We start from the raw sequence: 244,533 nt of genomic DNA on the forward strand, positions 1-244,533 counted from the left end.
CAGTAAGACGTGGCGGGAGGGTGGTAGTTTGGCTCAAAGGCTAAGGCTACCTGCTGGGTCAAATGGCCAAGGCCGACATGGTACTCACCCTTCCAGTGCGCAGCAAATCATTGAATCTCTTGCGGCACTGTATGCCTGTGTGCCGCACATCGTCATGGGCGCTTACTGCATCAGCCACCTCCTGCCACGCCTGCCTGGTGACATGGGGGACCCACCTCCTCCCATCCTCCGGATACAAAATATCCTGATGGTTGGACACCTCTTCCAGGAGAACAGCAAGGCAGGCACCTGAGAAGCGAGGGGCACAGTGGCCCCCCGCTGGCCTATCCTGCAGCCTGCCCCCCACCTCCTGCTCCTGTTCCTGTCCTCTGAGAGCAGCCTGTCTCTCTCTCTGTAAGTGGCCATGGTGCACTGCCTCAACGAGGCTGCCTGGCCACTCTTTATACAGACTGCCAGTTCCCCATTGGAACCGGTGGTCTGAGCCCGCCCACCTCCGCGACTATTTTCCCGTTCTACACACGAGTCGCTAATCCGCTGGGTGGGCCTTAATTGGCCCGCCCGTGGAAAATGGCGGTGTGGCCCGTTTCGGCGGCGGCAATCGGCTGCCCACCTGCCGCTGAGTCGGTCGGGCCCGCCCGCCCATCAAGGGCAAAATTCTGCCCACTGACTTTTTCCAGCATTTTCTGTTTTTATTTCAGATTTCCAGCATGTGCAGTATTTCACTTTTACCTTAGTGAATAAATAAGCTTGTTTCCTTCACAAAGTGAAGCTATGTAAATACATCTCTCCATGTCTCATAAAGGGCCAGGAGGATACTGAGCAGACAAAATGTCCAGTTGCTTTCTGCAGAGAGGGCAAAATATAAAGCATAACAAAACCTAAAACAATTCTGCAACTTTCTTTTTATAAACATCTTTGTAACAGTAAATAATTTCTCTTTCAATACATGTGCTTAATGTAGGAGTTTTATTTAAAGGGCATTTCCCTTCTGTCACTTTGGTCTATCACTTCCTAATCTCCTGCCCTTGCTGCTGAAGAGAAATTCCTTTTTGATCTTTCAGAATTTTTACTCCCTTATTATGTCACTCCCCTTTTGTTGTCCCCAAGTTTTTCAAGTTGCACTTAAAAGCAATTTTCATTTCCCTCCAACTACCCAAATCTATATTTGGATCTGTGAATTATTATGCAAGTGGACCGACCAAGGAAATTTGACCCAGCAACAACCACAGCAGGAACCCGACATCAGCCTTCAGGTCCAGGAATAACAGGAGATGATGGATGACATTATTCCGCCATTACCAGGGAAGTGCCATTCCAGTGATGCTTGCTGTGGGGAATTCCAGGAATTGTGATGAACGGCAGCTGTGAAAGAGCTGCGGCAGGTTAGCCTACATGGAGGTGACTACCGGAGTAAATGCTGAGAGGAGGTGAGAAAGAAATTTACTGGTCTCAGCAAGGGTTGCCGTGGCAACTTCTACTCCCATTCAGCTTAAGTTTCTAATGTTGGCTGACAAGGTGGCTTTGCAGTCATAAAAGGGGACAATGCACATCACTCTGGCAATAGCTAATGTACAGGGGAGTGTGTCACTACCATGGAATAGAAAAGCAGGCTATTCAGCCCAACGTGCTTGCACTAACTCTTTGAAAGATCTATCCAGTTAGTCCCACATATAGTACTGTTCCCATTGCCCTCCAGATGATTGCTTTTCAAGTGTACGTCCAATTCCCTTTCGAAAGTTACTATTGACTCTGCTTCTGCGTCACTTGTGGGTAGTTCAAATTGCAACAACTCACTATAAGAATTTAAAATGTTGCCCACATCCTCTTCCTTGTTCTTCTGCAAATTACTTTGTATCCGCGCCCTCTGGTAACCAACCCTGCTGTCATTGGAAACAGTTTCTCCCTATCTGCTCTGTTGAAGCATGTTCCCAAAACATTGATTCTCTCGTGCTTCTCAGCGGTAAGGTTTTATGGGTTTAGGAAGTGCTGTCAAAGCAAGCTTAATGTGTTGCTGCAGTGAATCGCCTAGAAGTGCAGCCGCAGCGCGCCATCAGTGCACCAAGAGGATATTGACTTCAGTGGCAGGAGACAATCAAGTGGTCTGCTTTATCCAGAATTGTAATGAAATTCATAAAGAATTGTTGTGGTTGTACCCAACCATATAATTGGTGAGTATTCCATCACAACTGGAGGAACTCCAACTAGCTCACTGGCATGTCAGCCAAAGGACTTCAGTTTGAGAATCCGAGGAGTCGGATCTCACAACACTGACCTACAAAGGCAATATGGCAGCTCCTGTTTGCAGTTGATACAGTCATTTAAAAAAAAAAATTCATTCATGGGATGTGGGTGTTGCTGGCTAGGCCAGCATTTATCACCCATCCCTAATTGCTCTTGAGAAGGTGGGGGTGAGCTGCCTTCTTGAACCGCTGCAGCCCATGTGGTGTAGGTACACCCACAGTGCTGTTAGGGAGGGAGTTCCAGGATTTTGACCCAGCAACAGTGAAAGAATGGCGATATATTTCCAAGTCAGGAAAGTGAGTGGCTTGGAGGGGAACTTGCAGGTGGTGGTGTTTCCATGTGTCTGCTGCCCTTGTCCTTCTAGATGGTAGCAGTCATGGGTTTGGAAGGTGCTGCCTAAGAAGTCTTGGTGAGTTCCTGCAGTGCATCTTGTAGATGGCACACACTGCTGCCACTGCGCATCGGTGATGGAGGGAGTGAATATTTGTGGATGGGGTGCCAATCAAGTGGGCTGTTTTGTTCTGGATGGTGACAAGCTTCTTGAGTGTTGTTGGAGCTGCACATCCAGGGAAGTGGAGAGTATTCTATCACAATCCTGACTTGTGCCTTGTATATTGTGGACAGACTTTGGGGAGTCAGGAGGTGAGTTACTCGTCACAGAATTCCTAGCCTCTGACCTGCTCTTGTAGCCACAGTATTTATATGGCTAGTCCAGTTCAGTTTCTGGTCTATGGTAACCCCCAGGATGTTGATAGTGGGGGATTCAGTGATGGTAATGCCATTGAATGTCAAGGAGCGATGGTTAGATTCTCTCTTGTTAGAGATGGTCATTGCCTGGCACTTGTGTGGTGCCAATGTTACTTGCAACTTGCCAGCCCAAGCCTGGATATTGTCCAGGTCTTGCTGCATTTGGACTTGGACTGTTTCAGTATCTGAGGAGTCACGAATGGTGCTGAACATTGTGCAATCATCAGTGAATATCCCCACTTCTGACCTTATGGTGGAAGGAAGGTCATTGATGAAGCAGCTGAAGATGGTTGGGCCAAGGACCCTAAACTAAAGAACTCAATTTCATCAATGCCTAATCTCCTGGCTTCCATTGCCCATTTGATTTGTTTTCTCAAACCATGAAGGTCATCTACTTCCCTAAGTACTGATTTTAACACCGTGGAGAAAACACTTTCTGTGGCCTTGGAGGGACTAACATCCTAATATGAAGAAAACCACCTTCGCGCAAACCATCAAAGACACAAGTTTGTGCATTCCACCTCATAAACCGTGAAGCCAAACGCCAGCTTAAAGTAACCTGGTGTGGAGCAACACTGACGCATTGCGAACACCCTATCTACTTAGGAGGCACCCTTGACAGATGCCTCACCTTCAAGAACCACATCGAAAAGGCAAAGGCAAAAGTGAGCACACGAAACAACATCCTGAATAAGCTCACTAACACAAAATGGGGAGCAAGCTTGAAAACATTGCGAACCAGTGCACTTGTTCTTTGCTATTCCACTGCCGAATACACCTACCCTGCATGGGAAAGATCTGCTCATGCTAAGAAGATGGATGCCGATCTGAATGCAAGCTGCTGACTTATCACAGGTTGTTTAAAACCAACAAACACCAACAGCCTATATATCCTGGCGGGTATTGCTCCCCCTGATATAAGAAGAATGGTAGCCAGCAAGAAAGAGCGACTCCGTCAAACATCAGATGAGAGGCACCCTCTACATGGTCATACACCTACACCCAGCCGCCTAAAGTCAAGGAAGAGCTTCATGAACAGTGTTGTTCCATTACAATCAATGCCATCTGAAGCCCGCATTGCCTTGTGGAAAGACCGGCTTGCCAGTCTCGAACAACCCCCAGCGATGGAAATTCTACCGGAAGAAAGCCTTCCCCCAGGAGCTAATTGAGACTGGGCAACCTGGAAGTGCCTTAACAGGCTTAGGACTGGTGTAGGTCGTTCAAAGGTGTCACTAAGCAAATGGGGATACACAACCAGCCCGACAACTTGTGAATGTGGAACTGAGCCACAGACTACGCAACATCTCCTGCAATGCCTATCGCTAGAGGAACCCTGCACTGTGGCAGATCTTGCCAAATTCAACAACAAGGCGCAAAACTGTGTCCAGTTCTGGCTGGGCCATGTACAGACTGTCCGTGGACACGATAAGAAAGATCTACTTCCCCATGGAAAACAACAGCAACATTGAAGAGTCTTGCATTTTTACTGCCTGTCTAGATTCACCAAATTAGTTCATCAAAATTATTGATGATGTGCATAAGTCATGACCTCCAATACTGCCTCCTTCACGATCAGAAAAGGGCAACACTCCATGAAAGTACAGTTAATTCTGTGTATTGGTACAGAACCGTTCACATGGATACCAGTTAATCTGGCAGTTGCCATGTATCACCACGTTACAGCACTTCCTCAAGGTCCCCAAAGTGCCATGAAGCTTGGATGAATGGTTGTTCTGGGACTAAGACTATGCTTTGCAGCCTTAATGCTTAGCTCAGTGAGGCATCCCTACAGAAGACCTGATCAGAGATATAATGAAGCACATGCTGCTATCAGGATCTTGGTGTTTGAAACCATTGACACTCGTTAACCTGGGGTCAAATGCCTGGACTGATCAGGGTGAATGCTACAGTGTAACCTGACTAAATTGTCTAAAACTATTGTTTCTCTCTACATTTTGCACACCTTTGCACTGCAAAGGGACATTGTTATAGAGCAGGTAGGGGAAAAGCTGACCGCAGTAGGAGACTTTTCATGATTCGTGTCATGCATAATATGCCTACTCCTCTATCTTACACGGTAATTGAAACTCTTGACGGCTAAATCAAAAAGGTGCAGATTCAACTTCACACATGGATCTTATTTACAGAATGCCAAAATCTGCACTGTTTGCACAAATAAGACAGAGTGCAACGAAAGCCTGAATGGGTGGGATATATTAGTGCATTCTGGAGATGCTGAGCACTGCTTCTTTAGAGATTGGCATAACAGTGTACCTATACCTTTAATTAATATGTACAGATTCATGTGCTGCATGCAGGTGTACTGCTGATTATATACAAATGATGGAACAATAAAAGCAAATTGCACTCAAGTGCGCTATTTCCAACATTCCCAATGCCCAATTACAGCTTTGAAAACCCTGTGAAGTCTGCATCTGTTAATAGTTTCCTGAATGTAAAAATAAATGAACAAGAAAATCTTCATGCCTCATTTGGAGAGATTTTGTAAGTGCATCAGTTTCTCTGGGATGTTAACACTGGCATCAGAGAAATGACATTTGAAAATTTGAATTTATGTTTCAAAATAATGATGGATGTAAAAAATAGGCTTGTGCCAAAGCTAATAGTAAACAGAATGTTAGCTTCCACACCTGTCTAACTGGCAACATGACACGTCTGGTTTCCCGAGGTAATTTAATTTATGCTGCAATGATAGAATGTGAAATTTTAACATAACTCTGGGCCTCAGGCATTGTCTGTGTTTTCTTCTCTTTAAGTTATTTTTGCAGGATAACATGGAGCTTGCTTTAGAACCAAGGGACCATGACTAAGGTGTCCCATTCGCTCGCTTATCCGGAAAAAAAAGTGAGATAATTACTTGAGAAGAAACCATTAGGAACAGAGGGCAAGAAATTGGAATCGAAGAGACAGAGTTGCTGTAGTTAACAAAGCGGCAAAGAATCTCTCTAAATAATTATCAATGTGTCTCTGGTGTTTCTTATTTCTCTACATTCTTGTAGAGAAAATTCCTACCCCCCATTTGAAAATGGCTTAATTTCTGAACTTAGCAAATAAATTGCAGATCTGCACTGAAACTCACAAAAATCGGTGGTAATGATTTGAATACTTATGTAGAGGGAATGTCAGGCAATGAATGCCGGCCTTGCCAGTGAATTAAAAAAGGTGGCATTTTCTAAACAAGTAATGTTTTCCTGACTTTTACTCTTGGGAATGCCCATTTCCTCTTTACAAAAACCAAGACAAAGGAGCAGAGATCTATTTCACCACACCGCATGTTTTGGAAGTTTTACATTAACTTTCCACAGAAAAGCTTTGGAAAAGTGTAACATTTAGACATTAGGTTTTGAAAGCAAATTCTATTTATGCAAACTGTTTAAAAAGACACTAAGAAACATTGGTTAAAATCAGTTGATTGAATATCCAAATAGAGGGTCACCCAAACAAATTGGGATTTGTGGGAGGGCACCTCTAATAGGGAATTGGGATCGGGCAGGAATAAATGGGGGAATTTGAGGAGGACAGCATTAAATAGGGGAATTGGCGGAGGACACCAGTAAATGGGGATACTGGGGGAAGGCACAAGCATCAGTACCACTTCTGAAGAAAGGAGTCCCAGCATCAGTACTACTTCTAAAAAGGGAGCCTCACCTTAAGTAGCATTTTCTAAAGACATAAAGACACCAGCAGCACCATTTTCTAGAAGAAAGGAATCTCACCTTTCTTATCACTTTCTCAACATGTGTGTTGCTCCATCGGCATTACTTGCTAAAGAGAGGGGTCTCACCATCAGAATCACTTTTTAAGGAGAAGGGTGTCACCAGATTCAGTATTCCCATTTGGTGCATTGGCACAATTCAAAGAGACAGAGTTTGACTTCTTTCAAAATAGATTTGGCTCATTTTTGTGTAATAATGCAACATTTTAAAAAAAGCCTTCAAAAGGCAACAATTTGAATTACATCTTCAGCTTTTAGAACCTTTGACAAGTGATGAAAAGTGTTTTCCAATAAATGGCTTTTCACACATCCCATGCCTTGAATGAATTTGTGCATAGACATACATGAAGCAGAACATCTCCTGGGTACATTACACCTCTCAAAGCAGGATATGTGTAAGCTATTTCTGAAATTAGTTACATTAAGTGCTCCCAGCTTTATGTACAGAGCAGCCTGGCATTTCCTCATTACAACCTGGTGAAATATAATGGAGAACACATGTAAACAAAAGAACCCCAGAATCGTCAATAATGAACATTAGCGTAAGGGCGAAAATGACAGAGAAACTGATTGAGGGGCATGAGAGATAGTGCACTGTAGGGTATTTTTCCAACTCTAGGACCAGTTTTCAATGTTCTGTTCAGGCCTTGGATATTGCTGCGTTGCTGTGGATGATTGAAGTTAATTAAAAAACTGTTAAAAATAAAAAAAATGTAAAAATGACACTGTTCTGTTTCCTCTAGTGTGTCAATACAAAGGATACTGTTGTAGGGTGTTGGTTACAGTTCGGTAGGTCTGAAGAAGTCTTCATAGTCACACATAGCTTAACTGTCAGTCTTTATTGACTCTTAGACCTATTTACAAATATACAGGAAAGGGTACAAGGGGAGAGCTGTCTCTGTGCTTGCTGGTGCACATGGCTCTGTTCAACAGTAGACTGACCCTGGATGTGGGTCATGTTCTCTCTTACATCACTGTGTGGGTGATACTGCATTCAGCCCCACATTAACTCTATATGTGACAGACGCTTATACTACACCTCCCGTCAAGCCTTTATCCAATGTATTTGAAGTGACTATAGTTTACCTTATGTCTTACATTGTTATTACAATCATACATTTACATTGTCATTACTACATCATCACTATCCCATTTCCTCCCTTCAAGTCCTTGAAATCAAAGGTTCAGGCAGTCTAGAGGTCTTAAAACCCTTCCATATCTCGTTTGCACTACTGTTGGAGGAGTGGTAGGCTCTGTTGCTGCTGGTTCTTCCTGTAGGTTTGGAGGCTGCCCTAGTATCTGGGTATGTTTTCATCCTTTTCTTCCATTCTTTCATTTGAACTGCACTTGGTCGGTTCGGCTGTTGTGCTGATCAATGGTTGCTACCCTAAGTTGTTTGTTGTAGGGTGTTCAAACATTGTATTTGTCTCATTGTCATTTCTACACTTCTTCCATCATCGTGTGGGTTGTCACGATGCTCTCTGTGGCGGAGGATGAGCATTCCTGTGAATAGAATGAGGTTTAGTGGTACGCTCACCACTGCGTTTCGCTGTTGGCAATGGACGGCAGCTATCAGGTTCCAGCATCTTTTGTGGCTTTGGCATGCTGGCTGGGAGTTGCAGTATATGCTCAGTGGTTGCCATACTGACCTGCTGTACCATTGTCGGAGCTGGGGGTTGAGGCTCATCGGACTGCTGGTTGCTCTCTTTTACATCCTCCACTGGAGACGTTGTGGTTACCTCCTGGGTGGTTGGCTGGTCTAAAGGTTTTCTGGCACCTGTAACAAATGTGCTCCACAAAGAGAGAAGTCAGGTCTGAGCTGAAGTCCCAGTCAGGATACTCTTTGTTGTTTGAGCATTCAGGAACTTCCAGATCTGCATGATTAATGACAATGGTTGCCTTGACATCTTCTGCTGAGGTCCAGGGCTACACAGGCATCTCTGCTCAAGAGAGAGAAAGGCTGGTTATGGATATCATACATCAGCTCGAAGATTTGTTTACCGCCACACCTTAGTAGTTCCAGAATCTTGCCTATGACTGGAAGTCGGATTCCTCCGGGCCCACAGAGTGGTGAATCTGTTGTTTACAGCCAGAAGCCTTTTAGACACGGTTTCTTGTCCAACAGGACTGTTACGCTGCCTCTTGTGTCTAATTTAAAATTTGTTAAATGGCCATTGACTGAAATGTCCACATTCCAAAATGAGACACCGAGATCTCTGACCCTGCCCAAAAAGCATGGCTGTGTGTCTTCCAAGCTTGCAGTCTCAACTTTGTGGATAATTTTTGGGCTTTCTGTGTGTTTCAGAGTCTTTGTTTCACACAGTTTGCTGTAGTGTCCAATCCTGTTGCACTGAAAGCATTGGGCTGAAATTACAGGACATTCATCTTCCCTGTGGGAGTGCTTTGCTCCACAATGTTGCCATGGTCACTCTGCTGCCCAGTTTGGATATTGCTTTTCCTGGCCTGGAGTGTACCTGTGTCTCAATTGTTTATCTGTCTGTGGTTAGCCTCTGCACCATGGTTTATTTTCTCCCCTTAAAATTGTTCTGTGCTGCTCATGGAGTCCTGACTGCCTAACTCTCTGGATTGCCCTTTCTAGGGTTAGATCTGCCTTTGCTTGCATGAGGTCAGAGAGTATGTCATCCACGATTCCTACCATTATTCTGTCTCTGATCAGTTCAGATTTTAGATCTCTGTATTTGCAACCTTCAGCCATCCTGTACAGACCACTGATGAATGAATTGACAGGTTCTCCTAGCTGCTGGACTTGCTTGTTAAATTTAGCTTTTTCAAGTATTTTATTGCTCCTTAGTTTAAAATAAACATCAAAAGATTTTAGTACTTCTTCAAATTCAGCAGATAATTCAATGATTCCCTGTGTTATAATGTCATCTGCAATTGGGCCTACTCAGTAAAGCAGTGTGTTAACTTGCTCTGCTTCTGATCTTTTGTCTAAACTGGAAGTGATTCTGTATCTTAAGAATCTTTTCCTCCAAAGTCCCCAAATATGTGATTGATCTGGGCCTTGGATTAGTGCGAATTGATTTGCAAGTGTGGAATTCTGATCAATGGTCAAATTTTTAAATGTCTAGGTTCTGCTTTAGGGGCTTTCTGAATTTCAAGATGGCATTGCTGTTCACTTGGCGATAAAGAGATTTCCCATGCTTGCTGGACTTGGCGGGCTCCGCAATGGTGATCGTGCTCAGTTGAAAAATAAATTCAACAATGGCTGCCTGGATCGACTGCCTACAGAGTCTTTCTCAGCATTTTACTTTAAAGTCCTTACTTTACTTAACTTTCCTGTTTCTTACTCTTTCTGCATCACAGTAACATAATGAGCTAAAAAGAACAACTGCATTTATATAGCACCTTTAAAACAGTTAAACACCCAAAATGCTTCACAGGAGCATTATCAGAGCAAAAATTGACACCGAGCCAAAGAAAGAGACATTAACAGAGGTGAGCAAAATATTGGCCAGAAAGCTGGGTTTTAAGCTGTATGGAGAGGTGCAGAGGGTTAGGGAAGGAATATCAGAGCTTGGGGCCTAGACAGTTGAAAGCATCACTGCCTGTCAATGGTGGGGCGATGGAAACAGGGGCTGCATAAGAGGCCAGATTTGGAAGAATGGCTGGAGTTGTAGGGCTGGAGATAGTTAGTCTTTCAAAGAGGCATGGCTGACTACTTAAAATATTGGTAGTGTAGTTCTAGCAGGAAATTTGCCCACAAATGTGTAGTGACATGCCTGTTGATGTACGGCGCCAGTGCCGATGCATGTAATTTTAAAAAATGTTCTTCAAGACTGGGGAGCTCATCACAAAAGTTGAAATTCTTTCAGATACTGCAAACATTCTTCTCTGTCCAGAATGACAGATGTAGCTGGATGTTATGTAGCGCAGGCTGCCTCACCCACTGCCTTTCAGAAAAGACCCTGAAATGGTGATGATGTTGTTCTTACGAGGGTACATGCATGGTCTCTTTCTCACTCTCTCGTTCCCTTGTACAGGTACAGTCAGTGTTGATAATGAGGGAGACACATCCCCCAATTTTTTTGTCACAGGTTATCTCCCCCTCCCCTTCCCAGCAGTCCTTATGACATACCACAACTCATTATAACATTGACGACATTTCAACCGTGCTTCATTGGCTGCACATTCTGAGGTTGTGAAAGAAGCCAAACAAGTCCACGAGTTCTTTCTTTTTTCTGGGCCGTTCCTTTCTCTTAATGAACACCGACTCTAGTTCTGATTCATGACAAGAATGGAAAGAAAATGAGTAACTCTGCTTCAATGGAGCTTAGGCCAGAAAACACGACTCTGACCATTGTACCCAGTTTGGAGCTCAAACTGATAGGTAGCAAAAGGAGCAGCTGACTAGGTCTGATAGCTGAATCAATATTGAACGAGAGTTGAAAATAAATATTTAAACAGAGATGGGGGGGTGGTTGAGCTATGAAAAAAATGGTTTCATAAAAAAAACTTTCATTATTTTACGCATTTCAAATGTAAAAAAAGGACACAATGAAGCACTGCTTTTAATTGAACTGTTGAGCGCAGTTTTAGTGCTTAACATATTTTCTTGCACTTTGTACAACAGCTAAAATGGGGTCCGAAGTTCAGTGGCTGGATGAGCGGATGGATAAATGTGAACCCAGGAAAATGTGCCCAGTTCAAATGTAAATAGATGAGTGGAGGCTACGTTTATGATGACCAAAGCAGGCCACTTTCTGGTGTAGAAAGTAATGGTTTTGGTGATTTCCTTGTTTTTGGAAGAGTGCATTTCCATTCCCATTTGTTATCATGTGGGAAAAGTTCAAAAACATCAGGGAGACCTTGTTATGACGAGGGGGTAAATATATTGGAATTGAAAGAAAATCTGGGGGAAAAGTGAATCAGTTACAAATTTGTATTTATTTTTTGGGGTTGGGGTGGGGGGGAGGTTGTATTGGGAGATGGTGACCAAATTAACAGCTTTGCAGCAGGAGCTGGTGAATGCACTGGTAGATTCTGGGATCACCAAGGAGACCCTGATTGAAGCTCTCCAGGAACTCGACCCCTATCAACCTGCCAAGACCGAGGAAGCTCAGGGGTCGACGATTAGTATACTCCCCAGCGATGGCCCCAAAGCCGAACCGCTGCCGGCCTTAGCGAACGGCCACAACCCCGACAAACTCTCCGGGGACGACAGCTCAGAGGACGGCGACGAGGACTACGACACTCCGGCTATCCTGAAGGAACTGGTCAACCTCAGCCCCGAAGAAGCCGCCCAGCAAAGGGCAATCGTGGAACAACTTCTCCAGTAAGGACCCATTTCTTTCCACTTCTGCTCTCTCCTATTTAGCAGGCGAACAATCTGAAACTGTGCTGTCCCATCCAAACCTTCCCCTGATCTTGTGCAGCCCATTCTATGCAAAGTGTGACGGAAAGCTGCCTGCCTGAATCAGGCGTGCCACTGCTAGTTACTAATTATCCAATTGATTGTTATTTCTCTGTTCTTTTGCAAAATATAAACTAAAATAGTATAGCGTCCCTTTTGGGTTACATTTGATCATTAACTACTGATTATACAAGGCAGCCGGAAGCGTGTGACCGATATGGCATCTCTGCCCAGATTAAAGTTATTTCTTTATCATTAATTAATTTCTTTGTGTGTATAAATTCGATGGTAATGAGGCTTGGCAATTCCGTTCGTACATGGCAATTACAACAAATTTGCACCGTGTAATGACTGGCTATGTCTGAACACCTGAGGCAGAATTAGGAACTAAGAAATGCCCTTTTTCGATCCTCCTGATCGAATTCGCCTTAATATTTTTCCTTCGATAACTAAATTTTGCTAAAATTAAACCGATAGAAACTACACTCGGTGGATAGAGGGATTGTTTGTTAGAGTTCCCGGGTAAACAGTCAAACTTTACAAATTAATTCATTGCACAAAACGGGTTAATAGTGAAAATTAACTCGATTTTAAAAAAAAAGTACCAATCGGAGATTGTACGTGGCATGCTGTGTACTAACGAATTATTTCCCTTTAGCAAACTTTAAGGAATGAAAATTGGTTTTAAATGAACAATCAAATATTTAAACTTTATATTTACTTTTTCTTATTAATATTGGATATGCAAAACATCATCATCGCAAATTTCTCCAACAGCATAAACCAAATTTGACGATTACAAAGTCAGTTAATATACATTTGGCAGTCAGAATATCGATTGGCATAATTGTTGGCTTTGAATGTAAGCATGATGTGAGAGGGTGGGTGTTGTTGGAGAATTGAATTCACTTTGGTAAACCAACAGCAGAGAATGTGTGTGTGAGCGAGCGAAAGCTGCAATCTTAACTAGGCGGGTCAAAGTATTTGCTCAGGTTTCATAGTAAAAGAGGGCTATAAATAATCGACCCGGCTCCCATTTTAAACGAACCAGGCTCGGGTTGATGCTTAATCCAGTGCGGTTACTGAATGGCAGGAGAACGGGAGGGCAGACCCACCCCCAATAACTAAACCAGGGCTTGGCATGGCCGGGAAAGCACAAATGGAGTTTGTAAAGCAGAAAAGAAGAACAGCGGTGGAAGAGAGCGTTTGTCTGTTCCAAGGTGACTTGGACTTTGCTCCAGCTCGAAGTTTTTTATCTGTTGGTCAACATCAACAGATCAATAAAAAAGTAGTTCAGGATTAGCACAGGCGAACTAGCACGTATTCATCTGAGGGAAAACTATATAACAGGCAGTAAAAACATATTCACTTCTTTTATGAAAAGAATTATAACCGCACTTTCCATTAAATGTCCGCGTTTTCTGAGTTTAGCTCAAGTGTTTGCTGCTGAGTGTTATCCCCGCCGCTGCTGACTTTACAGCACTCCCTGCTACCTGTGTGACTAACTGGAAGCCTGGGAGATAAAGGTACCCCCGCCTCCCCTTTCTCCCATTTTCATTCCAGGTAGATTCAGTTCACTCTCGAGTTCAGCTTGACCAGTGGCCGCTCAGAACATAACCACATTTCAAGCGGCTGGGTCCCTTTTTGGCACCGTAGACCAGGGCAGGTGTACTTGTCCATCCTAAGGAGAATCGTGCAATCATAGAATGGGGCACAGCGCAGGAGGACACCATTCGGCCCGTCGTGTCTGTGCCGGCCCTCTGCAAGCGCAGTTCACCCTCGAGCTGCCTTCCCCCGCAGCCCCTGCAAAATTCTTCCTCTTCAGATAAGGGGTTCAGTTTCCCTTTTAAAAAGCCACGATTGAATCTGGCATTAGAACCATAGAAAAGTTACAGCACAGAAGGAGGCCATTCGGCCCATCTTGTCCATGCCAGCCCGAGGACACCCAGGTGCCCTTTCCAATCCCACCTTCCTGCACCCGGCCCATAACCCTGCAGCTTACAGCACTTAAGGTTCTTCTAGTGATAACCTTGATTCTTCATCTTCACTGCTTGGGTGGGTTTCAGTTAGAGCGGATCAGCTGCCCATTGTGGAACTTCCATTATCTCCTTATTGCAATCATCAGTCGAAACAATCACAAAATCATTTGATAAATTCAAATAACTTCCATTAGAATCATACCAATTAAGATTCCCTGCGCACAGTGAAAAAAGTCTCAATTTTGGGGGGTCTTTCTTCATAACTTGAACCTTTATGTTCTAGTGAATGTTTGCTGTAGCCTTCTCATTGCTGTAATGTGCTTCTGGAGGTCTTGTGGTGCAGTGGGTCTTGTCTCTGCCTCATGATTCAGAAGCTCTGGGTCCAAGTCCTACTCCAGGATTTGATGGTCAAGGGAGGTGTGTTCATAACGCAGCCAAGCAGGTTGAGTATCAACCTGTGAATCCTTCCAACATACGCAAATGTCAGGCAGTAAGAGCGTGAGAGATTCCTGGTCAGCCATGTGATGGAAAGAAAGTTGGAGCCCCTTCCATCACCAACCACAGCTCCAGCCTACAACATGCATGTGAAAGTGCATGTTGTCACTGCAGCTCCATCTCCTAGAGGGACTGGATAGCTCTGTTGGTTGGATGGCCAGTGTGGATCAGATTGGTGCCAACTGCACAGAGTTTGATCCCTGTTCTGGCTGGGGTGGATTTGCGACCTGCTCCCTTGCACTACCCAGGACCTGCCTTTGGGCAGAGAACTGAAAAAGAAGAAACAAAAGTAGCTGGAAAAACCCAGCAGGTCTGACAGAAGAAACATGTTCCCCTAACAAGGGGATGACTAACACTCCCTACAATACTGTAACCATGACCAAACCAGTTTCTTACAAATTCAACATCACTTCCTTGTTTCTCTTTTCAGTGATCCATGGGTATAACCCATCATTAGCCATTTTAATGTTTTTTTTCTTCTATCTGCACTTCCTCCTTCCAAGATGGATGTTTTTGTATTCCCTGTGAGCAGTTCTAGGCACGACGCCTTAGGAAGGACATATTGCCCTTGGATTGAGTCCAGGTACCAGAATGATACAGATTGCATTCCCCAGTATTTAGAAGGTTAAGGGGTGAGCTTTTCAAGATATTAAGGGGAACCAATGGGCCGATTGAAAGAAACTATTCTTGCTCGTTGGGGAATTGAGGACTAGGGGCAAAGTCTAAAAGTTCGAGCTAGAACTTTCAGGGATGACATTAGGAAACACTTCTTCACACAATGGATGATAGGAGTCTGGAGTTCAGAACTGTCTCTGCAACTAACAACTGATGTTAGATCAATTGTTAATTTTAAATCTGAGTGGTAGATTTTTGTTAACCAAATGTATTAAGGGATTTGGGGCAAAGGCGGTTATGTAGAATTAGATCGCAGGTCAGCCATGATCGCACTGAATGGTGGAATGAGCTCAAGGGGCTGAAAGGCCTACTCCTGTTCGTATGATATGAATCTTACCATTTAGGTATGCTTCCTTTCACTTTTCTTCCAAAATATACTATTTCATTGTTCACTATATTTAACTGCACATGTCAATTCCCTAATCTGTTCAGGTTTTCCTGAAAATCTTCTGCTCTCTTCCTTATTTTTCTATGACCCTTAATTTGGTGTTGCCTTAAGACTTCAGTGCAACAAGGGGCAAATTCCCCTCTTCCTGCTTCTAATGGATCTTTTGGGTTACAGCAAAATGCAAAAAAAAATGGAGTGAAGTAGAATGCATGTCTCTAACTGAACCTGGCCAATTTTCTGTCAATTGGAATAGTTGGTAAAAATGTGGACATCCTTATGGGAGTATGCTACCTAATTTATTTATTCATTCATGGGATGTGGGTGTGACTGGCAAGGCCAGCACGTATTGCTCATCACTAATTGTCCTGGAGAAGGTGGTGGTGAGCTGCCTTCTGTTGTAGCAGTTTTGACACAACTCAGAGGCTTGCAGGGTCATATATGAAAGTGTAGTTAAGAGTCAGTCACATTGCTGTGGGTCTAGAGTCACATATAGGCCAGTCTGGGTAAGGAGAGCAGGTTACCCCACTTCAAGGATTGACTAGTTTGATTTTTACAACATCCTGGAAGTTCTATGGTTACTATTTCTAATACTAGCTTTTACTCCAGATCTATTTAATTAATGAAATTAAATTCTCAAAATGAAATGGTAGGATTTGAAGTCGCATCTCGAGGACTACTAGTCCAGATGACTAGTCCAATAACATAACCACTTTGCTATTGTACCCTTATCTGCAGCCAGGTAACCAATAGAATCAAATGCAAGAAGAGGAAGAGACCTTTCATAGACCACCCCATCCCCGCCAAACTGGATGGGGACACCTATGAAGAGGAGAAACTGAGCCTTCCGAGAGAGACACCTATTGGTGGGAGTAGTCCTGATGACTGGTGATCCTGACTTTCCCTGATGGGTCCTAATCAGGCGTTAGGCCCCTCATTAGTCTATTCAAAGGGCCAAGTGCCTATTTTAGGCAGCCATTATGAATGCCTGAGAAATAGCCTGACTCAATCTTGGGTTGGACAATCCTCAGGTGTCCTAGGGATGCAGGATGTCGGTTCCTGTAATTAGACATGTTACATTCAAACAGGGCAGTTTTTGTAAAGAGTTATAAAAGTTATAACCTGTTAGAGATTAAATAAACGACTAATGGGGTTTATAATCCAGCTGTCAATCTGTATTGGTTTATGATGAAAATATAGCCCTTTTATTTCCCAGGAACAAGAATGCTGAATTTCTTGACTGAGGTACTGACAATGATGTGGGGGATGTGATTGGGAGGTGAGGTGGAAGGCAGGATAATTGTGTGACCTTGTAGTTGCAACATCATGGGTGAGTCTAAAGGGGAAGGACAAATTGCATTTTACCTCTTGAGAAATTTTCCTTTGTAATTTTCAACATTAAACTCATGTTTCCTTCCACGTGGCGACTGCAGCAAGAACAAACTAGAAAAGGGCCAAGATAAAGTAAGTTGTGTAAATCATTCAAAGCCCATTCACGAGAAACTAGCAGAAACAGATCTGCCTGAGTGGTAATGTAAAATGGCCCTCTATAACTCACTCATTTATGTCAGCACATAGTGCACCATTTCGGGCTGCAGACTCAGTAAAGCAAGGTGCTTCAACAGGTCTCACTGCCAGTTTCCTCAGCAGTCCAGACGCTCAGGTCCATGGGCCCTTCTAATTTTGGCTCTGCATGATTTTCTTTTTAATTCATTTACGGGATGTGGGCCAGCATTTGTTGCCCATCCCTAGTTGCCCTTGAGAAAGTGGTGGTGAGCTGCATTCTTGAACTGCTGCAGTCCATGTGGTGTTGGTACACCCGCAGTGCTGTTAGGAAGGGAGTTCCAGGATTTTGACCCAGCGACAGTGAAGGAATGGTGATATATTTCCAAGTCAGGATGGCGAGTAGCTTGGAGGGGAACTTCCAGGCGGTGGTGTTCCCATATGCCTGCTGCCCTTGTCCTTCTAGATGGTAGTGGTCGTGAGTTTGGAAGATGCTGCCTAAAGAGCCTTGGTGAGTTCCTGCAGAGCATTTTATAGATGGTACACACTGCTGCCTCTGTGCCTCGGTGATGGAGGGAGTGAATATTTGTGGATGGGGTGCCAATCAAATGGGCTGCTTTGTCCTGGATGGTGTCCAGCTTCTTGAGTGTTGTGGGAGCTGCACTCATCCAGGCAAGTGGGAAGTATTTCATCACGCTCCTGACTTGTGCCTTGTAGATGGTGGACAGGCTTTGGGGAGTCAGGAGATAAGTTATTCGACGCAGGATTCCGAGTCTCTAAGCTGCTCTTGTTGCCACAGTATTTATATGGCTAGTCCAGATCAGTTTCTGGTCAATGGTAACCCCCAGGATGTTGATAGTGGGGGATTCAGTGATGGTAATACCATTGAACATCAAGGGGCAATGGTTGGATTCTTGGGATATTTGTGGAGCCTCCTCCTCCAGTGAGTTGTTTAATTGTCTACCACCATTCACGACTGGATGTGGCAGGACTGCAGAGCTTAAATGTGATCCGTTTATTATGGAATCACTTCGCTCTGTCTATCACTTGCTGCTTATGCTGTTTGGCATGCAGGTAGTCCTGTGTTATAGCTTCACCAGGTTGACACCTCATTTTTAGGTATGCCTGGTGCTGCTCCTGGCATGCCCTCCTGCACTCTTCAATGAACCAGGATTGATCCCCTGGCTTGATGGTAATGGTAGAGTGGGGGATATGCCATGCCCTGAGGTTTCATATTGTGGTTGATTGGCACCCCATCCACAAACATTCATTCCCTCCACTACCAATGAACAGTGGTATCAGTGTGTACCATCTACAAGATGCACTTCAGAAACTCACCAAGGCTTCTTAGGGAGCACCTTAGGATGCTTTTTTTAACCTGGGACCACTACCATCTAGAAGGACAAGGGCAACAGAAATATGGGAACAACACCCCTTGCAAGTTCCCGTCCAGGCCACTCACCATCCTGACTTGGAAATATATCACTGTTCCTTCACTGTCACTGGGTCAAAACCCTCCCTAACAGCACTGTGGGTGTGCCTACACCACATGGACTGCAGCAGTTCAAGAAGGCAGCTCATCATCACCTTCTCAAGGGCAGGGATGGGCAATAAATGCTGGTCTAGCCAGCGACACCCACATCCCAGAAATGAATAAAAAAAAATACACAGTCCAGGTCTCACTTCAATACAGCAGTGTGGTGGCGACATCTGCTCTGCACATTAAGGCTTTTGTTGACTTGTGGAGACCTTTGTTGTCAAACACTTGCTGCTGTAATTTGTGCAGCTGATCCAGTGTTGGATTTCTTCACCAGTGATGGACTTTTGAGATAGGTGGATGCCAAGGTATGAGAAATGCTCAACATATTACGAGACACTCCTTCAACATATATGGGAGGTAGAATATTTGGCTGACCAGGTGTGGGCTGAAATGAGTTGGCAACATGAAAGAACAGGCTGAGTTATTTGTGCGCTGAACTGAAGAGATCGAGGAATAGCTTACAAATCTGGTGCAGAGTGTTCAATGACTCTGCAGTTATCCACAAACTTTTCATCTTGTATATCTAAGATGTCTATTTAGTTTTGGTATGGAGGCTACCGAGGTTAAAGAGTTTTCCACCTAGACTGCACTTAATACTGACACCAGAGGACAGTTGATTTTTGATGAGGTGAATAGCCACTGTCAGATAGATTGTAAATAGCATGGGGGCTATCGCACAACCTTGCTTGACCCTGGTCCAGATTTTGAAGGGGTCTGTTTCAGATCGCCCACTCAAGACAGTTGCAGTTATATCATCATGAAGCAGCTGCAGGATTGTGATGACATTTCTTGGACATCCAAATCCTTGGAGCACAATCCACAGAGCCTCGCGATTTACTGAGTTAAATGCTTTCGTCAGGTCAATGAATGCAATGAATACAGGATTTGCACACAAGAGCTAAAGACCACTGTGGTATATTTAGCTGGCCTCAAAATTTCAAAACATTCCACCTTATACTCTCTGTTATATCTCTTCTTTCACTTTGTCGCTGGACTAGTAACCTAGAGGTCCAGGCTAATGCCCTGGGAACATGAGCTCCAGTCCCACCACGGCAGCTGGTGAAATTTCATTCAATTAATTAATCTGGATTATGAGGCTGGTTTTAATAATGGCGACCTTGACAAATATCGCCTATTGTTGTTTACAAAACCCATCTGGTTCACTAATGTTCTTTAGGGAAGGAAATCTGCCATCCTTACCCAGTCTGGCCTACAAATGATGCCAGTAATATGGTTGACTCTTAACTGCCCTCTGAAATCACCTAGCAAGCCACCCAGTTCAAGGACAATTAGGGATGAGCGACAAATGCTGGGCTTGCCATCAACATCTACATACCATAAAAGAGAAAGAAACTTAGCTAACTCCCTCCTGAATGTACCAACATCTTATCCCTAACACCAACCTCCAAACTCTATTCTTCATATATTCACCTCCCGCTGGGCGAAGCAGTTGTACCTTCTGAGCTTGATTTTGTGCCTCCTTAGTCATGTTTGTGGTTAGGTCTATCTGTTTAAGGTCCAATATACTTCTACATCTCAAAATCTTGAGAACTTCAATAATGTCTCGGTCCAGATGTATTTGCAAGAGAAAGTGAGAGTGTATAGTTCCCATTACAATTGTTTCCATTTTCCTGGCCTTACCAGTTATTAAAGGATGAGTCCTTCCTCATTTCCCTCAAACCTCACAACAATCACCTTCATGTGGAGCTTCGTGAATGCTTAAAGCATCAACACTCCTTGAAAAAAGTGCTTATTTTGGCCTGAGCTGAGTCAGGTGAGGGACGTTGGCTGTTTTCTGTACTGAGACAAGTTCTGCTCACAATCTCAAGGTCACAAATGCATCGTCCGATTCAACCACTAAGGCCAGGATTTTCCGATTGTTGGGTGGGCTCGCCGGGGGCGAGTGGGAGGGGCTGTGAATGGGACCACCCCCCGTGATCCGGCCACGACTGCCATTTCACGCTGGCTGGCCATGCTGTGAGCAACCTGGGAGAGAAATCATAGCGACAGTGCTTTATTTTCAGTTTCTTTGAACACTTTCATTTATCTGTGATGAAAATATTGGAGTTGAGAAAAAATACTGTTTGACTGGCAATCAATAATTATCCAGTCAGATAGGTATTGAATAATTGGTTTGCTTTCCTTTAAGCGTGGGAAGGTGGAATGCTGCACTAATGCATCTGTCAGGTGATTAATAGTTGGGGCAGGGCACTTGGAGGCAAGAGGTCATGTGATGAAACCTCCATGAATTTATCCAACCAGAACTGGCAAACTTATTGTTGCCTCTGACATGAGGAGTTTAAATGTCTCAGAAATGTGATGCGCTTTATTATATTGAGGTAAAACTGGCTGGCTAAGACAGGTTAAAAGTATTTACTAAAATGAAAACAAAATACTTTAGATGTTGGAGATCTAAAATAAAAACACAGCAGGTCTGGCAGCATCTGTGAAGAGAGAAACAGAGTTAACGTTTCAAGTTCAATATGACTTCTTCGGAATACTCACCTCCTGGGGCAGGTTAGTGGCTGGCCACTGTCCCACCTCCATTAAAACTAGGTGGGATGGAGGCAGATTTCAGAGTTTAAAATCTTTACATCTCACCCAATCCCCAAAACACATGTTTTTGGAGGTTACAGTTACCTGTACGTTGAAGTAAATGGTTAGTTTACTGTCTACATATTCATCTACCATTTATTTCAGCAGGACTAATGGCAGCAGCTCACAACAAAATCTGACTTAGTAACAGTTAAGGCTTGAGCAGTTACCCAACATTTTTCATCTTGGATTCAAAGAAAATGACCATTTCCATTCACGAGCCAGGTCTTCTGAGTTCTAAAGCCTATGCCAATGGATGGCTTAACATATTACTAGTTCAAGTGTCAGACTTGGCTCATAGGAACATAGGACTTAGGAGCAGGAGTAGGAGTAGGCTCAGTTGTATAATTCTTGCCTCTCAATCAGAAGATTGTCAGTTTAAATTTCAATCCAGGGATTGAAGCACACAACCTATGCCAATGCTCCAGATAATTACAGACGGAGCTCTGCACTGCCGTCTTTCAGATGATGTTAACCAAAGACCCTGATTGCCCTTGCAGGTAGAAGACTGCTTGGCACTGTCCACAAGAGCATGAGGAGTTCTCCCTATACCCTGGTCAACATTTACCCCTCAACCAATGTCACTGAAACAGATTACCTGGACATTATTTCATTTCTGTTTGTGGGGATTTACTGTGCGCAGTCAGAAGGTTGCCTAACATGAACACACTTGGAAGAGTATCTTGTTGTCTTTACATGCCCTAAGGTTGTGAAACACTGTTTGTAAATGCAAGTTATTCTTTAACACTTAATTATTATATAGTTAATGGAATTAAATAGGTTGCTGTTGTAGGATGGCTGAGTTGTACCAGTAGTGATGGAATTGATCTGCAGACACTTCCTGGGTGGGAACATTAAGTTTATTTACATTATACTCAGCAGCAACTACACATGTGCTTTCAGCTGCAACTCTAACTCTACACTGACTGCTGAGGTAGCCCACGATACTCTCCTATTGGTTACTACAAATCGTGTGATCTTCCTTAATAAGTATTATTCTTAAAGGTACATTACACTAAATAAAACCCTAATTACTACATTCCTCCCCCTTTAACTCAGCTATACATATTATATTTACAAGTACATATTTTTCAAGACAACATAATATTTACACTGGGTAAGGAATTTACAGGTTCAGTCTTTCAGGTCATTTCCTGGTACGTGTAGAATGTCGCAGCTCCACAACTTCAGATTCTTTGTCAGGAACCTCCTTTTCCGGAGTTGCCTGAACATCAGGTGCTTCAGTGGGCACTTGCAGTTCTGTATCCTCAACTCTTACAGGAACATCAGACATGTCAGTCCTGAGTTGAGTATCCTCAACAGGAAACGCAGACCCAGTCATGATCACTAGTGGAACCAAATCTTGGTGATTTGTCTCTCTCTTCCTTAAATGGTCCACATGTTTACATATGATTTGGCCTTCCACCTCCACGTGGTAAGATAGAGGTCCAATCACCACACTGATTTCACCCGGTAACTACTTTTGTCCTTCCCCAAGTTCTTCACGTATACCGACTCTCCCACAGTAAATTTCCTCTTGTGACTATGCCAGTCATGTCTGGTTTTCTAGCTTCCCTGACTCCCTTGACTCGCTCCCTTCCTCTGCCTCCCTGTCTCTCTCTCTGTCTCTTTCTCTGTCTCTCTCTCTCCATTTCACATCCTGACATGTTCCAGAGTCCAGAGAGGCTGCAGGGTTGGCTCCTCGGGGACAAGAGCTACCACAGAAGATGTGGCTGATGACGCCATGCGGCGTCCACCTTCTCCTCTAAATTCGGCATTATTGAGCTCAATCTCGTCCTGAGACTGCGTTTCAACAATAACTCCGCAGGTGTAGCACCTGTTGTTGTGTGAGGGGTAGTCCTGCAATGAAAAAGAAAGCGTGCTAGCTTGGTTGTCAAGGCATCACCAGTTAGCTTTCTCATGCCTGCCTTGAACATGTGAACCGCCCATTCGGCCGGTTCATTTGAAGAAGGGTGGTATGGTTCAGTTTTCACATGAGTGATATCATTGAGGCTGATAAACTGTTGAAACTCAGCATTCATAAAAGCCGTGCTGTTTTTGGAAACGGCTACTTCTGGTAGTCCGTGAATGGCAAAACTCTGACATAGTTTCTCAATTGTAGTGGCCGACATTGGTGACTTCACCTCATATACATCCAACAATTTTGACTGGGCATCGACAATGAGCAGAAACATTGTTCCCAGGAAAGGTCCAATGTAGTCAATGTCAATCACACCCAGGGTCTACCTGGCCACTCCCATGGGTGTAGTGGGGCTGTCACTGGCAACTTTTGCAGTTGCTGACATTGCACACAGTGCTTTACTAAACTCTTTATTTCACCATCCATCCCAGGCTACCATAGATAGCAGTGTGCTATGGTCTTCATTTGGGAAATTCCTGGATGGGCACAGTGTACTTCAATTAAAAGTGGCTTCCTTCCCTTTGGAGGAACTGTCACTCGTGCTCCCCACAATAAGATGCCATCCTGGCTGGTTATTTCATGTCTTCTGTTGAAATACGTCATTTCGTCAGATACGGGCTCCTGTGACCAACCCTGTAGCATTTGTTCTCGTAACTGAGATAGGACTGGGTCCTGACTTGTCCAGTCTCTGATCTGTCGAGCACATGCCGGCGAGGAATCTAAGAAATTTAACAGCAAAACAAGTTCCTGTGGAATTGGGACGTGTTCATCATTTTCTTGTAAAGGCAAACGACTAAGGGCATCGGTGTTTGCAATTTGATTGCTAGGCCTATGTACGAAAGTGCATTCGTTTGCTGCCAGAAGTAAAGCCCATCATTGTATTCTTGCTGAGGCTATGGGTGGTATAGCCTTGTCCTCACTAAACAATCCTAGCAATGGTTTGTGGTCTGAAATGATTGTAAAATGGTGGCGTTGCACGTATTGGTGCAATTTCTTGATACCAAAGATGATGGACAGGCCTTTTTCTATCTGCGAGTATCCCTTTTCCGCTGTGGTGAGTGTATTTGATACATAACCTATTGGCCGTTCCGAGCCGTCGTCCATCCAATGAGAGAGCACTGCTCCCACTCCGTAGGGAGATGTGTCACATGTCAGCACCGATTCTTTCGTCTGGTCATAATGTGCTAATAGATTGGACGAGTGCAACAATTGTTTCACCATGAAGAAAGGTTCTTTCTGGGGTGCCTCTCAAGACCAACGTTGGTTCTTTATGAGTAGAGAATGCAGGGGGGCCAGCACTGTAGATAAATTGTGTAAGAACCGCCCATAATAGTTGATCATTCCGAGGAATGATTTGATCTCGGAGGTGTTCTTTGGTGCAGATGCCTCTCTTATGGCTCTCACTTTCTCCTCAACCAGGTGGAGGCCCTGTGAATCTACCTGGTGGCCCAAATAGATCACCTCCCTCGCTTGGAACGTGCACTTTTCTTTTTTTAACGCACTCCAGCTTGCAAGACACATTTTAAGACTTCTTCTAAGTTTGCCAAATGCTCCTTTTCAGTGAATCATGTCACCAATACATCATCTAAATAGACTACAACCTGGGGCAGTCCCTGCAGTAAGCTTTCCATTGTTCTCTGAAAGACGGCACAAGTGGAGGAGACACTGGGCAGAATCTTCTGTTCGGCGAATGGGGGCGGGGCCCGCTTGCTGACGTGTAAAATGACGCGGGGTGACAGGCGTGCGTCCTGATGTCACCCTGCGTCGTTTAAGTTTTTAGATTGGCGGGCACGCAGCTGACTCGGTTGCGCACCCGCCGACCTGTCAACTCCCTATTAAGGCAAATAAAAAACTAATTGAAATCATTAATGGACCTGCCCCTCCAACTTTAAGGTTGGTGGGCAGGCTGGGAGCCCTGGCGAGCTTCTGAAAAAGCATGAAACCTCATCCATGGGCGAGATAAGGTTTCATGAGTGATTTAAAAATCTCAGAATATTTCAAAATAAAAGTTATGGACATGCCCCAACTCATGTGACAGTGTCACATGAGGGAACATGGCAGCAAAATTTTTTCCTCATCTTTATTTGAAGTTTCAAACCTAAGCCGATCTCCCTGAGGCAGCACTTTGCCTCAGGGAGATCTGTGCGCTCTTTCACGTGCACGCGTGAAAGAGCGCACTCCCGGCTGAGGGAAACCTCCTCCCTGTGCGCACAGAGAAAGCATAGTGCTTCCTGGCAGACATCACGCTGGGCGGGCCTTAATTGGCCTGCCCACGTAAAATGGCGGCGCGTCCCTGACTGGGGGTGCTGATCGGGAACCCGTGCGCCTGTGCCCGCTCCCGCACATCCCCACCGACAGGGGGAAAATGTTGCTCACTGAAAGGCAATCATGTGTATTAGTAGAACCCTTTGTGGGTATTGATTGTGACAAATTCCCGGGAGACATTATCCAACTCTAGCTCTTGATAAGCATGACTTGCCAAGCTTTGTGTACGTTGCCCCTCCTGCCAGCTTGGCATACAGGTCTCCGTTTTATGAAATGGGGTGCCTGTCTAGCTTGGCTACTTCATTAACCATCAGTTTACAGTCTCCACAAATTTGGACGCTTTGGCCGGGTTTAGGGATGGGGACTATGGGTGCTGCCCATTCTGAGAACTGAACAGGTTGTATAATGCCCAGTTTCTCTAATCTGTTCAGTTCAATGTCAACTTTTTCTCACAGGGCACGTGGCACTGGTCTTGCCTTCATGAAGTGAGGGGTTGCTTCTGGATCCACATAAATCTTGGTCTGCAGGCCCTGGATTTTCCCCAGTTCGTCCTTGAAGACGGTGGCGTAATTTCTAAGTAGCTCAGGTAGCCCGCTTGCCCTCAGCTGGAAAATTTCAGCCTATTCTAACTTAATCTCCTTTAACCAACTTCACCCCAGGAGATTTGGCCCTTCACCTACTACCACCATCAAGGGTAGCTTTGCCGATTGGCATCCATAATGGATGTTTACTCTGATTATGCCTTTTACTTGAATGTCTTCACCCGTATATGTTTTTAGCTTGGTGGCTGTTTCCCCTAAGCTTAATTGATGTTCACCAATATTCAAATATCTGAAGGTATGTTCCCCAGTTACTGTAGTGGAAGCTCCCGTGTCCACTTCCATTCTAACAGGTTTGCCATTTACTTTCACTATGACAAATATTGGCTCTGTCTTTCCAACTTTTAGATTAAACAACGAGCAAATGTCAGAATTTATTGTTTCAGGCTCTTTGACATTGTAGATTTCATTGGGCTTCTTCTTTTGTTTACAAGCCTGCTTGAATCTTTCCTTGCATTGCCTCATTATATGTCCATTTCTATAACAATAGTAGCATTCAATTTTTTTAAGCTGCCAATCGCTAAAAGACTGATTGTTTCCACCTCTATTAAAATTATTCTTCAATTTTTGCTGCTAAGTTATTTTTCTTTATTCTTCGGCTAGTGGGAGCTATTTCCCGTTTCTCAGCGGAGTCTCGCTTTTTCGCACCACTTTCGGTTGAGGTTTCCCACCTGATGTGGAGGAAGCGCCATTTTGCGCACCCTGTATTGATTTTGAATCTCTTGCAGCACGTTTCATGGCCAGTGCTATCTCTAGCGCCTTCTTGAAATCCAGATTCACTTTGGACAATAATCTTTTCTGAATAGCATCCTCCTTCACGTCACATGCTAAACGATCTCTGAGCATGCTGTTCAGAGTCGTACCAAACTCACAATGTCCCATTAGCTGCTTCAGATTTGTCACGTAGCATGCAGTTGTTTCACCTGGGCTTCTATTTTGTGAATTAAACCTGAACTTCTGCATCGTGACTGAGGGCTTGGGTTGAAAATGACCCTTCACAAGGTCCATCAATTCATTGAATGTTTTCGAATCTGGGGCGCTGGGTACTGTCAAACTTCGAATCAAACCATAGGTTTGGCTCCCACATGTACTGAAGAGGACCACTCACCTTCTCTTCCCCTGTAATCTCGATCGTTTGAAAAAAGAACGTGAGGCGTTCTATGTATTGAGACCAATAATCTGTGGCTGGTTCAAAAGGATCAATTCTCCCAAATTGTGGCATTTTGAGAGAGGATAACTTCTTCAATTACAACGGAGCTTGTTACTTACAATCACTGGGTGAGGTACAGTGTCGATTTCTTTCTAACTCGATTTCTTCTGTTCAATTCTGTTTTATCCTCATCGCCAGTTTGTTGTAGGGCGGCCGAGTTGTACTATTAGTGATAGAGTTGATCTGCAGACATTTCTTGGGTGGAAACATTGGGCAGAATTTTCTGCCCACCGGGCGGGCAGGTGGGCCTGACCCAATCTCCGGCAGGCAGGGAGCTGATCCCCACCGGAGAAGCAGGCCCAGCCGCCATTTTAAGTTGGCGAGCCAATTAAGGCGAGCACACATCTCCCTGAGGCTAAGTGCTGCCTCAGGGAGATCACTTACACTTGTACAAACATTAAAAATAGAAAAATAAAAAAATCCTTAACATGTCCCCCTCATGTGGCAATGTCACATGAGATGGGACATGTTAATAAATTTCACTCAAACTTTATTAAACTTTTTTAAACCCTCAATTGGCCATTGACAGGTCGGCGGGCGCATAGCTGATTTGGCCCGGCCTTCCTGAAAATTTAAATGGGGCGGGATGACCCCCCGACATCATCCCGCGTCATTTTGCATGTCGGCGAGCGGGCCCCGCCCCCTCAAAATTCAGCCCATTAAGTTTATTTACAATATACTTAGCAACAACTATACATGTGATTTCAACTCCAATTCTAACTCTACACTGACTGCTGAGGTAGCCAACGCTACTCTCCTATTGGCTACTACAGATTATGTGATCTTCCTTAACAAGTATTATTCTTAAAGGTACATTACACACTAAATAAAACCCTAATTACTATACTTACCTACCTCCACTCTGTTTTTTCTTCTAAGATGGAGATCAATAGATACAGGATAGAACAATTAGTCAGCTTTATTTGTTGGCTAATATATGTATAAAAACAACAATAAGAGAAAAACTGTGAGAGCATAATTCTTAAAAACGATGAGGTTATAATCAGTCCATGAGGAGTTAAATAAACTTTCGAGAACTTATTTCTTACCGAGTCTGATAAACTTAAACAAGCTTTGGTTGAAGTAGTTATCACTTGGTACACCTTCCACGTGTAATAAGTGAAAATAAGTGAATGATGTGAAATCCAATACATCTGCGAGGTTTAAATCTCCCAACAGAACTGAAGACATTTCCTACATTTATTGAGTCCAGAGATGTCTGCAGTCAGAACTGGCATAATTATAATTGGAATTATCTTAAATGTTTCATCTGGGCTCATACTGTGACTGTGCAATTGAATTTATTTCTCAAGCAATGCCCTTGCATTCTGACTAATTTCCAGATCAAAAACCATGGTTGGGTGCTCTGGCAACCCAATTTCTGATCTTAATTTTAAAATATGGTCTAGAAAAAGCACCTTTTATTTGTACTCTAGTTATTTCACAATGGTATGATGTAAAATACAGACATATCACTATTGTGTCATAACCTTCAGTAGCCTATGATTCCACTAGCAATCATAACAAGAAATTGTTGTGCTGTGAATAATGGGATGTGCCATAGACTGTATGATGTTTCAGTATTATCAAAATTTTGCTTGAAATGTTTTAATTCTGGATTACTGCTTAATGCCTCTGTTTACCAAATGCTGAGCATCTAGAATGGGATTGTAAATGTCGCAGTCAGGAAATCTTGTACAATACCATGAAAAATAAAGCTGGTATTTCTGAAGCAGTCAGCTAATTAACACTGTGCGTGGAGAAAGGAGCTGCTCCACTCTGATCATTACAGATTCGGCAGCACGAAAAGACACTCGCTTCTAGTGTGAAGCCATCATATTGCCAGACTTCAGTGAACGCCCCATATATTTGCCTAATTTTTATCTACATCAAGTATTTAAAGCAACATTTGCTTATTAATGGGACATGACTGTTGCACTTATAACAATTTAAAAGCTGGTCTCAAGGTTAATTCAGCAGTAATAATCTTTAACAATTTCTAACTTTGTACTAACCGATCCTCCACTGTCAACCTCCCCCACCCCCCAACCAATCTCCTCTCCTGAAGTGTTGACCCGTTGTGTAACATAGTACATGAGTGCTGGTCACCCCACATTGCTCAGCCCAAGTTCCATTTGTAATGTTCAATTATGTGTTTGATTATGTGAGTCTGTTTACAATTGATGCTCACTGTGCTTAATTGGTTAAGCCTGGGCGTGGACTCAGAGACAAGTAATCGAAGCTTTAGAAAGAGTTGGATGCCAGAGCTGGAATCATGGGGTAGACATTTTAAAGCACTGTGAATAAAACCTGTTACATACTTAGAAACAAGTGACATCTCTGCATAGACCTGAGAGATATATATAATTAAGTAGTGTATTATTATAAGAGAGAAAGAGTTGCATTTATGCAGCACTTTTCAAGACCTCCGAACATTCCAAAACACTTTACAGCCAATGAAGTACTTTTGAAATGTAGTCACTATTGTAATGTAAGAAAAACAGAAACCTATTTGCACACAACAAACTGTCACACAAAGCAATGAGAAAATGAATAGGTAATTTGTCTTTAGTGATGCTGGCTGCGAGATAAATATTGGCCTGCCCTCCTTCAAAGTAGTGTGGCAGGATCTTTTACATCCACCTAAGATAGCAGACAGGGCCTTGGCTTAATAACTCATTGAACAATGCAGTATTCCCTCAATATCAGTCTAGATTTTTGTGCTCCAGTCTTTGGAACCCACAACTTTCTGAGTCAGAGGCAAGGGCAATAACACTGAGGGACTGCTGATAACTTGATATAATTCCTTGGCAGCATGCTGATAATCAACTGAGCAGCCTGGTGTCCAAGATGAGGAGCCTCTAGATGAGGAGCGGTCCGTGTTGGGTCCCAGGTTTGGAATGGATCTCTGTTGGGCTGACTGTGGAGATTGAGGGAACAATTTTATACTGGTGCACACATTGGAGGGGCAGTGGGTGATCCACTCGTTTCCCCTTCCCATTAGCTCCAGCAGGCCTCATTGAAGTGATTTGGGAAAACTGCCAGCACTCAGTGGGTACACACAGGCAGCTCACCACCAGGGCTGGATAGTCATAGGGAGAGTAATCCGGCCGCTCCTTCCAACCAGAAGCCAGAAGGGGGAAGTAGTTGATTTGACTGGGGAGGGGACAGGGATGCACTGAGCCTAAAAATCTTGCTTGTTGTGTGGCCTCCAGCAGCCCCTTTAAGGGTGTGATGGTACAACTGACGGTGAATGCTGAGCTGCTCAAATTCCACAGGGTATTAAACAATAAATTATCCAACTGAATATTTGTGTCAACAGAATACTTCTAACAGCCAGTAATGAAAATGAACTGTGTAAAACACAAGATGCTGATGGAAACATTCACCTAGGAAAATGTTCAATTGCTGATTTTGTAGACATTTCAATATGTTCAAGTTTTATTTTGTTGCTGATTTTGGGTTTGCTGAGAATGATTTTTGTATAATCAAAAATGCAACAATTTGTTCCAACATGCACCATTTATTAATCTGTGATATTAAATGGCTATATGGTCAGGATATTGGAGTTCATATGAAGGGAATTGAAGAGTTTAACAAATTCAGTAATTAATAGTAATTGTCAGGTTAGATAATGTATTGTCTAATTTTAAAAAATGTTTTGCATTTCAATTTCCTGGACTCTTGAGTCAATGAAATACTTTTGAGATGTAGTCATTGTAGTAATGTATGTAAAAAATTGGCCAGGGCAGAACCCCCACTTCTCTTCAAAATAGAGTCACGTGAGAAAGCAGAGAGGGGCTTTGTTTAATATCTCATCTGAAAGGTGGCTCCTCTGACAATGCAGCATTCCCTCAGTGTCGTGTTGACTTAGATTTTGTACTTGAATCTTTAGAGGGGGACCTACAATTCATAACATGTGACTTAAGTAAGAATGCTGCCACTGAGCCATGGCTAACACAAAAATAAGCAATGAATATATATTGTACTCTAGCATTATTTCAGATAAGGAAGAATATTTCTGCAAACCCACTGCATACTCTTTTAATTAAAACACTGTCACAGTTATACAGGCATTGATTAGTATCAGACTCTTGACTGTAATAGGGTCTGTTATCTCCCACCTCATTACAAGACTCTCAATTATGACCATCTCTGTTATTCCCTACCTTCTTCATAAGGCCATTTGTTACAACACTCTTTCCGTCCCCCTAAACCCCACTAGAAGTTCACTGGCTGTCAATTTGGCGACTCCTGACTTCCAAATGAATGGGGTGTCCCAGTGCCAAAAAGGAGCAGGAGCACTCATGCTTTCCCTCCTGCCTCCACAGCGATATTGTGGGCCACTGCCCTCCCAGGATCGCCTATCACCTGTTTGTCTCCCTAGCCCACCATCCTTCCCTCTCCAACACTTATCTGGCTTTATACCCTCTGTTATAAGTGGTTATACTTAAATAAGTACACTTCACCATGTTGTATTCCATGTGCCATGTTCTTGCCTATTAACCCAACTGGTCTATATCCCTCTGCAGCCTTTTTGCGCCCCACTTTTCCACCTACTTTGTATCATCAGCAAACTTGGATACTTTGCACTGACTCCCCTCATATAAGACATGTATATAGATTGAAAGTTGAGGCCCAAGCACTGGTGCTTGCAGTGCCCTGCTAGTTATAGCCTGCCAATCTGAAAATATCCCATTTATTTGTTTATGCGCAAGTAATATTTGCGCCACACAAGTGCCAGGCAATAACCATCTCCAAAAAGAGAGAGTCTAACCATCTCCCCATGGCATTCAATGGCATTACCATTTCTGAATCCTCCACGATCAACATCCTGGCAGGTTACCATTGACCAGAAACTGAACTAGAGCAGGACAGAGGCTGGGAATTCTGCAGCGCGTAACTCACTTCTGACTCCCCAAAGTCTGTCTATCATGAAAATATAATAATTTTCATAATATTATCGTGATTTATTGTAAAGGTAGGTTAATAGTGGGGTTTGGATTAGTTTCTGTGTATAGGTGTGTGTGTGTGGGGGTTTTAATTGAATTACAGCAGCTGGTCTCCGTGCTTTGATGTATCAGAAGAGAAGCTAGGTTTGAAATGCTAACTAGGTAAACATGGTTGAAGGTTTAGAATGTGAGGTGTGAAGAACAGTTGCATTTTTAGATAAACCCGAATAGTGAATTTCAAAGAGATGGTAAGATGTTACACCTAGTCAACAGAGGCTAAGCCAAATGGTGTGTTTATTTTTCCCAAAGATTACTGATAATATGAGTGATATGAAAGATTTATATTATGGAAAAAGTAAAGTTGCAAAGACATATTGAGACATTGGGCAGAATTTATCCCTCGATGGGTGGGCGGGCCCCACCGGCTCGGCGGTGGGCGGGCAGCCGAACTCCACCGCCGAAACGGGCCCCGCCACCACCATGCGCTTCCTGTGCGGGGGGGGGGGGGGGGAGGGGGGGGAGGGATTCCCCAACTGTCAAAGTGCGCTCTTTCACGCGCATGTGCACGAAAGAGCGCACTGCTCCCTGAGACTGAATGCTGTCTCAGGGAGAGCGCTGACAGTTTGATAAACTTAAAAAATAGAAAAATAAAAAAATTATTAACATGTCCCCCTCATGTGACAATGTCACACGAGATGGGACATGTTAATAAATATGACTAAAACTTTATTAAAGTTTTTAAAAACAGACATGAAACCTCATCCCGCCAGTGGATGAGGTTTCATGTTTTTTCAGAAGCCCGCTGGGGCTCCTGGCCTGCCCGCCAGCCTTAAGGTTGGATGGGTAGGGCCTTTAATTGTCTTAATTATCCTGTCAATGGCCTCAATTGGCCATTGACAGGTCGGCGGGCAGACAGCTGATTTTGCTGTCCACCTGCCTTCCTGAATATTTAAATGAGGCGGGATGACGTTGGGTTCCCCCCGATGTCATCCTGCGACATTTTCGCGTCACCCGAGCAGGCCCCACCCCCAACTTGCCAATGGAAAAATTTTGGCCAATGGGATTTACATTGAAAAAGGAGAAACCTATATAAAGGAGATGAGGTTGTGTGTAAGAAGAAGACATTCAAAGATCTAACAAGTGTGAAAAGCCTCCAGCCTCTATGTACCAAACTGCTGTCTCCAGGACCCAAAGCTAAGAGAATTCATTTTAAATATCGCTGTGCAAGGTATTGTGTGCTTTGCCTGGGTCTGTTGAAACCTATGCTGTTTTATTGTTGCCTTATGTTATGGGACAGCTGATAGTAAATGCTGAGTTGTTCAAATTCCAGAGGGAAACTTGAGACAACTGCACAACTTGTTTTGCAATTTGTATAAATTTCGAGATGTGGGCTTTGAGTTCAGTAGTAATAAAACCACCGAGCCTTATAGGTTTTTACAAAACTAGATTAAATATTTATAAATAAGATAAGTGATTTTAAGCATATACAAATGTCTACAAATTATTATTATAATAACTTCTAAATCCTCTAATTAATCTGATTCCCAGTTACACCTCCGTTAAGGCAACAATAAGACACATAGATTTTAAAAGACCCCGGCAAAGAAACATGATACGCTGAACAACCAATTCCAAGTGAGTTTCCTTACCTTCAGTTCTTTGTAAACAGCAACTTAAGGCTTAGATGCTGAAGGCGTTTCACATTTATTAGATCTTAGAAATCCTGCTCTCCTTTATACATATTTCCCCCTTTGAATGCAAATTCCCATTGTTTCACTATGCCTTTGGACTTTACCTCCCTGATTATAAAAATTTATCATTGTAGCAATTTTACCCATAATCTTTGGGAAAAATAAACACATTGTTCCTTAACTTCACCTGGCTGGGATACACATTTCACCCCTCCTTTGAAAACAATCTATTCTGGTTTATTTAAAAATGCAAATGTCTTTTTATACTTTACATTCTAAACTTCCCCCATGTTTACCTACTTAACATTTCAAACCTAGCTTACCTTTGTTACATCAAAGCCTTCAGACCAGCTGTCTTTAATTCAATTAAGTCTCACACACACAAACACACACATACATACATAGACACAGATACTACTATTTTACAATAAATTCCAATAATATTTTTCTATTTTCCTGACATTAACAGAGGTGTAACTGGGAGTTAGATTAATTAGGGGAGCTAGGTTGTAGACCTATGTATATGCTTAAAACCATTTATTTTATTAATAAATATTTAATTTAGTTTTGTATAAAAACCTCTAAGACTGGGTGGACTTGTTACTATTGAATTCAAGGTACGCGTCTCGAGATAAAAATACAAATTGTAAAAACAGTTGTAGCAGCTGTTACAAGTTTCTGGAGCATATTCAAAGTTAAACACATTGCTGTTTAATTTCTCCATCCACCACTGATGCACAGTGGCAGCAGTGTGTACCATCTACAAGATGCACTGCAGGAACTCACCAAATCTCTTTAATCAGCACCTTCCAAACCCACGACTGCTATCATCTAGAAGGACAAGGGCAGCAGACACATGGGAACACCACCACCTACAAGTTTCCCTTCAAGCCACTCACCATCCTGATTTAGAAATATATCGCCGTTCCTTCACTGTCGCTGGATCAAAATCCTGGAACTCCCTTCCTAACAGCAGTGTGGGTGTACCTACACCACATGGACTGCAGCGGTTCAAGAAGGCAGCTCACCACCACCTTTTCAAGGGCAATTAGGGATGGGCGATAAATGCTACCCTAGACAGCGACGCCCACATCCTGTGAAAGAATAAATTTAATAAAATCCTAACTCTGTTTTTTGTCCCTTAGCAAGTCTTCAATCCATACTAGCATATTACTCCCAATCCTTTACACCATAATTTTGTGTGAAATGGTTTTTTGTCTTCAGTGGTGAAGGTGGATAAAAAGGGCAGAATTATACAAGGTGCCAAGGTCCACCCCCACCACCCCAAACCTCCCGGCAAAAAAGCCGGGAGGAGCAACGGTGGGTCAGGCAGGAAACCTGATGCCACCCTTACTGCTGGTAAAATTGTGGTGGAGGTAGGGTGAGTGGGTAGGTGACAGGCAGGCTGCCCGCTGGATTTAACATGTCTCCCGTCTTCAAACGCACCGCTGAGGAGTGTTAAATCCAACCCAGAGTATTTGTTTTATGTCTCTGCCATTTCCTCATTGCCCATTATTATTTCTCCTGTCTCTGACTCTAATCGGCCCATGTTAACTTTCACTAATCTCCTCCTATTTACATACAGCTTTAGAACTATTTACAATCTGGTTTTTATATCTCTTGCTAGTCTGCTCTCATTTTCCCTTTTCCCTTCTTAATTTCTTGGCACTCCTTTGCTGAATTCTAAAATTCTCTCAATCCTCAAGCTTATAACATTGTAAGTCACTTCCTTCTGATCTAATGCTACCTTTAGCTCCTCACGTGATCCACAGTTGGTCCACTTTTTCTGCAGGAGTTTTATTCCGTAAAGGAATGTTTATTTGTTGCAAATTATATATTAACTAGCAGAGACCTGCAAAACATTTATGGTGAAATTAGTATCTTTATTGTAACAGTACTTTAAAATTTCCATCCTTCCCATGCCATCCGTCTTATGCCATACCTATCCAATTCATTTTATTCCGCTTATTAAAATTCCCAATTCCCCATTTCTTTTATACAATCCCATCCCCATCAACATCTCCCATACCCTTTCGGTCCCCATTCTAAGCAGACCCCCCTCCGCCCCTTCACATGCCATTCTCCCTCACCCTCCCTAATGCCATTTCACCCACTCTGCTCTCCCATACCATTCCCAATCCTTCACTCCTGCCTCCCACTACACCCTTCCTATCCCCCTGCCTTCCCTCTCATGCCATCCCCTTCTTCTACCTCCGTTGCTATCCCCATGCCTTCCCCAACTCCTCCCATACTGTTTCCCCCCACCGCAGATCATTGTCAAGAGCTCAGTAACTAAGGCCGGGGAGTAGTGAGAGCTGGGGACTAGAGCTTAGCAAGCGAGGTTAGGGAGTGGTGGGACCTAGGGCCACCAAGCAAGGCCAGGGGAAGGGAGCATAGGGGCAGCGGGAGCTGGGGGCTAGTAGCCAAGGTCATGGAGCAGTAAGGATGTGGGGGCCGGACCCCAGTAAGTAAGGCTAGGGACTGGCGGGGATTGGGGGCCTGAAAGGAAGACCATGGAGTGGTGAGAGCTGGGGACAGTAACTGAGGCTGTGGAGAGGTGAGAGCTGGGGACAGTAACTGAGGCTGGGGAGAGGTGAGAGCTGGGGACAGGAACTGAGGCTGTGGAGAGGTGAGAGCTGGGGACAGTAACTGAGGCTGGGGAGAGGTGAGAGCTGGGGACAGGAACTGAGGCTGTGGAGAGGTGAGAGCTGGGGACAGGAACTGAGGCTGGGGAGAGGTGAGAGCTGGGGGCAGGAACTGAGGCTGGGGAGAGGTGAGAGCTGGGGGCAGTAACTGAGGCTGGGGAGAGGTGAGAGCTGGGGACAGTAACTGAGGTGAATGCACTGGGCCCCGCCCACCAAATAAACCACCAACCAATCGGAAACTATAAACAGACAGAATTTTTGTATTATAAAAGCAAAAAACTGCGGATGCTGGAAATCCGAAACAAAAATAAAAATACCTGGAAAAACTCAGCAGGTCTGATAGGATCTGCGTAGAGGAACACAGTTAACATTTCGAGTCCATATGACTCTTCAACAGAACTAAGGAAAAATAGAAAAGAAGTGAAATATAAGCTGGTTTAAGGGGGTGGTGGGACAGGTAGAGCTGGATAGAGGGCCAGTGATAGGTCGAGATAACCAAAAAATGTCATAGGCAAAAGGACAAAGGTGTTGACGGTGATGGTATTAGCTAAGAAATGTGCTAATGGTGACATTAAGGGTAGAAAACAGGACGAGCAAGGTACAGATAGCCCTAGTGGGGGTGGGGTGGGGGAAAGGGATCGAAATAAGCTAAAAGGTGGAGATAAAACAATGGATGGAAATACATTTAAAAATAATGGAAATAGGTGGCAAAAGAAAAAATATGTATAAATTATTGGAAAAGTGGAGATCGGAAAGGGGGTGGGGATGGAGGAGAGAGTTCATGATCTAAAATTGTTGAACTCAATATTCAGTCCGGAAGGCTGTAAAGTGCCTAGTCGGAAGATGAGGTGCTGTTCCTCTAGTTTGCGTTGAGCTTCACATTCAATACAATTTTTGTATTGTTATGGATTCTTGAAATGTTGGCCATTGCTTGTCTACTGTCATATCTTTTACTGTAGTTTCCCAATCTTCCTTAACAAACTCACTCCCCATGCCTATAATGCTTACTTTGTTCAGATTTAAGGTCCTAGTGTCAGGCTTACCTAAATCTCTTTCAAACTCAACGTAGGGCAGAATTTTACATCCGATCAGGCGTAAAGTAGTGCGCGATGATATTGGGCGAGTTTCAACGTCATCGCGCACTCGTGCGATATTTCGGTCGGCAGACACATTAGAGAGTTGGAAGCGTGCCCGCCAACAGTTAAAAGGCCTATTAAGACCATTATTTATTAATTAAGAGAGATTTTTCGCTGCCTTCCAATGTTATGGTTGGGCGGGCGTATCGGCCTGGCGGACTTTGCACTTTTGAGGAAACCTCATCCATGGACGGGATGAGGTTTCCAATAGTAATTTAAAAAAATACAACTGTTTTGGCACAATTTCTACAATCTTTATTGTTTTATGTTCAGGAGAGTGAGTCCTATGTGGGGACATTTTTTTCAGAGTTTTAAAATCTTTATTCTTGTATTTAAAATTCTTCAGCTCCCTGAGGCAGCTCTCTGCCTTCAGGGAGCTTTCATTACGTGCTCTCCCACGCCTGCACAGACTTAAGTGCTCGCCCCCCCATCTCCGCCCCCACCCCAGCCGTGCTGAGCCTTTCAGTATGCGTTTCATGCTGTCTCGTCGTTAATTGTCCAGCCAGCGTGAAATCGCGGTTGGGGGCCGATGGTGGGCAGCATACTGTTTCCTGACCGCTCCCAGGCCCGCCCACTGCGCCTGCCCGACGTCCCGGAAATTCTGCCCATAAAGTTCCACGATATTATGGTCACTCTTCCCTAGAGGCCTCTTTGGTATAAGGTTAATAATTAATACTTTCTCATTGCACAATAATAGATGCAAAATAGCCTGTTCCTCAGTTAGTTCCTCGACATACAGATCTAGAAAACTCCCTTGTATACAGTAACCTGATCCATCCATAGAGTGCTTGATCAGCCAGGCCTGCCGATGCGCCCACCTCAATTAGTCTAAGAGTGGGAGGGCCATCTGTCACTTACCCTGCCACTGGTAAAATGCCAGTCGTGGCAGGAAGGCAATGGGCATGCCACTGCTCCCACCATCCTACCCACTTTTATGGATCTCCCCCCCCACCACCACCTTCCAGTACTCTCCCTCGGGTCCGTATGGCTCTCAATTCAATCACTGTCTCTGTTACACTTCCCGTCCTCCATTTATTACGGAAATCAAACATTGAGGGAATTATAAAATAAATAGATATGGTGCCTGGTGGGTGATGAAGAGTTACAAGTAAACAGCAGTGACTGAAACTTCTTTTGTTAAAGAAAGCAATCATTGGTTGTGACAGGCCCTTTACATCATGAACCCTCCAACTATGCCAGAAAAACACTGTTGGTAAACACTTACTGTCCTCCATATAATGGATGTTGCAAAGGGAATTGAACTCTGTTCTGTAATATCTCTTCAGTGAACATGTTGAAGTGCTTTTTCCAGTCATTGAACTGGACCCAAAGCTTTTAACCCTACTTTTCAATTCTCTGCAATGTGGGCTCAATCTACTGATGCTAAGCAAATACTTAGTATACATAACATATTCTCACCAGATACACAAACAGAAAAATGGGGTTGAATGGTCGCTGTGCAACATTAGGAAGCAATGTGAAATCCCTCTTCCCAACAAGGAGGCATTGCCGGATCCGGCTCAAGGGAATGAGGTGAGTCAAGTGGACCAGGAGGTAGTAGCGGAACATATAGGGGACAGTGAGAATAAGTTTCAGATGAACTGTAGAGCAGGACAAGGAGCAATACAGAGTGAAAATAATTAATTGGTGGTAGGACCAATTCAGTGGGGTGAGAACGGATCTGACCCAAATAACTTGGAATCAAAGACTGGCAGGCAAAACTGCAACTGAACAATGGGCTACCTTTAAAGAGGAGATGGTTCAAGTACAATTGATGTACATTACCACAAAGGGGAAAGGTAGGACAAACAAGCCAGAGTGCCCAGGATGATGAAAGAGATAGAGAGGAAGATGAAACAGATGTTATGGCACAGCCGATGGTAAATGCTGAGGTGCTCAAATCCCAATGGGAAACTTGAAATAACTGCCACAACTGTTTTGCAATTTATATATATTTCGAGGTGTGTGCTTTGAATTCATTAGTAATAAGACCATCGAGTCTTGTAGGTTTCTTACAAAACTAAATTAAACCTTTATTAATAGAAGAAATGATTTTAAGCACATACATAGATCTACAAATTAATACAATGATAACTTCTAAATGCACGAGTTAATTTAACTCCCAGTTACACTTTCATTAAGACAACAGTAAGACACACAGGGCAGAATTTTCTGCCTGTTGGGTGGGTGGGTCCGACCCAATCTCTGGTGGGTGGGGAACCAATCCCCACTGGAGAAGCGGGTCCCGCCGCCAATTTATGTGGGCAGGCCAATTAAGGCCTGCCCAGCGTGACGTTTGGCGGGAAGCGCTATGCGCTTCCTGTGCGGGCGGCGGGAGGGGATTCCCCAAAAGTGAGAGTGCACTCTTTCACACTTGTGCACGAAAGAGCACACATCTCCCTGAGGCTAAGTGCTGCCTCAGGGAGATCGCTGACACTTTTAAAAAATATGAAAAATAGAAAAAAATAAATTCTCTAACATGTCCCCCTCAAGTGACAATGTAACATGAGATGGGACATGTTCATAATTTACATAATAAGTTTATTAAACTTTTAAAAACCCTACAAGAAACCTCATCCTGCCGGTGGATGAGGTTTCATGTTTTTTCTATTGCCCGCCGGGGCTCCTGGCCTGCCCGCCAACCTTAAGGTTGGACGGGTAGGTCCTTCAATTGTATAATTGATCCTGTCAACGGCCTCAATTGGCCATTGACAGGTCGGCGGGCGCACAGCTGATTTTGCTGCGGGCCCGCCTTCCTGAAAATTTAAATGGGGCGGACGATGTCCGGGGTTCCGCCCGACATAATTCCGCGTCATTTTACATCTCGGTGAGCGGCCCCCGCCCCCTGCTCGCCGACGGCAAAATTCTGCCCATAGATTTTAAAAGACCCAGGCCAAGTAACACACAATACCCTGAACAGTCAAATTCAAAGTGAGTTTTTCTCAGCTTCAGTTCTTTGTGGACAGCAGCTTGAGGCTTAGATGCTGGAGGCTTTTCACACTTGTTTTAGATTTTAGAACAACCTTCTCTCCTTTATACATATTTTCCCCTTTGAATGAAAATTCCCATTGTTTCACTATGTCTTTGGGCTTTACCTCTCTAATAGTAAAAACATCTATCATAGTACCAATTTTACCAGTAACCTTTGGGAAAAATAAACACACTGGGCAAAATTTTGTCGTCGGCGAGCAGGGAGCAGGGCCCGCTCTCCGACGCGTAAAATGTTGCGGGATGACGTCGCGCGTTCCCCCCGATGTCATCCCGGCCCATTTAAATTTTCAGGAAGGCGGGCCCACAGCAAAATTAGCTGCGGGCCCGCCAACCTGTCAGTGGCCAATTGAGGCCAATGACAGGATCAATTATACAATTAAAGGACCTGCCCATCCAACCTTAAGGTTGGCGGGCAGGCCAGGAGCCCCGGTGGGCAATAGAAAAAACATGAAACCTTATCCACGGCGGGATGAGGTTTCATGTAGGGTTTAAAAATATTTAATAAACTTATTATGTAAATTATGAACATGTCCCATTTCATGTGACATTGTCACATGAGGGGGACATGTTAAGGATTTTTTTTTTTCTATTTTTAATATTTTTAAAAGAGTAAGCGATCTCCCTGAGGCAGCACTTAGCCTCAGGGCCCACTGTTTCTTAACTTCTCCTGGCTAGGTGAAACATTTCACCCCCCCTCCTTTTGAATTCAAGCTAATCTGGTTTATTTAAAAATGCAAATGTTCCCTTTACACCTTACATACTAAAACTTCCCCCATGTTTACCCATTGGACATTTCAAACCTAGCTTATCTTCTGATACATCAAAGCCTTCAGAACAGCTGCCTTTAATTCAATTAAGTCACACACATGCAGACATAGACACAAACCCCACTATTACTCTACTTTAAAATAAATTCCAATAACATTATGAAAATAATTATATCTTCCTGACAGAATATGCATGATCATGACAGATTCAAGTGAGAACTAGACTGAATATAGAAAGTTCAGAAGGTAAGGAAGAAAATGAGAAGCAAAGAGAGATTATGAGAAGAGACTGGCAGCTCACATGAAAGGAATCCAAATGCCTTCTATCGGCAAAAGTAGTAAAATGGCAGTAAAAGGAGGGGTGGGACCGATTAGGCGCCAAAAGGAGGATTTATGCATGCAGGCAGAGGGCATGGCTGAAGTGCTGAATGAGTACTTTGCATGACTTTGCCAAGGAAGAAGATGCTGTCAAAGTCAAAATGAAAGAGAAGGCAGTTGAGACACCGGGTGGGCTAACAATTGATAAAGATGAGGTATTAGGAAGGCTGCTGTACTTAAAGTTGAAGACAGGTAGGAATGTATCTGAGGACGCTGAGGGAAGTAAGGGCGGAAATTGTGGAGGCACTGGCCATAATTTCCCAATCCTCCTTAGGTACGTGGGTTAGTCCCAGAGGACTGGAGAATTACAAACATTACATCATTGTTCAAAAAATGGTGTAAGAATGAGCACAGCAACTACTGGCCAGTTGATTTAACCTCGGTAGTGGGAAGTTTCTAGAAACAATAATCCAGGACAAAATTAACAGTCATGTGGGCAAATGTGGATTAATTAATGAAAGTCAACACAGATTTAACGCATAATCACGTTTACTTAACTTGCTGGAGTTTTTTGATGAAGTGACAGATAGGGTTGTTGAGGGTGATGAGGTTGATATGGTTACACGGACTTCCATAAGACTTTTGATAAGGTGCCACATAACAGGCTTGCCAATAAAGTTGAAGACCGTGGAATAAAAGGTACAATGGCAGCATGGATACAAAGTTGGTTGAGTGTCAGGAAACAGAAAGTAATGGTGAACGTTTGTTGTCAGGCTGGAGGATGGCATCCTGTGGGATTCCCCAGGTATCGTTGCAAGGACTACTGCTTTTCCTGATCTATATAAATGACTTAGACTTGGGTGTATAGGGCACAATTTCAAAATTTGTGGATGACACAAAACTTGGAAGAATAGTGAATTGTGAGGAGGATAGTGATAGACTTCAGGAGGACATGGACAAGTTGGTGGAATGGGCGGACACGTGGAAAATGTATTTTAATGCAGAGAAGTGTGAAGTGATACATTTTGGTTGGAAGAACAAGATGAAGCAATATAAAATCAAGGGCACTATTCTAAAAGGGGTGCAGGATCAGAGGGACCTTGGGTGTATGTGCACAAATCATTGAAGGTGGCAGGGCAGGCTGAGAAAACATTAATAAGACACACTGGATCCTGGATTTTATAAATATGGGGAAACAGTTGTGAAGAACCTTTATAAAACGCTAGTTCAATCTGAACTAAAGTACTGTGTCCAATTCTGGCCACCACATTTTTACGAAGTATGTGAAGGCATTAGAGAGTGTGCAGAAAAGATTCATGAGAATGTTTCTAGGGGTGAAGGGCTTGAGTTAAGTGGACAGATTGGAGAAGCTGTGGTTGTTCTCCTTAGAGAGCAGAAGGTTGAGAGGAGATTTGATAGAGGTATCCAAGTTTAGATAGGGTTTATAGGGACATTATTCCCATTGGCAGAAAGGGTGAGAATCAGAAGACAGCGAATTAAGGTGACTGGCAAATGAACCAACAGTAGCATGAGGGAAACCTTTCTCCTGCAGTGCGTGTTATAGGATCTGGAAAGCACTGTCTGAGTGTGTGGTGGAGGCAGATTCAATTGTGGCTTGCGAAAGAGAATTGGATAATTATCTGAAAAGGAAAAATTTGCAGGGCTATGGGGAAAAGGTGAGGGATTGGCACCAGGTGAGCAGCTCTTACAGAGAGCTGGCACAGAGGTGATGGGCCTAATAGTTTCCGTCTGTGTTATAACCAATCTGTGATCCTTTGACTCTAATTTAACATGAACTCCTTTGGGTTAATTTATTAACTGGGAGTGAAAGCCTACGAGGTAAGGATGCACTCATCGAGCTGAGAGCAGGGAGCTAGGAGGTGATCATGGGTCACTGGGACATCGACAGGATGGGGCAGGTGGTGACTTGGAGAGACCAGTTGGGGAGACTGTAGAAAGGGCGGGGGGTGCTCCAGAGAGATCAGTTGTGGGCTGGAGAGGGGTTCGGAGAGAATGTATGGGTGGGATACTGGGGAGTTTAACATGTTATTTTGGGGCCATGGGGAAAGATTGGTGAGGGAGCACTCCTGCCCCTCTTGGCCTACGGGCAGTGCTAGAAAGGCACTTACCTGCTGAACCCGGCCATTCACGCCTCCCTTCAGCTATTGGGTTTTCCAAGCCCTGAGAAACCCGGCTTGCAGACGGTAAACCTGAAATATTGCTAAAGTTAGGGGCATGCAGCCTAACTGAAATATTTAAATTAGAGACCCACTTCTGGAGGGTAAGATGGTCACCCACCCCCAGCCTGCTTCCATTAACACTGGCAGTGAACCTGTTGGAGGTGGGTTAAGGAGCCCTGGTTAGAGGACTAGAGAGCAAATATGTGTCAGTCAATGCAATTTAGCTGACGCTACATGCTTGTTATTTTGCTGATGGGGAACAGCATTGCAAGTATACTCTTAGCCATGGAAACTATATAAAATCTCCTTTCTGGACAAGAGGGCGGCATCGTCAGCCAAGGTTCCCTGTTCTGATCACATATCCAGTGATTCCTGATGGAAAGTGTAAGTGTGTGGATGTGGTTGAGGAAAGGAGCTGATCTGTGCTATCCCCCTTGATTGAATAGTTGGCACTCACTAAAGTGTATGTTCTCAAAAAAAATGCAAATGTTATGTTTCATATTCACCCCAACCAGGGCAAACGAAAGCTCCCTTCTGAGTTATCGGAAACTTTCAAGAAGCTTTCCCAACGTCAGTTGATGTCGAAGAGGAAGAATTTATTTGCTATTTTTTTTAAAACGCCTTTGAAAATATTCTTAGAAGCACTTTGGTTCCCTTTAGCTTTTAAAACCGTTGGATGATTCCAGCCTGGGATACTCCATTTGTAGGATTTCACCAGAAATCTTCGTGAATTTTCAATTACTACAAATGTGGCCAAGCAGCTGCATATATTCTCCCTCTAGGCCTTTTGTAGTATCTCCCTGCTTTGATAAGACAATATGTATTATATAACCAATTAAATGAAGATAATGTCAGGGAAGGGAAAAGGGAATACAATTGTAATTTCTGTGCTTGCATGCACTTAAATTGAACAATTAAAGTATTTGTTTGGCATAATGTTAGCTGACTACTTAATTTTTATAAATCTGGGACAATATCTTGTCTTTTGACACAGGACAATCAGACAGAGCCTCCAAGGAGTCATCAATTTCTTCAAAGTGCAGCTAACATGGTGACGAGAGATGGGTGGAGTTGAGTGAAACAACTGGTTAAAGCATTTAATCTCTGGGAAGCACATTAGTATATTCCCCAGGGAGGGTGGGTGAGGACCTCCCTCAATGACATTGTTTAAAAAGCTTTGAAAATCGCAACTTCTTTCATTCTATCAATCCCGATCACTGGTGTCCTACACCTGAGTTTTGGCTCTGCATTTGGGTTAAACAAATGCCAGTTTGTTTTGAATTCAATGACAATCTTGTCGTACCTCTGCAGAGAAATTCAGAATTAAATGGGTATTCTCATGGTACAGGATGATGTCTTGAGGGAGTCTCAGTTTCTGGAAGAATAATGGGTCGAATTTTCCGTGCCTGCTGGCATTGGGTGTCAGGGTGGGCACGAGCGGACAATATGGCGGGAAGGCCAAAAGTTGGTTTCATGACGTTGTGAAACCAGTTTGCGACTGCCCGCTCAGCCCGTCAATGGCGGGCTGCGTTTCCCACCACCACACATTGGGAACTTCACTGTAATACATCTGCATATCATTATAAGCCCAGCTTGCTGGAATCATCCTCCCACGCTGGATCATTTGAGCACACCACACTGACGTGTTTCACAACTGATGTAAGTGACATGCACCTGGCGAGCTGGACTTCACTCGGGACTTTGGGGCTTGTTTGCCTATCTTGCTTCGGGCAGCACTCGCGGTCATCAGCGCCAGGCTTCGCAAGCAGCACCACATCACTTTTATGGGGACTCACGGGCAGGTGTCTACTTATGAGATCAGGCGTAAGGCAGGGGTGGCTTTTCAACGGCTGCAGGGCTAGGTGTTGCTTGGGGAAGGGGGAGAAGTGGCCTCAGGGAAGGGAAGAGGCTGCAGGGCTCGGGCATTACTGGGGAAGTGTGTATCCCAAGGTGTGTGTGAGAACACATAGTGATCGGTGCAGGAGGCCTCAAGAGGGTGAGGGCTGATGACACAGTCACCAGAGGAGATGAGGCAGATGGACATATGAGGGTATGTGTGTGAGAATGGGTGTTGTCCCTTGAGCTGGCAGTGATGCCAGTAATTGTGTGATGGGCTTGAGTGTGTGAGTTTAGAGTGATGAGATGGTTGCCATACCCTGGCTGCATGGATGAGATCATTCATCCGCTATCTGCATTGGATGGCCAACCTCTTCTGTGCAACATTGGCACTGATCACCACTGCCACCGCCTGCCAAGCCAGAATGGTAATGTAGCTGCCCCTCCTGCGGCCAGAGTGGGGGGGTAGAGGACACACAGCAGATCTCCACAGTGTCCAAAAGGCACTCGAGGGCTGGAGTCTTCTTGCTTTTCGGGGCCATGTTGTCTTTGCTGCAGTCTTGAGCTGGAAGCACTGAGAGCGGCTGTATTTTAAATGTAGTGCCTGGCGTGATGAGGTGGCGAGGTGATGGCGTGGCAAGTGAATGAGAGCCTGCCCGCCATGGAAACAGCGTGTTTCCCGGGAATGCATAAGTAATGCGACGGGTTTGGGATGATACGGCGTGAAAACCTGCCATTGCGGCTGCAGGTAAAACATCATTTTACCCGCCCGCTACTGCACTTAGTGCAAATCTGGGATGATTCCACCCAATGTTTGGAGCTGGCGACTGTGGATTTGGAGCTGGTAACTATGGATAAATAAACAAAGTGACACTTGACACTACTGTGTCAGCCAATGAATTGCAGGTGTGTTGGGAAATATGTCACGACTTACAACAAACAAAGGCTGGGATTTTCCCGCTCCATCGTGATGGGACCCGCCACGGCAGATTTGGCGTCCCAGCCAAAAGTCCAGTGACCTGCGGCAGGATTGGAGGATCCCTGCAGTGGGCGGGGCAGGAAAAATCCTGCCCAAACTCTATTTACTCAGCAAATTGCAAATGGAGTTTATTTGAACATAAGAACATAAGAAATAGGAGCAGGAGTAGACCATATGGCTCCTTGAGCCTGCTCCACCATTGACCTCAATTCCACTTTCCTGTCCGATCTCCATAGCCCATGGTTCCTTCGACTCCAAAATTCTATCAATCTCAGCTTTGAATATACTCAGTAATTGAGTATCCACTGTCCTTCGTGGTTGAGAATTCCAAAGATTCACAATCCTCGGAATAAAGAAATTTCTCCTCATCTCAATCTGAAATAGCTGTCCGTGTTGCCCCCTAGTTCCAGACTCGCCAGTTGTGGGAAACAGCTTCTCAGCATCTACTCTGCCAAGCCCTTTCAAAATATTATATCTTTCAAGTGGTCACCTTTTATCCTTTGAAACTCTAGAGTCTAGACACATTTTATTCAATATATCCTCATAGGGCAACCCTCTCAGCCCAGGAATCAATCTAGTGAACCTTCACTGCACTTAGCCAAGTATATCCTTATTTTGGTAAGGAGACCAAAACTGTACACAGTACTCCAGGTGCAGCCTCACAAAAGTCCTATATAATTCAGCAAGACTTCCTTATTCTTGTACTCCTACCCTCTTGCATTAAAGGCCAACATATCATTTGCTGTACAGGTACATGCATATTAACTTTCTATATTTCTTGTACAAGGACACCTAAATCCCTCTGGACACCAAAATTGTGTAGTTTCTCACCGTTCAAAAATATTTTGCTCTTCCATTTTTACTACCAATGTGATAACCTCATATTTCCCCAAGTATTTGCTTAACATCTTTGCTATTTCCTTATTCCCCATGGTGATTTCTCCTGTCTTAGCCTCTGAGAGACCTAAGTTTACTCTTTTTACATACTTGTAGAAGCTTATAAAAGCCAATTTGTTTTTATATTTCTGTTTGTTTTTATATTTCTGGTAATTTACTCTCATGTTCTATTTTCTCCCATTTAATCAACATTTTTGCTACCCTTTGCTGGTAAAAAAAACTTTTCCAAACCTCAGGTTTACTATTTTTCTTGGCAATATTATAAGCCTCTTCTTTTAATCTAATACTAACCCTAGCCTCTTTAGTTAGCCATGGATCAATCTCTTTTCCAATAGAGTTTTTATTTCTCAATGGAATATGGATTTATTGGGCATTTTGAAATATTACTTTAAATGCTTATCATTGCTCATTTGTTGTCATATACTTTAATCTAATTTTCCAATTTACCTTAGCCAATTCACTCCTCATATTTATGTAATTGGCTTTATTTAAGTTCAGTACTCTTGTTTCAGAATTAGAATTTCACAGAGTTTGAGTGAAATACAAATCATATTATGATCACTCTTCCCAAGAGGATCCTTTACTCTGAGATTACTAATACACAAAACAGATCTAAAATAGCCTTTTCTCTGCTTTCAATGCATTGTTCTAGGAAACTGTCTTGAAATGGTGAGAAATTGTCTTGAATGTATCCCATGAACTCATTCTCCAGGTTATTTTTGCCATTTGGACAGTTTCTATAAACAACAGCAAAACCCAGACAGAACTTGATCAAAAATGTGGCAAAAATTCCCAATAAAAACAGGATTATTTCCCCAGCAAAATGCAGTTAGTGGATATTAGTTACATAATATAAATTGTATGTGTAACGTCACTTAACGCAGTGTGATCTCCAGGTGCGATTGATGGTGGCATTAATCATTTCCATTATGACCAGGATGTGTAATGCCACTATATGCAGTTGGCAATAAATGCCATTCTTCCCAGCAATGCCCACATCCTGAGAATGAACACAAAAGAAAAGTAGAACATTTAGTTTTACTTGAATTGTTTTATTGAGTAAGTTACCATGTCTGAAAGGTTATGATTTGACAGCATTTGAAAATTATGACTTCTTGCCTTGCAAGGCAACACAATAAAACAGGGAGAGATGGACATCTTGGTGGGTTAGTGTACTGATGGGTTACCCCATAGATTGGGAGAGCTTGGTTGATGGTCAGTTTCACCCATTGTTAGTTTCTAATCCGAGCTAGAGTTGCTGAGGGTTTGGTGAGCGTCAGAGCTTTGGAACGTGTCTTCATTGTATACTAAACATTGTAAACATTTTTGCTTACATTAATGAACAAAGAAAATACCCCCAAACTAGGGAAAACGTTAACAAAATGTTTCAGTGAGCTTTTGCACAGGCATGGATGTTAACACGAGAGAATGGAATCTCTGGCAGTCAACAGTATCAAGCACTCACAGTTCATTTAATAGATTTAGTACATTTTTATTACATTACATTTGCAGAAGGAGGCCATGTGGCCCACTGTGCCTGTGTCGGCTTTTCTGAACAGCTATCCATTTAGTCCCACTCCCCTGCTCTTCCTCCAGAGCCCTGCAAACTTTTCATTTGTAAGTATATGTACAACTTCCTTTTGAAAGTTAGTATAGAATCTTCTTCCATGACTCTTAAGCATACTCTCTGCTCTGTAGCCTGGCACTCCTACTGCACCAATATGACATTTCCATTCCACAAACCAACCATACGTATTGCCTCTGTGATTGAGATTGCCACTTTAATGCTTACTGGGGCTGCTTTATGCTGCAGGACTTTTACAGCTTCAAGCTACTTCTTAATACTCTAATTATACATGATCTCATGCACATCATATTAGTAATTATGAGCTAGGAAACAAACAATGGAACCTTTTACCTTTGGGTTTTATACCAAAAATAGTACGTCCTCCTATCATGCCCTAAGAGAGTGTTGACAACCATGGCTTTGTCCATGATTATGCTTGGCAAAGTAGTGCAGTGGTTTGCTGTTGCTTTCTGGAGTATAGATGATCAGGAAATGCTCCTTCTCTTACTGCCTGCTATCAGGCATATTGGAAGGATTTACAGGCTGATAATCCTTCAGGCAGTGGCATAGGGGTATTGTCACTGACTAGTACTCTAGAGACCCAGGGTAATGCTCTGGGGACCTGGGTTTGAATCCCACCATGGCAGATGGTGAAATTTGAATTCAGTAAAAATCTGGAATTAAAAGTCTGATGATGGTTGTTATAAACACCTACCTGGTTCACTAATGCCCTTTAGGGAAGGAAATCTGCCATCCTCACTTGGACTGGCCTAGATGACTGCAGACCCACAGCAATGTGGTTGACTCTTAAATGCCCTGAACAAGGGCAATTTGCGATGGGCAATAAATGCTGGCCTAGCCTGCTTGGCCACATTATGAGTTAGGGATGCTACCACTGCACCACAAGACCTCACAAAGATAGTACCAATGTCACAATATGCTGCTAAGGGCATTTACAATGCTGACTAGGTGCACATGTTCATAGTCAAGGATGGTCCAAAATCTCTTTGAACTTGCAGTAAAGTACCACATTTAAAGACCATGCACCACAGTTTATTGAAGTAGGATATACAGAAGTGAAAATAGATCAAGGAACTTTAACATTTTTTCTAAATCCAATGTAAGTAATTTCCAGCTTCCTATTATCTTTATTTTTATCAGAAGAAATATAACTATCACATTGCATGAAGTGTTGAACTGACCAAAGGTCACATCATGTATATGTGAGCATTTAGTTGTTTGTCAAATCAGAGAGTCAACTGGGATGGAAATAGAGCTGAGAAATGTTGCTGCGGGAATGTAGAACTGGATTACTGTGGTCTGGCCTTGATCTGTGCTGCATTTTCCGTATGATGAGGCTTCAATGCTGACTCTGGCTCAGTTGGACACTGTGTAACATTGTAACTTGTGACTGTGCAGAGAAAACGGAATCGCCATCATTTGATTTTCACTGTTTCTGCTGTCTGTACAACTTTACCATTTCATACAAGTGTTTATAATTGGGCTCCAGAGTTTTAAGAAAACAGCAGTTGAAAGGGAATCCACAGTGCTTGTTCAATTTATGTCCCAATTTTAAACAAGTGAAGCCTTTGCAGTCTGAATTCTAATCTGTTTGGAATTTTTAAGTTGAACTGGTGCCAGTGCTCATAACCAGCTTATTTTCTAGTTACATTTTCTCTACATCTAAACAGACTGCAGAGTAGGCACATTCCAACCTCTCTCTCTCTCTCGTCTAACACATGACTGACTGATGTCAGTGATGCATCATCATCTATGTCATACATTAGCACATCCCATCTGTTAACCCTTTATCTTACACCACACTCTTGGGTTCAATGCTGAAAGCAGTTTAATGATCTAAGCAGGGCAGGAAAGGTGAGTAACGTGACACATTCACCTGCATGCTGATGTGCGTAACCCCCCAACCCCCTCACACTGCCTCCTCAGTGGAGATTGCTCGTTTTGAGACGGTGGACTCATGCAGACCAGGCACCAGCTCAGATATTTACGTGTTAGTGGGAATGGTAAGGTAGGTATTTGGGTTTTCACCTGCTGACACATGCAGCACAAGTGAACAAGAGCAGATAGTGGAGACAGGAACAGGAGTGGAGAGTCTATGTCAGAGGCCACAGGATTCTGCAAGCTCTGCTCAGCTGGAGACAGATGTGAAAACTAGGGGCCATTAACAAATGTAACAGCATTGTGGTATGTCAAATGCACAGGCAGGTGTTCCAGCTACACTCTGCACACTTGCAAAGAGATTGGAGGAGCCCATCGCAAGCATGAGTGACAAGATGCTGTGGGCATTTACAATGATGTCTTCATCCATGGTAATAATGGTCATCTGCATGGAGTATCAAACACAGCAATTAATGGTTTGCACATAACAATTGCCCCCTTAACTAGGATGACTGATAACCTAGTCTTGGCTGTTCATCAACCCACTGACATACAATAAAGTGCTCTTTGGCTCATTGTTAGCAGGGAAGTGGGAATGGGCATGTGGGGGATAGTGGTGTAAAGGGACAAGGAAGTAGGATTTAGCTCAAAGTGCTTCCACTTCTCACCCATATGCTCTCCTCAGTCAGTGCCCCATATGTTGCCTCATGTCCTGATGGCTGAGCACAGGAGCAGCTGGAGCAGTCTTTGGCAGGGCTCTCACACAGGCTCATAAACCCAGAACAGGTCAGCCAAAAGCATCCCAGCAGTCAGAGCAGGGATCTGAGCAGCCTGTCTCTGCCTCTGCTAAGCAATTGGGGTTACAACATGTAGAAGTGCCAAAAAGCCAAAGAGTAAAGATTTGTAGTTGTATGAGGGCAAGAATATGGATGTGTTCAAATGTTAAGTTTATGTTTAACAGATGAAGGTCCAAGCCTTGCTGCTGTGCAATATTGTACACAGTGCGACGCATCACAACCCTTCTAGAGACCCTGGTTGGCTCATTCCCACTTCCCTGCTAACAATGAGCCAAAGAGCACTTTGTTGTATGTCAGTGGGTTGATGAACAGCCAAGACTAGGTTATCAGTCATCCTAGTTAAGGTGGCAATCATTATGTGCAAACCATTAATTGCTGTGTTTGTTACTCCATGCAGATGACCATTCTTACCATGGATGAAGACATCATTGTAAATGCCCACAGCATCTTGTCACTCATGCTTGGGACAGACTCCTCCAATCTCTTTGCAAGCGCACACAGTGTGGCTGGAACACCTGCCTGTGCATTTGACATTGAAGGGCGCCTGATCAGTCCAGGCCCCTGAAGTGCAGCTTCAGCATGCCAATGGCTTGTTCATTGACACCACTGGTTGTTAAATGGTTTTCAGTATATCATTGCTGGGTCTCATTGTTTGGGTTCCTCACAGGTGTCATCAACCGGGTTTTAAGTGGGAATCAGGGCCCAGGTGTTCCTCCTGTTTCCGTGCCCCTCATCCCACCCCACCGTCTCCCCCTTAGCTCTCCCTGTCACATTCTTCGGCTGCCTAGAATTGGGAACCATAGTCACAATGGGGCCGAACTGTTTTATATTGACTTGGCAAAACTTCTTGGCTTTTGTTCTCTATGCCTATATTTATAAAGACCATCGAAAGCTCAGGTTTCATCATGATACACTTTACAACTATGGCTCTGTCAGACAATTACACACAACTTGGTCGTTCATGTAATGTAAGCAGCTGTGCTCCTTTGAACCTGGTCCTATGCAATATCCGGACAGCAACATTCAAAAGATACGAATCTCACAAGCACTGCAAATGACAATCCAATGTATGAGTGAGAATATTTGGGACTAACAGTGACATATTCTATTGATGCATGACTCATAGTTTCACTTCTAAGTTTAAAATGACAAAGACTTCCAATAAATTAGCACCAGCCAATTCACCTGCAATAATGTGCTGTTTCTATCCACACTAGTGGGTTTTGTTAACAGAAAAATTACGCTTTGCATTGAGTGATAAATATTTTCTCATTTTAAATTGAAACTAGCCACATTTATAAATGCCCAGCACGGAGCATCCAATAGGAGAGCAAAATACTGCAGATGCTGGAAATCTGCAATATAAACAGAAAATGCTGGAAACACTGAGCAGCCCAGGCAGCATCTGTGGAGAGAGAAACGGAGTCAACACTTCAGGTCCACGCTCTGTACTAGGTTCTGGTGAAGAGTCACTGACCTCTGTTTCCCTCTGCACAGATGCTGCCAGACGTGCTGAGCATTTCCAACATTTCCTGTTTCTAGTGCAGCAAAAATAACTCCTTTTGCCCGCCCTCCGAAAAGCAATCAGGCTCTTGTGAGCCCCTCGTTCCCCACCAGCAAGAATCCTAGCAGCAGCTGCCTGAGATCTGGTTTGGCACAACATTAAAACATGAATTTCAAAAACAAAAGTTAAGGTATGAAGAAAACAAAAAAAATCAATGTCAAAGGAATAAATTGATCATTTTTAAGAACAAGTAGTTAATAAAAATGACCATTAAAAAGCTCTAAGCAGCAGAGCTAACTCATAAAAACTTTTTTTTGCCTGTTTGCTTAAGAAGCAGAGTTAGAGAGAGACAGACTAGGCCCCAAGTCCTGGTCATCAGGGAAGGGGCAGGGGACCAGGGCCGAGCTAGGGAGTTGAGTTTAACTAACACTGACCTTGTGTTCGCCTTTGGTGGCACACGCTGGCATCTGTGGAATTTACATGAACGTGGGGGGTGAGAAGTGGGTTGCCTTTCAGCCTGGGTTTTCCTTCTTTCCTGCCACGTGGCATTTGTGTGTGTGTGATTTTGATAGCCAGTGGTGAAGAGAGGCCACCAGGTCTTATTACCAGCAAGTCTTATTCCAGCAGGCAGCAAATGTCTGCCACAACCTCATGCGAGGCGCTGAGCCTCCTGGGATACTGGTGTTTTGGCATGATGAGGAAATTGACCCCCTGCCTGCACAACCTGCGTGACAGCTATGGCCTCCTACGAGTTGCACCTCTCTGCCCATACCCTCTCTCCTGCCAGTGGTATTCCTTCACACAAACAGACAAGAAAGTAGCTGTAGAGTTTCAGGAGTTAATGGCATATTTTCCTGTCATGTCTTCAGCACCCTCAATTGTATCTGTGTTCTTACATTGGTGAGTTCCAGGAAGCCTGGGAAATGGCTGCTCCCACAGTTAAATTCCAAAAGTCATGTTAATATTGCTGTGATTGAGGGATTAACACATTGAAATCGCCAACCCACCTCTACCAAGGGGTCAGGGTTGAAGGTATGGATGAAGAGTCTTCAGCTGAAATATTCAGCTCTTTTCAGATACTGATGACCTGCTTGACGTTTGTGGCATTTTCTGTCAGAACACGGAGTGAAGGATTAGGCCTGAAATATTATTTTTCTTTCTTTTTCAGTTGCTGGCAGTTCTGCCATGTTTATCCGGCATTTTCTGTGTTTACTTGTGTTAACTGTTGGATCTTTATTCATTTGATAAGCTGGGGGCACCTAACAAGCCAATGCCCAGCAAAGGAAAATTGTGGGTGGGGGGGTTGCTGGGGGTGGAGCGGGAAGGGAGGGGGGGACCTCATTCTGATGCCATTTTCAGTGGGTGCATCCCATGTCCGCTTGTTTTTGGATGAGTATGGTTTAAATTTAATAATCTGATCTTAGGTTGTTGTAGGACCCCAATTTTAATTTTGAAGTATAAATGGACAGTGAACTGTCTAACCAGTAGTCCTTAAAGGGATAGTTCCTGGCCATTCTCAAAAGAAATTCCTTTTTCTTAACTTTTGTGGTGCCATACTGAGGCCCACTGCTGACCCATGTTTACCCCTTCTTGGATTGGCTTCGAGGCTTCAAATCCCCAATGTCACCCTGCACCACTCTCCTTCCCCCTCCCCCTCAGGCCTGTCCTGCTGGTTGGCTCAGGATAGGAGTTGGAAAATTTCCCACCCTCCTAATCCCTCTTTGGTGCCTTCTTCTGGCTGGCTGCCTTTGAATGAAGCCTAGCCCTGAGGTTAACTTGGGCCTGCAGAATCTGGCTTTGAGGGGGGAGGTACGGCACAGGAATATGCCAACTGACCTACGCTGGTGTTTACGCTCCACATAGACCTCCTCCCAACCCTCTTCACATAACACTATCAGCACAACCCTCTATTCCTTTCTCCCTCATGTTTATCTAGCTTGCCCTTAAATATATCCATACTAATCATCTCAACAGGTCCTTGTGGTAGCATGTTGCATAAAGTGCCGGTTTCACTGCCTGGTTTGTGCTGAATTAACTGGTCTCAGCTGAAGAGGCAGGAGTGATGCTCAAAGTGACCTTAATATCCCTGGGCTTGCGAGAGAAAAAATAGATTATTGGCCAGTGCTCCTGAGACTACCGAGTGACTCTTGTTAGTGGAGTGAGGGCTGTGATGTCTTCTGTGGGAAAATAACTTTATAGGGTATGATTTCTTGGAGGTTGGTCACCTCTAATAACTTTCCCAAGTGGTCATTCTTCATAAGTGAGCTGAACAGATTATTTGGCTCGACATGGCATCAGTGGTGAAACCAATCTTGTGCTCCCAACATTTTCGCACAAGATCAATTGTAGAACATCTACAGCCTTTTCAGTACAGACCAATGATTGAATTAGAAGACCTCCCTCAGTCCTCCTCCTGGATTGTGTGCGTATGTGTGCGTGTGTGTGTGTGTACATACGGAGGTTTGGGGGAAAGTGGGCAAAACCCTCCCCAGTAGCCTGTTTACTCATGGGGTGGGAGTTTCTGACCCCACCCACCGCCAGGCACGCTGAAAGTCAATGGGCTTTTGACTGGCCTGCCACATCCCCCACGGCTCTCTACTTTCACAAAAGATCCCCTCTTGGGTGAGATAAAGGAAGCTGATCAACACTCGTGAACCATGCTTCAAAGTGAGGGAAATGAGAAGGAGAGAGAAAGCAAGGTGACAAAGACATTAACACTAGAATTGTAACCCTGTTCCGTTCTTTGCCTTCACTACAGAGAGGATCCATGGAGGGCAGCAAAGATGATAAAGTGCTACATGCAACAGCACAATATCCCACAGCGAGAAGTGGTGGACACAACTGGCTTAAACCAATCTCACTTGTCGCAACATCTGAACAAGGGGACGCCAATGAAAAATCAGAAACGGGCTGCTCTCTACACCTGGTACGTCCGGAAACAGAGAGAGATCGCCCAGCGTGAGTATCATTCCTTCTAATACCTTGGTACTAGGCTGAAGCTCAAGGCACTCTATCATTTTGCATTAACATAACAATTCAGAATTCTTGATTATTTACTTTCAGAAGTAACTTACTTCTATTTTCATCATTCTGAAAAATATTGTGATCCATGGGTTTTTTTCTAATTTTCTCTATTTAAAAAAAAATCCTATCCCCTGCAATGTTGTACATCAGTGTTCCCTGACTGATGTGATAGGTAATGATCTTCTCCCAGGCTTCTGTCAACACTAATCTGAAACTGACTGTTAAGGAATGCTGAATGCCCTGACTTGAGTGATTCTCTGACTCTCTTAACCTCCCTTTAGAACAGTACAAAGCAACCACTTATGACCTGTCCTGACAACCTGGCCAAGATAGGGAACTTGTGTCTGAATAGAGTAAGGTTGCAGTATGTTAATATGTACTGTGTTCCTGAAACACTTTTCTCCGTTACCTATGAGCAGCACTTCTCCCTAGTCCCCTCTTAGGCTGTACTTCAGTCATCTCTAGTGACTTTGAGGCCAACCACCCCCTTCCCCACTGCTCTACTGCCACACAGTGGCAATGGTGTGGGTGTACCCCAAAAATGATGGGCAATGACCTACCACCCCCTTGTCATCATCAGTTACCATGGCAATGTTCCCCCTTTGCTGAATTCCAGGAAGGCCCCAAGTGACAGGCCCATTGAAAATGTTTTTTTTAATTAATTTACGAGACGTGGGTGTCACTGGCTAGGCCAGCATTTTTTGCCCATCCCTAGTTGCCTTTGAGAAGATGGTGGTGAGCTGCCTTCTTGAACTGCTGCAGTCCATGTGATATAGGTGCACCCACAGTGCTGTTAGGGAGGGAGTTCCAGGATTTTGATCCAGCTACAGTGAAGGAACGATGATATATTTCCAAGTCAGGGTGGTGTGTGACTTGGAGGGGAACTTCGAGCTGGTGGTGTTCCCATGCATCTGCTGCCCTTGTCCTTCTAGATGATAGTGGTTGTGGGTTTGGAAGGTGCTGTCTAAGGAGCCTTAGTGAATTCCTGCAGTGCACCTTGTAGATGGTACATGCTGCTGCTACTGTGCGTTGGTGGTGGAGGGAGTGAATGTTTGTGGAAGGGGTGCCAGTCAAGCAGGCTGCTTTGTCCTGGATGGTGTTAAGCTTCTCGAGTGTTGTTGGAGCGCACTCATCCAGGCAAGTGCAGAGTATTCCATCACACCCCTGCCTTGTAGATGGTGGACAGGCTTTGGGGAGTCAGGAGGTGAGTTACTCGTCGCACGATTCCTAGCCTCTGACCTGCTCTTGTAGCCAGAGTATTTTTTTGGCTGGTGCAGTTCAGCTTCTGGTCAATGGTAACCCCCAGGATATTGATAGTGGGGGATTCAGTGATGGTAATGCCATTGAATGTCAAGGGGCGATGGTTAGATTCTCTCATGTTGGAGAAGGCCATTGCCTGGCACTTGTATGGCACAAATGTTATTTGCCACTTGTCAGCTGAAGCCTGGATATTGTCCAGGCCTTGCTGCATTTGGACATGGACTGCTTCAGTATTTGAGGAGACGCAAATGGTGCTGAACATTGTGCAATCATCAGTGAACATCCCCACTTCTGACCTTATGATGGAAGGAAGGTCATTGATGAAGCAGCTGAAGACGATTGGGCCTAGGACACTACACTGAAGAACTCCTGCAGTGATGTCCTGGAACTGAGATGATTGACCTTCAACAACCACAACCACCTTCCTTTGTGCTAGGTATGACTCCAACCAGTGGAGAGTTTCCCATTGACTCCAGTTTTGCTACGGCTTCTTGATGCTGGGCCATGAGGTTACAGTTTGTGTTCGAGTACAATTCTGCTGCTGCTGATGGGCCACAGTACCTCATGGATGCTCAGTCTTGAGTTGCTAGGTCTGTTCGAAATATATGCCATTTAGCACAGCGGTTGTGCCACTCAAAACAATTCAGGGTATCCTCAATATGAAGACAGGACTTTGTCTCCACAAGGACTGTGCGGTCATCACTCCTGCTGATACCTGTGACAGGAAGGTTGATGAGCATGAGATCAAGTATGATTTCCTCTTGTTGGTTCCCTCAGCACCTGCCGCAGACCCAGTCTAGCAGCTATGTCCTTTAGGACTCGGCCAGCTCGGTCTGCATTGCTGCTACTGAGTTACTCTTGGTGATGGACATTGAAGACCCCCACCCAGAGAACATTCTGTGCCCTTGCCCCCCTCAGTGCTTCCTCCAAGTGGTGTTCAACATGGAGGAGCACTGATTCATCAGCTGAGGGAGGGACGATACAAGGTAATCAGCAGGAGGTTTATTTGCCCATGTTTGACCTGTAAGGTATGATTCCGTGAGTATGACTATGTCAGACTGTTACTTGACTAGTCTGTGAGACAGCTCTCCCACTTTTGGCACATGTCTCCAGTTGTTAGTAAGGAGAACTTTGCAGGGTTAGCAGGGCTGAGTTTGCTGTTGTTGTTTCCAGTGCCTAAGTCGATGCTGGCTGGCCTGTCCGGTTTCATTCCTTTTTATTGAGTTTTTTAACAGTTTGATGTAACTGAGTGGCTTGCTGGGCCATTTCAGAGGTTATTTAACAGTCAATCACTTTACTGTGGATCTGAAGTCACATGTAGGCCAGACTAGGTGAGGGCGGCAGATTTCCTTTCTTAAAGGGCATTCGGGAACCAGATGGGTTTTTACGACAATCAATAATGGTCATCATTAGACTTTTAATTCCAGACTTTTTTAAATTGAATTCAAATTCCACCATAGCATTACCCTGGATCTCTGGGTTACCATTCCAGTGACAATACTACTACGTCCCTATGCCACCACCTCCCCACTATTAATCAGAGTACTATGGCCAGGATTTTACCACCCCTCCCGCCCGGTGGGATATTATGGTCCCGCCGAACTGAATGGAAATTTAAATGGCTCGCCACATCCGCCGGGGAAGACATGCCATGGTGAGGCGGTAAAATCCTGGGCTATGACATTGATAGGACCCTGATTCTCATTACTGGTCTGAACTGGGCAGGGCATTTGACTTACACACATTGACCAGTAACAGCTGGTTCCCTGGTCAAAGAGAATCCCAAAGGTATTCTATTCCTTTGGGCAGGAAGAGCTTGATTGTTTCTCCAGACTCCACAAAGCTAGCCTGGGCTACTCCAGCTCCCAGCGATCCCACTTCCAAGATCATACTCCCCACATGGATTTACCTTATTCCAGCTAATCCACCCGATATTGTGATCTCATGGTGCAAGTATGGTGTCAAGGGGTATTTAATCTCTGGCCATAGCTCACTGTCCAAATGCTAATGAAGCTCAGACCTCAAAATGATAGGTAATTAGCCATAGTCCATGAAGGACCATAGACACCTCTCTCCGTTAGAGAGAGACAGTGGTTATATAGCTTGAGGTGCACCACTCCACATCAAGCATGGGGCAAGGCAAATTACCACAGCTAGTATGGGGATTGAATCAGCATAGTTGGCATTATTTTGCTCCATACTCTAGCCATCTAGCCACCTGAGCCAACCAACCCCCTCCCACCTCAACAGTCAGATAAAGGTCCATGATGGGTGGGTGCTGGTTGGGGGCGGGGGGGGTGTAATTCATGTCATTATAAGATCTGAAAATAGAGAGCAGGCATGACTAGAGTTGCAGGCTCCAGTGAGATGAGCAAATACTCAGTAAGCTGTTTGATGTGACTCACAGCAGTGCTGTTTAAGAGTGAGCACAGCTTCCTCTAAGATGTTTAACTCCCTGCGTTTGGAATTTTCACTCCTTATCGGGTGTCCTACATCTGTCACATATTTCTGCCATGATGGATTCCATTCCTGGAGAAGTGCTGATGAGTCTTGTCAATTCACAATCTGATTATAACAATCCAAGGAACTGAAGCTAATATATCCCAATCAGTAGAATGCAAATTAATCTCTCACTATAGTTTGTCAAGGTTCCCAATAGCAATGAAATATAATCTAACATACCCCAGAATTCAATCGTTACTTGTCAGTCTTGTTTAGATTGGGACTGACTTCATTAGTAGAAAATTAAACCTGCCAGGAATGAGTTATAGCTATACCACAGTGTTGCACCTGTGGGGCCTGGAGCTATGCCTGTAGCAACAGAAAATGATTGAGAGCAGACTTCATCATGTAAACAGGACTTGGAGATCATAGCACATTGCAAAAATATTGTGAGTTTAATATTTGAACAGAAATGATTATTTTAACGAAGATACATTTGTAGTAAAATTGATTGAATGTAACTGATTGTAATGATCTCGAATACAATAAAGCCCCACTTTTAGTAAACTCATGTATAATGAAGTTCTAACAGTAAAGAGAATGTTAGTGTTCCATTCATTTACTGTGGTGCTGGTACATGTTCATGGATAGTGGCCATCCCAAGACAATACTAATGATAGAAATGCAAGAGTAAAGGTCAAATGGTTAATTGACTGAAACCTGACATTATAGCATTGAATTTGTTCTCAGGTACCAGTTACATAAAGTATGTGTGTGAATAAGTATTTGTCGACGTATCTCCTCTACATGCGATGATATTTGGAAAGATATTAGGCGTTAGCCTGATAGTTGCAGCTGTCTGCTGTATGTTAAAGCTCATTTTCAGATTCTGAGCAAGATTGATTTCCGTGCCTTCTGATACAACAGAGAATTTACAGCCCAGAAACAGGCCATCGGCCAAATTAGTCTGTACTGCTGATATTGCTCTACTCAAGTCTTTCCCCACTCTACTTCATCTCAGTGTGTCAACATATCCTTCTGTCTCACTTCCCCTGAAATCCATCTATGCTGTTTGCTCAACTACTTCGAGTTGTCGCAAGTTCCACATTGTAACCACTCTCTGGGTAAAGAAGTTTCTCCTGATCTCCTTATTGGATTTATTAATCCAACTAAAATCCATCTTATATTTATGACCCCTCATTTTGGACTCACCCACAAGTAGAAACATCATCTCTATGCCTGCCTTATCAACCTCTTCATAATTTTAAAGACCTCTACTGGTTCACCCCTCAAAGAAAAGATCCCCAGTCTGTTCAGCCTTTCTTGATATGTTATATAACCTACAATGTATGCTAAATTCTAAAAAAATAAGTATTGTACATATAACAACAAACTCTCCTGCAATAAAATGTGCTTATTTATATTTTTTAAAAATGCTCTGAGCATGGATTAATAATGTACTGTTTAACCCTAAGGAAGAAGCTTGCTCTACATATCAATACCTCCACTTGATGATTGCTTCCATTTACTGAAATCCTTTAACTATACCTTCTAAATGGATCAGCTGCCCTGAAGCCATCAGGTTTCATCGTTTGATACATTGAATCAATTTACAGTCAGATTCGTATTTTGAAACAGGGAATGTAGCTCACATCCCCTGTCCGAACCAACCAAACCAGCACATGTTCAGATTTCAGTTCCACTGTTGGTCCCTGTTCCGTTGTGTCCAGGGCAAAGGCCCCTGCACTTTGAGAAACACTGGGACCAATGTAAACGATAGTGAAGCACTCTATATTTGTGGCAAACAACCATATTAATCACCAGTATGCTTTTCAGAGTGGATTATGCAGAAAAATACTATCAGATTAATCTTAACAGTGTTGGTAGCATTCTGTTTCATTCACTGTGGTGCTGATACATGTTTATGGATGGTGGCTGCCCCACAATTAGAGAATGCCAATGATAGAAACGCAAGAGTAAAGATCAAATGGTTTATTACCTGAAACATGGCATTATAATTTTGAATTTGTTCTCAGGTGCCCTATACATAAAGTATGTGTGTGTGAATAAGTATTTGTCCACACATTCTATCTCATCTACAGCTGACGATATTCAGAAAGATAATAGCCTTTAGCCTGATAGTTGCACCTTCTGCTCTACGTTAAAGTACATTTTCAGATTTTGACCAAGATCGATTTCAGTGTCTTCTGGTGCAACATAGAATTTACAGCACAGATTTGCAATAATTACAGTAATTTACAATACTGATTTCTGAATGTTGTCTTTAGCTATCAATGATACGTTGTGTAATTCATGCTAGTAACTCCCATAACTGAACTGAAATTGGGGGTAGATCTTCATTACAAGATGGCTTGAGGTTCAATTCAAGGGCAGTCACGCCCTTAGAACCATCTGCTACATTTGTGCAGCACCTCATTGTCTTTTGGTCAGGAGGTATGCATGGAGAGAGTTGGCGAACTCAGTATTGCTCACTTCAGTCTACTGCAAGCGATGCTTGGCTGATAACTGAAATCTTGATGTAAACTCAAAGATATTTATTCTTGCCTCCAATAATTAGATGGAAAAGTTCATGGCAGAATTTTCCATTCAGCGTGCGGGGGCGGGCCCGACACGCCAGAACATAAAATGACACGCGATGATGTCGGGCTTGCGTTTTGATATCTTTGTGTTGTCTCGCGACATTTCATTTGGCGGGTGCATGCCAGAGTCGGCTGCGTGCCCGCCGATAATTGAAGGGCCTAATAAGGCCATCAACGAACAAATTATTTTCATATTTACGCTGCCTGTCCAACCTCATGGTTGGTGGGCAGGCGAAAAGGCCAAGCGGCCTTCAGGTTTTTTTAGGAAACCTCATCCACGAGCGGGATGAGGTTTCCTAAAACTTTTACGAATTAAATTTAAACTTCTTCTGAAAAATAAAAACATGTCCCATCTCATGTGACACAGTCGCATGAGGGGACATATTTCATTAAATTTTTATTGTTTTTATTTATTTTTTTAAGAAGCGCTTCAATCTCCCTGAGGCAGCTCTGTGCTGAGCGCTGGACCTGACTCTCCCTCCTCCCCCCTGCCCGCACAGGTAGCTACCGCTCATGTATTACATTGGGCGGGCCTTAATTGGCCCCCCTGCGTAAAATGGTGGTGCGGAGCTGATCGTGGGCGGCAGTCGGGTTCCCGACCGCCCCCGCTGAGCCCGCCTGACGAATGGAAAATCCTGGCCCATATGTATACAAGTAAATGTGTCAGTTGACAGTGAAGCCTGCTTGACCCATGAGATAACCTCAGTACTTGGTGTTATGTGTGGAGAATGCAAGTAAACAGATATTGTAACACTACTCGATAAAATGTACAGAGGACTCTCTCAGTCCTCTTGAAGCAGGTGGAGTCAGCCTGCACTTGGTAGCACCAAATGGGTACCTGGAAAATCAGCGTCCCTCATTACACCATGCCTGAGTTCCTAACCCATTGACCTCAAACAGGCTGTTGTTCCTTTACAAGTCCATGCGACTGATTGACCAATTGTGCCCACAAGACGTCTTCTGTTAAAATATACCTTCAGCATAAAATATTATTCAATGGCTCCCAAAGATAACTTGCGGCCATTTACTTTTAAACCATCTGTGCGTAGACTAATTACAGCAGATATCTGTGTGGCACTGCGTGGTGCTATATTCTGCTAGCACCCAGGTTCATGTCCAGGAATACTGCACTGTATATCGTAAGTTCTGGATATTGACAATCCTATCAGAAGAATAAGCCAGGATAACAGTCTTGGAGGAAAAGATGGAAGGCAGTTACAAATTGCATTTCTATTGCACTATGAATTCTCTTGGGTGAGCAGACCGAAATCAGATTTAAACTGAGGACATGAGTGCAGGTCGTCTTTTTAATGACAGGATTATTATCGCATTTAGGCCAACGTGAAAACTCCAGAAAGTTAAAGCATGATGGTTATTATATGCTGTCTGATTAAAGTTCTTGCTTATTGAGCCTTTGATCCTTTCTTTCTAAACTAGCCACAATTATCTCCCCTTTCTCGTTACAGAGTTCAGTCAACCAACACAGAAGACAGGACAAAATGTGGTGGAAAACAGACAGCAACTGTATCTCTTTGCAGAGTTCAACAATTCAGCCCCAGGAGTTTCTGCGGAAGAACCTGTTGAAGAGCCAGCCAACAAGAAGATGAGGAGAAACAGATTCAAGTGGGGGCCTGCATCACAGCAAATTTTATTTCAGGCTTATGAGAGGCAGAAGAACCCAAGCAAGGAAGAACGAGAAGCATTGGTTGAAGAGTGTAACAGGTAGGTCGAACAAGAAGTGATAACTGTGCTGAGTGTGGGACTGAACAATGTAGGCTTGAAAGGTCCCAGGTTTGAAAACTGGTCTGTGCATGTTTCAGCCCAGCTGGTGGTAGAGATGCAACAGCTAACCTTAAATTGATCTTAACACTGCTGAGCTAATCAGACTAATAAGGCTGGGGTGAGGGGTGCGGGTGGTGCTTGGAGCACATGGGTGAAGCCTGTCAGTTTCTTACTCTTGATAGGTATCCTTACTGGAATGTGCCGTGTGGACATAAGGACAATGTTGGACTCGGTCTTCACATCCTTCATAGCCATGATGATAATCACAAATTAATCTCAAATGTGCAGAAAGGCAATTTGATGAAGGCTGCAAAGTGCCAAATTGGAAGATGAGGTGCTATTCCTCTAGCTTGCGTTGGGCTTCACTGGAACATTGTAGCAGACCGAGGACAGAAATGTGAGCATTAGAGCAAGTTGGTCAATTGAAATGGCAAGTGACCGGAAGGTGGGGGTCATGCTTGCGGACTGAGATAGCGAGTTTGCAGTGTCCATCAGAACTAAATGTCTAGTGTCTCATCAGAGTTAAATGCCTTTATTTTAGTTATATAAGATGGGAAAAATAACCCTGGGCAGTTCCAAATGGAGAGGTCTGTCACCAGACAAACAATCTCAACATTTCAGACCAGGACAAGCAAGCATGCTGCAAAGTCAGTGTCTCTACCCACCCCTCCAACACTGACTGCATATGGAATGTTTGTAATCGAATCTGCAAATCAAGATTTGGTTTAACATCACAAATAAGATGACACCATTGTAGATGGTGAGCAATTGGTCTCCTTGCTGACAATCATTTGTTGAAGCGACGGGAGAATCCATCACTCAGGTGGAATGCCCAAAACAATAAGCAGTGTTCTAGATGATGTTTCTATCACTGGTTATAATTGTAGCACTACTTCAAGTACAGTATGAATAATTATGAAACACTGTGATGGACTGTCAGGCCATGTCCTGAGTTTGCATAATTATGAATAGGGTGGTAGATTGTGGGCTCTGTTACACTTCTGTGGGTTCAGACAACTTTTAAAAAGAAATCCAAACTTCCAGTGAATGGCTGAAAGGATCACACACCAAGATATCAAGTTTTAAGTCTTTTACTGTAGCACACAAACTAAAAGCAACAATAACTAAACTCTATTTCAGTAGGCAAACTATACTCCAAACTACAGAAAAGAAACCCTCTTAACATTTAAAACAACCTAAAATCTCCTTCCATGGTTATACTTGACACTGTCCCTTAAATAGATAATTTATTCTCCAGGAACCAGTCCGAAGTGATTCCTAGCTCCTTTTTCCTTTTCCAGCTGGACAAATTCTAATTCCTGGGCTGAATGTCATGGTGTGGGTTACCCTGGCGATCCCTCCCTCTAGCCAAAGCTAGATGAATCTCCCAACTTTGGTTAAACCCTCATGAACTTGGTTTCTTCAATCTGAGCACAAGCTCTCGCCCGCCTCCTGCTTGGTGAATAATAGAGACTTGCTGCCTCTCTCTCTCTCTCTCTCTCTGCTCTCTCTCTCTCTTTCTCTCTCTCCCTCCCTCCCCCCCATCTCTCTTTCTCTTTCGGATTCTTGCAGACTGACTCAGTCTGTGAGATTTAGTGATTGTTAGGAAAACCTGTAACTCAATCCTTCAGTGGCTTCCTATGGACTCTTCCCCTCTCAGAATCCATTTCCATGACAATGTCAATCACATGGGCCTTGTATTCAGGTAGAAATGCTGATTAGCTATCCTTTAGACACCCAACTTCATTCTGTCTTGGAATTAAACAGGCAGTTTAAAGTATAGCTGTTTACAAGACCTAATATTCCTAACATTTCCTTGGGACTTGGAGACTAAGGTCCATCCACCATCACTATGGCTGCTTGGGTGTTGTTTACAGGTGTAAAAATCTTGCAGCCTCTTCCCAGTAAAACAACCTGGGCCCTCTTGTAACCTTTAACAATCAAGCCACTCAAGTTTGTTTAGATGCCAGAAAAGGTCACATGACCCCCTTCATTCCCCCATTTTACCCTAAACTAAAGGCAAAAGTCCCAAAACACAACAATCTTATAAAATCTCTCATTTTTAACAGTTGCCATGTGGCTGTATCTATTCTTGACCAGGGTTTCAAGCAGCAAACACAGGAAAGGTGTCGTACCATAGGAAAAGAATGGTACTGAATGGCTACTCAACCTGACTGCTTTTGTATAGCTCCCCATAATCCATTATAGAGTGGCATTAGCAGGAGCTGATCTGTTACTTGCCAGTTCTTTCCAAGGAATAATACATGGCGCAAGCACACCTAAAATGGTGGGAATTAAACTGAAGTACTCTGTGGGCAATCGACTGGCATGATTAGCTTCACAGCAGCATCGCAATTAACAGGGTGAATATTTACACTTTACAGCTAATGAGTTGGAGTCGGAGTGGGACTTAAGGTTTTAACTTAAAGTCTCCAAACTCATGACCGAAATTATAATAAAGTCTCCTGAGCACAGCAGGATTATTTCTCTACCAAAATGCAGTGAGTGGAGTATCGTTACGCCAGTGCTTCCCAAACTTTTTCTTACCGTGACTTCATTTTCGTGCTTGAAAATTGGTGCGACTGCAGACTGAGAGCAGGGGTGGGGGTGGGGGGGAGAGTTACTGAATCGGGGTGGGTGGGGGAGGTGCAATTGTTGAACACAGCCTGATGGTTTTGTTCACAATTGCTTTGGAGGCTCTAACGGGGCCTTGAAGCTAAGAATCATGCACGTGCATGTAATGGCACCTTGGTGCCAATCCCAGGAGTGTCCTGCCACAGCCTCTGCTCGGTAGTCGCCATTGCTGCCTCCACAATCCAAAGTTTGGGGAAAAAAATGAGTTACGTAATACAAATTGATTAATTGTCTAGCAAAATGCAGTAAGTGGAGGATAGTTACATACTGTCATACAAATTGATTTATTCTCTAGCAAAATGCAGTGAGTGGAGGATAGTTACATCATACATGTTTCGTGTGTAAAATCGATCCCAGTCACTTACAGCATTGCAGTAACCAGGCGTGATTAACCTGGGGGAAACTATCCAATCGTCTCCATTCCGGTCTGGATTTATGTCACCATATGCATTTCATCATTAATATTGGCGCTAAGTAGTCTTTAACAGGTCACCTGTGTGACCTGACCATGTCTCCTTTGCCCACCCAACTTTTTACTTTCCTTCCCTGTGTGGAAATTGAGGGCTGAATAAGCATCAAAGTATGAAAGGGATACATCCTCATTTTCCACAAGCCATCAGAACTATTTGTTGAACGAGGTTTCATAAGCGAATCACACCAAGAATTGCTTTGCTCAACAAATCTCTTTTATTTATTCAATGAAAGCTAAGCATTTTTAGTCCATATTTTCTAACCAGTTATACTCCAATTCTGTTGAGCCTCAATTTTTAAAAAAATGTTTGTAACATCTTGCTTCCAGCACGAAGCCTTCAAATTATTCCTCAATCATTGCCAACAGAAGGAAGGGAATATCTCATTGATAACGTGTCCTACCATTGTCCATGGAGGGTAAACAAGGCCGGCCAATGGGGTCTGATCTTTCTAGCACAAATGAAGCTGACCACTTAAACCCAGTAATATTATCCTGATAAGTTGCTGGCTTGGGTGTGTGTGCAGAGCACAAAGTGAGGGCAAAAGGCTGTGAAACTGCATTGTTGGAGGAGGGGCAGAAGCCAGATATAGCACAAATCAAGTCACAAGCTAATTGTTCTCTGAATAGTTGCTTCCAGTATAGGAGAGGGGATGGGTTGAAGGAATGGAATTTGATACATTTGCTTTTATTTACTTCTGTCTTACCCTCAGGATGGCAGTGGGTCATGGATAAGCTTGAGCAATCTATTTTTCTTTGATCTGTGTTGTATTAGCTGAACTCAACTGAGTTGGTAATTGAACATTGAAATTAGCTTCAGCATCCTTGACTTAGGGCAGGGGATACAGTAAATTAGTAGGAACAGGAGTCAACAATTCAGTTCCTTGTGCTGCTCTGCTATTCAATTAGATGGAGCTGATCTGGATCTTCACTCCATTTACCTGTTAAATGGATCTAAGCCAGATGGTGAAGTATGAAACTAGGCACAGATCCATTTCTTGACAGTAGGTTTATTCACAGAATGCAGCATTACATATCACCCTCTCCTACTTACCAACCACCCCAGTGTCCCAGCCATCCCTTTTTATACTCTTTTGAGCAAACTAAAAAACGAATTAACTAATGAACCACCCCTTAAAGGGGCACAAAGAAAAAACTTTAAAAGAAACTTAAATTACATTAAAATACCATTTTTGGGGAAATAATGCACTCCAGGCCCTGCGGCACCCACTAGTCACAGAAGGCCTCAAGTGTACCGGCAGGCACCACATGCTCCCTTTCCATGGACACTCGGGCACGGATGTAACCATCAAAGAGAGGCAGAAAGTCGGGTCAAATAAGGCCCTCAACTACCAGCTGCCTGGACCTGTTAAAGGTTACATTGGCTAGGCCCAGGAGCAGGCTAATGAGGAGATCCTCTGATCTTCCCATCCATCTCTGCACCAGGTGGCCAAACAAGAGAAGCGTGAGGCTGAAGTGCCTCATAGGGAAACTTATTAAACTGGGGTGATGGTGCACTCCAGTCCCTGCAGTGCCCACCAGTTGTGGAAGGCCTCAACACCATGTGCTCCCTCTCCAAGGACACTCGGGTTAGACATAACCACGGAAGAGGGCAGACAGTCAGCTCTAACGACCTCCTCCACAGTTCACTGCCTGAATCTGTTAATGGCCACCTTGGGCAGGCCCATGAGGATGTCCTCTGATCTGTCCCCCCACTCCGCACCAGGTATCCAAAGCTCAGAAGCACGAAGCTGAAGTGCAACCAAATATTGACGAGCAGCCCCATCAAATAATCAAAAAGAGGTTGCAACCTTGGACAACCAATAAACATGGAACCCGACTGCTCAAGGCCACAGAGAATACAGGCATCCTGGGGGTCCATGAGCCATCTTAACCATCTATTATATGGGACTGCTGCATGCAACACCCCCCACGCCAAATCCCTGATGGAAAAGAGGAAGGCTCCCGCATAGAGAGCCACCCACCTGGGGCCCCCACCACCTCCGGATGGCAGGACTGAACGCCATGGGTGTCTGGATGGTTAACGAGGGTGAGGAAATAGAGGGTGTGCAGCAACAGCCTGTACAGGAAACCCCTCCATGCAGAATGGAAAGGCACAGGGGAGATTTCCATCAGACGGCTCAAATTGTGGGGTTGGGGTTTCTGAAGGAGGTTTTAGGACCTGGGGCCAATGTGAAATTCCGTCCGAACAGGGGTCAGTTCAGATGGGAGTCTACCACATGCCTGAGGCACCTTGACGCCAGGGGTGCAGTTGGGGCCTGCACCAGGGTTATAAGCCTCTGGATGACTTTGGATGTGAGCTGGACATCCACAGACGTATGACACAGAAGATCTTGTGATGTCATCCAACCTGCTCCTCCACCTTCTAGCATGTCACCGGCTCTGATCACTCAAGCAGCCTGAGCCCTTTCTTCCGACAGCTGCATGAACCTGTATTGGGAGAGATATGGATTCCTGAGCAGTGGATCATGGACGATAGTCGATACTCCTGACAGAAGAGAGCTCCGGCGTGAGGCGACCATGTTCCAGACTTTGATCAGTTCCTGGTAAAAGTCAGACAACTCCGTCAAGGAGGCACAGAGACTTCCCAGGTCTATAAACAGGAGCTGCAGGTCATAATTGAGGCCATGCGCCTGGCGGAAGAAATAGGTTGCCAGTGTACACCATCTAGGAAGGGACTTGATGTAAAGATATCGCTGCAGAGTCTGAAGGCAAAAGATTACACCTCCAACAGTGCACTGTTCCTGCACTAAAGTGACAGCCTAGACTTTTGTGTTCAAGCCTTTAGAATAGGATTTGAACCCACAACCTTCTGATTTAAGGGGTAACAGTGCTACCCACTGAGCCACTGCAGTAGTCAGTCCCTCTTTATACTCTTTTTATGAGTACAACAGCAAAACAAATAATTGAATTAACTAATGAGCTAATTAACAGTCCCTTAAAGGGTCTGTAACAAAAATAAAAACTTTAAAGGAACCTTATACAATTTTTAATTAAAGTAACATTTTGGGGGCCGATGATGCATTTCAGCCCCTGTGGAGCTCACTGTTTGCGGAAGGCCTGTAGCCTACTGGTAGACATCATGTGCTCTCTCTCCAATGACACCTAGGTGAGGACGTAACCACAGAAGAGAGACAGGCAGTCAGGTCGAGCGACCCCCTGACCCTCCTGCTGCCTGGGTGTTTTAATTGACCACCTTGGCCAGGCCCAGGAGCAGGCTAAGAGGAGGTCTTCTGATCTGCCTGCCCTCTCTGCACCAGGTGACCAAAGAACAGGAGCGTGGGCAGTCCCTTCTTGTACTCTTTGAGAATGCCAATAAAGTAAATTAATTAACTAATAAACAAATTAATTAACAAACTGTCCCTTAAAGGGCCACTAAACAAACACCAAATCTTTAAAGGAACATTATCAAATGTTGAATTAATGTAACATTTCGGGGGCTGGTGATGCCCCCCCAAGCCCCTCTGGCACCCGCCAGTCATGAAAGGCCCCAAGCACACCGCTATGTGCTCAAGATACTCGATCAATCAATACCCTCCAACTGTTTATCCTCAACCTTAACAATACAATTAGCATAATATTAACATCATCTGTCTTGGTTTTATATTACTTTAAAACATGCCAAGCAAAATTTCATTAATCTTAGTTTTGAAATTTCTAGTTGATCTCAGTAGCCTTTTGGGGATGTAAGTTCCAGATTTCCACTGCTCTTTGTGTGAAGAAGTGTTCCTGACTCCACCCCTGAGGCTCTAATTTTAAGGTTATGGCCTCTTGTTCTGGGGGAGGTGGCGGTGGCCTTGTCACTGTCACTAGACTGGCAATCCAGAGATGCAGGGTAATGCTCTAGGGACCGGGGTTCGAATCCCACCACGGCAAACAGTGGAATTTGAATTCAATAAAAATCTAGAATTAAAAAGTCTATGACCATGAAACCACTGTCAATTGTCACAAAAACCTATCTGGTTCACTAATGCCACTTTAGGGAAGGAAATCTGCTGTCCTCACCTGGTCTGGATTACATGTGACTCCAGATCTGCAGTAATGTGGTTGACTCTAAAATGGCCTAGCAAGCCATCAGTTGTATCAAACTGCTAAAAGGCCAATAAGAAGAAATGAAACCGGATGGGCCACCCAGCTCGACCGAGGCACTGGAAATGACAATGGCAAACCCAGCCCTGCCGATCCTGCTAAGTCCTCCTTACAAAGGGGCTTGTGCCAAAATTGGGAGAGCTGTCTCACAGGCTAGTTAAACAACAGAATCACATAATTGTGACAGTGTAGAAGAAGGCTAATTGGCCCATCGTGTCTGCAAGCCACTCAATTGTATCAAACCCCTAAAAAGCCAATAAAAAGCAATGAGCAGCCTGACATAGTCATATTCACGGAATTATACCTTACAACTCATATCTCAGACACCACCATCCCCGCAGAGGTGGCGGCATAGTGGCATACATTCAGGAGGGAGTTGGCCTGGGAGTCCTTAACTTCGATTCTGGCCCCCATGAAGTCTCATGGCATCAGGTCAAACATGGGCAAGGAAACCTCCTGCTGATTACCACATACCACCCTCCCTTAGCTGATGAATCAGTGCTCCTGCATGTTGAACACCACTTGGAGGAAGCACTGAGGGTGGCAAGGGCACAGAATGTACCCTGGGTGGAGGACTTCAAGGTCCATCACCAAGAGTGGCATGGTAGTACTGCCACTGGCCGACTCCTAAAGGACATAGCTGCTAGACTGGGTCTGCGGCAGGTGGTGAGGGAACAAGAGGGAAAAACATACTTGACCTCAATTTCACCAACCTGCCTGCCATACATGCATCTGTCCATGACAGCATCGGTAGGAGTGAACAATGTACAGTCCTTGTGGAGACGAAGTCCTGTCTTCACACTGAGGATACCCTCCAATGTGTTGTGTGGCACTACCATCGTGCTAAATGGGATAGATTTCAAACAGATCTAGCAACTCAAGACTCAGAATCCATGAGGCTCTGTGGGCCATCAGCAGTAGTAGAATTGTACTCAAACACCATCTGTATCCTCATGGCCCGACATATCCCCCACTCTACCATTAACACCAAGCCAGCGGATCAACCCTGGTTCAATGAAGAGTGCAGGAGAGCATCCAGGAACAGCACCAGGCATACTTAAAAATGAGGTGTCAACCTGGTGAAGCTACAATATAGGACTACTTGTGTGCCAAACCACATAAGCAGCAAGTGATAGAGCTAAGCGATTCCACAACCAACGGATCAGATCTAAGCTCTGCAGTCCTGCTACATCCAGTTGTGAACAGTGGTGGACAATAAAACAACTTACTGGAGCAGGTGGCTCCACAAATAACCCCATCCTCAAAGGTGGAGGAACCCAGCACATTAGTGCAAAAGATAAGGCTCAAGCAGAATCACAGAATTGTTACGGTGTAGAAGGAGGCCATTTGGCCCATCGTGTCTGCACCAGCTCTCTGAGCATTTAACTTAGTGCCGATCTCCTGCCCTTTCCCCGTAATCTTGCACGTTGTTCCTATTTAAATAATCATCCAATGCCCTTTTGAATGTCTCAATTGAACCTGCCTCCACCACACTTCCAGGGAAGCATTTGCCAACAATCTACAACCAGAAGTGCCGTATGGATGATCCATCTCGGCCTCCTCCAGAGGTTCCCAGCATCACAGATGCCATCTTCAGCCGAGTCGATTCATGTGATATCAAGAAACAGCTGAAGGCAAAGGATAGTGCAAAGGTTATGGGCCTTGACAATATTCCAGCAATAGTACTGAAGACTTGTGCTCCAGAACTTGCCACACCCCGAGCCAAGCTGTTCCAGTACAGCTACAACACTGGCATCTACCCGGCTATGTGGAAAATTGCCCATGCATGTCCTGTACACAAAAAGCAGGACTAATCCAACTCGGCCAAATAGCGCCCAATCAGTCTACTCTCCATCATCAGTAAAGTAATCAGTAAAATCATCAACTGTGCTATCAGGCGGCACTTGCTTAGCAACAACCTGCTCACTGATGCCCAGTTTGGGTTCTGCCAGGGTCACTCAGCTCCTGACATCAATACAGCCTTGGTTCAAACATGGACAAAAGAGCTGAACTCCAGAGGTGAGTAGAGAGTGACTGCCCTTGACATCAAGGCAGCATTTGACCGAGTGTGGCATCAAGGATCCCTAGCAAAACTGGAGTCAATGGGAATATGGGAAAACTCTCCACTGGTTGGAGTCATACCTAGCACAAAGGAAGATGGTTGTGGTTGTTGGATCTCAATCACCTCAGGTCGAGGACATCACTGCAGGAGTCCCTCAGGGTAGTGTCCTAGGCCCAACCATCTTCAGCTGCTTCATCAATGAACTTCCTTCCATTATAAGGTCAGAAGTGGGGATGTTTGCTGATGATTGCACAATGTTCAGCACCATTCGCGACTCAGATACTGAAGCAGTCCATGTCCAAATGCAGCAAGACCTGGACAATATCCAGGATTGGACTGACAGGTGGCAAATAACATTCACACCACACAAGTGCCAGGCAATGACCATCTCCAACAAGGGAGAATCCAACCATCTCCCCTTGACATTCAGTGGCATTATTATCGCTGAATCCTCCACTATCAACATCCTGGGGGTTACCATTGACCAGAAACTAAGCTGGACTAGCCATATAAATACAATGGCTTCAAGAGCAGGTCAGAGTCTAGGAATCCTGTGGCTTCAAGAGCAGGTCAGAGACTAGGAATCCTGTGGCGAGTAACTCACCTCCTGACTCCCCAAAGCCTGTCCACCATCTACAAGGCACTAGTCAGGAGTGTGATGGAATACTCTCCACTTGCCTGGATGAGTGCAGCTGCAAAAACACTCAAGAAGCTTGACACCATCCAGGACAAAGCAGCCCACTTGATTGGCACCCCATCCACAAACATTCACTCCCTCCACCACTGACGCACAGTAGCAGTGTGTACCATTTACAAGATACACGGCAGGAACTCACCAAGGTTCCTTAGGCAACACCTTCCAAATGCATGAATGCTACCAACTAGAAGGACAACGGCAGCAGATATATGGGAACAATACCACCTGGAAGTTCCCCTTCAAGTCACTCACCGTCTTGATTTGGAAATATATCGCCGTTCCTTCACTATGATCCAGGAACTCCCTCCCTAACAACATGTGGGTGTACCTACACCACTGTTCTGATGAAGAGTCATACGGACTCGAAACGTCAACTGTGTTCCTCTCCGCAGATGCTGTCAGACCTGCTGAGTTTTTCCAGCTATTTTTATTTCTATTCACACTGCTTTTAGGTTTCAGTTCCTTTAAGCTAGCTTGCATATTGCTTCCTGTCAGTCGTCTTTCCTACCGAAAAGAAAATGGACCTTTTTCTTAGAGAGCTCTGCTTGCTTCTCCCGAACACCAGGAGTTCTGTGTATATTCTGCAGCACAGCAGGTGGGAAACTTGATAGTCCCTATTAGCTCCTATTTGCCATTTTAGATTGTCTAGTTTTAATTTCCATAGCAACCTCAGCCAGAGTCTAATTTCTCAGAAATTACCCCACAGCCAGGAATTTCAATTACATCCAATTCATGGCCACTTAAGGGCCTCATCCCACCCCACCGCTATTTTACCCATGGCAAGGGGAGCCCCACACCATATGGAAAGCCTGGCAGATTTAACTGTGTGGACTGGTGTTGTACACGGGGTGGTCACCTCGTTTGTGGGTCCCCTGTGCCCATTGGAGGCAACCTCCCCCACCCACCCAAGATCACACTTCCCCCTTTACCCTCACCACCAATGAAGAGTGCAGGAGGGCAGGTCAGGATCAGCACCAGGCATACCTAAAAATGAGGAGTCAACCTGGTGAAGCTACAACTCAGGACCACTTGCGTGCCAAACAGCGTAAGCAGCAAGCAACAGACGGAGCCAAACGACTCCAGAATCAATGGATCAGATCTAAACTCTGCAGTCATCGAGCCGTGAATGGTGGTGGACAGTTAAACAACTCAATGGGGGAGGAGGCTTCACAAATATCACCATCCCCAATGAAGGGGGAGCCCAGCACATCAGTGCAAAAGATAAGGCTGAAGCATTTGCAATAATCTTCAGCCAGAAGTGCTGAGTGGATGATCCATCTCGGCCTCCTCTGGAGGGCCCCAGCATCACAGATGCCAGTCTTCAGCCAATTCAATTCACTCCATGTGATGTCAAGAAATAGCTGAAGGCACCGGATACTGCAAAGGCTATGGGCCCTGACAATATTGCAGCAAGAGAACTGAAGACTTGTGCTCCAGAGCTTGCTGCGCCCCAAGCCAAGCTGTTCCAGTACAGCTACAACACTGGCATCGATCCCTCAATGTGGAAAATTGCCAAAATATGTCCTGTCACAAAAAGGGTTCAAACATGGACAAAAGAGCTGAACTCCAGAGATGAGGTGTGAGTGACTGCCCTTGACATCAAGGTAGCATTTGACCTAGTGTGATGTACTACTCTCCACTTGCCTGGATGAGTGCAGCTCCCACAACACTCAAGAAGCTTGACACCATCCAGGGCAAAGCAACCCGCTTGATTGGCACCCCATCCACAAGCATTCACTCCCTCCACCACCGATGCACAGTAGCAGCAGTGTGTACCATCTACAAGATACACTGCAGGAATTCAGCAAGGTTCCTTAGGCCACACCTTCCAAACCCACGACTGCTACCAACTAGAAGGACAAGGGCAGCAGGCATATGGGAACACCACCACCTGGAAGTTCCCATCCAAGTCACTCACCATCCTGACTTGGAAATATATCGCCGTTCCTTCAATGCCGCTGGGTCAAAATCCTGGAACTCCCTCCCTAACAGCGCTGTGGGTGTACCTACACCACATGGGCTGCACCGGTTCAAGAAGGCAGCTCACCGCCACCTTCTCAAGAGCAACTAGAGATGGGCAATAAATGCTGGCTTAGCCAGTGACACCCACACCCCATGAATGAATGTAAAAAAAATCTCAGCCTCTCAGAGTCGGTCCCCACTACCCGAGCCAGGGCCTGCCAACCTGACTCCAGCGAAACCTCAGCCACCCCGCCACCCCAACGCCCGCACTTACTTTAGTGCCTGGCTTCAGCGATGATCTCCATTGGGGGACTGCCTGTAGTCCCAGCAGAGGCCACCGCTCCCCTCTAGCACTGCTGGGACTACAGAGCTGCTGGCCATCCGATTGGCTGGCGGCTCTCTGAGGAGGGACTTATGCCCCTGAGGGGCGGGAATCCCACCTCCAGCCTATTAATGGCCAATTAACCGTCAAATGACAGCAGTTCAGAGGTTCTGCCCATGGGCGGGCTCTCCGCTGATATTTTTTCTGGGGTTGGGAGGAGCACGGGGCTTATGGTAACCCAGAAAATCCAGCTCCTAGTCTCAACGAATGCAGTCTGTAGCATTTTAATCCTGCACAAAAATCACTGTTTAAAACACAACGCAGACTTATTGGCCAGAATTTTTCCCTCATCAGGTGGGCTCGGCGGGAGCGGTTGGGAAGCCGATCGCCGCCCGCAATCGGCTCCGCTCCGCGATTTCAAACGGGCGAGCCAATTAAGGCCTGCCCTGCGTGGATCACGAGCGGTAGTGCTGAGTGCTGCCTGTGCGGGGGGTGGGAGGAGAGAGAGGGGGCCGGGCGCGCAGTTCGCACGTGCAAGCGAGAGAGCTCTTCAATCTCCGAGGCCCAGAGCTGCCTCAGGGTGATTGAAGTGCTCTTCAAAAAAATCAATGAAGACAGTAAAAATTTAAAAAAAACATGTCCCTTCATGTGTCTCTGTCACATGAGCTGGGACATGTTTTTAATTCAAAAATAAAGCTTTTAGTTAATGTTTATTTGTTTTAGGAAGCCTCATCCCGCTGGTGGACGTAGTTTCCTTAAAAATGTAAAGGCCGCTTGGCCTTTTCGCCAGCCCATCGACCTTAAGGCTGGACGGGCAGCGTAAATTTGATTTTAACGAGCTTGTTACTGGCCTTAATAGGCCTTTCAATTATCGGCAGGGGCGCCCGCGGAACAAAATTTCGCACGAGTGCACGATGACGTCAGGACAATTGCCCGACTTCATCGTGCGTCATTTTACGCTCGGGCGTGCCGGGCATAAAATTCCGCCCATTATTTCCTATCCTTTAAAGAAAAATGTGATCAAAAGTTCCTGAAATGGGTCAGTCCCGTGAGTTTTCCCCACCCTCTCAGTCCTACGTAAGGTTTCTCCTTCTCCTTCCTCTGTCCTGTGTAATCTTTTCCCGCCCTCCTTTAGTTCAGTGTGGGGTTTGACCACTCTACCTCACTCCTCTGTGACCATTCTCTAGCCTCTCTCGATGCTGTGCCAGATTTCTTTGTCAGCCTTGGGGGGAATTTTACGGAAGGGTGATGGGGTCTCAGCTGTGGGCTGGAGAGCTGGCGAGAGACCCACGCTACCTCCTCTGGAGAAGGCATGCCGTATTATGAGCCATTCAGGCAATTAACAGGCTACCGGCGGGCCTTCCACGGGATCAAGGACTCTGGGGGTGGGAAGACCCGCCCACTGGGGGCTGCCAGCCATTCAGAGGCCTGTTTGAAATACTTGAACTGGAGGCCCAGGATTGCAGAATGATGCAGGCTAGAGGTAAGTGATAGTGGCGGGGTATTGTGGGTGGGGGGAGCCGCAGGGCAGGAGGGTGGCAGGGGTTCAGCAGCAAGGACGCGGGGGGTGCGGGGTGGTTTTCAGCAGGCCCCTCCCTTCCCGATGCCAGGTCCCTCAATCAGGCACCGAGTACCTTTGAACGAGGGAACCTCCCCTACCCGACCCAGGAAACCAAAAGCATTAATTGCCCACTTAAGGGCTTCAATTGAAGCAGGGGGTAGGAAGGCTGTCCATGGGCCTTCCTACTATGGACTTAATAGGGTGGAGGGGAGAAGGTGGCAGCCTCCCCACCCGTCACCATCCTGTCCGATTAAATGCCATCTCTGCCTCCAAACTCAGCACTGGCGAGGGCATTAAATTCTGCCCCTTGTTTCTGGGTGAGGCTAACTCCCCTCCCTTGATCCCCTTTCCACGTCTCTTCGGTATCTATTGTTTCCTTGCTTGTGTTGTTTCACAGCAACCTCAATTCCATAAACTGCTGGCAATGAGCAGATTCAGATACTTGGTCATTTTTTGCCCAGGCCTAGCTGTTTTGTGGCATTACATAAACGCCTGCATCTAACCTCGTGTCATATGATTTTCTGGGTGCACTAAAGGGGATGGACATAATAAAGGACGCTGGAGAGAATTGACAATTTCCTGCAAATCGCATTTGTAATAACCTGGATTTCTGAACCATATGTCTATCAAATAGCACAGCTGGATGAGAATAACATGGAATGCTCAGTGAAAACCAGGTCAAGCATACTTCAGAGTGCACTTTGATTAAGGTGGAATTCCTCTCAGCAATGCTCTTTTAACCTTTTGTGTACCAAATCTCTCTCCTCTGCAGTTTTCAATGATGTAATAATATTTCTGGGCTAAAGCTTTACTTTGTGCCAAAGTATAAAATTGGTGATAGCTGGTCAGCCACCTGATTTACCTCTGCTGGTTCTTATTTCCATCGTGATCAATGGGAGACATAGAAAATGGGCTGTCGATTCTCTATTGCGCAGTTTTACATGGGTATACCTGGGAGTTTTAAACATTAAAAAAAGAGGCTGGCCCAGGTTTTGTTGTAAAAATAACAATGTGTGAACAATGCATGCTGTTATTCACATGCAAATCATCCAGCAATTTGTAATGAGTAAGAAATACCCCGTGAATTGCAAATTGCCACAAGTTGCTGGCTGGTTTGCATTGTTCTGTCAATAGCTTTGTGAAAAACGCATCTCCCCCTATTCTCTTTGTGATTTTCATAATGTTGCTGCATTGGTAATTTGCCTTTAAACTCACCACAGAAAGTTAAGTTTGCTGACTCAGCAGTGGGGAAATTGCTAGAGTATTATAAAAGACGTGGTAACAGAACAAAAACAAAAATACCTGGAAAAACTCAGCAGGTCTGGCAGCATCTGTGGAGAGGAATACAGTTAACTTTTCGATTCCGCATGACTCTTCAACAGAACAGTTCATTTGAAGAGTCATGCGGACCTGAAACGTTAACTGTGTTCCTCTCCGCAGATGCTGCCAGACCTGCTGAGTTTTTCCAGGTATTTTTGTTTTTGTTTTGGATTTCCAGCATCCGCAGTTTTTTGCCTTTATCTTAGTGGTAACAGAACACTTGGAAAGCATTAACGGGATTTGACAAAGTCAGCATGGGTTTATGAAAGGGAAATCATGCTTAACTAATCTACTGGAGTTTTTTGAGGATGTAACTAGTAGAATAGATAAGAGAGAACCAGTGGATGTGGTGTATTTGGATTTCAAGAAGACTTTTGATAAGGTCCCACATAAGAGGCTAGTGGGCAATGTTAAAGCACATGGGATCGGGGGTAATATACTGGCATGGATTGAGAATTGGTTGACAGACTGAAAACAGAGGGTGGGAATAAATGGGTCTTTTTCCGGATGGCAGGCGGTGGCTAGTGGTGTACCGCAGGGATCAGTGCTTGGGCCCCAGCTAGTCACAATATATATCAATGATTTGGATGAGGGAACCAAATGCAATATTTCCAAGTTTGCTGACGACACAAAACTGGGCAGGGTTGTGAGGAGGATGTAAGAGGGCTTCAGGGTGATTTAGACAAGTTGTGCGTGTGGGCAAACACAAGGCAGATGCAGTATAATGTGGATAAATGTGAAGTTATACGCTTTGGTGTGAAAAACAGAAAGGCAGAATATTATTTAAATGGTGATAAATTGGGAAATGTGGATGTACAAAGGGATTTGGGTGTCCTTGTACACCAATCAATGAAAGTAAACAGACAGATGCAGCAAGCAATTAGGAAGGCAAATGGTATGTTGGCCTTCATTGCAAGAGGATTTGAGTTCAGAAGTAGAGATGTCTTACTGCAGTTATACAGGGCCTTGGTGAGACCACACCTGGAGTATTGCGTGCAGTTTTGGTCTCCCTACCTAAGAAAGGATATACTTTCCATAGAGAGAGTGCAGCGAAGGTTCACTAGGCTGATACCAGGGATGGCAGGACTGTCGTATGAGGGGAGATTGGTTCGACTGGGACTGTATTCACTAGAGTTTAGAAGAATGAGAGGGGATCTGATTGAAACATATAAAATTCTAACAGGGCTAGACAGACTAGATGCAGGGAGGATGTTTCCGCTGGTTGGGGAGTCTAGAACCAGGGGCCACAGTCTCAGGATACAGTGCTGGCCATTTAGGACTGAGATGAGGAAAAATTTCTTCACTCAGAGGATGGTCAACCTGTGGAATTCTCTACTACAGAAGGCTGTGAAGGCCAGGTCACTGAGTATATTCAAGAAAGAAATTGATACATTTTTGGATATTAGGGACACCAAGGGGTATGGGGAGAAAGCGGCATATGGCGTTGAGATAGAGGATCAGTCATGATCATACTGAATGGCGGAACAGGCTTGAAGGGCCGAATGGCCTACTCCTGCTCCTAGTTTCTATGACTCACTAACATCTGTTTTACAGTGTTGCACAAAGTCAAAATCACTATCTTTAATGTCTATCGGAGACAAAATAGACATGAATAAGGGAGAGAAGAGCATATTGAATCTTTCTAAATTGTTGCTGTAGTCGTAGCCTAATTTTGAGAGGATTTTCAATGCAGGGGATGGTCCGTGCTGTCATAGCTTGTAAAGATAAAATGTTGTTTCCTCGTATTTCCTTCAGGGCCATTCATAATTTAGATGGCTCTGGAGCCAATGAAAGCGCTTGAGCTAGTCAAAAATGGTCAGGTCAGTTCCAGGAAGAGCTGGGTTATTATTGAATGTTTTACGCTCTTGTATTTCAGTTTTGACGATGACACGAATAACATTGCTGATAAATTAAAAGCTCATTAGTCTGTGAACTTGCATGTTACAAAATAAAAAATTACAAGTTCATCAAATTTTGAGGGACAATTTGGGCCTAATAGGGCCAGCTGGCTGTGACCAAGACAAAGAGCTCTGCGGATAACTGTGTTGCAGCATTTGGGGATAATTGACATCCTTTCTAGGTAATGGGGAGGAATGCCAGCCAGAGTTCCTGATACCGACAGCTGGGGAGTGCACACCAGGGTCAAGCTCAGCTGTGAGTCTAAGCTCTTTGCTTACATGAGAGAAGCTACTTTGCTGAGGTGAGTGACCATTCAGGAGTGATGTCAAGAAGCACTTCTTCACACAAAGGTGGAGTGAAAATTTGGAAGTCTCTCCTCCTAAAGACTGTTGAGGCTGGGGGTCAACTGAAAATTTAAAAACCATGTTTGATAGATTTTTGTTAAGCAAGATGGAGTTAAGATACAAATCAGCCGTGATCTGATTGAATGGAGGAACTAGCATGAGGCGCTCCATAACCTACTCCCTGTTCCTATGTCAAATATTCCTAGCAGCAGAGGGAAGAAAGGGCTAAAACCTACCAATAACTGCCTCTTATAATAGCAGATGACTGCATGGTGTGTTCATGTGTCGTTGTTCAGTGTGCTACTTTAGTAGAGGCATTGACTTGTTTGAAATAAACATTAAAATGACAGACAAGGGAATCTCATACAAACCTACTTACTTGTCAGCTGATATTGCGAATACTCACTGTTGTGAATAATATTTTGCCATCCTGGGTGGCTTTTCCTATCTTTACACTTGGAGGTTGGATGTGACAGCAATAGAAAAATGTGAGCTGATCCTAACCAAACCAGATGGCAGTCTGTTCCTCTGTGCATTTTCATTAAGCCGCGTTCCCATATGTTGGAAGAGAGCACATCGTCAACCAAGCTCCTGCTTTGTCTCAAATCCAACCTAATTACATGGCTCCATATCTACTGGGTGGCCATTGTAAAAGAAAATGGGATTAGGTTCCAAAATATCATGCAGAGAAGCTGATCATTGTTGATGTGCATAATGATGAACATACTGCACTATGTAACATAATTCATCATATTTTACTAGCTAAATATTGTTGTAGACATTTGAAACTCCCCTCTGCTTGGACTCTAGCATTTGGATAATGAATAATGAACTGAAAGACAGATTATATGACAAGATAATCAACAAAATATTTATGTTTTTGGTTATCATGTTCGCTTTGTCCAACAAACGCTAGCTGCGCCCTTGATATTAACACATTCATTGGTGCTTAAAACAATATAGACAGAGATCAATTAACTGAACAAACACTGGTAGTTTATTGGAACTATGAACAGAACATTAACACCTTGTATGCTTCTTCAATCACCTCCAGCTCTAGACTTCCTGTACCCAAGTAGCCCGTGCTGTATAGCGATTAGTCAATACAGTCACATGGTCAGTTAACTACATTCTCTTAAATGTACAAAGCACTCCACTTTACCACATCCCTCCCCTTTACTTTAAAGTACAATTGACAAGCATTAAAACATCCCAATTATTTACATGAATAACTATATACAACCTGGTGAAGCCATAACACAGGACTACTTGCATGCCAAACACCATAAGCACCAAGTGATAGACGGGGCTAAGCGAACCCACAACCAATGGATCAGATCTAAGCTCTGCAGTCCTGCCATATCCAGTCGTGAATGGTGGCGGACAATTAAACAACTCACTGGGGCAGGAGTCTCCACAAATATCCCCATCCTCAATGACAGAGGAGCCCAGCACATCAGTGCAAAAGATAAAGCTGAAGCATTTGCTACAATCTTCAACCAGAAGTGTCGAGTGGATGATCCATCTCGGCCTCCTCTGGAAGCCCCAGCATTACAGATGCCAATCTTCAGCCAATTTAATTCACTCCACGTGATATTTAAAAACGGCTGAAGGCACTGTATACTGCAAAGGCTATGGGCCTTGACAACATTCCGGCAATAGTACTGAACACTTGTGCAGAACAGCTACAACACTGGTATCTACCAGGCTATGTGGAAAATTGCCCAGGTATGTCCTGTCCACAAAAAGTAGCTCAAATCCAGCCCGGCCAATTACCACCCCATCAGTCTCCTCTCCATCATCAGTAAAGTAATGGAAGAGGTCATCAACAGTGCTATCAAGCGGCACTTGCTTAGCAATAACCTGCTCACTGATGCCCAGTTTGGGTCCCTCCAGGGTCGCTCAGCTCCTGACCTCATTACAGCCTTGGTTCAAACATCGACAAATGAGCTGAACCCCGAGGTGAGGTGAGAGTGACTGCCCTTGACAGCAAGGCAGCATTTGACCGAGTGTGGCATCAAGGAGCCCTAGCAAAATTGGAGTCAATGGGAATCAGGGGGAAAACGCTGCACTGGTTGGAGTCATACCTAGCACAAAGGAAGATGGTTGTGGTATGACATAGGAGCAGAAATTAGGCCAATCGGCCCATCGAGTCTGCTCCGCCATTCAATCATGGCTGATAAGTTTCTCAACCCCATTCTCCCGCCTTCTCCCCGTAACCTTTGATCCCCTTACCAATCAAGAACCTATCTATCTCGGTCTTAAATACACTCAATGACCTGGCCTCCACAGCCTTTTGTGGCAATGAATTCCATAGATTCACCACTTTCTGGCTAAAGAAGTTTCTCCGCATCTCTGTTCTAAAAGGTCTTCCCTTTATTCTGAGGCTGTGCCCTCGGGTCCTAGTCTCTCCTACTAATGGAAACATCTTCCCCACATCCACTCTATCCAGGCCTTTCAGTATTCTGTAAGTTTCAATCAGATCCCCCCTCATCCTTCTAAACTCCATCGAGTATAGACCCAGAATCCTCAAACGTTCCTCATATGTTAAGCCTTTCATTCCTGGGATCGTTCTCGTGAACCTCCTCTGGACCCTCTCCAGGGCCAGCACATCCTTCCTGAGATACGGGGCCCAAAATTGCTCACAATATTCTAAATGTGGTCTGACCAGAGCCTTATAAAGCCTCAGCAGCACATCCCTGCTTTTATATTCTAGTCCTCTCGAAATAAATGCCAACATTGCATTTGCCTTCCTAACTACCGACTCAACCTGCAAGTTAACCTTAAGAGAATCCTGGACTAGGACTCCCAAGTCCCTTTGCACTCCAGATTTCTGAATTCTCTCCCCATTTAGAAAATAGTCCATGCCTCTATTCTTCCTACCAAAGTGCATGACCTCACACTTCCCCACGTTGTATTCCATCTGCCACTTCTTTGCCCATTCTCCTAACCTGTCCGAATCCTTCTGCAGCCTCCCCGCCTCCTCAATACTACCTGTCCCTCCACCTATCTATGTATCATCTGCAAACTTAGCCAGGATGCCCTCAGTTCCTTCATCTAGATCATTAATGTATAAAGTGAAAAGTTGTGGTCCCAACACTGACCCCTGCAGAACTCCACTAGTCACTGGCCGCCATCCTGAGAAGGACCCCCTTATCCCCACTCTCTGTCTCCTGCCAGACAGCCAATCTTCTAACCATGCTAATACCTTGCCTCTAACACCATGGGCTCTTATCTTACTGAGCAGCCTCCTGTGCGGCACCTTGTCAAAGGCCTTCTGGAAGTTCAAGTAGATAACATCCATTGGCTCTCCTTTGTCTAACCTACTCGTTACCTCCTCAAAGAATTCTAACAGATTTGTCAGGCATGACCTCCCCTTGATGAAACCATGCTGACTTTGCCTGATTTTACCATGCACTTCCAAGTATTCTGAAATCTCATCCTTAATAATAGACACTAAAATCTTACCAACGACCGAGGTCAGGCTAATCGGCCTGTAATTTCCCGTCTTTTGCCTCACTCCCTTCTTAAACAGGGGGGTTACATTAGCCATTTTCCAGTCCTCTGGGACCCTCCCTGACTCCAGTGATTCCTGAAAGATTGTTGGAGGTCTGTCATCTCAGCTGCACAACATCACTGCAGGAGTTCCTCAGGGTAGTGTCCTTGGCCCAACCATCTTCAGCTGCTTCATCAATGACCTTCCTTCCATCATTAGGTCAGACGTGGGGGGATGTTTGCTGTTGATTACACGATGTTCAGCACCATTCAGATTCTGAAGCAGTCCATGTCCAAATGCAGCAAGACCTGGACAATATCCAGGCTTGGGCTGACAAGTGGCAAGTAACATTTGTGCCACACAAGTGTCAGGCAATGACTATCTCCAACGAGAGAGAATCCAACCATCGCCCCTGATGTTCAATGGCATTACCATCACTGAAACTCCCACTATCAACATCCTGAGGGTTACCATTCACCAGAAACTAGCCCCTGACTCCCCAAAGCCTGTCCACTATCTACAAGGCACAAGTCAGGAGTGTGATGGAATACTCCCCACTTGCCTGGATGAGTGCAGCTCTAACAACACTCAAGAAGCTTGATACCGTCCAGGACAAAACAGCCCACTTGATTGGCACCACATGCACAAACATTCACTCCCTCCACCACTGACGCACAGTAGCAGCAGCAGTGTGTACCATCTATGAGATGCACTGATAAATTTGTCAATCATCGGTATCGAGTGTCTATCAAGTTTGGCCACTCTGTTTACAGTTAACTTATAGTCACTGCATAAGCGAACACTTTGGTCTGGCTTCAGTACGGGTGCTATGGGTGTCGCCCACTCGGAAAATTGTACCAGTTGGAAGATACCCAACATTTCCAGCCTGTTCAGCTCAGTCTCAACCTTGTCCTTTAGAGCATAAGGGACTGGTCTGGCTCTGATAAATCTGGGTGTTGCGTTAGTGTCTACGTGGATTTTGGCTTGTAGCCCACGAATCTTTCCCAGCTCTTCACTGAAAATGGAAGCGTACTTTTGTAATAATTCCTGTAAGTTTCTCGTTCTGATTTGAAAAATCTTGGCCCATTGCAATTTAATCTTTTTGAGCCAGTTACAACCAATTAAACTGGGACCCGCCCCAGCTACTACTATAAGGGGTAAATTTGCAGACTGATCCCCATACTGCGCCACATACTCGACATATCCCTTTCATTCTTATCTCTTCACTCATATATGTTTTTAATTTAGTGTCCGGTTGTTCCAAACTTAAAGGATGGACTCCTTTATTCAAGTGTCTGAACGTATGTTCTCCTGTGACAGATATTGATACCCCAGTATCGACCTCCATCTTGATGGTTGTTCATTGGCTCTAATGACTACCTGGATTGGCTCAGTTCTACCCACTTTCAGGCTGTATAATGAATAGATGTCAGGATCTGTTTCCTCTGGTTCTTCAAGAAGACAGATTTCGTAAATGATACCTTTGTTTTTAAAACACTGTCTCAGCCTATCTTTACAGAGCTGCATTATGTGACCATTGGGGTGGCAGAAAAAGCATTCGATATTTCTGAACTGTCGATCACCTGCAGGCTGCCTGGATGCATTTCTCTCATTAATGTCGTGGGTTTTCACTGTAGTACTGTTGTTCTTCAATGGTCTGTACATAGTGGGCGTTCCCTGCCGTTCTGCAGAGTCCGACGTTTTCGCGCCATTTGTTACCGGCCCTTCCCACCCTACAAGATGGACGGCGCCATTTTATGTATCTTTTATTGCCCCCGAGTCTCTAACAGCCTCTCCATGGTTGTTGCCAATTCTAATGCCTTACTGAAGTCTAGATTAGTTTCAGATAGCAATCGCTTTTGAAAAGCATCATCCCCGACTCCACATATCAAACGATCTCTCAACATGTCATTAATTGAAGTTCCGAGTTCACAATATTCCGTTAGTTCTTTTAAAGCAGCCACATTGCCAGCGATTGTCTCTCCCGGGAGCTTATTCCTCGAATTGAGTTTAAAATGCTGCATAGTGACTGAGGGCTTTGGCTTCAGGTTGTTTTTTACAATGTTTACTAACTTGTCGAACATCTTCGTATCGGGGGTGTTGGGTGATGTGAGCCTGTGGATCAGCCCATACGTTTTTCTCCTGCATGTAGACAAAAGAGTCACCCTCTTCTTGTCCTCCCCCGCAATGTAATTAGTGGTAAAGAAGAACGCTAGGTGTTTGACATAATAAGACCAGCCATCGGAAATGGGGTCGAATGGTTCAAGATGCCCAAACTGCGGTGTACTCGATGTCTAAGGAGACTGCGCTGTCAAACAGCTTTCAAGATAGTGGCGAAGTAATGTAGCTGGCTCCCTGCGGCTTTCTTGATTGCTGTCAATTAATCCGGTTTATCTTCGTCGCCAGTTTTATGTTTTTGGTTATCAGGTTCGTTTTGTCCAGCGAACACTAGCTGCCCCCTTGATATTCACACATTAGTTGGTGCTTGAAACAATACAGGCAGAGAGACCGATTAACTGAACAAACACTGGTGGTTTATTGGAACTAAGAACAGAGCACTAACACCATGTGTGCTTCTTCAATCACCTCCAGCTCTAGACTTCCTATTACCCAAGAAGCCCATGCTGTATAGTGATTGGTCAATACATTCACATGGTCAGTTAACTACATTCTCTTAAAAGTACATAGCACTCCACTTTACCACAAACATGTATTTATATACATAGTCTTTTTAAAGTAGGCAAATGTCCCAATGTGCTTCACGCATGTATTTCAGACACTGAGTCAAAGGAGCAGAAGTGATGTAAAGCTTTGTCAAGTGGACAGGTTTTAGAGAGTTTTAGAGAGGTGGAGAGACAGAAAGATTTATTGAGAATTCCTGAAAGTTGAAGCCATGATGGAGCAGGAGTTTGGGGATGGGAGTGGGGAATGTTTGGACGGCCAGAGGTGGGGTAACACAGGCTGCTAAATCCAGCCTGTACCGCTGTTTTCGGAGCTATGGGAGACAGCTGACAAGTAAAATGGTAGGGTCTCTGCCCTTGATGGCTTGCGGCGTGGTTTGCATCGTTTGCCATGTTTTGAAGGGCAATAGCACAGGCATCCTGTGGATGCGGCAGAAGCATGCAGAGTGGGCAGACTCTGACACATCGGTCAGCTTCTTAAATGTTGCGAGGGTTCCTGCCTCTACCTCCCCCTCAGACAGTGTGTTCCAGATTCCAACCACCCTTTGGGTGAAAAATGTTTTCCTCAAATCCCCTCTAAACCTCCTGCCTCTTATCTGGTTATTGACAAGGAGGAGAAAAATTTCTTCCTATCTTTCCTGTCCTTTTAACTATCTTTTTGCTGCTGTAGGGGTAGTGAAAGTACAGTGTTTTTGGAGGAATTGACAGATGTTGTTGCAGAAGGGAGTGGTACTGTACTGTTGGAATGAGTGGTGTGGATATGAAAGCTTTCCAAGAACACCACTTGCTCTCAGTTATGGGGGCAATACAAGAGGTGAGGTGAGAGTGAGTGCCCTTGACATTAAGGCAGCATTTGACTGTGCTTGGCATCAAGGAGCCCTAGCAAAACTGAAGTCAATGGGAATCAGGGGGAATTCTCTCCACTGGTTGGAGTCATACCTAGCACAAAGGAAGATGGTTGTAGTTGTTGGAGGTCAATCATCTCAGCTCCAGGACATCACTGCAGGAATTCCCCAGGGTAGTGTCCTGGACCCAACCATCTTCAGCTACTTCATCAATGACCTTCCTTCCATCATGAGGTCAGAAGTGGGGATGTTCGCTGATGCTTGCACAATGTTGAGCACCATTCGCGACTCCTCAGATACTGAAGCAGTCCGTGTCCAAATGCAGCAAGACCGGTTCAATATCCAGGCTTGAGCTGATAAGTGGCAAGTAACATTTGTGCCACACAAGTGCCAGGCAATGGCCATCTCCAACAAGAGCGAGAATCTAACCATTTCCCCTTGACATTCAATGGCATTATCATTGCTGAATCCCCTTCTATCAACATCCAGGGGGGTTACCATCGACCAGAAACTGAACTGGACTTGCCATATAAATACTGTGGTTAACATGAGCATGTCAGAGGCTGGGAAGTCTGCAGTGAGGAACTCACCTCCTGACTCCCCAAAGCCTGTCCACCATCTACAAGGCACAAGTCAGGAGTGTGATGGAATACTCTCCACTTGCCTGGATGAGTGCAGCTCCAACAACACTCAAGAGTCTCAACACCATCCAGGACAAAGCAGTCTGCTTGATTGGCACCCCATCTACAAACATGCACTCTCTCCACCACCGATGCACAGTGGCAGCAGTGTGTACCATCTACAAGATGCACTGCAGCAACTCACCAAGGTTCCTTCAAAAGCACCTTCCAAACCCACAACCTCTACCATGTAGAAGGACAAGGGCAGCAGACACATGGGAACACCACCACCTGGAGGTTCCCGTCCAAGCCACTCATCATCCTGAGTTGGAAATATATCGCCGTTCCTTCACTGTTGCTGGGTCAAAATCCTGGAATTCCTTCCCTAACAGCACTGTGGGTGTACCTACACCACATGGACTGCAGCAGTTCAAGAACGTGGCTCAACAGCACCTTCTGAAAGGCTATAAAGTCAATAAATGCTGGCCAAGCCAGCGATACCCATATCCCTGAAAGAATGAATAAAAAGAAAACATGGTGGACAGGTTTCGCGAGTCAGGAAATGAGTTACTCATTGCAGAATTCCCAGCCTCTGACCTGATCTTATACCCAAATTATTTATCTGGCTGGTGCAGTTTAAGTTTCTGCTCAATGGTAACCTCTAGAATACTGAAGTTGGGGGATAGTAATGCCATTGAATATCAAGGGGAGTTGGTTAGATTCTCTTTGTTAGAGATGGTCATTGCCTGGCACTTGTGTAGCATGACTGTTACTTGCCACTTATAAGTCCGAGCATGAATGTTGTCCAGCTCTTGTTGCATGTGGGAGTGGGCAGCTTCAGTATCTGAGGTACTGAACATTGTGCCTGACTTTATATTGGAGGGAAGATCATTAGTGAAGCAGCTGAAGATGGTCCGGAGACACTACCTTGAGGAACACTTAGCAAAGTCCTGGCCATCGTGACCATCTTCCTTTGTGCTAGTTATGATTCCAACCAGTGAAGAGGTTTCCCCTTGATTATCATTGACTTTAATTTTACTAGGGCTCCTGGGTCAAATGTTGCCTAGATATCAAGGCAACTCTCACTCGACCTCTGGAATTGAGCTCTTCTGTCCATGTCTGGAAGAAAGCTGCAATGAAGTCTGGAATTGAGTGGCCCTGGCAGAACCCAATCTGAGCATCAATGAGCAAGTTATTGCTGAGCAAGTGCTGCTTGATAGCACTGTTGACGACACCTTCCACCACCGCACTGATGATTGAGAGTAGGCCTGGTACTTGACTGGATTAGATTTGTCTTCCTTCTTCTGAACAGGACACACCTAGGCAATTTTCAGCAATTTCCTGTCATTTGGTGGTTTCTGCCTGTGCTGAATAGGAAGCTATGACATCATCCATCATGTGCTGCATTTTGGCTGGGTCTGCAAGCCACCACTTCCACACTGGGAAGGATAGGCTCCAAGCTCTGCAGTGTGCCATGTTGGAGTGGACTCTCTCTGCGCACCTTGACAGCGACAGTAGGCTCTCTAGCAGGCCTGCCAATCCACCAAGAATTTTGGTGTACATGCCCATCAGCTTTTTCCCTTACATCCTTTGCAGCAGAACCTTAATGTGATCTCACCCTCTGGGAGCTGGCTAACTTGCTATTCTTTTTATTAGCCTTGCTGCAGCCCTCTCATGCCTGGTGACTCACCACATGCAGATCCTGCCTGTATACCACGCTGTAGTACCAGTATCTGAACTGGTGACTGCGAGCGTCAGATCAATTGATGGCGCATCTTCCTCAGAGGTCTGCTCTTCCTCTAGGCTTTTATCATCAGGCATCACAAGCTGGCCAGGCAGCAACTTTTGGACAGCTGAAAGCATAAGTGGGCAAGGGGATGGTTGTGGGGGGAGGTGAGGAAAGGAGGAGGTGGGTGGAAAGCAAGAGATGCGTGGACACATAACCTGCGGCTTGTATTTTATACCAAATTGCAGAATGAGAATGAAGTGGATATACAGACTGTTATCCTGGATGGCTTCAGCATTTGGTATGGCCTCAGTGATGTTTCCTCCAAGGAGCTGGGGACATGCAGCTGTGCATATCCCCTGGTGGTTCTTTGCTGCTTCCTCCTATTATGTGCCACCATGTCCTGCAAGAGAGATAGAAGAGTATGAGCGAGTATGTTGCGATATGTTTGGATAAAGTGCCTGTTGTAGCTGAGAAGCTGCAAGTATGTGGAAGCGGTGAGATGTAGGTGTGAGGCTTGCAGCCACAATAAATATGTGAGGTGGAGCAAATGAATGTCAAGCATGAGTTTTGATCACTAGAAACTGTTGATGGGTGAGCAATGGGAGTGTGGTGCATTGAGCAGTCTGTGAGGCTGGTGGTGCAGCGGATGGGAGACTGCATTTGAGGATACATTCACTGACCTTGACCACTTGTGTGAGGTTGTTGAACTTCTTCCAGCACTTTCTCCAGGTTTTTGGGGTTAGAGTCTTGCCCTCCATGGCTGCCTGCTCCCACTGCCTTCATAGTGTACGTCTGCAGGACCTCCTGCCTCCTCATGGAAAGATGAGTTCTCTCCTCCTTTCCACCTCGTGCACTAAGATCCCTAGTGCTGCATTTAAGAGCCTGGCAGCCTTCTCTCTAGCCTGCTACTCCACTGCTCCAGCTTTTTTCTGCTCAAAAAGTCTTTCTGAGCTACTCCAAACATCTGTAGCAGACAGAATGCATACACCTTTAAGAGGTGCATGTTGCCTTTAAGAAGTACATGCTAACTTTAACTATTGCTAGTCTCACACGAACCTGGGTCCCCTGCTGTGTTTGCAACCACTCAGCACCTCATTTAATACTGGCCTGCCTGCCCCATTCGAGGAGATGAACAGGCAGCACAAAATTTACATGCTGCCTGTATCAGTTCCATCAAGCGTGGGGTCTGGAGCGCACTGCCTGATAGTGTGGTGGAGGCAGGTTCAATCAAGGCATTCAAGAGGGCATTGGATGATTATTTAAATAGAAACAATGTGGAGGAGTATGGGGAAAAGGCAGGAGAATGGCACCGAGTCATAATGCTCATTCAGAGTCAGTGTGCAGACACGATCGGCCAAATCACCTCCTTCTGCACCGTAACAATTCTGTGATTCGGGGTAATTGCGCACTGCAATCCTTGTGCTCACTTACGGGCTTTTACAAACCGTTCCTCCAGGTGTTCTAGGATATTGTAGGGCTGGAGGAGGTTACGACACAAGAATATGATTCTTAAATTGGAGGTGTTGGTGGACCGGAAACCAATGTAGGTCAGTGAGCACACGGGTGATGGGTGTGTTTATCTCGGTTAATTCTCTGAGTCAGCTTGTCTTAAACAAGACTGACTGAAAAGGTAACCTTAATTATAACTCCTTTGCTGACTCAGTGAGTAAATACAGTGCCTTGCTTTTAGCATATCAGATCAGGAAGCAGACTGATGTAATCTCTATTCGGTGACAAGTTGGCTAATTATCTCCTTCACTGAAGGCGGGTGGAGGTAATGTTTTTACCCCTGTTAAAATTAGTCTCTTTGTAAACAATATATCTCAATGGATGGATTTCAACTAAACTTGGTACACATACAAGGTATGGCCCAAGGAAGAACTGATTAGCAAAGTTGCAGATCCAGATCTTGGAATTTTTTAAAGGATCCATTAACTTTGGGAGATGGGATGATTGACTTTTTTTTAGAATGTTGTTGATTGTTTTAGAATGTGTGGATTGCCTCAGCTGCTGCTGTGGTGGAATTTGTTACAGCTGTCAAAACATGAGCAGATTTTTGCGAGCAGGTTATTGGATGTAGATTGGCCTGAAGCCTCCTCAGTGAGATAGAAGCTCTTAATAAAAAGATTTCATTTTTTAGCTTTGTAGTTAGAGAGCATCAACCAGGCAGGGAAAAGCTTCAGGGAAGAGCTGCATAGTTGTAACAATGTTGGTTAACACAGCCTGGTGGAGGTACACCCTCGTCACAGCTTGGGTGTTGGAATCAGCTGCCATTGACTTCAACAACCTCTGACCACAAAATGAAGAGATAGATCAGTCAGCATACCTAGTTCCAAATTACCATTCAGTTCCCTTGTTGTAAGACTTCTCTCTTCTTAGGCAGACCGTCAGGATCAAGGATGACTTGCTCCCGCTCTGGTTCAGTGGGTTCTGAGATGGCTGTTAAGCCCACTGTGTAATCTGTAGACTTTGCCAATGTGGGGCAGGTGGTGATTGAAGGATTGAGAAGATGAGTTGTCTGGAAGTTTGTGCACTCTCTCCGATACCTCGGCTTCACCTCTGCATGTTCCCAACAAAGTGTGTTTGGTGCCTTCCCGGATAAACCTTCTCCTTTTTTGGTCAGTTGCGAGCCATTGGAAAAGACCACACTGAGTGAGTCTGTGTGGATGGCTGTCAAGAACAGCTTGAGGCTCAGTTGAGGTGATACCAGAAGATCAAATACTCTGTGGAGACAATGGACCCAATAACACAATTCCAAACAGCCAATGTGCTCAAAGCAGAGTGGGGATGGAAGTTCAGCAGATAGCGAATGCAAAGGGGGTCTAGGATCTAACTCTGGTTGCAAGTCTCCCATTTTACCATGCATCATGTGACCACCTGCCTTCAACAATCCCATTTTCAGTATTTTTACAACAAAGAAAAGTATTCAAAGAAAGTAAATAAAAGACACAATTTTTTTGTATTCATCCGTCAAAGTTATACTGTTCAATTGGGAAAACCTTCTGCATAAATATCTAAGGTGCTGCAGGAAGACTTGGCTACTCCACTGCCCTTCTCCCAGTCGGAATCTCCAGGAAAGAGACATTACAAATACCAGACTTAGATAGCAGCGAAACAGAAATTCAATTTGTCAGCTCAGAAAACTTGCCTTAGCTACTCGCTTGTATCAGGTCATGGAACCATTACCATTTACAATTGCCACTGAGCAGCTTCCATCAGGTATAATTTTATACATTCTTAGTGCACAGTGAGAGCCAAATGCACAACAGAACACAAGAATAGGCTCTCTGATTATACTTATGCGGTGCATTTGGAAGAGGACTGACAATTGCCTCTTGGCATACAGCTTGCTGTTACATGTAATCTAAATCTGAAACAGCTGCATCTGAGAGTGACACAAAATGGGGTCACATACTGTGTACATTTGTGGAAGTAATGCTACAAGCTCTGTCGAGCCTCCTTAATGTTTAGACGTGTAATCTGTCACCCAGCCTGGATTTGTCTCATGCTTACATGATTCTCGAGTCACCAGCTCTGGTTGGATATGTTCCTTCAGGTTTCTTCACATGACCTTCCGCCTCCAACTGCCCCACCCAGTCGAACAGCCTCTTATCCCCTTTCCACTGTTTTCATGCCAAATAAACAAAAGTGCTCAAAGAAAGTGAGTAAAAGTGTACAATTGTTTTTAATGCCCCTGTGATTTTTCTCCTGGATTTTTGATTCCTGAGGACTCCCAGGTAATGCTGGAGGGTTGGTAACCCTCGTGCCTGTTTGCATGTCCAGTGAAACTGGCAAAATTCTCAGCACGTCTGGATAATGCAGATCATCCCAGTTACTGGTTTTATTCCATGTCTTCACATCACCTTCACATCAATGAATTGAGCTATTAACAGAACATTTGTTTTCGCAGTAATTGTGAAACTTAACTGGCTCCTTGTCGTCGTGCAAAAAAAATTAAATAGTTCGCAACTGCTGCTATAATTTGTGACATAAGCAATTTTTCTTACTTGGTTGTCTCTTTTATTTCTAATCCTCATAAACTATGGCCTTTCTAATCCTCTTCAAAGGCTCTTGCCAGATTCAGAACCAAGGATTTGAAAAAAAAATAAGCAACATTTAATCTCGAGAAGATTTTCCAATCAATGCACATGCCAATAGGTCTCACAGGATGTTTAGGGCTGATTTTAAGTTCCATCATTGGTGGCAAATAGGCAAAAAGTATTGTTTGCTTGTTATGCTCCATTGCAGAGAGGAAAATCAGAAGGCGGATTTGTTATCGCTTATTTTCTGCCACCAACAAAAGTTCAAGTTAGACCTTTCGTGCCAGGATTGAGTGTCCAATGGCTTCTCTTCCCACTCCTGCACTGTTACTCTGGGGTTCCCCAAGGATCTATCCTTGGCCCCTCCTATTTCTCATTCACATGCTGCCCCTCGGCAACATCATCCGAAGATATGGCATCAGGTTCCACATGTTCACTGATGCTCTACCCGCTACCTCTGCTCCTGGCCCCTTCACTGCCTCTGATTTGTCAAACTGATTGTCTGTTATTGAGGTGTAATGAGCAGAAATTTGCTACAACTAAATATTCGGATGATCAAAGACATTGGCCAGGATTTTCCGTGCTTGCCGGCGTCTGGCGTGTTCGGCAGCGTCAGCGGACAGTATGGCGCGATCGGCTTCACGACCACGTGAAATCAGTTTGCGATTGTCTGCCCAGCCTGCCAGCATTCCCTGACATCGGATGTTGAGAACCTCATTGTAATACATTAGCATATCATTATAAGGTCAGCCAGCCAGACTCATCCCCCCCCCCAGCTGGATCGTCCGCCCACATCGACGGGAAAACACACCAACGTGTTTCACAACAGCATATATAAGGCGTGCACTTAGTGGGCTGCACTTCACTCAGGACTTCGAGGTTTGTTTGCCTACCTTGCTTCAGTCAGCACTCGCAGCCATCACTGCCAGGCCTCACAGACAGCACCGCATCACTTTTAGGGGGCTCACGGGCAGGTCTCTACCTACCAGATCAGCCATATGTGGGCGGCTTTTCAATGGCTGTAGGGCTAGGGCTTGCTTGAGGAAGGGGGGGAAGTGGCCTCAGGCAAGGAAGAGGCTGCAGGACGAGGGCTGTGCTGGGGATGGAAGGTATCCCAGGGTGTGTGTGGTGGCACATGTTGATCTGTGCAAGTGGCCTCAAGATGGTGAGGGCTGAGGAGGCCAGGTGGACGTGTGAGGTATGTGTGTAAGAATGGGTGGTGATGTCCCTTGTGCTGGCAGTGAGTGAGATGCCAGCGGATGTGTAATGGGCTTGAGTGTGAGAGTTTAGAGTGTTAAGATGGTTGCTATACCTTGGCTGCACGGATGAGATCATTCATCCTCTATCTGCATTGGATGGCCAACCTCTTCTGTGCAGCATTGGCACTGATCACCACTGCCATCGCCTGAGTGGTAATGTAGCTGCCTCTCCTGCAGCCAGAGCGGGGGTAGAGGATATCACAGTGGGCCTCCACAGCATCCAAAAGGTGCTCTAGGCCTGCATCTTCTTGCCTTTTGGGGCCATGTCACCTTTGCTGCAGTCCTGGGCTGGAAGCATTGAGTGCGGCTGTACTTTAAATGTGGTACCTGGCGTGATGAAACAGCGAGGTGATGGCGTGGCGGGCGAATGAGAGCCCACCTGCCATGGAAACGACATGTTTCCCAGGAATGCATAAGTAATGCGGTGGGTTTGGGACGATACGGCGTGAAAAGCTGCTGGTCATTTTTCCCGCCCACTACTGTACTTAGTGCAAATTTGAGATGATTCCAGCCATTGTCTTTGGCCCTTGTCACAAACTCCATTCCGTAGCAACCGACTCCATCCGCATCCGCCCCCGTCCCCCACCACACCCGGATCGCTGTGTTAGGCTGAACCCGGCTGTTTGCAACTTTGACATCCAATTTGACCCTGAGCTGAGCTTTCAACCTCATTCGCTCAGTCCCGTCCAGAAGACAGGAAGGCAAAAATGTATCTACGTCAGCCTGGCTACTGTATAAAATTACTATTTTATTTTAAGAATGGACAAAGGCTTTATCCTGACATGCCTGACTATCCATGACTCAAACCAGAGGAATTTCTAGCCTTCAGAAATCCAGCAGGGACATTGTTAACTTTGAAAAGGCACTAATGCCTCCAATGACTGCAGAAAATTAGATTCCAAAGAAATGCACCAACATTCTTTACATTTCTAAGACAGAGTTCTCACCAACGGAGACGGTGTGTCTGCAAGGACAAAAGAGACCCTGACTCCTATATTAAACCTCTCAAGATTCCAGACCTGGAAAAATGCATCCTTTGTGCAAAACCCAGGAGAAAAAGTGGGCGGTATGTGACATGACTTCCCCCAAGCTGCTAGAACCTGTAATATTGCCATGTGGAACTGAACCCAGGCAGTCTACCGTTTTACCACCTAACAGATAGCAGCAGAAAGAGCTCTGTCCAGGTACATTGCCTGGCCCTCATCTACACTGTGTGCAACTGGAACATTGGAACTCCTGTATCTGTGCTTATAAGATTCATTCATCTCTCCATGCCTTCTTCCATCAGGGAAGTCATTGCTTCTGGGAAGACGGATCATCCTGCAAAAGTTTCAGCCTGCTAACCTCTGAAGGAATACACTATTGGAGTTTTGATTCTGGACCCTGGACACACTTGAAACCATAACTCTTATATTCAATGTGGTCTTTCCCTGTACCCCTTTCTTTTCCTTATCCCTCTTTTATTGTATGAGTGCAAAAAAGGGCAGATGTTGCGAAACCCCTTCCCGCATTTTGTGTGTGTGTAAAATAAACCAATCCTCTTATTTTACCTTATCTCTAGTTGGCTGTGCGGTTATTAATAGAGGATTGGATTACTCCAAACTGAAGGGTTGGGGAAACTACGCCACCACTTATAAAAGGGGGAGATCATAAATTAAAAACACCTTACTGTTTACGGACGGGTAGTGAGAGGAGAAATCAAGGCTGCTTAAGTTAGTCCCCCACCTGTACGTAACATCTCCATCACCAAGACCATCAATTTCTGCGTTTGTTATGTGGCCCATCTCTTGCCTCTGCCTTACCTCATCTGTTGTTGAAAGTCTCAGCCATCCTTTGCTACTTCTAGACCTCAATGCTGTCCTGGTCGGCCTCCCACTTTGCAAAACCTGAAGTCATCCAAAACTGTTCAGTTTGTAACCCAGCTGTCAAAGATATCTGTTTGCCCATTACGCCTGTGTTTGCTGACCTACATTGGGTCCCAGTCAGGAAACACCTTCATTTTAAAATTCTCAAACTTGTTTTCAAATCCTTCCATGGCCTCAATCTTTCCCTATTTCTGCAACCTCATCCAGCCCTACAATCCTCTGCACTTCTCCAATTCTGTGCATCCTTGATTTTAATTGCTCCAACATTGGCAGTTGTGTCTTCAGCTATCTAGGCCTTGATCTCTAGAATTCTCCCCTGAACCTCTCCATCCCTCTACCTCTCTTTCCTCCTTTAAGACACTCCTTAAAACCTGCCTTTTTAACCAAATCTTCTCCACCGATGCTGCCAGACCTGCTGAGTTTTTCCAGGTAATTCTGTGTTTGTTTTATAATATCACCTTATGTGGTTTTGTGTCGAATTTTGAAAGTATCTTGGGATTGTTTGCTATGTTAAAGGTGCTATATAAATGCAAGTTTGTTGTTATTGCCTGTGTCATCGGGGCCTATCTTTGGAGAGACTAATTGTTACAACACAACAGTTAACTGAACTAGGCCCGAATGTGATTTCATAATTTTTGAGAAGATATTAGTTTTTTTAAAAGCACGTATTTGATGGTGGACATACGAACATACGAATTAGGAGCAAGAGTAGGCCATTCGGCCCCTTGAACCTGCTCCACCACTCAAAAGATCAAGGCTGATCTGATTGTGGCCACATTCCGCCTACCCCGAGAACCTTTAACTTGCTTGTTAGTCAAGAATCTATTTACCTCTGCCTTGAAAATACTCAATAACCCTGCATGTACCGCTCTTTGGGGGAGAGAGTTCCAAAGATTCATGACCCTCTGAGAGAAAAAATTTCTTCTCATCTCTGTCTTAGATGGGAGACCCTTACTTTTAAACTGTGTCCTCCTAGTTCTAGTGTCTCCCACAGAGGAAAAGATCCATTCAGCATCTAGCCTGTCAAGCCCCCTCAGGATTTTAGATGTTTCAATAAGATCATACGAACATATGAACTATTGGATGAGAGTGAGCGCCGCAAGAGAGCTCCCTGAAGGCAGACAGCTGCCTCAGGGAGCTGCAGACCTTCAAATAATGAAGTAAAGGCGTAAAAAGCTGCAAATAAATGTCCATGCATCACAATCAAGCACCTGAAAGCGTACCTCATAAAACTGCTGTCCGCAGATATTTATTTATATTTTACTTCCTATTGGAGTTTTCATCCCGCGCTTGGACGAGGTTTGATGAATGCAAAGGCCGCCTGGTGATTTGCCCGGGCCACGATAAAATCGTAGACAATTGGGCCATTAATGGGCTTAATTGCCCTCTTAATTGTTGGCCACTCGTCCATTCAAGCCTGCTCCACCATTCAATAAGATCATGTTCTAAACTCCAATGGACACAGGCCCAGCCTGTCCAACTTTTCCTCATAAGAAAACTCCCCCATCCCAGGTATCAGTCGAGCAAACCTTCCCTGAACTGCTTCTAACATATTTATATCCTTTCTTAAATAAGGAGCAACTTTATTTAGCTCTTAGCCAGGCGAAGGGAATTAATGCTTATGGCAATAAGGACTAACAAAAACTTCTTTGACCCAAAATAGAAGCTTTTCTTTCAATGTGAATTCATTGTACGAATTTGGGAAAGGTGAAACTCATCTGGAAAAGAATCTATCTTGTGTAAATTATCCCTGGAAGTTTCCAAACAAACTGATACTTTAAATGGGTTTCTGGTCTTTCACACTTATTATCTATGTTTATTGCAGAGCAGAGTGTATACAGCGAGGGGTTTCCCCATCACAGGCCCATGGGCTGGGCTCTAACCTTGTTACCGAGGTACGGGTGTACAACTGGTTTGCGAACCGAAGGAAGGAGGAGGCTTTTCGGCACAAGTTGGCAATGGATGCATATGGCGCTCAACAACCCCACACAGTAACCCCTGTGACACCCCATAATAACTCACCCATGCAGCCAAGTGCCTTGTCACCCAGTAAATTACACGGTAAGGTTCAATCTATTCACTAGTTTTGATTTTATAGCGTAATGGAACAGTGTTTAAGGTACCCAATGTGGGATATTCAATTTAAATAAGACAGGGCACATTGGACCTCAAATTAATTTGACTGTGAGTTAAAAGTCAAAGGTCACATTTTTCAGGCAAATACCTGATACCTTAGTCACTATGTTGCCCTGTATGATTTATTTTTTAAAATTATTCATTCGTGGAATGTGCGTACCACTGGCTAGGCCAGTATTTGTTGTCCAACCCTAATTGCTCAGAGGGCAGTTATGAGTCAAGCACATTGCTGTGGCTCTGGAGTCACATATAGGCCAGACATTAGTGTACCAGATGAGTTTTTATGACAATCAACAATGTTTTCATGGTCATCATCAGATCTTTAATTCCAGATTTTGATTGAATTTAAATTTCATATCTGCCATGGTGGGATTTGAGCACTGTCGGACCTGCTGAGTTTTTCCAGCATTTTCTGTTTTTGCCCCGGAGTATTACCTTGGGCCTCTGGAATACGAGTCCAGTGACAATACCACTATGCCACTGCTTCCCCAAAATGAATATCAAATTCCCAAAAAATAGTCTTGCAGGATAATGAGCATCAAACCCATTCAGGTTATCTACCAGCGGTGTTCCATTAACAGCGTTTTGAAGCATTTTAAAAGGGTACAGTTTACTTGATCCTTTGAAACTGTTTGAAACTATTGTCATGTGCAAATGACAACATTTTTCACATGCGGCTCCGAATTGATCCACCTCACAGTTGAAATTCCTCCGTGCACTATTTTCAGTGTTTGCATCAAGTTCTTGTGTGATAAATCTAAGGTAATTAACCAGTTTAAATCAAGTGGATTTAAAGCTGGACAGTGACTTCATTAAAAGCAGTGCACACAGGAGTTCCATGGCAATATGTTGGCCAGTGTGCTAAAATGTTGCGCAGTGGAATTTAAGACCACAGGAAAGAAACTGCAGAACATTGCTGTCCATATATACAAAGTTATAAGTTTTGAGTCACAGCCACCACACATCAGGGGCAGAATTTTACATTCGGCATGCGGGGGCGGGTCCGACACGCCAGAACGTAAAATGACGCATGATGACACCGGCCGTTCAAATAATGAAATAAAGGTGTAAAAAGCTGCAAAAAAATGTCCATGCATCACAATCAAGCACCTGAAAGCGTACCTCCTAAAAATGCTGTCCCCAGATATTTATTTATATTTTATTTCCTATCGGAGATTTCATCCCACCCTTGGATGAGGTTTGATGAAAATGCAAAGGCCGCCTGGCTGATTTGCCCAGACCACGAAAAATCGCAGACAGTTGGGCTGTTAATGGGTTTAATTGCCCTCATAATTGTCGGTGGGTGCGCTTCTGACTTTTAGACGCATCTGCTGAGCGAAATATTATGCTAGTGTGTGATGACGTCGGGATGCTTGCCCGGTGTCATCTTGCGTGATTTCATGCCCGATCGGGTTGGGCACGTGCCCACCCGCAAGGTGTAAAGTCCTGCCCCACATGTCGTGGTGGTGGTGACTTCCTGCCCACAGTGGGTGTCACCATTTTTCATCAATTGTCAGTTAGTTTTTCCCACCTGTCATGATTGATGTGGAGGGCTTTCATGTTTCTTTTGACAGCATCCTTGAATCGGAACTTTGAAGGCCTTGCTGGTCTCGTGGCATGGGCTATCCCCCCATGTAACGTATCCTTGGGGATGTGGCCATCTTCCATACTGTGCATTTGCCCAATCCAGCAAACCCTTCTTTGCTTAATTAGCACTAGCATGTTTACCCTAGAAAGGATTGCTTCATTGGTGACTTGTCTTTCCCTGTGACACCAAGAATGCATTTTAGACATCGCTGAAAATAATTGCGCTTTTGTTCTTAGTAGGTGTAAGTTGTTCAGACTTCGCTGCCATACAGCAATGCCAATACAGACCTTATAGATAAGCATCTTGGTCCCGTGAGTCAGTTTGTTGTTACTCCATGCCCGTTTTGATAGTTGTCCAAAGTTGGTGTCTGCTTTTCCAATGTGTGTGCTGAGTACTTTGTCAAGAGACAGGTTGTCAGTCCGAGGTAGAACTTGCTGACTGCTTCTAGTGGTGTGTTGTTGAGTCTAATCACAAGTGGAGACACAACATCCTGACCAATAACTACAGTTTTCTTGACACTTAAATTCTAAATCATCCTGTACTACCTTAGCAAAGTTAGAAATCAGGATGGTGAGGGAGAACATGACACAGGAATGGAATGGACGACCCATGAGCCTTTGGAGGTGGTATTCCGACTGGGAAACTATTGCGGCATCATCAGCATACAGAACATAACCGGAAGAACAATGAGGCTTCAGAGCAGACTGGTTCACAGAAGACATGATCTTATCCCAATGATCAGGATAGGCTGCACTTTTGTCTTTTTTTTCAGTCTTGATAGGTTGGGGAGTTTCCCATCTGATAGTGTGTGGCGGTACATTCCTTCCACGTCGACAGGGAAAGCATAGGTCAGCAGGACAGGGAAAAAGATGGAAAACAGAGTAGGGGCTAAGATGCCGCCCTGTTTCACCCCATTCTTTATCTCAAAACTTTGAGAGGTGGAACCATTGATCTGAATGGTGCTGTGCATGTTGCATGGAAGGACCATATGAGACTGCAAAGCTTGAGAGGACAGCTGATTTTCTCTAGTTTCTGGTCGAAAACCATCCTGCTCACAGTGTCAAACGCTTTTGTGCCATCCACAACAGCAAGGTAGAGTGGTGTTTGCTGTTCTCTCTTGACGCTGACATAGGGATAAGATCATGTCTACAGTGAACCAGTCTGCTCTGAAGCCACATTGTTCTTCCGGTTATATTCTGTTGGCTAGTCGATGGAGTCTCACTATGACTGGCTGTGACTGTGTGTCAGTGGTTTGCCACAGGGTGATGCTATGTATCAAGTGCAGCTGCATGATCCACTGCTGCTGGCTAGCTTACTGTGATGGTGGAGCAGGTGTGTAAGTCTCTCCTGCCAGTATATAGCCTCTGCATCACCAAGTGCCTCCTTATGGCAACTTACAGCAATTAGACACCGTAGGCTGAACTGCAGGGGACCTTGGAGCAAGCCTGGCCTTCAGAACTGGCATATGGACGTTTCCTGGCATCCATTAACCAGGTCCCAGCTATGGGTCAAATAGTATCCACTGCCTTGTGGGTTTTGCTCAGGAGAATCAAAGGCACTGGAATGGGGTCCGATAGGTGGCTGGTGCCCCTTTAAGCTGCTACCTCCTGGCAACTGCTGCAATGGAGTTGGCTCTAGACGTAGAGGTTCCTGTCCTTCCTCTGGATTCAGTCTATAAGGTTGAGAGGGAGATGCATATATAGGGCAAGTCTGTGTCTCCAAATCCTGTATGAGCCATCCAGACAAGAGACAAATGGAGGGGTTTATCCAGGTACAATTTAGAAAATAGAAAGGCGTGCAATCATGAATTCCGAACATCTCAAGGCGCCTTACAGCCAACGGAGTACTTTTGAAGCACATTCAGTCTTGTATGTAAAACAGCAGCCAGTTTATACATAGGAAGGTCCTTCAAACAGCAATGAGATCATAGGCAGGTAATTGACTTTTTTAGTGATGCTTAGTTGTGGGATAAATATTGGTCATGACTCTGGGGTGAACTCCCCTGCTTTTCTACAAAATAGCACCGTGCCATTTACCTGACATAGCAGACATGGTTTTGGTTTAACATCTCCCCCCAAAGTGAAGGTACAGCCTTATGGCCTCAAAGGGACACATTCAAGCTGTAATTCAGTAGCAGAATAATGGATCATGCCTTAGATTGTGTATCGTTCCATTTGAGTATTGCTGAAATAAAGAGACATGTCCAAGCTTTTCATCTTACACTGATCAGGACACTCGCAAGAACACCAATAGAAGGGGAAAACAACAATTGTTCTGCAAGACAGAAAGGTTAGACATGTCTCTTTTTTCAGCAATACTCAAGTTCTGTACCACCAAACGACTAATTGTTACATTTATTATAGAACAATATATCTGTGAACGAACCATGAGATAGATTAGTGGAATGAAAATAAAATGCAGCAGACATAACCTTGTTTGAATGCCCATCAAACCAAGGGTATTGTTTGTTTTTAAAGTTGTGGCAGATGAAAAGAAAACCAAAACCCTTTGGTATCAGACTGTAGAAATTCAGCCCTCAGAAGTGCGACTTGGCAGCTCATCCGCTTTGTGATATAAGTAACTCTTATTACTTCATGGGGCCTGTCATCCATTACCAGCTCTTCAGTGCTGACAGGCTGTTGTGCACTGATTTGACAACCAATTAGTAACAATCATGCTTTTAAAGTCTTTTATCAATTATTTAACAGCTGTGCCCAATGAACACTAAAGGTTTGAAGTAGGTCAATAAGTGATGGGTGGACAACTTTATAGCAATCATAGTGCTCAAAGTTTTGGCGACAGAATGGGCTAGATCAGCTATAGACCGTATTTGTTGTTGGCCTACATTTCCCACCCTTTTCCAGGCGGGTAAGAATGAGATGTTTGGCACAGAGCCATTTCCACTGGCTCTCTAACTGCTTCCAGGATTTCCCGCAGGAATGGGAGCAGTGTGTGAAGATTCTGACTCTATGTTAATGACAAAAATACATCATCCAATATTTCTCACCATTAATGCCTTGAACTGCCTTCCCTTTGGGTGATGTTGAAAAATGGATGATATCGGAGTAGCCCACATTATACGTCTGTCCTGATTGTGAAGTAATGTAAAATAGAGAATTGGTCCAATGTTGTCTTTTTTACACTATTGTTCAAAGTCAAAAATACCCACGCCGCCCTAACTTCTAGCTTTTCTCAGGCATTGGTGTATGACTTAGAACTTAAAACATGGGTTTGTGGCCTGGCATCCTCAACCCAGGAGAGTTACTGCCTCAAGGCTCTGGTCCATTGAACGTTTCTGATCTGCTAAACTCCTGGCTTGTAACTGGTCCCTTGCTGATTCTGTGGAGCAAAATTCGGTCTCCTGTGGCTAAGCTGCCAAAAGCTACATTTTGGGAGATCAGCAGGCGCTTTGTGAATCGGGGACTAAGGAACAGGTTGAGATAAAGAGGAAGCAAATGGCGATGGGGAGGAATAGGAGGGGGAAAAGCACCGCGAGTTCTGCGTTCTGGTAAGGGCTGGACTGGCACAGACTTAAGGGGCAGGATTTTTCCAATCCCGTGTAGCAGGCTGGGAGGCGGAGTGACTGGAAAAATAGCAGGAAGCCATGTCGGGACAGCCTCCTGAAGTAGTCCCACCGCTGGGGGGAAGTTTCCCAGCAGCGGGACAGGATGTTCATTGGCAGACTGCTGAACATAAGCGGGCAGTCAATTGAAATAATTAAAGGCCCTATTAAGAGCAGTTTTTCCAGCCTGCTGGCATTTAGCTAATAATGCCCCCTCCCCACACCAGCCCAACTTCCCTGCTTGGGGAGGCCGCCACTTTCAAGGAGAGGCTGACTGTGGACCCATCGAGGCTAGAGGCTCCATGTGCCAAAGAGGGGGCCACGGGTAAGGAAACCTCCCTCCCCAACCACCGTGGCCCTAATGTGCCTCCAGAGGGGCTTCCATGCTCAGCTCCTCAAATGGTAAATGTTTTACTTACCTCGCCGAGGGCTCCTCCATGACGAGGCACCTTCTCGACCCCGACCTGCCTCAGCAGTGGCCACCTCTCAGTGTGACTGCTGAGGCCTCAGAGCTGCCGGCCCTCTGATTGGACAGGCAGCACCTACATTCCACCCACCCTCCATCACTTGATGCTGAGCTCAGAGGCGCCCAATTATCAGACTGCCCCCAGTAAAATTGCTAAACTGGTCCAACTGCTGGTCGCTCCTTGGGGGTCCTAGTGTTTGTGGTAAAATTTAGCCCATGTTTCTATCAGTACACTGGACAGTGTTAGGACCTCAATCTCTAGATCTAGCTATGCCCTCTGGTCAAGAAGACCAGCTGCCATTTCCTGATGGTAAAATCATGGGCGCACAACAGCATCGGTTCCTGGAACTGGGGTTTGGCTAGCACCTCTGCATCTATTTGGACTGACTGACTGCTGGAGTGGTCATTCTGGGTGGTGAGGAGACCACAGCCTCATTTAAATCCAACAGGTAAACTGCAGGGAGCCAAAATTTGACCAGTGCAGGTGCCAGCAAGGTGAGTAGTGGGGAGTTGTTCTGGATTGCACAAGGTGGCAGTCTTGGGGGTGACACCTTTGTGGGCTTCTTCGACACCAATGCCAGTGGAACTGGTCATAGGCTCTGAGCAGTTCTGGCTTAAAATGCCAGTTTGGAAGCAAAACCAGATGGTGCTCTTTGCTGCTTGGGTACTGCCACATGGCTGTTTTAACACTGGGTGGTTGAGACTTGTGCTGAGTCAGGTGACCCATGAGTACATGCAGATTGGGGTCCTACCACTCAGATCACCAGTGTCTCAGAAACATCACTTCATATACAATGAATTAGTCAGACCTGCTGTTACCATTGTCATGCGGGTAAATATGGAAGCAGTTTTGTGAACAGTAAGGTCCCACAAACAGAAGCTGGGCAGAATGAGCAGCTAGACCTGTATGGATGTTGTTTGAGGGAAAATGTTGGCTGAAACACCTCCCTGCTCTTTGTTGAGTAGTGCCCAGAGATTTGGAACAGCACCTGAACCACTGAAGATGCATTGCATGGAGTGTCAGCTTAGTTATGAGCCTAAGTTCTGGAGTGGGCTTCTAACTCAGGAGGTGGGACTGTCACCAACTGAGCTAAACTGGCACTCAGAATGGCTTCTAAAATCCACTCCTAGGTTAAGCTATCACTTGGTTCTACAAGGTTCTAATTAATAGGCATACTGATTGTTACACAAAAGAAAATCAGGTTCCTTATTTTACCAACTCCCATTATGCAACTTTTCAACCAGTGTTTCTCACGGGCATTTAAAAATATTTGGTTCTGAATCAGGCTGAGGACCTACAGCAGACCAGAGTGAACCAATGAAGATTAGAGATGGAGTATTGCTGAAAAAAGAGACATTTTGTCAAAGCTTTTTATCTTGCACTCATCAGGACAATTCTCAAGAATACCGATGAAAGGGAAAACAACAAATTTATACTGTATTAGAAGAGAGTACTGTTTGGTTGGCAAGTGGACTCTGATTGGTAGAGGTGTTGCAGTGGCGAATGCACCATGGCAATGCTTTTACCAATCAGAGTCCGCTTGCCAACCAATCAGCACTCTCTTCTCATACACTATAAATTTGTTGTTTTCCCTTACATTTGGTATTCTTGCAAATTGTCCTGATGAGTGCAAGACAAATATCTTTGACAAAATGTCTCTTTTTTCAACAATACTCAAATTCTGTACTACCAAACAATTAGATGGAGTATTTGTCGGTCGTATTTGTTTCTCTGCTCTTTCTCTTTTGAAACCAGTAGCAGATAATACTCAACAATCCATTGAATTCATAAGCCGCTGTTCTTCCCTCCCATCATGTGCCCTCTTCTTCCTTGTGCTAAATTAACTTTGTAATTTTTGTAAGCTTACATTAAACGGAAAGTAGATTTTCGCCACTTCCTGTCTCTAGTGCACGGCTTCTGTCCATCCATTATTGGCCCCGTTATCAACTCCTTGTAATAATCCTATCTCATTGTCTGCACGCCAGCTAGAGATCTTAGCATTCAATGTAGAATAATGGCACACCTGATTACATATTAACCCAACATTTTCCAGGCAAATCTCTGTAGAATTTGTATCAGCTCTTTGTGATTAATCATACATCCAATATTTGCATAATGCAATGGGCCATTTTCATATGTAAAAACAGCTGCTCTATCAATGGTTCAGATACATCACATTATGACCTAAGAGAGCAGTAAATACATCCAAAGGAACTGCTGCTCTATCAAAGAGTGACAAGAGAACGTTTTGTTGGAGCAGCTGGGAGAAAGCAGGAGAGTGGCACGAAGTGAATTGCTCATTTGGAGAGTCGGTACAGACACAATGGGCCAAATGGACTCCTTCAGTGCTGTAACAATTACGTTATGTGAAATCATGGCTTATTTATGTGAACTGTACTTTGGACACTCAATCCTATGTACTTAAGCAACTAAAGCCTACTCTATATATAACTGATAGCCTTTTTGCTAGACATTTTTTAACCTGTCTTCTATCTAATAAGACACAATAGGAACATAAATTCCATCCATGTCAACACAATCACCAATTTGCTCTCTATTCAGTTCCAAATCTCCAGTTACCCACTGCCAAGTCTCTTCCAGTCCAGCCGCCATCCCAAATAACTGAAATAAATTGTGAGCTCCTGAACAATTTGAAAGATGCTGAGAGCCCTCCATTAGCTTTTAACCCTGGCTTTCTTACAATAAAAGTTTTCACTTAATGCAATGGCCTTGGAAACTCCCTTTGAGCCCAGTTGTAGTGCGTTTGGATTTCATTCCTTTTTCCTGTTATCTTGCCTCCTCTTTTGAAAGCATTTCCTGGCTCATGCCTGGGTCACCCGCTGATACTTTGCATCAATGGCCATGACCATGTTAGCTTTGACCATTGATACCCAACAGGAGGACAGCAGAGTCAAGTTCAATGCTGCTGTCCACAGAGATGCACTCTCAGTAAGGGTTTGCTGGATTCTCATTGTGGAGTGGAAACCTTAAATGGCTTTCCTCTCCATAGCCTAGAGATACTGAGGCCAATTGTAGAACCCCAACTGCTTCTCTCAGAGCTCGGCTAAAAGTACAGACTGGGAATTAAATTAACTTTTCTGCTCTGTATGGCTCAGAATGTCCTGAAACAGCATATCCCGCTAAAATTTATACTGATCTTAGTTTAGCAATGCTGAAATTTCCTGAGAAATTTTCTGATTAGCATACACCACAATGTAAAAACCTCTGTATAACAACTGAAGGCTACAGAAAGAGCTAACTGATGTCATATTCTGTCTTGAAGTTTCTCTTTATGTATGAAAGTTAAAGTCTCAAAGCCATTAAGCCATCATTTATGTACATTAGGCACAGAGGCCTGGGAATGAATTGGTATTGCACCATTTTACAGGCCTAAAATGGGAACCCAACTGTGCAACATGGCAGGCTACATGCATGCACGCACGCGCGCGCACACACACACACACACACACTTTGTGTTGTAAGTGCACCAGCTGCCATATTGGTAAGGGCTAAATTATAAGCATCCAAAGGTCACACCTGAAACAGGCATTAGGCCCTTTGCATATGCAAATTGGGACCCTATACCATTCAATTTCACCCCCAGATTATTTAAGAAAATGTAGTGGTAGAAATGTTTCAATGTTTTATTGCAAATCATTCTGACGCCATTGCGATGTATTCAAAGGCATAGAAACACACTAAAGTGAAACACTTTAGATTTCAGTCGGGAGACTGAAAATTATGAAATAATAAAACCATAATTACACAGTGTGATAAAATGTACTTATGGAAATGTCTTATGCTTATTGAGTGGCGATAACCTTATTGCTTGAGGTCTAGGGATTAAGATAATATTCTTCCAAATGCCATCAATGATAGCTGAAAACATTTAACAAATATCTCCCCCAACACCTCTAATACAGTTCCCAGAATGCCATAGTCTGAGTGTGTGCATTGTGGAGAAAACCACCAGCATGCAACAGTTGGAATTTTTGGAAAAATGTGAAGTAAAAGTTGAAGCTTTGGGAAAGGCGTAAACACTAATTATGATTTTCTTCCCTCCCCAATATTTCAAAACAAGGTGAATCCCAAACTCTTGTGTTCTTTTTTAAATTCTTTCACTGGATGTGGACTTCGCTGGCTAGGCCAGCGTATATTGCCAATCCCTAATTGCCCTTGAGAAGGTGGTGATGAGCCAACTTCTTGAACCATTGCAGTCCATTTGTTGTAGGAATGGCCACAGTTCTGTTAGGAAGGAGTTCCAGGATTTTGACCCAGCGACAGTGAAGGAACAGCGATATAGTTCCAAGTCAGGATGGCGTGGTCCTCCAATTCTGGCCTCTTGTGCATTCCCAATTTACTTTGTCCCAGCATTGGCAGTTTTCTGTTCAGACGTCTAGGTCCTAAGCTATTGAATTCTCTCCCTAAACCTCTCCACCTCTCTACCCCTCTCTCCTCCATTACATCCTTGACCAAGCTTTGGGTCAGCTGTGCTGATGTCTCCTTCTTTGGCACTGTGTTGAATTTTTGTCTGTTAACAGTCCTGTAAAGCACCCTGGGATATTTCATTACATTAAAGGTGCTATGTAAATGCAAGGTTGTTGTTGTTTGGAACATTTTTGACATCTACATGTCAATAAGTATATATCTCCAGGAAATAAACTTCTGCCAAGCTTTTGAAACCAAAAGAAAGAAGACTACAGTAACAATGCTAGCCTGGCTGGAGTTTGACTCTGAGATGTAATGAGAACTCTTCATTATGCCGGAAACAGCTATGAAAACAATTGACTCAAGCACTTCTTACCTAGGGAATAGCTTTATGTGCAACACTATAAACAAGGTCTACAGGTTCATCGATTTATTTGTGGTTTCTTTGCTGTCAAAAGCATTTACCTTTTAGAAATAATTCTTGAGCTCCACTTTTACTCAGTTGAATTAGCCAGCGAGTATTGGAGCCGAAGAGACCGGGAAAGTTCCAGTTTTGATTCCTGATCGATAGTGAGTTAACTGATCAGTACAGAAGCAAAAATACTGCAGATGCTGGAAATCTGAAATTAAAATGGAAACTGCTGGAAATACACAGCAAGTCAGGCAGGATCTGTGGAGACAGGAAGAAAATTAATGCTCCTAGTTGAAGACTTTTCATTAGAACTGGAAATATAACAGGCTTTTACCAAATACAGGGTCAGCGAAAGCGTGGGGGGAGGGGAGGAAAGGAACAAAAGGGAAGGCCTGTGATAGGGCAGAAGGCAGGAGATTTTAAATATCAAAAGGGATGACGGCACAAGGCAAAAGTGGATGATAATGGGACAAGTAAAGAAGGAAGAGGCGGGTCTCAAGGAGGTGTAAATGGTAAAATCAGAACCATTACCACTAGCTGCTGTCTAAAAATCAGGGCAATGGTTATGATTTGAAATTGTTGAACTTAATGTTGAGTACAGGAGGCTTCCAATTGCCTAGTTGAAGGTGAGTTTACATTGAGCTTTATTGTAAGGGTGTAGGAGGCTGAGGACAGAGGTCAGAATGGGAGTGGGGCAGAGGATAAAAACCAACAGGTGACCAGATGCTCAGAGTCATGTTTGTGGACTGAAATGGGGTGTTCCCCAAAGTCATTGCCCAATCTGCATTTTGTTCCCCCAGTGTAATACTTCTAACTTTTTCCCGTTCTGATGAATGGTCATTAGCCTGAAACATTAGCTGGCCTCAATAATTGGGTTTCTCTCTTCTTGGCATGGAGGGAGGTGAATTGTCCTGACTGTTGGCCAGTGACCCTTACTGGAAGTGCATGTGCCGTGGATTTGTGCGGTGAGGAAGGAGGGGCGAGTGGATCAGGTTTGATTCTGAAATCTCCCCTTCCCACTCCCTGTGGTAAAATGAGCTGCTGATGCTGTGTAAAGGGGAAACGTCTACTCCCCCTGTCAGCATCCTGACAGAATCAGATATAATGCTACACTCTTCCTGCTATTGGGTTTCCCATCAGACAAGTTAGCTTCGGATTATTCCCTTTCTGTCTAGATTTGCATGTAAAGAATGGTCACCTGGGCACATTCCAGGACAGGGGAGCGCTGCTCATCTGGACTCGCACTCCAGCAGGAGTCAAAGCCTTCAGGAGAGGAGGAAGACATGGGAGGATATCTGGCAGAAAGAGGGAGAAACACCGTCATCTGTCAATTGTAATTTAATTTCCTATTGTGCACCCAATTTAATTTTACAAAGTGATCCAAAAACACACCCAATCTGCATTCGGTGCCCTCAGTGCACCACAGCTAACTTCTTCCGGTTCTGATGAACACAACAAGGCTGACACTATAGCAAAGCATTTGCTCAGCAGCTGTGAATGGTTTCATGAGCAGCAATTATCTCATCAAGTTACATCAAGTCTACAGCATAGAAACAGGCCATTCAGCTCAACTAATCTATACTATCGTTTATGTTTCACACAAGCCCCCTGCTACCTTTCCTTATCACCCTATTAGCATATCGATCTATTCCTTTCTCTCTCATGTACTTATCTAACTTCCCCTTAAATGCTTCCATGTTATTTAGTTCAGCTACTCCTTCAACACTTGTCAAATTCTTACTACTCTTTTGGGTTTCTGCTGAATTTTCCAATTGGATTTATTTGTGATTATCTTATATTGATAACCTTTAGTTTGGACTCCCCCGTAAGCAGAAGTTTTTTTTTCTACATCAACACTGTCATGGTCTCTTACGGTCTGCTGCCACTTTATATGTTGAGGGTCTTGATGTAGACCTCAGAGAATCTGTCTCTATGCTATCTATGCTAAGCAAGATATTGAGATTGACGAGGATTCTGGTCGAACACAATTACGTGAAGTTTATTACTGGCAACAACTATATACAGCTCTGCACAGGCCTTGATCTAGCCTGTGTCCTAACAGTTACATAGGCGATTCCTTGACTATATAAGGTACTCATAAGGTACTCAAAGTCTTACTGACACAGAGGGCAGAATCATCCTAGATTTGCACTAAGTGCAGTAGTGGGCGGGTAAAATGATGTTTTACCCGCCGGCCACGATGGTGGATTTTCACGCCATATCATCCCAAACCCGCTGCATTACTTACGCATTCCCGGGAAACACACAGTTTCCACGGTGGGTGGGCTCTCATTCGTCCGCCACGCCATCACCTCGCCACTTCATCAATCCTGGCGCCATATTGAAAGTCCAGCTGCGCGCACACATCTCAGTGCTTCCAACCCTCGACTACTGCAGGGAAGATGAACACAAAAGGCACAAAGACTGCAGCTCCCAGGTTTAATGACGCGTCACTGGAATGCTATTTGGGCGCTGTGGAGGCCTACCATGATGTCCTCTACCTCCACTCTGTATGCAGGACGGGCAGCAGCATCACCCATCTAGTATGGCAGGTGGTGGCAGTGGTGGTCAGTACCAATGCTGCACAGAAGAGGTTGGCCATCCAATGTAGATAGTGGATGAATGACCTCGTCCATGCAGCCAGGGTATGGCAACCATCTCAGCACTCTAAACTCACACACTCAAACCCATTACACAATTACTGGCATCTCACTCACTGCCAGCTCAAGAGACAACACCACCCATTCCCACACACATACCCTCCCTTCTCCATCTGGCCTCACCTCCTCTGGAGACCGCCTCCTCAGCACTCACCATCTTGAGGTCACTTGCACAGATCAACATGTGCCCCACCCCCCCCCAACACACTGGGATACCCTCCCTGCCCAGTACAGCTCTCGTCCTGCAGCCACTTCCTGAGGCCACTTCTCCCCCTTCCCCAAGTAAGTCCTAGCCCTGCAGCCATTGAAAAGACACCCACATATGACTGATCTGCTAGGTAGAGACCTGCTGTGAGGCCCCCTAAAAGTGACGTGGTGCTGTCTGTGAAGCCTGGCGCTGATGACTGTGAGTGCTGCCCGAAGCAAGGTAGGCAAACAAACCTTGAAGTCCCAAGTGAAGTGCATGTCGCTTATGTGCTGTTGTGAACCGTGTCGACATGTTTTCCCACCGACATGACGGATGATCCAGCAGTATGGGATGAATCCAGCAGGCTGGCCTTATAATGATATGCTGACGTATTACAATGAGGTTCCCAACATCCGATGGCAGGAAACACAGCCTGCTAATGGTGGGCTGTGCAGGACAATCGCAAACTGGTTTCACGCCATCGTGAAACCGATTGCGCCATATTGTCCGCCCGCGCCGCTGAACACGTCCAACGCCGGTGGGCATGGAAAATCCCGGCCTGGGTCACAGACAGTAGTGAACATGTACGGTAGAGATCACAGGCAATAATGAACACCTGACATGGAGGCTGCACCTTTTATCCTCCAGCCTTACATGCGGTGATGCCAAGGTGATGTCACTGTGCAGCTTCTTAAAGGTACATGTCGTTGTCTGCATTGACATGCATACGATATCACAGCAAACACAAAAGCCAACCTTTATTTTTCTGACCAAACAGCCAGTTTAGGTGATGCATCAAGACGGTGGCAGCATAAAGTAAGATAGAAAGGGAAATCGTGGAAAGATCAGTGCCTGGCAGAAATGGTGAGGAGGCAAGATAGAAGTATTACCTGGAAGCAAGACTAAAACAGGCTAAAGGACATAGACAAAAAGAACAAAGAAAAGGGAACTGTAAAAGAGTGCAGTGGTACATAAAATTAACATTAAATAGGAAAGTGAGCTCTCTTCTCTATTTCTATTTTGTTTCGGATTTCCAGCATCCGCAGTATTTTGCTTTTAATCAAACTTGGGACCTTCCCAAGTTGCCTGATTGCACAGGATTGGAAACTTCAGGGGAAATTTTAACAGAACTCATTAGGCAGGAATCTCGCAAGTTATGGGGACTTCAATAGCGAGTAAAACTGCGAGATGTATAAAACCAGCATTGTACCCAATGTTTTCAAATGGATAGGTTAGGTCAAAATTGCTCCTTTTAATTCTTGGTCATCAGGGGGAGAAGTGGCCTCAGGAAGAGGCTGCAGGACGAGAGCTGTACTGGGCAGGGAGGGTATCCCAGTGTGTGTGTGTGTGGGGGAGGGGGGGGCACATGTTGATCTGTGCAAGTGTCCTCAAGATGGTGAGTGCTGAGGAGGCAGTCTCCAGAGGAGATGAGACCAGATGGAGAAGTGAGGGTATGTGTGTGAGAATGGGTGGTGTTGTCTCTTGAGCTGGCAGTGAGTGAGATGCCAGTAATTGTGTAATGGGTTTGAGTGTGTGAGTTTAGAGTGCTGAGATGGTTGCCATACCCTGGCTGCATGGACGAGGTCATTCATCCACTATCTACATTGGATGGCCAACCTCTTCTGTGCAGCATTGGTGATTCTATTCTCTGTATTGTCGAGGCAATACTGCTTCTACATGCTATGCATGGAAATGCCAACATTCACACTGCACAATAGAATGCTGACATTGCTCAGAATCTCTGTGTTCTGGGAACTTTGTTCAAATGTCATCCAGATAATTAAAAGCCTATTAATCCACCTTTCATCATTCCTATAATCGCCCTTTCGGAGACCTACACCAATGCTGAGGCATTATATAATTCAGTCCTGTGAGGTGGTGTCACTGAGCATCTTTGTTCATTCTCATTACAATACTGTGTGTTTCTGCCTGGTTTTGGCCTGCTTGTAATTTGACAAATTCCAAGTTGCTTTTCTAACCCGCTCGAAATGAATCATGTCAGCCGGTGTAGACACGATGGGCCGAATGGCCTCCTTCTGCACCATAACAATTCTGTGAAGCAATTGTATCGATTTATTTCATATTGGCGGAAAATGTGTGGCTGCTCGAAATTGTGGAATGGTTCATATATGAATCCAGGTACAACGGCTGATTAATCAGCTTCGGAACTGGAAAGCTGAATTTTTTTCTAATTGTTAAGGTCTGTTGTACAGTGATACCAAATTCAAAGGCCCATCCTTATTGCTCACATCATTAGAGACTGCTCATCTTTACTGACTCAACCTGTGTTGGGAGATAAAAAATGTATTCAGTATGTGGGCTGCTTTAAATTTACTGAGTATTTAATCAGGAAACCGAGTATTGCAATGTTGGACATTGGCCTGTCATCTCTGGGACTGGTTCAAGATAAAGGTCTCTTCTGCCTACTAGCTATAGGAAGCATGTGTGAAATGTACTCGTGCAGCCTGAATCCAATTGCTAGGGTGTAGAGTGCCTACAGTACAAAATTGGCACTATCATTCAGAGGGACCTAAGGATGGTTGCCATGGGTATAAATACGTCACTGTTACAGAAGGTGCTCTACTGAGGAAGCGGCTGAGGCAGGGTAGCAGGGACATTACTTTCCATAGGTGCCCGAATTGAGCAATTTATGTAACAGTACAATGTGATACATGTTATTAAAAATATTAAAATCTACAGGCAAAGCCACCCTGATGACCAAGAATTAAAAGGAGCAATTTTGACCTAACCTATCCATAAAAAACATTGGGTACAATGCTGGTTTTATACATCTCGCAGTTTTACTCTCTATTGAAGTCCCCATAACTTGCGAGATTCCTGCCTAATGAGTTCTGTTAAAATTTCCCCTGAAGTTTCCAATCCTGTGCAATCAGGCAACTTGGGAAGGTCCCAAGTTTGATTAAAAGCAAAATACTGCGGATGCTGGAAATCCGAAACAAAAACAAAAATAGCTGGAAAAACTCAGCAGGTCTGACAGTATCTGCGGAGAGGAATACAGTTAAGTTTGATTGCTGTTCTGTAATGAACAGCAGATTTCAGTTTGAATAGTGACAGAAGCACTAAAACTGCTTGTGGCAAAGAGAAAATCTTCCCAGAGTTCTTGCTGCTGGGAGGAGATACTCAAACCAAAAAAAAAGATAAAAACACATTTCAGAAGGGAATTGGAAAAATACTTGAAGGGGGAATATAATGCAGCTATAGGAAAGAACAAAGGAAGGGAACTAGGTGGATCGATCTACCAAATAGCCATCACAGGTTTAATGGGCTGAATGGTCTCTTTCTGTGCTGTATTTATGACTGCTCTCCAGCAAGCCCCTGAATTGAAGATTGAAGAAGCTGGAGGGAGCTTCTTGGAGCAAAGGAGATTGAGGGGAGATTTAGTAGAGGTGTGCAAAGTTACGACAGGTTTAGATAAGGTCGACAAAGAAAAGCTGTGCCCATTAGCTCGTGGTACAAGATCTAGGGGACACAGATTTAAAGTTTTTGGCAAGAGATGTAGGGGGCATGTGTGGAAGAACAGATATTGACCTGGGACTTGCTGCCTAAAAGGGTGGTGGAGGCAGAGACAATTAATGATTTCATAAGGCAATTGGATGGGTACTTGAAGGAAATAAACTTACAGGGCTATGGGGAGAGAGTTGGGGAATGAGACTGACAGGACTGCTTTACAGAAAACCAGCATAGATGCAATGGACCGAATGGTATGGCTCTGTAAGGTGCACTGTACAAACATTGGCTGAGAACTGGATGGGGCTCAACTCTGATGTTAGACAGCAGTTGGCACTCCACCTCCAAACTCAGCTATTAATAATGGGATAACGTGTGTCTCCAGTGCCCGTGGAACTATTACCAGAAGAAGTCAGCATCTTTCAGGAGTAGAGACAAAGGGAGAAAATTAGAAGAGAAAACATGTAGAAAAAACAATGAGGGGTGGAGAAAATACTTACTGACCCCAAACCACTCAATTCCCTATGTGATTAGTGGTGGTTTTTTATAATTCATTTAGTTTTTGGGCGGCTCTTGACTGGGAAAGAAATGTTGTGGAAAAGTCACAGTAACACATCAAAATTTAGAAACAAATAGTCAATAAGCAGCACAAAATTATAAGTGCTGACCAATGTAACCAGACCTAATTCTTTGTGAAAGTAAAGAAAAAAGCGAACTGAAGAAACATCAGACCTTACAGAAGAAAATAAAACAGCTTACAGCACCAGCCGTTTTCTGTCACAGTCTCACTCCCTAGTGTAAAACCTTAGTTTTGATAAGGTAAACCAAGAATGTTCCTACAAACTAGAAAACATAAACTGAATTTAGTGAAATATACTTGTGAGAAAATATTGTGAGAAAATATCTTTACAAAAAGGCAGATACATCTTTGTAATTAGCTTCCAAAATATATTATATATGTATGTACACAGAGTGCAGTTGGGAAACTAGAGAGGGAACTGGCGGACAAAATTGCCATTATTTGTCCAAGACTTTTTTCATGTTTTCTTCTTAGCATTCTTCCCACCATCCCCCACACTGTCCCAGCAGTATGTCATTGAAATCACAGCCAGAGGTAAAGGCATGGGTAGTTACATTCATTATGAAGTGCTGTGACTGGGACTAGAAAAATGCCCAGACAATGAATAGTGTTACTATTATGAGAAATGGAGGTTATTTTTTAAAAAAATTTTGGGGAATATTGTGTTATTCTGTGAAGAAGGCTGTGTGTGTTTGATTTAATTAAGCTGGGCAGAGACAGTTTGTCTGGGGGGTTTAAAACATGAAAAGGATAGAGGTGTTAGGTTTGAGGCACAAGTAAATAGGTTGGATCTAAAGTTAGCATTTTTAAATAAGTTGAGAGCTTGTTTGAATATTAAAGGGAAGTCAGAGGTGAAAAGAAACATCTTGCAGGAGTTTCATAGATAGTTGGAAGAGGGGATATTTTATTCTATTGACCTGAAAGCAAAGACAAAATAGAGACATGAAGGGTTTTATATTTGGAAAGATTTGAGTGTGAGAACAATGCAGCCTGAGATGAAAGGGGAATAAAGGTATTTTAGAGTTACCGTAGAGAACTTAGGGTAGCTATAGCTGGAGTAGCTGTTGAATTGGGGCTGGAGCTGCAGTTGAGCTGCAGCTGTGAGATGTAGCAGCTGGAGCTATTAGCTAGAGCTCTGGGCTGGGAGAGTATGCAGTTTGAATCAGCCACCCTGTCCAAGCCTGAAAAGTTTTGGGCTGCAACAAGCAGTTTTGTTCTGAAGTTTGGATTTCCACAGCAGAGTAGGGGAGAGTTAAGAGGTCATGTGGTATGCCTCTATTAAAGCTACAGTCTGCCTTGGATAATGTTACTGGGTTTTTATAGCTACACATCTATAAGGAAGCATTGCCTGGAGGGTGTTAACTTATGGGTCTGATCAAGTAGAGAATTTTTGGGGGGGAATGTGTTGTAAGACTAACCTTAATTGTTAATATTGTATGCTTAAGTTTTCTTGTATTCTTGTTAATATAACTTTTACTTTTTAATTTTTAAAATCCCAGAAGTGTTACTGGACTTCTTGCTGCTGAGATCAGTAAAACTTCTTTTCATTTTCAGAATACAAAAAAAAAGGTTATGGCCCATAAGATAAATTTCCATCTGGGATTTGGTTTGCGCAGCAATTAACATTGACTACAGTCATTACACTATTAATGGGTATAGTGCAGTATTTTGTTCTTTAAGAGAAGATACCTTAGAGCTTCTTCCAACCAATTTTTTGCTCTTCTGACTAAATTAGGGAGGGTTCAGGGTGGGTCAGATTATACATGCTTTGCTGGAGGAGCAAGCTTGCTGAACCCATGTCCTTTTCTTGTTTTACACTTTCTTATATAATCTAACTTTGGACTCCTGCCCAGTCCATTTTCTCTCCTCTGTTCTTGAAGATGGCTGACTCAAGTTGCCGTATGATCCTGTGGCTGCCATCAGCCCTCTGGCACATCATCATGTGACCATTCTTGATATGTAAACCTAAATGCCGAATGGCAGAAGGCTGATCTACTGTGGGGATCCTCACAGCCAGAGTCCCCCATCTCTTCCTCATCCAATGCTTACAGGTACACACTTGCAGCAGGAACATTGAACAGTAATTTAAGAGTGGGCACCTATCCTGGCTGATATTTTGTCCCTCTGTGATCCAGAGGCATTGAAGCTAACTGTAGTGCCCTTACTGCCATGGAAATGGAAACCTTTCTCTTTTTAAAAATAACTATTAGCAGTAATTTTACTTTACACCTTCAAAGTTATGGGGCGTAGGTAAAAGAGCTGGAAGTTGCTGGCGCCAGCACAGTATCCTATTTAAGCATTTACTTACACGTTTTAATTCTGCTCGATAAACCCTTGTACTTAATTCTGAGTCCCATTCAATCATCTCTTCGGTTCCTCAAGTCTGTACAAGCCATTCCCTCCAATACCATCAAATCTTTACCAGTGAGTTCACAATTAACATGCTGATACTTGAGTTCCTAATAACAAGACCTTGTGTTAGAGATCTGAATTATGAGGAAAGATTGGATTGACTTGGGATTTTCAGGCTTGAAAGGAGGTACCTGAGAGATGATCTCATATAAGATGGTAATTGGTATGGAAAAGGTAAATCCAGAAAAAAACAAAGGGTCATGAATTTGAAATAATAAAATACAAATTTAGGACTGATATTAGGAAGTCCCTTTTGATATGAAGAGCAATTAATACATGGAATGGACTCCTGAATAGAGTCCTGAGAACAACCATGGATGCATTTAAGAATCATTTTGATGCTGCACTTGGGGGCCTTCAGAAGACTATGATGACCTGACTGCCCCCCATCATCTGCAATTAACTTGTGATCTTGTGAAATAAAATTGGGGACCTTCAAAGAGAGTCTAGAAGTCCTTTTATTGTGGAGAGAAGCTCAGCTTAGAATGACTGCATTTTTTTATTCTAGGGATGTGGGTGTTGCTAACGAGGCCAGCATACACAGCCCATTCCTCGAAGAGAAGGTGACCAATTGAATGGCTTGGCTTCAGAAGGCAATTAAGAGCCAACCACATTGATGTAGGATTGGAGTCACATAGGCCAGACATAGAAGGGTTCCTTTCCTAAAGGACATTAATGAACCACTTGGGTTTTTATGACAACCCAAAAGCGTTTTTACTGATGCCAACTTTTTAAAAATAAATTCAAATTCCCAATCTTCCATGTTGGGATTGGAAATCATATTCTTTGGATTACTTGCCCAGTAACATAGCCATTATGCTATTGTACCCCAGGTATTTTTTCATTTGGAGAAAGGATTCACTTGTTACAAAGTGCTATTTTAATTTCTTAAAAAATAAATCTTTTGGTGATTTTGATGATAAATGCTACTACTTCAATGCTTTTGTCACCAGTATCAGCACCAAGTTAGGTACCGTATAGGTTAGATACTGAGCAATGCTTCCTCTATTAATTGCCCCAGCAATGTGCTCTCACTCAACATCAGAACAGCACCTCCTGTTGCACCAGTGTCCAACATATCAATGTTTTAATTCAATTATGTTGCCATTTAGATCTCAATTTGTCTGAACTGAGGGTAATTTGGTGCTGAGTACCTGCACCAACTAAGAACTGTGTAGAGATTGCACAAATTCACTTCACAAAGCTCCTGGCAGCCATTGTGCCTTTCACCCTGGACTGGATTCAAACCCATCTCCCAGACAAAGAAGCACAGAGTGATAATCATAGCAAACATATCAATCCATCCCACTCAATGAATTTGACCGATTTTGTGGCTAGTTTTGAAGGTGGAGAAATATGTGCCTTAAACCACTTTTGGGAGAGGGAGTAGCCAGTGGGAAAGAGAAAAGGCAGTCAGAGCAAAGCCTGACTTGTTCTGAGTTGCTCGGCTAAGTGATCTGCTGAATGTTCCAAGTTTCAAATTTGAGCAAAATCAAACCATAGTAAATGTAATTCACTGGATGTTGTATTGTACACGATTACTTGTCCTAATAATTATCATCAGAATCCCTAGATATTCGTAGGATCACAGGATAAGTGTAGCTCAGCACATCTCAGCTCATCCACCTTGAGGCAGGGACCGAGACTTCTATTCGAATCACTCCAAAGTGTCCACTTTGTTTTGTAACATATATTGTGAATTTTTTCCCTCCTAATTTTTGGTGCTCCCTCTACAAGCCCTTCATACTTCATTCTACAGCCTTAAAAACCTACTGAAAGTCTATCTTATTGGCCAAGCTGTCAGCCACCTCTCTCCTGACTCTTCCATCATGTTTCAGCATCCATTTCCTCATCTATTGTATTTATTTAACACTCCCACTGACCCCCGCCTCTCCCCCCAGCAAACCAATCCCTTTGCAATTTCCTCTGGAATTTTTATAAGTCTATATAAATGCAAATTGTACTTGAATTCATTTTATTCCATATTTGATCTAAGATATTGCTAGCAACAGCACTGAGAGTGGACTTTAGTGCTCAGTGTTGTTCACCAACCCCAGTAACATCCCCACTAAAAGTCTAGCAACTGTAACATAACAAGTTTATGGAGAAGTACTTTGAAGACTACAGAAGTTAAGTAATGTGGCCAGTTACATGGCGAACTTCTCTGTATCATTCGAATGTCTTGACAACTAAAAGAAAACACTGTGCTCAACATTTGACCCTCAGTATCCATCATTCCCACAAGATGTCTATAGGACTGATACTTTCTGGTCATGATAAGTGCTTTCCAGCAAGTCCCCTAATTTCTCTTTTCTTTTCTCTCGACAGGAGTAAGGTACGGACAGCAAGCATCCAATGATGTTGTGCCTCCATCTGTTAGTCATCAGGGCAACAGCACTATGGTGACGACTCACACTGTACTCCAACCTGTTTCTCCTCCGGGTCTGGAACCAAGCCACAGCTTGTTGACTACAGATACCAAACTGGTAAGTGCGTCAGGAGTTATAGGATCACAATCAGTTATGTAGGATGATACTATCACCAGAGAGATAATGGCATATCTTGTTAGCACAGTCATATTCTACAGGCTCAACTTGCAGCACCTTGCTCTTATTGCTTTTTAATACTTGGTTCTTTTTTAAATCTATGTTTCTATTCAAAACCTTGAAGGGCTTGAAGCTTGACAGCAACCAGAACTACTATTGTAATCCATAATTTTTCATGGTTATTGTCATTATTATAGATGCAGTGCTAGCTTAAACTGAGCACAAGTTGAATTGTGGGGTTGAGTTTTACAGCCCCGCCCCCCCACCATTGATGTATGTGAAGGTGGGAGGGGCATGTAAAATAACGCGGGTGGCCAATCCACCGCCTTTCTGCCCACGTCCGACTTGTACTCCATATTATGGAAGGTGGGTAAGGCATCAGGCAGTCTGGCCATTCTTAGGTCTATTGAGGCCCTTAAGTGGCCAACTAATGGCCATTTAAGGACCTCATTCCACCCGCTCCACTATAATACGTGTGGCTGGGGAAGGCAGAAGGAAGGTGACCAGCCCAGCAGGTTTCACTGCACGGGATAAAGGAGGACGTGACGGGGGGGGCCTTCCTTTGGGGGGGCCTGTGCCCATCAGGGACACCCCCACCCAAGATGGTACCCCACTTGGTGCCTCCCCACCCATCTTTGAAACTCAACCCCTCACTCCCCTCAGTCGCTGGGGTCTCCAATCCCTGGCTAACCAAAATGCTTGGACTTAGCGTCAAGTGTGGGAGACATCGTCTTTGTTCCTGGGAACTGCATGTAGTTCTGGCCCGCAGTGGCACGACTGTCTCCTGGCGCTGCTGGGACTACAGAGCTGCTGGCTAATCAGATTGATGTTGCTAGTAATGCCCTTAAGGATGAAGTGCCTCTGGAGAACCTGTCTTGCCCTTCATCCAGAATTTCTCCAACAATGTCCAGTTTATTTATGTATTTATTTATTCACTAATGTTGGAAGTGGCTAAGGAACCCATGACCCAGTAAGACTCTGTAGTAATCTGATATGTAATATACCTTTAAGACAAATATTGTAATATAAGGTCACATGATCTTAATATCCAATAGCAGAGTAGCGCGGGCTACCTCTATGTGGGAGAGTCTTGAGTTAGTTACTGATGAGTGAAGACAGAGTTGTATGTTGTGAACACAAGTGTAGCTGCTGAGTTTAGTTTGTAAATAAGCAGCATGTGTTTATTCTAACAATGATCCCCTGATGTTCTCTGTCTCTGTACCAACTCAGTCACCCCGAATCAAGTGCGCAACCCAGGTCCTTTAGCCCCAACAAACCAAGGGCACTGGATCCAACAGACACTTATGCAGGTGTAATTCAGAGCGCCTATTAAATGCATTGAGAAACTTGAGAAATAGAGCAGGCCAACAAATTATTTTCTACAAATTTTCATGATGTGGGGGAAGGTGGATTGAAACATTTATGCAAACAATTCATTAAAGCAGTGAACAACTTTTCAAACCCATTGAGCTGTTTCCAAAATTCCGTTAACCCTTCGAGATCTCTTGTTTATTTTTCCTATTTTGCTTCATTCACACCAGTTTCCTAGCAATGTTAATTTTTACTATGCGAGATTCCTCACTGAGAAAGGATGCTGGCTGAGGGGAGACCAGTAATAAACATAAGATCTGAACCAGTGACACAGATGCTTATAATGTAGAAACTACTTGTAGTGTGGAATCTTGTGGAGATAACGTGGGGCACGGCCACTGGCTGGAGAACTGGTGAGAGCCCCATGTCGCCTCTTTTAGGGAAGGCCTGCCGCATCTTGTTCCACTCAGGCACTTGAGAAGCCAGCGGCGAGCCTTCCCCCAGGATCAAGGACCCCGGGATGGTAGTCCCGCCCTCTGAGAGCTGCCGGCCAATTAGAGGCTGGCAGCTCTATTGAACGGCAATGCAACAGGGGAGGTGGTGGCTGCTGCTGGTACTACAACCACCCGAGGCCTAGTATCACCACTGGATACCAGGCCACAGGTGAGTGATGGCGGGAGAGGGGTCAGGGGTTGAGGGTGGCGGGGGGGGGGGGGGTCGCAGGGAAGGGGGTTGGCAGCAAGGACAAGCTCTCATTGGGCGCCTCCCCTTCCCAATACCAGATACCTTGATCAAGCACCGTGTGCCTTTATCGAGGGAACCCCGCACTCCCCAACCACCAAGAGCCCGCAAGCAATCCTGACAGGATTTGCTTGTTAAGCTCCCCACATGGCAAGTCCCTTGCCCGCCATGGGGTTAATTCCAGCAGTGGCAGGATGAGGTCCTTAAGTGGCCATTCATTTCCCACTTAAGAGCCTCAATTGGCAGCTGGCAGGAAGGCTGTCTACAGGGCAGAGGTGGGAAGGTGGTGGGGTCCCATGTGCCACCCTCCCCCTCCACATTAAATGCCTTCCACACCATAAAACCTGCCACAGGGGAAGGCACAAGATTCCACCTGTAAAATGAACTGTCTGGGGAAACAAAACTGTGACAATGCGGCTTCTTTCTGCACTTCTGCCTCTGAATCATGACCCTCGGTATCCATAAGCCAAACCAGGAGTTGTCTTTAACTCCAACTTATTCTCCCCCACCCCTAACTTTTCCTTCTTTTTCCTTGTGCCAGTTGTGGCTCAGTTGATAGCACTCCAGCCTCTGTGCCAGAATATTGAAGTATCAAGGTCCCACTCCAGGGACTTGAGCACAGCTGTAGGCTCACACTGCAGTGCAGAATGGAGAGGGAGTGCTGAACTACCAGAGCATGCCACCATTCAGAGAAGATGTTAAGCCCAGACCCTGCCCGCACTCTGAGGTGGATGTAAAAGATCCACCTGGTACTACATGGACACAGAGCATGGGAACTTTCCCCAGTGTTATGGCCAATATTTATCCCTCAAACTAACATCACTAAAACAGAATATTAGTCATTTAACACATTGCTGCTCATGGGAGCTTGTATGCAAAGTGGCTGCAGCATTTCTTACATTACAACAGTGACTACACTTCCAAAAATATATAATTAGTTGTCCACTGCTTTGGGATGTCCTGAGGTTGTGAAAGGTGCTATATAAATGCAAGTCTTTCTTTTTCTCTTTCCCTCTTGGTGTCTTCCTATACTCCTGAGAAAACTCTATTGCTCATACCACTTTTCATGGCAAGTCCAATGTAGACATTAAATCCTGCCATCGCCAACTTCCACTGGCTTCCTTCTCTCAAAAATCACCATGTTGTTAACCTGCACCTCATCTCTGTAGCCTCCTGCAGCCTGAAGTCCCAGCGCTCACCCTCTGCTTATCTGCCTTTTACTTCACTCTGCTTAACCAAAGGCGGCAGAGCCATCAGCCACACTTTAGAATGCTCTTCTTATACTTGTTCGTCTTCAAAACCTATCTCTTCAACCACACCGTGGGTCACCTTCTCCCACTTCGTGCTCCCCTTCATTTCCGACAAGTTGCTGGGGCTAATTTTAACCTTAACCCCTCCAATGGAAAACTGGTGGCATTGGAAATAGCATTGGAAATGGGTCCAGCCCAAAACTCCCCCACACCCACCCCCCACCCCCACCCCCACCCCCACCTCCCATTGGAATTTCTGTTTTGTTTGTAATGAAGAACACATTCTCTCCCCTTGGGGAAACTTCCTGTTTATCTAAACCAAGGTTGGCTGTCTTCCTATATGATCCCTAAGTGTGTGTGTATGGCTACTGCTGGAACTTAACCAGCTTATCAACAAAGATCATTGGTGGGTTTCCTTCTGACTTGACTGGCTAGAACAGCACTACTCATACACTGAGTCTTATTTAGAGTCAGATATGAAGAATGTCATCCTCCAGTGACAGGTCTACCCTTCCTTGTGACATTAATGAACCAGACAGTTTGCGCAGTCACTAATAGCATCGTGGAGCCTCTAGAGATGAAGGACAGAGTGTCCGATTAATTAGAATTAGAATTAATTAGGATGAATTGGATGAATTAACTGACATCCAGACTGTGACAAAGGTAAACTACTCTCCTCGTCCATCTTGACCTGTCTGCAACTTTTGACACAGTTAACCCATGCTGTCCTCCTCCAACACCTGTCCACTGTCGTCCAGCTAGTGAGGCCACTAGCCTTGTTCCATTTTTATTTACCTAATTATTCTTTTGTAATTTTTTCATGGAATGTGAGTGTCACTTTCTAGTCCAGCATTTGTTGCTCATCCTGAATTATCTCAAGAAGGTGGTGGTGAGCTGCCTTCTTGAATCGCTGCAGTCCATGTGGTGTAGGTACACCCAAAGTGCTGTTAGGGAGGGAGTTCCAGGATTTTGGCCCAGCAACAGTGAAGGAACGGCAATATATTTCCAAGTCAGGATAGCGAGTGACTTGGAAGGGAACTTTCAGGTGGTCGTGTTCCTATGCATTTGCTGCCCTTGTCCTTCTACGAGGTACAGGTCATGGGTTTGGAAAGTGCTGTCAAAGGAGCCTTGGCGAGTTGCTCTAGTGTATCTTGTATATGGTGCACACTGCTGCCACTGTGCATCGGTGATGGATGGGGCGCCAAACAAATTGGCTGCTTTGTCCTGGATGGTGTCGAAGTTCTTGAGTGCAGTTGGCACTCATCCAGGCAAGTGGGGAGTATTCCCATCACACTCCTGACTTGTGCCTTGTAGATGGTGGACAGGCTTTGGAGAGTCAGGAGGTGAGTTACTCGCTGGAGAATTACCAGCCTCTAACCTGCTCTTGTTGCCATATTATTTATATGTATCATCTGAAATGGCTTCTCTTCCTGCTTCCACACTGTTACCTCTGGTGTCCCCTGAGGATCCAGCCTTGGCCCCCTCCTATTACTCAAGGAGATACTGCCCCTCCATGATATCGTTCAAAAGCACAATGTCACTTTCCACATGTACGCTAACCACACCCAGCTCTGCCCCACCAACACCTTTCTGGACTCCTCCACTATTGCTAAATTATCAGACTTCTTATTCAACATCTGAATACTGGATGAGCAGAAATTTCCTCTCATTAAATATTGGGAAGACTGAAGCTATTGCCTTCAGTCTGTACTGCAAACCCCTATCCCGTCAAATTAAATATTGGGAAGACTGAAGCTTCAATCTGTGCTGCAAACTCCTATCCCTAAGTACCGACGCCATCTCTCACCTTGGAAAACAATTTGAGACTGAACCAGACTGTTCGCAACCTTGGCGCCATATTTACCTCAAAGATGAGCTTCTGAACACGTGCCTGCGCCATCGCTGAGATTGCCTATTTCCATCTCAGTAACACTGCCTGACTCCACCCTCACCTTAGCTCATCTGCTACTGAAAGCCTCATTCATGGCTTTGTTACCTCTAAATTTGATAATTCCAACACACTCCTGGCTGGTCTCCCATATTCTACCCTCTGTAAACTTTAGGTCATCCAAAATTCTGCTGCCCTTGTCTTACCTCCTCCCAAGTTGCTTTTCCCTATCACCCCGGTGCTCACTGACCTCCATTGGTTCCTTCTTAAGTGACACCTCGACTTAAAAATTCTCGTCCTTGTTTTCAAATTCCTCCAAGGGCCTCGCCCCTCCCTATCTCTGCAATCTCCTCCAGCCCCACGACCCTCCAAGATATCTGCACTTTTCTAATTCTGGCCCTTTGAAGAACCCTGAAGTTAATCGCTCCACCATTGGTGGCTGTGCCTTCAGGTGCCTGGGCCCTAAGATCTGGAATTGCCTCCCTAAAACTTTCCACCTCTCTACTTCTCTTTCTTCCATTAACGGTCAGCCAGCGTGAAGCGCGCTGATATGTTCAGCGCTGCCCGTTTGGGGGTGGGAAGGGGGCGAGCGCTGAAGTCAGCGCGGGCGCGGGGGAGCACGGAATGAAAGCTCCCTGATGACAGAGAGCTGCCTCAGGGAGCTGAAGAATTTAAACACAAAAAAATAAAGATTTTAAAAACTGGGAAAAAATGCCCACGCATCAGAAGCAGCCACCTCAACATATACAACGTGAAAGTTATGCCCAAACATTTTTATTTTTTTAATTTAATGATGGAAAGGCTTCCTGAAAAATGCAAAGGCTGCCTGGCCGATTCATCTGCCTGCCAACCGTAAGGTTGGACAGCCAGCGAAAATCTCCAATTAATTGCACCATTAATGGGCTAAATAGCCCTCTTAATTGTCCACCATCTGCTGTGGCAGGATTCAAACCCAGGTCCTCAGAGCATTACCATGCATCTCTGGATTACTAGTCCAGCCACAGCACCACTATGCCAATGTCCAGCAACGGTACCACTATACCATTGTCCAGCCACAGCACCACTATGCCAATGTTCAGCGACAGTACCACTATGCCAATGCTCAGTTGACAGTCCCTCTTGCCTGAGTTTCAAAGTTGTGGCCATTAAAGTTTCCAAGGCACTATTTGAAGAAGAGAAGTGAGTTCTCCTGGTGCCCTGGATCCTATTTCCCTCACCAACAACAGCAAAAAAAGAGCAAGTTATCTGCTTTCATATTGTGGTGTTTGTTCTATCTTTCGGGAATTGGAATGTCTGTTGTATTTGCTTATGTAATAAATGTCCCTGCATTTCCCATTGCATCGCTTTATGTGAGGTACCTCGCAATGTTTCTAAGAAACATGAAAGGGCAATATATAAATTCAATTTTTCATTTAAAAATAAATGAAATTCAATTTAAAAAATCTGGAATTAAAAGTCTAATGATGACCATTGTCGATTGTTGTAAAAACTCATCTGGTTCACTAATGTCCTTTCGGGAAGGAAATCTGCCGTCCTTACCTGGTCTGGCCTACATGTGACTCCAGACCCACAACAGTGCCCACTGAACATGGGCAATAAATGCTGGATGGCCACATCCCATGAATGAATAAAAAACAAAATCAGCTCCAATCCCTCATATCTAGCAGCTTTCTAATTGAACACAAGCAGCAAGGTTAATTAATAGCCACTGAGAGTTGATAATGTAAGGTAAATAAACCCTGCACTTGATTGATGAGCTTCAGCATAATTGTATGAGGCAGCGCCCAAAAGATTAAGCCTGAAGGTTAATTTAGAAGTTAGAGATATAAAATGCATTCCAGAAGTTTTAGTTTTGCTCCTCCCATTTTTTTTTTGGAAAACTGCAAAGTTGCCAAAATGATTTTGTTAGTTTTTTAGGTGTTACAGAAAGCATGCCCCATTTCCTGCGGATCATTTCCCCTTCTCTCAGAACCATTGGGATGATATTCTACCCTTAACTGACCATTTTTGCAAAAAGAGGTGGCTACATGGAGGTGAACTGGTCACGCATCATATGTTATTCCTTAAATTAGGTTTTTATATATGTGGCCAAATTTATGCATTTTCAGCTGTTATACATCCATAACCATTTTTTCCCCATTGATATTTCCCCTTGTCCAGTAATTTTAAAGTTCAGATGATGAATGCAAGATCTAACTCTGTTGTGATGCCATTCACAGTCAAATAGCCTTCCTAAATTGGCAGCGGGAGAAGTAGAGAGGAGAAATTGGGTGAGAAAATAATACCTGTAATACACTCACCACAACCTTTGTCATAGGAACATTGGACTTAGGAGCAGGAGTAGGCCATCCAGCCCTTCAAGCCTGCGCTGCAATTCACAAGATCGCGGCTGATCTGATTGCGGTCTCCACTGCACTTTATGTCCTTTTTAATTATTATCCTAAATCATATTTTATTATCATCACTATTGCTTAGATGTTTCTCTACTTTATCTTGAAGGAAGTGAATGATTAAAAGTTTTATCTTCCTTTCCTCCCTCCTGTTTGCATCTTTTGGCGAACTGTGCTCATCAAGTTGAAGGATGTTAGAAACGCAATACCTTCCTATTTTGGCATTTATTATTCAGAACAAACAATCTCAGGTCAGCTATACCCCCTGGAATGTGTTTGATAAAACAAAAGATTCACTCTCCTCTGCCCCTTTGGTGGACTTATTATGCCACGCCAGTTTGAATTTTACGATTTTCCATCAACCATGGTTGGGGCCTTTTTAATTAAGATTGACCCTTTCATCCCATTAGCATGGGCTTGTTGTGAGCCCAGTCCCCAGAGTTGGAAAGGATAATGTACAATCCACTGCCCTATGATTCTTTAGTCAGAATATAAGTGTAGGGAGAAGGCGTGTTGAATAAGGTGAACAGTACCCATTAATTTTGGACTTCACCTGTATTGCTTGAATTAAATGTTGCTAAATTACATTAAAAAAATGTTGTTCTGTTAAATTCAGCTGGCTGTCTTAACATCAAGCTAGAAGGTATGATGATAGGCGGGTTGCCATGGTGTTTTGAAGTGGTAATTAGCTATTCAATGAGACACATGCTGATCATGAAAAACCGCCCAGTTATTCAGGTTTCTGGAGCTTTCATCAGCCTCTAACAAGTATCTAAGGCAACAAAGAATGTTCCCATTGCAATGTGCCTAGTCATCCGTTTTGCCTTAGTTAAACAATGGGAGACGTATTGTTTCCTCATAATTCCATGGCGGTGGGGACAGGGGTCCACTTGGAGGTCCCTGTGATTGTTTGCCCATAGCCGTTTTAAGGAGGTGGCTGTTCCTCTCTGCCATGGTTCGGCTCACCCGCGTTTTGTTCAGCTCATTCTATGGTTTCCAGACTACATCCTTCGCTTCCACGGGCCCCTCCTGGTTTGGGATGGTCTGCATGTTTAACCAGTCTGCATTACGTATCAGAATTCAAGCCATTAATGCAAATTAGAAACAGCATGGTTCCAACATTGAACCCTGGGGCATTCCAGTCAAAATGTCACCATTTGCACACTCTTTAGCTAATATCACCACCGTCAACACGCCTTTGTCCTTTTGTCTATGACATCTTTGGCAATCTCTTCTTTGCCTCCACCTGTCACTGGCCGTCTATCCAGCTCTACCTGTCCCACACCCCTCTACGAGCTTATATTTCACCTCATTTCTATATTTCCTTAGTTCTGTTGAAGAGTCATACGGACTCGAAACGTTAATTGTGTTCCTCTCCGCAGATGCTGACAGACCTGCTGAGTTTTTCCAGGTATTTTTGTTTTTGTTTAATATTTCTCCCCACTTTGACATTACTTATCTAACCTGCACCTATGGCTTTGTACCCTTCAGCTACTTTTTTATCCGTACTCAGGTTTTACCGAGTTTGTGTGGAACTTTATGAAATGCTTTTTGGAAGTCTAAGTAGACAATGGCCAGAATTTTCCGGCCCGTTGTGGCAGGACCCACCGTGGGAGATTCGGCAGGCGGCCCAGCCAAAAATCCATTGACTTTTGGCAGGACCGGACGATCCCGGCGGCAGTTGAGGCCTGAAAATCTCACCCAATGTCTCTTCACTTTGGGTTGTCCTCAAACAATCTGGGAGGTTTGGTTAGGCAGAGCCTTCCCTGACTAAAGCCTGGTTAGCGACAGTTGACTGGCTATTCTTGTGCAGATAATTATCAATCTTGATAATTAATCCCATTTTATGACTGATGGGTGTGTCCAATTTGTACCCAATTTGCTCTTAATTCCCTAATGTCCAATGACTCCCTCACAATGATTGTCAGATCCTCACAAATCTCCTCATTGATCACTCAACGTAGAATTACAATGAATCTATAACACAGAGAGGCTGTTCGACCTATCAGGCCTAAGCCAGTGTTCATGCTTCACATGAGCTTCCTCCCACCCTTCACCTAACCTCTCAGCATATCCTTCTCTTCTGTTCTCTCTCATGTATTTATCGAGTTTCCTTTTATGGAGCCATGCATCTCACCTCAACTACTCCTTGTGGCCATGAGTTCCTCATCCTACCCTTCTCTGGGAAGAGGGGTTTCTCCTGAATTGTCTATTTGATTTATTAGTGACTTTCTTATATTTATGACCTCTTTTTCTGGTTTCGCCCACAATTGGAACCCTGTCCTCGACATCTACCCCATCAAACTCTTCCATAATCTTAAAGACCTCTATCAGGTCACCCTTTGACCTCCCATCTTCCAGAGAAAACAGCCTCCGCCCATTCAACCTTTTCTAATAGGTATACACTCCCAGTTCTGGTATCATTCTTGTACATCTTTTATGCACCTTCTCTAGTGCTCCATATCCTTTTTATAATATGGAGACCTGAACAGTACAGAGTGTTCCATGGGTGGAATTGCCTCAGACTTGCACTAAGAGTAGTAGCAGGCGGGAAAAACAACGTTTTACCCTTTGGCCACAATGGTGGCTTTTCACGCCATGTTGTCCCAAACCTCCCATATTAATTATGCATTCCTGGGAAACGCATGGCAGGCAGGTGGGCTCCGATTCGCCCGCCACGCCATCACCTCACCACTTCATCATGCCAGGCACCACATTCAAAGTACAGCAGCACTCAGTGCTTCCAGCTCAGTACTGCAGCAAAGAAGACATGGCCCCAAAAGGCAAGAAGACTGCAGCCCTCGAACACCTTTTGGACACCGTGGAGGCCTGCTGTGTGTCCTCTACCCCCACTCTGGCCGAAGGAGGGGCAGCAACATTACCATTCCAGCTTGGCAGGCGATGGTAGTGCTGATCAGTGCCAATGCTGCACAGAAGAGGTTGACTAATTAATGCAGATAGAAGATGAATGATCTCACCTGTGCAGCCAGGGTAAGGCAACCATTTCATCACTCTAAACTCGCACACTCAAACCCATCACACATTCACTGGCATATCACTCACTGCCAGCCCAAGGGACATCATGACCCATTCTCACACACATACCCTTACATGTCCATCTGGCCTCATCTCCGCTGGAGACTGCCTTCTCAGCCCTCACCATCTTGAGGCTACTTGCACAGATCAACATGTGTCCCCAAACACACCCTGGGGTACCCTCATTCCCCAGTGCAGCTCTCGTCCTGCAGCCTCTTCCCTTGCCTGAGGCCACTTCCCCCCCCTTCGCCAAGCAAGCCCTAGCCCTGCAGCCATTGAAAAGCCAGCCACATATGGCTGGTCTGGTAGGTAGAGACCTGCCTGAGAGCCCCGCTAAAAGTGATGTGGTTCTGTCTGTGAAGCCTGGCGCTGATGACAGAGAGTGCTGACAGAAGCAAGGTCGGCAAACAAACCTTGAAGCCCTGAGCAAAGTGCAGGCCGCCAAATGGATGCCTTGTATATGCTGCTGTGAAACGCGTTGGCGGGTGGCGGACAATCCAACGGCGGTGGGGGTGGGGGGGGAACAATTCTGGCGGGCTGGCCTAATAATGATATGCAGATGTAATACAATGAGGTTCCCGACGTCCGATGGCGGGAAACGTGTTCTGCCATTGGTGAGCTGAGCGGACGATCGCAAACTGGTTTCACGCTGTCATGAAACCGATCATGCCACCGAACACGCCCGATGCCAGCGGGCACGGAAAATCCCCACCCAAGCGTCTAAACAAGGTCCTGTATAAGTTTAACATAGGTACTTTTTAATTTTTTCCCTCTAGAAGTGAACCCCAGTGCTTTGTTTGCTTTTCTTTATGGCCTTGTTTCCAACACTTTTTGGGATTAATGTAATTATAAGCCCCTAGAAACCTTTGGTCTTTGACCTCAGTCAGACTCTTAGGGCTGGATTTTTTCCACAGACGCAAGGAAAAGGAGCTGGGTCTGTTTTTGAGTCAGAAACCCCCCTAAGTTCACATTTCTACAGAGGGTGAGCCTTTAATTTATATGGAGACCAGTTTCCTGTCCAATTAGAGCCAGTGGGGTCAGTAATGGAGATGGGTCTGATGAAGTGTGGGTTTAGATACATCATGGCAGCCAACACTGAAGCTGCTGGTTGTCCTGAGGGAGCTGTGTTTTGTGCCAAAGCCTTCCATTGCGAGATGCTACAGATCTCCACACTGATGAGGACACATATGTCTGTGATATTCTGCCTAGAAAGTTGCAGTCTCCTTTGGCACCAGTTCTCATGTCCTCTGCCCTTCTTGTGCAAGCTGCTGTCCCTCATCTTCAACGACTTTGATTCTTTAGGGCACAGCACCCATTTCCAGCATCAGCCTTCCTGGTGCTTGGGTGGAGTCCAGCAGCCTTGCCGACTACTCCGTTGCCCACGTGATGTCAGGATGGTGACGTCCTCCTGAACTGCACAAGTTCTTAATTCTGACTCCTCCTCTGACCTGTGATGGGCTGCTGCAGCTCTAACTTCAAAGGGGCAAGCCCTTTATCCAACAAAAAGCACGAACACTCATCTTTTTAAACTGTTTTTGCCTCCAGTGACTCACTCCCAACATGGTCTTCACCTGCTTTCAGCTGGTCTGATACAGACAGACGCTGAACATTGGCCGTCCCCAGGAGAATTCAAAACGTTTGCAGAGTTGGGATTTTTAACAAACCCTTAGCCACTCTAATTGGCCTGTTTAGGAGCACGGGCGAGTTTGGAGACCTGTTCGCCCAACCCCTCCCACTCCCCTGTACCCCCCCTTCCCCGACACCCCCATCTCTTAACAAACATCGCTGAAGCCAGAAATGGAGGCAGGACATCTGACTGCACAAAGTCGTGGCCATTTTATCTGGGGAATCTGCCTCCGTTCCAGCCTGAATCCGGCTGCAAAAACTCGGCCCTTAGTTTCCAAGGTGGTAACTCCAATGTGATAAGTTCAAGGTTCTTAGTCACGGTGGGGGGCGGGGGCAGCCATAGGAAGCAGTTGGAAGTTGCTGCATAGCTCTTTGTATTGGGAAATGTTATGAGTGAGATTTTGACCAAAAAGATTGAGATTGCAAAATCTCTTGAAAGCTACTTTACTTTCCTAGGGATGGGATACATCAAAACAGGCTGCATTTAAAATCCAAATGAGTTGCCTTTCAAACTTGGTGCGAATTGTTGGTCCGCAGATGAAGGAAGGCTGCCTGCCTGTGATCTTGCTGAACAGAGGAGCACCAAAAGTATACAAGAACAGAAGTAAAATCCTGTAGAATGGAATTTTGTACTTGCAGGGTAGATTCGAACTGTGCAATGGGATTCGAGTGGGATATTGGCTGGGCAGTAGTTGATAAATTTAACACATCTGTATTTGCAATAGTGAGGTAGGGGTGGGGTAGCCTAAAAAACTGCAGGTTGAACAGTAAATCACCCTACTATTTACATATATTAGAGAAAAACACTTTCCATTGCAATTAAAAATGGATAGATTTTGGGCTAATAATCCTGATAGTAGCAAGGCCATTTAACAGGCAGCCTAAATTAGCAGTAGCACTTCTTAGACGAGCAAGGGAGAAAGGCAGTGTGAAATAGAATGCCTCTTACCACATTTAAGTTTCATAGACTTAAACACAGCAAATAAAAAGCACTTGGAAACACTGATGCCGCAGTCTGTTTGCATGTTTGTACTGAAGCCTATGAGTCACATCTGTGGCACTTTTACATTGTGGTTCAGTGGAAAAAAGTTCCATCTGCCCTTTGTGCTCTTAAGAAAAAGTTAAGTTAGTGATAGCCATCGTTAAACAGTAGTATCCTATGGGCATCTCCTGAATGACCTTGACCATTATTCCTTGTCCATGACATTCTTGCTGACGGCAAATCCCTTCTTAGTTCTGGGAACCAGGTATTGCCGTGACTGTTGTCTTCTTAATTCAATGTCAGGATGCAGGCTCGCCCGCCATTGCTGTTCCTCGTTACCCCGAGAAGTTGGTGGCGAGCTGCCTTCTTGAACCACTGGGAGCAGTTTGGCATAACCAAGAGGCTTGCTAGGCCAATTAAGAGGACAGCTAAGAGTCAACTATGTTCTTCATGACCAGGCTCAGGAAGTGCTTTGTTCCTCTTTTTCTCCTCTCCCCTTTTCTCCTGTCTGCCCGTGTTGCTCCATTGCCCCCTTTTTCAGGCCTTTGTGCTGTAGGTGCAGGCTGTTGCTCTCTTGTATCTTCACCAAATGGCTCTTAATCGATGTGTGAGCCCAAACGGTCAGTATTGACGGCCCATGCAATCATAAGGGAGTTCATAGTTGAGCCTGATCTTCGATGTCACACAATGACGTTTGCAGCCAACGTTATTGGATAATGATCAGCTAGTGGGAGCCCCGGCCAATATTTCTCTCCTTAACCCAAGGATATAGTAGCCAATGCTAGTGCCCTGACTGAGATTAGTTTACTCAGCACAGACCAAGGATTAAATCCTTGGACTTTCTGGAGTGAGTGGCTTAGTTACTCTGGATAAAACATATTGAATTGTTGAGGCAACTGAGCCCCAATGTACTATTACATAATCTCCTGCAGTAGGCAGGGAACAAAGTCAAAATTCTTCCTTAAAGTAAATAAAATAACAGAGGGCAGAATTTTTTGGCAAGCGCGCTCCCAATCCGCTCGAGCGTTAAATGACATGTGATGACGTCAGGCGAGCATCCCGATGTCATCGTGCACTCACGCGGGAGTTGGCAGCGCCAACAATGAACAGGCCTATTAAGGCCATTAACGATGTAATTAAATGAAATTTTTTGCTGCCTGTCTAACCTTACGGTTGATGGGCAGGCGAAAAGGCTAAGCGGCCTTTGCACTTTTTAGGAAACCTCACCCACGGGCGGGATGAGGTTTCCAACAGCTATTAAAAATAAAATATAAATTTTAACATTTCATTAAGAACATGTCCCTGCTCATGTGACAGAGTCACATGAGGGGACTTTTTTTTAACAATTTAAAATTGCTTATTTTTAATTCTCAAACTCTTCATCTCCCTAAGGCAGCTCTGTGCCTCAGGGAGCTTTCCAGCACGCACATGCGGGCATGCACGAAGTTGCATACTCGCCCTCCTCCCCCTACCCCGCACAGCCTGCGCTGAGCGCTGAAGCAAGCGTTTCACGCGCCCGCCAGCGTGAAATCGCATTCCGGCCCCAATCGCGGGTGGCAGTCGGCTTCCCGACCGCTCCTGCCCACCCCCCGCCAAGCCCATCCGACGAGGGAAAACTCCCAGCCAGAGTGTTGGAAAATCTCTCAGAACAATAATTTATCTGGATTTATTCATCTGGTTTTAATAAAGCAAATGATGCAAAACTGTGAGGAAAGCCAATAAAAATCCCATATGCAATGAAAGCTGAATATTAATAACAGGGAGAGAGTAGGTCATAGATGGCGGTGAGTCTCGTGGCAAACATTTAGTCAGGTACTTCTGACAGCGTTGTCAACTGGATCAGTGAAATTCAAGCAGATTCTGAACATCAGTGGGGGCTCTGAGATGGAGCCACGAACTTTCAGCTACTTCTGTTTTATGTGCCTGCTATTTCAGGATCAGTTTGCTGAGTGCAGCTGAGGCAGTGTTGACAGCAGAGGTGAAGTGCTGAGAGGGGAAGTGATGGCGTAGTGGTATTGTCGATGGACTAGTAATCCAGAAACCCAGGGCCATGCTCTGGGGACCCAGGTTTGAATTTTGCCACGGAATTTGAATTCAATAAAAGTCTAATGATGACCAAGAAACCATTGTCGATTGTTGTAAAAACCCATTTGGTTTCACTAATGCCCTTTAGGGAATGAAATCTGTCATCCTCACCTGGCCTACATGCGACTCCAGACCCACAGTAATGTGGTTGACTCTTAAATGCCCTCTGAAATGAGCCACTCAGTTATGTCAACCCACTACAAAGTCTCAAATAAAGGAATGAAACTGGACAGACCACCCAGCATTGACATAGGCACTGGAAATGACAACGGCAATCGACCCTGCAGGTCCTCCTTACTAACATCTGGGGCCTAGTGCCAAATTGGGAGAGCTGTCTCCCAGACTAGTCAAGCAACAGCCTGATATAGTCATCCTCACGCAATCATACTTTACAGATAATGTCTCAGACACCACCATCATTATTCCTGGGTATGTCCTGTCCCACCGGCAAGACAGACCCAGCAGAGGTGGCGGCACAGTGGTATACAGTCGGGAAGGAGTTGCCCTGGGCGTCCTTAACATATAATCTGGCTCCCATGAAGTCTCATGACATCAGGTCAAATATGGTCAAGGAAACCTTGTTGATTACCACTTACTGCCCTCCCTCAGCTGATGAATCAGTGCTCCTCCATGTTGAACACCACTTGGAGGAAGCACTGAGGGTGGCAAGGGCACAGGATGCACTCTGGGTGGGGGACATCAAAGCCCATCACCAAGTGTGGCTCGGTAGCACCGCTGCTGACCGAGCTGGTCAAGTCCTCAATGACATAGCTGCTAGACTGGGTCTGCGGCAGGTGGTGAGGGAACCAACAAGAGGAAAAAACATACTTGACCTCATCCTCACCAATCTGCCTACTGCAGATGTATCAGACCATGCCAGTGTTGGTAGGAGTGACCACCACACAGATGTTGTGAAGACAAAGTCCCTCCTTCGCATTGAGGATATCCTCCATCGTTTTGTGTGGCACTACCACCGTGCTAAATGGGAAAGATTTTGAACAGATCTAGCAACTCAAGAATGGGCATCCATGAGGCCATCAACAGCAACAGAATTGTACTCAAACACAATCTGTAACCTCATTGCCCAGCATATCCCCTACTCTACCATTACCATCAAACCAAGGGATCAACCCTGGTTTCAATGAAGAGTGCAAGAGGGCATGCCAGGAGCAGCACCAGGCATACCTAAAAATGAGGTGTCAACCTGGTGAAGCTATAACACAGGACTACTTGCGTGCCAAACAGCATAAGCAGCAAATGATAGACAGGGCTAAGCGATCCCACAACAACGGATCAGATCCAAGCTCTGCAGTCCTGCCACATCCAGTTGTGAATGGTGGTGGACAATGAAACAACTCACAAATATCCCCATCCTCAATGATGGGGGAGCCCAGCACATCAGTGCAAAAGATAAGGCTGAAGCATTTGCTACAATCTTCAGCCAGAAGTGCCGAGTGGATGATCCATCTTGACCTCCTCTGGAGGTCCTCAGCATCACAGATGCCAGTCTTCAGCCAATTCAATTCAGTCCAGATGATATCAAGAAACAGCTAAAGGCACTGGATACTGCAAAGGCTATGGGCCCTGACAATATTCCGGCAATAGTACTGAAGACTTGTGCACCAGAACTTGCCACGCCCCTAGCCAAGCTGCTCCAGTACAGCTACAACACTGATGTCTACCCAGCTATGTGGAAAATTGCCCAAGTATGTCCTGTACACAAAAGGCAGGACAGATCCAACCCAGCCAATTACCAGCCTGTCAGTCTACTCTTGATCATCAGTAAAGTAATGGAAGTGGTCATCAACAGTGCTATCAAGCGGCACTTGCTTAGCAATAACCCGTTCACTGATGCCCAGTTTGGGTTCTGCCAGGGCCACTCAGCTCCTGACCTCATTACAGCCTTGGTTCAAACATGGACAAAAGAGCTGAACTCCCGAGGTGAGGTGAGAGTGACTGCCCTTGACATCAAGGCCGCATTTGACAGAGTGTGGCATCAAAGAGCCCTAGCAAAACTGGAGTCAATGGGAATCAGGGAGAAATCTCTCCGCTGGTTGGAGTCATACTTAGCACAAAAGAAGATGGTTGTAGTTGTTGGAGGTCAGTCATCTCGGCTCTAGGACATCACTACAGGAGTTCCTCAGGGTAGTGTCCTCGGCCCAACCATCTTCAGCTGCTTCATCAATGACCTTCCTTCCGTCATAAGGTCAGAAGCGGGGATGTTCGCTGATGATTGCACAATATTCAGCACCATTCACGAATCCTCTGATACTGAGGCAGCCCATGTCCAAATGCAGCAAGACCTGGACAATATCCAGGCTTGGGCTGACAAGCGGCAAGTAACATTCACGCCACACAAGTGTTGGGCGATGACCATCTCCAATAAGAGAGAATCTAACCATTGCCCCTTGATGTTCAATGGCATTACCATCACTGAATCCCCCACTATCAACATCCTGGGGGTTACCATTGACCAGAAACTGAACTGGACTAGCCATATAAATACAGTGGCTACAAGAACAGGTCAGAGGCTAGGATTCGTGTGATGAGTAACTCACCTCCTGACTCCCCAAAGCCATTCCACCATCTATAAGGCAAAAGTCAGGAGTGTGATGGAATACTCTCCACTTGCCTGGATGAGTGCATCTCCCACAACACTCAAGAATCTTGACACAATCCAGGACAATGCAGCCCGCTTGATTGACACCACATCCGCAAACATTCACTCCCTCCACCACAGACAGTGTGTAGCAGTGTGTATCATCTGAAGGTGCACTGCAGGGATTCATCAAAGCTCCTTCGACAGCACCTTCCAAACCCAGGACCACTACCACCTGGAAATGCAAGACACATGGGAACTCCACCACCTGGAAGCTCCCCTCCAAGCCACTCACCATCCTGACTTGGAAATATATCACCGTTCCTTCACTGTCACTGGTCAAAATCCTGCGTACCTACACCACATGGACTGCAGTGGCTCAAGAAGGCAACTCACCACCACCTTCTCAAGTGCAACTAGGGATGGGCAATAAATGCTGGCCCTGCCAGCGAAGCCCACATCCCGTGAATGAATTTAAAATAAAGGAATACGGGGAGTATCCAGGTTGAAAAGAATCAAGAATGATATAATAAGATCAAGGCTTGTACAGAAGGTGTAAAGATGACTGACGGTTTGTGCAGATTTCAAGAATGGACCCAATTGTAACTTAAAAACATTTTTTTTATGGGATGTGGCATCACTGCAAGGCCAGCATTTGTTGCCCTTCCCTAATTGCCCTTAAAATGAGTGGCTTGCTAGGCCATTTCAGAGGGCAGTTAAGAGCAAATTACATTTGTGTGTGTCTGGAGTCATATGGAGGCCAGACCAGGTAAGGATGGCAGGCTTCCTTCCCTAAAGGACATTAAAGAACCAGATGGGTTTTTACGACAAGTGATGATAGTTGTTAGGTTCACCGTTACTGAGATAAGCTTCATATTCCAGATTTATTTAGCTACTGTGGTGGGATTTGAACCCATGTCCTCAGGGCATTAGCCTGAGCCTCTAAATTACTAGCCCAATGACGTTACCACTAAGCGACATTTCAAGGAATACCTTTCAGGCCCTTCAGTGCTGGATAGATAAAGCCAAGAGTGACTTATCACAGAAGGAATATAGATGCCTGAAGCAACCAGGCTAGTTCAGAACTGAAATCAATGCAGTGCATCCATTTGGCCCCATCGGCGCTGCTGATGGGAGTTTAGTAGACGTAATAGGTGAGGCAGCTTAAAGCAGAAGAGAAGTTATTGGAGTTGATGGTGAGCTAGGATCTGAAGGACATATTTGTCATTTGGCATCAGAGTTTTGCACTGGTACAGACCTAGACAGGAACTGTTCGGAACTACTATAATAGTTTTAAAAAGCACAGCATGTCTGAGGAATATGCAGCATTTCTGTCAACATCTATAAAGATAAAAGACAGGCTAATGTTCCAGGTGTAAACCCTTCACTGGCACTGAAACCTGCGATAGGCAAGCAATTTCAGAAATTGGTAGGCACAGGAAGAAGCAACAGAAACCCTAATCATAGAGGGGGAGCTGAATGACTGGAATCCAGAAAATCAGCAGACTGTTCGAGAACAGAAAGTTCATTTCAGTGAAGTGATGAAAATACATTAAAAGAAGCATAATCTAAAGGAATGAAAAGGTCCGAGACACTGTAAAATAAAACCTGTAAACAAGAAGCCTGAAGTAAAAGCAGAAAATACACGAAACATAGGGTAGGTGGACGAGTCCTGAGAAGAGATAAAAAACAGGCCAGCACTTTGGGAGCAGACTCCCCTGCTCTCTCCAGGTCTGTGTTCTGACAACAAATCTATAACCAAAATGTTAACCCGCTTCCCCCTTCCACCAAACTGGAGTCAATGTTCTGACTAGAGGGCCACAGAGTAAAGGGTGTTCTTCAAGCTGAGGGACTGAAGGTAGAGGGGCCAGAGTGTCAGACCACATATCCACTTTTTTGTTAAGTAACAAAAGGAGTCAGCTATTCAGAAATTGTTCCTTGGTCAGGGAATTTTGCAGGTTAGCATGCGCTTGTCACTTTGAAGCAGGACATCAGAAGCACCCTGCAATTGTTTTGCACCCAATCAAAGTGTGACAACTGGATCCATTCACACATTTTTCTTATTAATATTACCAACGGGTCTCCCATAGCCTTTCCCAGATAAGGTCAGGAAACAACAAATGTGCATATGTGGATATGGGAATTTGCGCTTTTTGAAGCTTAACAGCCATGTCATGTGTTAGAAGTGTGCAGCTAAAGAAGACAAACGTATCGTATGGATGCAATAGGGGTGTTTATCTGAGGCTGGAGTTTGGAATATTGTTGGGAGAAGTAGAGAACTCTGCATTTAATCAGGTTGATACTTGACCAGGGAAAACCTGATGCTGAGATTGGGTTCAAAGCATATTTGGAAGAAAAAATAAACCATTCCCTCGATGTCCGTATTTGAAGAGGGGAATAAATCCATTTGAAGGAAAGTAAGTTGACAACTCAGTCCTGTTGGAGGGCAGGGATGCCTCACGTTGAAGCAGGTTGATGGACCCTGTCACATACTGTCTTCACCAAATCACCTTCCAAACTTGTAACCTCTAACGCCTAGAACAACAAGGGCAGCAAGCACATGGGCACACCACCACCTCAGGTTATCTCCAAGTTATACACCATCCTGCTTTAGAAATATATTGCCATTCCTTTACAGTCGCTCAGTCAAAATCCTGGAACTCCCCCCCCACCTAACAGCACTATGGGTTTGCCTCCACCACATGGACTGCGACTGTTCAAGCAGGCAACTCACCACTGTAGTGTAAAGGGTTAATGTAAATAGACAGTACATCATAAGTGATGTCAGGTCACATGACAACAGAGTATGCCGGAGATAGTTTTACGTGAAGCCTTGCGCTAAGCTTTATCCTGTACATAGTTAGAAGGATATTTAATAAAAATTAAAGTTTACCAACAGCCTTGCCTCCAGCAGTCTTTCTCACTCCTAACCAAGGACAACATAAGCTAAGACCCACAACAATACAAACAGATGATAACAGATGGTGACAGCAGTAAAGACAACAGAAAAAGCACCAAGTAACTGAAAAAGCAGCTCAAGCGCAAAATTCCATTTGGTGGCCTGGGATCTCAAACTCATTAGAAGAAATAATTTCAAACTGCATCTACTGTTCAATCCATCGCCAGGAGCCAAGAGAACCACTGATGGTATCCTCATTTCCACCCACACCATGGGAACATCGCAGAATGGACCTTTTCGAGCTCAAAGAGAAGACATTCCTCAAAGTTGTTGACTATTGCTCCAGCTGGATTGAGGCTAATCGTCTTCATGATCCCACCTCAGAAGCTGTTATGTTACTAAAAGAAATTTTTGCCAAACATGGCATTCCAGACCTAGTCATTTTTGACAATGGCCTACAGTTTGCCAGTGAATTATTTAAGCAGTTCATTGAAGCCTATGGATTTGTCCACACGACTAGCTCACCCAGATACCTGCAGGCTAATGGGGAGGCCAAACGAGGAGTTAGGACAATGAAAGCTTTGTTGAAGAAAAATGATGATACCAACGTAGCTCTGTTGAGTGACCGTTCCACACCACTCCAGAGTGGTCTGGCTCCATTGAACTTCTAATGGGAAGATGACTGCAGACTTACCTTCCCATTCTTCCTTACATGCTTATGCCATGCCTCAAAGAAACAGATATAAAGAGAATAAGGGAGAAGGAGGATGAGTATCTGAGTATCAGACACTATATAGAGACTATAATCAACACCATGGAAAACGTAACTTACCAGAACTTCAGGCAGGGGAGTCTGTATGGATTTGAGACCAAAATTGCGAAGGCCAGGTTTTGGAGACTGCAAATTGAATAGTGAGAAGAAATGGAAGCAACTTGTATCTACAAGAAGAAGAAAAGGAGTTGCCCTTTTAGGACAGGGATGGGAGAATTTTTTTTTCTTAGAGAGTTGTGCGACTTTGGGACTCTCTGCCTCAGAAGGCGGTGGAGGCAGGGTCTTTTCTTTTTTTACTCATTCACGGGATGTGGGCTTCGCTGGCTGGGCCAGCATTTATTGCCCATCCCTAGTTGCCCTTGAGAAGGCGGTGGTGAGCTGCCTTCTTGAACAGCTGCAGTCCATGTGGTGTAGGTACACCCACAGTGCTGTTAGGAAGGGAGTTCCAGGATTTTGACCCAGCGACAGTGAAGGGACCGTGATATATTTCCAAGTCAGGATGGTGAGTGACTTGGAGGGGAACTTCCAGGTGGTGGTGCTCCCATCTATCTGCTGCCCTTGTCCTTCTAGATGGTAGTGGTCATGTGTTTGGAAGGTGCTGGCAAAGAAGCTTTGATGAATCCCTGCAGTGCATCTTGTATATGGTGCACACTGCTGCTGCTGTGCATTGGTGGTGGAGGGAGTGAATGTTTGTGGATGTGGTACCAATCAAGTGGACTGCTGGATGGTGTCAAGCTTCTTGAGTGTTGTGGGAGCAGCACTTATCCAGGCAAGTGGGGAGTATTCCATCACACTCCTGACTTGTGCCTTGTAAATAGTGGACAGGCTTTGGGGAGTCAGGGGGTGAGTTACTCATCACAGGATTCCTAGCCTCTGACTTGCTCTTGTAACCACAGTAGTCCAGTTTAGTTTCTGGTCAAAGGTAACCCCCAGGAAGTTGATAGTGGGAGATTCAGTGATGGTAATGCCATTGAACATCAAGGGGTGATGGCTGGATTCTCTCTTGTTGGAGATGGTCGTTGTCTGGCACTAGTGTGGTGCGAATGTTACATGCCACTTGTCAGCCCAAGCCTGGATATTGTCCAGGTCTTGCTGCATTTGGACATGGACTGCTTCAGTGTCTGAGGAGTTGCGAATGGTTCTGAACATTGTGCCATCATGAGCGAACATCCCCACTTATGGCCTTATGACGGACGGAAGGTCATTGCTGAAGCAGCTGAAGATGGTTGGGCCCAGGACACTACCCTGAGGGACTCCTGCAGTGATGTCCTGGAGCCAAGATGACTGACCTCCAACAACCACAGCCTTTGTGCTAGGTATGACTCCAACCAGCGGAGAGTTTTCCCCCTGATTCCCATTGACTCCAGTTTTGCTAGGGCTCCTTGATGCCGCACTTGGTCAAATGTGGCCTTGATGTCAAGTGCAGTCACTCTCACCTCACCTCAGGAGTTCAGCTCTTTTGTCCATGTTTGAACCAAGTCTGTAATGAGGTCAGGAGCTGAGTGGCCCTGGCAGAACCCAAACTGGACGTCAGGTGAGCAGGTTGTTGCTAAGCAAGTGCCGCTTATAGCACTGTTGATGACCCCTTCCTTTACTTTACTGATGATGGAGAGTAGACTGATGGGGCGGTAATTGGCCGGGTTGGATTTGTCCTGCTTTTTGTGTACAGGACATACCTGGGCAATTTTCCACATAGCCGAGTAGATACCAGTGTTGTAGCTGTACTGGGACAGCTTGGTTCGGGGCACAGCAAGTTCTGGAGCACAAGTCTTCAGTACTATTGCTGGAATATTGTCAGGGCCCATAGCCTTTGCATTGTCCAGTGCCTTCAGCCATTTCTTGACATGACATGGAGTGAATTGAATTGGCTGAAGACTGGCATCTGTGATGCTGGGGACCTCCAGAGGAGGCCAAGATGGACTCACTTGGCACTTCTAGCTGAATATTGTAGCAAATGCTTCAGCCTTATCTTTTGCGCTGATGTGCTGGGATTCTCCATCATTGAGGATGGGGATATTTGTGGAGCCTCCTCCTCCCAGTGAGTTGTTTCATTGTCCACCACCATTGGCGACTGTATGTGGTAGGACAGCAGGGCTTAGATCTGATCCGTTGGTTTTGGGTTCGCTTAGCTCTGTCTATCACTTGCTGCTAATGCTGTTTGGCATGCAAGTAGTCCTGTGTTATTGCTTCACCAGGTTGACACCTCATTTTTAGATACACCTGGTGCTGCTCCTGGCATGCCCTCCTGCACTCTTCATTGAACCAGGATTGATCCCCTGGCTTGATGGTAATGATAGAGTGGGGGATATGCCGGGCCATGAGGTTAGATTGTGTTCGAAGGCAATTCTGCTGCTGATGATGGTCCACAGCGCCTCATGGATGGCCAGTCTCGAGTTGCTAAATCTCATCACAATCTATCCTATTTAGCACGGTGGCAGGGTATCCTCAACGTGAAGGTGCGGTGGTCACTCCAACCGATACTGTCATGAACAGATGCATCTGCAGCAGGCAGGTTAGGGAGGATGAGGTCAAGCCTGTTTTTCCCTCTTGTTGGTTCCCTCACCACCTGCTGCAGACCCAGTCTTGTGGCTCTGTCCTTTAGGACTCGGCCAGTAGTGGTGCTACCGAGCCACTTTTGGTGATGGACATTGAAGTCCCCCACCCAAAATACATTCTGCGTCCTTGTCACCTTCAGTGCTTCCTCCAAGTGGCATTCAATATGAGGAGCACTGATTCATCAGCTGAGGGAAGGCAGTACATGGTAATCAGCAGGAGGCTTCCTTGCCTATGTTTGACCTGATGCCATGAGACATCATGGGGTCTGGAGTCGATGTTGAGGACTCCCAGGGCAACTCCCTCCCAACTGTGTACCACTGTGCTGCCACCTCTGCCAGCCCAGGGATGGTGATGGTGGTGTCTGGGCCATTACCTGTATGATATGATTCCATGAGAATGACTATGTCAGGCTGTTGTTTGACTAGTCTGTGAGACAGCTCTCCCAATTTTGACACTAGTCCCCAGATGTTAGTAAGGAGGATTTTGCGGAGTCGACATTGCCATTTCCTGTGCCTAGGTCGTCCATCCATCTAGTTTCATTAAGGCTTTGTAGTAGTTTGACACAATTGAGTGGCTTGCTAGGACATTTCAAAGTCAACCACATTGCTGTGGGTCTGGAGTCACATGTAGGCCAGACCAGGTAAGGAAAGCAGATTTCCTTCCCTAAAGGGGCATTAGTAAACCAGATGGGTTTTTACAATCTGGCTATGGTTTGATGGTCACCATTAGACTTTTAATTCCAGATTTTTATTGAATTCAAATTCCACCATCTGCCCTGGTAGGATTTGAACCCAGGTCCCCAGAGAATTACCCTGGGTCTCTGGATTACTAGTCCAGCAACAATACCACTACGCCATCGCCTCCCCTTTAATTGAATTGAATAGTTTTGAGATATTTTTAAGGTAGAGGTGGATAGATTCTTGTTAGGCAAGGAAATCAAAGGTTATCAGGCATAGATGGGAATATGGAATTTGAAACACAAACAGATCAGCCCATGATCTTATCAAATGGCGCAGCAGGCTCAAGGAACCGAATGGCCTACTTCTGCTCCTATTTCATAAGTTTGCATGTTTGTAAGACCTTCAATGGAATGGACCAGTTACTCAGACAATCAGTAAGACAACTTAGCTGGTATTCTCTGATGATTCACATACTACTCTGCCAAATTAGAGACAGAACATGGAGAGCATGAATCCTATAAAACCTCCGAGAGAGCTGAGTACAAGGTCGGGGAGATTGGTGAAACCACCACAACCATTATCTCTGTGAACCAGGGATGAAGGCAGAGGCTTCAGGGGGAGATGTAGGACATGGTAAATAATGTATTTAATAAAGTCAGAGACTTGGGGGGAGATGTACTGTAAAGGGTTAATGTAAATAGCCTGCATCATCAGTGATATAAGATCACATAACAGCAGAGTATGCTGAGAGATAGTTCTATGTGAAGCCTCATGCTAAACCTTATCCTGTACATAGTTAGAAGAGTGCACAATAAAAGTTAAAGTTTACCAATGGCCTTGCCTCCTGCTGTCTCTCTCAATCCTAACCAAGGACAACCTAAGCTAAGACCCACAACAATGATAGCTGAAGCACCACCTTCATAAGGTCAATCAGGGATGGGCAATAAATACTGGTCTTGTCAGCAAAGCCTACATCCCATGAATGAATCAAAAAAGTAGTGAATAAAAGGAATCACGGATGAGAAGAATAAAAAACAAGCTGCCTTATCGGTAGATAGGGCACCAAGTTTTCTTTGAGAAAGACAACCTACGACTACCTACTCCACATGGACTGCAGCGGTTCAAGAAGGCAACTCACGATCACCTTCTCAAGGGCAATTAGGGATGGGTGACATATGCTGGCCTAACCAATGACGCTCACATCCCATGAAAGAATAAATTTTTAAAAAAACAGGCTATGGAAGCATCGAGTATTACTGGCATTGTTTTAATACTACTTCTTTGAATCAAACTTTGTACCCAGGTTTGATCCTAGAAAATACATCTACTCCAACAACGACCATCAATGGCCAGATTTTTCACAGAACAGCCACGCCACAACTGGAATCAGATCTGTTTTCAAACTCTTCTACAGCTCAGTTGATAAAAGGAGTGTGGAACTGAGCCTTACTGATGAGGAAGGTCCCATGGGGTTCAGTCCCCAGGCTGCACTTCTTCAACTGCTTTTTGGCTCCAGTGCAGCAGCGGACAGGCAGGCGTGCTAGAATTGGCTTCAGTGTCTTGTGATAGAGAGAAAGGATAATCAGTAAGCATTGCAGTTCAAGTTGGAAAGAGCTTCTGGACGGTGAAAAGGTCTTGATTGGGAACTGGACATGATCACACTTCCCTCCCACAACTGAATAGACTCACAAGTGCCTTTCATGACCTCGGGACGTCCCAAAGTGCTTTACAGCCAGTGAAGTACTTTTGAAGTGTCGTCACTGTTAAAATGCAGGGAACGCAGCAGACAATTTGTGCAAGCTCCTACAAATAGCAATGTGAGAATGACCAGATAATTTGTTTTATTGAAATTGGTTGAGGAATAAATATTGGCCAGGACACTGGGGAGAACCCCCCACTATTTGTCATAGTTCCATGTGGGCTCTTTTATGTCCAGCCAAGAGGGTGGACAGGGCCTCAGTTTGTCTTTTCTGAAAGTCAGAGTGTCAGATATGAAGAACGGCCACTTGGGTGAGGTATTGAAGGGCAGCCCATGCAAGTGAACTGTTTAGTAGTTAGAGCCTCCAGAAGTGGAGGACAAAAAGTTAAGCTGTTTTGTTTGAAGCAAAAGAGTTTATTTATGTTTTAAGTCACACATTGCTTTCATAGATATCCTCAAAGAAGAAGTAGGTTGACAGGCACCAGAATAAAACATTTGGATTGAAATGCATTTGTTCAATTTGTAGGTTAAGGATAAACAACACTCTTAGCTGTAAACGAGTCTTATCTTTTCCATATTTGTTCATCTGAATACAGAGTTGTCAAGGAGATGAGTGGAGACTGCACGTCCCAGCAGAGTGCGCCTGATTCATAAAAGACCAAGTTATTTCTTGATTAGGACTGAACAATTCTCTCCCAATATAGCAACTATTTTCCTGAGCATGGATGTATGGGCAATTGCCTCGCCTGAGTGAAGTGCTTTGAAAGCATTATTTTATATTATTTGATTCATTAACTGTGAGAGCTTCATCAACTGCTTTTACACTTCATAAAACAGATCTCTTGAAATAAAAGGCTATTAAGTAAAATGCTCTTTGTTTTATGGCTATTTCAATTATACTTTGTGACAACTCTGTTGAAGAAAAGCCTTTAGCTTCTTAGTATTCTACCCAGCACAGTAGGCTTGGATTTCTGTATGTTCCCCCCCAATTTTCTCCACTCTTTCCTAAAGAAGTGGACTCCTCACTGAAGTACTGTCCAGTTGGTGCTGGCTACCCTCTCGTGCCTTACTCAAAGTGGCCATTTTGACATGCGTGAGGCCAAATGACGAGTGTCAGTAGAGCTTTCAACAGCAGCATCATTACACCCATTTTGCTGTTGCCTGATGTCCTTTTCTTTTATTCATTTATGGGATGTGGATGTTGCTGGCAAGACCAACATTAATTACACATTTCTAATTGGCCTGGAGAAGGTGGTGGTGAACCTGTGCAATCCATATGGTGTAGAGTGCTGTTACTTTCCAGCAAGCCTCATTAGCTAGCAATCAGGAACTGGATGTCTGGGTGGTTGTACCTCCATAGCCAGGGCTCAACTGCAATTCCAACCAGGTCAACATAGGTGAGAAACTGAATCTGGGAGATCCTGAAGATTTCTATTCTTTCATATTTGAGATTCTGGTTTTGACTGTATTAGCTTTTCGTTATGGCGTATTGTCCTGCAGAATAATATACACATAGGGACATAGGATTTAGGAGCAGGAGTAGGCCATTCAGCCCTTCGAGCCTGCTGCGCCATTCAGTAAGGTCATGGCTGATTTGGTTGTGGTCTCAGCTCCACTTTGCTGTCTGCCACCCATCATCCTTGATGTCCTTGTCTATCAAAAATCTGTCTAACTAAATTCAATGACCCAGCCTCCCACTGCTTTCTGGGGAAGAGAGTTCCACATACTAACCCTTTAAGAGAAAAAAATTCTCCTCATCTCCTTCTTAAACATTAGACCTCTTATCCTTAAACTGTGTCCCCTAGTCCTAGTCTCTCCCACAAGTGGAAACATCCTCCCAGTATTCACCCTATCAAATTCCTTCAGGATCTTAAACGTTTCAATAAGATCACATTTCATTCTTCTAAACTCCAATGGGTATAGGCCAAAACTGTTCTTCATAAGATGAGCCTTTCATCCCAGGAATGAGTCAAGTGAATCTTCTCTGAACTGCTTGTAACACAATTGTATATTTTTTTCAAATAAGGAGACAAAAACTTTACACAGTATTCCAGATGTGGTCTCATCAAAGCCCTGTATAGCTGCAGTAAAACTTCCCCTATTTTTATATTTCTTTCCCCTTGCAATAAATGCCAACATTTAATTTGCCTTCCCAATCACTTGCTATACCTGCATACTAATTTTTAGTGATTCATGTGCCAGGACATCCAGATCCCTCTGTATTTCAGAGTTCTACAATCCCTCTCCATTTAAATAATACGCTGCTTTTCTATTCTTCCTGCCAAAGTGGACAAGTTCACATTTTCCCCACATTATACTCCAACTGCCAAATTTTTGCCCATTCACTTAACCTGTCTATATCCCTTTGTAGAGTCTTTACCTCTTGACAACTTACTTTCCTCCCAACTTGGTGTCATCGGCAAATTTGGCTACCATACATTCGGTCCCTTCATCCAAACAATTGATGTATATTGTAAATAGTTGAGGCCCCAGCACTGATCCCTGCGGCATTCCACTTATTACAGCTTGCCAACCCAAAAGAAAACCCATTTATTCCTACTTTCTGCATCCTGTTAGCTCACCAATCCTTTATCCACGCTAATATGTTACCCCCTACATCATACAATCTTATCTTGTGCCACATCAAAGGATATTGCACAAGAGAAAGACTTGCATTTATATAGCACCTTTCACAACCTCAAAACATCCCAAACCTCTTTAGAGCCAATTAAGTGCTTCTGAAGTGTAGTCATGTTGTCATGTAGGAAATATAACAATCAATTTTGCACAGCAAAATATGTGATGATGACCAGATAATTTCTGTTTTTTTAAGTAATAATGATTGAGGGATACATATTGGATAGCAGGAGAACTCCCTTGCTCTCTTCATAGTGCCATGGCATCTTTTATGTCTATGTGAGAGGGCAGAAAGGGCCTTGGTTTAATGTGTCATCCAAAAGATGGCACCACTGATGAGTGCAGTGCTGAGGGGATGTTGCACTGAGTGTCAAAATTTGACCTAATTTCTCAAGCAAAATTTTTGGACACCTCAGTTATTATTTAAAGGTTTATGAGAACATACCAGTAGCATAAATGGCATTGCTGCAACAACAGCCACCTGTATTTATATATTGCCATTAATGGAAGAGGACACTACAAATTACAAGCTTTGTTTTTTGCTGTATAGAGATAGTTTGTAATTTGATGACGCTGTCATGTTGAGGGTGGGAAAGTGGAGTTAGTGGAACAAGAAAATTCAGCATGGCCAGAATACTGCTGTCGGCGTGCAGGGCAGGCCTGACACGCCGACACACAAAATGACGCGCGATGACGTTGGGCGTGCGTCCCAATGTCATCGCACATCATTTAGATATTTAATTTGGCAGGCGTGAGCTGGAGATGGCTGCGCACTCGCCGAACTGTCAACGGCCTATTAAGGCCTTAAAAAGCCAATTAAACTTGTTAGCAACGCTGTCTGTCCAACCTTAAGGTTGGTGGGCAGATGAAGACCCCAAGTGGCCTTCGCGTTTTAATAAAATAAATTAATTAATTTTGTTACATTGACAAACATGTCCCAGCTCATGTGACACTGGCACATGAGAGGACACGTCTGAATAATTTTCCACTTTGAAAAGTTTTGTTATGCAGCTCCGTGCCTCAGGGAGATTGCTGCGCTCTCTCGCGCGCATGCACGAAAGAGTGGAGGCCCCTCCTCTCCCTCCTCTCCTCGCCCGCACAGGTAGTGCTGAGCGCTCCAGAACGTGTATGACGCTGGGCGGGCCTAAATTGGCCCACCCACGTAAAATGGTAGTGCGCAGCCGATCGCGGGTGGATAAGATACTGCCCCATCACTTTATTGTGAAGGTCAACTCTGCAATGTAATGTTGCCATAGCAATATATTTTACAATATTCAGTTTAAAATTTCAATTCTAATTTTTAAAAATTTGTGTGAGATGTACTCAGCAATGAGTTTGCATTGTTGCGGTAATGATATGATGAGGTGTGCTTAGGGATATCATGGCATAGTGGTTATGACTAGTAATCCAGAGACCTAGCCTGTTGATCTGGGAAATCCCAATACAGCAACTAGGGATAAATCTGGAATCAAAAAATCTAGCAGCAGACACAGGGACTATGAAGCTGTCGGATTAATGTAAAGACCCATCTAGTTCACTAATGTGCTCTAGCAAAGCAAATCCCTAAATTCTTCCCCTGTCTGGCCTATGTAACTCCCAACCCACAGTAATGTGGTTGACTCATAACTGCCCTCTGAAAAGGCCTAGTGAACCACCCAGCTGTATTCGCCACCATCTTCTCAGGAGCAGTTAGGGATGGGCAATAAATGCTAGCCATGCCAGCGACACCCACCTCCCATGAATAAAAAAATGATCAGTTAGGTGCGGTATCCTGCAAAACACTTTTGCTTTATGGCATCACTGTCTTAAGAAGCAAGGTCGGAAAAAAATGAGGGCGAGCTGACCCAATCTTATGGGGCTCATGGGCAGCTTTAGGACCATGCAAGCGATGAGGGTCTGACATCCGTTAAGTGGGTAGCATTTAGTATTTAGCACAGTGAAATGCAGGGACACCAATCCAAACCTTTGCACAGCAAAACCGCCCCTCCCCGCCCCCCCACTGCAAGATGAATGCCACCCCTGTTAGGGTGCTCTCGTTACTGTTTATAGTTAGGGGTTTGGGATCCTGTGGCCCACATGTTGCCTTTGGTAGGGAATTGTACTTGGCAGAGCTAAAGAGCAGGGAAAAACAAATGTGAAATATTGGCCGGGATTTTCTGGCTCCGCTGTGGCGGGACCCTCCGTGGGAGATTCGGCGACCCAGGACCCGATGATCCCGGCGGTGGGCGGGGCTGGAAAATCCCACCCAATGGGCAGAATTTTACAGCCCCGTTTCGGCGGGGACGGGGCCGTAAAATGCGGCGAGACATTCTAAACCCCATTGACTTCAGCAGGAACGTAAAATCCCGCTGTCATAAAATTCTGCCCAATGTTTCTGTTAGAGTCAATACTGTTCATATCTCATGACCCCTAACAGCCCACACCAAGAAAGTAAATACTGCTGCTTTTTGTTTGTCAGTGAACAAGTTTTACTGCAACAATTTGTTCACTGATGATTATGTAAGCTGCATATAGGTCATAAGTTGTACATTCTAATGTTACAGAACTTCCAACAGTGCTGCATGGAATTACACAAATACTCGGAAAGCATTCACTTATCAAGGGAGAGTTTTACCATTTAGAAATCCCTGGTAAACAGTCTCACCAACAGGAACCTTGTTAAGGGGAGAGGCTTGCCATTAGAAATGTCTTTTAAAGACAGACTTTCACCATCAGGAACCAGAGACCCATAGAACTTGACAGCGCCGAAGGAGCTCATTTGACCCACTGTGTCTGTGCTGGTTCTTTGTTAGAACAATTTAAATCTAATCCCACTGCTGTCTCTCGGTAGCCCTGTAAAATTATGCTTGAAATGTTTATCTGTTCTTCCTTTTAAAAATGCACCAGTCTCTGCCTCAATGAGTCCCAGTGGCCCATCATTGCACGCTCTAACAACTCTATTAAAGACGGTTTTCATAACTTCACCCCTCGTTCTCTTTATGACAGTTTTAAATTGATGACCCTCTCATTCCCCAACTAGAGTAAACAGTCTTTCCCTGTTCACTCTATCAAGACTTCTCACGACTAAAAAAAAAAATCTCCTATTAAATCTAATCTTAAACTTCTCTGCTCCAGTGTAAGTAATCCCTGGCCCCGATTTTCCGGCCTCATCATGGCGAGACCCGCCTTGGGAGATTCCATTGACTTTTGGGGGACTGGATGGTCCCAGCAGCGGGCGGGGCCGGAACCAAGTTACTTCTGATAACAATGTAATTCTGGTGAATCTACACTTCATGCTTTCTATGGCTTTAATGTCTTTTCTGTATTACACACTGTAAGCTAAGTGTAGCTGAACTTTTAAACTTCATTATAACCTCTTTAATTTTGTACTCTACATCCCCATTTATAAAATTGCCACTGATCTTTTTATGGCTCCATCCAGCTGCGTTTGTAGCTTCGGGAAGTTCAGCCTCTGTCCATCGAATGTAAAAGGGAGAAGAGCTTGCGTTTTTGTAGCACTTCATACAATCTCAGGACATCCCGAAGTATATTACAGCTGGTGAAGTTCTTTCTTGAAGTGCAGTCACTGTTGTAATGTAGCAACCACAGCAGCCAACTTGGCGCACAACATGGCCGCACAAACAACAAGATGACAATGACTAGATATTCTGTTTTAGCGATGTTGGTTCCGGGATAAATATTGGCAAGGGTGCCGGGAGAACTCACCTGCTTTTATTTGAATAGTACCATGGGATCTTTTGCATCCACCTGAAAGGGCAGATGGCGACACCTCTGACAGTGCAGCACTCCTTCAGCTGGAGTATCAAGCCTAGATTTTGTATATGGTTCCCATTGCTTGCTTTACAATCCAAAATGTACTGATTCACACTTCTCCGTATCAAACAGCATCTGCCATTAGTTTTCCCATGTCCATGTCTGCCTGAAATAATTGACAGCACTCACAGTTTGCCAAACCATTACTTTCTTCAGCAAATTTCGATATCATGCTTCTAAAGTCTGTGTCCAAATTATTTATACATATACCAAGAACAGTATATGCAGCACTAGTCCTTATTTTAACCCTTCTCCAATCTGAGAAATACCCATTAATTTAACACCTTTGTTTCCTGCCCATCAACTAACTTCCTACTTATGCTGCTACATTTTCCTTTTTTACCCATATGCATGAATGTTTATAACATGTCTACTGTGAAACAATTGATCAATTGCCTTTGGAAATTCATATACACAATACCTATTACATTCCTTTTACTATGCAATTGGTCACTGCTTCAAACATTTCTTCCCTTTAACAAATAGATACTTGCTGTCCTTCATTAACCCTTTGCATTTCTAAGGTTTTAGAATTTATCCTTGGGCATAAAGAGTCGCTGGCAGTTAAGAGTTTACATTGGTGTGAACATAAGAATGTAAGAAATAGGAGCAGGAGTAAACCATACTGCCTATCAAGGCTGCTCCGCTGTTCAATATGATCATGGCTGATCTTGGGCTTCAACTCCACTTTCTTACCTGCTCTCCATATCTCTTGATTCCCTGAGAGACCAAAAATCTGTCTACCCCAGCCTTAAAACGTATTCAACGATGGAGCATCCACCCTCTGGGGTAGAGAATTTCAAAGATTCACAACTTTTTGAGTGAAGAAATTTCTCCTCATCTCAGTTCTAAATGATCGCCCCCTTACCCTGAAACTCTGCCTCCATGTTTTAGATTCCCCAGCCAGGGGAAAACAACCTCCCAGTGACCACCCTATCAAGCCCCTGCAGAATCTTGTAGGTTTCAATGAGATCACCTCCCATTCTTCTAAACCCCAGAGAGTATAAGCCCAATTTACTCAACCGTCTCTTCATAGGATAACCCTCTCATCCCAGGGACCAATCCAGTGAACCTTTTATACCGCCTCCAATACAAGTATGTGCTTCCTTAAATACGGAGACCAAAACTGCACACAGTAGTCCAGATGTGCTCTCAAAGCCCTGTACAATCGTAGGAAGACTTCTTTATTCTTGTACCCCAAGATGAGTGTTGTAATGTCTCGAATATCAAAGAGTCAGGGTTGATCTGTCTGACTCTTCCACAGCTTCTGAGGAAATTTCAGGTTCATGTTCTGGGTGTGGTGACATTGTGGATACAAAAGGAGGAAGAAGAGGACCAGGCAGAATCCAGAGACCTGCAGCAGCAGGCAGAAAGGCTCCAGGAAGAAAGATGGTAGTTATCCTTACCCCACTCGAGCATATAGATCAAGAGCTTCATAGCTCAGTAAGGATCAGTGTGTGAGGAGGTCACTTGAGCAGGGAAGCCGTCATGGCTCTCTGCCACTGGCTGCAGCCCAGTGCTTGGTCATGCTCAGCCTTGCCTGTGGCTCTGAAAGTGACTCTAGCCATTAATGTAATGTCTTCGCTGCAGCAGTTGATATTAGCAAAATTTGTCAATTGGTTGCCCACGCCCGCATCAAGCAAGTGAAGGATGCACCTTTCACCAGAGCCAACAACTTCATCTCATTCTCTATTAAGACAACATAGAAGGAAGACAGGACTCTGGACTTGCAGGATTTCAGGCTATCCCCAGGTGAAGGGCATGATCGACTGTACCACATAGCTCTTGCGTACTCCAACACAATGTCCCAGAGAATGCATGAATAGGAAATGCTTTCAATCACACAGCATGCAGCTGGTGTGTGATGACATGCAGCTCATGATGCAGCCCTGTGACACCCATCCTGGCAATTACCATGATATCTTCACCCAGTGTCAGTATTTAATTCCCTCTTTCTTTCAGTCAGACCATTGAGTCAGAGGCTGGCTGCTTGAGGACAAGGGCTACCCCTGCACACATGCTTCATGATACCTGTTAGGAATCTGTTCACAGACTTTGAGATGAAATACAATCAAAGCGATGTATCCATCAGACCCCTGAGAGAACAGAGCATTAAACTTAACAAAGAGCAGCAATCTATTACGCCTTATAACACTGGCTCCCAACTGTACTCACACAAATCCTACACCAGAGATGTCTTAATATAATGACTGGGATGATTCAATCTATTGTGATTCAAGTTGAAAATTGCACTTAGGCCAAGGTGAGGCCTATTCTGTCCTCTAATGCATTGTAAAGTGGATAGCAGGCAGCAGCATTTCACATTTTATTCTTCCATCTAACCTGGTGTGTTTTCTTCACAGATAGCTGCCTCAGGAGGAACCCTACCCCCTGTCAGCACACTGACCGCCCTCCACAGCTTGCCACACAACCCCCACGCTGTAGCCCAACAGACCCAGAACCTCATCATGGCTTCCTTACCGAGTGTCATGGCCATTGCACCGAGTGAGTCAACCTGTCTGTCACCTGCGTTAACCAATGGAGGAGCTTCAGCTTTGGTGATAGGTAAATAGGCGTGAGTGAATGAGATATTTCCTGTAACTGCCTAAAATGAAGAAAGATTTATATTTATTTGGGATCTTCACGTGTCTTTAAAAAGCACCTCAAAATCCTTCACACACACTGAACACCTGAAGCACAATGTCTGTTGTGGTGTATGAAAACGTGGCAGCTATTCTGTGCAGGACATGATTCCACAAACGGTGATGAAATAAATGACCAATTACTCTGTTTTTTTGGTGTTTTTTTGAGGGAGGAAGTGAGAACTCAGGGCTCTAGTTTGAATATGTCCTAAGATCTTCAGCATCTACCTGAACTAGTACTACATGCAGATGATATCTCAGGTTAACTTATTGTTCAAAGAACAAATATCAAAATATTAAAAAGCAGAAAAATCCTTGACACTGCTTAATCAGCAATAGTTGATAAAAGTGCTGGCTGATGTGTTACTCGTACAATTGCAGATGACAACATTGAAGGGGGCCATTCAACCTATTGTGTCTATGCTGGCTCTTTGCTAGAGAAATGTAAAACAAATCCAGCTGCCTTGTTCTGTCCTATACCTTCCGTTATTTCAAGTCTTGTCTTCTCTCCCCTTAAAAGTGGCATTGGTTTTTGCTTCAATTGTACTCAGATTCAATGCCTGATCTATTCTGAGTAAATTGATCTTAACTAAGTGCTATGAAGGAAAGAACTTGCATTTATGTAGTATCTCATGACCTCAGGCGATCCCAAGGCACTTTACAGCTAATGTGTAGTCGCTATTGTAATGTAGGCAGTTGCACAGAGCAAGATCCCACAAACAGTAATGTGATAATGGCCATATCATGTGGTTTCGTGGTATTGTTTGAGGGATAAGCATTGGCCAGGACACCGAGGATAATTTTTCTCTTCTTCTTCAAAATGGTGCCAATTGGATCTTTTATGTCCACCCAAGAGAACAAACTGGGCCTTGAATTTATGTCTCTTCCAAAAGACGGCACCTGCAACAGTGCAGCAATTCTTCAGTACTGCACCGAAGTGCTAGCCTTGATTTTGCTCTGAAGTCTCTACAGTGGAATTTAAACACAATCTTCTAACTCAGAGGTAAGAGTGCTCCCCTGAGTCAAGGTGGAGTGGTGATCAGAGTCCTGCAGTTGAACTCAGGACTCTGATCACCACTAGTGAGCTAAAAAGCATCAGTGGGGGTTCAAGTAGATGTTGAAGATCTTGTGACATTATTCCAATTAGAGTCTGATTGCTGTCTGCTCTCTCTTGTTGATAAATTAGCATGTGTGCACATTGCAGCAGGACACTGCTAGGCTCAGCTGTGAGCCCCAGTGGATGGGGTAGACTTTGGGAACTTACAATTTAGGCACACACCAGAGGAAGGGGCATCCCAAAGGAACACTGGAGGGCAGCCGATGCCTTTGGAACCACATCCCAAAGTATGCCAATGCCTTCAGGAGAGGAGGGGAGTTAATCAGGACCGAGGGGAAGTAGAGCTTTGGAAACTTTTCAAAGATGATAAAGTAGTAAATGGAAGATTGTCCTCTCAACGAACTGACCCCAGTGAGCAGATAAACTGTGAGGCTTAAATCAAACCTGATTTATGCAGTGCCAGGCGATCATGACTACAGCCCACCAAGCATTTGCACATAAAATCTGGCTCCAGAGCTCTCAAGTTTGTTTGAATTGGAATTTTAATTGAATTTTAAAATTGAATTTTTAAATAAGGTGCAGTGATGAATTACCCGAACATCTAGACATCAAAGAGCAGAGAGACTGGTCTCATTCTGCACCATCCAAGAGGTATAACAGCTCAATGGGAAAGACAAATGCAACTGACTCTGATGTTTGCACGCTTCAGCTCATGCATGTGTAAAGGAAAATGTTCATATTCCTCAATCAGTGCCGTCACTTCACACAAGAGGCAGCCACCGGAGGGTGGGGAATGCACATACCTACATGAACATGCAAGTTATAACAAAGGCTCATTCATGACTGGAATGATGTATGAACATAGAAAACTGACTGGCAAAAGAATCCTGCTGGTGTAGTAAGCCTGCCCCACCTAATGATAGCAACAGCATGTTTTTATTTAGCACCTTTAACATAATAAAATGCCTCCAGGCTCTTCAGAGGAGCATTATAAAACAAAATTTGACCCCGAGCCACGTAATATTACAGCACATGACCAAAAGCTTGGTCAAAGAAGTAGTTTTAAGGAGAGTCTTAAAATTGGGAAGAGAGGTAGAGAGGTTTAGGGAGGGGATTCCAAAGCTTAGGGGCCTAGTCAGCCGCAGGTACAGCCACCAATAGTGGAGCAATTAAAATTGGGATTGCTCAAGAAGCCAGGAGTAGAGGAGCACAGATATCTCAGGGTTGTGGGTCTGGAGGAGGTTACAGAGATAGGGAGGGGTGAGGCCTTAAAGGGATTTGAAAACAAGGGTGAAAGTTTAAAAATCGAGGCATTGCTTGACTGGGAGCTAATGTAGGTCAGTGATCACGGGGTGTTGGGTGAACGGGATTTAATGCAAGTTAGGCCACAGAAGCAGAGTTGTGGATGACCTCAAAATTTTTTGAGGGTAGAATGTTGGGAGACCAGCAAGGAGTGCATTGGAATAGTCAAGACTAGAGGTAACAAAGACACGAATGAAGGTTTCACAACAGATGAGCTGAGGCAAGGATGTGAGTTAGGTGATGTTACAGAGATAGAAATAGGCAGTCTTAGTGCAGGCATGAGTATGTGGTAAGAAGCTTATCTTAGGGTCAAATATGACACCAAGGTTGCGAGCCATCTGGTTCAGCTTCAGTTGGAAAACAATCTGATATATTAGCTACAGTGGAGCAGCAGAGAGTTAAAAAGCGCTGGTCGTGAAGTAGAGCTAGGAGATAGTCAGCCTATGTGAAAACTAATGCTGTGTTTTCAGATGATGTTGCTGAGGGGCTGTTTGTAGGATGAGAAATTGGACGGGGCCAAGGATAGATGCTTGGGCAATGCCATAGGTAATGGTGTGGCAGCGGGAAGAGAAGCCATTGCAAGTGATCATCTGGCAATGATCAGATCGGTAAGAATGGAACCAGGCGAGTGCAGTCCCACCCAGCTGGACGACAGTGGAGAGGTGTTGGAGGAAGATGGTTTGGTCAACAGTGTTAAAGGCTGCAGACAGGTTGAGAAGGATGAGGGGGGAAATTTTACCTTTGTCACTTTGATAAGAGCCATTTCGGTTCATGGCAGGAGCGGAAAGACGATTGGAGGGATTGGAGTCCCAGAAAAGATGGATACGGATTTGGGAGGTGACAACACATTCAAGGACTTTAGAGAGGAAAGAGGGGTTGGAGATATCACGCCATGATAGCTGCAGCGTCGTGACCAAACACTATCCTCCTCCTACCATTCACTGTGCACTGTGTAATCTCAGGAGATTAAAAATTATCCCCTCCTTTAATATTGCTGAATGTGTTTTATTTTCTGCCTCACCTCTCTTTTTAAGTCTCACTGCCATGTTGTTCATTAAGACTCTCGGGTGGCTACTAAAGATCCCATCCTGTGATGTTGGAAGAAGAGTGTTATTCACAATAAGAGGTTGTGGTGGAGGAATTAATCCAGGCTGATTTTTTTGGTTCAAGCTGGTTTATTTTCAAGACAACTCCTCAATACTACTGACTTCCAAGTAGCTTCCACACAAAGTGTTCAAGTTGTTTCTTTTTATTCTATTTAGATGGGATAATCAATGCCCATCACCTATTTTAACTAGCAGTTGTCTTTAACAAGGTGATTGCCAGGCAGTGTGATTATTTATACATTGACAGATTCCCCTCTTTTCTTTTTAAATTAAAAAACTTTGAAAAAAAACTTAAAGAACATTTTTTTAAACAAACAGAAGGAAATAATGTCACATATTTCCACATCTATAGCTCCCATATTTCCTTTACCAAATATATATATATATATATATATATATATATATTTCATTGCATCATTATAACATAAGACGCCCCTCTTTTCGGAAAACAGTCTGATAGTTGGTGACTTGTGTCATCCCATTGTATCTTAGAGATCTCTCTTCTCTCTAACATTTCTTTTATGCTGGCTAGGACTATTCTTAGCCTTTTTTCAGTGACACTTTTCGTGGAATGAATGTTGTCCCAAAGAGACCAGTTATCAACATAACATTCTATGGGCAAACCTTTCCCACAGTGCCCCTTATATAATATTTCTGTCAGTATATTGGATTAGTAAATCCCCATATCTAATGCTTCTACCAAGGCCAGCGTTTCAGCAGCTAAGGTATTTTTCACTTCCCTTTTTATTTTCTTGGCCTCCCAAGTCAGTGGGCAACATTTATTATTCTTTCCCACCAAGAATATGATAAACCCTGCTGTGCTAGAGTCCCCATCTGGAAGATTGGCATGTGAGGCATTGCTAAAAATGACCAACCTCATATCTTCTGGATCAACCAGGGTTGGAAACTTGAGCACATATCTCTCAGAATTTAATTTTTTAAGTGTTTTATTTGCTCTCAGAACTTGCTCAACTGTAGCATGTTTCATCATGGTACTCATCCCCAACACATCATAACTAGCGTCAGGCCTAGTCTGAGTGCGTAACCAGTTCAATTGCCCAATCAAACTTTTCAACTGTTCTGTTTCTTCCTTGGTAGCAGGATCTTCTTTTTGTGAGGATCTAACCCAAGTTATTGGAATATGATTAACATTTTCTAGATAAGATTTTTGACTCAATATCACTCCTAACTTGCTCTGTTTAATGTCTAAACTTGTGTATTTAAAGGCCCCTGAAGCCTGACTTCCGACCTTGAATTCCTTCTTTATCTCCTCAATTACCCATTGTTCAAATTCTACAGAGCCTCCTCACAGGAAATCATCAACATACATGATAAAGATTCCAGCTAGTTTCTCCTTATGGTACCAGTAGAACATCGTGGGGTCGGCTTTAACTGAATGCAACCTGTTTTTAACAGGACAGACCTCATGGAAAAATACCAAACTTTGGTGCATCATTCAACCCATAAACACACTTGTTCAATTTCTATAGCTTTCCTTCTACATCCCCGGCTTCTTTGGATGGTTTAAAAAAAACTTCCCTTTGATACTTCTCCCCCTGTAAAAATGCAGTCTTTATATCAATTGATTTGCACTGCACTCCCAGGAATAGGATGCCAAAATAGCTAAAAAAAATCTTCAAACTCACTTTCCCCACAGTAGCCGAATCCACTCTGACATCCCGATCTCCTGGTCTCTTTTCAAAGCCTCGGGCTACTAACCTCGCTTTGGCCTTATATGTGCCATCTAGGAGTACCTTTTCTGTACAGATCCAACTGTGAGATAAAGCTTATTGTCCTGTCAGGTATTTTAGAATATACCCCAAACTCCTTACAACTTCCTAACTCTTTCAGTTTGGCTTCCTTTATCAGCTTATTTTCCAATTTATTAGCAGCTACTCGAATCTCTCGGTCATAAGGACTTCTATTGAGATTCCTAGCTTGTTCTGTAGTCCTCCTTGTTAAGCTACGGCCTCTACTCACATTCCTCTCCCTTTCTGGACTGCTACTATATGATCGTTCTCCCATGCGAACAGAACCCCGTTCGCAAGTCCGGTGATTTTTTTCTCAGGTCACGACCACTTTCTGGTCCACTGTCAGAACTCATGCTGAGCTTTCTGGGTTTCCACATCTTTACCTCGGTTTGCCAATTGATAGGTCTTTTCTCTGTCCTTTATCCTGCACATTTAGCCAATGTTTATATTTTCCAGTGGCCTTTCCTGCTCTCCCTACGATGGTGGCATCCCTCCACCCACTGGTCCCTTCTGGCACGTATGTTCCTTGTGCTCCTGTTGGACGCATAGCATTGTCCTGTACCTCAGTATTACTTTGTTCATAGTGTGTGTGTGTATATATATATATATATATATATATATATAATATATATATATATATAATATATATACACACACACAGTGCTACTGACTTCCAAGTAGCTTCCACACAAAGTGTTCCAGCTGTTTCTTTTTATTCTATTTAGATGGGATAATCAATGCCCATCACCTGTTTAACTAGCAATTGTCTTTAACAAGGTGATTGCCTTGCAGTGTGATTATTTATACATTGACAAAGAACAGGGATGTTCTCCCCAGTGTCCTAACTGATATTTATCCTTCAACCAACATCACCAAAAAGCAGATCATCTGACCATTATCACATTGCTGTTTGTGGGATCTTGCTGTGTGAAAATTAGCTGCTGGCTCTCTTGGGTTGCTTTTCAAAAGTACTCGATTGGCTGTTAAACATTTTGGAATGTCCTGAGGTCATGAAAAGCAGGAGATAAATGCAAGTCTTTCTTCCCGGACTGAGAGGTAGGAGTGGGTAGCTCAGTTATTGCTGCTGGGAACATCCGAAGACTATTCCAAATCCTTAGCGCAAACTCACAGATTCTTTAATGTTGAACATAATTCCCCCACAAAAACAAACCCTCAGTTTGCCCACAATGTGTGTTGAATTAGAACTTTTTAATGTGTCCTGTGGTTTGTACGACATGGAATGCGCCAGTAAAAACATTTCCTAACACAAATATTTGTTTTTGTACTTTCAGGCCTTGCCACGACTCAAGCTCAGAACGTTCCGGTCATTAACAGCGTGGGCGGCAGCCTGACGACCCTTCAGCCAGTGCAGTTTCCACAGCAACTACATGCCCACCACCAGCAGCCAATCATGCATCAGGTCCAGGGTCACATGGCTCAGAGTTCATTCATGGCTACAATGGCACAGCTTCAGAACCCACATGGTGAGAAACTTTCTTGTTTATTGTCATTCCAGAGGGCTGTGGCTTCAAAAGCAATTTTATGGAATTCAACATTTAGCGCAAAACTCCCTTCTCCCCAAAACACTTTGCATTTAAAGTCTTGCTGGCGATGTGTCCCGTGTTCTATCCTGTTTATGAGATTACCCATATTTTGCAGAACTGCTGATCAAATATATTGGGAACAGAGGAGGGGAAATTCCTTCTTCCCCACGCAAAAAGCTTGCTTTTCTTCGATGTTTCTCAACCACTAACTGAAACACACAATTCCTGTGGAAACAGATTTCTTGGTGGTAAATTTATCAGCCGTCATGAGACACCTGTAATAATACAAAAGGAAAATATTGCAGATGCTGGAAATCTGTAAGAGAAACAGAAAATGCTTACCAGGCCTGGCGGCAAAGAAAGCTCTTTCTGATGAAAGGTCATCAACATGAAACATTGGGCTGAATTTTCTCAAATCCCAGGTTGTCCGGCCGGTGGGGCCGAATTTGACCCCCGAGCCCTTGCGGCCGGATGGCGGCACGCTGAGTAGGATATTATTGGCGGCAGTCAATTCGGAAGCCACCACTGGCACCACCATCTTCAACTGAGGATAACATCCTGCCTCTCAAAGCCGGAAGCCCAATCAGAGGACCAGCAGCTCGGCAGCGCCACCGGTAGAGATGCTGAGGCACCCTTGAAGGGCAGTTGAGCTGTTTATTCATTGTGCCAGGGCCAGGTAGGCAGGCCTTGGCAATTGGAGGGGTGAACCTTCCAGTGGCGGCATCGCAGCCGCGGGGGCAATCATTACTGCCGGGGAGTGGGGGAGACCTCTACGGGCCATGGAGCGGCTATTAAAGATGCACCCCCCCCGAACTGAAATCTATTGGGAAGCCGCCATGGTTTCCCTGCTAGTGGGGGGCAGGAAGTGACCATTAATTGGCTGCCCACCTCCGGTCAGTGGGCAGCTGCCAATCCCGCCATTGAGAATATCCCGTGGCGGCAGGAAGATGTTGGGCTTCCCTCTCCATGTCTTCTGCCGCCATTTTGCAAGGTTTACCACCTCCCAGCCTGTCTCCAGAGGGCTGGTGAAACTCAGCCTGTGAACTCTGTTTCTCTCTCCACAGGTGCTAACCAGACCTGCTGAGTACTTCCAGAAATTTCTGCTTTTATGCCACCTGGAATAATGATGCTTTAGTGATTCTCAAGCAGTTAATGGGCCTCTTAACCTTGATGAATGCATACATTCCAGCTGAGAAAGCCAGTCTTGTAAGCATATCCAACATTCCTAAACTTAGTTCATCAATGAATGCTCTGGCCAAAGCCAGGCCCTTGGCTCATTGTCTCCTGATGCTTCATACTGAGCTGATAACTTGGAAGATTTTGTCAGTGGTGGTTTGCCACTGGAGCAGGGAGAGGAGGCAGGTCCCAAGTCTACCTCAGCCTGTACAGGAATCGAACTGGCACTGCTGGCATTATTCTGAAACAGACGCTAGCCAACCAAGCTAACCGGCGCCCATTCCTACACTTATATCAGAGGAAACATTACAAGTGCTTGAAATCACAAAGATTTTAGTGTTGAATTCAGAGTAGGAGCTGCAGTTCCACAGAGGTTCTTTAGGCCCCATTTCCCTCTCTACACCATGCAGTGCATTTATTTCCCTTGACCACTTCTTCCCAAGGAAGGTACCATACTTGAGGAAGGATGTGAAGGCATTGGAGAGAGTACAGAGGAGATTCACAAGAACGGTTCCAGGGATGAAGAACTGTAGCTATGAGGATAGATTGGAGAGGTTGAGACTGTTTTCCTTGGAGAAAAGAAGGCTGAGAGGAGACTTGACAGAGGTATTCAAGATCCTGAGGGGTACAGACAGGTAAATAGTGAAATAGTGAGAAACTGTTCCCACTCAAGGGAGCATCAAGAACTAGGGGGCATAGATTCAAAATAATTGACAAAAGGAGTAAAAGTGATGTGAGGAAAAATGTTTTCACCCAGAGGGTGGTTGGAGTCTGGAACGAACTTCTTGAGAGGATGGTAGAGGCAGGTTTGATCAAAGTATTCAAAAGGGAATTGGATTGCTATCTAAAAAGAAAGAATGTGCAAGGTTACGGGGATAAGGCAGGGGAGTGGGACTAGGTAGAATGCTCTTTCAGCGAGCCAGTGCAGACTCGATGGGTCAAATGTACAGATTCTATGATTCTGTGATAGTGGGCTGATGCACCAAACCTGCCTTGCCCTGAGAATGTGGCACTGCACCAATATTGCAATAGTACAGATTTTGTGCTCAAGTCCTGTGGTGGAGCTTGACTGGCCTTAACTCAGAAGCAAAAGGATATTTTATTCTTTCACAGGATGTGGGCAATTATTGCCCATCCCTAATTGCCTTTGAGAAGGTGGTGATGAGCTGCCTTCTTGAACCGCTGAAGTCTACATGGTGTAGGTACACCCACAGTGCTGTTAGGGAGGGATTCCCAGGATTTTGGCCCAGCGAATGTGAAGGAACGGCGATATAGTTCCAAGCCAGGATGGTGTGTGGCTTGGAGAGGAACTTGCAGGTGGTGGTGCTCCCATGCATCTGCTGCCCTTGTCCTTCTAGGTGGTAGAGGTCGCGGGTTTGGAAGGTCCTGTCAACTGACAGTTGATAGCCATCAGCTGAGGCAATCCATATTGGTAAGAAATTGTATTCTTCTTTTGCACCATGTTATGAATTTTAAAAATAATACATCCAAAACAATATGGAATAAAAAGAAAGGGATGATCATCGTGTGGTCACCATGGTGATGATCACTGCACAGGATAGTGGACAGGTAGCTTCAATATCCTTTCATCCCAGAGGTCAATACTGTATTTCAAAAAGTTGCAACAATGAGTATAAAGGCCACATAGACAGAGAATGCCAATGCCTGAAATCCCACCCAAATAACATTCCCCTTCACCTAAATTCCTGCAATCACAAATTTCTTCAAAGTTTGAAGCTGATCATTGTATTCACATTAGAACAACTGATAAGTAAGTGGTGGAATTTTACTGCAAATGAGGTAAAGTGTTTTGGGGGTAAGAGAGTTTATTGATACTTCAACGTTGGCACTAATTAGCAGTCAATTGTACTATGGCACATATTATACTTTAGTTAGCAAGCAGACGATGCAGTCTGCCACTTCTATCCTAGTTCATGTGTTGATCAGACCCAGGGCTCTTGGGTGTTCCTGGTGAGTGGTCCAAAAACTCTGAGATGTCTTTTCCACCCTTACCTCTGCTGACCCCTCTACATTTTAGTTGCCAAGGGTATCCCCACAAATGCCATTTTTGCGAGGCAGCTGTCTGCCTTGAGATTAACAGTTGTCCTTGCAGAGTTCTCAGTTCTGCTAACATCTAAGATCATAAAATCATAAGAGTTAGAAGCAGGAATAGGCTGTCTACCTTGCTAGCTTGCTTCCTCATCAGAGCTAATCTTGTGCTGGGCTGCAGTTTGCATGCGAAAAAATAACGGGTTAGATGGCATTAGCCAGCTAGAGAAGGTTAGAATGTTTTAGTCAGCTCTCAGCCGGATGTATTCAGCTGTTATATATTTAGCTGTTTATCTTACACCAACCTCCTATTGAACCTCGGCCCTAACCTAAGGATTAGCATGATATTGACCTCATGATCCAGCTGGATGTAAAACTGGACAATTTTTAATAGGCACGATACACATGACAAGCACAAGCCCATGTTATAAGATTAAAACCAGGGAGAGAATGCCAGCCAAGTGATGCTGTCTTACGTTGTACACAGCCTCCCACCATATCTGCTCCCAAATTTATTAATATGATTGACTGCAGCCTCATTCTGTCATTTGAGTTCGGTGCGGTATCTTTCTGATTGCCTGTAGTGGTAGGGGTAGTAAATTGGAGTATCAACTTAAAGCTCAAGGAGAGACATGGAATGGATGTGTCTGAATGTTATGACAGCTTCTTGTGCCTCCCTTTGGAGACTTACTTGGACTCTGATCTCAGTTATGCTATGTGTCTGAACTTGAATCAAGACAGTGTCAGACACCATTGTCAGTTCTGCATAAAATAGAAAGTTGGGGCACTCACTGTGCAGATTTTGCTCCCATATGGATAGTGGTTATTTGACATTGTCACAGAATAACCGAGAAGGCCCATGTAACCATGTTTCACTCTTTCCTATTTCTAATGCTGTACATGCTCCATACACTTCGTGACTGCTCATCTAGTGTGAAAACAGAAGCAGCACACTATTTTACAACACATCACATCCACATATCCAGGCACCTTTACTTAGCAAACAAAATGACAGGTCAGGCGCAGCCCAGGTGAGATTTGACTTCACTAGAATTCAAGAGTAGTTGACAGATTCCTTTTACATATCTTCCCCCATCACCTCAAACGATGTAACTTTAAAGACTCACGGGGGCTGTTGTCGGTCTTCTGGAGAGTTTCTGTTCCTAAATTACCTTACCTTGGAGGTTAACATCTCTCATTATACAGTAATTGATAAAGTATTAAAAACCAAATGTCTGTAATTAGAGCCAACTCTGAGGCTGGGCAATGAGGGAACATATTAGGATCCATTTCGGTCACATTATTGTCCACCCTGTAGAGTTCAGAAAACCTTGAAATCCAATCAGATAACAACCAAAAATGACCTCATGTTGTGGCTAGTCCTGAGTTCTCTCCGTTTGATCATGGGATAATTTTACAGCATAGGGGACCCCCAGCTTGCCTATTAGGGAGCAATGGATCCATGGACAATTGTTGCAGGTGTTTGAAACCCCACCCCCCTTCCCACCCCGTTGGGTAGAGAAGGTCACCATCTGGAAAAGGTGAAGCCTGTTCTTTCCCCACTGTGCCTCACCCCACCATATATGTATGTCAATTTTAGCCCCTTTCCTCTAGTTACTGACACCTATTGTGCTTGTTAGCTCTGTATCTCTGGCTTTGGGTCCCCCTAGTTTCTACCCATTCCTTAAATTGTTTAAAAAGTTCCACCTGTTTTTTCCTGACCTCATTCTGCTGTTGATGCCCAATGCAAACTGTGCCAGCATAAATTCACCTTCTTTGGTCGTAAGAATAAAAAAGCAGAATATTTTTTAAAAGGTGAGAAACTTCTAAGTGTTAATATTCAAAGAGGCTTGGGTGTGCTTGTACAAGGAACACAAAGTTAGCATGCAGATACAGCAAGCATTTAGAAAGGCGGATAGCATGTTGGCCTTTATTGCAAGAGGATTGGAGTACAAGAATAAAGAAGTCTTACTACGATTGCACAGAATTTTGGTGAGACCACATCTGGAGTACTGTGTGCAGTTTTGAACTCCACATTTAAGAAAGGATGCATTTGCATTGGAGGTGGTACAGCAAAGGTTCACTAAATTGGTCCCTGTGATGAGGGGGTTGTCCTTTGATGAGAGGCTGAGTAAATTGGGTGTATATTCTCTGGAGTTTAGGAGAATAAGAGGCAATCTCATTGCAACCTACAAAATTCTGAAGGGTGGACACTGAGAGATTGTTTCCGCTTGTCGGAGAATCTAAAACACCAGGGCACAATCTCAGGACAAGGGGCCAATCATTTAGGACTGAGGTGAAGAGAAATTTCTTCATTCAAACGTTTGTGAATCTTTGGAATTCTCTACCCAAGAGACTTGTGAATGCTCCATTGTTGAATACATTTCAGGCTGGGATAGACAGATTTCTCAGTCTCTCAGGGAATTAAGGGATATGGGGAGTGGGCGGGAAAATGGAGCTGAGGCCCAAAGTAAGTCATGATCATGATGAATGGCAGGGCAGGCTCGCTGGGTCATGTGGTCTACTCCTGCTCCAATTTCTTATGATCTTATGTTTTTTTTTACTCTCTGCCAACAACAATATATTTGGAATTCCTGCATCATAGTTTTCAGAATCTGCCCTCTATTTTTCACCAAATCTTCAGCAACGGACTTGCAGATTTCACAAAACCTGAAGCTTGAGTATATAGACAAAATCCCTTTGCACACTGAGACAATGGAAGAACATTCTATCCTTCTTAATGAATTGTTGAACCAATAATGGTGTAAAGATGAATCCAAGGAAAGCTCAGATTGTTAGGTTCTGATTTAAATATCCCAGTGTGATTTTAGAGCATGGATCTAGACAGGTAACAGACAATATCAGGTATAGGCAAAGCACTGGTGCCAATAGATGTTCTTTTGGGACATTCTTGAGATAATTGGGCTATCATAGGAAGTGCATAGTAATTTGGTAGCTAGATTAATGGTTACTCTCCTTAAAGGGAGCATTATGGGAATGGCAATTCAGGAACAGGCAGTGACTGATTTAAAAACTGTGGCCCAGGCATTGGCACTCAGTAACTTGATTCTGGAGGTGGGGTGTTGATTCCTCAGTTTCCACAGTTCAATTACAAGAAGATCCTGCTGTTAAGGTCTCAGTTGCATATGCATCCTGAATCCTGACACTCATCCAGGAAGCATATAATGACTGCGAAAAAAACGCTTGCTTCTGGGCTACAAATAAGTTTGTAACTTATTTTTATTTAACCTGATTTAGTTAACCATTAGCTTACAGATAGCAAAGGAGATTTTGTTTTTTAAGGGTGCTGTATCAAAAGTTTAATTTTGCTACCTGGCCTGTGTTGCATATTGCCAAATTTGTACATTTATTTTGTATAAAACTATATCCCCAAATTTCTTCCAAAACACATCTAAAATGTGATTGAATGTTTTTAACTTCAAAAATGGTTATTTGCCTTATTTCTTGAGAAAATGACTTGCTGGGTCAGCTGGAAGGACTGCCAGCATGAATCGGGCACATGTGACAATCCCTGTGCTGGAATGGGTAGGCCCTTGGGCTGACTCATTTAAATGAGACCAATAAGCTTCAGACACCCACTGGACATCCCCAGGCACGTCCATGGCTTTGAGCTTCAGAATGCTACATCACCAGTTGCTGCGGCCCTCAGATAAGTCCTGGGACAGAGTCGCAGGGAAGCAATCGGGGAGAACCAAACAACAGTCAATGGTGATGCAGCTTAACAAGTACCAACGAAAGCTTAATGAAAGGCACTGCATGTAGACCATGTTTTCCTGGGCTGGATTTGAACCAATGCCTCCCGAGATTAAGAAGCAGCAGGGTAACCCAGTGTGGCGTCCAGTCATTGTGGTAACTAACATACTGTGGGACTCGCTTTTCCATGCAGAATCTGACTGAACAGAAATGTGAAAGCGAGAACCCAACCGAGATTACCTTCTTAAACTAAATTAAACAGCATACACTTAGCATATGTGACTGCCAGCTGTAACCATGGAGATTCCCTCACTATTGACTGTTTCTAAGCAAATTACTCTGGAGCATTGATAGCCACAAACAAAATCCCACTAGCTCTGCATAGTCAGCCCATGGGAAGCTTATTAGGAGCCCCATCTGAATTAAATAGAAACAATTCACAGTCTAGTCCAAGTAAAGTTAAGGTCATCCAAACCTCTGCTGCCGATACCCATTCATCCATCACCCCTGTGCTCTCCGGCCTACATCTGTTCCTTGGCTAAGCAAGCATCAGTTTTAAGCTTCACGTTCTACTTTTCAGTTCCTTCCATAGCCTCACTCCTCTCTGTCTCTGTAATACCCTCCAGCCCTACAAAGCTGATTTTAAACTTTTGCACAATAACAACATCGTAAAGGATCAAAATTGACACCATTTTAATGAAAATTATCCCTGTTTGTCTTCAGCAAATTGAAAGGAAAAGCACGAGATAATTGTGCCCAAAATGACATTTTTCCACCTTTTGCTTTTTGACCCTTTCATATTCCTACCCCTGCTTCCCCCTCCTATCCTCATGCTCCCTCAGTTCAGTCTAGTGTGTAGGGCCATTGAGCCCTGTGGAAATTCTTAAAGCCCTTATCAAGTGCTCAAAGTTGTTGGCATCTTATGGACCTCCACCCAACCCCGACTCTGTGATATGGTATAAACTCTACTATCACAGTACCCCATACTCTGGTCAAGAACTTACAAAACTCACCCACTGGTGAAGTGGAATTCCAGTCAGTAATGGAGATTCAGCCTCGAAACCAATGGGCAGAAACATAATGTTGTCCCAGCTGCTCTAGTGAGATATCCTGTCCAGTACCAACCTGTATGTACTAAAAATAGTCACCCTACGTACACATCAATAGATTTACCAGTGTTCTAGAATCACCTATAGGTCCTCACATGCCATCAGGATGTCCCACAGTGCTTCACAGATAATGAAAAAATGCCATCACAGTTGTAATTTAGAAAACATAGCAGCCAATTCTTGCACAGCAAAGTCCCACAAACAGCAATGTGATAAAAGACCAGATCACCTGTCATAGCGATGTGGATTAAATGATTAACATAGCCTGAGAACTCCCCAGTGAAATAGTGCCATGGGATCTTTTACATCCACCTGCGAGGGAGATGGGGCCTAAGTTTAACACCACATCCAAAATAACTGCACTTCTGACATTGCTCTCTTAGCACTTCACTTGAGTGGCAACCTAAATTATGTGTTCAAGTGTCAGGACTTGCATTTTGATGACAGGCCATTGACCTGAAACATTAACTCTGTTTCTCTCACCACAGATGCTGACTGACCTGCTGAGTATTTCCAGCATTTCCTGTCCTTATTTCAGATTTCCAGCATCCGCAGTATTTTGCTCTTGTTGCAGGGTATTTCTTCCTGGCCAATATTCATTTCTCAACCACCATCACTAAAACATATCATCTGGTCTTTATTGCAGTGCTGTTTGTGTGAGCTTGTTGTGTGTAAATTGGCTGCCATATTTCCTGCATTATAACAGTGACTTCACTTAAGAAGTATTTTATGGAATGTAAAGTGCTTTGGGATATCCTCAGGTCATAAAAGGCACGACAAAAATGCATTTATTTATTTATTTAGAGCAGTTTCTAACAACCCCCATCCTCAATACAAACTGTAAATGACATATTGACTGGAAAACAGGCTGCGTGAGCATGGCCATCTATGAACAAACTGCTGGCCAACTTTACCATTCTCAAAATGGTGGATAATCTGATAAAGGACAAAGGAAATTTTTAATTATTATTTAAATGTTATTGCAAATATTGCATTTGTCTTGAAAAAGATTTAAATACCCGGGAATGTATATATGAAGACCTGTTCCTTTAAGCGAACTCATGATTAAGAAAGGGATCACTTCACTGGCATAGAGGGACACTTTAGCCAATGAGAATAATTTGAATGGATTCTGCTGCTTGGTAATAATGAATGGTTTCCCTTCTTTAATAAGGAACAGTCATTGATTACTTTAAGTGAATGTTATATTGCTTCTCCTTAAAAAATTTTACTCTATAATTATTATCATAATTTGATTAGCTTTTTAGGAAATGAAATAGTTCCACACAAATATTAATGGTAAGAGTGCTAATAGTTTTACTTTGTGTTAATGCTTGCCAGATCAAATGCAAATAAGTAATTTACTGTTAATTTACGCACTCTTGGAAAAGCAGTAGTGGTGCCAATAAATTAGAATAATGTTTCTGTACTACATAGACCCCCTTGGGTCTGCCTCTCAATATATTGTAAATTTCAACAAATGTTCTTATTACATACACATTTTTAAACACAATTATCCAACCAGCCTATAGTCATGCAACATAACTTCAGATTTTTCATTGCTAAACCATTGTTTTTTTTAAAAGAAACATTGTAATATTTGGTTAGAAAGCAAAAGACTGGGATTAAGTTGCAAAATTAAGTCTGATAGCTGTGGCACAGGGTTGCTGAGTTATGGCCGTCTGTGATTCCACATGTGGAGGAATCCACTAGGGAAAAGCATTTGACAATTAAATACAAAAGACCCCATGAAATTGATCAACTTCTCTTAAAATCATCAATCTGTCCTTTCCAGAGTTTCACCTTGTGTCAGTACACATTGTCCCAATATATCTAATGTGAGTGATAAAACAAGCCAGGAGAGACTGCAAGGTGAACACAGGTAATGGATTAACACCAGGATATGGGGGAAAAGGAATGGGCAAAGGGTGGTATAGTGGTTAGTGCTGCTGCCTCACAGCTCCAAGGACCTGGGTTCAACCCTGACTGTGGGTGTCTGTCTGTGTGGAGTTTGCACATTCTCCCCCTCTCTGTGTGCGTTTCTGCCAGGTGCCTTGGTTTCCTCCCACCATCCAAAGATGTGCTGCTAAGGTGGACTGGCTATGGTAAATTATGCCCCTGTGTGTGGACTGGTGTCCTGTCCTGGGTGTACCCTGCCTTGCACCCATTGCCTGGCAGGACTCCCCATGACCCTGAATTGGATGAAGATGTTCTGGAAAAGTGAGGAATGGGCAATATGCCAGCTTTACATAGTCAGAGTTGTAGCTTGAATCAATGTTCATTTTGGTAGCTCAGCCTTTAGGTTTAGGAAGCTATTCAAGTGACAGGTTGTTTCATATCTTCATGCCACTTTTTCCCCTTTGGGGAAATGTTGGAAAGATTAACAGGCTGGTTATCAACCTGTTGAGCCTTGTCATGAGAGCTCCTTCTGTGGTCAACAAGTCCTGGAGTGGGACTCTAACCTGGAGCTTCTGACTCAGAGTCAGGGGCACTACCAACTGAGCCACACAACCAACAGATCGATTGAAACATTTTATATGGAAAATGCTGGAAATGTTAAATTTAAGCAGTATTGGAATATTGTATGATGGGTTGACTTGTCTGAATGTAGGGGAAGGAGGCTGCTGAAGACAAAGAGTCATAGCATAATTGGTCATACTGCAATAGTTTTGGAGCCGGACCAAAGTTTTGGTTCACCACGTCGCGGCCCTGCCTGAGTTCTCACTACTCTGCAGAAATTCTTCATTCCAAGTTGACTCTTTGTTCCACATCACTCCCCGCTTCCTTGTTCCCAATTCCTCACTCCATGTGGCTCCTGGATTCCCTAATCCAAAGTCCTCATTGTTTTACTGTTTGCTCGAGCAGGCTGCACCCTGAGAGGCTTATGCTTGGTGTTTCTGTCTGTCATAGAATTTTGCTCGGAATTTGATGAAAGAATGGCGAAACATAAACATCAAATACCGATGGAAGTAAATCTGGAAACTGCCCAGAACAGGACTTACTTCCAACAAAATCAGAACTGCACGCTCATAACATTTCCTCTGCACACACAGCTATCGGCCTGATTGGCATTATCCCAGAGTATTCCTAAACAGGAAGGAACATTTGGGTGCAGCTATAGTAACTCTTCCAGCCCAGAACTTATGTTTCAAATGGGACCAGAGTTGCTTTCTGAAATTTTCCACTTCCTGTAGTAACAGCAACCAATTGTGGTGCAGCTTCTCACGTATTCTGATTCAACCATGTTTGCACAAAGATTCTTTGACACAATCTAGTGGAGAAACTCAAAGAATAATATGGGGCAGAATTGTCCCCTCTTGCCTTAAGCTCCGTGGCGGGACCGGGAAGTCGGAGTGACTCCCAGGGCCTGTTACGTGCGATCATGCGCTCCCTGCCTCCTTATTTATGCATGCGCATGGTTCATGTCGAGTCTCGTGGCAGGGCGGGCAGGAAGTCAGCCACTCCGCTGCCATGTTCGGGTGCCATATTTAAAAGGAAGCCCAGACAGCCAGTCATTAATGGCTCAGAGTGAACGGCAGCTCTATACCTTGCTGAGATCTCGTTGTAATGAGAACTCTCGGGGCCAGACCTGCTGCCATGTGGCCTTCACCAGACAGTGAGGATTGAAGCAAAAAGCTCTCAAACAGTCTCCACATGATTATTAGGGTTTTCCTGTCGTTGCCCTGCTGTGCTGACCTTCAGCTCCATCCACCCGAGAAAACCCGTCCCACCCCTACCTTGACGTTTTGCGGTTGGACATTGAGGGTGTTGCCTTGGTCACAGTGTTGAGCTGCCTGTGTCTCAGGATGGTGCGTGTCACGTGTCAGACTGTCTTCGCCACCTTTTATCCTCCTCCTGTCGCCCACCAACTTGTCCCCCATCATCACCGACGCCCCCCCTAATGTCACTTTCGTTCTCCCCTCATAACCTTTGGGCCTATCCCCATCACCCTGGACATGATCATGGTCAATTTGAACATGTCTTTCCTCCCTGCTGAGCCCACCCCAGTCACCCACCTTGATCCTCCCCACTCCCATAATCTGTGCCACCATGCTTGTCCCCCTCAATGACTCTCCAGATAAAAACAACAGCCGCCATACCCAAACCCCGACCCTACCACCTAACTGCATCCCTCTTCCCCCCCTCACAGTCACCGTCCCTTCCTATCATCAGCATCCTACAGATCTCCCCCAAGGATTCCAACATCGACTCAATCAACCCCTCCATCTGAAACACTCTGGCCCCATCCCCCCACTCAGTCCCCACCTTCCCCTTCATGCTTTCCTCTCTTCCCTAGCCTCTTTATGCCTTCCTCCCTCCTCCTTCTCCTTTAAGTCTTCCTCCATCCCCCTTCCCCTTCATACTTTCCTCCCTCCCTGTTCTCCTTCATGCTTTCTTCATAAGCATTCCCCTTCATGCCTTCCTCCCCACCTCACCTCACCCACCACCCCCCCCACTACTTTGTGTCTTCCACCCACCCCCTTCCTCTCTTCTGGCTGCCCCCCCTCTCATCCCCCCACCATTTCATGTCTTCTGCACGTATCATACCTGTGGTCAGCTCTAGTGGTGAAGACAGTGTTGAGTGTAAGGTAAGTGCTCTAGAGTTCTCCCTCGCTGTAAGAGGTAACGGAATGGCATAAATTCCCACTGACAGGGTGGAAGGTTTGACAGGGGCGCGTGTGTTTCCGGCCTATTGGGGTTTTCATGAGCATGCATAAGATGCAAATGGGTTCCCATCAAGCTTCAGTGGGAAAGTTGACCCGCTATCAACCCACCATGAACACCAGGGGAGGAAGATCCCAACCTCATTTCCAGACGTCAGGAAACTGGTTTTTTACATCGCAGCCTATCCTCTCCCCCCCACCCCCGCCCGCCACGAATCCCGGATGATTCCGCCCATGATGATATCCTTTTTCTCTATCTCTGGAATCTACCATTCCTAGACATTTATCTAATTAGTACTTCAAGTGATAACCTTCTATTAAATGGAAACTCCTGACTGGATTTTCAGTGAAACTGCACATGGACATTGATGGATAATTGGCTAAGCAGATAGTTACAAACATACAAACAAGGAGCAGGAGTAGGCCATTCGGCCCCTCGAGCCTGCTCTGCCATTTAATAAGATCATGGCTGATCTGATAGTAACCTGAAATCTGCATCCCACCTACCCCGATAACCTATCACCCCCTTGCTTACCAAGAATCGATCCACCTCTGCTTTAAAAATATTCAGAGGATCTGCTTCTACCGCCTTTTCAGGAAGAGGCTTCCAACGACTCACGACCCTCTGAGAGAAAAAATTACATCTCATTTCCGTTTTAAATGGGAGACCCCTTATTTTTAAACAGTGGCCCCTAGTTCTAGTTCTCAGGACTTTCATTCTAAAAATTCCTCACGTCAAGAATCTTTCAAAATATTTTGTGGAATTGCTCCACGTTCACTTGCTGTACATTTTCAGCTCCTTTCCTTTTTATTCCTCCATCTACTTATTTTCTCTTTGCTCCCTATGGTGCTGACTCATAGAGGGGTAAGATTCCAGGGCACTTATTGCCCTCCATTACCTGCTTAAATGGCCATTCTTCTTTGTGTGTATCACCATAGTGAGTGTCCATAGGGTACTGAACAGCAGGGGAGAAGACGTCACCATGAAGCCTGATCTTGTCCTCGGCCAGCATCTACTCAAGTTGGCCTCTAGCATGGGTCACTGGATGGAAATTGGGATGTGGAACTCTAGCTGATTTCTCCTTCCTTATCTCAGGGACACTGAGATCATCTGTAGCTCCCACAGCCGCTGACCCAGGTTAAATTAACCAATTCAGCACAGACTAGGGACCAGACCAAAGGCCTTCTTAGTTTGTATTTCCCTGTACCACAGCATATGATAATTTTACCCACAGATTCACAGGGGGCAACTCCAATTCATTTCTAATTATTTGTAAAAGAAAGAAATTTCTAACACCTTCCATAATCTCAGGATATCCCAAAGCACTTTACAGCCAATAAAGTACTTTTCAGGTGTCATTACTATTACGATGTAGGAAATGCAGGATTTCACACAGCAAGGTCCCACAAACAGTAATGATATAAATGACTCGGACAGCTGGTTTTAGTGATGTTAGTTGAGGGTTAAATACTGGCTAGGATGCCAGGGAGAAACCCCTGCACTTCTTCAAATAGCACCATGGAATCTGTTACAATCTCTGTGGAGACTTAAAAATTTTAAAGAGAAATTCAAACTTCCAGTTAACAACTGAAAGATTAACACATCGAGAATTTCACATTAAAAAAAATATTTTACTGTATCAAATGACTAACAACACTTTGACTAAACACTATTCTCTTTCATAGACAACTTATACTTTTAACTATAAAAATTAATGGTTCCTTTTTACTTATCACACATCACATTTTCCACAGAATTACAGATCTTATTCAAACAGTTCACAGGTGCTCCCAGCTTCCAATGGGTTGCTTCCTTTTTACTTTCCCAGCTGGGTAACCTCTACTCCCAAAACTGTCTCTCACCATTAGGGTTACACTGTAGATTTCTTCCTCCAGCTTCAAGCTAGGTAAATCTTCCAGCCTCCTTTAACTCCTCATGGACTCAGTCTTCAACCTGAGCGCGAGCTCCCAACTGCGTTCTGTGTGGTGAACGATAGAGTCAGCATTTTCTCTGCTCAGGGTGCATGCCTGCCTCATTCTATCTCTTGCTGTCTACTTCCCAGTTGGCTACACAGAGCACACAAGGCAAAACTGCAATCGCTGTCTGTCTATGATATTCCAGGGTTTAAAGGGAAGCCTGTAGCCTGATCCTAAAATGTCTTCCTCTACCCTCTTCCCCATGGCAACGGGAAACACATTAGCTTTGTATATAGGTAGAAATGTTAGTTATCCTTAATCCCAACTTCTTTTCATCCTAGAAACAAAGGGATAGTTTACAGCACAACTGTTTATGACGTAATATCTAAACATCTTTCTGGGACTTTGGGAAACTCAGGGTCTACTCATTGTGGACTTAGAAACTGCTGTCATTATCCCCAAACATAAATACCTCACACCTCCCTGTCAATAAAACAATCTGAATCTTCCTCAGATCTCTAACAATTGAACCACCCAGGCTTACTGTCAGTCAGGTTCCAGCACAGCTCATTCGGCCTATAAAGCCATAGTCCCAAAATATAGTAATCTTATAAACCAAAAGATACAACCCTAAAACATAATACTTTTATAAGCCTCACAATTGTAATAAATCTTTCATGAAGCCATGGCATGTGGATGGAGTTAAAATAAAGATCAGCCATGTTTCATTGAATGGCAGAACAGGCTCGAGGGGCTGAATGGCCCACTCCTATTACCATGTTCCTACTTACATACACCCAAGAAGGCGGATATATCAGTTAATTGTAATAGACTCCAGAATTAAAAGTAAAAGACCCTTGAGCTTAGCTATACTGAGAATACCTCAATATTGTCATGATCATGATCATATCGTGTTCCACCAAGGTCACTCAGCTCCTGACCTCATAACAGTCTTCCCCCCCCTTGATATACCATCATCCCTTGACATTCAATGGCATTACCATTGCTGAACCCTCCACTATCAACATCCAGGGTGTTACCATTGATCAGAAACTGAACTGGACCAGCCAAATGAATGCTATGGCTACAGAAGTAGGTCAGAGGCAGGAAATACTATGGTGGGTAACTCCCCTCCTGACTCCCCGAAGCCTGTCCACCATCTGCAAGGCACAAGTTAGGAGTATGATGGAATACTCTCCATTTACCCTGGATGAGTGCAGCTCCAACAACACTCAAGAAGCTTGACACTGGCCAGGACAAAGCAGCCTGCTTGATTGGCACCCCGTCCAACACCTTAAACATTCACTCCACCACAGACACAGATTGGCAGCAGTGTGTTCCATCCATCTGGAGTCTATTAAAATCAACTGATATGACCACCCTCTTGGGTGTACGTAAATAAGAACATAGTGTGGAATGTTACAGCCCCTTCACAGTGGGGTCAGGGCCGTAAAATGCAGCGAGCCTTTCAAAAGTCTATTGACTTAGGTCGGACTGTAAAATCCCACCGGCATATAATTCCGACCATAGTAATAGGAATGGGCCATTCAGCCCCTCGAGCCTGTTCTGCCATTCAATGAGATTTGGCTGATCTTTATTTTAACTCCATCCATATGCCTTGCCTGGCACTTGTGTGGCGTGAATGTTGATTATCTGCCCAAGCCTGAATGATGTCTGGGTCTTGTGCATATGGACACAGGCTGCTCCAGTATCTGAGGAGTCACAAATCATGCTGAATATTATGCAGTCATCAGCAAACATCCCCAATTCTGACCTTATGATGGAAGCTCTTTCGACAGCACCTTCCAAACCTGTGACCTCTACCACTCAGAAGGGCAAAGGCAGCAGATAGATCGGAACACCACCACCTGCAAGTTCCCCTCCAAGGCACTCACCACCCTGATTTGGAAATAAATCGCTGTTCCTTCACTGTCGCTGAGTTGAAATCCTGGAACTCCCTCCCTAACAGCACTGCGGGTGTACCTACACCACATGGATTGTAGCGATTCAAGAAGGCAGCTCACCACCACCTTCTCAAGGACAGTTAGGGATGGGAAACAAATGCTGGCCTAGCCAGTGACCCCCACATCCTGTGAACAAATAAGTAAAAAAAAATATTAAATTTTTCCAGAAACATGTGTTCAGTACGCTCAGTGTTCAATTTAAACACAAGGAACTGGAAGCACAATATTACATCTCTGTCAGAAAGCTAATAATAGACTTTCTGTGGCTACTGTTGGCAGACCATTGGCAGATTTGATATGACCCTTAAAATGGGCACCTCCTCATTGCTGTCCTATTGTTTTGTTTGTCACTTGAACAGATGCAAAAGAAGCTGGATGCCTGCACGCCAGTAATCCATTGAGAGACAAGCAGTAAATAAGAGATGAATACAAAGCTCTTATGAGCAGCCTTGAAAAGGCATTTAAAGGGAAGGAAGTATAATAAATTGTCAGCCAAGATGTACAGGCAGACAGAAATCAATAAGGGAGTGGACCCAATTTGGAAAAGGCAGTGAGGGAGTAGCCTGACTGTAATTGTGCTTAAGCTGTAGATCTAAAAAACAAATATGTTAGGTTTCCTGGGATGTTGCGCGGAGCTAAGCAATAACTATAGCCTCATGGAGGCAGTGTTCTCAAATATTGAAGAATTTATCGTCAGCTGGAATGTACATGGGCATCCAGGGATCGGAGGGTTTTGGACAATTTTATTCAGCTTGCGTATAGCTGTTATTTCAATCTAATTACATGCTCGGTCACAGCTTTCTTACCATTCTTACCAAATCAGAGATTTTGGAGCCAGCAACTCCGTTTTGAACTATGCATACATTCAAGTGAACATAAATATTTGAACCATAGACTGATTACAGTTCAGTCTTGTTAGACTTGACAGCAGTTGACAATGTTAATGGAGACCTTCCCTTTGAAGGTAATATTATCTCAGGTCATATACTGGGATTCACTTGGACTGAATTCTGTGTATGCGGAATGGGAGGATCCACACTGACTGTTCAAATTCAATCAATTTAAACTTAGGTCAACTTCTCCTAAGCCTAAGGTCTGGAATTATTTCCCTAAATCACTCCACCTCCCTCTCCCTCATTGAAGTTGCTCCTTGAAACCTATCTCTTTGGTCACCTGGGTCGCCTGCCTAGATCGCTCCTTATTGTAGCTTAGCGTCAAATGTTGCTTTACAACACTGAAATGCTTTGGGATGTTTTCATTGCATTAAAGGCGCTACATAAATGCAAGTTTTTGTTGTTGTAGCACAGGGTCCTGATCATGGAGAAACGCTATGTAATTTTCCATTTTCATGGAGAATTTGTCTTTCATCAGTATATAAACCTGTGCCTCTTGTCCTACTGTTACTTTTTATGTTGAAATAGTACTCTAGTTTTACCTTTCACACTAAAGGCTTTCTTGTTGGGTCCATGACTCCTTCACTCTGTTAATTGCAATCATCCAGACCAAGTGTGAACAGTTCACATATTGATATACTTTTTTAATCAATAGAAACAGATGGAGGGTGTGCAGATATAAAGTCTGATTAAGTCCATCACAATTACTTCCAAAGTGTCTTCCTGGACACTTTTTTATAAGCATACAGCACAATGATCATGACAGCAGTGAAAATATAAAATGAACACAGATAATGCTGGAAATACTCAGCAGGTCAGGCAGCATCTGTGGAGAGAGAAACAGAGTTAACTTTTCAGGTTAATGACCTTTCATCAGAATTGGAAAAAGTTAGAAACATAAACTGGCTGTAAACAAGTACAGAGACAGGGATGGGGGCCTGGGGAAGAAGGAACAAAAGGGAAGGTCTGTGACAGGTTGGAAGTCAGGAGTGGTTAAATAACAAAAGGGATGATGGTGCAAAGCAAAAAGGGATGGAAATGGGACAAGAAAAGAGACAAAAGCTGGTTCTAGAGGAGCTAAGAATAATAAAAGCATAATCATTTCCAGCAACTACTGATCTAAAAAAATGGGAGCAGTGGTTGTGATCTGCAATTGTTGAACGCAGAACCATAGAATGAAGATACACAGAAGGTGGTCTATCTATTCATGCCAGCTCTTTGTAAGATTAACTCAGCCAGTTCCACTCCTCCACCTTTCCCTGTAGCCCTGCAATATTTTTTCCTCTTTAGGCATTTATCCAATTGCCTTTTGAAAACCACTATTGAATCTCTTTCCGCCACACTCCAATGCATTCCAAAACCTGCTGTGCAAAAAAGCTTTTCCTCATGTCCTTGTTGGTCCTTTTGTTAATCACTTTTAATCAGAGTGCTCAGGTTCTCAACCCTTCCCTCAATGGGAACAGTTTCCTTCCAGCTACTCTGTCTAGACCCACAATGATTTTCGACACTTTCATCCGATCTACTCTTCTCTAATGAGAGCAACTCCCAGCTTCTCCATAGATAAAAACAAAAAACTACTGCGGATGCTGGAAATCCAAAACAAGAACAGAATTACCTGGAAAAACTCAGCAGGTCTGGCAGCATCGGCGGAGAAGAAAAGAGTTGACGTTTCGAGTCCTCATGACCCTTCAGCAGAACTGAGTGAAGTTAGGAGAGGGGTGAAATAACATTCCTTGTTCCAGTCCTACTCCGGCCCCCTCCCACAACTCTTTCTCCGGTACATCGATGATTACTTCGGTGCGGCTTCATGCTCTCGTTGGGACCTGGAAAAATTTATTAATTTTGCTTCCAATCTCCACCCCTCCATCATTTTCACATGGTCCATCTCTGACACTTCCCTTCCCTTCTTTGACCTCTCTGTCTCAATTTCTGATGATAGACTGTCCACCAATATCCATTACAAGCCTACCGACTCCCACAGCTACCTCGACTACAGCTCCTCACGCCCCACTTCCTGTAAGGATTCCATCCCATTCTCTCAGTTCCTTCGCCTCCGTCGCATCTGTTCTGATGATGCTACCTTCAAAAACAGCTCCTCTGACATGTCTTCCTTCTTCCTTAACCGAGGTTTTCCACCCACAGTCGTTGACAGGGCCCTCAACCGTGTCTGGCCCATCTCCAGCGCATCCGCCTTCACGCCTTCTCCTCCCTCCCAGAAACATGATAGGGTCCCCCTCGTGCTCACTTATCGCCCCACCAACCTCCGCATTCAAAGGATCATCCTCCGCCATTTCCGCCAACTCCAGCATGATGCCACCACCAAACACATCTTCTCTTCATCCCCCCTGGCGGCATTCCGTAGGGATCGTTCCCTCCGGGACACCCTGGTCCACTCCTCCATCACCCCCTACTCCTCAACCCCCACCTATGGCACCTCCCCATGCCCACGCAGAAGATGCAACACCTGCCCCTTCACTTCCTCTCTCCTCACCGTCCAAGGGCCCAAACACTCTTTTCAAGTGAAGCAGCATTTCACTTGCATTTCCCCTAACTTAGTCTACTGCACTCGTTGCTCCCAATGCGGTCTCCTCTACATTGGAGAGACCAAATGCAAACTGGGCGACCGCTTTGCAGAACACCTGCGGTCTGTCCGCAAGAAAGACCCAAACCTCCCTGTCGCTTGCCATTTTAACACTCCACCCTGCTCTCTTGCCCACATGTCTGTCCTTGGCTTGCTGCATTGTTCCAGTGAAGCCCAACGCAAACTGGAGGAACAGCACCTCATCTTCCGACTAGGCACTTTACAGCCTTCTGGGTTGAATATTGAATTCAACAACTTTAGATCTTAAACTCCCTCCCCCATCACCACCCCCTTCCCATTTCTTCCCCCTCCCTTTTGTTTTTTCCAATAATTTATATAGATTTTTCTTTTCCCACCTATTTCCATTATTTTTAAATCTATAACTGTAATACCCTGTCAGTCTTTCCACCCCACCCCCACTAGAGCTGTACCTTGAGTGTCCTGCCATCCATTCTTAATTAGCACATTTTCTTAGATAATATCACCACCTTTAACACCTCTTTGTTCCTTTTGTCTGTGACATCTTTTGATTATCTGCTCCTATCACTGCTTGCTTGTCCCTACAACCACCCCCCCCCCCACAACAACTTCTCTCCCCCCACCCCCTCCCCCAATCTTAAACCAGCTTATATTTCACCCCTCTCCTAACTTCACTCAGTTCTGCTGAAGGGTCATGAGGACTCGAAACGTCAACTCTTTTCTTCTCCGCCGATGCTGCCAGACCTGCTGAGTTTTTCCAGGTAATTCTGTTTTTGTTTCCCAGCTTCTCCAGTCTATCCACGTAACTGAAGTCCCTCATCGCTGGAACCAGTCTCATAAGTTTTTTATGCACCCTCTCTATTGCCTTTACATCTTTCCTAAAGTGCAGTGCCCAGAGTTGGACACAATACTCCAGTTGAGGCCCACCCAGTGTTTTATGAAGATTCATTATAACTTACTTGCTTTTTACTCTGTGCCTCTGTTTATAAAGTCCCGGATGCAGTATGTTTTTTTGACCACTTGCCTGGTCACCTTCAACGATTTGTACACATATACCCCCTGATCCCTCTGTTCCTGCGCTCCCTTTAGAATTGTATCCTTTATTTTATATTGCCTCTCCTTCTTCTTCCTATCTAAATGAACTACTTCTACATCTCTGCATTAAATTTCACCTGCCACATGTCCACCCATTCCATCAGTCTATCTCCTCTTGAAGTCTATCACTATCCTCACAGTTCACAGTGCTTCCAAGTTTTGTGTTATCTGCAAATTTGAAAATAGTGCCTTGCACACCCAAGTCCAGGACATTAATATACAAAATGAAAAGCAGTAGTCCTAATACTGACCCCTGGGGAACTCCGCTGTGAATCTTCCTGCAGTCCAATAAAACAACCGTTCACCAGTACTTTCTGCTTCCTGTCACTCAACCAACTTCATATCCATGCTGTCATTTTCCCCTTTATGCCATGGGCTTCAACCTCGCTGGCAAGCCTATTATGTGGAAGTTTATCAAATGCCTTTTGGAAGTGCATATGCACCACATTGACCAAGTTACCCTCGTTGATCATCTCTGTTACCTCATCGAAAAACTCAATCAAGCCAGTTAAACACCATTCGTCTTCAGCAAATCTGTGCTGGTTCTCTCTAATTAATGAACACTTGTCTGAGCGACTGTCAATTTTGTCTTAGTTTATCATCTATAAAAGCTTTTCCACTACTGAGGTTAAACTGACTGGCCTCAATGTTGTTTCAAAGGGATTAGTCTTCCCTTCAAAGCTATAATTCTGTTCACCCACATCATTTAATTTAGTGATAATCTGGCTAATAGATAGGTGATTTCCTCTCTGAATGTATGATTTGTAGTCTGTACGCTCAGTTCATAGCACCCTCGCCTTTGAATCAGGGGGTTGTGGGTTCATGTCCCACTCCCGGAAACCAAGAACTGTGATTGTACTCGAAAGAGTTGCCTCATAATTTTAGAGGTGTCAGCTGTGGCTCAGTTCATAGCACCCTCGCCTTTGAATCAGAGGGTTGTGGGTTCATGTCCCACTCCCGGAAACCAAGAACTGTGATTGTACTTGAATCTGTGACTGTTGATAACTCGAAAGAGTTACCATACTTTACTAGCAGATTAATGGGCAACATTCACTTCTTTCTCATTACTGCTCAATTCATCTAAATGGGGAGAATTAGCAATTCATTATTCACAAACTGTAAGAGTGTAGGCAGTAAAGATGCTCCATGGAAAAGTCTTTAAAGCCCACGTTTGGTTTTGCTGAAATTAATACACCATTCAGAAAGAAAAGCATGATTGAAGTTAAATTTCAATTTTCAGAAATAAAAAGTAAAATTTGCTGAAATATATTGTCACCTGATGTTGAACATTCAATCCTGTGGACATCCTCGTGACTGCTGTTCCAGGGAGAGACATGAAGTGTTAGGTCCAGCAATGGTAGCACCAGCACCTTTTGCTTAGTCCAAATTTGGAAGGGGCGATTGGACTTTAGATAGACTCCTCATGGATACAATTTATTGTGGCTTCATCATAAACCCTGAGGGTGAAGTTCAAGTTGTGTATTAACTTCACCTAAACCAATAAAGAAACAGTTTTAAAGCTGTCTCAGCTTGAAAAACATGGATTCAATCTTTACAAAGACTTTTCAAAGACTCGTTTTACCTCTCTATGTACTACACAAAAATATAAGCTTGAATGCCCCGGGAATAGCCAGTGCATGTCACTGCCAAATCCAATCATAGAATTTTAGAGCACAGAAGGAGGCCATTCAACCCATCATGTCTCTGCCAGCCCTCCAAAGGAGCAGTCCATAGATACATTGATGGGACAGAAGGAGGTCTCTTGCCCGTTTGCCAAGCTTTTCTGGCCCTGCCATGGGGGGGTGCGGCGGGCCAGCCAAAAAGTCCATTGACTTTTGGCGGGACTGAAAGATCCTGGCTGTGGGCGGGGCCAGGAAATCCTGGCCATTGTGTCTTTGCTGATTGAAGATGAGCAACCTAGCTTGATCCCACTTTCCAGCTCCTGGTATGTAACCTTGTGGGTAGCTGCACTTCAAATGCTATCCTAGTAGTTTTTAAATGCATTGAAGGCTTCCGCCTCCACTGCCCTTTCAGGCAGTGAGTTCCGATGTGCACCACTCTCTGGGTGAAAAAATTCCCCTCAGCTCCACTCTAATCTTTTCATAAAATACTAAACACAAAATGATGGAAGTTCTCAGCAGGTCAGGCAGCATCAGTGGAGAGATATGGAATTAACATTTCAGACCTGTGACCTTTCATCAGAACAGTTGGTTTTCTATTTTTCCTGCTGAAGTGAATTGATTCCCTGCAATATACTTCATCTGCTTCCTTCTACTCACTCCACCTACCTATATCCCTTTGCAGCCTCTTTGGACTGAATTTTGTTGGTTGAGTCTTGATCTTGATGTCCACCTCAATTCCAGGTCAGGCACCTGAATTTGGCACCTGGTACTTAAACTTAGTACTTGGTAAAATTTCCCTCTATAGTCTTCCACTAGGGGATTTTCACAGGAGGTGCACAATGAGTGCAGTCAATGGTCGCTTTAATTAAAATAAGTCTTTGTGAGACATGGTTGCGACCTTCTTGGAGGTGGCCAATTAAGAAGGCCCCAAGTGGACACTTAATTGTGCCTGATTAGCTACCTGTGTCTTCCTGAAGAAGGCAGGACAGGTAGGTAAAGTGATTTAGAAGAGATACAAGATATAAGGAAAGATGTACATATTTTCAAGGCTGAGATCAATGGATTTTTGAACTCTAAGGATTGGTCAGGAAAGTGAAGTTGAGCTGGAAGATAAACATTACTTTCAGCATCAGCATCTTATTAAGAAGTCGGCCATTTAGGACTAAGATGAGGAAAGATTTTTTCACTCAAAGGATTGGGAATAAATTCCCTATCCCAAAGAGCTATGGATGCTCAGTTGTTGAGTATATTCAAGACAGAGGTCAATAGATTTTTAGGAACTAAGGGATATGGGGACAGTGCACAAAGTTGAAGTTGAGGTAGATGACCAACCATGATCTTGTTGAATGACGGAGCAGGCTTGAAGGGCCAAATGGTTTACTCCAGCTCTTATTTCTTATGTTCAAATTATTGCAAATTAGTACAGTGATAATGGGATCTGTAGCCTAGTGGATATGGCACTGGACCAGCAGCTCAGTGTTTCTGAGTTTAAATCCCACCTTCTCCATCCCTGGCCTTGCAAGGATAAGTTACAAACTGGAGTTAAAAATATGATAAATATTGTGCGAGAAACTAAAGCCTGTCACTTTCTACTTGCCCTGGCCTGCGTGTGACTGTAACTGTTAACGCAGAGTAACAGGGATGTGCAGTATTGCCCACATCCCAAGAAGGACTAAATAAGTAAAAATCCATCATTGGTTCTTGCACAATATTAGTAACAGACAATTTCATATGAAATTGCTTTTGGAAGGATGCTGACCTATTCATTTTAAATGGTATCTCTGCCAAAATAGAAGGCAGAGGAATTTTACGTGGACACATTCATTACTAATATTGTGCAGCCAATTTCAGGCACTGTGTGTGTCCTAAGACAGTAACCCATCAATAGCTGGAGCGGATACCATGAACCACAAGATAGATTATCACATCAGTTGCACTGGATGTCAAAGTGATGTAAATGGCTCCCTCAGATCAGTCTCCTTCCCCAGAGTTCTACTGAAGACGGTGCCATTTGATATATTGTAGAAGGACAGGAAATATTTTTGGCTGCATCAATTTCTTTTCTGCGCTGACACCAATCTTTTCTTCTGCAGTCTTCAAAATTGATGGGAAATTGTGGACAAGCAATTTCTACATTTACCAAGGTGATAACTGTAAGGCCCTCTGTAGATTCTCAAAGTGGTTTTAATGCTGTTAATACAGAATCCAGGGGAAGTTTTGACATTTTAAATGCACTTCAGAGATTAATAATACAGCACTGAAATAATAATTTACTGGCAATTCTCCTTTGCTTATTACAAATATGGATTAAATGTGGTTAAAACACAGGGGTATCACCTTCAAGATGTACCCTTGATGTTTGCTTTTATATTCGGCCTAACAATTTGAAGGCTACATGTTTCCTGCAGCAACACCCAACCTACAATATAGACAGAAGGAGAATGCAAAGACTCCACACTAATAAAGTTCTGCTGACATCTCTTTAAGACCAGCACATAAGCTAATGTTCTAGTGCAGGGTATTCTCCTTGGTAATCATGGACAATTCATACAAAAGGTCCTACCACCATCCCAGATTTCCCTCCCTCCCCTTCTGTTCCCTCCCCCTACTCCCTCTCCTGCCATTACTCTCCCCTCCCAACCCCCTATTCTCTTCTGTCTGTTGCTGCTCCCTCCCGCCCTCCATTTGCCCCAATTCCTGCACCCTCTCCACACTCGTGTTCCCTCCTGCCCATTCCTGCACCACCCTCCCCCCCCCACGCCACTCTCTGTTTCCCCTTCTTTCTCCCTCTCTCTCTACCCCCTTGCTTCCTCTGGGTTTGAAGCTGAAAACTCTTTGCCTGCCTGCCCACCTCATGCAGATGACAGTGGTGAGAATAGGGTCTGGGTCCTGGGCGTATTCCCCTCTTATCCACCCCACTTCCCAGGCCCTGGCAATCTGCCCTGGGAAGAAGTGATAAAGATTTAAATTGCCCAAGTGAAGAGAGGTGACTTGATAGCAGCCTCCTCTTCCTCCAAGCCAGACTCAGCAATTATTTTCTTCAGGCCCTGGTCTTGAGAAGACACCCTGTGCAAGCCTTTTTACCATCTATGGGCTGCACTGGTCCCTTTAAGGTCCATCTTTGCCTCTTCACCTTACACTGCAGTAACAGAAAATTGGCAGGAGGACTGAGGCACTCATTGACTTCTGAAGATGCACCATAGAGACTGGTAATGAAGGTAAGAGCGATCCAATGGGATCCAAGGCAAGCGGATGACACGAAAATTGGTGGGGTGTTAAATAGTGAGGAGGATAGCCTTAGATTACAGGAGGATATAGACAGACTGGTCAGATGGGCTGATCAGTGGCAAATGGAATTTAATCCAGATAGTGTGAGGTGATGCACTTGGGCAGGACAAACAAGGCACGGGAATACACGAAGAATGGTAGGACCCTGGGAATCAGAGGGACCCTGAGGATCAGAGGGACCTTGGTGTGCATGTCCACCGGTCCCTTAAGGCAGCAGGACAGGTAGATAAGGTGGTTAAGAAGGCATATGAGATACTTGCCTTTATTAGCCGAGGCATAGAATATAAGAGCAGGGAGGGTATGCTGGAACTGTATAAAACACTGGTTAGGCCACAGTCAGAGTATTGCGTGCAGTTCTGCAATCCGCACAATAGGAAGGTGTGATTGCACTAGAGAGAAAGGAAGGATGTGATTGCACTAGAGAGAATGCAGAGGAGATTTACCTGGATGTTGCCTGGGCTGGAGAGTTTTAGTTATGAGGAGAGATTGGATAGACTGGGGTTATTTTCCTTGGAGCAGAGGAGATTGACGGGGGACATGGTGTATAAAATTGAGTGGCATAGATATGGTAGACAGGAAGGAACTTTTCCCTTGGTGGAGGGATCAATAATCAGGGGACAGGAGGCTTAGAGGGGATGTGAGGAAGAATTTTTTCACCCAAAGGGTGGTGGGAATCTGGAACTCACTGCCTGAAAGGGTGGTAGAGGCAGATAACCCTCATAACATTTAAGAAGTATTTGGATGTGCACTTGCAATGTCATGGCATACAAGATTATGGGCCTAGTGTTGGAAAATGGGATTAGAATAGTTAGGTACTTGTTTGACCGGTGCAGACTCGATGGGCCGAAGGGCCCTTTTTTGTGCTGTAGACCTCTATGATTAGGGCTGGCAACACTTGTTGGACATATTCCTGCAGGTTCCATCACCTGCTCTCGCACCTCCAATGACCCTGACCAGTCAAACAGCCATTCTCCCCATTTCAAATATTTTTACATCAAATAAACTGAAGTGTTCAAGGAAAGTACAGAAAGAAAGATCACATAATTCTTTTGAATGCCCCAGTGGTTTCTCTCCTAGATTGCTTGCGGCAGTGCCTTGGAGATGAACCTTGAATACCTCAAGACCCTGGGACAAACCTGGAGGGTTGACAACTCTGCGGATGGTTGGTGGCTTCGACAAGAAATAAATAGGAGTAATGCACAAGAAAGTGTTGTGTAGCACCAATGTTTAGGGTGACACTTATTAAAATGATCCTTTTTTTCCTTAAATGCAGCTGTATACAGCCACAAACCAGAACTGCCGCAGTACCACACCAGCCTCTTCCCACAGACCATGGTCTTCACGGATGCCAGCAACTTTAGCGGTCTGACCAGTCTTCCTATGGCCAAGCAGGTAATTAATGATGCAAAGCATCTTTCTATCAACTTGCATTACTTCTCCAGAGGAGAAAGAAAGTACCTTCTGAGTGGTGCAAAGTTCCAGTATCCAAAACATGCAAAATAAACAAGAGGAGATATCCAGAAAATATCAAGAACAAGAGCAAAATACTGCAAATGCTGGAAATCTGAAATAAAAACAGAAAATTCCACAAATACTCAGCAGGCAGCATCTGTGGAGAGAGAAACAGACGTGACTTTTCAGGCCGACAACAGCATTTTCTGTTTTTATTCCAAAAAATATTAGTTGATTCTCAATTGAAACCTTAGCATGGTGCAGGAAAGCTGCTTGCTCGATACCCCAGAATGAATATCATCTCCGAGGCATTGTCAAATGAAAGATCACCAATGAGGGACGCGCTGTGGTCATTTGTAAATTATAACTGGAAAATTTCAGGGTCTGAGATGGTCATTGCATGCTCTCTACCCTTCCATGAATCAGGTATAGTGTGCTCTGTGACTTTGCTAAACAGATTACAAAAGGTACTTCAAGCTATTAGCTACAGAGATCCCTGGTGAATGGAAATGGCACTGAAAGGTGTCTGTTCACCCAGTACGAACTAGACGATGTTGATAAACTTTATGGAATTGCAAGCAGATTTCCCAGGGGAAAGTCCAGCTGTCTGCAATAAACAATAACAAAATTTTTTAAAAATAGAACAAAGCCAAGATTCAGTGGGTGATGAATGAGTCCACATCAGAAATCTCCATGAGAGCAGGCTTCAGTTAGCGTCCTATCAAATCACAAGGCATTTAATGGTTGCATAAACCTGGCGTCGTGTGGGAACAATGTGCCAACTACTTCGATCCTAAGCAGGGAAATACTCCATGCTGTAATTTTATCCAGTCAATAGCCGAACTATTCATTTCATTGAGTGTACATTCATGGGAAAATTGCTAGTTTTGCCTTTGTGCTGTTATCTTCTTCTTCATTAAAGAGTTAGGATCGCCAACTGCTCTCGAACATATTCCTACATCACATGGCCTTCTGCCTCAACCCAATCGAACCAACCTTTAGTTCCCATTTCCAGTATTTTACAACCACAAATGAAAGGGTTCAAAGAAAGTGAATAAAACAATTTTTTAATACCCCAATGGTTTTTCTCTCAGGCTGCTCACAACAGTGTCTTTTTTTAATCTTTGGGGACCTCAGGATAATCCTGGAGGAATGGCAACTCTAAATGAGGGCAGAGTAATAATTTTTTTCTGAGTTTCCTGGAATACTCTCATAAAACCTCGCCATCTCTATCCCCTCCTTTCAAACCCTCTGTAAAGACCAGGCCTTTGCTCATCTTTCTGAATTACTCCTTCTTTGTTTCTGTGTCAATATCTTTGCCTGATTACTCTCCAGTGAAACACCTCTGGATATTTTACTATGTTAAAGGTGCTATATAAATGCAAGTTGTTGTTGTTGAAAAGTCAATATTGTCTGCTTTGTAATAAAAATAGAAAATGCTGGAAAAACTCAGCAGGTCTGGCAGCATCTCTGGAGGGAGAAACAGAGTTAACCTTTTGAGTTCAAATGACTTCTTCGTATGCCTACTAAGAGGACAATGATACCTTGCTAACAGTGATTCTGTTCCACATTCTTTTCACGTTGCAGTTCTATGTGCCATTTGTACAAACCTACAGTCTCTGGGGAGGCTACTGATCTCAGTTGGGTTGTTGGAGGGGTTTGGGGATGAGGATGGGAGTTGTGGGCTGTGGTGATATCCTTCTCCATAAGAGAGGATCAGAGAGTATTACTCCAATCTTCTCCCCTCCACCTCTTCACAGTTTCTTTCTCCATCCTATTTTATTGGATTCTTCCCTGAAAGGGGATGCAATAGAGTTCGATGCTCACTGGCAGTCCTCTAGTGCTTCACCTGATTGCCCGTTCTTTATATACAACTAGACCATGAATTTTAGCAGGATATTGGACCCTGTGTGAATGGACAGCCCAGCCATGTTCTTCCTTGATCATTCACTTAATCACACTTTCTACCAGATGGTCACTGGGTGGTGGGCAACAGCAGGACTCCTGGCTGATTATTCCTCTCCAGCTCAGGGACATAGACATTGTGTCTGCCCCAGCTGAAGCCACCACAAACTGGCTGTTAAGCCTAAAACCTCCTGGTCTGTATAGTTCAGTATAAAACTGGGCAAATTCTCTTATCCGCTAAGCCACTGTGTGAACTCTGACAAGTTACAGTGGCCTGAGGACAGGTTGAAGTTAATGCACAACACCCAGATTTGGGTATCCTAAGTTTAGGGAGCTGGGAAAATAAAATCAGTATAAAAGAGCATAAAAATTTAAAAAGAAGCTATATCTTATGTCTGAATTCCCTTTGCATTCAAGAGCTTTAGCAATATGAAGTCCAGCTTACTAAATACACTCAGAGCAGGTAGAATGAACCAGTAGTGGCCTTAACTCATTTATTTTGAATTAATTTCCATACATTAACGTCCCCATTAAGATCCAGTAAAGCTTACACTGACATATTCATTTCTATGGTTACAAGACATAGCAACACATCATCACCGAGCCCGGGTGTCAATACACTGGCCCAATGCTTCCTTGTATTATTCTGCTAACATAGAAACATAGAAAATAGGAGCAGGAGTAGGTCATTTGGCCCTTCGAGCCTGCTCCGCCATTCAATATGATCATGGCTGATCCTCTATCTAAATGCCATACTCCTGCGCTCTCCCCTTATCCCTTGATGCCTTAAGAGTCCAGAAATCTATCTGCTTCCTTCTTAAATATATTCAATGACTTGGCCTCCACAGCCCTCTGTGGTAAAGAATTCCATACATTCACTCCCCTCTGTGTAAAAAAGTTTATCCTTATCTCAGTCCTAAATGGTCAACTCCTTGTTCTAGTTCCCCCCCCCCCCGCCAGCCAGAGGAAATATTATCCTTGCATCCAGTCTATCCAACCTTGTCAGAATTTTATATGTATTATTCTTTCCATTCTTCCAAACTCCAGGCCTGAATACAGGCCTAGTCGGCCCAATCTCTCTCATACGACAATCCTGCCATTCCAGTAATCAGTCTAGTGAACCTTTGCTGCACTCCCTCTATGGTAACTATATCCTTTTTTAGGTAAGGAGACCAAAACTGCACACAATACTCCAGCTGTGGTCTCCCCAAGGCCCTGTATAGCTGCAGTAAGACGTCCTTGCTCTACTCAAGTCCTCTCACAATGGAGGCCAACATATCTTTTGCCTTCTAACTGCTTGCTGCACCTGCATGTTTGCTTTCAGTGATTGGTGTACAAGAACACCCAGATCCCCTTGTACATCAGCATTTTCCAATCTATCACCATTTAAATAATACTCTGCCATTCTGTTTTTCCTACCAAAGTGGATAACTTCACATTTATCCATGTTATACTGCATCTGCCATGTATTTGCCCACTGACTCAACCTGTCTAAATCGCCTTGAAGCCTCTTAACATCCTCCTCAACACTCACATTCCCTCCAAGTTTTGTGTCACCAGAAAACTTGGAAATATTGCATTTGGTTCCCTCATCCAAATCATTGATATATATTGTGAATAGCTGGGGCCCAAGCACTGATCCCTGCGGTAACCCACTAGTCACCGCCTGCCAACCTGAAAAAAACCCATTTATTCCTACTCTCTGTTTCCTGTCTGCTAACCAATTCTCAATCCATGCCAGTATATTACCCCCAATCCCATGTGCCTTAATTTTATACACTAACTTCTTATGTGGGAACTTTATCAAAAGCTTCCTGACAATCCAAATATACCACATCCACTGGTTCTCCTTTATCTATGCTGCTAGTTATGTCCTCAAAGAACTCCAGTAGGCTTGTCAAACGTGATTTCCCTTTCATAAATCCATGTTGACTTTGTCTAATCCCGTTGATACTTTCTAAGTGTCCTGTTATTTAGTTATTATTCAGTAAAAACCAATTAAGTGGTATATTTGCTTTCTATGCATCAAACAAGAGTTAATTCCTGTACAACTGGTTAGACAGGCAAACTGCTGTTGAACTCTTGGACAGTTTGACTTCAGGAGTTCATAATTCTAATTCTAACCCTAATTCTTGTGTTCTTGTAAAAGACTTAGGTTATAAATTTTGTTGTTGTTTAATATGAATCCGCATGATATTAAGAACACTGGCTTTGCACAGATAAGTTGCAGTAATTCCTCCCATATCAAATGGAGAAAGAAAGAAATCACAAATTATTAACACTTTTGGGCAGGTGAGACCCAACAGCTCCCTCAAAGAGGCATAGGAATTGCTAGTTGGGGAACCAAGCACAGAATTCTCCCAACCTGATGGAGGCAGGGTTCCAGAGTGTGTGGCTTGGAAAAGTCCTGTAAAAGGACAGTAGGTCAGGACCCTGATGTGATCCCACCTTCTCGCAGCATTCCCCAGGGAGGGTTGCATGACTAGTGGGGAACCCCTGTGGACCTGGCGTGAAAGCAGTTGAGATGATTAAAAAGGCAATTAAGAGTCGTTTTAACCATGAATTTCTTCTTTCCCAACACTGTAAGGGTCCACACTGTGTCTGCACTTTGCCTGGGTCACCAAGGCGGATGCACAGTGAGAAGAACTTCTTCAGTGAAACTGACAAGCTGGGAAGGCTTTGATCAGTTACACTGAAGAACTCAAGCCATGGCCAGGTGAGGTGCTGCTCAAAGTGCTTCTTCTCTCAAAGAGCTCAATAATTGCTTGACAGGTGATTTGTAACTTCTTGCACTTCACTCATCATCAGATGCACTTCCCTGCTGCCAGTCTTCAATGCGGCAAGTTGGATTTTACCGGGCACCATAGTCCCTGACCGCCTAGTTAAAACTTGGTGGTGAGCCTGCCCACCATGCTGACGGCTGTCTCTCAGAAATTTAACACTGGGAGCAGCATTCATTGCTTTAAGCCAAGACTTTCAGCCCTATCTCAGGAGGAATGCCTGCCTTAGAAAGCTGCTGACCAATCAGAAGGATGGCAGCTCTGTAGTCCTAGCAGCACCAGGCGGGAGCAGTGGCCACTACCAGCACTACAGTCAGTCCCGACGAAGAGGAGGCTGGACTTAAGGTAAGTCTGGGGTATCGCCGGGGCCAAGCTGGCAGGCCCCGCTGAGGCGAGTGGGGTGGGTGGGGAGGCTGGGTTTGAGAGGCCAGACAGGGAAGGTAAAGGGGAAAGTATGGCCTTGGGGGAGGAGTATCTTCGATGGGCACAGGGGAGCCTCAAAGAAGTTACCCCTTTGTCTGAGACCAGCCTGCGCACCTAAAGCTGCCAGGCTACCTACTTGGCATGCGCCTCTCCCTGCTATGGGTAAAATAGCAGCGGTGGCGCGATGAGGCCCTTTGGCCACTTAAGGGCCTCAATAGACCCAAGGATGAGCGGGCTGCCTGACACCTCCACTGCACCTGCCCCCGGCCCACCCCACCCCACTCCACCCCAGTAAAATTTCAATCAAGTCAGGGCAGGCTGCTAGGTGGCGAGCAGGCCACTGGCTGGATTACATGAGCCCCCCCTACCGCCTTCAAACCCGCCAGTGGGGAAGCATAAAATGCAAGCCACCATGGGAACAGCTTGAACAACTCTACCTTCCACCTCTAACTAGGTGCAAAAACAGAAGCTATGCCACCACCAGCAGCTCCAGCAGTGGCAGAAGCACCAGCAGCTACATGCCCCACCTAAGGGCAGATGGAATGGCCACTGAGATCCAACTGGAAGGAAGCAAGACCCAAAACAACAAGGTCTACAGACAGACGATCAGCTCTTTCGACATGGCTGAGCACCAGTGCCTAGGGAGGCACAGGCTCTCACAGCAGGTTTTGCTGATATGTGCAGCCTCCTGGAACAAGAGATCCTTCCCTGTGGACCAAGTGGGCACAGTTTGCCAGTGGCCAATAAGGTGTCTGTCCCTGGAGGACTACCACCCCCCCCATTCCCTCTCCCCCATGGTCTCTGCCTGCCGCCAGATTGGAGGGACCATACTTCTGCTGTCTCTTCAGCCACTTCCATCCATGCCTGCTTATTTGGAGAGGTTGTTGTCTTCCTCCTGTCCTTGAGCCCACCTCACTGCAGCCCCTCAGATCCCACAGCAGGACCTCCATGTAAGAGTGAGAGACCGGGGAGCAGCCTTCCCAGGTCTCCTCACCATTTCTTTGGCTGTAAATGCAAAATTCTGGTGCTGGTGAGCCATTTTAACTCTTCCTTTAACAGAATGGACTTGTCACCCTCCCACTTTCTTAACTGGTGAGGGAGCCTGAAGGTGGGATGATAATTAGTTTGCTCTGAGAAAGACCAAATCAATCAGTTGGGTTCCCGAATCGAAAATTGTCCTATTGTTGACTTGAATGGACAGATTCTTCTGTAACGGGGCTAAGACATCACACTATATTTTTATAAAATATATATTATATGTATATATAAATAAAATCATGGCTAATCCTATTTTAAAACTGGACAATAACCTTTTAAAATGATTGAAGCCATGTTTGGCTGTGACCTTCGAACAATAGGAGCTAATCTGGCATTTTCGAAGAAATATGCACCTCGTTATCTCTGAAGAGACGCTAACGACCACTGCGGACTGCGGAGACCAAATTCAAAGGGCATTATACAAGTTCCATCTCCGCTTGATAAGCCAATCATGGCCAACTGGAGCTGAGTCGTCTGCTAGGACAAAGGACCCTACAACCTTCCTTTCAAACTTTTAATGGTTGAGACATTAACAAACTCAGGAACCCAGACAAAGGAATATACACCCTTCATCAAAGCCAAAGTGGACAGGTGGGAGTTATGTGACATGCACCCCCCCCCCCCCACCCCAGTGCCCCCCCCCCAGCTAGGAGAACCAGTTATACTGTCTTGCTGTACTGCAAATCAGTCTGCATCTTCCATCTACCAAGCGGCAGCTTGGGTACAGAGGCTCTGTCCAGGTTTGAATGCCTGGCCCCATCTACACTGTTTCTCGTGGAACTTCTGAACTTGTATACCATCGCCTACAAGACAGATTCATCCCTGTGTGCCTATCTCATCGTGGAAGTCAACACTACTGGAAAAGTGAATTATCCAGCATCAGTCCGGCCTGCCCACCTCTGTGAAGGAATTCACCATTAGACTTTGATTCTGGACTCTGGACTCAAGTGAAACAATAATTCTTATCTCCTTGGTCTTTGCCCTGCAAATTTTTCTTTCTCTATCCCCTTCTTTTATTATATGGGTGTAAAGGAGGCAGTGTTGTTACCCTCCTCTTGTGTTTGAGTGTGTGCAAATAAACTAACCCTCTAAGTTCACCCTATCTTGAGTTTGCTGTGGGGTTATGAATAGAAATTGGATTGCACCAAAACTGAGGGGTTGAGAAAATATGCCACTGCTTGTAAAGGGGGGAAATCAAAATCAAAACACTTATCTGTTTATGGATAGTGGTGAGAGGAGCAACTAGGGTTGTTTAAATTAAACCCCCTCCTGTCTGTAATACTTCCCTAAGTGAAAATGAGGAACTTAAGGATTTTAGTGTTAGTGATGAAATAGTATTGGAAAATTTAATGCGACTAAAGCCGACAAAGCCTCTGGGCCTGATTGTCTCCACCCTAAGGTTTTGAAAGAGATAGCTACAGAGATAGTAGATACATTGGTTTTAATCTTTCAGAATTCCCTGGATTCTAGAATGGTTCCCTCGATTGAAAGGTTCCAAATGTAACACCGTTATTTAAGAAAGCTGAGGAGTAAGAAAACTGGGAACTATGGGCCGGTCAGCCTGATATCATCAGTAGGGAAAATGCTGGAATCTGTTATTAGGTTCATGATGACTGGGCACTTAGAAATGATTGGGGAGAGACAACATGGATTTATGAAAGGCAAATCGTATTTGACAAATCTATTAGAGTTTTTGAGGTTGTAACTATTAAGATTGAAAAGGGGAACCAGTGGATGTGGTGTATTCAGACTTGCAAAAAAGCATTCGATAAGCTGCAACACAGGAGATGTTACACAAAATTAGGCCTCATGAGATTGGGTGGTAATATATTAGCATGGATTGAGAATTGGTTAATGGAGAAAAAACCAAGAGTAGGAATAAATGGCTTATCTTTGGGTTGAGAGGCTGTAACTAGTGGGGTACAATGATCAGTACTTGGGCCTCAGTTATTTACAATCTATATCTATGACTTAGATGAGAGACCGAGTATAATGGACCCAGGTTTGCTGATGAAACAAAGTAAGCTCAGGGGAGGACACAAAGAGGCTGCAAAGGGATTTAGACAGGTATAAGTTGTAGGTAAAATTGTAACAGATGGAATATAATGGAGAGAATTGTGAAGTTACCACTTTGGTAGGAAAAATAGAAAAGCAGAATATTTTCTAATTGGAGAGACTAGGAAATGTTGGTATTCAGAAGTATCTGATTGTCTTTGTATATGAATCACAGGATGTTAACATGCAAGTACAGCAAGTAATTAGGAAAGCAAATTGTAGGTTAGTCTTTATTACACAGGGATTGGGGTATAAGAGTGAAGAAGTCTTACTGTAATTGAATAGGTCTGTGGTGAGACCATACACAGAGCACTGTCCACAGTTTTGGTCTCCCTGTCTAAGCAAGGATATACTTACCTTAGATAGAATGCAACAAAGGCTCACCAGACTGATTCCTGGGATAAGGGGAGAGATTGAGTAGACTAGGTCTACGTTCCTTGGTGTTTGGAAGAATGAGAAGTGATCTCATTGAAACATTTAAGATTATTAATGGACTTGACAGGGCAGATAATAGGAGAATGTTTCCCATGGCTGAGGAGTCTAGAACTAGAGGCTACAGTCTCAGAATAAGGGGTGAGCCATTTAGGACTGAGATGAGGAGAAATTTATTCACTCGAAGGGTTGCAAGCCTTTAGAATTCTTTATCCCAGAGAGCTGTGGGTGATCCATTGATGAGTATATTTAAGTCAGGAACTGGTAAACTTTTGGCTACTAAAGAGCATGGAGATAGTGCAGGAAGGTGCAGCTGAGGTAGAAGGTTGGCCATGTTGAGATGCAAAGTAGGCTTGAGGGGCTGAATGGCCTATTCCTGCTCTTATTTCTTATGTAAATAAAAAAAGACTCAAGGTCCATCTAGTTCACCTTCTACCATTCTGGTAGTGCCTTGATACAACAGAAATGGAGTTGCTGACTAATAGCAATCAATCTCTATCAAGTAGTCTACAACAGACAGAAATTATGCAAAGATAACCTCTGTGCTGGAGAGTTTGGAAACCATAGATTCCCAGTCGATCTTTTCCTCCAAAGCATGTTATACTTACCACGTCAAGTCTCAAAATACTCATATACTGTATCCCAAAATGTTATTTTTCTGAAAGAAATTTAATTTGCATTTGAATGGATTAGTATTAACGGCTTCCACTGTCTCCCTCAGGAGAATATCTATAGACTGACCACTTATTTCCCAGATTAGTTTTGATAGATCTGTCCATTTTCAGAGATTAATTCCATCCATCTGCCTTCTTGTCTTTTTCGATCTCTTCTCTCTCCAGAGGTACCTCCAATTGCCTGTTGATGTAATTTACACTATCCACTTCAAAGGCCTCCCCTATAAATATACTCTGATAGCCTTTGTATGATAATTTCTGCCTTATTTCCCTTCTTATTCCTAACTTGCTCATTCTTATCCTGTCTCTGTTAGTATTTGAGATCTTCATGACAGTGAACAAGTTAATCTGTCATTATGTGTTAGTCTTAATTTCATTCCTTCAAATTATTTGCTAAATTAACTTTACAAAAATGTGAAAATATGTGTTTCATGTTCACTGGGAAAATTTAAATGTAAGTTTTCTCCTGAAAAAAATATAACTATTGTCCTTCCAAAATGTTATTTTGTACTTTTCTTTGGGTTGCTCAACTTAATCTTCCATCACCCATCTATAAGACAAAGCGCCTGAACCTCAGTTTTCAGCTCGCAACCCAGTTGTCCATTGGTAAATGGGAACAGTCCAAGTTAACCCCTGCCTATCTCTTTCCTGTCACAAAATAGGTTGGGATAAAAGAGACCCTTCAACTCCAGTGAACTCAAACCTTTTTCCTCATCTTATTACTTCTTGTCTCCAGTCCAGCCAAGGCCAGGATCTCACCATGGGGAAATATTTCCCTGGTCATTATGTGTCAGTGGAAGGGTGACCATAGTGTGCAGACTTCTGTTCTCCATTTTCTAGCTAACCAAATTTTGAAACATTTACAATTCTGGAAATTGCCAGAGGAAGTTTCCCCATTATTGCTAACACACATCAACCCGTGAACCCTTTCATCCATCAGTTACTGTTTTTCTTACTTTTAGATATCTATCAGTGTTGAGCTGCAATCGTTGAAAACTCAGATTTGTGTTATCTTGTGTGACTGAAGTTGTGTGACTTGGCTTAACTTCCTTTTGCAGTACCTTTCACGTTGTGTAATAATGCTCACAGCTCCTCATGAACTAGTGTGATGCAGCACGACCCATTGAATTATACATGACTAATAATGGATGGACACTATTGCCTGCAAGCTCATATTACATGGGTGTAATTTTGTGACACAGATCAAGAAGCCCAAAATCAGAATATTTTATCAGAAGAGGCGTTTTTTAAAAATTCTTTCATGGGATGTGGGCGTTGCTGGATCACTGAATAGACCGGCATTGTTATTGTCCATCTCTAATTGCCCTTGAGAAGATGGTAGTGAGCCGCCTTCTTGAACCTCTGCAGTCCACATGGTGTAGGTACACTCAAAGTGCTGTTAGGGAGGGCGTTGCCGGATTTTGACCCAGCGACGGTGAAGGAACGGCGATTAGTTCCAAGTCAGGATGGTGTGTGGCTTGGAGGGGAACTTGCAGGTGGTGGTGTTCCCATGTGTCTGCTGGCCTTGTCCTTCGAGGTGGTAGAGGTTGTGGGTTTGGAAGGTGCTGTCTAAAGAGCCTTGGTGAGTTGCTGCAGTGCATCTTGTAGATTGTACACACTGCTGCCATTGTGCCTCAGTGGTGGAGGGAGTGGATGTTTGAGGTGGTAGATGGAGTGCCGATCAAGTGGACTGCTTTGTCCTGGATGGTGTCAAACTTCTTGAGTGTTGTTGGAGCTGCACTCATCCAGGCAAATGGAGAGTATTCCATCTCATCCCTGCCTTGTGCCATTTAGATGGTGGACAGGCTTTGGGGAGTCAGGAAGTGAGTTACTCGCCACAGAATTCCCAGCCTCTGACCCTGCTCTTGCAGCCAGAGTATTGATATGGCTGGTCCAGTTCAGTTTCTGGTCAGTGGTAACCCCCAGGATGTCAATAGGTGTACTATGCAGACCAGAGGGACTCCTGGGGTTTATAAATGATCTGGGCCGATCTCAACCAAGACAATGGTAGGAACTAAGGACTGAGGCTGGGTTCCTACATCTGAGGCTACCCAACTATGATACCCTTCATGGTCAAAGAGCTTGTTGACATTTATTGTTTCAATTTACATATTAAGAATGGCCACATGACTGAGGTGCTAAAGGGCAATTAACTTATATGGACCAGTATGAGAGATAGCAGCTTCAGGAGCTAAAACAGTGACAACACAAGGTGCATAAAGAGCTGCCTTATTTAACTTTTCATTATGCTCAATTACCTTTGTTTTTCATTCCAAAATATAATTATTTTTACAACTTAAGAATTTCTTTCACTGTTCGGTGGGGAAGAGATTTCCCACACTGACTGTTTACTGTTATTCCTGTTGGCTGTTTATAATACATAGAGTTTTAATTGCTGCTCACATTTTCACAGTTCAACAATAGTTCTTCAGTCCTGCAACTTTTTGACCTCCCACATTTTTCAAAACCCGCCTTTCTCAAAAGAACATTTTGTAATGCTTTCTATTTTCTTGCCCTCTTTCCAGTAAGTTCATGAGGAGCTGTGGGTTTTATTATACAATGTTAGAGCTCAGAAATTAAGCTGAGTCACATAATTGTATAGTCACACAAGATGCACAAATCTGTCCACAAGCAGCCATGTCAAATCTGAGTTTTCAACAATTGCTCAACATTGATAGGTTTCTAAGAGTAAGAAAAACAGTATATGTGGGGAGAGAGAGAAAAGGCAAGAACTTTGTACCCACCTGCGCTGCTTTATCATGAAGCCTTTGAGTCTAGGCCCAAAGAGCGGGAACCATTACGGTAGTGGGGTGGTGGTGAAGAAAGCAGCGAGGGCAATCAACAAGATACATTTTGGTGACTCCATGCTTTTGAGTCTTCTTTTTCAAAGCTTGTGGGCTGTGGGAGCAAGGGAGGAAGGTCATGTGATTTGGAACAGAAGGAGCTCAGTATGTTGGGGTCAAGCACAAGCATACTGGAGTAGGAGAAGCCACAAGTGTTGATTCAAGGTCAATAAGATTCAAGGCCATTTTTAATAAAAAGGATAAGATTGAAAAATAGGGAAGTTATGCTAAACCCAGATTGAACCTTGGTTAGACCACATTGCATGCAGTTCTGTCATCATCTTATGAAAAGGATATAGAGGCACGGAGAGGGTGCAGAGAAGATTTACAAGAATTATTCCAGAAATGCGTAGGCATACATATCAGGAAAGGATTGACAGGCTGGGTCTCTTCCCTCTTGAAAAAAGGCTGAAGGGGTGACCTAGTAAAGGTCTTTAATGATTATGAAAGGTTTTGATGTAGTGGACACAGAAAGAGTGTTTCCACTTGTGAGGAAGAGCACAACTAGAGTCCATTAATATAAGATAGTCACCAAGAAATCCAATCAAGAATTCAGAAGAAACTTCTTTATCCAGAGAATGGTGAGAATGTGGAACTCGGTACCACAGGAAATGGTTGAGATGAATAGTGTCAATGCATTTAAGGGGAAGCTGGTTAAACACATGAGAGAAAAGGGAATAGAGGATTACAATGGCAAATTTAGATGGGGAAAGATGGGAGGAGGCTCGAGTGGAGCATAAACACCGGCATAGACTGGTTGGGCCAATCGGCCTGTTTCTGTGCCAAATATCTTATGTAATCCTATACTGCATTGTTGGAGGTGACCTCTTTCAAATGAGATATTAAACTGTGGTCCTGTCTGTACTATAATGAGTTGATAGAATAGATAAGCTAATGTGTGATGCAGATGATGATGTGTCAGTGACATCAGGCAGTTATGAGCTAGACTCTTGAGAGAGGATGGAACATTGTACGCTCAGGAGAGACATACCTACTACGTAACCTGTTTAGAAATAGTATTAATAAACTGGTTTAAAGCAAGTACCAGAGTAAGACTACAGTCTGTCTAGGGAAGATAGGTCACGCTTACCCATAATCAGGAACCACACCATAAGCCCACAGATCATGGTGGCAATATAAAACATGATGGCAGCAGTGGCATCATCAATGTAAAAAGAACTGGTGCCATCAATGTTACCACAGCAAGAGAGAGTGAAGAAAAACTTGGTAGCAGCCCGAAATTACAACTCTACGGAAGGAGGTGGCACATTGAAGAGAGGTAACGACGTCCGTACCCAGTGAGCAGTCTCTGTCTGTACCCCACCTGTTGAATGTTTCGAGGGCCTACAGAGAGACCAGTGTTGGGAGTTATAGAAGAGACACTTCCTCGAGCAGCATTGGGCCTTCACACTAAGGAGCAGAAGCACCAAGTCAGTTTGTTTCTTTATGCTCTGGGACCAGTAGCTGAAGACATTTTCCTGAGGCAGGAGGTGGAGACTTTGACTCCATCCTCAAAGCCTTTGATGCATATTTTTGTCCACCACACTGCCTCACTTTAGATCAAGTGGATCAGTATGTGAGGCAGGCTGAGCTCAGAGAAATAAACTGGGCTATAATCTAGCACGACCCCGAGGCTAGATGGCTCAGTTAACCAGTAGGCCCATGGGCAGTGGCGCCACCCACACAAAAGCCTGCCAAAGTTGCTGAAAGGCCGGGAAACTCCACAGCAGCAGCTATTTTGAGTTGCCTACATCGTGGTGTGGAGAGAAAACATAGATGCCAAGACTGCCCAGCAGGGGTCAGGGGATGCTTCCTGTGTGGGGAGATTGGACATTTCAAGCATTTCTGCAAATCCTACAACTTTAATCGAGGAAGAAATCGAGAATATTTATGAAACACACTCCATCAAGACAAAGACGAAATTACAGAGTTTCTAGGGGATGTAAATGGGCGTAATCAAATTTATTGGTCAGTTACAGTGCAAGTTCAAGGCTTTAATACCAGCTTTAAAATTGATACTGGAGTTGGTGTTAACATAATAGCAGATGATCTAGACTGGCTTCAACCAATACCCTTCATCCATCAGATATTAAATTGCAAGATCCAGGAGACACATACCTTACAATCAAAGGCAGGATTATTGCCCTCTTTGTTACAAGGGGTGGCAGATCGTTGATTCTCTCAATGTTGTCCACAATCAACATACATCCTTACTGAGTGGAGATGCTGGAGTACTACTGGGAATTCTGGAGAAAAACAGATGATGACCAGCATTTGAAAAACTTAGTAACTTTCATGGATCAATCCTCACTGTTTTATGTAGAACCAGTGGAATGCCATCCTACAGCAGCTGAGGGGGTTTATTAAATCAGCAGGGAGTTCCTTTCCATCACAGAGACACCATCCACTAGGCCCTGGGTGGATATTGAGGTTATGAATCAGTACTTTATGAAGCTAGGCCAGAGGTGGCAGACACAGAAGGCACTGTGGCAGACAGTGGCCGTCATGTGGAAGACCTTTTGGACCTGAGTTGGCTCCTGAAGAAAGTAATGAGGAAGAAGCCATGGCAGTACCAAGAGATCTGTTGGAGGATGAGGTCCCAGAGGTTGGTTCGCCATTCCAATCTGCTGTTGAGCCCAGGTGAAATCTCTCAGCCGTGTTTCTAGTGGCTGAGCAATATTCAGATCTTTATTCCTAATTACCAATGCGATGCCTAGCCTATCGCTGGGTGACCATGAAGAGTCCAGGGCAAACAACTTGCTTGATTTCAGACTTGAGTCCACAGAGGATCATATGGCCTAGGAGTTGGCAGCACCTATTTCCAGGATGAAAGTCAATTGATGCCCATACTTCAGTCCCAGCTGAAAATCTTTCTCCCACTAGGGTTGTTCTTCAGCACAGAAGCTGAGCCAGAATCTTCGGAATTTCTAATGCTGTGGAATCCTGTACAAAAAACTCGCCCACAGGAAACTCGTCGACAAGAAATTTGTCGACAGGAAATTCATCTTTATATCGTCTTCGAGATTCATCCCATTGTACCAGAGAACCATAGAAAAGTTAAGGTGCAGAAAGAGGTCATTCAGCCCATCGTGCCGGCGCTGGCCAAAAAAGAGAAAAAAGATATTAGCCGCTCATTTTAATTCCACTTTCCAGTTCTTGGTCCTGCTGCAGGTAACAGCACTTCAGATGCAGATCCAGGTACCTTTTAAATGAGTTGAGTGTTTCAGCCTCAACCACCAATTTAGGCAGCGAATTTCAGATGCCCACCACCCTCTAGGTGAAAAAGTTTTTCCTCATGTCCCCTCTAATCCTTCTACCAATCAGCTTAAATCTGTGTCCCCTGGCAATTGACCCCTCAGCTAGGGGAAGCAAGTCTTTCCTGTCTACCCTGTCTAGGCCCCTCATAATTTTGTACACGTCAATTAGGTCACCCTTTAGCCTCCTCTGTCCTAGCCTATCCAATTTTCTCTCAAAGCTGCAATTTTCAAGTCCTGGCAACATTCCTGTAAATCTCCTCGACACTCCAGAGCAATTATGTCCTTCCTGTAATTTGGTGACCAAAACTGTACAAAAATTCCAGCTTTTGCCTAACCAGCATTTCATACAGTTCCATCATTACATCCCTACTTTTGTATTCAATACCTCGCCCAACAAAGGAAAGCATTCTATATACTTTTTTAACCACCTTGTCCACCTGTCCTGCCACCTTCAAGGACCTGGTCCTCCAAGGTCTTTCACTTCCTTAACCCCTCTCAATAACTTACCATTTACTAAGTATTCCTTTACTTTATTTGCCCTCCACAAACGCATTACCTCACACTTTTCCAGATTGAATTCCAGTTTGCCACTTCTCCAAACCACTGATGCCATTCTGGAGTCGACAGCTATCCTCTTCACTATCAACTGCACAGCTAATTTTTATGTCATCTGCAAATTTCCCAATCATGCCTCCCACATTTAAGTCTAAATCATTAATATATACACAAACAGCAAGGGCCCCAACACTGAGCCCTGTGGAACACCACCGAAAACCATTTTCCATTTGCAAAAACATCCAGTGACCATTACCCTTTGTTTCCTGTCACTGAGCCAATTTTGGATCTACCCTGCAACCTTCCCCTGTATCCCATGAGATCTCACCAGTCTGCCTTGTGGGATCTTGTCAAATGCTTTACTGAAATCCATGTAGACAACATCCTCTGCACAACCCTCATCAATCCTCTTTGTTACGTCCTCAAAAAATTCTATTAAGTTAGTAAGACAGGATCTTCCCTTAAGCTATGCTGACTATCCCTGAACAATCTGTGCCTTTCCAATTGACAGTTTATCCAGTCTCTCAGAATTGTTTCCAATAATTTGCCCACCACTGAAGTCAGACTGACCGGCCTATAATTTTCTGGCCTATCTCTCTCACCCTTTTTAAATAATGGTACAATGTTCACAGGCCTTCAATCCTCTGGGACCTTGCCTGTATCTAGTGAGGATTAGAAAATGATCCTCAGAGCATCCATTATTTCCTCATTGGCTTCCTTCAACAGCCTGGGATACAATCTATGTGGCCCTGGTGATTTATCCACCTTCAAGAATGCCAGTCCCTCCAGTACTTCCTCTCTCCATGTGCTAATTGTATCTAATATTTCACACTCCTCTTTAACTAGAATGTCTGCATCATCCCTCTCCTTAGTGAAGACAGAGTCAAAGTACTCATTGAGAACCCTGTCCACATCTTCTGCATCAGCCCACAAGTTACCATGTACTTCTCTGATAGGCCCTACCTTTCCCTTAGTTATTCTCTTGCTCTTACTGTACTGGTAAAAGATCTTAGGATTTTCTTTGATTTTACCTGCCAATATTTTTTCGTATCCTCTCTTTGTTTTCCTAATTTCCATTTTTACTTCACCCCTGTATTTTCTGTACTCCTCCAAGCCTACTCCAGTATTAAGTCTTTTGTGACTGTCATAAGCTTTCTTTTTCTGCTTTATCTTACCCTGTATGCTTCTAGGTAACCAGGGAGCTCTAGATTTGGCAGCACCACCCTTTTTCATTGTGGGGATATGTCTACACTATGCCCGTAGAATCTCGTGACTTGATTGAAGTATATAAGATCCTGAACGGTCTTGACAAGGTGGACGTGGAAAGGATGTTTCCTCTTGTGGGTGAGTCCAGAACTATGGGGGAACTGTTTTAAAATTAGGGGTCGCCTTTATAGGACAGGGATGAGGAGAAATATTTTCTCTCAGAGGGTTGTGTGACTTTGGAGCACTTCATCAGGAGGCGGGGTCACTGAATATTTTTAAGGCAGAGGTAGATAGATTCTTGTTAGGCAAGGCGATCAAAGGTTATCGGGGTAGATGGGAATGCAGAACTCGAAACACAAACAGATCAGCCATGAACTTATTGAAGGCGGGGCAGGCTTGAGGGGCCGAATGGCCTACTTCTGCTCCTATTTCATATGTTCATATTTCATATGTGTAGTGTAATGGGTTAATAGAATAGATATGCTAATGTGTGATGTAGATGATGATGTATTGGTGACATCATCCAAGTGCTAGACTCTCAAGAGAATGGGACACCCTGTACTTAGGAGCAACATACCTACTCTGTAACCTGTTTATATATAGCGTTAATAAATTAGTTTAAGGCAAGTACCCGAGTAAGATTACAGTCTGTCTGGGGAAGATAGGTCACGCATATCCATAACCAAGGATGATGCCAGGAGTCAAAATACTGTCTGCCCTCTCAGATGGATGTAAAATATCCCGTGGCTTTGTTTAATAAGAGCAGGAGTGTTGTCCCTTGTGTCCTGGCCAATATGTAACCTTCAATCGGCCTCACTATCACATTGCTGTTTGTGGGCTGTGTGTAGAATGGCTGCTGCATTTCCTACATTACAACAGTGACTACACTTCAAGAAGTACTTCATTAGCTGTTAAGTGCTTTGAGAAGCCCAGTGGTTGTGAAAGGTGCTATTTGAATGCAAGTCTTTCTAGTTTCAAAGTTTAAAAAATATTGTTTATATTTGAAACCCCTCAATTTCTTCCTCTGCTAAATATCAAGCCAGAACCTTCTTGAATTTTCTAACATAAGCCACAATTCCTCCTTTCCACTGGGCACTCTGCTTCATATATTCACCAAGCTCTACATAAAGTATAGTAATTAAATCTGACCGGTCTTTCCAACTTCCCTTTTATGAACTTGATTGTGTCTCAATGCTCAAATTTCAAGCGGAACTGTTCCTCACTTCTGCATCCTGGCTTTGGTGGAGTTCTGTATGGTAAATGAGGCATTAAAACCTTCCTGAAAAAGGGATTTCAGCAGCAACTCTAAGCAGCAACGCCCATTATCATGAGTGTGGGAGGAAACCAATTTCTGAAGCTTTGATTGCACACTATACCCATGCAGGAAATTCTAGCTGCTGGCCTGAATGGGTCGTCACCAATCACAGAGGAGGTGCAATGGCCAGACAAGTTTCAGACAGTTATGAGCATGCAAGCTTGAGGATTCAATTATTTTTCAGACCCATTCTCTAATAGTGTGTGACACAATTCGGACCTTCTCCAACACACTCAACACATGTTGGAACAAGATGTAAGTTACCATAAGCATATCTATGTATTTTATAATTAAATCTTGCTACCTATTTGTGATATGAATGAAATAACATATCACACAACTAACAATCACTCTTTCTGCACAGTACAATTACATTTACTGCCACCATGTTCTCTTACCTGTTTTGAAAGGAGGCCAATTGCACACAGTTGGATCTTTACATTCGGATTGAAACTAGTAGTTAAAAATTTACAAGTGAGATAATCACACAGGACAGAACACATGCAACAACAACAAACTAGGAATATAGCAGGAATAGTATTTGATTTCTGTTCAAAATGGGTGAGGGGAAATGGTTGTGCTGCCCACTTGTGGCTGGTGCTGGGAAGCCTGAATCATTTACAGGTTTGGGCCTCATTTGAAGGCAACCAGGGCAAGAAATCAGCGGGCTCCTATTCCGATCAAGTCTAGGTGGCGAGGGAGAACAGGGTTGCCAACCCTCTAGGATCGCCCTGGAGTCCTTAGGAGTTGAAAACTAATCTCCAGGACAACCCAGGAGAAAAATCATAGAGCATTAAAAATAAAATTGTGTTTTTTAATTAGCTATAAGAATAGAGGGCGTGTAGTGAAATCTCCAGGGATGTGATGTACCAGAGTTGGCCACCTTAGGGCAGACAAGGTCGAGTTAATTCCAGAGTGCTACGAGTGAGGTCTGGCAGTCGGCTGGGAGCAGCACTCTCTGCATCCGCAAAAAGAAAACCATAAGGGGATTGGTGCTCTTCAGCGGAGTGGCCGCCAGCAGTTGTGGTGCACGTGAGTGGAGCATGTGCAGTGCATGACCTGACCATACGTACTTCAAAATTGTAATCAGGGTCCTATAATGACAGAAGGTCCTGATTTGCTTATTTAGACAGCTGAACCCTGGCCCCCGCCTTCCCCCACTCACACTCACAGGCGGGTGTACTGTTTACCCACTTACAGGACTGCTTGAAAGTCTCTTCAAGCGAGCCTTGGGGATCCAGGGCTGAGACTGCCCCCCCAGTGGCAGATTTAGAGGTAGTGGGGCCCGGTGCGCAGCTTCATTTTCAGGCCCCCACCCCGCCATTCCCCCGTCGCCCCTCAGGGCCCAGCCAAGAAAAAGAACACTCTCTCTTATCTTCTCCCCGTTTTTCGTTCTTTTCAAATGTTACAGTACATTTATCTTGATAACTCGGCATTTACATTTAGGAGAGGCCAATAGCTGCAGTATTTTAACATATTGCATATGCAAGCTGTCAGGGAAAGACTATTCAATCCATCTTGCTTGCGTAAAGTAGGACTGCCTTTGAAAATACAGACGAAAAGGCCTAACTTTCACCACGTGCTAACACTTTTATTGCGGATTTTCTACTCCCTGATAAACCTGATCAAATTGTCGCCAAATACAGGATAATCATAATTCAACAAATAAGCCCAACACACATGTGATTATTAAAAGTGCTTTTTGTAAAATGGAGATGAATGGTGCGAATGGAAGTGGGGCTGTGAGTCCCCACAACTCAATTGTCCTTTTGGAGAGCAGCACTGGCTGGAGGGGCCGAAGGGCCTCCTCCAATGCTCCGTGACCACCCCATAACTGAACATTGTCCGGGGCTCTTGTTCCAGCCCATCCATAAAAAACAAACCCGAGCATGGGAATTTTAATGTTGGGGAAGTAACAGCCACCTAAAAAAATGTTTTAAAAGTAATTGTTAGCACATTGTTAAAGGTTTAATTGTATCTAACTTGTCAAAAAATGCTTTCCTCCTTTTCTACTTCAGCTGAGTGGCTGCTCAGTGCGTTGGTGGCCTTGGAATTTGGTGTCTGGATCCCATCTCATCAGTGGGGAGGCAGGAGGGGGTCCCAGGGCCTTAAGTGGAGTGAAGGGGTTCCAGGGGCCTATATGGTGGGAGGAGGTCCGAGGGCCTTGGGGAGGGTGGGTGGGGAAGGTGGGATGCTGGGGCCTTGAGGGTGGGTGAATGAGGTCCGAGGGCCTGGGCAGGGGTGGGGGGGAATGAAGGGGGTCCTAGGGCTTTGGGAGGGAGGGGTGAAGAGGGCCCTGGGGCCTTGAGGGGAGGGGAGGTGGGCCTGGGGCTTTGACTGGTGAAAGGGGGGGTCTTGGGCCCTTGAATGGAGGGAGGGGGGGTCCTGTAACCTTGGGGAGGCAAGGGGGGGTCCCAGGGTCTTGGGGAGGGGAAGAGGGTGCTCCCAGGGCCTTGAGTGAGGTGGGGCAAAGGGGGTCCTGAGGCCTTGGTGGGGAGGGAAAGGGGGTCCCACAGCCTTAGGGCGGGGAGGGTGGAAGGGGTGCCCCGGGGGCCTTGGGGGGGAGGGGTTGTACAGGACCAAGTGTGGCAAAGTGTTGTTGTGAAGCTGAGGAGCAGATGGCAACCATTTCCTGCTCACACTCAGCGAACGGTCAGTGTCTGCGGCGCTTGTGCCCCTTCTTACCCCATGACCTTGCTCCACCTCACCCACCCCAGACCACATGCTGCACCTGCCGAGGATCCCACCCGCACATGCACACAAACATACCTAGAAACATTTTGCAACACAAAAAGCAGCGATCTTAGACTAAACCCAATTCACATTCTACTGTCTATCTTTGCAAAGGAAACCAGTAAATGTCTGATTTAGACCATTGCTCCCTTGCGCATGCATTATGCAGCAGACAAAGGTGATTTTGATTTTTCGTAGGCAGGTTGCAATTCATTTGTCAGATTTGTCCTGCATTTTGGGGCCACCTGTTGTTTGGGGGCTCTCGTGCCTCCGCACAGTTCGTTTCACAGTAAGTCTGTCACTGCCGCTCCCTAGTCTGTCTCCATCAGTCGTCCATTTTTCAGCTTGAAATGGATTGGCAGCAACTAACAATTGGCCCCCATGCTCTAATTGCTCAATACCCACTCTGTCCAGCACCAGCGCATTGTGGCTACATTATGTGCGACAAACAAGGTGCACAGCCAGAACTCCAGCTTTCTTTCAGAGCTCTTCCCTTCTCTGAGACCTCTACCATCAAGAAGGACAAGAGCAGCAATGCCATGGGAACAACCATCACTTCCATAGTCCCCTTCAAGGCACACATGCCATTCCCCTATTGTCCCTGGGTCAATACACCTGAACTCTCTAACTAGTATCACTGTGGGAGCGCCTTCAGCACAAAGTTCAAGGAGAAGGACAATCATCACCTTTCTTAGGCCAGTAAATGCCAGCCTTGTCAGGGTCACTCTCCCACATACTACCATTAATGCTTGCTAACACTCTGACGAGAAACATCAAGTTTTGTTAAGAGTTTATATTGTGCTTTGTCACATCTCTGAGAGACATCTCACAGTCCTACACAAATAATAATGAATCACTTTGCAGTACAATGTATCTCGTTGTTTTGGCAGGCAGCAGGAACCTATAATGAAATAAATGGCCAGTTCGGAACATTGAAACTTCGGAACAGCAAATAGGACATTTACCCCCTCGAGCCGGTTTGGCTATTCAATGTGACCAAGGCTGATCTGTGATTTACCTTCATATGCCCACATTTGCTCCATATCCCCTAATACCATTGGTTAACAAAAATTTATCAACATCAGACTTAATATTAGCAATTGATCTAGCATCAATTGGCGTTTGTGGAAGAGCTCCAAACTTGTACCACCCTTTGTGTACAGTGTTTCCCAGTTTCATTCCTGAAAGGTCTGGCTCCAATTTATACAATAATGTCCTGACTGCAGGATAAACTGCAGATCAACCGATTTCCCTAAAAATCATGCCTTATCATGCTCTATGTCAAGTTTCATTTGTACCTTTATCATAAAAGGCTTACTCAACAGTATTCTCACTACATCAGTACTTGTAAAATGGCTTTACATGGAATTACAACTTTCGCTAGTGGCCTCAAGGTGTTGTCATCACCAAACCTGAAGCAAGTAGTTTTATATTTCTTAACGTTGCATCTATCCTCATTACTAAGTGAATCAAAATTACATTAACCAATCTACCCCACATATGGTTGAAGCACATGTACAAAGCACAATTAAGGAGCCCACAACTAATACTTTTATCACGGGATTAAAACTCCTTGTGACCCATATAATTTGTTCAGATTCATTATCTTCACCCCTCTTCCTCAGAGTTATCTTCATCATGTGCCATTTCAAAGACCGTGTCTCTTTGCCCTGAGCAATTCAATGCATAATGATACTATAAGTCATATCAAAAGCACCTATTAATGCTTCCTTGGGCATTCCTGGGATTGATTTGCCCTTATTGCTGTTCAATTTCATCTTCTGTTGGTATAATCAGATTTGCTAAATGTGCTTTCATCACCACCCCTGAATGGAGTGATCTTCGCTCTGGGGTGGGCTGGTGGCTGGGGAGGGGTTCGTGTGGGATGGAGTCAGGCCTGCTATCCCTGGTAGTGAAGATTACGTGGCTATGGGGGTGGTTGATGCCGAGGCAGGCTTGGTTCTCTGAAACATCGCCCCAGTTGTATTGTCACATTTTAGGCTCTCTAGCCCTCACCAAAAAATACTAAAAGCCTCTTTGCCAGTTGCCCCCACATCTAGGGTTGCTAACCATTGCAGAATGGCCAGGGATCTACTGAAATCAGCACCAATCTCCCAGTGGCCAAGGAAAGCATTCTGGGAGATTGGAATTCCATTTTCTCAGTACAAATCCTGTGCATTTCCAGCGTCCTCTGTTCTTGGTAGGCATCTCACATGGACACATTGTCCAACTCAATTTGCAGCACGCACCTATGCATAGAAACGCTCACCGTTCCCTTCTGAGTAGGTCCCGGCCGGAAATCCATGCTTTCTTCATTGAGTCTCAGTTACGGGTGTGTATGTGTATCTGTGTACTGGAGAGTTCTGTCCGTATTACAAAACAAACAGGCTTTAGTTGTGGCTATTTTAGCTTTACTGTGTGAAAAGTAACATCTTTGTTGCCCATGCTTTACTTTCCACTTTTAACATTTTCATGGAGCTTTGACTTCAGCAAGGTTCATATTTGTGCAGACACGACGGGCTTTTGGAGGAAAGTAAAAGAAACGGGATCACATAAAAAAACAATTTAAATGAGATAATGAGCAATGTCAACATTAATATGGTGGCAAAGAAATGGAATCAGAAAAGAACAACGTTCGTCCGCAAAGTTATAGTAATTAAGGTTTACATCTGTTTAGTGTGGTGAATAGACATTGTTCCCTCTACTTTTTGAATCTAGCAGGCTGAAGATTCATTCTGTTGAATGGACAGTTTTCAGGTGCTGAACTTGTTTCTCAATCAAGTGGGTAGGTGACCTGCCAGTTTTTAAGAGTTTCCGCCCCCTCACCCCTGCCAACCGAATCTGCTCGTGCCACGGGTTCCGTGACGTCATTTCTTGGACATCTCCTGGAATATGTCCAGCCTGGGTTGGCAACCCTACCCGCATCCCAAGAAAATCTTTTTAAAGTAAATTAATAGAAATGATTATTTTGAATAATTGCCCGCCATGGACAGCGGTCCAACACAATTCCTCCTAACATCTTATTTCTCCAATTCCAAGTTAGCTTATGAGACAACATTCTCCACAGAGAGTCACACCTTCACTCCTCCACAAACCCCATGACCCCTTATACCCTTCATGCCCTTGGTCCTTATATCCTCCATGCCAACTCATACAGTATCCACCATGGGAAAATCTCAGAAGCCATGTTGAGATTAAATAAAATAAAGTTCTAAAAAATCTAATACAACCTTCACTATATTAAAACATCTCCCATTCCTGAAAGCCCATTCGAAGTTTTTAAGTCTCAACTGGTTAACCTGTTATAAAAACAAACATCCTTCTGTTCCTACCACATCAAAGGCAGCTAAACCCTTAATAGGCTCTTTAAGCTGTAAATCAAACTGTAAACTCAGAGCCCCTGCTGAGATGACAGTAGATTTTGGAAGTCAGTCAAGGATTCATATACAGCCCTTAGGAAAATGTCAACAAACATTTTTTGAAACTGTTCAGATGGATTCTACACCACATGTCTAGCTGAAATTTTTTTAAAGTTCGGTTTTTCAAAAGTTTAAAGAGCAGAGGATTTAAAACCTTCAAGTCATGCCAGTAAAATAGACCTTATCCACCCTTCAAGAGCCTTTAAATCTACTCCAGAAATTCCTGACTCCTACACTGTGGGTTAAGCCCTGTGCAGCAGCTAAAATGGCCCTGGTTTACCTCCTGTGTGAATCATGCCCCACAAAACCGCTGTCAATTGCTACTTTAATGGCCTTAATAGGCCCCTCAATTGTCGGTGGGCACACTGTCGACTCTCGCGCGCCAACTGAAATATCACGCGAGTGCACGATGATGTCAGGATGCTCGCCCAGCATCATCGTGCGCTATATCACACTCGAGTGTGTTGTCCGCTTGCCCGCATGCCGAGTGGAAAATTCTGGCCAAAGAGTCTGCAAATGGATATGGATAGGTTAAGTAAGTGGGCAAAAATTTGGCAGATGGAGTGTAATCTGGGAAAATGTGAGGTTGTCATTTTGGCAGGAATAATAGAAAAGCTGAATATTATTTAAATAGAGAGAGATTGCAGAATGCTGCGGTACAGAGGGATCTGGGTGTCCTTGTACATGAATCACAAAAGGTTAGTATGCAGGTACTGCAAGTGATTAGGAAGGCAAATGGAATGTTGGCCTTTATTGCAAGGGGGATGAAGCATAAAAGTAGCAAAGTCATGCTACACCTAGAGCACGTGTATCACTTTGTTCTCCTTACTTAAGGAGGGATATACTTGCATTGGAAATAGTTCAGAGAAAGTTCACTAGGCTGATTCCTGGGATAAAGCGGTTGTCTTATGAGGAAATGTTGAGCAGGTTGGGTCTATATTGAAATTTAGAAGAATGAGAAGTGATCTTATTGAAACATTTAAGATTCTGAGGGGGCTTGACAGGGTAGATGTCTTGACAGAGGATGTTTTCTCTTGTGGGGAATCTAGAACTAGGGCTCACAGTTTAAAAATAAGGGGTCTCCCTTTAGGACGGCAATGAGGAGAAATTTCTTTTCTCAGGTGGTCGTTAGTCTTTGAAATTCTCTTTCGCAGAGAGCAGTGGACGCTGGGTTACTAAATATATTCAAGGCTGAGTTAGACAGATTTTTGATCAGCAGAGGAGTTAAGGGTTGTGGGGGGCAGGCAAGAAAGTGGAGTTAAGGCCACAATCAGGTCAACCATTATTGAATGGCAGAGCAGGCTCGAGGGGCCGAATGACCTACTGCTCCTATTTCTTACAATCTTATGATCTTCATTCAAGGATTCTGTCAGAGAGTGCAAACCCTCCTCGCTATCCAATTGACTGTCAATCGTTTCAGAAAATACATTACTTCTGATTTTGCTTTGTGCAGGCAGTAACAATGTCAGGCCCATAACTTTTTTTTCTCTTTGATAACCAAGATAAATCCATGTCAGTATCTCAACCTCATTCTTCCATTGGTCGTGTGGTTCAGACTCTGTGAAAATCATAGAATAATCAAACTCTTAACAATTTAAACTTCCTGTTACGCCATTTTCTGTAATGGCCATAAAGATTTCGGTTTAAAATCCACAAAAATCAAGGTTTCCAATCTTCACCTCTAGACAATCATTCTCTGCTACCATGTTAGAACTCAGCTGGCCAGTCATGACAGAACATTGGAGCCAACATGGTACAAGCCTTTATTTACAGAATCACAGATTACATATCATTAACCTCCAACCCACAAACCAGTTTCCTATATATATGAGCATGCGAGTCCCCAATTAATGCCCACCACCTTAATGCAATTGAACACCTAAATAACACAATTAACATCCAAAAGGATGGGAGCAAAAATCTTGCCAATTTGGCTATTGGATACTCCCTGAAATGATCTGTTAGACTTTAAATGCATCATCCACCTGATGACAGCTGTGGACTGTAAATTGATTGTGAGTGCAGAGTCCTATGGCCCACATCATGCCATTTATGTTTAACTGAATGGGATTACTAGTTGCAAAAAAGTCTGGTATAATAGAATCATACAGAACTGAAGGAGGCCATTCAGTCCATCATGCCTTTGCTGGCTCTTTGAAATAGCTATCCAATTATTTCAATTCCCTGCTCTCTTCCTATAGCCCTGCAAATATTTCCTTTTCAAATATATATCCAAATCCCTTTGAAGGTTATTATTGAATTTGCTTCCACTACCTTTTCAGGCAGGAGATTTCATATCATAATAACTTATTGCATTAAAAAATGTCTTCTCATCTCCCCCCTGTTCTTTTGGCAATTATCTTATACCTCTGTCTTCATGTTACCGACCCTCCTTACCTGTGGAAACATGTCTCCCTATCTACTCTATCAAAACCTTTCATAATTTTGAACAATTCTATTAAATCTCCACTTAACCTTCTCTGCTCTTAGGAGGACAACCGCAGCCAATGAAGATGACATAAGTGGAGATAGATAGTATACGTACTAATGCTCACTTATTGTTTCAATTCAGGTCCTGACACTAAATTCAGAAAGCCAGTCAGAAAACCAGATCCATGCAGCCATACAACAGGTACCTTTGCAGAATTTGGATGGATCCATTCAACATATCCATCGAGTTTCCTCAAGCCCAGCCATTACCACAGGTAGAATCTAATATTTGGTTAAATTTGTAATAGCGTACCCCAAAGAAGTGGGGAGGTGCTCTGAAACACTACCATTCTTTACAAGGAATTCAACAATTGGGACTTAGATATTGCAACCGACAAGAACTTTCAAAGCACTTTTCAGTTATTGAAAAAATGTCACACGTTTCATGTCTTTAAGAGACTGGATACATTAAAAAGATTTAATTTTGTGTTTATAAAGGGTAAAAAAAAACAAGAGATACATTTCCGTGGCAAGATTATTCACTATGCTGAAGGGTTCAAGCATCAGGAGCTCAAGTCAAAAACCAGAAAGTTTGATACAAGTCAGTCTGAACTATTTCACCCAGAGTGTTGCGGCATAAGTGATCTCAGAATAAAGAAAAAGAAACCTTGCTCCTTACTTAGCCCATTATATCAGGAGCCATCCAAGCTTATTGGTTTTGTAGGCCATTTAGATTTGTACACTGGAGTCTCTCAGGCTACGGTTACTAATAAATCACAGTTTTTTGATCTAGGATTTGCCCATCAATGAGGCAACAATGCTAAGGATAATCTTCTTTGAACTCCCACACCCACAAACTTCAAACAGGATAAACCAGTGAATAAGACTGATCAGTACAAATAGCACTGGGTTGTACTCACCCAGATTGCTAAGACCCAAGTGCCTGAATTGGACAAACAGGCTTTGTTTGAACATCTCTATATTATGTACCTATTAAATCCCCTTGTGCAGCCTGATTTCTTTGTCCCAAGGCTGTACCTTGAGCTTCTAGGCCCTAAGCTGTGGAATCCCCTCCCTAAACCTCTTTGGCTCCATCTTTCTTTTCAAATGCTCCTTAAATTCGATCTCTGACCAAACTTTTGGACATCTGTCCTCATATCTTCACAGATGCTGCCCGACCTGCTGAATGTTTCCAGCATTTTCTATTTTGATTTCAGCAGCCGCAGTATTTTCCTTTTGTAATATCTCCTTACGTGCCTTATATATCTTTATCTAATTATGTGCCCGTGAAGTGCCTTGGGACATTTTGCTATCTTAGAGGCACTGTATAAATACAAGTTGTTGTTGTAATGCAGATCTATGATGTGACGGTGATTGATTGAACCAAATGTTTTCGATGGCTGTTTTATGAGATAGCCCAGATGTTCTGTGCTGAGAGTTTCAATGCAGATTCGGTGGTGTCCTGTAGTCAGGGTCTTGGGCCTCACCTTGCACTTCACCATTTAAAAAAAGTGAGATGCAGTTGCAGCCTTCACACACTTCAACAAACAACAATAGCCAACAGAGATATGGTTCTGAGGTTGCCGCTAGCTCACTGTTACATTGCCCAAGTGGTATCTATGACTGTGTAACTGGAATAGCTATTCATTGCTGTCAAAACAAAAGCAACTCAGTATTCCTGTATGTCCTGTACACAAAAAGCAGGACAAATCCAACCCCACCAATTACAGCCCATCAGTCCACTCTCGATCATCAGTAATGAAATGGAAGTGGTCATCAACAGTGCTACCAAGTGGCACTTGCTTAGCAATAACCTGCTCACTGACACCCAGTTTGGGTTCTGCCAGGGCCACTCAGCTCCTGACCTCATTACAGCCTTGGTTCAAACATGGACAAAAGAGCTGAACTCCTAAGGTGAGGTGAGAGTGACTGCCCTTGACATCAAGGCCACATTTGACCGAGTGTGGCATCAAGGAGCCCTAGCAAATCTGGAGTCAATGGGAATCAGGGGGAAAACTCTCCGCTGGTTGGAGTCATACCTAGCACAAAGGAAGATGGTTGTGGTTGTTGGAGGTCAGTCATCCCAGCCGCAGGGCATTACTGCAGGAGTTCCTCAGGATAGTGTCCTCGGCCCAACCATCTTCAGCTGCTTCATCAATGACCTTCCTTCCATCATAAGATCAGAAGTGGGGATGTTCGCTAATGATTGCACAATGTTCAGCACCATTCGTGACTCCTCAGATACTGAAGAAGTCCATGTCCAAATGCAATGAGACTTGGACAATATCCAGGCTTGGGCTAACAAGTGGCAAGTAACATTTCTGCCATGCAAGCGCCAGGCAATGACCATCTCCAGCAAGAGAGAATCTAATCATCACCTCTTGATGTTCAATGGTATTACCATCACTGAACCCCTCACTATCAAGGTCCTGGGGGTTACCATTGACCAGAAACTGAACTGGACTAGCCATATAAATACTGTGGCTACAAGAGCAGGTCAGAGGCCAGGAATCCTCCGACGAGTAACTGACCGCCTGACTCCCCAGAGTTTGTCCACTATCTACAAGGCACAAGTCAGGATTATGATGGAATACTCACCACTTGCCTGGATGAGTGCAGCTCCCACAACACTCAAGAAGCTTGACAGCATCCAGGACAAAGCAGCCCACTTGATTGGCGCCACATCCACAAACATTCATTCCCTCCACCACCTATGCACAGTGGCAGCAGTGTGTACTATCTACAAGGTGCACTGCAGGAATTCACCAAGGCTCCTTAGACAGCACCTTCCAAAGCCATGACCACTACCATCTAGAAGGACAAAGGCAGCAGACACATGGGAACACCACCACCTGGAAGTTCCCCTCCAAGTCACTCATAATCCTGACTTGGAAATATATCGCCGTTCCCTCACTGTTGCTTGGTCAAAATCCTGGAACTCTCTTCCTAACAGCACTGTGGGTGTACCTACACCACATGGACTGCAGTGGTTCAAGAAGGCAGCTCACCACCACCTTCTCAAAGGCAATTAGGGATGGGCAATAAATGCTGGCCCAGCTAGCGAAACCCACATCCCGTGAATGAATTTTTAAAAAAATTCCCCAACAATAAAATCGGTATTTTAATACATGGGCAGAATTTCAAAATGAACAGTGGCATGATTAGATGTAAATTTGAAACACGAGAAAGGATATTTTGCGAGCTTTGCTCTGCATGGAGCCTCGCTAATGGTGTACATTGTAGAAGAAATTGGGTCACTGTATTGGAGCCTTGATTTTCCAACTAACATGGGCTGAGATGACTGCCTTGCAAAATTTCCCTCAACTCTGATTCACAATAGATTATTTGTTTAAAGCTTTGGACAGCAGGCACTCGGTGACCACAATCTCAACAATATTGGTTATGTACGGCTATGTATGTTTTCTTCTAGTCACTAATGTGGGTGAAAGCGCAGGTGTGAGTACAAAATGGCTTTGCCTCAAACAGACATAATGTCAATAACATGGAGAAATTATACCTCTATATTTCTTGGCAGGTGCTGAAGCTTTAAAATGTGGGGTTGGGGAAGGCCACCTCTGATCGCTATGGGTTACAGACAGCTTGTAGATTTCCCATGCTTGCTATTTCTAGTCACCAGAGGAAATTTATCACTTTGTGTCTATATCAATCTTTAAAAACTGTGAGTAATTTTCTGAGGCATGTTGGATGCAAAACTAGATCTGAAACTCCCCCACTCCCGCCATCTCCATCAATCACCGAGTATGGTTGAAGTCTGTAGGGTATTAGAAAGTTTGGTAAAATTTGTCACATTGATGCAGTTTTGCATGCCTATGCTGCCCCCAGTGCCCTGGTGGTGCTCCGGTAGTGTCACTACTGAGAGGGTTTTGTGTGTGCCACTAAATAGTATTACTGGCACAGAAAGATTGGGCCCAGAGACTATTCAAATCTTAGCTTTGGGTAGTCCCTCTGTCTGGCTGCTGGCTGAAGTGTCACAACCTCTAACAGGGGTATCAAGCACATTTTCTCAGTCCAAGTGCTAGCTGCAATATTACAGGGATGCAAGAGCCAGCACTCTGGGACTGTGCTGAGGCGAGAAAGATACCGTAAGTTTCAGTACCATTTATTTAATTGAGGGCCCAGGCAAAAGTCCTGTCCTTGCTAAGGGTCAGATGTTAGTCTTATATTTTTCAACAATTCATAGGAGGAGTGAGTTTAACAGTTGTTTGTCATCTTTCTGCCCCCCACCCCACTCTCCCCTACCCTCCCATATGCCACTCAGCCTTCAAGCCAGTCAAAAATCCAAATTGTAACTATTTGCCTCGCTAAATGTTTATGTTGAGATGGTCACTACTTTATGCGAATACTGCTCATAATATGAAAAGCTGTGGCTATTGTTGCCTAATTGCTTCATTGTAGAAAGGTTTATGTTATAACTATATTCAAATGAAACATGTGTATAGTCAGTCCTGTGCTGTTGGGTCAATGAGAGGATATGCAGCCTTTCTTTAATTACAAGCTGAGTTTGCAGTAGATGTTCTGCCTGTGTGGAACATTCAGTCTGACATGTTGTAGCATAATCTGCATCACCTTCTGACAGGCTCAAGGGTATATCCGCTTTGGGGATGTGCAATGATTTATTTATTTTTGAATCCTATCCTGCGCCCTATCATGACATCTGGTTTAAAAACTCAGGTTAAGCATAAATTCAGCTGTGAGTTGCACTAATGTGACAGGTACCAAGACCTTAGGGAAACACTAACTGCATCATTGGAATATCCCATGATAAATCTCAAACCTCTCCTGGCTGGGAAGGGAGCATCCCTGCATCTGGGCTCTTGTTCATTGCATTACTACTGCTCATGAATGAAAGAAGTACTACATTGTTTTAAAATCAAAGCAGGTATATTTATATGAGCAACCTGCACTTACATAGCCAACTTCAATGTGGTAAAATATCTCAAGGCACATCACAGGAGCTTAAGCGGATACAAATCGACACTGAGCCAAAGGAGCAGATATAAGATCAGGTGAGGAAAAGCTATATTAAAGGGATAGTTTCTAAGAAGCATCTGAAAGGAGGAGAGAGAATAGGAGACGCAGAGAGGTTTCAAGAGGGAATTCAGGTTCTTTATTTCTTCCATTGAATGGAATCATGTAGAGTAGGGCATTTTACGCTGAATCTTGCTAAGCGCAAACGGAGGGTGCAACGAGAAAGGGAATGCAGGATGGCATATTTGGAACTTAGGAGAAACAAGATGGAGAAGTTGGGGGAGCACTGACTGCAGTGGCATAAATAAAATACATCCCCATAAGAAATGCTGGAAGTGAGAAGGTGAGTGAAAGATTGTTATGGGATGACAGACTTTTTCTTGTGACATCCTATTTTCTTCTATGATCTTCCACACAATTTTATCTGGTGAATTAAATATATTTTCTCCACGAAAAAGAGAGAATATCATACTTAAATGAGTGCTACATTCTTGAAAACAAGTTCTCCCTGAGAGAGTTTATGATTTAGAGTACTGTGGAGTGTTAAAACACACTCAGGGCCCTCAAGCGTATGTGCACGCTGCCACTGGGGATATGGAATAGCCACCAGGACTGGAAGATCTTTCCCACCCTGACCCGGAGACGTTATGGTTAATTGTAGCCCTCCTTTCACTGCCCAGCTGAGATTATCTAACTCAGGCAACAGCAGGGAGAAGGTGCTTCTCTGAACCAGTACTCCCACTAAGCTGCATGGGTGATGGGCTGCGTAACAAGCCAGAATATACCCCACAGTGCAAAAAACAGGCCATGTACAACTAATACTCCCTTTAAGATAGACACAGCATGGCCACAAAGCAGCCTTAAAGGTACCATGCAGTGCAACAAAGGAAAGTTAGAAAGAATGTTGCTCTGAACAACCCCATCTTCAACCATGGTAAGAGTTAAGGTGAAATGTCTGCCAGTGTCTTCACCCAAAAGTGCCAAGTGGATGATCCCACACGGCTTCATCCTGACCATCACAGATGCCAATTGTCAGCAAATTCAGTTCATTCCTCATGACGTTAAGAAGCATCTGGGAAAACTGGACTTAGTGAAGGCTAAGATTCCTGACAACATCCCACTGTTGTGCTGAAGACATATGCTCCAGAACTAGCCAGCCCTCCAGACAAGCTATTCCAATACAGCTAGGACATCCGCCCTACAATGTGGAAAATTGCTCAGTTATGCCCTAGCTAAAAACAGGATAAATCTAACCTAGCCAATTACTGATCTTACTTAGCTTTTCCCAGTTATCAGCAAAATGATGGAGAAAATTGCCAATAATGCCATCAAGTTACACTTGTTCATGAATACCAATCAAGGCTCCATTGACAGCATCTTCCAAGCCCACAACCTCTATCAGAAGGACAAGGGCTGCAGATGCATGGGAACACCACCCCCTGCAGGTTCTCCTCCAAGCCATACACTAACTTTATTTGGAACTATATCACCATTCCTTCACTGTTGCTGGGTCAAAATCCTGGAACCCCCTTCCTAACAGTACTGTGGATGTACCTACACCACATGGGCTGCAGCAGTTCAAGAAAATGGCTCACCACCACCTTCTCAATGGAAATTAGAGATAGGCAAAAAATACTGGCCATGGCTCACATCCCAGGGACGAATAAAAAAAAAATCAGTTTGGATTCCACTGAACATGAAACAGCATAGATCCAGGCCAAGAGATAAGAGTGGAACACTAGAAGAGAAGCCAGAGTGACTGCCCTTGACATCAAGATAAATTTCAACCAAGTATAACGTCAAGGAGCCAGAACAACTGAAATCAAAAGGAAACTATCTTCAAGTGGCTGAAGTCATGCACGATATCCAAGGTGGTTATGGTTGTCAGAAACTAATCTTCGATACCCCAGGATATCACTGCAGGAATTCGTCAAGGCACCATCTTTAGCCAAAACATCTTTGGCTGTTTTATCAATGACTCTCCCTCTGTCATAAGGTTGGAGAGAAACTGTTCACTGATGATGCAACAACGTTCAGTCCATTCACAACTCCAGTAATGAAATAATGCACACTTAAGAGAACAGTAGTATTGTGATTATGTTATGGTGCTAGCAATTCATAAGGCCTGGACTAATTGTTTGGTGATAGGAGTTCCAATCCCACTATTTCCTGCTTGGGAATTTAAACTTAGTTGAATAAATCTGGATTAAATAAAAAGAAACTAACTAAAGTGATCATATAACTACTGGATTGTGGTTAAAAAAAAATCCGGCTCATTAATGTTTTTTAGAAAAGGAAATCTGCTCTCCTTACCCGGTCTGGCCTATATATGTGAATCCAGGCACACAGCAATGTGGTTGACTCTTAACTACCTTCTGAAATGGCCAAGTATGCCACTCAGCTGTCAAGAGGATGGCTCGTCAGCACTTTCGCAAGGACACTTAAGGGTGGGCAATAAAATCTGGCTTTATCAGCAATGTCCACATCCTATGAATGAATAAAAGATGTCAACCTACACTAGTGGCAGAATTTTTCGCTTAGTGTGTGATGAGCCTGACCTGCTCCAGTGTGAAATAATGCGTGATGACGCACTCGCATGATATTTTAGTCGGCGGGTGCACGTGGGAGTTGGAAGTGCACCCCTCGACATTTAAGAGGCCTATTAAGGTCATTAAAGTTGTAATTAACAGAGATTTTTCATTACCCGTCCAACTGCACTTATGTCAGCACTCGACCTCCTCCCGCCCCCACGCTGGCAGTGCTGAGCCTTTTAGTGTGTGTTTCACATTTAATGGCCAGACAGAGTGAAATCGTGGTTGGGGGCTGATTGCGGCCGGGGTCTGTTCCCCACCCGCTACCGGGCCCGCTGACCGCACATGCCTGACAAACTAAAACCTAGGACTTAGACAATATGCAAGCTTGGGCTGGAAAGCAGCAGGTAACATTTGTGCGAGGTAATGGCTATCTCCAAGAAGAGAAGACCTGACCATTTCTCCCAGCCCTTCAACAGCATTCCCATTAATAAATCACCCACGATAAACATCCTGGAGGTCACTTAACTAGACTAGGCATATCAATGCTGCAGCTACAAGAGCAGCAAAGAGTCTATGCAACAAATGGCTCACCTCCTGACTCCTCAATGCCTCTCTACTGACTACAAGGTTCAATCAGGTATGTGAGGGATTATTTAACCCTCAACAAGCTTGACATCATCAATACTTGATGGATGCATCTGGAACTCAACTTATTATCTATTCTCTCCATCACTAGCACAGCGGATATCGTGTCCACAATCTTCAGGATGCACAACAGAAACTCGAAGACTGTAACAGTTGAAGGAGACAGTCCATCGCCCTCACAGGGCAACAAGGGATGGGCAAAAGATAGGCCTTGGCAGCTCAGCATAGACCAGGACTTGATAACAGCTTAGCTACTTATTGAATAAACTCACGTAGCCATCAGGGATTTCCCACAAAGAAATTCAAGTGCACTGTGGTGTAAAAACTAATTTCGTGAAGGACAGGGAAGGTTATGCCACTTCAAGACATTTATTCTGGCTAGAGTCCAGCAGATAGTGAATAACGTGGAATTAAACTGACCCAATTAGACAAATAAGTGGTTCATATTTACAAAGGCTAGAGTGGTGCATGAACCTTATGCTCAATTGAACACAGACAAAATTTGACACTGAGGCAAATAAGGAGATATTGAGACAGGTGACCAAAGGCATGTTCAAAGAGGTAGGTTTTAAGGAGCTTCCCTTGAAGGAAGTGGTATAGCCAGAGAGGTTTAGGGAGGGAAAGCCAGTGCTTGATGCCGAGAAAGCTGAAGGCAAGGCCACCATTGGTGGGTGAAGGAATTTGGGAATGCAGAATTACTTTCAGGAATTATGACTTGAGTCTTCTGATATTTAAAACTAACTCATTAGAATGAGTAGCTCAGTGGGAGGTTGGTGTGTTCTCTGATTGCAAATTGTATCATGCTCATTGAAATGTTTCTGAGTTTGATGAACGCTGATGCAAATTTCCTCACTGCTAACTAAAATAGCAGAACATTCCAGTACAAAAACAGTGCTGAACCCTAAGTACTTCGTTATGCTGAAGGCAATTCAAAGAAGCAGATCTTTCAGCCAGTTAAAGTGCGATTTTCCCCACGTAAACCACCTGGTCTAATCTCACTCTTTTATTCTCACTTCATTTCCTTTAATATTCATCTTCTTCAAGAAGCAATCTTGCTTTGAAAAAAATTCTATCAATCAAAATCAATGAAAGTAAAAATTGGGCCCTTTCTATGATGGACTGTTGATCCATAATGCCAGGTTTACACCAGGATGGCAAGCTGAAAATTTACTTCATTGTATATTATTGAAGATCTTAGCATTTCGAGTACTGTTATTAATGCATCATAAATGCGTTTACAATTTTGTTTGCATTAGTGAGAAGGCAAAATCCTCACAAACCCGTTTGCAAAATTCTGAGACATGGGAGAGAAAATTTCTTCTGCATTCTTTATAGAATGACATTGCAAACTACTCACTTAGTAACTCACAGGAGCTGTAGAATGAAGATATAGTATTGACTTATAGTATATACCAGAATTAGTATAGTCGAGTGTCCCTTATCGTGAATTATGTAACCTGCCAGTAATTCACTATTTTTCAAGTCATGTGTCTTTAAGGACTGAATGCAAAATGTAATGCTGCTGTCTCCTGGTACAAGGGTGGCATCCTTCTCTGTAACCCAGCCTGTTAATGAACATATTTTAGTCTTTATTCTTCTAGTACATGTAGTGAACTTCAGTTCAAATGTGATGCACTAGTTGGACTAACAGTCGTGAATGAAATCAGAATAAAAATAGCACCACTAACTCTATTTGTATTAATTAGGGCAAGTTTTCCGATTGCACGAATGGATATAAAATGGATGGAAAATCACGTGCTATGTGTAACTTCTCAATGTGCAACTTCTCAATGTGCACTCACAGTAGGCAGGGCACTGGGACAGAAACAGGTGATTGCAAAATTCACTGTATCAGATTAGACAGGCTGGAATTTGTTTTAAGGGCTGGGTTCAGACCATATGAACATACAAAATAGGAGCAGAAGTAGGCCATTCCGCCTTTTGAGCGTGCTCCACCATTCAATAAGGTCATGGCTGATCTGTTTGCATTTTGAACTCCACATTCCCATCTATCCCCGATAACCTTTGATTCCCTTGCCTAACTAGAATCTATCTACCTCTGTCTTAAAAATATTCAATGACCCTGCCTCCACCGCCTTCGGAGGCAGAGAGTTCCCAAGCCGCATAACCCTCTGAGGGAAAAAAATTCTCCTCATCTCTGTCCTAAAAGGGCAATTCCTACTTTTAAAACAGTGCCCCCTAGTTCTGGATTCACCTACCAGAGGAAACATTCTTTCCATGTTCACCTTATCAATACCTTGTCAGGATCTTATATAAGTCACCCCTCACTTTTCTGAACTCCAGTAGAAACAAACCAGTCTGCCCAACCTTTCCTCATAAGGCAACCTGCTCATTCCAGGTATCAATCTAGTAAACCTCCTCTGAACCACCTCCAATGCATTTACGTCTTTCCTTAAATAAGGAGACCAAAACTGCACACAGTATTCAAGATGTGGTCTCACCAATGCCCTGTATAACTGAAGCATAACATCCTTACTTTTATGTTCAATCCCTCTTGTAATAAAGGATAGCATTCCATTAGCCTTCTTAATTACTTGCTATACCTAGATACTAACTTTTTGAGACTCATGCACTAGAACACCTAGATCTCTCTGCACCTTGGAATTATGCAGCCGTTCTCCGTTTAAGTAATACTCTGCTTTTTAATTCTTCCTGCCAAAGTGAACAACTTCACATTTTGCTACATTATACTCCATCTGTCAGATTTTTACCCACTCACTCAACCTATCTACATCTGTCTGCAACCTCATTATGTCCTCTTCACAACATACTTTCCTACCTATCTTTGTGTTATCTGCAAATTTATTCACCATGCCTTCACTCCCCTCATCTAAGTCATTGAAATAAATTGTAAAAAGTTGAGGCCCCTGCCCAGACCCCTGCAGGACTCCACATGTCACATCCTGCCAATCAGAAAAAGACCCATTTATGCATATTTTCTGTTTTCTGCTAGCCAGCCAATCTTCTATCCATGCTAATATGTTACCCCCCTACACCATGAGCTTTTATTTTCTGCAATAACCTTTGATGTGACATCTTATCAAATGCTTTCTGGAAATCCAAGTTTACAGCATGTTTGGAAATCCAAAACAGCACATGTTACTCCTTCAAAGAACTCCAATAAATTAGTTAAACATGATTTCCTTAATCATTAATTAATCCTGTCACGTTACACAATACCAAGTCTAATATAACCTGCTCTCTGCTTGGTTCAAGAATGTGCTGCTCTAAAAAACTATCTTGAAAGCATTCTATGAACTCCTCATCCAGGCTACTACTGCCAGTCTAATTTTTCCAGTTTATGGGCTGAATTTTCTCCCTGTTGGGGGGGAAATTGATGGGCGGGCGCGTGCGGGTGCGCTTCTGATCGCCGCCCCCGATCAGAGGCGTGGCACCATTTTACGTGACATCTGCACGGAAGCGCTATGCGCTCCCTGTGTGAGCGGGGGGGAATGCCTAAAATCGAGAGTGCACTCTTTCGCGCATGCGCATGAAAGAGTGCATTCATCTCCCTGAGGCTAAGTGCTGCCTCAGGGAGATGGCCTCTACTTTCAAAAATATTAAAAATAGAAAAAAAAAATTCCCTTACATGTCCCTTCATGTGACAATATCACATGAGTTGGGACATATTCATAATTTCCAAAAAAACCTTGTTAAAATTTTTAAAACCCTACATGAAACCTCATCCCGCCCATGGATGAAGTTTCATGTTTTTTCCAGTTCCCGCCAGGGCTTCTGGCCTCCCCACCAACCTTAAGGTTGGACGGGCAGGTCCACTAATTACTTTAATTGCTCTGTCAATGGCCTCAATTAGCCATTGACAGGTCGGCGGGCGCGCAGCTGATTTTGCTGCGACCCCGCCTTCCTGAAAATTTAAATGGAGTGCGGTGACGTCGGGAGTTCCGCCTGACGTCACCGCGTGTCATTTTACGCGTCGGCAAGTGGGCCCCGCCCCCGTTCGCCAACGGTAAAATTCAGCCCTATGTGTATATTAAAATCACCCATTACTATTGTTGACCCTTTATCACAAGCACCCAATATTTCTTCTTGTATACTTTGTCCTACATTGTGGTTACTGTTATGGTGCCTGTAGACCATTCCCACTGGTGACTTCTTTCCTCTACAATTCCTCATCTCCACCTAAACCAATTCTACATCCTGATCTCCTGAACCAAGGTCATCTCTAACTATTGCACCAATGCCATCCTTGATTAACAGTGCTATCCCTCCACCTTTACCTAGCTTCCTATTCTTCCAGGATATCATATACCCCTCAGTATTCAGGGCCCAATCCTTGTCATCCTGCAGTCACGTCTCCGTAATGGCTGCCAGATTATATTTATTAACTTCAATGTGCACTATCAATTCATTTACTTTGTTATGAATGTTACATGCACACAGATACAAAGCCTTTAGTTTTTGTCTTTTTGTTATCTTTGTAACATTTAGTCTTGACTATTGGCATATTGTAAGGTTTTATCTCTCTGTTCCTTCCTGTTATTCTATGACCCGCATTTCCCATATTACTACTATGGTCTCCTGCTTTGAATCAACCCCTTGATTTGCCGCATCTACCCAAGCTTGATCCCTCACCCCCTTGTTTAGTTTAAAGCCCTCTCTACATCCCTAGTTATGCAATTCGCAAGCATGGTTCAGGTGTAGATCGTCCCAACGGTACAGCCCCCACTTTCCCCAGTACTGGTGCCAGTGCCCCGTGAACTGGAACCCACTTCTCCCACACCAGCCTTTGAGCCATGCATTCATCTCTCTAATCTTATTTGCCCTATGCCAATTAGCACACCCTCCATCACCGATGCACAGTAGCAGCAGTGTGTACCCATCTACAAGATGCATTGCAGGAATTCACCAAGGCTTCTTCGACAGGACCTTCCAAACCCATGACCATTCCCATCTAGAAGGACTGGGGTAGCAGATAGATTGGAACACTACCGCCTGGAAGTTCCCCTCCGAGGCAGTCACCATCCTGACTTGGAAATATGTTGCCATTCCTTCACTGTCACTGGGTCAAAGTCCTGGAACTCCCTTCCTAACAGCACTGTGGGTGTACCTAGACCACAGGGACTGCAGCGGTTCAAGAAGGCAGCTCACCACCACCTTCTCAAGGACAACTAGGGATGGGCAATAAATGCTGGCCCAGCCAATGAAGCCCACATCCCGTGAATGAATAAAAAAAAAATAATCCAGAGATCATTATCTTTCTGAGGTTCAGAGGTTTTACTTCTTAATTTGGTATCTAGCTTCTCATATTGACTATGCAGAATCTCCTTCCTGCCTATGTCGTTAGTATCTACATGGACCATGATGACTGGGTCCTCTCCCTCCCACTGCAAGTTCCTTCCCAGCCCTGAGTAGATGTCCCAAATCTTGGCAGGCAACATAGACATCTGGACTCTCGCTCTTTGCTGCAGGGAACAGTGTCAATCCCCCTCACTATACTGTCTCCTACTATCACTATATTCCTGTTTGCTCCCCAGCTTAAACGGTTTCCAGTACCATGGTGCCATGGCCAGCCTGCCCATCCACCTTACAGACTTCGCTTTCGTCCACACAGGTTGTGAATACCTCAAACCTGTTTGACAATTGCAAAGTCTGAGGCTCCTCCACTATTGTCTGCTCAGTCCCATTACCTGCCTCACCCTCGGTCATATCCCCCTTTCCCTCACTGCTGACGAAAACAGATGACCCTCTCCAAAGAGGCATGACCATCTTCTGGAACAAAGTGTCCAGGTATTTCTCCCCCTCCCTTATGTTGCACAGTGTCTGCAGTTGAGCTTCCAGATCAATAATCCCGATCTGGAATTCCTCTAGTTGCTACTACACTTTCTGCAGACATATTTGTCATGGATCGCCTTGGTGTCCAAAAGGGCCCACATCCCACAGCTGCAACAAAACATCTGTCCTGCCATTGTTACTTAGGCTATTTAGTTAACTTAATTTAATTACTCACTTAATCAACTTAGAATAATTCCTATGTATACCACACCTCTTTCCCCGTGCACTGATTTCTCATGTAAACCTTATTCGCTACTCACTCAGTCTCCGTCTCACTCTGTTTAACAAGCTAACCTAACTTACTTGAAGGTTAGGACTATGTCAGATCTTGATTCTTAATCTATAGTTAAAACCTGAAACGGGCTTACCAGAACTTACCACGTAAATCTAATTCGCTACTCACTCAGTCTCCTTCTCACTCCGGCATTGTCGCCTGTCTCCTCGTGCGCCCCTTATTGACCAAAACAAACCCTCAGGCCCCAAGCCTGTAATTTATCAGGCCATTTAATCCTCGTGATGTACAGTTTTGTTACAGCATGGAGGACTTTGCACATGGGTTTGAGCTGGTGAACTCACACCTGTTAAGTTCTTGACTGCAGCTGTGTGCACATGGGAATGCTGAGTGTAACCTAATTACAGTACTGGGAGAGAGAGGAAATGTTAGAGTCTTCCCTGGGCAGCTTGCACTCCCACTACTATTTCAGAGCTGGCAAGCCCAGGTCAACCAGAGGTGGCAGACAGACAGGAGAGGAGGCAGAAATAAATGGAAAAATAATCTGGAATTCATATTAATCATAAAGTACGTTCTGGGACCTAGAAATGACTGATGTAATGTTAGCAGACAAATACTCAATGTGTGTACAAAGTTCTTCCCTTTGGCTATTTTAAAGCAAGTCTGTTCTGTTAAACTCGATTCCCAATTTAACAGTATAGTTACTGAAGGCTATGTGACGAAAAGATCTTAACCAGGTCTCATCTCTTCTCCCAGTTCCTGCTCAAGGTTCATTATAACCACAAACTGTTCTCGTTGCTAAAATTAGCAACAAGAAGGATAAGATCGTCCAAAGAGTAAAAGTTTTGTTTGGGTCTCATTTAAAAGATTCTTTCATACTTTTTCCTGTTCCTTTCTTTTAAGCAAAAAAAGTAGTAAAATGTTCTTTCTTCCTGCCCTGAAGCTCTGACACATTGTAAAGTGCGCTCACCACTTTATAGTTTATATTTTGATGCTTTATTCCACCTGTTATGCATTTGCAAACAATATTTACAACTCCTGGTGTAACGTTCAACCTATTCAGTGGTTCAACAATAATTTTTTTTTAATTATTTCATGCGATGTGGGCATCACTAGTGAGGCCAGCATTTGTTGCCCATCCCTAATTGCCCTTGAACTGAGTGGCTTGCTAAGCCATTTCAGAGGGCAGTTAAGAGTCAACCACATTGCCAATAATCCACTGACCACAGGGCAAGATTGACCAGATGAAAAAGAATTATGGTTTAATTTACAGGTTCACAGAGGAATCTTTAAGCTTGACCAAATTAAATATATTCCTGAGAGGTACCATAATGAATTGCAATTCATGGCATCATTAGCAGCACATGACTTACACCTTGCCAAATGCTAAGTGTACTACAAGACAAAATGTACAAAAAAACTTAATCCAAAAGTCATCCATTTCCATCTCCCCTGAAGCTGTCAATTCCCCTGACAAGTTAGATGGACACCAGTCATTCTCCACTGCTCACCCGTGTGGCCTCACTTGTGTGTGAGGGTAGATGGGTGCTGGCAGGCTATTTGACTGTAGAAGAGGTCAGCCAAACCCAATCCTATCATGAACATATCTTCACACAGAGAAATAGAAATTTACGGCACAGAAGGAGGCCATTCGGCCCATCGTGTCTGTGCTGGTCGAAACAGAGTGATCAAGCCAAACCCCACTTTCCAGCTCTTGGCCCATAACAATGACCCCTCTAATTTTTTTTGTTTTCATGGCCCATCCATTTATGTGTGCAGGACCTTTACACTTGTTGCGCAGGCCGTGTATAAAAGCTAACTTAAAGGGGCTGACTTGTGCCTGTTCTGTGTGGAAACGTTTGGGTTGCTGCATGGTCACGTGACTCAGCGGAAACATTGATATGTAGCCTTGCCGGTTACAACACTTCAAGTGATAACCCCAGAACTTTTTTTTTAATCTGTGCCGAGTGTTTCTGTCTCTACAATCCTTTCAGGCAGTTATTTCCAGATCCCCACAACCCTCTGGGTGACAAATTTCCCCTCTAATCCTTCTACCAATTACTACATGCACACTTTAAGCTGAGGAAGGAGTGTGTATACGGCTTAGAGAGGGTTGTGCTAGATTGTTGTCTTCACTGCCTGGGCAGTTATCTGGTGTTAGTAAGGGGGCGGGGGTGGTTGGTGACATGGTCGCTTGCCCCTTATGGATCTCACCTGCTTTTCTTTCCCCAGGAAGTAATGGGTGGTGTATCAGGCGGGTTCTATATGATTGCCATTGGCACGACATGGTCCAGGCACACTGAAGACAAAAATCTTCACTAGAGTCTTTACCTTGAAGCTACTGGGATGTGGTTGTAAAGAATGTTTCAAATGAATGTTAGTGTTGTGACAATTCTCTTTCCCTTCCTCATTCACAGTCTCCTCAGGCAGTCTGGTCATGTATCAAAACACACAGTCAGCAGACAGCCACAACCACCTGCTGTCGCCCAGTCACAGCAGCATCGAGACCTTCATCCCACAGCAGATGGCCTCCACTGCACCGTAACCATGCCAACCAAAGCTGACTATCTTGTAACATGCTTTAGGCCTGGATCAAGTCATTGGGAAAAAAACAAGAGGATTAAAAAAATTTTCCAATGCTTTCAGTTATGCTTGGGACAGTTAGTCTTTGACAAAAGCCATGAACATTCTGTGAAGATGGTACTTATTTGCATATTTTTGACTTTAGAATTACTTTATTATACAGGGCTGTTTTGAGAGATGTTGATGTGCAATAGGTTTAATGAAAATCCTCAAATCATATGTCTAATTCAAGTGTTGCATAAAGTGGAAGGTGGTGTGTGGATGGAGCATTACAGTCCAAACGCTGATAATCATGCAAACCTCTACCCCAGATGTTCCCAATAATGTGATACTCTATAGAGATATTTAGCATTGTCAAGCCTGCATTTTGTGCTGTCATTTTGTACACATAAATTAAGTTCACATGATAAAATTTAAGTCTGATTTTGAAATACCTTTTCCTCACTTTAAGTATATATTTACTATTTACTATTTTTATCCTTATCCTCCTGATTGTAAAAATTGGACTGAAGTATTTAACTAACAAATTGTTAAATGTCATTGCAGCTCACTTTGTAAACTCTGTAGATTCACTTAAAATTCATGACACTAACAGTATTAAAGTCTATTCAGTTTGTATTGTTGCCTAAAGCTGTTAATTTCTTTTTCTTAGATTGTACCTTCTGTTGTAAAATGTTCGTGTCTTTTTTTTTAACTAATATCTCTGGTCTGACTCACCTCTGAGCCAGAGGTTAAAAAAGAGCAGATTGGATTCTTGCTGCCTGAGAAATGTAACCTTTGACCTCTCTGCATGACCACTTCAAATTTAAGTTTTAAGGCTATTAGTGGAACATGTCTCCCAGTGAAGGCAAAGACTAAACTAAAGGTGGTTGGGCACATATCCAGCCACACTTCAAGACACTACAGTTTTGCTCCTCCAATTCTCTCAGGTGGTGGCAACCCCCCCAACACCTGAACCAAGTCAATGCCAGTCAATGTGACAGTGGGGAGCACTACAGCCAAGCTATATCCTGTTCTCTCAGCCCAACATCCACACATGTGCATAGAGTCATAGAGTCACTTACGGCACAGAAAAAGGCCATTCAACCCATCGAATCCATGCCATCCCTCCACGGGGCAATCCAGTCAATCTCACTTCCCTTGCTCGATCCCCGTATCCCTGCAGGTTTATTTCCTTCAAGTACCCATCTAATTTCCTTTTGAAATCATTGATTGTTTCCGCTTCCACCACCACTCATTACATAAAAAAGTTCCTCCTCACATCCCCCTGCCCAAAACCCTAAAGATGTGTTCCCTAGTCCGTGTACTATCAGCTAATAGGAAAACTTTCTCCTTGTTTACCTTATCCAATCTTGTCATAATCTTGTACATCTCTATTAAATCTTTCAATCTAGACATTCTACTTTACATTGTTCCTTCCTTTTCTCTATTATAAATTTAAACATTATGATATGATGATCACTCTTACCCCCATGTTCCCCCACAGAAACTGGGTCCATTTGGCCCACCTCATTTCCCAGCACCAAATCCAGCAACATCTCCTTTCTAGTTGGGCCAGGAACATACTGACCAAGGATACACCAAGGAGATTCACCGCAGAACGATCAGAGTTGGAATCCTGGCTGGGATTGACGTTATGTTCACCACAGGCACTGAGACCAGTAAAAGCCTGACAGAGAGCAGCTAACTCAATACCGACCAGCAATCACATATGGAGCTTAGCTGATCTGCATGGATCCTTTCCATCCTAGGTAGCTTACTTACCAAAAATGGAGTGAGCTATAGTGTCCATTGGATGTGAAGAGCTCTCTCTTCAGCAGCAGTAACTCAGTCTATTTCAGAGTCGCCCTGATACACGATCCAGTTCATTCTTAGTCTTATCCAGCACTTTAACAAGAATCCCTTTTACAACAAGGGCTGCAAACTTCAATCAACTCTTGGATACCAACAGCACTTCCAGATCTTTCTTCCCCATCACTTTCCTCTGCTCCATCCCTCCATCCAATCTCACCCTTTACTTTGTTTTCACCCCTCTGACCTTCCTCTCTCTGATCCCAAACAATCCATACTCAGCAAGTACCTCAGGTTCATTCCCTTATGTCTCCACCTCAATGGATTTCTAGATTGGCACGATGATGAGTTCTTCTGTCATTTTGGTCAGAAGTCTTCCCTCCCGCACACCGAACTCCATCTCCCATTTTCAGAATTCTCATTCCACCTGGACCCTCCCTCTGGTCTTTCCCTCTCTAGATCCATTCATTGGGAATTATCAGCATGATGTTGATCACCTCAATGTTTTTACACCACTCACTCACTCCACCTACCTCCCTCTGAATTTGCAGCACTCATTTCTTTCAGATCCAACCGTAACATTGGCATCAAGCTTGCTGACAAGGGCAACACTGTTGTTATTTGGTGAACAGACCTCTAAGTTGGGGAGATGGAACACCAACTCTCCACACATCGTCCTATCTCTTTCTGGACCATGATCCCACTACCCAGATCAAGCCATCATTTCCCAGACCTTTACTGACCTCATCTCTGGAGATTTCCCTCCCATAGCCAATAATCTCATAGTCCTTCAACACCACACGACCTGGTTCCACCCCTTTCCCAAGATCCATAAACAGGACTGCGCTGGTCAGCCTGCTTCTGCCCCATGGAACTGATTATGTTTGACTTTAACTCTATTTTTTTCTCCCCTTGTCCAATCTCTTCGAACTTACATCCACAACGCTTCCAATGCCCTTCTTCAGTTTAACAGTTTCCAGTTTTCTGAGTGTAAGTGGCTCCTTTACACTTGGACATCTAATCCCGCTATGTCTCCATTCATCATCAGGACAGCCTGAGAGCTCCCTGCTTGTTCCTTGAATGGAGGCCCAACCAGTCTCTATCCACCACTACCTCCTCTGCCTGGTAAATCACCCTACTTCCTCCATATAAAAAGTGTTGCTGTGGGCATCAAATGGGTCCTATAGCTGAATTTTCACTGGATACATAAAACATTCTTCATCCCAATCCTACACTGGTCCGCTCCCACACCTCTTTTACAGATACATTGATGACTGTGGCCACTTCCTGCTCTTTCCCTGAAAATTTAATCAGCTTTGCTCCCAATTTCCACCCTTCCATCACCTTCATATGGCCCATCTCTGACTCTTCTTTGGCTTCTCTATCTTCATTTCTGCTGACAGGCTATCAACCAATAAACTCACTGGCTCCCACACCTATCTTAATTACACTTGCTCACACCCCACTTCCTGTAAGGACTCTTCTATCCTGCCAGTTTCTTCATCTCCATCATATCTGTTCTGAATATGCCATGTTATGGCACGGCTGTTGGTAAATGCCGAGCTGCCCAAATTCCAGAGGAAAACTTGAAACAGCTGCCAAAACGGTTTTTGCAATTTGTATATTATGAGGAGAGATTCTGAAATCAGGAAATGATGTCCTCGACTACTTCTGATGATTTTATAGTAAAGTAAACATTTATTAAAAGAATAAAGGGGGGGGAAAAAATCACAATTACACTTAAACTCAAGAATGGATTTTCACAGTAAACAGTACTTTAAAACAGTTCCACAAGATCTTAACTTAAATACACTCAGATCTAACCTCCCCTTTTTCTGTTCAGCAACTACGCTTATAGATTTTAAAATCTGTAGAATTCCAGTAATTTTTACCACACAGAGGCTTTTTTTTGGGGGTGTCCTCTGAGGCTGACAGCAACTGGGTCTTCAGGTCTGGCCTTGTTCACACTGTCTTCTTGGAGTTCTGATCAGCTATCCTGCTGTCCTCTGGGAGGTCTAAGCAACTACCTCCTCGCAAAGGCTTCAGTATTTCCTTAAATGCATGCCTTCCCTTAGATCTCCCTATTGTCTCAATCAGTCTCTTCAGAAATGCTTTCTTCCCAGAATTGATTACACGCATTCTTTACTTTAGCTCTTAGACTTGTAAAAACAGACTTACCCTGTCTTTACCTTACACCTTTTACAACCTTTATATATCCCCATTGAACTAAAACAACTTAATTCAATATTACTCCTGTTATTGTTTTACGTAAAACTCTGATTGAAGTTCCTCTTGGTTCATTAACATATCAAAACCACTTCTTACTGTTGGCTTTAGACCCTCACCGCCACTCTAGCTCTTAATCCAATTACCATATTCACACCCCTCAACAACCTGACTTCCTGTACATAAGAAATATGACAGGATTATTAACAGGAGAAAAATATTACAATTTCTTGTTTTCTTGACAACTACCCTCCATACCAGTGCTTCTGGGGAGTCTTCCCTTGCTCTGCTGAGGATTATCAGCCACTGCGGTTGACAGGCGTTCAACCATGACTGTCCCCTTTCCCATACTTTTTTTTGTCACCCATTCCCCTCCCACTCAAAACCACAATAGGATTTCCCTTGGCATCACCTTTCACTCCATCAGCCTCTGCATTCCATCACCTCCTGTCCAATGCCACCACCAAAGACATCTTTCCCTCCTCCCCTTTCAGCATTCTGAAGGGACAATTCCCTCCTCGCTGCTCTGGTCCACTCCTCAGTTACCCCTAATACACCCTCCACTTCCCACAACACCTTCCCATGTAAGCGCAGGAGATGCACCACCTGTGCTTTTACCTCCTCTCTTCTCACCATTCCAAGGCTCCCAAAGCTCCTTCCCAGGTGAAACAGCAATTTTCTTCTACTTCACTGCACACGATATAGTCTCCTCTACACTGGGAAGACCAAATGCAGATTGGGCGATTGGCCAACACTCCGTTCAGTCCGCAAGAGTGACCCTGATCTTCTGGTCATTTTATTTCTCCGCCTCTGCCCCACTCTGACCGCTGTGCGCTCAGCCTCCTGTGCTGTTCCAAAGAAGCTCAGTGGGACCTTGAGGAACAATTGCCTTTTAATTAGGCACTTTACAACCTTCCAGGTTTAACATAGAGTTTAACAATTTCGGATCATGACCACTGCCCCTATTCTTTTGGTCAGTAGTTGTTGGTAATGATTCTGCTGTTGCCATTTACAGCTCCCCTAGGCCCAGCTTCTGTTTCTTCATTCATCCCATTATCATCTCCTTTTGCCTTGCACCATCATCCCTTTTGTCATTTAAATCACACCTGCCTTCTACCCTATCATTGGACCTTCCTACCTCTTTCCCTTTGCCCCTTGATTAAAACCTGATACACCTATAACATTTTCCAGTTCTGACAAAAAGCCACAGAAATGAAATGTTAACTCTGTTTTTCTCCCTCCAGAGACCTGCTGAGTATTTCCAGCATTTTCAGTTTATATTTCAGAAGCCCAGAATCCGCAGGACTTTGTTTTTGAGATGAGTTTCGTCATTCTGAACGCATCGACCCATCATCATCTTACCCGTAAATGGGAAATATTACTGAGAAGCATCTCAAGAAGGCCAGTGAAGAAGGGTCATACGGACTCAAAACGTTAACCCCGTTTCTCCCTCCACAGATGCTGCCAGACCTGCTGAGTTTTTCTGGCATTTTCTGTTTTCATTTCAGATTTCTAGCATCCGCAGTATTTTGTTTTTATCTTAATGTCGGAAGATCACACACTGCTCCTCTTCCTAGGGTGTTAGGAAGATCGCTTGATAGCTTTTTCATTAGTCTTGAATTTCTGTGGTATGAATTTCCTGTGTGCACACTATTAGCCCACTGATTAACACATTTGAGGAAGTTCCTATGTGTGCTGTTTCAACGCAGCTACTGCATTTGTTTTAAAAAGATTAATGTCTATATTAAAAATTCACAGATGGGCGTTGACGTAAATATGTTAAAATAGTACAGCGAGGAAGCCAAAGCTATTGGTGTTAAAATGGCCAGAATATAGCAGTGGATACAATTTCAAAGACTAACATTCCAGAAAACAGAATCCTTTGAAATTCAAGCTTGCTGTGAGTCGCCTGATGACCAAACAATTTCATCGGGTGAGCAGCTGGTCTCAGCTGGAGCACCAAGTGATGTGCTATAATTGGCCTCAGTGCCCCAGATAAAGGCAAAAGTCAACAGCAAAATACTGTGGATGCTGGAAATCTGAAACAAAAACAGAAAACGCTGGAAAAGCTCAGCAGTTCTGACAGCATCTGTGGAGAGAGAAAAACAAAGTTAACATGTCGAGTCCGTATGACCGATCTTCGGAGCTTAGAGACAAAAGTCAGCTAGTGCTGATTTTTATCCAATGACTTCCAGTAGAAACATGGTCACTTTGGCAAGACACTGGAAAACAACCAGTGTCCATGAAACTGTGCCTCAGCAATCATGGAATACCTTGGAAAAGGAGGGAAAAAAATTCAGGAAAACTTAATGAGGATAAGTTATTCAATTTTACCTTCGACCTTAACATAGAGAATGCTAACGTTTTAATTGTTGAAGTTATCCCGCAGGCAAGGACACTGTGTCACTGAGAATTGCAGACCTTAGAGAGAACTGATTGACAGTACGCCTGAATACTACACAATCACTTGTCCAACACAGGCTCAAATCCAACACTGACAGATGCAAGAGGGGTCTCTTCACTCTGACAGCTGTTGTAGGCGCTGAGAGAAAAGAATTTGAAAGTTTCCACTCAGGATCCTTGGAGCATGAGCCAATGACAGGAGCAGTCTCTGTCAGGGTTAGAAGTCACAAGGGTGCTAACATCAGAAATAAAATGTTAACAGGTGCTGTAGTTAAGACTCATTTACATTTGGAGCTGAGGTATGTGCAACTTAGAAGAGGAAGAAATTTCATTCCCTAACCTTAATTTGCTCTCATACTCTAACACTTCCTTTAGTATTTTGGCTTCCAAATACGCTGTGGCCAGAATTTAACGCTCCCCTGTCGGTGGGTTTTTAGTGGTGGGGGGTGGAATGTGAAATTGAAGGGATGGGAAGCCTGCCCTTGCCCCAATTGAGGCCCTTAGGTAGCCAATTATTGGCCACTTAAGGGCCATTTCCTGCCTAGCCTCAACTTTTATAACAATCGGCAATGGTTAGGCTGACGGGAGGATTGAACTTCCATGGGGGGGTGTCAAAAAAAGAACAGAGTTACATCATGAGTGGGAAGGTGTGGCAGGGGAGGGGCACCTCCATCAGAAGCCCCCTTCTGAAGTCGGGCACACCCTCCTTAAGGTCCGATGGCCTCTGGACCTCCCTTCCCTCCCCTCCCCTCCACCCCCCCTCTCCCCCCCACTCCCCCTCTCCCCTCTCCCCTCTCCCCCCAACCTCCGGCCTCTCCCTTGAGACCCCAATTGCTCGCCAGGCTTACCCTACCCTCCCCGCCTTGGGACCCTTTGAACTTACCTGGGCCTCCGCTCCCTGGACTTAGGCTCTGACATCCTCCTGAACTTCCTCTTCTGTCCACTGCAGCACTATTGCTGCAGGCCAATTAGATTCGCCGGTAGCTCTCTAAGGTGGGACTTCCTCTGAGTGTGGTGTGGAAGTCCCGCCTGCAGCCACTGAACACTCATTCAAGCGTGAAATGGCTGCGGGGCAATCGGAGTCAGCAGGCATGTGTACCCCGTCGACTCTTTGGATGGCAGGAAGCGAGATCCCGCCACCCAAAAAATTCAGGCTTATGATTTCAATGTGAAATTCCTAATAGGAAATTCAATCAGAACCAAATTTATGTTTTAAGTAATCAGATTTTTAAAAAAAATCTCCAGTTAGAAACGTGAGGTTATAGCTATCAGAAGAGGATGAAAAGGCTGGGTTTCTTTTCTCTTGAAAATAGAATGCTGAGGCGTGACTTAACAGAGGTCTTTAAAATGCGAAAAAGTTGTGACACAGTAGATGCAGAAAGAGTGTTTTCACTTGTGGGGAAGAGCAAAACTGGAGGCGATCAAGATAGTCACCAAGAAATCAAACAGGGAACTCAGAAGGAACATCTTTGCTCAGAGTGATGAGAAT

At 44.2% G+C, this 244,533-nt stretch overlaps 1 protein-coding gene and 1 long non-coding RNA gene across 3 annotated transcripts; one reads left to right on the plus strand and one right to left on the minus strand.

Annotated features, from left to right (window-relative positions):
• Window positions 1-11,251: 11,251 nt before the first annotated feature.
• On the plus strand, window positions 11,252-237,241 carry LOC144687630 (hepatocyte nuclear factor 1-alpha-like). Its single transcript, XM_078554000.1, has 10 exons — window positions 11,252-12,020; window positions 56,183-56,382; window positions 64,217-64,472; window positions 100,273-100,508; window positions 122,676-122,833; window positions 158,221-158,422; window positions 165,008-165,199; window positions 192,584-192,702; window positions 219,970-220,102; window positions 236,459-237,241. The coding sequence occupies exons 1-10, from the start codon at window positions 11,674-11,676 to the stop codon at window positions 236,584-236,586; spliced, it is 1,971 nt and encodes a 656-aa protein (XP_078410126.1). The 5' UTR covers window positions 11,252-11,673; the 3' UTR covers window positions 236,587-237,241.
• Window positions 181,497-242,179, minus strand: LOC144687633 (uncharacterized). Of its 2 annotated transcripts, none has more exons than XR_013578179.1 (4): window positions 242,004-242,179; window positions 204,814-204,967; window positions 187,677-187,857; window positions 181,497-181,978 (listed from the first exon to the last, which is right to left on the minus strand). It is a non-coding gene; the product is annotated as an uncharacterized LOC144687633 (long non-coding RNA). The 2 variants fall into 2 exon arrangements; XR_013578180.1 differs by lacking the exon at window positions 242,004-242,179 and adding an exon at window positions 207,031-208,010.
• Between the last annotated feature and the right edge of the window lie 2,354 nt (window positions 242,180-244,533).

This window comes from Cetorhinus maximus, chromosome 12 (genome assembly GCF_964194155.1).
Source record: "Cetorhinus maximus chromosome 12, sCetMax3.hap1.1, whole genome shotgun sequence".
NCBI classification, from domain to species: domain Eukaryota; kingdom Metazoa; phylum Chordata; class Chondrichthyes; order Lamniformes; family Cetorhinidae; genus Cetorhinus; species Cetorhinus maximus.

Bases quoted from the DNA above. Each gene is read 5' to 3' on its own strand.
- LOC144687630 (XM_078554000.1), top strand. From the start codon at position 11,674: ATGGTGACCAAATTAACAGCTTTGCAGCAGGAGCTGGTGAATGCACTG. The intron at 122,834-158,220 runs GTAAGTGCGTCA...TTTTCTTCACAG, and splicing joins TGACTACAGATACCAAACTG to ATAGCTGCCTCAGGAGGAAC. The intron at 158,423-165,007 runs GTAAATAGGCGT...TTGTACTTTCAG, and splicing joins AGCTTCAGCTTTGGTGATAG to GCCTTGCCACGACTCAAGCT.